Source organism: Ptychodera flava, chromosome 18, assembly GCF_041260155.1.
Source record: "Ptychodera flava strain L36383 chromosome 18, AS_Pfla_20210202, whole genome shotgun sequence".
Classification (NCBI taxonomy): Eukaryota; Metazoa; Hemichordata; class Enteropneusta; family Ptychoderidae; genus Ptychodera; species Ptychodera flava.
The window spans coordinates 30,635,207-30,872,544 of NC_091945.1; the positions used below are offsets into that span (position 1 = coordinate 30,635,207).

Here is a 237,338-nt window from a genome sequence, read left to right on the forward strand (position 1 = left end):
TTGCGTGCCTCCATTTCAAACACCTAGGGACTAATGGTTTATTGTGTCTCTTAATGTATTCCCCAGGTGAGATAATTAATAACACCGAGAACTTTTCGGGCTCCCGTTTAAATGTCTTTTTTTATTTTATTTACCTATTTTCCATAGATATCTAAACTCTCATTGTACTCCTGGTTCTGTCTCAGGTCGTCCTGCCAACCACCACACACAAGAACAAAAGTTTCTTAGCCCAAGTCCCGGGCCTCTGGATGAGCGCGCCCCGCGGAGAGCTAGAGGGATGTGGTTTCCTCAAACATTAACAATAACATGATTTAAGAAAACGCACCGAATGACTCTTTGTACCGACAACGACTTAGTCTTATTTTGGGGGAAATATATTAAAAGATAACGCTTATCATTGCCAACTCAGCGTGGTTATATAGCCTTTGCGCTCTGCAGTGGCATTAGTGGTCAAGTAAACATGGTTATAGATCATAACAGGGTAACTTAAGTCCGTAGGTCACAATAATAATTCAAAAAGTAATTGAACTGACAAAATACCGAGTGAAATACCGGGGGAGAAAAGACATCGTGTTTGAAAACTAGCTGTTGATAAACCGTCCCATGAGGAGTAACGTTGTAATTTAAGAGCCGTCTACCAGCTTTATAAAAAGCTTGATACAGAAAGTGTACATATAGCTTGTCATGATATACATATAGTTTGCGTGATAAGCCCAACAACCCCCACCCTAGCGCCCCCCCCCATCCCCACCCCGCGTCTTAGGCCTAATATGCTTTGAAGAACACTCGGGATCTGATAAGGGTTGAAGATTACCAAGTGCTGTTTACATTAGAAAGCGTCGAATTTTAAAACAAAGATGTCGATATGAGAGAGAGAGAGAGAGAGAGAGAGAGAGAGAGAGAGAGAGAGAGAGAGAGACTGGACTGGACTAGACTGGTAGTGGCAAGCCTTCTCAGAAACCCTTAAGCTGTGCCGCGCAAGGAAAAAATAAGAAATTTTGACCCCAGAGGCCTTTTCTTCATCACCCTTTTCTATATGGTTTGGTTGCTGATCGTGCCATGGCTGAGTAATCATTACCAAAAGCGAACGAGAGAAAGAAGGGCATTGGGCCCTTTTTAACATTCGAAGTCATGAATAGGCTTCGCAGGGGTCGCATACGTCGGCACATATCGGAAGTTTTTGTGCCAAAGTAGGTCACGCGCATTGCTCCTGTACTTCTGACCCGGCCAAACAATCGTCCAACACAACAAGCATCAATCAGCCGAGAAACTTTATCGGCACATTCCGTTACTACGGGTTACCATTCAAAGGTCACCTTTTAAATAAATCACCGGGACGACTGAATTGAATGGGGCCGAGTTGGTCGAGTTGTCGTTCTGCCGTATCTGCGAACACGAATGGAATGAGTTGGACCATGGATGTAAAAAATAGACATCCATGGTTGGACTGCCTCCGACTGGGATCGCTCAGGGGTATGATTGAGGCCGGCTTTACTGTGAACCACAATCCCTCAACGTTTATGGAAAGACTATGTGAACAGACCGTCTGTGTCTATTTCACAGCCAAATATACACATTTTGCCTACACCCGAATTTGTGGCAAAGCTACCAGCTTTATTCGGAAATTAAACACGTGGTAAAATTATCTAAATGTTATCGCAATACCAAAGGAAACGATGAGTTTAGTCATCATTGTCGTAATTAGAATTTTTCGCGGACGCTGGTAGCACGGTTTTATTTAGAGACATTTTGTCAATTTTCATGGCGGGTACCGTTGTTTGGCTGGCTATGCATGCACAGTTGGATGGCCGATGGTGATGCGATCGAGTGACCATGCTCCTGCGCATATCTGCGGCAAAACTGTTCTGGCGAGACAACCAGTCAGGGATGGCGTACTGCGCGAAGAATAATCTTCACAAGTGCTCTCGGCGGAAGCACATATTTCTGGAAAATATCCGAGTAAAACCTAATGTTTTGATGGAAAGCGTTCGAAGGCAAACGACTACCGTAACCGAGAATAAGCAGTATACTTGACATATCTTTCGAAGGGCCGTCCAGTCTAGCTTGTATCTCATCTTACCTTCAGTCTGTCAACTGGATCTGAAATGTCAATTCGGTAGCCTGTTGGGGGGCGTGGCAAGCAGACTTATTGAATTGCGATTAGAGAAGGGTTGCGTTCTATTTATAGATTGTAGCCATACGGTTCTATCGAGCCAATTTTTCGGTCACAAGATGTTGATTCCCACTAAGAGAGACATATTGACATTGTCAATAATCGAACGAGATCGGCCTACGGTGAAAATTTGGAGAAATACCTTGCTAAGTCTCAATTTGGGTTCTGTCAATACAGAGCCACGTTGTTTATACTGATCTTTGTGAATGAAATGTTTTCGCCAGAGTCAAACCGCTGTCTTGTCAATAATGTATTAATGATTAGTAGACGTCGATAACGATTGGTTAACTGGGTCTGTGTTGCTATTTTTATGGTAATTGCCCGTCAATAAACCCATTGTGACGTTAACATGATTATTGATAAATACGTGACGTCACATTGACGTCACACGTTGGCATGGTAACAGCCTGTTCGTGATTGGACAGATTTGTATTGCATATCGATCAATTACTAATTTATTCAATTGATTGACAGCTATTACAAAAGAACCAATGAAACAGGTACATTCATTGAAAATGGACCAATCAGATGTCAATTTTCAGTCAACTGAGATGGCCGATGGATAGCTGATTTCGCTGACTGAAACTGCTGCGTTCGCCCACGTTTGTATGGGGCTTTCTATGCGTTGAAATTTGGCCCAGTGGACAGCCTTCACAGTGCATATCTCTCGCTTTTATTTTGTCATATTAATTTTTGTTTCATTCCAAGTGGATCTGGAACGATAGGACAGTGGGTCATATTCGAGGTCTGGAGGTAAGGAGGTGTTTTCGATCAGGGGGCTGTTCAGGCGCTCTTCGGTACTGCACAGGCACCGGGCAGCAACTTGTATAGGCTGATGACTAGCTGTCGTCTGGCCAGCCACATACAAATGAAAGTGATTGCCCGCGACCCAATTATGTAAAATACTAAATTATCCCAAAAATGATGGCTCATTTTGAGACTAAGATATCAACTAGGGTATATAAGTGGATGTCATGTCAGTTCGTGAGATGTTTCGCTGCATCTAACATCGTTTTCTTCCGGAGTGCTTGCGACGTCGTTGTGGGACTCAGCTCATTACATATGCAGAATCCATAAGTTGCTCCAGTACTCATTCAAAGTTTTGCTTCTTCCCACGATCCCACAGAGGTCCTTTTGGGGAGAGCACCCCAAAACTGGATAACTATCACCATGGCCAACCAACTGGACAGCTTTTACGATCAAGAAGTGCCTTATTTCTACCCACAGGTATGCGAGCTTTTCAATTTATTTGTCACATACTCCATCAATATTTTTTTTGTGCTAATTCGTGTGTGTTGTAATCCGCACGAGCACGACCGTGCGCCATTTTAAATGCATCAGGCGGTCGAATTCTTATTCAGCAAATTTTGTCTGACCTCCAGACTGTCCCAGACCAAGATGTGCCTGATGACGATGGAGGGAGTTGTGACGACGAAATAAAAGAAGAGAAAAAACTTGTGGTCGATTTAGAACAAGATTCGGAAGGTACGTTTAAAAGAAACGAAAACTTTTTTCCTCAACTTCTCTCACTGAGTGATAGACAGTCTGAGGGTGATTGGGTTTGATTAATGAGACTCATTGCCTAAACGTTAACTAGTTAGTCACAACTTTTCCACACAAACAATTGCCAAAAACAACAGGCTACATATTATTTCTGTTTCTTTTTCCCACTTTTTAATGGTCAGAATTGTTCCAAGATCTGAGCCAATTTCAGGAAGAGTGGTTAGCTGAAGGTATGTAAATGAGTTAATTTTCCTGCCGTCTTCTGAGCTAAAGGAATTTATATATACTGTGTGCGGCGTCATTTTCCTCCCAAAATTACTCTTTCTTGGATGGATCGTTTATCTCGTCGTATACTAGAATAATTCCCATTGACAACTTATGGTTTAGCTTTACCTGTTTAAACCTGCAAAAAATAGGAAATTTTTCTCAACGTTGAAGTAGACAGTAAAGGAAGTCATTGTTGCCATTTTGGGGAAAAGGGTTTGTGGAGGTGGTGGTGCATGGTGGTGGTGTGGAGGGGGTTATGGTATATATGTAACTCAGGTCAAGTGATTAGGCCTTAATGAGAAAGTATCCCAATGTTCACTGACCTTTCAAACTGGAACTGATGTATGGTTTTATTTTCAGGTTTGGGATATGACAGTGACACAGAAGCCAAGGTGCCAGATTTCGAAGGGGAAAATTGTAAGTTATGTGATTATTTTTGATAATTTTATGATCGTCACAAACCTTTGTCATTGTTAAGTGTAGTGAGTAATGGTGTTGGTCCTGCCAAATTTGGAATTTGAGTGGGATTTTGCGATTTATCATGTGACATATGAATCAGTTGAAATGTCAAACGTGAAGATTTGGCAGGTGGTGTATTTGTCATGAGTTTTCAGAAAAAAGTGGCCATTACATAAGTTATGGTCAAATATTTTTTAGACCATGTTTACAGATAGCTAGTACAGATGGAAAATGAAGCCAGCAAATAACACAATGTAGTAGATTCTTTCAGTTATGATATGTGCTGGTAGAGACAGAACATCAATGACCTCTGTTTTGGTCTTCCACTCTTTCAGAATAAGTGATGTTGAAACAAATATTTAGCTGGTTTGATAACACGAAGGAGATATAAAAAAAAATTATCAGTGCCTTGATAAAAATGAATTTACAGTTTTCTAGTTGTTATGTTCTGATTGTGTCAGTTGTCAGCTGTGAGGCTGCAAGGTCCCAGGCTACACGGCCTACTTGTTGAATGCAAATCAGCCGTGTAGATTAAAATAAGCTTGTATTGTGGGCGGAGACTGACTGTGCACAGTGCAAGTCAGTTGGTGAATTTCTTAATGAGCATCATCATTTTGTTTCTGTGAGTGTGTTTTTAAATTGACGACCTTATTAAATCTTACTGTACACTCTGTGAAAATCGGTTGGTCAAGTTTATGTGTTTGTCATGTGACAAGTCAATGAAACTGATTTTCATATGCAAATGAAATGAAATTTGAATTTAAATAGCCGGTACATAATAGGTGGCGTATATGTTGAACATTTGCATGCCGAGCTGAAAGAGTTGATAGTTTTAGCGTTTGGCCTTCTAAAGTTGACTTAGCAGTTTAGAAGCCAGAAAGCTTTCAAAATGTTGGGCAATCTTTGTAAGATACTACAGCACAGTAAAGTCAGCTGAGATTGCATCACAGAGTTTATTGAAAAAAATGAGATCTTCAAGGGAACTAGCCTATCCCTAATTAAATATAACTGTATTTACCATGACTAAATCTGGAAAATTTTGATCATAAATTGACAGTTTTAAAGCTCTGGAATTCTCTGTTACCTAGTAACATAATTATGCTTGACGGCTTGTTTACACACACGGGAAATTATAGATTTCTCCAGGGGTCAAAGGTCAAAATGAGGATGTAAAACTTAAGTGGTGGCACAGAGTGGACTACCAAAGTACGCTGACGTTAATGATTAACAGGCTTTAAAAGTCTATAAATAAAAAAGTTTTAAAAACATCCTCTTCTGGTAAACATGGCAGAGATAAGGTCAGGTAGCATGACGGATACTATTTCTAAAGGGCAGTAAAACAAGTGTCTGGTTTCTGGTGTCTCGCTCAAGATTGTTTCAGCCTTCCAGTGGAAAAAAAAAATTGAAAAAGTGAATCCCAATCCCTGTAGAAATGTGTGTTGCATTTTATAGACCATGTTTGTCACTTCTAGGGTTTCCAAACAGCAACTTGCCACACAGAGCTTTAAGATATGACTTCAAATTTAGTAGAGGGCGCGACATTTGCACTGAGACCTTTTTAAGAAAGTTACACTAGAAAATTCTTCAAATTAAGAAAGGCTTCCTTCACACAAAAGTGGCAGATATGAATTTAGTGGTCCTAAGAAATTATTATCATCAATCGTTTTTCGATTTCTTCCCATGTAGTCTTTTCAAGGGATGATGACATTAGTGGCCAGACTATTCCCATAATTCACCACCCAAAGACAGCTGCCATTTAAATATTTTTCAAAGCTGTTACATTACCTCGTACTTTTGAGTCTTGGAAAATGAATGGCAAGAAGTGGATGTTACAAATGTTTCAGTATTTCTGTAGTGGTATCATTATGTCAGTTTACTAATTTCTTTTTTCATCTTTTGAAAAGTTTGTTACTGGGAAATATTGGGTCAAGTCCTCTATATAGTTTTGCTATACGGGTTGCCTTTCCTATGACAGAAACGTCCTGTTGTTTTTGTATTGTTTTGTCCAAATCATTTAGTTTTATCGTATAGGTCAACATGATTCTAGAATTATACAGCCTTGTCAGAATTTTTGCCCGAAGTAATTGTTATTGAAATTGTTGTTGAAATTTATCGCAGTGTTAAAGAACACCAACTGTTCAAAATGTGAAGAATACAAAAGTGTGCTGAAGTAGTTATTTATCAGTTTGGAAAAATGTTTGCAAAGTCAATTATAATGACTGTCCTGTATGTAATCGTGAACACTCCCTCTGTCTGTCATTTTGTGATTGTCTTTTCTTTAAAATGTTTGTAAAGAGCTGTTTGAATAAAAACGTGTGTTAAAAATATAAACATCACCGGGGTACTGGTATTACACTTACAGAAAATGTTTGAAAAAGATTAAGGTTAAGAAGGGTGTAATATATAGGAGTGCTTGAGTTCTTTGATTGGTATTGTTCATTGAATTTTGTGTGCAGAAAAAAATAAAGGTTTATGAAATACAAAATTTAAAAAGTTCCTACATAGTTGAGTGGTGCAGAAATTCAAGAAGTTGTAGAACATTAAGATATGTTAATGGCCACCAATTTTGATAAATAATTTTGAATTGGCAATTTTATAGAAAGTGACTATAATTCTGGAATATTCTTTTTTCTCTAATTAATAAAGTTCCCGTAGCAGTAAGTAATGACAAGAAATTTTTTAAAGTTGAAAAGTCAAGCTCAAATGAATACAGTACAGAGGTACTTATATAGTTATATTAAAACAGATCCTGCATATACAATGACAAATTATTCAAATTTTTCAACAATAATTGGTGTAATTCAATCCAAATTCTATTTTCTTGATGAGGGTACAATTAATGGTCATTAAGTTGAAATTAACAATCTTATCATCCAAAATTGCTGTAATTGTGATGGATGTAACAAATATGGATATTTGAAGTCCGGCAAGATTGACAGTAAATTCTGGGATGTAAATCTTCAACGTTGTTGAAAAGTGCTGGCCTATGCACTGCTAGAGAAAGGGAGACATGAATATTTAAAATGGGGGAGATCTACCGCTTCACGTTGTCGTGGTTGTGAGCCTCATTCTGGTGCTTATGAATGGCTTATGTTCAGCAGGCCCCCTAGGTGCAATGTAACCTTATTCTTATGCAAAGCGAATTGAGTGGACTTCGGTGTAGTACAGCCCCTAATTTGGTTTCATAAGGAGTATTACAAAGGGATAGTCAGAAACCAGAGTCAAGGTGCCTGATAGCGTACTTGTTAAAAGGAGTCGTCATCTCATATTGTTTGTCATAAATTGCCTGTTCTGATTACCCCACCGTAGCAGGAATGAGCGAGGAGCATCATAGAATCTGTATGTTATTAAGATTTTTTTTACTATTACCCATGTATTGATTTGCACATATGTTTTTCTACATCTGTCTTTATTCATTTCAACGTTGGGAAGAAGTCAAAGAGACTTCTATTGATCGATCTGTTTTTGCTATTATTTTTTTCTGCCTTTCATTTGTTGCTGCTCTCCCGTTGGTGTCTGTTAATGTGTATCCACACTGTGCAAACAGTGAGAGTGATGTTTTCATTGTGAGCGGCTCCAGTCACTTTTATCAAAACATACAGCACTGCTTTCTACCTATCTGTTGCTGCTTACTGCCTGTTGCGTATCCTTCATCAACTGCAGAACAGTTTTCATGAATGAATTTTAGGATCCAATGGGTCACATGACTGTTGTCAGTTCACCCGTTTGTTTCACCTTTTTATTTTTCCATGGCTTTCACAAATATTTTTCCAAAACGTTCAATTTTTTATCTTGTCTTCCAGAAATTCTATTTTGTTTGTAACTTTTTAAAATCTCATTTGATGGTATTGACATCAGCAGTTTTGTCGTATGGTTCTTATTTGTTAGTTTTAACTTAACGTGCTAATTAAAACAGAGATTATTTGTATAAAAATATTCAGGTTTTTGTATTCACTTCCTGAGCATGTTGAGGCAAATATCAAGTTCTTATGTATATTATTCCTTTTGTAGTCTAGTTTTCTTTCATCGATTTTAACTTCTATTGTAGTATTTATATAATCTATGCTCATCATTTTGTTTCATCTTTTGTGATTTCATTCTGTTTGTTCAACACTTTGGAAAGTGATTTTTGATTATAAACTTTGCATGTAGATGAAAAAATGGACTTCCTACAGTACTACTGTTTAGTGTAACTGAAAATATTCTGTTTGTTCTTTTGTAGTGCCATTTAATGTGAAAATAAAGACAGAGCCAAAGAGTCCGGGATGCCATAAACCATGTGCGCACATGAGAACACCAAAGTTTACTTTCGACCACAAATTCGAGTACGGTGAGAAAGCGTTTGTGAACAGTCCGTACGAGCACCAGCCACCTCCCCCACAACCGAACAGCTCACCGCCAGCTCAAGAATCGCCGGGGCCGACACATCAACCTCCTCCGCGTCCTACAAACTACAAGGAACAGAACAGTGGCTTCACATCACCTACAGAACCGGGATACCAAACAACAGAAAAAAGGTAAAATTTCTTCATTTGTAAATGGTTAAAATGTAGAGCAATTTTCCTTGATTGAAATAATTATTTCTATCGAAATTAGAGCTTAAAAGCTGTCTAAAGTTACAGAAAAAGTAATTTCCAGACAGGAAAACTAGCATGATATCATATTTTGTTCTGGTTTGTCACTCAGTGACTCATTAAACAAAAACACACAAGAATGGCATTAACCACACGTAAGTAGCAGCTCAATTTTAACGGTGTAATATTAGCGCAAAGAAAATGAAGCGAAAATCTGGTACCGACCAGACAACATGTGTCCAATTCAGCCCAAGAAAAAAATGAGAAACTCAAAAGCTCTCTCTCTCTCGAAAAAAAAACACCCAAATCAAATCATATGTAAAGTATTTGACAAAATCTTACCAATCTTTTAGCAGTTTGTATTTAAAGTGGCGTAATGTCTTCAATTTGGCAGGCAAATTGTCCTTTTTTCGTCAGATAAATTTTAAGTGTCACAATATAGCTTCCACTTTGGTGTGTACACTGACTCGACCTGTAAGTTGACAGAAAGGACCAAAGCTAACAAAGTAAAGTAAAGTGATTAGTGTTTGGAAATAACTTCATCGCCGAAGAGGTGGTGCACCTCTGCTGCAGGCCCTGTTCATGTAGTTAGTTTTGTCAATTGAGAGAAACATTCAGTAAAATCATAGCAACTGTGGTATGCAGTCGCAATGAGAGAAGCAAAGCAGCCATTATTTCAACACCTGTGTAAAGTATTCTAGTGACAGTGTTATCCGTATATTCTGTGTGGATTTGTTCATGTGAATCAGAATCTATTTTTGTCTTTCGTTGGAATGCAACAAGTGATTTAAAACTTGCGCCATGTACCAGTGCAGAGTTGAATAGCCAAATCCTGCCCACAGTTTACAAAAAATTGTCAACTCTCTTGTTACAAAGAGAAATTGACTCTCGAAAATGTCAACAGAAAAGACAACTCTTTTTAAATTATGATGGGTGACAATGAGAGTTCATGCGTTCATGTCTATTGCAATCTCTTGTGAGTTTCAAAACATAGCTGATATAGCAATTACCGGTAGCTCATAACATTCAGGATATTGTGGCTTTTGTTTTTTAAAAGTGAGTGGATGGACGGATTTAGAAAAAAAATTATTTATTTCTGTAAATTTGACTATATCAACTGCTTTATTTCATCAGGTTCCAACGACAGGCATCAGAACCATGCTTCCCAGCACCGCCAGAGCAAAGGACGTTTCATCGCCAGGCTTCTGAACCGGGATACGGGTCCATCAGACAAGATTTCCCCAATGGTATCTACGACAGGCCTCCACCTTTCCACATCAAGCAGGAACCACAAGACATGGGATTTGAATCTGCAGCAGGTATGTACTTCATTTACACTGTGTAATCTAAATATTCCCGTTGTATTTGGTGAAAAGAAACATAGTTTATATAATTCCTGTTATTTTTACAGGATTCGTAAAACATTCTGGTACATTTTACTCTTTCACTTGACAATATTTCTTAAGTCTGTGATGTTGAGGGAAATTTATTTTAAAAGCTCTATCCTAGCAAGAATTCTTGAAGATTTTATTGATTAAAATATTTTTAAATCATGGGTGTAAACATTAAATGGCGTTGATGAATTCAATATATTTGAAATGTTATAAGTGGATTTTTTTGCTCCGTGTTAGTTGTCAAGTAGATTGTCATAATGTTTACATATACGTATATTTTGCTAGGCATTTATTACAAGTCAGGTTTGTTTTAAAATGAGGAAAAGGCAACCGTGCAGTGTTAGTGTTTTGGAACTTCTGTTCAAGGTGTCTTCTAAAAAATTTCATTTTTTCTAAAAAAGTTAAGATAAATAAAAATTTTAGGTTAGAAAAGTTGGACAGTGTCTTAGAATTGGAGAGTGAGCTGTAGAGATGAGAGTGACCGATGGATAAAATCAAACATGAAAAATTTTGAAAATTGACCAAAATTAGAAAATCCTGTGTATTTTTGTCGTTGAGGGGTGTGTATGAGTCAGTGTTCTATGACTGTACTGTTTTCGCAGCCTTGTGGTTTCTCTATTAGGTAGCAATCTGGAGCAGCTTTTTTCTGTGGTGGGAGGTTGGGTCAAAGTAATCTGTAAAATCTCTCAGCATATGTTATTGGCATATTCTTAATGTTCAAAAATCAGCCCGAGTTGTTTGGTGAATTTTCTCTCTGCTGCCAAAAGACCATAAATCTGTCACATTTTCCTATTATACGTTGACGCTATCGTTTCATCTGATCAAGCTGAGTTGCTTTGCTGTAACACGTGTTGTCGGCAAAGAAATTCCAGTCATAAATTTCTCTGGTAATATTTGACGTCATCTGATCAAATTTTGCTGATAAAATTCACACACACACAAAAAATGGTTCCCATATGTAAAGTCTGCTGGATTGTTTTGAAATTTTCAGCTTTTCATCGTTGTGTTTGATCTGTTAGAACATGACTTGTCATTAAAATTCTAGTCAGAGAGCTAAACTACTTAAAGTACAAACATAAAAAAACTAAAATTTTTGTTGTTGACATTCTTTCCTATGTGTAGACAGTTTTGAAAAAACAATTTTACCCTTTAAAAAATTACTGTTTTCTTTCTTCACTGATTATAGCTTGTACTGATAAGAATCGTCAATTTGGAATAGACTTGTCATTGCAAATGAGAGAACAATGCATACGATACATTTGTTGAAGGGGATACGGCTATTCAAAATTGTTAAAAACATTTTCTGTGTTAAATACACACATAGTCTGTGATGAAAAAAAGAAGCTTGTTTTCGGACAAAGAGAGACTCAAGCCGGTGTATAGGAGTAAAAAAGGCCATTTTAGCTTTACGATGTTCCTTTTTTGGGGGGGTTATTCATAAAAGGGTAACTGTTGATCCGCTCGGAGCTAAGAAGCTCAACGCAACAATCAGCGCAAGTCGGTTATCTTTTCACTTGTATTGGTAAGCATTGACAGACACGCAGCAGAATGCCTCGCAGCATTGCGTGTTTTAAAAACCTTTGCTTTCAAAGCAAAATGGCCATTGAGTGAATGGTTGTGCGGAGAGAGACAGACCCATCTAAGCTAATACATAGCCTAATTGAAGTTTGGAAGATGGGTAATACAAAAAAAGAAGATTGAATGGCTGATGATAGGCACCTAATGCATTTTATTGTTACTAAATGTTTTGTTATTTTCAGCGAAATTTCTGTCATAATAACACAAATTGACACTTGTGATGTCGATTTGCGAGATTGACTCTAGGTTTTTTTTGAAAACAAGATGAAGGGGGGAAAAAACCGAGTACAGTTTGTCTCTCTTTCAGCAGTAAAATGTGATTTATTTTGAAAACCTGTTTATTGAACTGCATCAGTCATACATTGTACTACTGCATAATGGGAGCCTTTCAAAAACATGATTTTGACAATATGGTTTTGATGTTATTGTGTTTTGCCTAGTGAGACGTTTGAATGGTGGCTTCGTTAGCGTAATAATGGCCGATTAATAGGTATTAAGTCTGAGCTAACAATAGCTACCCAGATTAGTTGCAATTAAAGTAACATGAAATATGGTCCTATTACACTGCAGTGTAATCTTCCCCTCTCTGTCAGTCTCACAGCTAATTGAATGATATCATCGTTGCTTGCAAGTATGTACACACACACACTAGAAAAAAGAGACTCATAGATCCTTCATCGGGGATTGTCGGCTAGCTTTTCTTCGTGCTAGAAATTGATGGGGGCCTGATTGCTTACTTTGTGTGATTTAGTATGGCTCTTCAGCTGATGCTTGATTTGGAATCTCACCTATTAGCACTGTTCATTTCTACTATCATCAGACTACTTGAAAAAGTCATCCCTAAAGTTATCAAAAGTGTACAGCTCTGGAAGCGGACAGACATTCTAAAAAAAAATTGCAATATTTGTTTCCTGCCCTTGAGTACTTGTGTTATTTTACAATGAAATTTGGAAAATTGCAGATGTGGGTAAGGCAAGGGATCATGAAAAAGGTTCTTTTCTGTGCGGCTCCAATGGGGAGGAGGTCAAATTTAGGTGTGATGGATGGGGTAGTGCCCGGTGCAAAGCTCATAATGAGTAGGGGATTATTTATGGATAGCGAGTATTAATGCAAACTTCATCTATCAAAGATTTTAAAATGCCATATCACGGGTAGATCTGGTTTCCATGGCAGCCAAATGATGGGGCTGATAAGGGAGTCGATCTCCTCTGAGGGGGATAGAGGCTGACATCTTGTTCGCTGTGGATGAGCAGAAAAAATGAAATGACATTCATATGAGACAAAAAAGCCCACAAATGATTTTTAATTGGATTTGACAAGAGCTACGATGTACACTTGATTCTAGATATTAGAAATCAGTATGAAAGTGTGCATTCCTCCCTTGAAGTTTAATATTTGAAGTTTCATCAGGAATACCAAGTTAGATTATTTCTATTTTTGCCTCAAAAAATGTTTTTTCTCGGCCATCCATGTCCTGGTATTACAGATAGTGTACGTGTTGTAAGGTTTAAACTAGAAGGAGTGCCTAGATGACCTAACTGTGGATTTAGTTTTTTCAAGCGTAATCTAGATCATCGTCCACTTCACAATGCGTTTTTGTCTTGGAAGAGGAGGTCTTTTTGCCTCCGAGTTGAACAGTTGATTTGCCCTCCCAGTCAGAGGAAAGTTTCCAACTTCTTGAGAAATGAAATCTTCAGATTTCCAGCTGTGCCCTTTTGATTAGAAAAATTTCTGTCTCAATTTTTCTCCCCCACTGGAGAAGCAAACTTTTTTTTTTGATCTTCTTGTGTGAGTGCACAGCGCTATGTGACTTGACGTGAAGCGAGTGATCTCAAAAAGGAGAGGGAGAGACAAATGTCAACGATTCACGGCTGAATTCATTGCAGTGGATGTCTCCGAGTTTGTAGGAGAATAATTCAAGCTTAGCAACCATTGTTCTGGTCTCAGCGTGCTATGGTTGATTGACTACCATTTAAATGGCACCCTTAACTTTTCTGATGGAAAGTGCGGAGGCTGCCGGGGAGACTTTGCTGACTAGTATTTGAAGGAGACGTGAGCTTGTAGCCATGCACGGACCACCTATGGATTTTTCTAAGTGATGGGTCCAGAGTATTCCATCAAGGCAAATGAGAGGGAAAAGTCCCACAGGTGGAAACCTTTGAGTTTTAGTTTGTTCAGTTCTGTTTTGTTTGGATTAAAATGCAATTTCTGAACAAGATGTAAGCTATTTTATCAAGATGTGGTAGTTTGCGCCTTGAAACTGAAAGACTTAAACTTTTCCCCAAACTGGTCGTAGGATAACTTTAAACCATTCCCTTTCCAAATAAAGAATAAAAATACAAAATTTGGTACTAGAGAAACAAATTACCCAATGTTTACTGACTCTTGAAATTCAAAATGGTGGACATACTTGTGTAACCTCTGTTTGGAAAAATTGAATTTTTCGTTTTGACAAAAGTAAGCTGGTGAAAATTTTATTGACTAAACAAGCTTCAAAGTAAACCCTCCACCAGTGATAGACCAAATAAGTATTGTAAAAGTTCAGAGAGTCCAAATATCTGTCCTTGAGGCACTTTCTACCCAAACAAAAATTTAAAATGGGATGGAAAAATCTTTCCAACAACATAAATCATTTAGTTTAAACTTTCTAAAACAATAGAGGGCAAGATAAAATTTTGGCCAAGCTATTTCGTTAATGGAAGATGTTTTACTGACTTCACTGGAAATATTTGTAATATTTATAAAAATTACCAATGGCAATATAAAACATTATTTTGACCACTGTGAGTATAAAGGCAGTATGGTATTTACTGATGTTTAATATTTTCATTAGGCATATGTTCTATTTTTATCACAAGGAATACGGCTTGCGATGTTTGACGTCAATGGCTAGGTTTTTCAGATTAGTATCTGCTGTTTTACGTATCATGAATGGGAATGACCAGGTGTGGAAAATAAAAAAAAAATTGTTTTAGACAATTATTACACAAACTCCACCCAGCTTATGGTCAAACGACACGACTCCCAAAGACAGCGTGATGTCCCTTGAAAAGCATACGTCAGTAATGTTTTTCAAATGCTTTGAAAACTAGCAACAAGAAGTTCAATAATTGCAGACTATGTAATCGAGAATGTATGTCTTTTTTTGATGTCCACTATCAGCACAGATGGAGCCGAGAATTCCAATTTTTCCGCTTGGCAAGTCATGTGAAGCCCGGTTAAGTTTTCCATTTTGCACGGTGACTGAATTTCTTTTTAATTTTAAAGAAGTGGAAAAAATTGTGGGATTTTCTTTGATTCACAATAAATAATGGAAACCACAAGAGGCAGCAAAAACGTTCAGTGGGGAATATAAAATCCCTATTCAAATGGAATTTCACAGAATATGCAACAAGTCATGCAGATCAAATTCTGATGAAACATGGCAAATTTTCCCCCTTTTCAGATCAACGTAGTTATCCATTGTTAAAAAACTGCTGGGTTCAAGAATACTTTACATAGCTGTAAGCTAAAGAAAATATTCAAAATTTGTTATGCAACTTCTGAATAAAAGACAAGAATTATTTCATTTGTTATCTCATTACATCCTATTAAATTTTCAGCGTTTGACAGCAAGCTGCAGGAACCATTTCAGACATTCTTTGCCCTTTTTTGGAGACAAAGATGAAAATTTTCCACGGCAGAGAAATAAACTGCCTTCTGAAAAAAATTGTGAAAATTATATGTGTAACAATAATCAGATACAAGCACTGAGGTAATATGTCCAAAGCAGATTATTTGTATCTGTGAAGAAATTAAGTTGAGACCAACTTATTGGAAAAGTTGTTTTTTTTTTTTCCTTCAAGTAATATGTCAGGACATTACAGAACAGATGCTGTATTCTAAGGCAAAGGAAAGACAATAGAGTCTTCAAGGATGAGACTTAGTGTCTCATCATGTACCATTTTAAATTGCGATGTAATCGCTTCACCGTTGCAATGAAACCCTATCCTTCATGGTATTCGATGTTCCATGTAGGTATTAAAGAAGCAACATGAGCCTCTAAAAACACAGCGTAATGGCAGGCCATTTCTGAGCGACTTTGTCTTAAATGAAAAAAAAATTAGCTTGAGAGATTAATGTGGGAAGATAACAAGAGCTAATAAGATAATCTCTCTTTGATTAGCAATACTCAGAGTAGGTAGATTTTAGTAATGAACTTAAATTGACTTCAGAGTCTGATAAAAGCCAAGTATCCTTTATGTAACTTTATGAAGATGACTCGTCCTTTACATGAAAGGATTGTTTTAAATGGATGCACAGCGCCATTATTGCTCCAGTGAAAGAAGTATGAGAGAAATCTATTACACAGAACGTAAGCACGTGTGTGTCCATTTGTGATGATACATACATCAAATGTGTGGATGTGTTCTTTGGGGTTATGATTTTAGTGTACTTGTCATTTAAAAATACAATTCCTGATGCTCTCTTACGAAAGAATTAGAACAATTGTGTTATTGTTTTATCTGAGTTACAGCTTTGGATTGCCAAACAATTGGAAGCAAATTATCCCTAAAAAAACAGCACAGATATAAACCGTGTTCTGTCGTAGTGATTTTATCACCCCGCAAGATTAATTTTTGCATACAGTTGTTGATGACTTGCAAGCTAGTTACGGGAAGTGTAATACTTTGAATCAATTACTGTAGCTTTTATTGAAGTTTTCCTCATACTAAAACTTAATCCTGACCAGATCATTGGCAGCATTTAATATTGCTTGTTTCTGATATGGAAATTCATATTTACTGGTCAAAGTATCATTGCTGGGTATTTCAAAATAATATGAGAGTGACACTGTCTTGCACTGCAACGTACGTGTCATAACCTGATTGTTCAGCATAATATAATAAAAAAATAGAGAGGTACCACAATTTCTCTTTTCTGTGTCATCATAATTTCTGAATGCTGGGAGTCCCATCACTGCACATTGACACCAAATACCACCTTTAACCTCTGCACACATTGTTGCGTAAATTTCGTTCTTCTCCCAGACACCGATCAATCAGATCTTCGTTACATCCGTAGCCATGAAATCCAGACCGCCTGTCAGTTTCTCATGCTGATGTTGATATAATGATAGTTCAGTTAAACTACCCCTTGGCGCTAAGACCCAAACAACAACCAAAATGATACAAAATATCTGATACGTTGCGGACAATAAATCTATGACCCTTGCTGAATGTTTTAATGAGACATATCTACCCAAAGTAACCTGCATGTATTTGCAGTGACCAATCAAGGGCCTGTCACAGCTACCATAAATTTTAATATTGAGGGAAATTCTTACTTGCCATATTAAGATTTAGCATAGAAATACCATTCTTGTGTGTGTTGTTTTATAAATGTAATGTTTATATTATCTGAATCTGGTAATTATTCTGAAAAACATAAAACATGTAATGAAAAATCCAACGTTTTTATGACAAGTGTTACAAGTTAGCCTTATAGAGCGATGACTTACTTGGCAGAGCTTTTTGTCTTTTTCAGAAGTGCCCACATGTGTCAACTTTGCAAGACCAGCTGAAGCCTATGGCTTACATAACAGTGCCCCTGATGGTAAGACAATCACCATAATTTCACCTGATTTTTCTGATGAGCTTAGTTGTCACAGTAATTGCTAATTTACGGGTAATGAATTCAAACTTGAACCTTCATGTACCGGTGAGACCATTCAGAATGAGGAAAAAATTGAAATTCCCAACCTATCTCTCAATCTGCATTTCTTGTTGCTGGAGTTGTTTTGTCATGTTGGCGAGTTCAAGTTTGTGTTAATTTGTGCTTTGGTTCCTCCAGTGCTGTTGCCATGGAACTTCCTGATCGTTTGATCATTGCTTAGTTACGTGTGAAATTTGTGTCAAAAGTGATTTGGAAATGTCTATTTGTAGACGATGCGTCAATACATGACTGTTGTGAAGTGGTGAAGACGTGCTTGTTTCCATCAAAATGGTCAAAATTCTAAGAGAGACTCAAATATTGAAGTGAAATTAGTGATTTTTGAAGAGTAATCTGGTCTCCAGTGAGAGGGTGACACACGTTTTGTCTTTTCCAAGAGGTGACAAGTGGAGTGAAAGGAGGTTTCTTATGAACGCTTGGTGAAGCTAGATTGACGTCAGATTTGATTGGCTAAAATGCACCTCAAGGACTGTCAAATCTCTCCATACATGTGTTAAGCAGCAATTTTGTATATACACTTCATACCATGCAAACAGGAGGACATCATCCACCGGTGTTAAGACATTCTCACTGACCTGTCAAGACGATTGACACTTTTCAAGTGTGTTGGAAATCCTCAAAAGTGTGTTGTTTGTGTCAATGTTCTCGTTTGTTAAGTTTATCACACATAAAGAAAACTTGAAAAAATCAACAAGGTGTTCCCACGGGCATAGATTTGACGTGGTTTTCCTTTTGTACTGTTACCCCTTGTGAATATAATTACATCTCTTTCCATCTTTGCAATGAGCTGCTCAACATTCATTGGGATTTTTGATGACGGAAAAGACAAGAAACTGACAATACACGTACGCATCTTGAAACATCTTCAAAATTTTTACCTGTGTAGTTGTCAAACAACACAGTCAGGTAAACAGTGTGGATAAGCTAAAGCTTCAGAACAACCCACAGATACATGTATCATGTAGTTTTTGGCAAGATGGAAGAGTGCTGGATTTACCAATGAGGCGCCGCACATTTTCAGTGTTTAATCCTAGATGGTATACGGCACCATTTATTCATTACAAGAGCTGTTCCCTAACACAAGTCAAATATTACTGTAGGCGGGAGTAACTTCCCATGCATGGTGGCTCACGGTTTCAAAGTAAAGCAGAGCAAAATAGTCAAGAAATGACAATCTGTTTCCCGAAAAGTAGAACTAGTTGTAGTACCCTTGTAATTTGGGCAGTGAGTTCTAGATTATGGTGTTTTTAATGGAAGGAGTTGGCGCAAGGGAAAGTATCAAAAATTTTTACATTTTTTGAAATTATTTTTGTTTCATGTTTCAAATAGTAGCTATGTCTTCTCACTACAGCAGACTGAAATACATGATATTTTGTTTGTCACAACAGACCATACATGTGTGGTGTGCATTATTGTTGGCAGTTGAACTTCTAGGATTTAATTCAAGATTGTCAGCAATAACAACGCTTGGTATAGATTTACACTCTGTATTGATATCTATTTTTTTCAACTTAGTCTTGGGAGTAGATCAAGACTGGATTCAAACAGATAACGAAAAGAGTGACTGTAAATGACCCGTAACCCTGACAGTAGCAATTAGCTTGGTATGGGGGCCAGTTGTTTTTCCTAGACCGGTTGCTCCATGTACAGAGAGAGAGTTCTAATAATGCAGTCACTTGTACTATTAGTCCATCACAAATAGCAAAAAGTATCAGGTTTTCATCTCAAAAAGGAACAGCAAAAATCAGGATGGAACCTGTTTTATTCATATTTTCTTGAAATATAAGATATAGATCTGTGATGAGCCAAATTTTTCATCCAGCTTTGTTGAAAAGAGTGGTAGAAAATCCCAAGAGCTGTGGGAAGTTTTAATCCTGCTGGCAAAACTCTAAGAAGTCACACGTTTTTTTTCATGCACACGTATTGTTTGCAACACTTTGCTGTGTTAGGCAGTTCCCTCTGATAATGATAATGGATCAACTATACATAACCTAAGTGAAAGACAAATTTAGTGTTTGATTTCTTGAAAGCCCTGTGTACTGCTTGACGGCTCTGTCGGCTCTTTTTGCTCCTCGCTCTTCACTTCCAGTTTAATGACTGCATAAATGTTTGATTTGAGAGAGAGACAGGAGCAAGCAGAGTTCATTTAGTGGTAACCTAACAGACTGCACCCAGTGATGTTGTATCTATATCTTGCTATCATAACGTATATTTATAACAGGAGTCAAAGAGAAATATTGACACACTGTTAACTTTGTACTTTTATGATCCAAAATGGAAAAGTTTTTTTTCAGATTTGAAGTGCCGTTCCTCATTAAAAATTACCATGAAAAGTCATCGCTTGTCACATTTCAGGTTTGCTCGTAGACAAAAACAGAATCTAGATTTAAACTCCATCGTAACCAACAACGTTCTAACATATGTTTTCTGTTAAAACTTTTAAACGTTGAGTAAAAAGGAATTTCATTATCCAGAAATCATCTTATGCCATCCATCAAGTGATTTTGCACTTCAGTTGACCTCAAACAATCTATTCGTTGCAAATTTTCTCTCACTTGCAGTTTTCGAGTCATGATTCACTCCATGTATTGAGATAAATATCAAAACACTGCTGATTAAGTGAATAGTACACAACTGGGAATAGAAACATGCACGAGATAAAATCTAGCTTTTTCTTTCACCAGAATATTGTCGCTTGATTAAGTATTTAGCAGTTTTCTTAAGATTTATGGACATCGATGACGATAGCAGAAGTGCCTTTATAATGTCATTAAGGTAGCGCATTGTGTACGGGAAATGGTATATACAGTATATCAAATAATGAGACGAAAAATTATTTCTTGTTAAATAAAACATGAACTTAAATTGCAAATGTTCATATGGATATAAAAATTGTATTTTTAACTGTCATAGGATGGGAATATTTGAGTCATGGATGCTAATCTTTTCTCGTACAGATCAAGATGTGTCCACCCAATACTGTAGAGAGAGCCCTGTATGAAGATACGACTCCAATTTTCAAATAATTCTGACAACTGGAAATTAAATCAAACATTAGCTTTAAAACTTGCAACAGGTTATGCACTGCATGATACAATGATTTAGAAGAAAAACAGAATTTCTGAAATGTAAAGACAATGTGACAGAATTGTGAAATTGTACACACCTGAATGTCAAAGTCATTGTCCCCATTGTTGTAACCATACATTTGCCATTATCAAGGATATTGTAAATATATGTTTGGCTGATGTAGGGAGTTTTTGCAGATTGTTGATGTTTTCCAAATGGTCAAGGGTTATTTCAATCAATTTCTGCACTGCAGTCTATCATATCAATCAATCACAGGTTTGGTCTGATCTATCTACCCTTTAGTGAGTTGATAGATCAGCCCTGAGTTTATGTGTGAGAAAGGCAAACAGTCACTTAGGCCATTAGAGTTGCTTCCAGATTAAAAATAGAACACAGCGTCAACAAACAAACAAGAGCAGTGGTATAGCCAAGAAAAGACCCCAACTCTCACGTAGCAACTCATTCTACTCTCTGATGCAGTTGCCAGGCAACTGGTAGAGGCTGCAACCCCACTGGGATAAAGATGACAGCCCCAAGTGACAGTGGAGTCCCATTAAACCAAGGTGTTTTTGTGTTTATCTCGGAAAAGCCATGCTTCAGCTGACATTTATGGCAATTCCTCCCCAGGATAAACCCATCTTGTTGAACCTAACATCAGAGTCCGCTGTAACCATGACAATAAAACTGGCATCATTGTTATTTCCTCTTGCCGTCTCTTTATCGCAATTGGTTGCATCAGATGAAAACAGCAGTGCAAAACTCACTGGATGCATCCACAGGCGGAGTGACAAGTTAGGTTTTTCAGCAAAAGAGCCAAATACTAGCTATTTCAGTGATAAAAAAATGACAAAATTCCATGGCAACGAGAGTGCAGTCCTTCCTATGCAAAGAACTCATTTGATCAAACTGTGACGAGTAAAAATGATCATGTAAAACTTGACCATGCACAGAGTAAAAATGCACCACCCATGAATATTCACTGTTTCCATGTAAAGTGGTGCGAAATAGTTGAGAAGTGACAATGTGTTTCACAAAAGGTAAAACAAGTTGTAGTACCATTTTGAGTTCCAGATTATGCATCACCCTCAAATATTCAATTTGAGTTAGTGGAAAGTTTTCAACATTTTTCTCTTCATTTAGTTTGTCAACAGACATCGTATCTGAACCCGCCATGATTTTCAAATAATGCAGTTAAGCCTGGCTGAATAGTTGGCTGTATGAGTCAGAAAAAAACTGAACATTTTGGAAACTTTATGAATATTTGTCTCTGAGAACTGTCATTTCATATACTCCCATCTTACCATTAATGGCAGTAGAAAATATACCATATTTAGCAATTAAACATGGCCTTCGATCCCATCCCCTCCCCGGTTTTAGTAACAACAGTTTTATGTTTAGTGGAATGGTTTAATCTGTGTGTTGTCAAATGATAATGTGGAGGATCATGGTTGTATGAAATCTTTTCTATTCCGTAACACTTATGCCACCACTATGTACAGGGCAATCGGGTGGGAAGGGTTCAAGTACAGATACCGGTTCACAGATTGTTTTGAATGAGTTGCAACATTGGGGTAAATAAGGCTAACAGTGAGGGTAGTAAGTGCACATCACAAGATGTGTCTTCAGGGAGGACACACAGTATTGTCACCAAGGAAAAAAAATTGTAATTCATCATCACTGTAACCTGAAGCCTGTGTTTGTTTTCATTTGAGATATCGTTCTGTAGGCTAAGCACAAGCCATCACTGTGTTTAATATAAAAGATGAATTTCTGTCTCATGATATCTGCCAGAGGCATAATTGTATCATGCTTATGAAACATCTTTGACTCACCAACTCACCCTGTCTATATTGTGTTCGTTTTCCACTTAGGTCACCTGTATGAAGCCAACATGAGATCTTTCTATGACGATGCCAGTGTTCCAGACAAGTTTGCAGATGGTAAGAATAGCTCGCCTGTCTCCCAACATGCTTCACATTTAGCGTTAGCCTCCGTCCATTTGTCTTTTGCTCATTCTCCAACATCAGTAAACGCAGTTATGAATCCCTTCCCTATTGCTATCATCAAAATTTTCACACAAAAAAATATTTCTACGCAACCTACAAGCACTTTTCAAATGAAGATTAATACACTTCAAAATGTGAAACTCATGTCCTGACAATTCCATTCCTGCGCCGTATTTGTGGGGATGTGGAATAGTTCAAATCGGGAATGTTTCTACAGCTAGTGATGACAATTTTTTTCAGCATTTTGTCTTACGAAGTTGAAACAGCAGCCTCTCTGTTAGGCCCATGAGTACTTCAAGCCCATACACAAACATTTCTGATGTCTGAAATCTTTAAACCTCTTGATATAAATATATATAAAGTATTGACTGCGGTAGGCATAAAGCCAGGAAATTTCTGGTTATGAATTTCATTGCACTGTACTCAATCAGCTTGATTCAGTTTCCTTTGTTGCTACAAATTTTGCTTTTCTGGATCTGCAGATACAGACTTTGTCATTTCGCCGGTGACTTGCCAACGCATCACTGCTGATGCATGTCGTTGTTGGTGCATTTCTCGGCTAATGTTTAATTATTTCTTAATAACAGAGCAAAATCAGAGTATCAGATTTCTGGTGCCAGTCTCTCGCATTGAAGTATTAACCTAAGTAGTCTTGTAATAGACAGACATACTGTGTAATTTACAGATCACTTAGGTGGTTAAAACATTCTTCATCACACTTTCAGTCGGCTGCAGAGTCCTCAAATCAAATGACTAGATTCAAGTCTCATCTTCGAATCATCCCTTGTGTTTGACATTTCTCAAAAATAAATATTGTTCATGGAAAAAACTTCGGGGATGAAGACATGTCAAGCAGGGTGTAGGCAAATATTCTTAGGCAAGATGATTTAGACCATTCAACAAGATGGACCCTCACAAATCAGACCAGTGTGGTTGATGCAAATTTTGAGACAGTTTTCTGATCGACAAATGTAAAACATGGCAGTTTCTTCATTCTTCTCTAACATGGATGATGAAAATTATTGATATTGATATTATCATTAATGTTAGACTTGTGATCGAGGTTTATCTGTTTATTTCTGTTCTAAAAATCTCTTGAAACTGAAAGTAGCTTAATGCTTGTCATGTGAAAATTGAATATTTCAAAACTGGCTTTAATGAAAAAAGCTTAAACACTGAGAAATCCATGCTCAGTATTTGAAGACATCGTTTGTGTACTGAGCTACAATCTTTGTGGAGAGATTATGGCTTTGGTCAAGTATAACACTCAAGGCAAAGATGTGATTCTGAAATACAACGCTATAGAGCAGGGAATTATGCAGATCATGATTGCATAGAGGTTACAGGTCACAAATGTAATGAGCAATATTCACATCAAGTAATTCTGACTACTTCATCTTTTTTATCTTATATGAATAAAATCAGATCACCGGCCTGTCTGATTGGTTGTAATATTTGGACAAAAACCCAAGTGATTTATTGATAGAGGATGGTTATACAACGTGACCAAGTTTATCAATTTAATTTCTAAACACGTCAGTTGCACTCAAAGCATCCTGCCAAAATTATGGGATAAATATTTTTCTTATTGGATTAACCAGCATGAAGAAGCAAAGGTCTTTGATGTAAATTTTGTTCAGGAAATCAAAATTTTTCAAAAGAAAATCTTGCAAGACACGGGACGATAAGCAAACTGGCTGATTATCTGCCCATGCCAATTGAAAGCACATTTCCTCTGTAAAATTTATGAAAAACAACTGAATGCAGTATTTAAGAAAGATTAAGTGATATTTTTGGTGTAATATATCCCTGTGATTCTAGGCAGTTACTCTGAAACAGTATATCCAGTTTCCATGATATCAGGGCATTGTGAGTTAGCATTAGACTCACCTTGCAGGCAGTCATTAGCGGGTGCGGGGACTCAGAGAGAGAAAATATTCTCAAAGTGACTTGAACGGGGGTTCATTAAACAGTAAATCATAGTAAAAGGGGCCTGAGCAGCCTAGTTCATGGAGTTTAACGATAGCGATGAACCGTTATGCAAACTAACACCGTCACATTACACAAATGTAGTCATCTCAGGTTCCCCCACAGGACATAGTTAAAGTTGGGGGGGGGAAATTGTACAGCCAGAAACAAGACTTGATAAGTGACACAGTTTTTTTGAAATGATCAACAGGCAAAGAAATGAATAGAGTTTTTTGAAAACCCTGCTCATTAGTGTTGAGGTAGACACCTGTTCCCACCATCTTTGTCAGTCGACCAACATCACATTTTGACATCATTACTATTGTTCGCTGCAGGAGTTTCCATGGCAACACAATTTGCAGGACATGGCATTTTTTTGCCGCTGCAATTTGATCCCAGAGGTACATGTGTTGGCTACCCTCCGCATGTTGACAATAGCAATACAGTCTCGTATTCCTCCGTTGATATTTGATTTTAATGCCAGGAATTGGATACTCATGTCAGGCCAGATGGTTATCACAACTACCTCTTTGTAGACCAAAAAATAGGAATAAAACCATATTATTTTAGCTTTTTCTGAAAAAGAAAATGAATTTATGATGAGTATAGATAGTGCACACTGAAATCAAACCCCTATTTATTTCTTGCCTATTTTTTACAAGTGTGTATTAATAAGCAATCAGTCTTAATTGAATCAGTTGCTTTAGAGAATATCTTGACATAAATTGCTTATTCAATCAAAGCAAGCTATAAATTTTTCAATAAATGCAAAGTATTTTAACTTGGTTTAGAGCATATGACATGCTTAGACTAAATCACGTTCAATGTTGTTATATTTCACAGATTTTGCAACCAGTAGCAACAATTGAATGAGATTTAAAGAAAGACGTGTTAATTTCACTTTCATACAGCACTGAGATACTATGTTCATTTTCTTTGATATTGCTCTGCATACAACAAGATCTTCTATCACCTTCTTAAAAGGCAGAAGAACCCAGCCATTAAAATTTAAGAGTTTAGAGACTGCGTTTCATGTGGAGAAGGCTAACAGGGACTATTTACTAGGTTTTGTAGGCATTCTGCTGATGTCATTAAATCCGCCTGTTCTGCGGTGTTTTCCACACAATTGTATAATCGTTTGCCATTTGCATGGTACTTCGCTTACAACAGTTTAAAAATGGGATTTTTTTGTTACAGTCTCATTTATAACATTAGGCTCACATCAATCGTCAGCCGAAACACAATCAATGTCTCTTTTCAGTCAGGGTGATCTCTGTCGATAAATCTATATTACAGCAAGTTGCTGCCAACTTGAAATATTAACCGCATTTGTTTCCATGGCAACAAGGGACCAGCTGTAGTTAATTTATTTCGATTTTGACAGCGAGAGCAACCCGAAGCAGCATAAACATAATCACATCTGTGAAATAAAAGAAGAAAACAAGATACCCAGTCACTGTTTGCTCATGAAATTTTCAGGACATTTATTTGAACATATGAAAACAAAAGCAACCATATTTCACGGCAGTTGTTACTGGGTTACAAAAGGTTTTAAACAAAGGTACTGCTCTTTGTACTGCCATAGGGGCAAAATTAAATTTCTGTTTCTCATAATTTCTTGTGTCAGCTATCAACATAGTAACTGGAAAACTTGACAGGACTTGAGAATTCCAGGCCTATTCTAAACTTGAGTAGAATTCAACATTATCTTAGGGGGCATGTTTGTATAATTCACCATGAAAAGCACCCTTAGGCAAGTACTAATTTCCTTCAGAAGGAAGATAAAGCCTAGTATTCTTCAGGTAACACAGTATCTGAATCTGTTTGTAATTGTTCACCACCCAATATTGTGACTCTTCTAGTCAGAATCACAAATAACTGACTGGATTGGTTGGAATCTGTTTTAACATCATGATTTGCTTATAAATGTATTGTCTTCAAGAAAGTTGAAAGTGTTGGTCTGAAAACCAACAAACCAGGTACATCCAGCGATTAGAGCGGCACTCTTGGACTTGTTTATAATGAACAAAATTTTATAAATAAGAGATCATTGGAAGATGGCCATCATTTATTAAGCTGTAAATAACCAAATGAGATAAAATCATCTTACAACCAAAGAGTCATTGTTTACAAGATGTCTTTACAGGGAATCAATGTAAAGATTAAAATTTCACCATGAACAAAAGACAGATACATTATAAGTAAGCTGTGTACAAAATGTAACAAACAAAAATGAAGTCAAGGATTAGAAGTGTAGCCTTTCAATAATATTATCTGTGATAATTATTTTTACTATACATTCAGTAAATACTAAGATGACTTTGATTTTTTATCAAGAACAAAACAGACTGATACATTGTATGTAAACTGTGTATAAAATGTAACAAACAAAATGAAGTCAAGGATTAAAAGTGTAGCCTTTCAATAATATTATCTGTGATAATCATTTTTATTGCACATTCAGTAAATACTCAGGTGACTTTGATTTTTTATCAAGAACAAAACAGACTGATACATTGTATGTAAACTATATAAAATGTAACAAATGCAGACAAACAGACAGGGATTGAAAGTGCAGCTGTTAAATAATAAAGTGTAGCAGATTTTTGATTATTTATCTTTTCTTGAATATTCAAAAAAAAGAGGTAGCCATGTTGAACTGTCATCAAGTGATTACAGTGTGAGTGTGAGTTCTGAGGCAGTGTAAGGGTTTGTAAACCTTTCTATTCTTGTAGCCTCTGTGGACAAATAATTGAGATAAAGTTTTAATATAAATTACGTGTCGACTGAATGGCAAGTGAAATCTGCCTGGGATAGTGCAACAGACAGAATACGTGATGAAAAGCTGTCTAATGCGGATGCTAATTGTATCCAAGGTAGCAAGTCCTGCAGGTCGACTGATAGTCATCATCAGACTATCAAACAAGTCGTTGAATGTTGGAAATCAATGGTCACTTTTGCTTTGAAAAATCATTTTTCTTTTAAGCAAATTTATGTGAAATGTAAATACTTGTAATTGATCATTTCTGGTGAGGTAGGAGATACTGTATTAATATAAAAGTGAGTTGTAAAATGGAATGATGTTGGGTTCATCCGTCAATTTTCTGGTTAACTTGATTTTTCAGAGTTTGGAGAAAAATTGGCTACTCTGTAAACCTGATTGCCAAATTTGAACTTAAAAAATCTCAGGAAATTGTCAGTGTACCATTAGAAATGTCAGCAGTATTGCAAATTATTTTTATGAAAATCATCGACAAAATTAGTAGGTGAACGCCTAAACACCAAAAGATGGAGGATTGGAGTTGTATGTTTTGAAAGCTTATTTTCATCCAAAAATTTTTTTTGAGTTCAATGGAATCTGAGAGGAAACTGTAAGCCTGTCAAGCAAATGTTTAGAGCTGGAGATAGATGACCACAATCAGTAAACTGATTTTTCAAGGAGAGTGTACACTTCTCAAACAGTGTTTTTTTTTGGCAAAATCTTTAAAGAAAACAAAGTACAAGAAGTCATCCCTACATTTTGTAAAAAAATTTTTGTTGAAAATCTAAGATCTGGTGCCTTCACAAGAATTGTTACTATTTTGCATGAAATATCATTTGTGATTTGTTCTCTGTTATGTTAAATTCGTGCAAGACAAATCATATCTTCAACATACAGATCTTTTGGTATTTTCTCCATATTGTTGTTCGCCTCATTGTTTATTTTTTTTCTATAAAACCACGTCTTCAGCATTTAAGTCACTCAGTACAAAGACACTGAAAAGTTGATCTGTGTTGTCGCCATATCCATTTTCAAGACAGAATTTTTTCCGTGAGACTGACAAAACTGTGTGATCTCACTTCATGCTGAAACAATATACTCACTCAGTCCATCCTTGATCAAATCTGCCCACCCCTCCTCTGAAAGTAGCTTGGTCCATCGCTGGCTAATTTAATAACACTAAGAGCTGGCATATGGTTATTAATTTCATGCTAGATGCAAAATGGTGGTTGAGGTAACGAGTAAAACGAAACTAACCAGATTAGGGCCTGTCCTTTGTAGATGCAATCTCAATCATTCCGATTTTAATGAGGTTTAGAGCGTATCCAGTACGTTACTTTAATATGTTCTGGAGATGTAAAGTGTAGCTTTATGTCTCTTCCCATATTAGTGAAGAGTTGGTAGAGGTATCTGTGGAGACCGTGCTATAAACAGCAGTGAGATGACTCAGTGAATGGAGATGACAGTTTTCTCCATCAACTGATCCAAGAAAAACGTCCCCAATCTAACTGTGGTACCTGTTAATCTAAAGTCACTGAATTGTACACTTTGAAGAAGGGAAAGAAAACACATCCCTATCATTTTTTTCTTTCATTTCTTTTCTTCTAATTGCATAGGAGAGACATATTAGATTTTCTGTTGTCAAGCTACTGAAAATCAAGCAAATTCAATCTTGTGGTTTCTGAAAATTTTTTATGCAAGTGTGTGAGCAATGTTTGCATCGGAGCATGTATATTTACCTGAAGTGTTGGAAAGCAAAGATTTGACACTTTACACGATTCATTAAGTTTTTCAGCTGATGTGGTTAAGGGCTGGGTAAGATGGCTTTCTGATCTGATTATTCACTTTGAAGCCGCTAGAAAAGTGAAAGGTACATTGGTGTCAAATTGAAGTGTTTGTCAAGCTAGGATGCTCAAATAACGCATATCATCGCAGCAGTCACATTGTGAAAAGGGCAGAAGTTAACCACTTGCCAACTAAGAGCCATGGTTTGGGAGGGAGTGGGGGTAAAAATTTGTTGAGTCTTCCTTTTTTTTCCTCACCCAGAAAAATATATGCATTCCCTCAAAATCTTTTATGGAAGGAAACTTCCTGCCCTGTAGAGGTTGATGTTGTGAATGTCACTGCTATTAATGATTTTGGTGTAAATTTATGCATCAATTTTCATGATTTCTCAGATATTTGCAGGATCGAGGCCTCCTGGAGATGCATTAATAATAACATGTCAACATGATGTTTCTGTAATTCAAATTTTAGCCAGATTCAGTGAAAATCAGTATCTTTTGAGCAACTTTGCAGAGTTTAATGAAAATGCTAATCATAACGTCTCATTGCTGACCAAAGTTGATTTCACTGCTTGCTTACAATGAAGGAATCAAATATTTTTCTTTATTTTAAAAAAATGCAACATCATTTTTTGCATTTTACATGGTGGTGGATGTGTCTAAGGAGAATTGTGAAATATTTGTAGCAAATTGAAGAATTTCTTCATCTTGGAAAATGTAAAGAAAAGAATTGCAAAATCTACAAATAAAATGCCTTCACTGTAGTAGGGGTGTAATCATACATTGAAATTTGCTGATTTGATGAACAACAACGGACAGTTCAGATTTTTTGATTATGTTCCACATGAGATAGCGCTTTGTAGTCAACAGAAAGGCTTCTTTAAATTTTTGATCTATATTTATAGGCCAGTCATACTATAAACTCCGAACACTGCTTTGTGATAATCCATCTCAGAGGTAGCAACCAAAAAGCTAACAAGATCTGGGAAAATAGCCCCCAGGCTCACAGTGCCAATAATATCAAAGTGCTCCCTGTTGGATTGTAAAGAAGAAAAGATCCTTTTGCAGAATGAAAACCAGTGTGTTTAATTCATTTGGGCGTAAAATGCGCACACTATCATTTTTTTTGTATCATATAGATCTCAGTGATTGGCAGATCAGCTTTTAAAAAAACCTCGGTAGCAGAATTATTTCATGGTGTACTTTTGGCAGCCCACTTTTTCTTTATCCCCGTTGAAAATCAAAAGATAATACACCATCAACAGTGATTTTTCCTGTTCATCATGACAGCGGCTTGCAAGCAAGATGTTATTACATCATTCCCTTGAAAAGCAATGATTTTTTCCTCCCTTTCTGCATTTTCAAGTTTTTTTAGCACCACTGTCCAAATTTTAAGATAATAGGTTCTGTGATTCTTTGTATCTATAAAAATTAATATTTCTTCTCATTTAAAAAATTCAAGACTGGTGAAATTTCAGCATGTTCAATATATGTGAAGGTTTGTTTTTGTGATGTTGAAATACAGAATACATACATCGACTTTCTCCTTTTTCCAATAAAAGTTTTTTTAGTTCAGTAAAACAAAGATATTCACAAAAACTTTCGTACCGAAAGCTAATTAATGTTGTGGTTTTCATGGAGCACTCTTCAGTGATACAGCGATGTGCAATTTCTTGTTAGCTGCCATTTTGTTATATTTATACATAGCTATGGGAGGTAATTAGTTATCTAGACTTCATGTCCTTCATCTATGTGTGTGTGTGTGTGTGTGTATATATATATATATATATATATATATATATATATATATTCTGATATCCTCAAGGGCAAGTAAATGATCAGGTTTGAATGTTTTCAGTACATTAACATTTATTCCAATCTCTGTACTGTTTGAACAGACTAGAAATGTACAACTGTTGCTTTTACTAGTTGAGGCAAAACTATAAGCCGCATCGCGTTCTCGTTCATAATCAGATTAAAGAAGAGCAGAGGACTTAGTGTTGACGTTTGATTCTGTGAAGTTAATCATCTAAAATTTACCTTTGTGTGAAATTCAAAATGGCTGCCATTTTGTTAGTTACATCTCTTGGGGAAATTCAAATTTTTAGATGGAAATTTTAAATCTTCTCATAACAATATGAATTGAAAATTAAATCTCTCTTTAAAAGTTTCAAAATGAGTCTACAAAGGTTGGGAAAAATTCTAAGAGTTTAAGAGTTAGGAACCCCCTCAGGTGGATGGTGTTGTCTTACAATAATAGCAGATACTAAAAGGTAAAACATTAAAAAGATGCATGCAGTGTGAGAAGCTGTTGCCAATGGCTGTCTCTTCAAGATTTGTGAAAATTTGAAACCAAAGATGTGTGTAATAGCACAGCATCCCTTCACCTAGAGTCAAACAAGTTGTTTTTGTAGTTACATGATTCTGTTGGAGGCAAAACAGTTGCAATCCAAGAGGGGTTTGTATTATGCCACGGCGAACGTTGCTCAGAGATAGTTTAATGTTTACATATGAGTTGAATCGAAGAATGAATATTTTGAGTCGTAGAGTTAGATGAAAAAGAAATGGTAATGTGATTATATTAGTGAAGGTTTTGCTGCTTCAGGGAGAAGAGATTTCAGTCACTGTATTGGAGAGATAGCCACCATTGTGAAAGTAGGTAGGCTTCAATGCAGGTGTGCCTTTCAATCTAATATTGGCACTTTTTTATGGAACCCCCTGATAATAAACCGCAGTGGACGCTGACTACTCAGCTTCTGAAGAATAATGGAAAGTTAAATTACAGCCAATAAAATCAACACGTATCTCTCCCCGGAGCTATGGGATGTCAAAGCCGTGATAGTCTGATGTGAAATGTAAAAGTGATACTGTCATAGCGTAGAATGAGAACTGACGAGTGCATTACGTAGCATCGTTGCCTAATGGATTCTTTGTTAGAGAGTTGACTTAGTCTCTTTCGGGGAGTAGAAATAGGATTGAGTGTCATGAATATATACACAGTGATGGGAAGAAAAGAGCGAGTTTCCAAGGAACAAGCCAATTTTTTATTTTAGTCTTTGATACTGGAGAGAATTAAATACAATATATGGTGGAGCCTATTATGTCCCATAAAGAATAAGCTTGCTTTGGATGGCCACATCAGGTGTATTGAAGTCACGGTGAGTTCAGCGTGCGCTTGATTTGAGAAAAGTCACCACGGATTTACAAATGAGACTAGGATTTGTGTGTACAGGTACTGTTGTAAAGTAAAATGGGAGTCCAAGATGAATATCAGACTGAAAACATGGATAGACGTTATCCGTACATGCTAGCTGTGATGTTATTTAGTATTCAATAAAGATTTCTAAATTTTGATTTAATATTATGTTTGATTTAAAAGCTGTCAGTTTTTTCTTTGTGATACTACATATAGACAGTTACAACACCTTGCCAGTGAAAATTGTAATAGTTTTCTCATATTCCAGCATTTATCATCACCTCCCATTTTAAACTTTGATATTTTTAGAGGTGATTTTTATGTTTAATGATGTCATGGAATACTGCTGCCGTGTTGAGTTGGGATTCATTATCAGTTCAATTCTAAAAAACTGAAATTACCCTTATCACAATCAAGTACAATTAATTACCCGCATTGGGTCTTTGTTTTTTTAATCACTTATTAAGCAATCATTTTTAAATCATGTGTAGTGTTAGATTACTGAAAGAGTGAATAAGAAAAAAAAAAGGGAAAATAGCAGTCAGAATGTCAGGTTTTCAGCGACAGACTCAGGAACCTGCTCAGGTTTAAATATCCAATTTGTGTACTAAAGTTTACAACTGTTAGTAAATATAGGATAACATGTTTTGCTTCAACAACATATGACACCCTTCCCTCAAAGTAATAATTGAAAAAAAAATCATAGGAAAAATTAGCACACTTTATTCAGTGATGCGGTTGGCCCCTATGTAACGTGAAACTCAATTCCATAATCCCTGATCTAGCATTATTGATAACCAATATTGACAATTAACGATGGAATAATTCATAATTGAATATCAAATTTTAATGAGTTTTCACAGGGTTGTTGGGAGGGAGTGAGCAATTAATGCACTTCATTATTGCAAGGCAGTTAGCTGTCTAACTGACCCTGTTCAGAATTGAAGCATATGTTGCTCATTGTACGAATCTAATTGTCTAACCAATTAGGTTAGGGGGTTCACTCCAGATAAAAAGACACTATGAAAGAAATCTCAAACCTAGCAATGCCGCTGTGTTTGAAGTAACGTTCATTCAGCCCGGCATGTTGCTATTGTTTTAGAAAATGGCAGTGATACAGACAGAGGTGGACCGTGATGAAGTGAGATAAGCGTCGTGATCACTGATGGACAGACATCCTCTCAGATGTGGCCATTGAAAGAGGAAAAATGAAAGGATGCTGACTCCACCATTAGATAAAAGAGAGTTCTAATGTGCCTGTTGAATTGCCTGATTTTGACTTAACAGAATAGTCATTCAAAAGATGCATCTATTATTAAGGCAATTTTTAGATAATGTCTAAGACAATCTTCCCCTTAGGGCTATTATTTTGAACAATAAGGATTGGAGAGAGTGAATTTCAATGTTAGCTGCTTAAAAGGAAAAAAAAAATAGTTTTTTGTGTCGGTCATGAAGAGCGACATTGAGTGACGATTACAGTCAAGGACAAAGAAAATTTAGCTTTGTGTTGGCCAAAAGGGACTTTTAAAGATGTTATTGACCGTCAAATAATGGTGATGGTATAGAAATGTTGATCTGCGGTCTGTTTGTATATCGCTGATGTCTACTCACCGCATCAGGTGATAGTTACAGAATAAATATCGTGAAGTCTCTCACATTATCTGAGAACTGGCTGAGAAGGATGTGAAGTGTTTTTTTTTCTCTTCATGGGTCCGTAAATGCATGCTGCGTATCTTTGCGATAATGGCTGGGTCATATAATTGAAATGACCAAGTTTATGAAAATTTATTGTGATGGAGAATGAGCGACGATGGGGAGAATTTATCACAGTCTGATAAAGTCGGTTTAAGAGACAGGCTCAATGGCAGGTAAAAAGGGGATCAAGAGATGACAGTGAATTGGACTGGGTAGGGTTGATGGAAAAGCACATTCTGATTGAAAAATGTCCCAGTGCAGTCCCAGGTGGGTAGTGCAAACAAAGACATCTTAAGAAATAAAGGGAAAGAGACTCTGAGAATGAGCATAGGATAGCCGCGCGGAGGAGATGACGTCTAGTTGCTGACTTGACGTGAAGAGTAGCAGATGCTGGGATGAGGGAGACAGGGTGTTGCCGTGGCAACCATAATTACCTAAATGCAGCAGAGTAGAGAGATGAAATTTGATGCTTAATGGTATTAAAGAGCAGGGGCTGGCATTGGGAGGTGGATGGGCATGTTGAGAGATACAGATGGAAAATGGGTATAGAGAAAACAGTTGATTAGCAAAGATAGGTAAATGTCATTCGCTCCTACCATCAGTCACATCAATAAAACAGAGTACATACATAGTTGCAATAACTATCTGTCACCGGGGAAACGGCAGACTTGGAGTTTCACCTGGCAACAAAACAAGAGACTGTGGTCTGAGTTGCTCTGGGGAGTTGCTAATCTCAGAGCTCTAGTACATATGCTGCTGAATCTAGTGTTGGAGATGAGCTTCATAATGGTCTAGTATAGATAATCATGGCCTAATCTGGTACATCAGCAGAAGCACATAAAAACCAGATGTCACTTATGAAATCTGTGATCTTTATAAAGTTTGTGGCTTTGATAAGAATGGATGAGATATAAAGAGATGATGTATAGCCGTCTTAGGCTGCTGTCGCACTCCCATAAAAAATAATGAAAATGAAGGAGGTTGCAAACAATGGCCGCCTATTACCATGGTTGCGCCAGCAACAGGGGGGCGCATTTTTACTCCTGATTAAATTTGTGCATTTAATGCAATCTTGGCTAAACGCCTGATGTGGTAATTTTCTTTAATGGTTGTGTATTCACAGCAGATATAAAATCTGAAATTTACCGTGATGCCCCGATATATCAACGGCGAGGCTCCCTCCAGTTGTGGCAGTTCCTGGTTGCCTTGTTAGAAGACCCTGGTAACGCTACGTTCATTGCCTGGACTGGAAGAGGGCTTGAGTTCAAACTTATTGAACCAGAGGAGGTAAGATTCAACAACCTACCAAACTACTTTTCTTCTTTATCCATAAAGTAATCTTTAATTCTCTTCTTCAAATGTCTCCTAAATAATCTGATTTCTTCTAGAGTGTAATTTAAATTTAATCAGAATTTCATTGGAGTTGAAAGCAACCTTGCCTGTCACAAATGCTCTTCTAAATTAAGTGTAATTGACTTAAAAGACTAGTTTTAGTGCGCGTGTCTGACTTGCAGAATTTATGTTTCAGAAATTAAAGGTTAAGCTTTATCTTGAAATGAATGCCGAGTGTAGAAATGGCAATGTGAGGAAGGAGAAGTTGACGCCATGACGCAGATTTCTTGTACCTCACAAAACATCTCCATCCTGTGTTATGTTGGAAACATGCGCTTATTTTTCTGCAAATTCAAATGATAGATTAACATCAGATCAGCTTTTTCTCAATCTGAAACTTGCTGTGTCACATCTAATGTAAGAAGAATGGTTGTCAAAAGGGAGCTGAACTTTTAAAGACTTGATGCGCAATTTTTTGTTTAACATGGCAATTTATGACAGACAGGTCGTTGACTGACATCAATGCAAACTCACTGAGGAATTATGCAGAACCATGCTTTTTACATTTCATAAATATTTCTTTAAAATGAAATTAAGTTTCTGAAAATCCCTGGTTTAGCAATCACTACAATGGACGTGATACATGTGAATGCTTAGTTGACAACCACTTTGTTCATTGTCATGGTTTGTAGCAAGCAGTAAGAGAAATGATCTGATGAGTGGAAGACAGAATACCCAGTGAAAGATCACATGCTGTATTGCTGTTGTATCTATTCTACGTCAAATGAGAGGAGATACATAACTTAATGTTGGGAAGGTTACATTGCTTTTCATGATGTAATCACTTGATATATGTGATTTGTTAATTATTTTCACATCATTTTCACATTGTGTATTGGATGGAAGTGAACTATGCAATGGAATGTGTTGGAAGATTCCCATGGGTTGATTTTGTTTGGTTATATCACCAGGTTGCTAGGAGATGGGGTATCCAAAAGAACAGACCAGCGATGAACTATGACAAGCTATCGCGTTCTCTTCGCTACTATTATGAGAAGGGAATCATGCAGAAGGTGGCTGGGGAGAGGTACGTCTACAAGTTTGTGTGCGATCCCGAAGCCCTCTTCACAATGGCCTTCCCGGAAAACGGACGCGCTGTCTTGAAACCAGCTCATGACCTATCCCAAGTGCCCGATCAAAGACCCCCGCCAGGAATGCCGACAGGGATTCCACAGCAGAGGGCGATCAAAGAGGAAAACACAGTTCCATTGACTCATCTCGACGACGGCATTGATCGAGCACGATACGTGCAAGACATGGCACAGTGCTGTCCCCAGCAGTACGTTGAGGGGTGTGTATACTGAGAGTGAAAACAATACGATTTCCTACTTTTCAGTAACTCCACCTACTCTCACAGATGGAACGTTGTTATGGCTTTGAGTTTTGCCACTCAAAATGCCATCTTTCAAACTTGTACAGCTGTTTTATCCACACTGTTTCTCCGCTTGTATGTGGAGAAAGTGTCTCTTTGGCAAGACAGTGACCAGAATTTCAAAACAAAGGAAAAGCAACCGCTGATCATAAGTGTGTGACATCAGATTGTATTGAATATGTAACAAAGTTGGTTTGATGCTTTGAAATTCCCCAGAGGAACTTCATTGTCATCATTTTGTATACCTATTCTTGAAACTGTGTTGTTTCCAGTCATTTTTCTCCAGCTCTGTTCAACAATTTGAGCATTTCAAGAAAAGACTGGTACAATATTTTTGGTTATTTTGTGTAGCATAATCTTTGTATTCTTTTTGGTATATGTTTTGTCAAACTTAGTCTTTTTATGAAAGCTGTGTTTTGCTACAAATGTAAGCCAATCAGAGGCTGTGTCCACAGCCACATGATTTGCCTTCTGACCAATAGGAACACTTGTTTATAATCAGCCAGGTGATCAATTTTGTTTTTGAAAAGATTGGTCCTGCTGCTTTTTTAAAACTTAATAGTTTTCTCATTTGTTGAAGAAAACAACAAAACCATGTTAACATTTTCTTGTTCAGATTGTTTTTTGTTATACTGTAAATTGAACCAAAAAAACAAATGTATTTGGTAGGGACTTTATATAATAGTTTTTAAGATCTATGAAAAGCTGTGTGATTATTTGCCAAATGTGTCTTTTTGTTTTGTCCATTAAAGTGTAGAGTAATTATGTATAGACTGATTAATGATGATGAATGCAATTAAGACAAAATTCTAATTGCAGAGGAAAAACTTGACATACTCCAAAATGGCGTTGAAATTTCTACTAACTGGCTGTAGTTACAGGCAAGGGTTAAGGTACTGATGATTTGACTAATCAAAAATCTTGAAGATGTCCAAAATTTAAGTGATTTTTTCCGGTCTTTTTTTTTCATTAAGGTTCCGTTCATGTGAAATATCTACAGTTTATGTTATTGGCATGTTTAAAATTGTAGACTTTTTATCACCCTTTAGGTTTCTTTAGGGATATTCTTGGACTAAAGATACTCAAAAAAGTGAAAAAACTTTGTCACCCTCTCCATGTACTTGTACATAGGCACAACATAACTTTAGAATACATATACTGAAAGGCAAGGAAGTCCAACTGCAGTTGTTGAAGAGATTGTTTGTTGTTTTAGTGGAAAGCCTTCCTGACTCAATAAAATGAAGTCATATTTAAGGACAGGGTGGTGAATAAAGAGCTGACTATTTTGTCAGGCAGCTTTTTTCACTCTTGAGTGTACGCAGAGTTAATGTTACCATAGTTGTTTAATGGTGCCTTTTTTGATGTCATTAGATGAATCAAAAACAGATCCAAATTGAAACAATGAGTCTCTAGAATGAAAAGAGAATATTATATATGTAGATATACCAAGAAAATTTAAAAAAAAAAGAGTGAATATATCTAGCTTTGTAATATCAAGAAAACCTAGATAGGTTTTTCATCTGCCTTTGTCACTGCCGATCTATCACATAACCAAAATGTTTTACAAGATGCACATTAAAAGACTACTTCGTGTTGGCGTTGAAGGGAGTTTTCTCTTTGCTGGTCTGCTGATGTATATTTAGCCATGGCACTGAGTGACATGGAACGGTACTCCTCTGAACCCCTTATCCTTGTATGTTAGGTGGTAACTTAACATAGAAATCAGTACATTTTTACCACTATTACGTGTTTACTGGGTTACAAATGGCGCAGCATAGCGCAGGAGCTAGAAGGGGCAAAGGATCTCTGTTTTAGCAAATCTGAAAAAATGTAAACCTAGTTTTTAATGGCTGACAAAAGCGCTTGATAGCTGGAAATCAGAAAAAAATTATATGAAAATTTGATAGCCTTTTGTGAAATTTGAACAAGTCTCTTGTTTTGCTTTTTGTCATTTGGTTGCCCTCATTCTCTTCAGACTATTAATGAATGTCAATTCAGCCAATGAGATAACATGTTAATGGTCATATGACAGCAACCAGCCAATGAAATTCAGTGTCATTCCCTACTTAATGTTTGCAACATGTGTCTGATAGACTTAACGACACTTGAGATAGACATGTTAGTGAAGTAAAGATATGTGCACTAGTAAACACCTATTGCCTGGTCATGAGGGCTATAGCGCACGTCTATTACCCCGAGGGGCCGTGTGTTACCAGAAACACATCGCTATTCCCCGAGGCCGTAGGCCGAGGGGTATGGCGATGTGTTTCTGGTAACACACGGCCACGAGGGGTAATAGACGAGCGCTATAGCCCGAATAAAGACCAGGCTATAGGTGTTTTATAACACACCACATGCTCATGTTGTTTTGTTATATAGTTTTTAATGTGTTTTGATATTTTGCACAGCAACAATATAATCCATTGTGACAAGTTCACTGAGCGATGTACAGCGGTTTCAGTTGTACGTGGTACTACTTTCTTTCAAAAAAATATTCGAAGCATACCTAGCGACATCCTTAGTTGCACTTTAATCTTTTCCGTCGATGAGCTGTTCAAGTTCCTACGCTGTTGGAATGTTGGAAAATGTTGGAAAATCTGTTTTAGAGAATGTGTCGTCACCTATCCCGGACGCAGATCACGTTCCAGTCACCCGCCATTGTTGCAAAGCTGCAGACGACACTTCGCCCGTGACGGTCACGTGACCGGGCACTTTTCCAAATTTGGTCAGAACTATTTCCCTAGGGAAATAGCTTTTCAAAAAATACCCTCTGACGTCACTTTTTTCGATCCGGTGGGGACTAGACGTATCTATTTTCTCGTCACGTGACGTATTCTGGCGAATCGCGACACGGAATGAGCATGTGGCGTGTTATAATAATAACTTTCCAACATGTTGGTGTTTTGAAGGTAAACTTAACTAAGAAATCAGCCCAAAAAATTAGGGAATGCCTTGAAGAGTTCTGTCGTAGATGGAAAGAGAATAATATCTGTAGTTCTGGTGATGCTGTCTGATTATTCCCTTATCAATTCTCATTGGCTGAATGTGATTGTGTCATTCAAAGTACAAATGAAAGTTGTACAGTCTAGAATTTTGCATCTATAACAATCAATCCAAATGAAAGTCAAATCTTAGAATTTTGTCAAACATCATCTTTGTGCTTTTGCAGTTTTGTCTTGGATCTGTGATCTGTTAAAGTTCATGGTCATCAATAATTCCTGTTAAGAACTGTAATATGTTGGTATAAAATCGCCCAATCATATCACAGCAATTGATTCTGGAAGTTATCTTTGTTTACTACTCCTCTACCATGTCACGGAAAAACCTTTTCTGAGATCTTGTAACATTTTATGTGTAATTTGTTCAGATATCTGTTTAGATATGATAATTTGTACACCGCAGGTTTTCACTACATTTACACTAAGCTGGGTGATAATTGTAGAAACATTTGTTGCCAGGGGTGACTATCATTTTCATCCCAAACCAATGACTGCCTGTTTTGATTATTTTTTTAATCTGTTGAGTAAATCTATCACATTTTACCAGTGGTATCTTATAAATGCTACAAATACTATCTAGTTTTCTGCTTTTACCCATCATTCCTTTCTTTACCCATGAGTCACTGTTGCATTCTTTTGGTTCACTTTGAAGTTGTGGATTTTCTAGTGCACACTTGTACATGGCCTGCCATGTAAGATTGGTTGATGTACATTGTATTTGAAAACCCCGGAAACACTCGGAAAGATTGGCGTTGATGTTAAAGTCAAATTACTGCAACTACAGAGAATGAAATTATACTCAACATTTGAATTGTCCACTGTGTACGGAATGTCTTGTGAAAGTGAACTTTGCTCAAAGTGTGACCTGTAAACTTTGACCTTTGGTGTTCTTATTAGATCTGACAAATTTCTGATGACATCAAAGTACAGAAATGGTACGATCAAGAAGTGCCCAAAGTTTGCTAATGCACTGACATTACATCGTATCATAAAATATTTGTACAATGTATATTCATTCTGAAAGGAATTGTAAAGTAAAAGTCCCAATACATTGAGAAGAGTTACATTTTCAACTTGGTTGATATGTATTTGAAGATGGGATCAGAATCTGATTCACATTCGGATGTGGTAATCCAATGATGGATGAGTAAATTTGTTCAGAATCTTATTCCAACTCTAGTTTCTGAAAAGGAACTTGTACTTCAATAGTGGAATTCCTGACTCATTCTTCCTGTTTAACAAAACTTCTTTCCTTTTTAAGAGTGCTCTCCTACATGTTATTAGTGAATAAGACTAGTACCATCTGAAGAGAAATATGATGTTTCTGAAAGAAACCAAGGAAATTTGGATAGAACCTGTCCTTGCGTCTCCATGCTATCAAATGCGCAGGTTTTGAGTCGGTCTTTGCCTCTAACTTTTTTTACAGTCAGTCAGTGTACAAAATGTGTGTATTGTTGGTACATGGCACACTAAGTACTCTGGCTGAGAGTGCCTGATTTGTCTTGACAGGGACAATTTTGATAAAAAAAACCCAACTTATTCTGATTCTCAAAATTTTCTACTTAGTTGATGAATCTGTATAAATTATTCTACAAGGACAGAAAGTCCCACTTTTGGTGAAATAGCTGACAAAGTACAGGTTGTATCCATGGAAACATGACTGACAGTGTATTTTCTCTTCAAATCATGTGTATTGTCACAATAATATGCCTCATGTCAATTCTTCCAATCGTAGTCCTCGTTTTTCCTGTACAAATCCAAGTTTGTTGCCTAGACAACAGACAGCAGATTTATAAGATTTGTATTTTGATCATACCTTGCTATTTGAATAAAAACCTTTTGTAAATACAAAACTCAACATCTGTGTTTCTTTGTTATACTGTCATAATTGAGGCAGAAGGGTCTAAAAGACCTAGTTCAAGTCTGTGATTTTATATATTTCTAGGGTATTTGTGATAATTTTCATGAACACTTTTTAGTGTAGTGAATGGGATCTTGGAATTGGTCCTCCACATGAAGAATACAGATTTTAATGGTAAATATGTGAGTGATTGCATTTAACTCCACATACACTCAATTCAGACGAATTTGCCATGAATCCACCAAAAGTTTGTACTTACTGAAAGTCAAAAATTGTTTTATATGAAAAACTGATAATGCCAGATACCCGAGGCAGTTATCAACTTGTTTTTCATTCACTGACTTCAAGCAAGTTGAATTCATGTAGGTAAGTTTTGGTATGTCACTGAAAAAGTTTTGATTTGTGCTTTGTATTCAAGTATTTGCAAAAGTCATCAACAGGTGAGGCTGGTCAGTTCAACATCGGTGTTCCTTGAAAAGGACAGTTTGGTTAAGTAGAAATTTTAGCTTGTACGAAATGAAACCTGCTCCAGTTTGAACTTCCTATGGATGGTAATTATCTGATTGGACTGAACCAGACATGTTGCGTGGCTGACAGCGTGGTATTTGGCATATATGCAGACTCAAGAAGTACCCATCTTTCAAGAAGTCTTGTAATTTATGGAGCAAATTTTACCTCTTACAAAATCAACACTGCATAATTTTATCCTGTCACTGCATTTCTCATAGTTATAGAAACTGAGATTTGCAGGTAACTTCTGACATTTAACTAAATAAACAGGGTTATCTTAGAAGTTTAAAAGTTAAAGTATGCTGACATATTCCGTTTCGCCTTGATTGGTTACAGTGCCTCATCTTACCGTGTAGATTAAAATTGGCTTGAAAGTAACCTCATTCCTTATTGAGAGTCCGAATGTCTGTCCCCGAGGTACATTTTACAGTTCAAAATGCTTGCACCAGTTCCATTTCATTTAACATCTGCATGCTTTGAAAATTTTGAATTTCACTTTCATTTCAATGTGAAATATTAAAACTGCAAGCAATACAGTTGTTTGAGTGATACTTTAGGTGTTTAGAGCAGAAAGACGGAGTCCAGCTTATACAGAGAAACATTAATAGTCAAGCATTCTTAGAAATAAGATGAGAAAGTAAAAAAATTTATCGCAGCACTAGTAAAGGTCGTCATTCCACTCGAATTTTGGCAACACAAAAACGGCGCTTTGAGTCGTTGGTGGCGCCCTACCTAAGTGATCCTCTCTCTCTTGATGGGCTCTTGCGTCATCACAACTCGAAGCTAAGAAACATCAGCCAAATTCTCCTCCAGGGTCGATTTGTTTCGACTTTGTTCGTAGAAACTATCTAACAGCCGAAATGTAACCATATTTTAATATGAGTTAATATACAAATTTGGTCTTCCGCAGTTGATATTTCGGAAATTTTACTCAAATAATAGAACTAACAGACAGAATTCAGATACATTAAACCATTGACTTTTACTGATAATAGTTGTTCTAAGCCTATTTCACATTTTCTGGTGTTAATGAACTAGTAGGCAGGACTTTGACAATGACTGATTACCCCTGTTCATCATTCAGTTTATGGAATTACCTGTTTTAACCGATATGAATTCTTAAAAATCATAATAATTTGATTTAAATTACAATTGATTATCAACTTTTGTTGCAGCGATAGAAACGCGACTGAGAAATAGTACGATACAAGGCCTAGAGACAGTATCTAATAAATCAACTATAAATATCGCTGAGTAAGACTTATTTGACAGGTTGACCCAGCCTGTCCCATTAGATTTATAACTCCGGCTGCAGTGTGTTCCGACTTAAGTGTGGCTGTATTCCTCGGGACACACCAAAGAAATTGCAAAATAACATCTGGAAATGAAAACCCTAGCAAGCGATGTAGAGGTTAAGTCTTTTCAGTTAGTCGTCCATGAAATATTTCCGCTAGCGGTGATGCATGATCTGCGATGAAAGATGCGGGCCTGTATCGAGAACTACCAGAGAACGTGTTAGTGCGCCACCAACGTTATACTTACCAAACCGTTCGTTTGTACTCTAACAAGTTAAGTTGGTTTCGAAGCACATTCCGGCTACAGTTTAGATACATTTTGTCGGTCTGTTTAGTGTGGCTTTTAATCAAGAAAGGGAGAGGTAAAAACAAGCAATAAATTTTACCAGGTTCCACAGGTTTCCCTTTATCTCTTTATATGTCAATGTAATTGCATTTGGGGTTCCAAAACTTGACCTGTGTTCTCCAATTTCTATCCCCTCAGCAAATGATATATATATATATATATATATATATATATATATATATATATATATATATATATATATATATATATATATATATATATATATATATATATATATATATATATATATATATATATATATATATATATATATATATGTGTGTATGTGTGTGTGGGGGGGGGAGAGAGAGAGAGAGAGGAGAGAGAGAGAGAGAGAGAGAGAGAGAGAGAGAGAGAGAGAGAGAGAGAGAGAGAGAGAGAGAGAGAGAGAGAGAGACCCATACACATAAGCAGATGGAAAGAATATAAGGTATATGTGACAGATTACTTCTGTGCACTTTCAAGAATAATTGACAGCTAGACCAACTTGACTGATGTTCACAATTGTGTTCAGATTTGCATTGATATAGGTAACCGTGAATAAGCATTACCAAGGAGTTTGTTCATTTTTCATCAAGTCAAAAGTCTGACACATCATCTATAGATCAGCATTTTTGAATACAATGATGCTGGTCTTGAGAGTAATTAGCCATCTTCCAGTCTAACCATATAAAACCATAGTGTGCATATTTCTTGTACATAATATCTGGCATCATCAGATTTCCAAATTACTTTAAAAAGTACCTTTGAGAAATTGATTCATAAGTTTGTTACATCCTAACTGGATTACAATTGGTTCAATTGCATGCTGTAGTTTGTCCAGACCATGTGACCATTTTCAAAATCATGGATAGCAATATACCTGATGCCAAACTGACTTGCCAAAGCATGTTAATGCAAGAAATCTCAGTTGATTTCAAGTTAAGCTTGGTTCCAACATCTGGAGAATTCAAAACATTTCACATCTGCAGAGCCTTCTCTGTCTATGCACCATTTCAGATAACCTGTCTGGTTCAGTGTTTATTTGCAAAACAACGTTGAATATTTCACCTTTTTTATCTACATGGTCATTTCATACTCTTATATATGTATAGCCCTTGCTTGGTCTTTATGAATTCTTCAAAATTTTTATCTTGTAGCTCTGGTTTCATCACCTTTTTATTCTTAATATTATGTAGACTTTTCTTATTACCTGCCATAGTCCCTCCACTAAATTTGAATAACAAGAGTTGTTATGTGTTTGAGAAGTGGCTTAAGGTGGTATTGTACACAACACAGTGTATTTTGCTCAAAATCACATTTTTGCAAAGATTCAATTTTCATTAATTTGACTAAAGATCAAACTATTGGGACAGTTCACCTTCTAGCGTGACAGGCAATCATAAGTAGCATGAAAAAGAAGTGTAAATTTATGCAAATCACCTAATTTCCTGGTTTCTTTTTTCTCCAGTGTTCAACATTTTAAAAAAATGAAGTCCCCTGTGGCTAGGTCAAATTTGGTGACATGTTCTTTAAATACATAACAAACCAATTTTATTTGGCAATAAAATTCTTCATTTTTGAATAAGAGTCATTTCAATGTTGCTTAACATGAGTTTATTCACTTTTTTGAATGTCAGTCTTTCAACCCCTGACATTCAAGAATGTGAATAGATAATGCAAAACATTTTTTACATTATACTTGTTTCAAATGATATATTAAATTTCATAAATAGAAAAAAAGTATTCTGACTGAAATTTTTATCATTAATACAGCAATTGACGTTCTCTACCCAAAATATGTACCCTTCATCCTTTGAGTAAACTACTGCTACCATACTCATTTTTAGATTCTTTGCTTTTAGAAAATATATAGTATGATGGGGATTTCCATGTCATTTTTGATAGGATATATTGATTTGAAAGAATGTGTGTTGGGTGTGTGCCACGCTACATTAAGAAAGATGATCAAGCATGGAGTTCCCTGTGGATGTAAAGAAACACAACACTGAGTGATCTTACTTTTTATCATCCTATTTATTCAGTTTCCCAATTCCAGAGTTATTCTTAGAGGGCAGTATCTTGACTCCCTTCTGCCAAGTCATAATGCTACAGTGACAGTATACATCTCTAGTTTACCATTTCCCATGCCATTTATACTTTAAGATGACAGCTATACATATGATCCATGGTACATGCACATCAAATGACCATTCTGTACTTTGCATTTTAATTTTGATAGAAAAAATACCTGTACAAAGGAATGAATCCAAAATCAATGTCATGTACATTACACATCATGAAGAGATCAAGCAACTCTTTGTCGACGATAAAAAATTCATTTGAGGTCAAAGAAAACTTCTGAATGAAAACATACTTTGTAATTTAAGTTTTAATGCTTCAAAAAGTTTTTTGACACATCATTTTTTGAGGTATATTTGGAAATTATTTAAAACGTGGCTTTTTAATGACAGTGAAATACAAAACAATAAATTTCACACCTAAAACCAAACTTCCTCTTATTTATTACTTGTCAACATAATTATTTGCGTAAGTAATAAGATATTTGCATATATCTGCATATGCAAATTATGTAAAATAACACTTTGTTTGGTTGTTTGTAATAATAATACTTGTACAGAGTTACTTTGAAAACCTGAGAGAAAATGTGGAGTTAACCAACTAACTTTATAAAAATAAAGTAAGTTTTCCCATACAGTGCATATATTGACTGGAGACTTTGGAAATCTCTGAAAATTTTATGTAATGTTGTTCTCCAAGTGATTCAAATTTCATTTATGCAAATTATGGACTACAGTGTATGACTTGTGATCAGTTTGTTCTGTGTTGCATCTGACAGATATGCAATACAACCAGACTTCCTTGAAGCACCACAGTTGATTTCAGAACATAAGATTGTACTGAGACAAGACTTTCTTATCTAAGTATTTCAGTTGAATAAAAAAAGCTGTGAAAAACTTCTCCATGTTGAGTTTTATAATGTAACAGTGTCCTGCAATACTTCAAAGAAGGTTTGGAGTATTTTAAGTCTCAGGTTTACTTCGGTAGAATCGATAAGACTTTGACGAGAATTTATCATCTCAATCTTGGCATCATGAATGGTGAAGTAGCCATTCATGTAGTGCACTAGCATTCACAAGTAACGTCATTGTGGAAAAACTGTGTTAATAAATAATTCTTTTATACACACTGTCACACACATACATACAGACACACACACATACATACATACATACACACACACACATACATACATGCATACATACATACATACACACATACATACATATCTATGTGCATATGTATGTGTATAAGTTTCAACTTACAGTTGAAGTTACAAATATTAAAAAAAATATACATTACAGTGATGTTTTAGTAATTGTCTCACCGTAAATTATTAATTCCATATTTTACTTCTGAATGCATGCTGAGTTTTCACAATCAGCTGATCATTGTCAATGCGCTTTGAGCATGTAGCAAGAATCTACTTAATTACATGATTTGAGGAGTTGAAAATTTCAAAATCCTTGGAAGAGTACAGTATGTACGTTGTTGATTCAAAGGACAAAATTACTGAGAAAGCTCTTGATGTCTGTAGATCCTATCTCTTGAAAATAACACATCAGTCCGTATCTAGAAATGTTCCACATTATAACGGCTTTGATAAAGACACTCTCAGTACAGCACACAAAAATTATCTTCAGATTTTTTGAGTTTCATTTCTCACTTAAGATGGAAGCTGGAAGACTTGACCACTGAAGATAGCATTCTGATTGAAGATGAGGTCGGTAACCATGGCAGCAACATCATTTCTCAGAGAATCTGGGTTAGAATTTTCCTGAAAGAGACAAATTAAAATGAGAAAAGAAAAGATGATTGCCTAACATGGCAGCTGTTACAGCTCTGTGGTTATATCTGACCCAATACAATAATGAAAATAAACTGAATATATAATTTATAGAAAATTCTATATATAAACAATATAAAGTGACTGGTGATAACATTCTACATGATAGGAAGTATGAGGCAACTGGAAAAACTATTTTTAGAATTGGTTTGATCTCAATGATTTTGAACAATTTTGAAGTGAATACAAGCTTCTAAAATGGCAGAAACCTTACTGATATCAAAGCTATGTGATTGGATATTGTGATGATACAATTTTTCATCAAGATTAGAAAAATACCTAGTGAGAATACTATGATGAGTTATGTCATACCTTGAACCAATATGAATTAGACTGTGCTGTGGGGCCTGTCATCTGACTTACACAACAATCCATTGGATTGTCAGAGAGAGCATTGCATGAAATGTTGATCCTGCAACAAACACTGACCCCTTAATTTAAAAAAAACTTGACAGTTTCACACATGGTATGAGTCTCAATTTGAAATTGGAATCTGGAATCTGAATTGGAATTGCAATCTGAATCCTGAAAACCCATAAATTAATTTGGAAAGCTTTAAACAACAATGTCAATGACGACCTTCCAGCACTGATGTGACAAAATTTTTTTAAGGCAAAGATGGCGCAGCACAGTGAGATGATAACAGGAGACCATTACCAAGAAGCAGTTATCTCAAAGCCTTAATCTAAAGGTTTTGAAAGTTTATGTAAGTATGACCATGGAGGTAGCTACCTGATGCGATGGTTTTTTTGTTATCAGTTACAGTCAATATGTTCAAGGTATAACATTACGCCAGTTATTCAAATGGAAGAAAACTCTGGTTACTTAAAGGGCCATTATTTGTAACTTTTGACCATTTTTACCTCGCAAAATTCCATGTTGGAGGCTCATATTTGTTGCAAAATGTTGTTTTACGAAGAAACAAACATGATTAGTGATGTTATAGCCACATAAAACTGCTAATTTTTGTTCAAACGTGTTGCCCTTCCGAGCTTGTTTGTTGACGTCTGGCATGCTCAGCGCGCTGGGGAGAACGCAGATATGGTGACGCCGCGATCACGCCAGATGTACAAGTTCACGTTTATTGCGGGATCAAAACAACATTGCGTCGAGGATTGCCAGACATTTGGCTACGCAACGTGCAATGGACTACTACGTAAGTGCTGGGCATAAGTAATGAATATTTATTTTGAAATTGCTATAAATGGCTCGCACAGGTGCAGAAGAATGCCTACGTTGCAATCCGCATGTCAACAGAGTTTGTATTTCTGTCCGGACAAAAATTGAAATTTTCGTTGTAAAATCACATGTTATTTAGTTGTAGGGCACGTAATGTTTCCGAATAATATGCGATTCTCTGTTATTTGACAGGCTATTCAACATGAGCCAGTGATCATTTCAATCAAAACTAACGGAAAAATCGCAAGAAGATACAGCTAATGGAACTTTAACAGAGATATGATCAGATGCAGGAGTGCTGGACCAAATGGCTCAAAAACTTTAATAATCTAAAGAACAGTGCATAGATTGATGTTGTTAAAATGGATCCTTCCTGAGAAATATAAAGTTATAAATATTGGATAAAGATTGATCAATACAGCGGGGAATTAGTTAACATTGGTGAATGCATATTGTTGTGAGATATAGTTGTCATCAGCATGTCCAAGAGGTTTTCTAGTTCTATAATGGGTCGTTGAGGGCGCTGTACCATGCTTGGACAGTCTCATCTGCTGTTGCTTCTGGTACTTTCACCTACATTAAACAAGTTCATGGGGGCATGACGAAAATTTTTCATCTCCTTCTTTAACATAAATTTCATTTAAATAAGAATTCAAATACATCAAATTCATCTTGCAAGATCTTTAAGGACCATAAATTCAACATCATTTCCATAAAAAAATTTAGTTTACTTCATTTACTGGCTCTGTGCATTTTCATAGAATATTTCAATGTGACTGATATGCAAACAGCATGAATTATTGTATTATTGTATCGTATAAATCACTGATGTAAACAAGACTGTGAAGTTGTCGTAGTACTTTACACTCAATAAATCAACATATCCCGATAAACAAAAACATCTTTGTGTCTGAGAGAGGTAGAGAGGATGAGTTCAGGACATTGAGTGACATCTGAATGACAAAGTCCCTTTCATTCTGGTTTCCTGTATCTCAGTGTCAGCTAGTCATAAAAACACTACAGTTATAGGCACAGGGCAGAGTTTAACAACTTAATTTCTCAACAAGCCACCAAGTTCAATTGAGCGGCGTCCATTGAGTATACAATGGAGTTCAAAACCACAGCGGCCTAATTGCCGTTTTGCTGGTACATGGTAGAACATGGCCGGGTGGACACAATGAGTTGTCAACCACAGCAGACACGATGGCTGCCAGCAGCTGGTGTGTCCATGTAAAGATGGTAAAAACCACAAACACAGATAGAATTGAATACGGCCATTGACAAGTACAAGCTAATCTGTAGGTGGGTACAGGTGATTGCTACAGGAGTAAATGTGGACGTTTTCCTGTGTGTACATTTTGGGGGTTTTCCCCATCACCTCAACTTCTTAGCAGAGGGGGAGGAAGGAGAGAGCTAGATGGGGGATTAGAGAGTGAACCTGAAGATATAACTTTCATCAACAAAGATACATGAGGAGGTCAAAGGTCATAGTCTCAGTAAGTCAAACACGGTCCCTCCACAAACAGTGATGGAAAAAGGATCATGTTTAGAAACAAACGTAAAGTGTAACTGTAAGTTTTGCTTGCATGTTTTACAAAGTCTGTGACCAGAAGTGGGACTGCTTCAGTATTTGTGAAACTTCTTAAATAATATTACTGTTCCTGTTGAAAAGATGAATACATGTCAATGCAAACATAATTTTGTAACTTTGATGTTGATATGTACAGTAGGAACAGCATGATTGATTGTGATGCATGACAAAGAACTGTCTGAGAAAATACACTTATCCACAGTACCCCTATGTTGGAATGATCTTATCATCCCTGTTTAATGGAATGACCCATTCTGAAAAAAACAGGGAGGTGATGGAATACTCATGACAATGTTGAATACAAACCTCTGTTGCTATGACAACATTGATGCAGAGTCCTGATGATCTGACTCGCTGACTCAGCGACTGACAGAACTCCCTAGACTTCTCACTCACTTCTCTCTCAGCTGAGCTGTTGCCGTTGGATACCACCATGACCAGTGAGCCACCATATTGGCAGCGAGCTTGGAGAATGGATGCGATGTTTTCCACTGTGCTGACAACTTCTTCTGTGAAGGCATTCTACCACGTGTCAAGTGACATAAAAAATGATCAGTATTGGCATGGGAATCAGCGTACAGTTTATTTTTTTGTTTTTGGAAACATCTCATTAAATACCAACTCTTTGCCACGGTGACATTTATTTACACTGGTCACTTCTGCATTGGGAGTTTTTATGTGCACTGTTACGACATCTGCACATGTATAGTTTGACTTATTCACTGAATTGTATCAACTATCTATAACATCTAAACAAACACACCCTTGGAAACTTCTCCGAGAATTTTCCCACGAATTTTGACATTTCACAAGCTATGGTCTTCAATAAATTATTTCTCTTCATATACATGGTAACCTAAGCCAGTGAGTGTTTACTCTTCTCAGTTGTAAAAACATGGTCCTGGATATTTTTATATTGTGCATTGCTTTCTAGAGAGTTGGTAGGCTTTATAACTGTATGGTAAGTATTCAGGGGGTTTTTTGTCACACAAGAGTTTAGTTTTTGGAGTGAAAAGTGAAATTGGACAAAATTACTGATGAAATATTATTAATGGTATTAAACTATGGCAAATCAGCTTTTGGTTTTACAAATGCTAAAAATATTATCAAAAATTTACAAACACGTGTGTATCATTCATAACCAAGCCATCAGTCAATTTTGTATGGTGTTCCTACTTTGTTGGATGTGTCACTCACACTGAGATTAAAAATCCTGCAAATATTACGTGTGTTTTGGCACAAATATTATCTGTTCAAATGATTCCACAGACATGGTTGTCAGGTCTGTTACTGAGTGAATACAACTCCTAGGCTGGAACCTTGCCTGCTGGACTTGTTTGTTCGTTTGTGGTCCTTACATCAATTTGATCTTGACAGCTGGCACACACAGAGAACACACACACACTCCCACCACTTGTGGACTGTCAGGAAATTTCTAAACTGACACTTTGAACTTGTCATAGGCAGACTACACTCTCTAAGTGCCTGAGATTCCAACTCACCGTACACAACACGACCGAATTTGCTGATTCAGGAATATCACAGACCTTACTGCAAACAGCCACTACCTGTAAAATGAGAAATAAATGCACCAAAAATGAATATAAACTTTACAGAAAAATGTCTGCACAAAGTATCAAATTTGTTTTCACTTCAGACAATTTATTGGCCGGGGTGAAAGGTCAGTGTAAAAAACAAGATGCAATGATCTTTGAGGAAAATTGTTTTTATTTTAACATACCAGCTGTAACCTAATATCAACTATTTTTTTTTCACTTGAAACGCCTGCCTATTCTCACTTGAACGCATTCAGTTCATTGGAAATGCTACTTTTTAAAATGAACCACAGAATTTATTACGGAGCGGTCATTTGATGGGTGATACATAGCTTGTTGGGCACTCCACCTTAAAGCCAGACATCGTTTCTGTTTCTCTCCCTTGCAACAAAAAATATACGGCTGCCGATCTATTGCACCGTAGGCCAAACAAACAGCACATACCATGCATTTTGCAGACACAAATAAATATTTTGCGAATTCTTTCCCTGCAAATATTTTTAGACGGTCCTATTTACTTTCTGTTGACTGAACTAGTCGCTCTAGAGTTTACCTTTGATGGCAGAAAAATTTGGAGCAGCATATTCACTTGGCATGAAGTTTCCGGGCAGGGATGATTTCGTTGTTTGCGCTACGTAATTGCTTAGATAGAGAATACCTATAATGCCAGGGACACGCGAAAACTACTAAATTTTGATAATTGATGCTTTTCGGATTGCTGAAAAGTCTACTCCACTTTGGGCCAGACTCTCGTGTTTACACAGGCTGGACAGTTTAAGTACGATACCAGCCAAGTGTAGAAACTTGGCCATACATTGAGACTTCTGGCTTCTTTATTGGAAACTCTCTCTCTCTCCTTGCTCAGGTATTAAAAGAGCTTCAGAAAAGGAGTGCATATTCTCTGAGAGGTTTTGTGTTTGCAGAGTCGGGGATTTAAGGCAATGACGACAGATAAAACAGAATATCATGTCTTAATGTAAATACACAGGGGATTAACACAAGGGGTGAATAACCTGTGTCAAGCTTGCTCTGTATAACTATGCTAATTTGCCACATGGGGGTGCTATTTCAGATAGATTTCTACCAGTCTATTGTTTGGATTCATGTTTCTTGTTGAATTGTGTCCCAGTCTTTTCTCTCTCTCTCTTTATCTGTTTTTTTTCTCCGGAAAAAGAAGGATGTAGACCTTATAACACAAACCTGAAGGCCTTTCTTACAAAGTTTTTCTTCCAGTGCTTGATTTATGTCGGAGGAATTTGTTTGGAAAATTGCCACTCGAGTGTGGATTTCTGAAAGGAAGAGAAGATGAAACACACAAAATAAAGATGGCATTACTTTGACTGGTGAATAACAAATCAGCAAAACAATAAAATAAGACTTGACAGTGACATTTTCTCCTATACAAACATTTTTCTAGTCTGGCACAATCACTGTCCAGAAATGATCTCTCCTACAAGAGTTCTTTGCTGTGACAATCTGGTGTTTCTACGGTATTCACCGTGTTCTAGCTGTGTCTTGTACCGTCTGTCAGATTCTCCCTGCCACTGTCTCTGCTCATAGATGTCACAGATTGTCTTCACGCTCTACAGCTCCTGTGTTGACGGTCAATTGCTGTTTGATTCCAAGGAAATGTCCAGAAAAGCTGCACTTTTCCAAATGGAGTATGTCCTAAAACCCTCTGGTCTCTCAAAAATAAAGAACGCGCCAGGGAATAGAGAACTGCTGTTTTTGTATTATGATAGGGGTCTTTAACATGACACAATCTTTTGCTGTCATAATGATGTCACAAGATCTTTCTAATATCATTGGTAATTTACACATCACATGACATGTTTGATTCTGTTCAATGACAAGGTCTGTCTCTTAAACTTGCAACCGGTTTATACAGAATCTAGTTTATACACGATCTGGATGAATTTCAACACACTATGCAAAAATGATGTTAAATCAACTGAAAATGGTGAAATTTTGCAGGTTAATCATAAAGTTTTCACTTAACAGATCTGCAAAAGAAATATGATGAAAGTTTATACTGGCCATATAACTTCATGTTATCATTGGGATTGGATTTCACAGCTTTTACTGACCATCGAATGTTAAGGAAACAAAAAACCTTAAGTATAATTTAATGATTTTATAATTTAAATAAAGTCAGAAAACAAGAATAAAATATTGCACATCAATTTATGGGTACAGCTGGCTCTGTAAACCCTGTCTGCAAAAATTCAACAAACTGAAGGTCAGGGCATCATTTTATTTGTGTCTTCCGTTTTGCGGACGAATTCTTTGCAAAGGAAAAAGTGAAAAACCTTCAGCACAGAGTGAATGCCATGTGGTGAAAGGGTGATGGTACTGATTGACCAGTACAACTTATGGTGAAAACATCACTTTTCACAAAATAAGGGGGTTTGTTTTCTAAGATGGTGGGAGTCTTTCATGGATTTAATTTAGATAGCAGTTTGTGAATATGTAAGCAGAATTCAAAGTTTAACGTGGTGAATATGATGGCATTTTACACAGACTGTGCTTTATTGACCACATCCCTGGCAGTTTCATCTGTTACTCAAACTTGGATTTTAATACTTGAACTGAATGTAAACTTCCATTGTATTCTACTGTGAGCACAGATATTTTCAATACTAGATTGTAATAAATCAACAAATTGTGAATTGGTTCTTACATTTCACATTTGGCTGAATTCTCCATGCTACGGCACAGAGACCACTTTCTTTTCTCATGAACGTGACTGATATAACAATGGCTATACGTCATGCCAAGGACTGCTTCACATTAGAAACTCCCAAGATAAAAGATGGATGACGCCACGGACCATCATGCGTCACTCTGGAACATTTTTGCCTGATTCACGGCTGGAACTTTGGCCTATCGGACACTCATCACACACACATCTTGCCACCATGTGAGGTAGGCTGCAGACTGGGTCACTCCTTGTCACACTGAGCACTGATTCAATGCTAGGGATGGATAGACATCTAACTCATCAGACTACCAATGAACCAAACATCACACTTTGCAAGAACCAAATGAGAAATATCCACCCTGAATTCTAGACATTTCACACGCAAGTAAACATAAACAAAGAAATTTATCAATTATCCTGATCCGTAAAATACTGACGTCCTATAAACTCTACAACCTTTTATCAGATGTTGATGAGAGCGAACAAATGACAAAAACGGCTGGAAAAAAAGACATACTCTCTTTTGCAAGCAAGAAATAAAAAGACTAAACATACCTTTGGCAAGACCATCTGCCGCATACAAATCTCTTTTATATGTTACCTGTGGAAGAATTATCGGTCAAAAGTCACAGACTGTTTTCTATGTCTGAAGTACGGCTACCATCATTCTCTCGTTAAACCCAGCATGCCCTTTCACATGCTAGGTTTACCAATATCTAAAATTATTTTGCACCGAGGCAATGCCAACACATATGACCTGACAAAATTCTCATACGTCAGAAGGATGTCTTGCGTCAGCAGTGCGTCATATTGGCTTGGAGAGGGTATGCCAAAAAAAGCTTGTGTTCTAATGTTGTTACATCAATTGGCTGTAAAAGTAAGCACAGCTATTTTTAACAGTGAAACTCTTGACTCCTGCATTCATATCAGTCAGTTAAATAATTGGTTTACAAACTTACAAGTCAGTGATTTTTTTTACAAAATTGCACATAATATTCTTTGACCCTTTTTCAATTGCATTAAACTTGTGTAGGATGTCACAAACATTTTGAGGATCTAAAACAGGATGTCAAACCGCAATGAATTTCTGATCAAATGCACTGAGACAAAAGTCTGAGATATGGGAGGTCACTATCAAAGCAAAACAACAACCTTTCACCCCCCGACGCTTTGGATCGACCCAAAGGGTTTATAATGATTTGGGCTGAAACATGTGCAGAGAAACGGAGGTAGCACTGTCACTACTGCTTTGATATCGTGTCCGCTAAGCATCTCTGGTAAGGGGTGGGTATTGATATGGCCGACTGAGAAGGTGCCATCTAACAGAAGTATTAATCAAATTGGCTTGAAGGTACGTCAGAATATTGTCATTTTTGCAGACAACCATGACGTTAATGTCTAATCCAAATATCAATTCTACATTTACTCATATCTGCAGATAAGTAAAATGGGAATTTTTGCTGCAGACAGTGTTTCTCCTGATTTCAAACATTTCAATTTGACAGTACTAAATTAATAGATTGACGCTAAGCTAATGTATACAAAATGTGATTCCTCAGTTTTTTGTACAGGAGACATTTTTAATTTTCAAAGTGTCAAATTTGCATTATAGATTGCTCAAGCCTGATTTGTGCATGAATTAAAAACTTTCCAGTTGAGAACATGAAAATGATTCTCAATATAGAACCCTGGTACTCTATTTTACTATTTCAAAATCTATACATCATATATTTATGCATTTCATGTAAATATTTTGAGTAAATACTCACATTTACATACAATTTGACGACTTTTGGAAATTCATAAGATGTTGGTGACATGATGGAATTTTCTTCAGCACAGCATGAACTCATTCTTTGACATTTTGAAAGTTTTCAAACACCATTTTCAATTTTCCTCAATTGGTTTGCAGAATGTGCGCTTAGATTTGGGAAGATTGAAATCTCTGAACTTTTCATATTGAAATCAAACAATGAAAATTTTGATAGTTGACAAGGATTATGCCACACGATGCATAAACATTCCATGAATGAAAATCTTCGGTTACTTTCAATCAACCCAGCTCTACACTCTGGCGTGACAATACTCCAAGACGTTTACTCATAGAAAATAAAGGAATGAACAATTCTCTTGTTTGTTTGTACCTTCCAAATATCTCCATCGTCTTGAATGAGTTTTGCCCTGGTACCTGTATACTTCAGCGCCAACTCTAAACACTCCGTACCGTGGTCCAGATCTTGTTCTGTTGCCTGGATGCAAAACAACAATGCAACTGTTTATAACTCAGCTGACTGTCTTCAAATATATGATGAATCTACGGCATTTATGCTAACCATGATTTGTACCAAGTCATGAATACATTGCTCCTCACTGTCATATCGAATATTTTCAGAATATCATAAGATATATGTAATATGCACCATGTGTAAAATGTCCATGCATATTTCTAGGTGTCAACTTATGTTCAAAGTACAGATGAAGCCAACAGAAAAGAGAGATTTCATATTTAGAGTAATACTGTGTGTAACTCTCTACTGAAATTAAATTCTATTGTGCCCTAGATCCTCAAAATTTACATATGTAAATATCATCCTTTGAACAAATCTGAGTTTGGTCATCTCTAAAACCAAAAGAAAACCAAAAGAGAAACTTAAATGTTATTGGAAGAGTGGTTTTATAAACATTTGACCATGTATGGGGGGAAAATCCTAGACAATACAATTATGCAAATTTCATGACAATTTGACCCAAACTGAATGAGGTAATTTATAGAAATCTACAAACTAAATTTGACAGCTATCACACATGTGTCATTGTGGTTTAACCTGTTCACCCCCAATTCCCTGTAAACAAGTCCACAATCACCATTGATAACAATGGATTCAGGCCAAACCATGGTGGTGACAGGGTTGAAAGAGGAAATTTATGGGAAAGTGAGAAAAAAATCTCATGTGTATATTTCAGCTTATTTGAAAAAATCTCACTAAGAGCATCCCTGAGTGGTAGTTTATTCATCTTGTACAGACTTGGTTGAAAGCTTGTTTATCCAATGTTTGAGAAACTCCCTGACCAAGTTTCTACATGTTAGTGAGGACCAACTCAGTGCTTTCCTATATTGCACACTAAAAAGATGCATTTCCCATATTCACTAACTTTGTACAAAAATGTGAAGTTGTGACTGACATATCTTTTCAACAACCCGTTTCAGAATTACATTTTTGTCATCCTATCTTATTTCTCATTACTTTTTGCTAACCATACATGGAGTTACTGATTTGGTTCAGAGTGTTACTATAAGCTGCATTGTCAATCATCCGAACACTGCCCTCACCAAACCTTGTAGGATTTAACACAGTGCTAATTCAATTACATAAGAGAAATTCTTCTTATGCAACAAGGTATTCAGAAGTAGCAGGTGTAATCTTGTAGAAGCTAAAGCTCTAATTACCGACTTGTTTCAAACTTCACTCAGTCTTTTGGCGGAGAATTCACGATGATCTGCGGCAGGTTTTGAGACAGCCCTTTCAAATCAGTACATTCAAGGGCAACACTTGAAACACAACAGGAAAAAATGTCTTCCTCAGAATTGGTCTGACAGTACAATATTTGACTTGTCTTGATAATTTTGTTTGCAGTTTGCTTTCAGCATATGGCTTTTATTTAGCTTTGGGCACAGCCAGCAATTGCACTGTGAGCTCACACTACTGAACAGTTACTTGAACATCAAATTTCCTAGTGCAGTACTCACATACTTTCACAGTTTACATCAAAAGAATATGCCTCAGAGACAGACATTTGTATTCTCAATTCTATATGACACTTTTCTGCTCTACAGCTTGTGACCGTTCATTCTTAAACTTTCAGAGTGAAGGATGTTTTTGGCTTCCTACTTTTGTAAAAATCAAAATGTAATTTTCCCCCATGGGATTATCATATGGTGGCCATTTTGAATTTCAATTATATTAAAGGCACTGTTCGCAATCCCTGGGATCGCCTTTGTTCTAGTCTGTAAGAGGATTATGGAGGTGTGACAGCCTTTTGTTTTCCATTAAAGTTGAAATCTGGTGGGTAAATTTTCTGATGAGACAATCTGGTACCAACACAGGCCTTTAAGTGTCTGGTAATAGGTTTTAGTACCAAAATTTGCACAGTGACTCCCGATTTTTATCTTGATTTAAGAAAAATGTTGAAAGTTTCCTCCAGAAAGTTTAAAACTTTTATTTCAAAGCATGTACCACAGTTAGTACAACACTTGTAGGTACAGTAAAGTAAAATATGCGTAAATATGCCTACGAAACATAAGATTAGAAATATATTAAATCTTCAATCACTTGAATTTTTCTGAGTTGAGTTGGAGAGCTTTAAGTAGAATAAAGTTTTCACAACTTTGTGTTGTACAAACGTTGAAAATCTATTTTCATCACAGGTAATTTAAAACAAGGATGACATTTTGAATTTGCAGTTACACTTGCAATGATTTCAAACAGTTGTCAACTTGGCCTTCCAATACATCAATGTTTGCACGGTGAACCCTTTCGTCTTTGTACTTGACTTTAAAAGTAAGATGTTCCATTTCCTTGAGCTAAGTACGACCAACGTCTGTACAACTTGAAAAGTACATCTGTAGCAGATACCGCAATGCATAGTAACATTGCCTTTAAAGTAAAAAAGTCAAAGATACTGTAAGGAGTTGGGCAAGATTTAACCATCTGATAAATTCCTGATTGGACTTAGCCAAGAAGAGCAGTCCAATCCGATGTTACATGGTGTTCACACAGAGGGCTTTTATACTTAAGTTTCCATAAGCTGACCCCACCCATACTAAACTACGTTTAGGGTCCATATTAAGTCCACACCCTCCTCATATAGTGATTGGGGGTTGATCCTGGTACATCTGACGCTACCGGCCTGGCAAACACAATTGTGTACACTGGGCCTTTCCAGTTCAGTTTTCATTCATTAATTCGACACCTGGAGATTACAGTAATTCCAACACCATAGGGAAATGCCGCAGTATTGTTCAAAAAAATCTTTTGCCGGATCTGCTTTGCATCTCTTGCCGACAAAAATAACCTGATTCGGCAATTGCGAGTCCAACAATTTTAATGAAAAAATGCCAAAAACTTGTTTAATCTTTCCAAACTGAAAGCCCCCCATCTGTTCATTGTTGTCTATGGCCAAGCTGTCATGGCGCCTCTGTTATCGTAAATTTTAATCCTGTTTCTTTTCCCGCCAAAAACTTTATACAAATTTTTTGTAAATTTCTGAAATATTTTGAATATTTTCACTCAATTCAGCACAAAATTGCATTACCTTAACGGATTTGGTATAAAGAAAGGCTGGAAAATTTGTTCGAAAAAAGTAGAAATATATTTATACAGGTGTATTTCGTGAACAGAGCATAAGTTGACAATGACTACAAAACGGTTACTAGGAAATGGTTGCTTATCTGTAGGAAGCCATGAAAGCACTGTGTCATAGTTCCTTTTGTTTGCCATAGTTACCATTCAATTTGACCCCGCCCGCTTGAGGAGATCAGGGGGTCAATATGTTGACCCAACCCTTGATTTGGGGATCATCTAGCTAAATCTCTGCTACTCCACCATGGAGATGTGTATTTTGGTATGTAAACGGCTCACCGTGTTGATTTTTTCCATTGTGACATTGACAGGCAAACAGCTAATCTTTGCCACTGCTGAAATCAGTTGAGTGAGAAATACACTTTTAGCAAAACACTGTTCGCATCTCTTGCAATTTTCAATTTTTTAAGTGGGGAGGGTGTTTGAGAGCCCCGATAAGACATGTTTCTTCGCTATGTCTCCTATTGGGTATTCATATTGTAACCATGGTAACTTTAAATTAATAAATCACCATTATGCAAACACTGGATGATCGGTTGCCTAAAATAAAAAAAGGCGCTTTGCTATTTTTAACTGAAATGACTTTGGGTCGGTGAAATTGCCTGAGAACATCATCCCTCCAACAACTCTTCACATGGAGGGTTCAATTCAGTTCACAAAAAATAGCAGTATAATTAATGTCAAACACGATAAAAAGACAAACTCATTTCAGGAGCAAGCCTCAAAAGTTTCAAGCAGTTTTGCTGTAACTCAAAAACTGCATGAGTTGGCAGAAACAATGTTAATAGGGTATTGTCTGCAAACAAAATAGCTCTTCTGCAATCAGTATATAGAGTTACATCGGCATGCTTGTGTCCATTGATGAAACAACATAAAGAAAAAAATTAGAATAAATATTTTCACCCCTCAAATTTGATATTACAGAGTTTTCATATTTTATTACAGATTAAAAAATATATTGCAACTTTTAGCGCGACAAAAGTCATCCTTGGGAACAATTCCCTTGGTCAGTTGATCGGTGTATTGGTATCACCACAATACAAAGAAAAACAGTTGAATTATCGGAGCGAGACCTGGAGTTTTTCACCGCTATTGCAGATGGCATTGTCGGGGAAAGTGACACTTTTCAGTTTGGCTGGGAAATTAACATGACACTGGCGTTGCTAATCTGGAGTATGGCTTCTCCTCTATGGCCGCCCTAAGCTGCTGGTGGAATGTAGCCAGTCAAAGCCCTAAGAAGATTAAAAATAATGACCCCCCTTCTCTTTAGCCAACTCATGGCCGAAATTTGCTACCCCACCCTTATGGTGCAAATCCTCTTAAAAACTGCAATTTCTCTTCAGGAGAAACAAAGGTGTACAGCAGCCGCAAATGAAGCTAAACAACATTTCTTTCTAGTTACACCGAGATATGCGATTAATCTCAACTTGTACTAACAGAGCAAAGTAAGACACGCTACACGACAATGGAACTAAATCTTTCCTGAATGGGAAGAATACCGGAAGATGTATTGTCGCTGCCAAGTGTTATGAAACATTTCGCAAATTCTCTTAACTAATGCCTCTACACATTGGTTGCGAGGTTTCCTTTCTCAGTGGCATTGAAACGCCCTGTGATTTTGGAAGGATTTGCTCTGAATGGCTACATCCGTACAGATGACAGGGCTCCCCTCCTGGAAGGATACGCGTGCAGACTGCGGCTGGTACTAACACCCTAGATATCCGAACATTGTTGTCACGTTGGCGACACCCTCACTTCCGGTGACCGGTTGATAAAAGCGTACGGCAACCAAGTGAACTTTTTAAAACGTGACTCAGAGACTGAGGACAAACGCCAGGGTGATTCTCGGAACTAGCAAGCAAGAACTCCAAATCCAATTAGTAGACAGAGATAGTCAAAGGCATTCAAGTATTTTTACGTCAATTGTCTGACAGAAGACACCACAAGTTCCATCACGTGTACATACACTCATGAAAACATCCGAGTACCCACAGAAGAAACATTCCCTGATGGTGATCTTGAAAGAAGCACAGAATTTCTTTGGACTCTAGATTATTGGAAAGTGAGTACACACACGTTGGTGTTTTGAATCTCTATTTAACACACCGGTAATATAATTTCTAGCAATTGTCTATTTTTACAAATCATAATAGTTTCACATAACTTTTCCCTAGATATAAGTAGTGCTGCCGTCTTTCATAAAATTTTGTTGAGATTTTAAATGGTTGACGACACATTTTTCAGGTTAAGACAGAAGTCTATGCTCAGGAAAACGAGAAAAAATACATAAAATTGAATCTTGAGCTTTGCCCTTTGCTGGAATTTCATCTCTCTTGAAATAATTCATAAATGCCTGTAATGAATGAATAGTTTGTGTACTTGATGGACAAAATATGTCAAATATCACCTAACTACAGTTCCATATCGGCAAAGAGTGACAATTATTGGCATCTGTGGTAAGGTTTGAGGAGAAAGAAGCATCAAATAATACATACCTTACTGTAAGCTGTCGTCATCACAGTTAACCTGAATGCTTGAGGTGTATGGCTGGCAGTGTAGTTAGATCTCACAAGACAATGAGACAGAAACCCATCCTGAGTTGGTGAGATCACAGTGGATACAAGTGGCTGTATTGCTCCACACGCCTGTATTTTGGACAGACAGCACAAATCAAATGTAATCCGTCAGCTATTCATGCACTGCTCGGAAAAGTTCAACGGGAGTCGAATAATGCAAATTGTGCTGAGTCGACAAAATAGGTTTGTCACCAGATGCAGTATCAAGTTTGTGATACAGGCTGCTGCTGGCAAAATTTGGACAAAATCTGTCTGTTCAGCGACATTGTTATTTTGTTTTGTTCAATCCCTTAATTATAAATTTTCATGGTTTTTATCAAAATATTGCTGCCAATAAGTTGCCAGTCAACATTGCACTGTATGTAGATCAGCATGGTATTGAAAACAAGAAAAATGTTTAGTTTGTCATCTTTGCACACATCAGTTTAGATTAACTCAGTTCACCTTTTCTTCCTCATGTTCACTTAAAAAAAAATCAAAATATATAAAATGACAGTGCACTAAAAACTGCAGAAAGTGCCTGTGACATTACATGTATGCACTGTATAGTTCTGAACAGTGAAGTTTTGCTATCATCACATTCATATTTAATGATCCTGTTTTGTTGTTTTGATATCAGAAATGATCTTGTCAGCTCAAAAAAATATCAACTAGAATAAATTAAGTCATATCGATGACATAGTGCCCACTGGATCAACTGGTTTTGGATGTTGTTGGTCCCTTATTTGCTATTGACTTGGTTGTAATTTATTGTGGACAAGCAGATACTTGAAAATGCATCACATAGTAGGGACCAAGTGCTCTCAGTGCCAGAGTTCTTCCTGTACGTTCACTTATCATAGAACAGGCAAAGCATTGTTGGCATGATCAGAACTCTGCATGGAGAGTGAGTATTGACCTGAACGCTATATGGGTGCACCACAATATGCATATTAGTTGTACATCTGTGATCATATCACCATAGTAATTGAAATGCAAGTGTACATGCATATCATAGTGCGTCGTCCTATTAAATGCCAAGATTGGTTAAAATCAATCTCCTCATTCTTCTGCCAAACAGTCTCAGTCATGAAAAGATCAAAACAGAATGATCACCTATTGGCCATGCTGGATTGTATCATGAAACAAGTTGATGTACACATATATACATCATACTGTATTGTCTATATATAAAGTTTTAATGTCCTTGTATAAAATTTTCATGGACATGTTTCTTGACATGAAAAATGTAACAAAATGGCAGCCAAGTGGCCATATTGGATTGTATTATGACACAAACTGAGAGGCATGTGTAAGTCATAGTAATTTGTCCTTACACCAACTTTGAATGAGATCTGCATAATGCACTTCTGCGTAATGGCTCGGGATGTGAAACATTATAACAAAATGGCCGCCAGGTGGCCATATTGGATTGTATCATGGCACAAATTGAGTAGCATGTACGTAGGTCATATTTCAAATAGGTCTTGGTAATGGCTCTGTATAACAGACTTCAAGTGACTGCCGTACTAGATCATATCAAAAAACAAATTCATTTGCATATATACCTCTCATAGTAATTACTTGTACCAAGTTTGAAGGAAATTTGTGCAAGCATTTTCTGAGTAATGGCTATTGACGGATGGATGCATGCATGGATGGACAGAGTCCGTTCCATTTAGTCGACCTGTACTTGGTCCATGGGGACTAAAAACGTCCCTGCTGCAAGAGACCTAGGATGAGAAACAAACCTATAAGTTTTTGCCTTAACCTACGTCTGACACAGGTTAGTTCCTCGAGTGTTGTGAATTTTATCAGCTCTAGAGGATCTGTTTCAATTTATCTAAAACAAACAAACAAAAAACTCAAGGACCGATTACACAAAGGAGCATGACACTCTTTTCACATGATGGGTTTTTTTTCTGGATTTCTGTCTGGTGTCTTTTGAAAAAAGCAAAGAGGGTATTTGCAAAGATGTTGACATTTCGGCTTCCAAGGGAATTCAATAATTCACATCAGCTCTAAGTGAAGTAATACAAATAAGGGATGAGTCATTATCTTTTGGAAGGGGGTAGTGAGAATGAGGATAAACACATTTTATTGAGCTATCAAGATTTTACTGGATTTTTTTGGGGGGTGTAAGCCGACAGGACAATTTTCCTTCCTAGAATTCAGCTTTTTCACACTTGTTTCAACTGTCATGCAGAAAAGGTTTCGCAAAAGTTATATAGGCAGAGAAAATTCTTAGATATTCAATATGCAGATTTTTTACTATTTTTTTGACATTACCTCCTAAGCTTTGAAAGTACACCCCATCGAAGTCCATTTGACCTTTTAACCTCTGCTCTAGCTAACGGTTACTCTGGTAGAGTATAAACCATGTTTAGCCTGACCCAATTTTTGTCCGTGTTGAGTGGCTGGTCATAAAATCAGGGCACTGTGGCTGAAAGGGTAAAATGTCAAATGCTAACTTCTGATATTATTTGCCAAACTTTAAATGATGGCTCCTGATTTATTATCAAGATTCATATTACGAGGTGTTGCAAATATAATTATTCATGTTGGCAAAAAAATGAATCACAGCTACTTGAGTTACAGCAAATATTTACAATTCTGGGCAAGAAAGCACACAGAAATTACCCTTATATCAAGAGGACCCTTGACAAAATTTTTCATCCAAACACAGAAAAGAAGTCAAACTCTCGATTAGGCAAGAAAACCCATTCACACTTACCCCATGTTCATACGCAGCTTGGCTAACTTTTGACAGAACATTTTCGTTTGCAAACGGTCGGACAGCGTCATGTAAAATGACCACGTCTGGGAGAGCAGTGGCTGGGATGGACTCAAGGCATTTCTTAATAGTCCTGTGTCTGGATGCGGCACCTTCCACAAGCTGTACTTTGGTATATTGGTACTTGTCAATGATTTCTTTCATGAAAGCTAGTCTGTCCCTGCTGACTGCAAGCACAATTCCACTGATCCATTCAATGCTAAGGGGGTAAATAAAAAGGCATCAAAATATAAAATGCTCAAAAACTTTCATAGTGCAAACCTTCATAAAACAACTTTTCCTTTTTGTTTTTTTTCAACCTCGCCATGGCATTGTGAATGCATAGTTTAGCAGAAATGATAGCGTTGTAATAGTGATTGAAAACATTGAGACGTACTAGGAAAATAAGTTTGGATATCAATAATTCTGTGTTTGGCAGAAGGCAGAACTTGGACACTTGGAGATACTGCTGCACAAGATGAACATAATTTATGCAGTCACCTTCTTTGAACTCAAAGACCTTCACATCACAGGTCTACCTCTTGGCCCTGTCATTTTGGTTGAGTCTTTGTCTTCTTCTATATGTTATGCTGAGACTAACACACAGATAGAGCAGTTGCAGCTGATACTGTACATTGAACATGTTCCAATAACCAAATTTTGAGGTAAATCCGGGCCTGATCCGAATACCACTTGCACTTTAAAATCATGTCACAGTCAAACCGAACAGACCTGGTACACCGTATGGTGACCAATAATGTTAGTATGTTTAAGGTGTTCATTTTGTTTGTTTGTTGTTTTTTGGGGGCCTACAAACAGACATATAAACAGAAAAAACATCACACTGCCAGCAATGCAAATAAATGAGACGTCATTACGTTGGGGCAGAGAGTGCCCCCTAGAGGCAAGATCAGGAAAATGTGGAAAGTAATTACCTGTGGTGCAAATGTTGACAAAACAGAAACCTGAAAAGGGCTTGTACCTTTCCTTCAAGCGATGTCATTTGGCAATAATAACATTAACCAAATTTAGTTAAGTTTATCAGTGTGCTACAAAAGAGGCAATGAATAACTTCTTTTTAGTAAATACGAGATCAATACATGGACGTTTTCATGATAGCTTGCCACGCTAAAGCGAGATTGTAGATGATACTTCATGGGGGGTTCAGGAAATGTGATTTTGAGTACAATTTATATTTGACATGGGCATCACATCAGAAACGGCAAGTATTTGTACAAAAGAAACCTTTTAGTGCACAGTGCTGTGGTAGATGAGGGAGAACAGATATGTCTAATGTTAGACAGGTTTCCTCTTGATGTTGAGGAGGGGAAGGGGAGGTGGGGTTTCACGCACAAAAGATCCTGTTTTGCATCTTTGGTGAACACTTCCCCAGATTTCTATGTGATGCAAACTGCAGTGGTCTGAATATCTTAGCAACGCTGTCTGCTCACTGCTGCTCATTTCAATCGGTCTGGTTCAATTATGAATTCTATTTGTTAGTGAAAGCTAAATTCCACTGGCCGACAGTAAATAATTGAAATAATTTCATTCTGTTTGGAATAAAAATATGTATTGTGGATAAACAACACCTCATTTACTTAATAATGCAATTTTCCATTTTGCATAAATTACTTCCTTTTTACCTCTTGACGGGTCAAAGGGTCAATGAGGAAGTCAAGCAGACGTACACACAACAAGATGCGCTATATGTAAATTACTGCACTGCAGTTACTGGTGCTTGTATTGTCTCTTTCAGTGTCGGACATCTTCACATACCCTATACAGTACACCTGACCTCTGACCTTTGAATGCATAATTAATGACAACTGAGGATGTCATTGTGAAGGCCCAACAAATCCATGTACCGGGAAATTCTACCTGATTTACTCACTCGTGTTTTATGAAACTTTTTCGTTAACTAACACATCTTGGTAATCCATAATTACTTTGAATGATTTGAAGACTGAAAGAAAAAAGACGTCGATCCATTTTCACACTGGAAATAATTTTAAGAAAGTAGGATACTGTAAATATTTATGAAAGATAGCTCAAGAATTAACCAAGAAACTGTATAATGGAATCATGATTCAGGTTTGCCACAGTGGAGTAAAATGTCCAGGAAGAATCCAATCAGAGTGTCCTTCTTATAAAAAGGAAGATTTCAGTTTAAAAAATTCCACACTGTCTGTCAATAATCTGCCACAGACTTTGTAACATTGCCCAGATTAAGAAAACAAGATTATCATCTTGTAGTTTGTGGAGCGTGAAAGTGGTTTAAGGGATCAACTGCTTCACATTTTTGGACATTGTTTGGTTTTGTAATTTTTGTGTAATGTTAAAAGTTTTTTTGAATTCGCATGCCGACCGACTTGGTAGAGTAATCCTGTGTGAAATGTTGAATATCGGCAAACTGACAACAAGTAAACATCACTATGATAATTTTCGGTACATATCAAATATTATGCGACGGAAGCATTTTATTTTGGGCATACAATCACCGCAGAATAAAGTCAAAACAGTCCCATGATTAGGCATATTTCAGCAAAATTAAAATTTTCAAATTAAAATAAACATAAATTCATGGTGGCAATGTTCCTTTTGAAAAAAATTCTGAAAACAAAAAATACCATACCAGATTTTATGGACATTGTGTACTCATGCTGTTGTGAAACCCAGGATTTTGAGTCATGTTCGATATCCTTCACTCCCCGATAGAAAGTGTTTTGGTCCAACCACAAAAGTGGAAACAATCAGTTACATCAAATTCTAGGGGTGATGGGAATAAGAAACTAAAACTACTTGTATGATGCAATTTTTCAATTGCTTTTTATAATTCTACTCTGAAGAACAACAGATTTTTCCATTCTCTCTATTTTGAATAAAAAATTAGCAGCTCATTGTTAAGATGTAGTCACACCAGTGCGACAAAACATATGGACTTGGTGAATCTGTGACACAATACAATTTTGTGTTCAGACTAGCAAATTTGCAATAATTAATTGAAAAAGATTTTTTTATGAAAGTCAAATTGAAAATCTCAGTTACAATGCACATTGTATATGGACTTAATAATTAAAATATTGATAATCTAAAAGTTTATGTTATGATTGAATACCTTTTATGTGGCAGAAAATATGCAGTGTCAAAACTGTAAAAATTCAGTGTACACCTAACAAGACAGGGTCCATTTTCGTTGCAGTAATAATCAGAGTCTGTCTAAAGGATTCTTTCCAGATAAATAGATAGGAATATTCATGTATTCTCTATGTAAGTGTCAACGAGCCGTAGCTGTAACTTTTGAAGATTTTTTTCATTACTTTTGTTTTTAATGTCAACTTCAGTTTCTTATTCCACTCCCCAACGCATATTGAGATACACGGTGTTGAACTTGTAAATTCAGCATGTACATGTATATGCGTAAACTGCATTGTCTTTGTTGAAAAGTAAATTCTAGTCAAGACTGGAATTCCAATGTGAACAGTAAGAGTGCATATTACATGTACAGAAAGTGTGTTGACAAGTCACATAGAAGTTTCAACATGCTTTGCGAACGTTGACATTGAAAACAAAAATAGTAAAAATCGTCATAAGCTACAGCTAGTGGCCCTTTAAATTGTACATGGACCCAGAATTCTCCAGTTTTGTTAAATTCAGCACTGATAATAAATACAAAGATTTATCAAGACACAGAACAGAAGTTTCCACACAGACCACACACAGAAAATATCAAAATTCCTGCTCTCCAGTTCTTTCATTTAAAATTCCAACAATCTATGTGATGCGTAAACCTCTTCAACTCTCTTTGTCACCAAGCTTTAGAACAGTGCTGAATATTTCAATGGCAAGGTTGAGCCAATATACAGGAGATCGTGGGTGGATAGATTTGCCACATTTTGACATCGTTTCAATATGAATAGAATTCTTGGAATAAAACTGCTTCAACATAAACTCCACTCCTTACAGCCTTTACCTGGTCAAAGATTTACTTTACATATAATTTACATGAATTATCATGATTTTGATAATTTAGTGATCTATTAATGATATATCATCTGTTTATCAAATCTTAACAGTATTTATTAGAAATATATGTGAAACTTTTCGATCAAATGAAGAAATTGATGATTTATACTGACTGCAGATATTCAATACAACATACAACACTGCTCTCCTTGAATTTTTGCCATTGTATAAAACAAGCAAACTGTTACTGCATGTAATAAATATTTACTGTTTCAAAGAGTAAACAATTTCAGTATATATTGCAGTAAAACATCTGAGAAATGCATCAGATTAAAAAGTTTCAGCTATTTCTTTCTATTTTTTGTACAACAGCAAACGATAAAAGACTAACTCCTGATAATCTTCAACAGCTCACTTCTATACAAATGCAAATTAACGCAGTGGTAGTTCATTTTAAAAATTGGAAATACAATTATTTGTATTAGAAGGCGGTATGATGTCTTCCCTGAGGCTAGCGCTATTTACAGGGTGCCTGTACGTATTGTTCCATTGCTATTGACTCTACAGAGATTTTTCTGGCTGTGCTGTCATTACAGTCTGTGCAGTTCTCTGCATAGTTGGCCATTGTCCTTCAGGAATTCAATATACATTCCTGTAAAGTGCCGTTGGAATTGGATTTCACTAAGATATCTCAGTCGGAAAAATCAGCGTTTTCACCGAGTCTCTGCGTGAGAGACCGACCCATTATTACACTACTGCCCCCCTCACAATAGGGGCTGCAGATTTTCTGAGGAGGTCATTGCACCAGAACCCAGTCAGATAGGATTTGGTGTAGATCTCTTTATCAAAGACCCCATTCTTGCCTGTCATGGCTCACTGGAACATCCCATTGTGACTCTGTTAAGGCTTTGTTCTAATACTTTTGAGACAAAATTTTTCAGATTGCTTACATCTTGGTTCAAAGACATGCCGTGGTACCAGATCAGAACCAAAAAAGAGAAAAGAGAAAAGACAGAAAGAAAAGATGACAAAACACCATTGAGATGTGACGCACGTAGATATGTATTGACAACTTTTGCACTATTTTAAAGAAATATTATCAAAGAATAAATATCACAAATGTCAATTTCCCGTACACATGCACATTATCATCTGACATTGAATCAAACAGAAATCTATTTGTGTAAGATTGAGTAAAATATACTTTGCTCACTAGATTCCTACTCCTCATAAAGGTAATTAATAATTAAAAACCCTTCTGTGTGTCTTGGACAGACCTTTTAATTACAATATTGTACATGTGGGCTATCAGTGCACCAGTGACTCTACATTTCCTGGGTCTATGATTTTTATGCTGTAAATATTACAAAGTTAAATTATTTTAGATTAATTTGGCCTTCAGAATGATTTTGCTTCATTTATTTATCACAGCCTGTATAAGGCAAATGATTTGCTCTTACAATGATTGGTACTATGGTGTAAGAAATATTTCAAATGAGAACTGACCCTATGTGTAAAACATTCAACGGTGTCCATGTGCTCCCTGAAAATAGGCAGATGTCTAAGAGGATGAATGCCACAACACACTGAATAATTCAAACCCCAAGTTGAAAATTCATGCATCTTGCATAAATTAATTTTGGCACTGAAAACTGCATAAACGTTTGATTTGAAGTGGCAGCCACATGACACAATATTAAGTCAGAGCTTTCGCTTGGCAGCACAACACATGTACACATTAAGACTGGATTGTTGGTACAATAGAAATTTAATCACACATCTCCTTTCTAACTGCTTAGAAGTCAACTGCTAAGTGTGGCCAATGCCACTGAGCAGCATCACAAGAAAAGAAGACATAGTTTCCTGGGCATGTGACATTTCACTGTGGGAAGTCACATGCCAGTGAGAAAGTGACAATTCCTTCTAGACTTGTCCACTTGTTTGGCAGCTGGCCTGTACACATGCAGATGGCTAGTGTTGCATACTACTACCTCTAGACATGTCTGGCACCTATCACAATGCTGCATATTTTAATTCCATTTTGATTTACACCTTCTGTGGCCATGCAGACAGGCTGAAATCAACCTAGCCTATTAATCATGTTTTCTAAATACACTGCCCTGACACATCCATATATTACACATCGTGACTGAAACATCATAAAACTGTGAGAATCATAGAATTATGCATATTTATGAAAACAGGATTGAACTGACTTTGAAAAAAAGGAAAATCACAACAGAACATTTTCTTGCAAAGTGGACATGAAATTACATTAGCATATTAATACAAATTCCTGAGGTTGAAATATGCAATAACATGCATTCCTCCAGTGCAACTATTTTAGTAATTCAATTTGAATTCAAGTCTACTTTTATTGGCATAACAAGCTCTGAGCTACTGAGATTGCATAAGGATTTCTTAGAAACCAATCGAATCAGTATGCCAAATATACAACAATTTTCAACACATATTGATGCTCAAGGGCCTTGAACGTAGTATTTCCCAATGGTAAGCTTCTATTTTGGATAGAACACTAGTGTTTTCAAATATTTTAGACACATCAAATTATCAAAGTTGGTGATACTTGCAAATCAGTCTTTCTATCCCTTGTCAGTATTCTATTTATATTTTGGGATCTGAATTTGCCATGACTGGACATGAACGTGATTTGACTAACACACATTATCCTGATATCACAAGTAATTATGGAAAAGAAGGCTCTTTGGTTCGCAATTTTTAGACCTGATTTTAAATACATGTGCATATGCATTTCTGACAAAATACCAACCTTTACATTGATTCATTCAACCTTAATGATATACCTATATATAACTGACTTCAAAGAAAAAACAAAACTATCACACACATACATGTTTATGTACGCATGTTTGTAATACACACATTGTCATTGACAGTTAAATTTGTCAAAAGCTGTCCTTATTTCACTGACAAGTGGAATTTTTGGAAGGATAAGCTTATCTGAAATTCAGTTAGGTAAGTGTGTGTATGTGTGTGTGTGTGTGTGTGTGTGTGTGTGTGTGTGTGTGTATATATATATATATATATATATATATATATATATATATATATATATATATATTATCAATGACAGTTAAATTTCTCAAAGGTTGTCCTTATTTCACTGACAAGTGTCATTCCTTGAAAGAAAAGCTTATCTGAAATTCAGTTTGTGAAGTTAGCTTTTAAATGTCGCAACTGTCTTACAATCACACAAAAGTATATAAAAGGTACGTCAACTTCTTTAAATCTCAATAAGTGAAGACTCTGGAATGAGGACCTAAGAACACAACATTTTCATTAAATCAAAGTGGCTTCTTTCATCAAGTGGCGGGGAGAAAGCAGAAGAAACAACAGCCAAGCACAAAAGGCTGCGTTGATAACCACTGCTTGAAACAGGTGTACTTTATATCTAAATATGTTGTGAAAAGGAATTTCGTATGCATGAATGTGTTATGTAACAGTGAGCGTAAATGCCTGCGGTATGGTTATTAAGACAGCTCCAGTCTGAATAAATGACCTTGTAGTGAAGCGGACTTCACTGTGTTCCATTGAAACAAACGCATACCAATCCGCAATAGGAAACTTGATTGCGCCTCCCATGCAATGCACATGTGCCGGAGTCGGCCAGGCCGTTAAAAAGGTAGGTTTACCCCGAAAAAAAGCATCACAGGGACCAAGCGATGGCACAAGAGCAAGCGGGTAAAGCGGTGATACTGGTATAGGAGACGTTTGCTCCAGACACGCTTGAGTGGGTAGACATAAGCAATAAGAAAAATCCTGTCACCTGTCGAGTGTACGTAACATGTATGTTATCAAGGGCCGGCCATGGACCATGCAGTACTGTTTTGGTGTCTGTAAACCCATTCGTTCGCCTGTCCCAGCGGCTGGTAACACAGCGTAGGTCTTGAAATCCATTCCGATTTCACTATCAGAGAGTATTTTCAATTGATATCATTTAGTCCCGCAAATTTTCGTACGTAAGTCGCCATATTGGAAAATGGTGCACGACGGGAATTGAGCCCCCAATGGAGTGGCTTTTCAACAAACAAGGCCCTTTAGTTTTATAAAAATAGCTCGTTACCTTGAGCAGGTGGCCTACAGTGAGAGCGCCCTTCTATGACATCGAAAACTTTTTCGAGATGTCGTACTTGTGTGTTCAGGCATCCAGAACAATAGTGTTTCGGAGGTTGGATGAAGGATAAATATTTAAAATAGTCCAGTTATGCCTCCACAGGTGTGACTTTTAACACTGGACAATAACTACGGAATTTCTGAGCTAATTGGCAAGTTTGTTATTAGTCAGAAAGCAAGTTCTGGAAGCAAACACTTCAAGCGGAGTGATTTTGCCACTTAACTGTGAAAAATAAGATTGACCGGTCGCTGACAGAAGAGTGGCATTTTGAAGTATTTGCTGGCGAGATTTGAGTTAATCTGGGAAAACGGTGGAACTTAGACCAGTTGTAAACACTCGAGGATGGAGCCAACATTGGGCTACATAGAGTAAAGCAATCATCGGATTCCATCTGATTGTACGAACCTGTACACAACGATCTTGACTAAGTCTGTAACAACTTCATGGCGGCGCTCAGATTTAACGGATTTGCGGCAAAAATAATCAAAATAAAAGCAACTGGTACATTCAGAGACTGCCGAGCAATACGGCGCGGATTGCAAACTGATAGCTTACAGACCCGCGTAAACGGTCCGTATGCGAGTAAACCTCATTTACACATATACGACCACGGACAACTTGCCTCGGGCAATCTTGGGAGCACGGCGGCCTTATGCTAGTAATGAGTCCATGCCTGGGGTTTTATGAACGTTTCTGATTTCCGCGGATGAAATTACAAGAATATAATTACTACAGTTAGTACATAAATGCTACCTATAAATGTATATTCTGGAGAGGGCTAACAGTTTCGCTGTCACCAAGGTCACTTAGCGCATGCTCACCGCTGCCTTCTCGCAGCTTGTTCCGATGCTAGTAAATGAACACTGCGTTTGTATAAACTATAAATCGACTTAACTTTGAGTTTTTGTCTACAAAAAGGGCAATATGCACATCACTAATTTTACTACGAAGTTTATATTACCGCAGCGCTATCAACAATCAGCGGCTTGATCCCCCTACTCTCGGAAATCTTGGTTAATTAAAAAACGTAATTATTTCATTTGTCTGGAAAGAGATCAGAAACGATGCTTGAAGTCGGAAAACCAGATTTATGATAAAATAAACATGTTATTGTCATATTTGATCATAAACGCTGCATATTTTGTTGCCATGAGTCTGTGCTTATCTTATAGCATAAAACAAGCTAAGAGCCATTCTGTTGAAAGGTCGAAGCGACAGGAAATATATATTGTCCATCTTTGGTAATTTGAGAATACTGTTTCCTGTCAATTAGTGACAAAACACTTTTGTTCGTCTACCTGTAGAGTATCAAGGTGCTGAGACGCGACACGGCAAGGAGTAATAGACGTTTATAGAACTGGAAATCATTAGGTATAATCTAAGATATGTTTTTTTCCCCCAATCATGGGGGTTTTGAAAGTTATTACGATATTTGATTTTAGAAGGAGCGATAATAAAAAAAAAAGATTCTGATCTGTCAGAGTACCAGGTTTATATATAGATAGAAATACTTAAATTTACTCTTAAGAATTGAACTTTTTGGATTTGACTTGAAGAGAAAGTACAGCCTAAAGTGACACAATGTTTGATGTGCGATAATAAGCCATGAACACTGTAAGTAAGCTTACACTCTATATGAAAGAAACTCCACTATTTTTATCAAAAACGAGAACATAACGTAAAACCTGAAAAGGCTGCTTTAACATTTTCCAAAGATTTGACAATGGGAAGACGATGAGAATTGCATGATCTACTGTTTTTTATTTTGTTCCTTACATGTGAACCGTTGAACTACACAATATGAGGACTTGATATGAATTTAAACTGGATTTTGTAAAGATTGGAATTTTCTACCGCGTTAATGTGACGCAATATTTGAGTAGAGAAACATTTAAACATTTCTGGAAGAAAAAAGAGAACAACATACATTTTGACGCGTGCCTGATGTATTGCTTAGTCTCTGCAATATAGCTTTATATGCGGAATTTTCATCAACTCCGAGAGAAATACCATAATTTTATTTTCCGAACTTCTGAAAAAATCGCAGGGCCATGTAGTATAGCGGCAGTAAGAGGTCATAAGTAGTGTTCGCTGTCGATTTAAACTTTTGAAACTGTTCGGTAGGCCTGTGAAACCGATTCCATTGTGGGTAATTGTACATTTTATTGTAGGGAAATTTCACCGAACGTCACCTACAATACAGAAACGATCTGGACCACAATACCACTTGGCTGAACAAATGGAAAGTAATGAAAGAGCCTTGAAAAAAGTACCCATAATACCACGAGGAATGTGAGCATTTTTTTGTTGTGATTGTTTTGTTTGTTTGCCCGTTGTTTGTTTGTTTGGATCAGTAAATCCGAGCGAACAGTCGGCACCTAAAAAAGTTGTATTCAGAATCGGCTTGGGTTTGTTGGGCACACTTTGAACAAACAGAATCTGGAAGACCTTAGTAACTGTTACTAGTCACGCAATTCATTCAATGTTACTCCTAAAAAGCCTATCAGAAACATCAATCATCCAGTCAGTGAAAGCTAACACTGTAATACAATGGATTTCGCTAGAATAAAACCGTTTAGGTTTTTTTGCTGCTCTCTAAAAATATGGCGGCCACTTTCATGTGCAATATCAAGGGCCTAAAGTAACTGCCTATGAGTTCAACTCTCAAGGCATGCTGTGTATGCATGCATCTATCTATCTATCTATTTATCTACTTACCTATCTAATGTAGCGTCTTCAAGTCTGTCATAACGTACACGAAAGCTCCTGCAACCCTAACTGCACATTGTTATTGTTGACAACTGAATGTGCGTCCAGACATGAATTCGACCATTTTGTGAACAATAGGAAATCACGTTACACGAGTACAGTCTGTGTTGACAAGCCGAAATCTGGCTATTTCGAAATAATGTAGCGAATGGCCAAACTCTAGATGGTACAACTGGCAGAAATGTGAAGAAAAATGACAGCTTTCATCACAGGCAATACACGTGTATATATCACGTGTATATATATATATATATATATATATATATATATATATATATATATATATATATATATATATATATATATATATATATATATATATTATTCATAAGAATATATCTGGAAGCCTTTGCCGAGTTCACTAATAAAGATTCACAAATTGTCATTTATAAAGTTCCGAAGTAAAAGAAAGTCAGTGAATTTGGCCGTGGAGGGAGGTAAACATATTCGTTTTACAGGACGCTATGGAGCAAACTAACTCAAGAGAATACTGTCGTATTAATTGCAAAAGCGCCAATGCTGCTATCATTTCATTAAAAACGAAAAATTATGAAAAACAAGTATTGCTTTTCTAATTGTAGTAATTTTAAGAGTGTTGAAATTGCTTGTGAATTATGCATATTTCGCTGCATATAAAATACGTATTTGATAAATGTAGCCCGTCCATCTCGAATTCTTAGAGTGTACGTGAAGTATACTTTGAGGTAAAAAAATGTAGCCATACAGCGATCACGGTGCTTGAAATTAATCATGGGAGATAATCTCCGTCATTGGTATGTCAACAACAACAACAAAGGAAATAGCTCAGAATTATCCATTTTCAAGGTGGGCTGTCATCATTTAATATGTCGATTCAGAGGTCATATTCTGGATGCAAGTCAGAAAGCGCCATTAGGATCATAGTGATTATCAGTGTGTATGTGTAATATGATGACGCAACTGCAGATACTGCAGCTATAGAACGCCTAGCCGTATTGCTGAAGTTCAGGGGCAACGCCAACAGTACCCTGACGACCAACAATATTGCTTTTGTCTCACTAAACATAATTTTCTCACATTAGAAAACAAACAAACTCAACATCAACGGTTGGCGACCTTGCACCTTTAAAATGTAGACTTGACATTTAGAGTAGCGGGACCCTTCACATCAGCTTGACTACGACCAAGTTGGTTAGCAACTATCTCTAGTGTATCTCTAATTTTTATAGATCCTTGCGCACAGTGCTATGAGGCAGACGCTTGTAGCCGAGTAACAGTGTACATACGCTTAGCCCTGGTTCCACAGTTTGAATGTGACGGGACTGTGTAATTTAACACTGTGCCAGTATGCCAGGACCATGTACTCATCCTAGTAGCTACAGCTAAAACGTGCATTGGTAGATAAATGTTAGTATGTGTATGGGTTACTTTGCTTGCGTTCTTTAAGGTTAACAGTGGTAACTGATGTAAAAATCGACAACTGTCTGAGTTGCAGACGCTCAGACGTGCATACAGTCCACCATCAAAGTATATACAAACTTTCTCAACTCCTGTAAACTCTCAAACATTTCTCTGTGAAGTGCTGTCATCTGTAATTTTGCAATATGCGGACTGAGCGCCTACGCTAATAGAGTTTGTTATGGACATTTTCCCCCAATTTTTTTCAATCGAAAAGTCGGCCAACTTGATTATAAGAAATGGAATAAACCTGTAAATTGCGGTGTGCGCGAACTGATATTCCGTGAGTCGAGTGTGCATGCTGTGAACATTGGAATTGATGCGGGAATTTTAACTTTTCTTACGGTACACACGTTTAAATAACTTTCCCGATCTAACTTTTAACATCGTAATTATTTCTGTTTGGAGGAAAGCAGTGGGTCTAAACCTTTCCCTACCTTCTTTGGTAGTTTCAAATCGCAGCTTCGAGAGAAAATAAACGACAGTTTAGCTCGAGAAACCAAGAGAAAAGTTTATGTGACTCGTGTCTGAGGAGGTTTATCGTATCATTCACACAGGCCAGGTGGAAAGTGTCGATTGGCGATTGGATGGCAGGGGTCAGGGAGTGATGTAATTCAGGCGGACAGAGGAAGGGGTAGGGGCTGACAATACTGTCATAATGATGTGTAAAAAACAGGCCGCCTTGGGTGATTTCATTACGAGGTTCGTGACACCCTAGCACGCTTGATGTGTGTGCTCTCTATCGTGCATTTGTGATTTCGGCGACCTTGGAGCCGGCAGGGCAAATAAAAACAGGGGACTCTTGTAGAAAACGGGCGGCAGTTCAGACCATAAATGACGAAATTGTGTAATTTGTTGGTTCCAGTCGAGAGCAAAATTGTGCATTTGGCGACGCGTATTGGGATGCGGTGAGGCGAATAGAAAATCGTTGTCAAAGGTTGCTGTAAATTGACGACGTCTCACCATTCACACTGCAATGGGCAGTATTCTTCCAGTTTGACCAAGACATTATTGTGAGGGGCTTGAGGACCAGTGAAGTAATTTCCGGCGAAAGTTCGACGCGACGCTCAACCTGGCACTAGTCAACAGCGACGCTTTGTCACAATACGTTACATTGTAACTTTGTCACCGTTGACACGCCGTTTTGGGGCTCGACACGGCGTCGCGAGTGACGAAGGCCCGGCCAAACGACTGAACAGCTAGCTACCCGTCGCTACGTCGGCTGGCAGGTAAGCTGTGCTTATTTTGAGTGGTGTTATTTAGAGAGCGCTGTGAGTACTGCTCTTGTTGACAGCGCTTTTAAAATCCTCAAGGCTAACACCCTTTAGTTCAGAAACTGCATACGACTTTAGTATAGCAGTTTCCGTTCGCTTTGGTTTGTGTATCATTATCGCTACGGAGACTGGTAAACAACTGCATGCTAACCGTTTACTGGTCGACAATGATCGTCGGGCATTTTTTTAGCCAGAGAAAAAAATCCGACTGTAAAATCGTATGTTACGAGAACTTGATTCTCGGCCGGCGTTTTTGTATCTTACTCTGTGACAGTGCGGCGAAGAGGGGAGTGGACGAGCGAAAGTGCGATCGTTAGGCTCCGGCCTGGTGTGAGAACCTGGTCCTAAAGTTCGGTAGGGTGTCATTTGGCTGTAACTAAGCACAGGACGACTTACAACAGAATAGAAGGTGCAGTGGAGAGTGAAAAGAGAGGGAAAAATTAAGAGTTCACGCGTACAAACAGAATTCACAGAGAAGAAAGGATTTGGTCAACCTCATTTGCATTAATGGGGTATATCATGAATACGTAATGATTTTGTTATTTAACTGTGCCATTCGACCCACCCATAGGATAGAACCCCCAGAGGCAAACAGATTCTGCCTGTAATCGCCGATAACACGTCGATGGTTCACTGTTTCCCAATAACAAACGTCCCGTGTTCTGTTCCTTTCTTTGCCCCTTGTGTTTTATTCTTTTCCAATGGTGTGGGAAGCTGTCGAGTTGCGTGACGCTTTGCTGGGTATCGTTCCAACCGACCAGTACATGCACCGACCCGGCAGTTCAGCAACGCCATCGGGGCTGAATAAACCACAGTGCCCTACAGCCAAGGAGACATCGTGAATCGCACTATTATCTCACCGCGGTATTTCCTAGAACCAACGTGGTCTAGTGTCGCCCCGGGGCACGAATTAACTAAAGACAGAATGATTTCTTTTGTGTTGTCAACAGAAGCAATCACAATCATAATCTCATGTTGAAATCTAACCATGCGAACATGTACATTTGTATAACCATAACTATATAACTAAAATATATATATATATATATATATATATATATATATATATATATACCTAATGTTTTCAAGCATGAATGTAAGTATGCATGCATGCATAATGTGCATGTGTAATAAATGTATGCAAGTAGGTCTGAAGTTGAGTATACGGTGTTTGTACATATGTATGTATATATAAGCAGGGTCCCACTACAAACCGTGATATACGCCTATATATGCAAACGTGTGTATCATATATGCACGCACACATGTATTTGCAAGCATGTATGTATGTATGTATGTATGTATGTATGTATGTATGACATTGTGAGTATATTGATACTATAGGCAGGTAGGCAGGTCGGGGTAGGCATAAGTATGTATGTATTTATGCATGCATGTATCTATGATCCTACCACGCAAGCATATGCAGTAAATCTGTATCACTTTGCAAATATGCACATCTTCGCTGTTATGTAAGGATTGCATGTCTATGTCAAGATCATAGACCCTCCTTTAAGGTCACTGCATGCAGCTGTGGAGGTATACTAACTTCTATGCAGGAGCACTTTCAATATGATTCATGCGTAGCATGTCGTCAAGACAAGCGTAACACGCAAACCAGTGCAACTATAGTTACCCATTTCAAATTCGTCTCATCCCTATAGTGATGTCATCGTTTCTGCGATACAACACTGTTCCTATTTGAAACCACCATGGAGGTACCATCGCGATTACATTTCTTCTTCTACCATTTCTTGAAAGATATATGTTTGTCATCCTTTTTATGAACAACACAAACAGTGCTGATAACAGCCACAGACATCTTTATTTATTTTTAACAAATCCACAAAAGTGATTCTGTGATTAGCCATGATGAGCGATGAATAACATTTCTCAAAATTCAGCGAACTCTTATAGTTTCTTCCCAAATTCTCCATCGTCTGCACCGCTGTATTGATCTAAAGCGTCTTAATAACACATCCGCCTTACACCCCCTCCGCAGAGAGTCGTGTCGTCAACTGTTTTAAGTTTGGCTCACGACTCTGCCTACACGCTTTGTCATGTTATCTCTCGGTATAACTTAACCATCACAACGTGTCCGTTCACAGCGCACCCTGAGATTAAAAGAGAAAGTTAAAAACTTGTTTGGTGTAGAAACAACAGATGACGAAAACGATATACTGTAAATTTCTAAATGTTTACTTATTACAGGAGTTGCGATGCCTTATTTTGAAAGTTTGACATTTTAACACGTAAAATGAGCACCGACGCTTTGAGCACAACAGCAATTAATTCGAGAAGCCCTCTATTGGCTATAGGCTTTGCGCCAAAGATGTCAGGAATTTGATATTTGATTACTGTCACGTCTTTTCTTTATCCATGCCATGCAACTGGAAAAAGCTAAATAGGAGATCCTTGGAAGCGGTTGTTTCTCCTCTAGTGTTCAATTAAGTTAAGCCGCATCAGTCTTTCAGCGATTTCTTAATTAATTGTAGTACGCGCTCTCTCACTATCCCTTCAGCTTGGTCGAGTCAATACATGATCAGAAATAGCCTTTTGTGAACTGGACACGTACCATTGTCCGGCTGACCAGAAACTTTGTCCAAGTGTCACCTTTTTCTTTTTGAGCGTGTCTGTGAGCAATGTCAACATCGAATGATCATGTCTTCTTTCCACGGTGAGGAGAAAGCCCTGAATGAAACTGCCAATAGATATTGAGCGAGGAGTCGTCTGTTGCCGGGCAATGTTTATCTGGGAGGAGGAATGCGACAGCCAATGATTGACGAGCTTTCAAAGCCTGAGTGATTGACTGCGTTTAAATTAGCCAATGATTGACACCCTTTCTGCAGCTAATAATGAATGTTGATCATTTACAAGCTGTCAATCTTCGTCTCGCGGCTGCGCCATCGGAAGTCCTCAGTATCTCGGGCCTATCAGTAAACAGTAATTAGTAGTAATTAACGGTAACGTCGTGATGATTAGCATAATTAATAACGGAAACTTAATCCGGTGTAAATTGATTAACGGTGAACAGGAAGACAAGAAACGGATTCGGATGTGTGTGGCAAATGTTCAGTAAATGTCAGTGAGGAAAGTACTGCCGTGAGCCATTAGAACTAGTGCATCGGTATGTGGCAGGAGAGATAAGACGTGTGTATATGGTATCAGATAGTGGGGCAAGGCACGGCCCAGAGGGGAAGGGTAGTTTGAAATGTTAAATCTCGTTTTCTTGTGGTAGATTAGGCAACCACAAAAGAAGAGTACCACATATATGTCAAATAGAAGTTGTTACAAGTTAGGCCTTGGTCCTTGGAGAGCGCCTATCCAAATGTACACCGAATACAGCACTGGCTACTCCCCGCCTCCAGCCACGAATTTTTGGGATAATTACGGTGAATGCCTGCCAACGAGAGTTCAGATGTAACCCTTTGTGCCCACCTGTCAATCATTGCGTGGGGGGACTTTCGATGTAGCAAAGTTTAAAACAATAGCTATCAGGTCCGCAGAGCCGCGCTTGAGGGAAACTGATGGCTGCCTGTCAATTATTCCAAGTTTGTTTGTGAACGCGGTCATAATCGCTGTCCTTCTAAACGTTGAGTTGGAGTTTGTACATTGACTTCTTGACTAAATCCACCAAGGAGAGAAGCAACATTTGCCATTATCTGAACTGCTTTCCAAATACATGTCCAGTCCAACACACATTGAATATATACCCTACACGTCAGATTAGTTCCTTTTTTCTATGTAAGCTTCCTCAACATAGAAACCGCATCGGTCTCCAAGCAGGCGGTTGTCCGATTTGAACACATACGTGTTGTACGTGCCGCCGACATGCGCGGCATACATCCTTTAGCTCTCGTGGTATATCCTTCTGCAAGGAAAGTCACCGGTGTATAAAACTTGACTACTCGGTAGTTCGCCCCAAACAAAGCCGTTTGCGTTTTTTTTTTTAAATCATCGCTCGATTTTGCACGTGGGCTAGTTAAACGCCAAAAGTTGTCCGTCTGTGTTGTATGTGCTGTCGTCTGCAACAAAGTAAGTGCTGTTAGCAAGATCGCATTCTTGAGAAATTGCTCCTGCCACAACCTCAGCGTTTCTGAACCTGTCCCCTTGCTAGGAGCGTTTCTCTTTTGTGCTGCCCGACCTATACATCTTCCATGAGTTGAAAAGAACCAGAAAGAAAACAGAGGGACTTGTGACAATCGGTTCCAAATAACGTTGACACCCCCTTCACATGTAAGAATAAGTTGTTAATATGTCTGTTATAGGGATGAATACACAATCTACGGTACAACAGCGTAGATATGTGTAATATAACGACAGTAAAGCGGTATTGGAAGTGCTGTTATGGTAAGGAATGTATAGCCAATATATTGCTGTTGGCATTGTGTCGACGACTCTGAGTACAATTCAACCCTTTTCTGTAGAATGGACCTTAAACATAAACCAGCGATAATTCGACAAGTCGTCTGTTTGGTCCAAAGTTAAAAAACATTGTTAGCTTTTTGTTCACTTCCTTTCGACTTGTTGAGTAGCGGCATGCCTAGATGAGAGAAGTTGCAGTGCTCTGATGAACGCTGACATCAGAATGCGCCTGTTTAATGTTTAAGAATCTAATCTTAATTGAAGTATATTCCACAACTGAAATACAGAAGCGTGACTCAAGAACGATACTCGTTTTACTAAACTATAGGCATGGATGGTTTTCCAGCAGGACTCTCCTCGGAGCATTCATCGTCGAGTTGTTTAAAAAACCGGCAAATTCGAACGAAGAATAGCTTCATTTTTTTCCTGTTACCGAAGACCCTTCGGATGTTTTTGAAATCGTTTCTAAAGAAGCCAAAAAAAAAATATATATTTATATGAGTGGACTACTTTTTCACGTGAATTACGTCTCGTCATGTGGTGCAAGCAAGTGACATTCCTTTTCACCGGCCGGAAGGTGGGGAGGCAAAACCGCCTAGGTTTAAATATTGTAACCCTTGAGTATGTCTCCGAGTTCAAAACTTCACCGTGATGTGCCGGTTTTTTCGTGAACGCAGGGTATAGCCTTCACTAGATATTAGTCTTAATAAAAATTAATTTAAAGGAAGAAATGTATAAATAAATCTACGGAGAGCAAAACTAGTTCGCTTGGTGAAATTGATATCTCAATGTTAGATATGGAAAGTCTGGACGTGCCAAAGAAATTGTCCTTGACATTAGGTTAAAACCCAGTGGCTCTGCAATGAGAAATTTGAAGTTCCTTTTCACGAAACTGCAGCCTGAACAGTAAAGCTGTCAGGGAAACTAAGTGCGTTTCTTTGCTAAATCACATCTCACATCTTGTTCATGTATGTCTCTGCATGTGTGTCGGGGTGAACTTTGACCGACAAACAACACTGCATACGCGTCTTGTAAGTAAATGCATGGATGATCGAAGCATTGTCTTGAGTTCAGAATAAACAGCGTTTAAAATAATAACATTACAATAAATCATGCCTGCCAACTGTTGATAGAAAGCGGACTTCATTCAATGCACTGATTGTGAGTTTGGAGGCCAGCTAATCAGCGACAACGGCGACACCCAAATATGTTGATACAGTCTTATCAAAGATTACGCCTACAATTCCCTCCACTTTCCATTCTTAGAATAATTTCCTCAGCCGGCAAATTCCAGTCATCTACGTCCAGCATTGTGTGCGTGTGGCGTCTCTTCCGTTATCACTGAAATCGAGAGAAACCGACGCTTCGATCCATCATACCGGATGGTGCCCAAAGCTGTATGCTCAAAGTTGCAATCCATGTGATTAACGTACCCACGCTCTGATTGGCCGCCGTAACTTTTGATTGGCAGCTCCCTTTGAGCTTCGCCAGTGTGTACAGCGAGGATATGTAATAAACGCCAGCGATATGTTTGCTGTTCATTCCGATCTTCTTTCCTCGCCTGTCAATCAGCTGGTGTTGATAGAAAGATGAAAGACAGCGAGTACTTGAAACAGGCCAGTTGGAGTACTACACGCTTTCAGCACATGTCTCCGAACGACACGGGGCTTTCATGGTCACGGAATCACATTAATAGAGTGTGTTTTTCTATCATTCTGACCGATGCCATTTGTCGTAGACGAACATGACACGCCGTGAAAAAAGGAAAGAAACCCAATATACGGCTCCGTATGAGAACTAAACACCGTATCCCCAGCATAGTTCTTGTAAGGCCTCGCATTCCACCAATTTCCATTCGACACTTTCACATACCGACCCCAGAGTTCGTTACCCTGGCTCCGGGCCCTGGCTCGACACGCATACATCGTTCATGCGGGCGCTTAAAAATCTGCGTTTTAAGCAAGGCTTAGATTACCATATAATATGATGGTCAGTCGGTCAAACTTGTAGGAAACCGGGAACTTGCTTTAAGAGCTTCTCCAAATTATTCACATCTGTGATAGTTTCAAGTTTATTTCCAAGAAGATAAATCTATAACGAAAAAAGGGCACACTTTGAAAACCGACCATACAGGAGTTTCATGGGGGGAGGGGGGGGGGGGTCGAGGAAGTGCGTTCTTTTTGTCAATGATGTGTTGATAATTCTTCACTCGTGACTGAAACAAGGTTTGTTTTCTTGTCGTGTAACGATTGCAACCTGGCCGATATCATCAATGAACAATGGCGCCGAATGATATGTCAACGTGCCATATGCGGCTTCACGATCGGGGCATACTTTCGTATCTGGTTGGCAAAAGCGGAAAGCTTCCGAATGCAAAGGTATGCGGTGGGCGGCAAAGAATTGAACAGATAAAAAAATATCAAGTGGCCTAAAAATGTCAAGGTTTTTCCCTGTTAATTTACTGGCCTGTTGTAAATCTGTTTCGCCATACAACAAAGGGACGGACAATCTTACAACGTCTTGGTAGCGTTCCCTTGGCGACGAACGTGCAGACCGAGTGTCCTTAATACTCGGGAATTCTATTACATCAGTGCGACACTGCCTTAAGTGTTAAAATTGCCCTTGAAAATAACCAAGGCAGTGAACCCTCAAAGCCAATGAAATTTACAAGCTATAACTTGTCTATGTACCTGAAGTATTCCTCCATGTCAGTCAATCGAATTCTACATACATACATACATACATACATACACACACACATACATACATACATACATACATACATACATACATACATACATACATACATACATACATACATAAATACATACATACATACATACATATGAATATTAAGTATCCTCCAAGACGTTCGCAATACAGGAAACCCTCTCTCTAACGACCATACTTGGAGACAGAGAAAACGTTCGTTAAACTGAGGTGTTCGTTTAAATGAGGGAATTCGAATCCAGATTAGCCTTCTCGGTGGACACATTGTACGCACGTTATAACCAATAATTCGTATTACTGGTGGTCGTTAGAGCGATGCATTACTGTATATATATACAGAGAGAGAGAGAGAGAGAGAGAGAGAGAGAGAGAGAGAGAGAGAGAGAGAGAGAGAGAGAGGCTCGTTTATAGAATTATCAACTGTAATGTTTTCATTTAATTTACACACTTTTATAACTATTGTCTCACACCTTGCAAATTCAATATAAAAAAAATGTTAGCTGATAGGCACCAAGGGGTCCAGGTACCTAAAATATTAAAATACACGACATCGCGAGATTTGACGAGACATTTCGAGATTTCTACCAAGAGGTCGACGATCTTTCGGTCGGTTTGGATAAAATAGATACATCTGTTTTCTATTTACATTTGTCGACGTGCCCCTGAAGAAAATTAGAAAAACTCCTAAATATTTGGAACCAAAGGTGTTTGACGAGGCAAATAAGTAGCCATTGTGATGCCGTTACATGCGTCTAATCGCAAATTACGTCCACAAACCTGTAAGCCCCTTTGGCCAGGTCCCAATAACGTGAGATTCTAAGCACGTGTTTTGTTAGCAGGACACAGCTGCAGCAATATCACAAGTGGCGACTTTCAGAAAATAAAAAGGACAGAGAAGCCGTAAAAACTGTCAGTCATTTGAAACATTACCGTGAAAACAAACAACCAGCCGAAGACTGAGATGGTTGTGCGGTGTGACAGGCGAACCGGGTAAAATGCGCCTTGCACCATAACCTTAACACTAAGTTATGTGCCCGGCTGTGCCAAACAATATGTTTACAATGTTATCGCTTGCGATACTGCTTGGGGTCCATGTTGATAGATTCCAACTCGAACACCTGCGAATTAACTGAATACTTTTGTCAAATATAAAAAAAACGGGAATGCCACCCGGAGCAAACTCCTTTCACTTGACAGATATTCAAACCTCTGTCCCTGAAAGTGTTTCTTTTTGTTTAGCTTTCTGTCCCTTTGGAATACCTATTTTTGATGTCCGGACTTTCACAAAATCCCACAGACCTTTGCTTCTCGATCATGAACAAACAGGTACCCGATTTATCTCTCGAAACATATTTTTGATTAGTCCGTATCGACCGCGGTGTTTCTATAGGCCTACAGCGTTTAACAAAACTTACACAGGAGCCAGGGTCCGTTGAGGTGAGAAATATGCACAGAGGATAAACATGAGAGCCGGCAATGCGTTAATGCCAATTGACAAAATGGGTTTAAATAATACACACAAATATACATTGTATACACGGCAGTTTAGGAATGGAAAGAAAATCTCTGACATTACCCAGAATCACCTCCTACTATATTATGACGCAGTGTTGAAAGAAATTAGTGAGGTCAAAAGTATATGAATGCAGAGAGTTGCTCTCGATTGTCACGTAAAGATTACAGAAAGTTTGAAATATACCATTGTTTACATTATTACTAGTCAATTTTGGCATTGATCGATAACCCTGAATGTTTCGTCAGAAGTCAGGGTCATTGCTCGCATATAAAATCTCCTTTAGAATAAAAGTAACGCCCAACAACTGAAAGTATTTTAAACAATTAATATATTACGAGGCTGAGAAGTAACTAACCAAGCACTTGAATGGAAGCACACACACGTTGACAGTCAAGACCGAGCTAAGAACCCAGCGGTCAACAAATGTTTCGTTAGTAAAGACAATAGGCTGCGATAATTAGGTGCACAACATTTGGTTCTCGCTGTTGAAGCCCTTCAATGGATTCCAGTTCACTCGCGGCTACCAGCTTGTAACGTTCTGACCGTACCGTTTCCGTGGTTACCATTTTGATTGACGCGTGCGCACACCTGTGTGTGTATATTTATGGAACAGATTGCCGTCTCTGCCCATGAGAAGATTTCACACACGTCTCATTAAAAAGTGCTGCAACAATCCGTGTTCCCTCGGTTGGAGTTCTGTTTGCATTACCCCTTTGGTCGCTTTCAAAGTACTAGTCCCCTCTCGTTACAATTGCCAATCATTAGAAGCCAATTCTTTTCCAAATGAGGATATGAGTGATATTTTCACTTTGTATTTACACACAGAGTCCATTGTAATTGCCAAATCATGCTAAAACACGAACTCAGGTAACAGGCGTACAATATTTCAGTATAATCATTACCCATTAAAAATGTTTACGATACATAAAGATAACCATGATTTATGCTCTCCTTACTTTGCCCTTGCGGTCATCTCTACCTTGAAATGTCTTGTACAAAACTGACAGTAAACGGATCGCTCGCAGCTACGACCCGCAAGTCAAACGTCGGTTGCTTGCGGAGTGGAATTCATGAAACCATGTCAGTGTGCCAAGAAGCCCGCATATGTGGATGTATGTCAATGTGTATAACCTTGTGCTTGCTTAGTTCTATCTTTCGTCCGCTATTCGATGAAACGCTCAGAACTATTACATAATCATGAAAATAGAATATGTCAGAAGTTCAAAGTTGCACTTCAATCTTAACTTTTGGTGCCAACTGTCAAATATCTCGACATAATGGCAGATACAGGTCACACCTTTAATTCTATGGTGGGTATACACACATGATAACATCTTCTTGTCAATGGAAAAGATCGTTTGAGTGATGTAGTTCTATTATTTTCTGTGGCATGTTGCCTAATACAGGTTTTATTTGATCTTATGTAAGAGCTAACTGTATGTGTTAGATCACCCATCTGCCACTGATTTTTAGACAAGCGTAAACTCCGATCCATACGGGTATTCTACAGCATGCTCACAGTGATATGATGTACCCATGATACTGCATGCCATGGGTGCACGTTTCGCCTCAAACCTTGAGCATGTTCAGTGTTTGTAGGCAGGGGTTGACCACTCCTTTGCGCCAATCTGTATGTTGCTATGCCGACTCATTTCCGTCAGAGCAACCACATTGACTTTGCAATCATGTGAGCAGCCTTTCTGCAATGATTGACACGAAACAAATCGTCAATTCGACCTGCTTCCGAAGTTTCGATTATAAAATTAAGAGAGCTGTAAAATTTTGCAAGTACTTAGCTCACACAGACTTTAAACTATACTCTTTCATAAAAATAAATCTACTGTTTAGAAATTCAAAATGACGGCCACCTTTTGAGTCAGCCGCATTGGAAAAAGAATAATTTTCACAAAATAGAAGGCTGTTTAAACTTCGTTTGACTAAACAGATTTCAAAATAAACCCACAGAAGCTCGAAATCAGCGAAGAATTGTGAGATTTTTAGAGTCCAAATATCTGTCATTGAGGTGCATTTGATCTCAGCATGTAGACGAGTGGAAGCCACCGCACGCCAAATATATTCAATGTGCCACCTCCTGTTGAAAGCTTACTGAGATATGTCAAACCTTTTAACGTTCTCATATTTTATCGAAATAAGAAACCGTTTGAAATTGAATTAGTAATTGATCGCGTGTCGTCCTTCAAATTTGAGCAGAATTACACGACCAGAGATTCCAATTTACCGCGCAGACGTCTTCACGTGTTTTTCATCATTCGTGTCAGATTGTGCCTCGGAGATTGGCATAGTAGCTCACCCAGTAGCTGAAAAGGAAAATGACATCTTGCTCACTTTTGTAGTATTTTTTTGGGGTTAGTGTTCGGGTTTCAACGGTTTAGTATCTCTTACACCCTCAGAAACAATCCCCCCATTTTCAAAAATCGTGGCTGTCAAAAATACCTAAAAATACCGTTGTTGCGTGAAGGCTTCTCCGAAGCGTTTAGTAGATAAGACCTCAAAATGCGCGGTTCCGATTACCCTATAATATCCACACCTTCACTAAACAAATTTTGCTTTTAGTTCCACCAAAGAGTACTGAAATATGAAGTATCGATTTTCATGAGAAGTCGTGCGGAAAAAACCTTGAGAAGTTTTGATTTTTTTGCTTTCAAAGGCGTCGCCAAATAGCGACATTCATCCCTGGCCATCGACCCTCCACTGTCCGCTGTGGTACCCCTGTGACAAAGCGAAGCTTCCAAAGAGAAAATTTGACTTTGTTGGTGAATCCCACAAATAAACGTACTCCCTCTGTGAAGTGCAATTTTACTGAGGGGAGCGATGAGTTCCCGCTGACCGATAGAATTTCGATTGCATACATGCGGTTTGTATGTTTGCCTTGTAGAGGTAAACTCTTCTTGTACTACTTTAGGATTTTATTGTGTGCAGTTTTAAACGACATGTTACCGTAATTGACGAGCATTTGTTCATCCTTCAACAAACTTGATCTCAGCTCCCGTAAATTTTCTTGGTCCGTGTGAAGAATTCACGGTTGGCTTTTAGCAGATTTGTCATATGTATGAGGCATTTGGAAACACTGTATTCTAACACGACCCCCTAAAAAGCAATCCCGTTGTAAGAGATAATACCTAGAAATATTCGCCGCGAGGGCCCAAGAAAGGGCACTAAATTGGGCGGGATTTTTTGACAAGCCGACCCAAAAAAACGGTACTGTAAGAGTTAGCTCAAGGGTTGGATTACACAGGTCTCCTTCCCTGTCAACTTATTTCGAAATGAACTACATAAAGCAGATTACACTCCCAGAATAGCCCCCCTACTTTAGCAAGGAGCACACACGTGTGCCTTGGTACTGTATAGTGGCGATCTTCGCATGTACAGGTGCGCGCTAGTAGCTCACCAGGTGAGCTTTTAGCGAACACACAAAGAACTGAGCAAACAGACTCAAAATTGGCAAACAAGCGAAAGAATGCCCAATAAAATGACAAACTGAATAAATCAAGTTATGCGATTTTAGGAATTTCTGTAAAATATACACCTACACGTATACGGAGTTTATTTGTGTGTTCAATAGGAATAAAGCTGGCATATAAGTGCAGGGCTACAATTTTTGGAAGATGTTCATTGGAAACAGCGATGGTTATTTACACTGCTGAGTGACAGCAGACAGTAAAAAATGAAACATGCCGGGGTAATTCACGTTTGCACAAACTATGTGTATTACAACCAGCAAAAATATTTTCCCATGCTGTAGCGAATGCAGTCATAATATTGCTCTCCCCTCTCTTAAACCTTGCTTCAACTCTCGGCACTGGATGGTATGCGAATGCGTCAAGCGGTCGTGTTTCCAAGGATACGTAACGTTATTGCAATCCTACAGCCATCGTTTGGTTACACTTGCGTGTATTGGGGCCAACTTAACTTTTTAAAAAACAATTCGACCTTCCTCTTTTCGCAAGAAGACTCGGATACAGATTGTGAACAAGACCTTGTGTTTATCGTCTGCTCCTAAAATGGCATGAATTTTTGTGTCATATCACGGGCTCCATACAATAGCTAGTTGGCAGACTACACATATCACGTTGTTTTCACTTTTCCGACATATCGATCCAGTGGTATTGATCCAAGCTTGGTCGATATATCGATTTCTCTGTGCAACATGGTGTGAGCTGCACTTTATTTTGAAACAAGACCGATCTTAAAACAGCCCCTTTTACCTGAACGACGTCCGACGTAAACACCCTGGAGGATACATTCCTAACGAGTTCATTAACTTTAATTTTCCATTCAGTTTTCAAATGTTTCTTGGATGGATATCCGTCGAGAATTTGTTCCGATAATCGGGTTATATGTTCTCGTGAAACGCTGTATTTGAATTCACTGCAGTAACGTTTAAAGAGCCAGGAGCTCTAATTTCTCATGATAATTTTTTTCATTATTTTTATTATGCGTGTCAATTACAAGTTCTTGTTCTACTGCCAAAAGCATGTTGAAACACCGACAGTTTAGTTTTGTCAACATATCGTCTATTATGTGTAAAATGTGTCATTACCAAGTGTTGTTGCATATATATTTTAATTGGTTACACATTGTATCGTGTTCCCATGATCTTTAAAAGTTGACGAAGTAAAAAAGTTAAGCTTACTCAAGATTAAAGACAACTTGCCATCAAAGACGATTCCATACATTCTATCCGCAAGATACAATATATATATATATATATATATATATATATATATATATATATATATATATATATATATATATATAATAAAATTACATAAAATTACTTCAAGTGCAAGGTAATATTATCTGTTTCTCAAGTTTCATGCATCTCGCTATCGTCAGACTGACGATTGCTAGATGCATGAAACTTAAGTAATATATATTATTACCTCGTGTATATATATATATATATATATATATATATATATATATATATATATATATATATATATATATATATATATATATATATATATATATATATATATATATATATATATATATATATATATATATATATGAATTCTAATCCGGACCAGAATTCACACGTCAATAATAAATAATAAGGCAGTCTACACATGTACAAGCTGTGTTGACAAGCTGAATACTGTTTGTCTCAACATGCTTTGGGAGTAGAACAAGAAATCATAGTTGGCATTAAAAACAAAAATAGTGGGGAAAAATCATAAAAGTTAGTTCCTGGCTCTCTAACGGCCGTGTTTACAGAAACAAATAAGCAATCGTTAATACTTGCAAAATTAAGTGACGAGATTTTATTAGTAACGTAACGGTAAGCACATTTCATCCATTTTCAGAAATACCACAAAAATCAATATATTTCGAGGACAGAATTAACAAAACAGATAAAATATTTCGTGGCAAGTTGTCTTAATTCTGTGTAATAGTGGCAGATTAACTGTTTCATTTTCTTTAATTTTTAAGAATGGGATCTAGATAGAATGCAAAACGAGCTGAAATATATTGTAAGATTAGTGGAAATTTAACTGGACTTGGTAATGACGTGTTTGGCAGTGAAATGCTGTAAATGAATTTAAATTACTTTCCTTAGTCTTTTAGAAATTTGTTATCGGGCCTACATATCATTGTTATATGCTGTGTAGCAGTGATCCACCTCAGTACAACATATATGTTATGCAGCAAACATTGTCCACACAACCGAATTATTTTTAACGAGCGGCATCGACCAAACTACGATTTTGATGTTGCGAGGCCTTTCGATATATAAAAATTGTCACTCACCGCCCCTCCCCGTTCGTTGTTACTATTAGCATTTGTTTAAAATATCTGTGACAATAAAGAGGTTAAAGATTTTCGTGATTCTATCGTAGGCCTTAACCTTGATAGTTCTCCGAATTGAAACCTGCGTGACTTCATTTGTGACCCGAGGGTACGCCATTCATTGTAAGTGTTCGTGTCGGGTCGGACCATCTTACATGGATGTGCTCTCAGCAACTGTTTTGTTCGTTTCTTCTAATGCCCGGCGGTTGATCGTACTTGACATTGTTCGGCAAAGCCAATGCCAACCCACATCAACGTCATCGAGCAAACACCATGAAAAACCGCAAGCGCTGCCATTGTACAGGGCAAGGACTTAAAATGGTACCATTAAAAAGGGGACAACTATATTACAAAGATTTTTGTAGGAGCAAAGTGCCCCAACAGCACACGTCATCAAAGACTGCGGGTAACGTTATATGAATGTTCTTTATGAAGTGGATAGTGAACAATCACCAGAGCTCAACCCCTGATGATTAAAAGTATATCTTTAATCGTGGTGCCAACTTGTGAATAAAAACAAGGGAGTTAATCCACATAAACCAATTGTAGAACAGATATTCCCTATATGATAATCACGATTTCTTCTGTTTTTTCTCAGCCAGTTTGTCTGTGATTTTAGACTGTAACAACATCTACTCTATACGATCCGTGTGCCCTTAACTCTGAGACTTTGGCCTCTGTGGGTCAATTCAGAATTATATGAAATTTCGTTGAGTCAGTCCTATAGTAACATATGTAATTTGTAAATGTTGGGGATGTTTAAAGCGATCACTCTTTAGTCATTGGTACATCAAATTGGTTAAGAACGACACAACTTATGATCAGTGATATAGCCATTCATTGAACGCATGACACAATTCTTGTCAAAATTTATGTAAAAAACAAAGGCATGTCCATTTCTTTCGATGTCAACCGTTGGGTCAATCGGATCCAAACTAATACTGTATTGCTAAGCTGATCCTGTATTGTAGTGTAAAAGTCCTATTTGGCGCCGTTTTCTCGGTCTTTATATATATATTTTTTCGTTTTGCATGTTTTTGTTCATTTGAAATTCTCACATTTACAATTCACCTGTTCTGAGTGATGCCGGTACCTTTGATGGGATTGTAAACATTCGATACATCAACGTTCTGTTCCTCAGATCGGAGCAAACTCCGGTTAAGGTCCTTTCCTACTTTATCAAGGGCATAGCGGTCTGTCTTCTTAAGTCCTCGTCTCCCCTGGTTACCCAGAATTTTGTTGGCATGGCAACACACCGGGTACCAACCGGCGGCACGCAGTAATAATGTTGTGAACCCTTATCTTATCGTTAAGGTCGGCCCCAAATTGCCCGCTGAGCAAAGCACAGACAGTTTGGCTACGTCACTGCTGTCGTAGGGTGATTTAGAACAGGCGATACTTCTCTCAGAAGATGGCGTTAAACTTTTAACACCCCCTCCCCCAACCTCTAAAGATAATTCACCAGCATTCACATGTATTACAAGCGTACCACTTGCTTACATTATCCACGGACGTCCAACTTTGTCGATAAAAGACGAGAAACACATCAGTGTGACTGATCGAGAGTGTGCCTTTCTTGACGTTGTAACTCCTGACATGATAACTGTCTACTCCGTTATCTGTTGGCCTATTTATTCCTATCAAATTTGTAAATCTTTCTGACCGTCGATCCCCGCTCTCTACTCCGCCCCTTTTAATCGGTTTTGAAAATGGAGAAAGGTTTATGTGTGTACATATACAGACACACAGAAACACAAAGATTATATATATATATATATATATATATATATATATATATATATATATATATATATTCGATTGTGTTAAAATAGTTATGTACGCTGCGACCATAGTTTAATATGTTTTAGCTTTGATCTCTTCATTCGAATTTGAAGGAAAGTCGTTTTGTCAAGAGAATAGTGTTTACCCTTCAATCGATGTTTGTATTTTCTTTCCCTGATGCAAACTTGTCTGCACATCTTTGTATCCTTCTTATACGATACTCCCCGTCACACCTAGATCTCCCCTCACGGATACTTGCCTACATAGAAGGCACGTTACAGGGTAACCTATGTAATTTGTTTTTCATTTGGGTAAGGGATCTTTCGGAAGCTCCACGAGGCAATGATAAATGTGTAAAATATCTCACCAGATATGTATGAAGACAACGGTTGCATTTGGTTGATAACCTCGTGATCAGTTCGTGTAGATATGGCGAGGATTAAGAGATTATCATGGCAGTTTATGGCCAAGATAATTTTTATATCTCGCAGGCAAACCATCGCTCAAGCTGTTCACGCCACGGCAGAGTGCATTTCCCTGTGGTGTGATGGTCTATTCCCCTCCCCGCAGCAACGACAATGGTATCACCCTATATCGTTACTTCTTGACGATTGTGCGATGGTGTTCAGTAAATATGTTTGCATTGTTTTGGTTCGTTTTATTCGATTCAATTACATGCACCCTTCAATTGTAAGGTCGAGAAAGTCCCCTTTCCTGACAAGTCCGTTCCAGCGTCGTGACACTGCTTGGCCAGCTAACGCCGGGGTTATCCATGTTACCGCTGAGCCGTGTTTATTCTTTGATGGCAATCTTTCATTCACTAATAAATTACGTTATTATCTGTATCATCTTGATATCTCCAGTGCAGCTTTTGCGAGAACTTGGCGATATCGAGGTCCCCGGGGTTTTTTTGGCGGCAATTTATCTGTCAGTAGTTCGTAACCGACGAATGACCCGCCATCGGAGACAAACTTGAGCCGGCGATATCAGCAGACCGGAGAAGCAACGATAAAAAACAAACATCCGACTGGAGATGCCTTTTTGTTAATTACAAGAAAACCCCTAGCTTTAATTTTTATATTCAATTTGTATACCATTTGTTTTGCAAAGTCGTATAGTAAGCCGCAGTTTGCAGATATAGACCACGGCAAATATCGTTTCGTATCCGAGATACTTCAACCCATGTTCCCACAGTTGACCGGATACGCTAAAAACACCTGTTGCCCTGCTTGCTGGTAGGTTCTAAAGGCTTATTGTCCAGTGGCAGAGCTTTGCCTCATATAAGCCCTAGCCCCTGAAGAAAAGCCATATGTTTACTTTTTGAATTTGGAGAAACAAAGGTATATTTCGGTGTGGCTAAATATTGTCCCTAATTTAAACTGTGACCTAGTTTGCAGTCCAATCACATTCAGCCATGGGTCCACGCTGTGTTATGATTGAGCCTTAGTGCATCGAGTATAGTGTGCGTTTTCTTTCTTGATTCAGAGTTAACGTATCACTTGGCGTCACAGGTCGGGCAGTTGACGAGTAGCGGACACCAAGGTGGGTGAAAAGTATTATTTGGGTTCATCCAGGAGTCACCGTGGATTTTCTCACGGTACTGTATCACTGAACTACCATGCATTTTCAGAGATGTTCAGTGTCAGAGGACAGGTTGTAAATAATGCAACACAATCACAAACCATTTTTACTGTGGTTTTGAACCGGCTTCGTTGACACGGGATGTGCACAGTACAGACAGGTGAGCGTCATGTGTGTGCTATGTTCATGTGTTGGCCTAGAGGTAGCAGGCAGGGGCGAAGCACGGTATTTTTGAAACCCGGTTCCGTTCAGCGCCAATGGCGCGCACGACAAACGTCGAGCAGTAGACGAGGACACAGTAGAACGTACCCGAAAGATGTCGCCAGGCACGTTCCAGGGGTTTGCAGTATTAAGTAATAGCAGCACCTGAGGGTCAAAGGTCACGCGACATGTTTCCTAATGACATATGTATCACAAGTTTTGGTAATTATTTATATCGAGATAGTGACAAGCAACACTCTAATGAGTGTGGTCACTCTGTTTCTTTTATCGCATGAAAAGGGATCGTTTGTTTTCCAAACCTTATCGATAACTATTGAATATTTTAAATTAATGGCCCGCCTTACGATTGAACTTACCCGATAACGTCATACGTTGAGGTAAACCGACGTGTGCCGAACAAAGGAAGCCTTTGTTCTTCTAATCGTAGAGCAAATCTCCGGAAAAGTTGTCGTAATTATCCGTGCACATTGTCTGTTCATTTGATGGTTGGCATCGCGCGATTTGGTATCTGCTGGTTCCGTCACCAGGCAGGCAGGCAGGCATAGTTGCGGACATACAGCTCAAAACACGTACTGCAATGTAGCAAAACATAATATCTTAAATGACCAGGGCAAATGATAACAGCGATTTATTACACCAGGAAAAGTGTGTCAACAAGGTCTTTCTTTAAAACCAAAATATGTTGACATCCATGAGCAGGAAGTGATGACATCATCGCGATCTCGTTATCTTCGTGGACAGGAAACGCTTCCTATTTATGCGCGCAGTGTTTTCGATATACGGGGGTCAAAGGTCGAAGTCAATAATTTTGTTTTGAACTTTCTAATAGCCGGCTACATCTGCACCCATCGTTTGGAAGATTGTGTCTAGCGTACTTATTTTGTCTTGGTAACACATAGTTGTTGAAGAACTCTCGGAGGTGCAATTCTGAATGATACAAGCTCATTAAAAACAACTTTAAGACATGCAACGTTTCGAATAAAAATTTTTGTTGCACGCAATATAATTAAGGCCACACTGCCAGATTCGTTCCAGAGCAAGTATGACGTCATCACAGCCTAGTTTCCCTGGGTTAGTGTTCTTGCAAAAATACCTTCATATTTCAAAACACTGCGGGGTAACCGAAAAGCCATATCAAGGACAATGTTATCAAGTAATAACATGTTTTCTGGAAATATTCAAAATGTTATGGAATAATAGAGTAATGCATTTGAAAATATTGTCGAAGTCGTGACTTCAGTAAATGTGCAAAGCGGATGAAACAGCATGGCGACGATATCTTCGTCCGAATTATGGATACACTTCCGTATCGATTGTGAAAACTTTGCAAATCAGCCTGATAGTTAGAGCTCTCCTTACGAGCATGAACACTTTAAAACACTCCCAAACGTCGGATGATAGTTTATTCAGAAAGCTATAATTCACTTTAATTAATTTGACATATTCCATCATAAATGACATGTCCTAAAAACTATACGTCCCAATTAATGAATTCATTAGTCGCATTGGCCATTTTCATGTCTTGCAACCACATTCATTGTCTATTTCCAGTTTGTCTTCTCGTTTTCAAACAGTAACAAGCATTTTTCATCTTACACCGTCACGTTGCAGCATACCCTCAACCTTTTTCCACGAATCCATTTCTCAAATGAAAGAGTTCGCCGATAATCATCGCTGATTGGACGTTCAAATATTGATTGGAGCAAGATGAGAAAGTGCTCAGCCAACTAATTAGAGCTTGTTATGCCAACAGGTGTTTTCTCGGGAAGAAAAATATCATAGCAAATCAAAGAGGAGAATAATAAATATATAGGCAATGCAAATATTTGGGCAAATATGGTGGATATATATATATATATATATATATATATATATATATATATATATATATATATATATATATATAATATATATATACACCATATAATACCAATGCCTGTATATATGCATGCGTGTATGTGCATATATGTATACACACACACACACACACACACATATATATATATATATATGTATGAATGTGTATATATTATATACACATACATACATACATACATACATACATACATACATACATACATACATACATACACACATACACACATACATACATACATATCGCTGAAATACACATACATACATACATAGATATCGCTGAAATATGCTGTAGCAAAATTTGCAGGTGTTTTTCTGTCGTTTTCGTCGAATAAGCTTGTTGTGGAATGGTTTCCTTTAAAACAAAACATCCTAGACCTTGCTCTAAGCCATGATAAGCAGAATGCCCATGGCGTTGACATAAATTTGGACTCAGTTTAGCTGTAAAACCATCAATAACTCCGAGAAGAGACACTGCAAAACCTTCACTCAACGTTTAAGGCGAAACCTCTTTGCAAATTGCAGCCAGTGCCATGGTTTTTGACAGTTTGATGTTGTTGTATAACAGCGTAACCAATTCAGTGAACCAATTACGTTCGCGAAGCCGCAACCTCATCTATACGAACGATTAAAGTAAAGTCGCAAATCCCGCCGTACTTTGGTAACCATGACGGATTGATTAGCACAGAATCCCATCCGATTCACCTGTCCGTCAAACCAATTTCGCCGCACGTGTATTTCTCCAACCATAATGTCACAGGACTATCGCACTGTACTATAGAGGCCAGTCATTAAAATTGCCTGTTCGTCGTTGACGCATGCGCAAACATCAGCACAGGGTTATCCAGGTGTAGGCACAGATCGAGTAAATAGTGCAGTGGTGCTTGGGTAAGCAGACGACATCGTTTGTTAAAATTTTATTTTATTCCTTCTTTTAACTGAAATATTCTGTTATCAAGATCGCAGCGACGCGATTTTTGATGTACCAACTTTTGTCCTGAAGAGAGTTTCGTCAGACGATGTGAGACAGCTAACCTTGTAAGTTAGAAGAACCATGACACACGGGCGCCGGGCGTGAAATTGTCATCGTGGTCATTGACCTTGGTACCCTGTACGCTATTCGCGAACAAGGCCCCTTCCCGCCCAAGCTTGAACTGCAAAATTCATCGCCCTTAACATTATTTTCAGTTCAGTATCTTTTCGATTTTAATTACAAGAAAGAATATTGCCGTTGCAATATATTTTCATCGAGATGGCGTAGATCGAAGATTCAAATTTGTGTTTATACCAAAAATTGCCCTTCGCGTTTCTGCGGTTAGTGCACTTGGCATGGAACGGTTCTGTACGGAAGTTTCATATGTAAATACAAGATTTGGAAGTTTGCCAATCTCCGTGCTGTGAGTGGAGTACCTTGCCGCATTAGTTCACAGTCATTCAAGCTGTTGGATCGATGAACTGTCGATAAAATACATGATAAACTGCTCGAAGGTTTAGGGGTTTTCCGATAATAGTCACTTATCTTAGTAAATGTCTCACAGAGATACAAGAACATAGAACTCAGAACCATTTAAAAGGTAACACGAGTCGCGCACAGTGCCATGATCAAGTTAAATAATGGACTTTGTCGGCAACAAGGATGTTTTTATCGCGCCAAAGAAACGCACCATCGTCAAAATTTGACCTATATTTGACTTTCTAGCAGAGTTCAGACCAGTCGCCAAAGTCGACACAACAGCGTCTTTTATCGTCGGAATCATTGATTTTCACCTGTTTGGGAGCCGACAAGGAGACAACTGTAATTTGCTTTTCTTTATCAAGATGTTTGAATGAGCTTTAATATATCAGCATTGTCGCGACGTCTGCCCGCACGGAGAACAAAATCTTCATTAGCGAATATGACAAAGCTTATCCGTTCGTGAGATTGGTAGGGTTTTCAATCTAGATTGTAGATTGTCGGTTCTTAAACCCTTCTGGTGCCCACATGGCTGAGTTTCTCCATAATGGCGATTTGCCTATCTGCCTTTGGAAGTGGCCCTTTTATTTATTTTGGTTACTTTTCTTGTAGTGCCATACTCTGCCAATGGGGCCCTAGATGACTCGGTCAGTTAGTTCGGGAGTATAAAGGATCGGCTCTGATTGGTTGTTCTCTTGCAATTTTTGGTTGTTAGGGAGTTTGTCCAAACTCATATTTAATGAGAGACACATTACTTCTAAATATCAGGTCAACGAATGGCGTAACCTGCCATGAACGGAAAGAGCAACTTCCGGAAAATTTGGGGTGAGCAGTCTGTTTCTGTATATAATGGTGGATTTTGTTTTCGAATTTGGTATTTATTCCGGTGTGATGAAACTTTAGACTGACCTTACGGTGCTAAAACAAATGTATTGGCAGAGCACTGAACACAACACTGTACTGTGTGACCACGGCTAATCGTATGATCGGCCGTGGTCGATTTGTTTTATCATACGGAGCTGGGAGGTATTGGTCGCGTGACCCGAATCAGCGGTCATGCAACGGTAAAAACCAGCGTCTCACATGAACCCGGACTGCCCATCAAACCACAGTGTTGACAACCGTATACGCTCACAGCTGGGAGACGTGCGGTCTACGCAGACGAGACTCCGTTTCAAGCAATTTACTTATGAAGCGAGGAAATGAATGATGTCATGCGATGTTATCAGCAAATATTAGCATAATATTGTCTCACTGTTTGACGTGATGCGCTTAATAAGACATACCCACGGATGTCAACAGTTTCCATGCGTCAAGAAGAAATATGATCTCTTTGTTTCCATGGAAACTGGTCTAAAGATAGACTATCTGAGAAACTAGTTATTAGACAAGTAAAGGTGTAACGGAAACGAAGTTGGCGTGTTTTCAGCGGTTTCAAATTTAATCATTACCTTTGTGCAATTTACGGAGGCACCGTAGACCGGGTCAGCGATTATGCATAGAGGGAGTGTGTTCCTTTGTGAGTTTGGTTCAGCATTGAAGTAGAGACGGAAATATCCATGTTTTAATACAACTAAACGAACATTCCTCCCCTATTGCGTTTACCTTTCTATAAATTAGGAAAAAATTCAGCAACTTTGCCAGTCATCGGCGATGCTTGCTCCTTGGTCTTTCTCAGCGGTAGGAATCTTAGAGTGTTTGAGTTTTAAGCCTATTCCTGTGGTTGATGGCAAGGCCAGGTCTACATGTGTTCCCCATTGTCTCGGACTATTAATAAAACGCCATACACCTCGAGTGAAATACCTGCCAAGTGTCAAAAGTTTGTAACTAGTTAGAAAAGAAGAACTCAAACTGGAGAAAGTCAATTGATAGTCGAAACCCGCGTACAAACAAGCGCCAGCAAACAACGCCGCTGTATTGTTCTTCTCCTCACACGCTAAATGCTTAAAACATCGACTGCAGAGAACAAAACTGGGGTTCATGTTCGTGGTGGGGCTCTATTGTGGGGGCATTGCAGGCATACCAGCGGTTGTTGTTAAGCCTACCAGCTCTAAACTGGTTGCAGGTGCTACGCAGAAAAAAAACACGTGTGAGAAAGCGCCCCACTAGAACACTCTTACCCCAACGCTTAAAACCTTTCACTGACTTCAGCTAGACACCCGCTAGTGGTTCCAGCAGATGTGTTTCCGTTACAAGAATTCGCTTCTTAAAGTGTGTTAAACCATGAAGTCGCTCTTTCTTTGCTCCACTGTGTGTTTACACCCAATACTACCAGCAGTGTGTTAGTTTTGAGCGATGGTCGCGAAAGTACAAAAGACAGGCCATAACGCATAGTGTCGAGCGCGACCGAGAACTTTCATTGACCCTTCACCTGTGTGTCACTTCCATTCCACAGCGTCGCTTCACAAGACATTGGGGAAGTTACCATAGCAACCGGGCCTTCAAGATCCGAGGTGAAAGTGTTGAAATTGGGCGCAGACGAGTAGTGTTAGTATAGTGAGACAGGCTGGCTGTCCCGTACATGAGAAGCAGACAGACTGGTAGCCAACCTGGCTCTAACGTAGGAGACACGACAGTGTAATCGGTGCCCCATCCAGGCTAACCCTAAACCCAGGCATCACGGCTTGGATACCTCAAAAGTGAACGGTGAGTGTTGGCACATTTTCTGTCCATGTCCAAAACGGCTTTGTTTAGACCAAAAAGAGGTTTTAAGCTGCCAAGTTCAAAGTTGGCTGCCTTTGGATACACGCCAAGGTATTGTAAGTGGTCAGGGATTTGGCGGAGAGTAGCACACGGGATCTGTGTTTTAGAGTGACTGCGCTGCCTTCCCACACGGCGGTCACTCAAAACAGGTACAGGTAATTATTCACTGACTTCGACATCCCACATTTGTTTGCAATTATCGCTAGCCAGGCACCTCATGTGTAGTCACCCCCTCAACAGCAGGTAAAGTGGAACCAGCCTTGTACGCTTAAACTAGGCGTCGGAGAGCTTTCACGCGAAATTGCAGGTATAAAGAGGCGAGACTCGGCACCTTGAGTTAGAAATTCGGAGCGTCTCGTGATAGTAGTACCCTATCTCGAAGCTGGTCAGGGTGAACACACTATGTAGCTCTGTCACACCGTACGTGTATACTTGTATGTACATGGTACAACTTGTTACCAGCTCTTTGGTTTATCAGTGCCGTGGCGATAAATAGACGGGCAATGCAGGCTTTCTTCCGCACCTGACTGAACAGAAGGCAGAAACAAAAGTGAGTACTGACCGTTGTTTTTGTAAAGAGGGGACTTCAAGACTTGTGAGAGTCGAGCGCCTCGGCCCGTACTGACGTCCACAACAAGTTAATTCACCGACCCCCAAGTCAGTGAACGAATTCTGCTGAACCCCGACCGACTTAGACGAACACAATGATGCATTATGTTCTGTCAGGGAGCGGCCTAGTCCTTAAATTTTTCATGAGGTGGCTTTTTACATTCGGCAAAAAAGGCATTTTGTTAGATTCTTAGAGGCAGAGAAAGGAGCTGTACGGGGAACAATCACCATAATGCGAGTCGTCCATGCGGTGGCCGTACACTGGCATGTTTGAGAAGCGCGGCGAACAATGAGTCGGCGGAAAAGCGTAAATAACAACAAAGCCAAACAAAACTCGGAACACGACCGCAGTTTGAGCGGCGGAATTTATCAGCGTTTCACACTCCGCGGGCCTGTCTCTCTTTCCCGTTCACCTTGATATAGAGCAGCGTGCCTACCGTCATACGTCATTTGTTTGTTTAGATAATGTGTGTAGTATTATGTGCACGATCCAGTGGGCACCGAGAAGCTGACAACACTCGACGTTTGGCCCGGTCCACGGACACAGTAACATCCGACCTATGTCTACGACCCTCGCAAATTCATGAATTTTATTTTGATATCCGCAGCACCCGACCAGCCGAGGAATACCCGGTGGCGGAGTGGGTGAAACCAATTTACCTGCAGGACGAACAGCCGTTGGAAGACCCCACCGCTACTCGCATTATTTTGTTTGTATCGAGTTAGATATTAAACAACAGGTAAGCCATCTTCTAACATCTTGTACACGCTGTCGTAACGAACCCATAGGTCTTATCCGAACACGTACAAATTTGAACCTAGATAACATTTAAGATTTCGATACACCTCTGTTATACCCATCGGTGGCACAATATACTAGCGCAATTGTTTGATAACGTGTGTGATTTAAAGTTCCCGTGATACTGTGACAGCAACAAAATGTATTTAGCCCACTTAAGATTACAGCGGGCAAGCATGCTAACAGTAGTTTTCAGTCAGCGCTGACACTATGTCAAGTACATGCAATATATTTTCATCACAGATATATCATCTGCTCTGTAAATCTTCCGTCTATGCAAATTTCCTTTGATACTAACCGGAGGCAACATGCATTGTGGAAAAAAAAAAGAAAGAAAAGAAAAGCGGTGCGAAACTCTCACGCTTAGACTTCTCAATTGTTTCCTCGACATTTCTGAACAAAGTGGTGCATTTTGGGTGCGTTTTTCTTGAGCCAGCCCGTTACCGAGGGAACTGGCGTAAATTATTGCGGCGTGCCTAGGGTGACCTTGTGTTTCACGTGTCCGCTGTTCAACATCAACGGACCGTAATCGACATCATGACCGTGAAGTGAGTGGCGTGCACGGTACGTCTGCTTCCTTAAGACGTTCTAATAAGGACCCCCCGACTTGAGATATGGCAAAGTCAAACCCCGGGCGCTCACTTCCAGCGGCGAAATTGAAACCCGAAGCTCTCCTCCAAAATAACTTACATCTGTGGGCCGATATTGTTGTGTCCACGCTCCCTCCGTACATGCCCCGGCATATGCAATCGGAATATGCTTTTTTGAAACACTGCTATTGTACGTTCAACAGTTAAGTATCCCTGGCTGCGAAAAGTGGTAAAGTCCGCAGATTTAAAGAGGACGACCCTGTGACCTCAAAAATATAAAAATAATTGTCGCTTTTGTGCGCCAGTCAAGACAGTAAACCATACATCACTTTGTGTTCGTGATTCCGCTGTCTCTTTTCCCGCCATTCTCGATGACATTGCTTGACCCGTCGATCGTGATTTTCTTCAAAATTCGATTTCAGTCGGACGAAAGGACTTGGGTATCTCTATCTCGGCAGCAGAAGGTAAACAGCATTGACAATGCAAATAAGCCCAGGTTCGAAAAAAATATTGTCATCTGTTTTGAAAAGGAACGAACGACGACCATCAAGTCATTACTTGGAAGCGGTTGGCGTCTGGTTTGTTCTACCAAGGTGCTCTGAGAGACAACTGCCGGTAATCTTAGTCAGGGTAAACGACTAACGGAGCCGACGAGTCTTTCCCAAATAAGATTGTCGAGCACCTTTGTCTGTCCTTCCCGCTTAAGATTTAATCAGAGAGGATTAGCCACGCTGGGCATTGTTCAGCCCTGTAATTGCTATTATGCCATTAACACCTTTTTACTTGTTTCGTTTTAAGTGGTAGCAATGGAACAAGATCGTGGTAATCATTTTCTTTGTTTACAAATTTGATCCACGAGGCATACACCGCATTATGCCAACCCCCGTTCCGAACGACTGACAAGAGATCATGTCTCGGTATACTTTCGCTCGAGACGTACGAAATATGATTTGTCTGTTCGGTGCTTCATTCCTATGATATATGTGCCCCTTTCCCAAGAAATTACCAGTGGTGTGAAATTAACCATAAAACAAACACTGTAAGCCCTCCATAAGTGGGGATTAAAAAATAATTGAAAGCTACAGTCGATAATGAGATCAGCCTAGAAAGGAAAATATTTGCAGGGAGGGCGGCCCCTTGTCTGACACCGTCTCACTAGTGGCCTTGAAGACCACGTCCCTTTATAAGTTCGTGTTCAGGCCCCTATAGTTTTGACATCATGGAGAACTGTAATATGTACAAACAGCACGCGACCGGGACACCGATAGCCTACAGATACGCTACTATGGTATTTAATTTCTGATGAAACGTGAATGGTTGCTCAACATGTTATTTCCTCCTGGCGAATAACAAAATATTCAACATCCAAATTCTTTCGGAATTCCAATGGCCCACCGCGCCCGTCCCCTCGTTTCACCTTTTGGACAGGCGAGAAAGTTGTTTTCATTCAATCGTAATGCGGAGGAAACTACATTCATATGCAAGGGCATTGACATCAAAAAAATGTTTTCTATTTACGTCTGTGAAATATTTCCCAAACCTCCCTGATATAAATGATAATTTATCATATTTTCCTGAATGAAGGTCTCGCCAGGTGACCGTAACCTCGGAACGCCAAAAGAATTTTCCCGAGTCAATCCGCATGACGTCACTTCCGCTGTGAGGAATTTGAAATATCGCGGTTTGAATTGTGTTGGTAAAAAAACACTCTATTCCACGTTTAAGGCGGTCGAATCAAGTAGGGGAAATTAATGCTCTTCCGTTCTCCGGAGAATGAGTGAATATTAACATACACATTACGCCGGTGCGTTTTCAGTGATTGCTGGCGCTCTCCATCATTGCCAGTTCAGGGTTTATATTCAGGACTGCAATTACACAGGCTGTTGATGAAATCTAATTTTTCTAAGTAGGGTCTATTTACGCCGAACAGAGTAGCATTCGCCTCTGTGGTTTACAATCACAGCTATGGCAGTGGAGTGGAGGAGACGATTTGATTGACGCATTTTAGAGGGATAATGGTGGTATTAAGATAGGGTTTTATGAGTCACGGCAAATAGGTGCTGCCAAATCAAGGAAATTAGTATTTTCGTGCCGATAGCTCGCTCAAATCAAAACAAGATACTTTTGAAAACGGTATTATGGCTAGTTCTGAGTCATTTCAATGAGTGAAAGCAATAATATTGCGTGTCAATCTTTAATCAAACTTCATCGGCCGTAATTGCGACTAAATTTGTTGATGTGTTCTTATATACTGCGTTCTTCCACGATTGAGTCACTCTAGAGCTGGCGTCGGAACTCGCAACGGTTCTGAATCTTACTCTCGTTCGTAAGTGTTATCTCGGGATTCGGCGAACACTGTTGAGGTGTGTGCATGTTGTGCAGAGGGCAGTTGTCTGCTGGTTGCTAAACGTCAGAGCGCCATTTTCCGGTGAAGGCTTGCTAGTTTATCGTTTCGTGGGCGCAAAGTGAATGAATCCAAGAGGTATGTCTTTTAGAAGTTGTGTGAATAATTTTCCCTCCAAATCTCTGCTCGGCAATTCTCCTTTGAGCACGTTGTGAGACTGCACACACTATCGGTGTAGCTTGAAACGAGAAAGCTATTTCTCATCACGGACCGGTTCACCCAGTTCAAGTTTCTTTCATCGGGTTATCCCTTTTTGTCTTTTTGAGAGAAAAAAAGATGGGAGTCGACTAGTCATCATATATTTTCCTTTTCAGGGCTGTGTTACTATAGAAACTGAGACGACAGCGTCCATTCTAAAACCACATGCCCGGTAACCGTGGGTTGGGAAACTAGTGATCCGTTGAGAGACCGATACAAAAAAAATCGCACCATTGTAGTGTTTTATGTACGAGAGTATCATGGTGTATTCGAAGTCGTGTGATAGATAGTTCTTTTGAAGGCCTTGTGGTTCCGAACTTAGTTCCCTAAATAGAAGGCACACAGTCAGGGATCATGTGTCCCCAGTTTCAATAATAGCATCGCCATTGTAACGTTGTATTTGTGTCCGACAGATGTACCCACCGCGGGCGATGCGTAGCGGTACTGTGAAAAGCGGCTCTGTCGTAATATTTAACGTGGGAAGGAGACAGTTTAGGCGCAGATGAACGGAAGAGGGCCGTCCCAGATCTCCATAACGGACATTCATTCTCTTTTCAAGGCCCTGCACGTGCGCCGCTGTGCATTCCAGATAGCGTATAATGATTTTTCCGTGAGGTAAATCTGTCTGCTCATTGAGGATTTACCATTCAACACTGCACACCCTGTCCAACCCTAGGCGTGATAATTTTACGCAATTTCGTTGAGTTTTCGATTTCTAAGGATTGTTTTATCAAAGGTAAGCTCACGTTTCCTATTTAAGCCGGCTGTGGTAAATTGAGAGCGGGTACAGGGGAGGACGCAGAGTCACCCCAAGGGTCTAAACTCAGGCCTACCCAGAGTATGGGCCATCTTTACTTTGCCGCGCCGTCGATGCGGTTGTCCTCACCGTAAGTCAGGGCCACGCGCCGTGCATGTGAATCGGAGAACGACTCACTTTCCGAGTCACGTGGCAGTTCATTGCTACTGCGAATTGCCAATTCTCAGCTTTCGATGAGTGTTGGAAAATGTTCTCTCCGCTGCTCTCTCTCTTGCGCTTTCTCTCTCGTTCTCTCTCGCCCTCTCTCTCTCATGCACGTACTCCTGCAGGAGATGACCGTACCGTGACAATTGAAAATATAAATCTTCCGCGGTGTGGTGTGAACGCTCCGGTTTAGCCATTCTCAATGAATTTCAAAACATATTATTTGTTTTGTCAAAAACAGTATTTACTTCCTCGACCTCAAGCAAGGCTATCTTTTACTAGGAGTTGTATTCCATAACAAGCCTAAGGCGGGAAAAAAGTTTCCATATATCCGTGAGTCTCGGCCACACTTCTTGTTGCCGTCTGACTACGCTTATAATATATGCGTGTATTCCGGTGCGCAAGCTTTAGAAAACTTTAAGACGGTACAATTAGACAAGAGAGAGTCATCTATTGGTCAAAGGCCACGCGAGTTCACCACGTGTGAGGTCCACTGGCCAATGAAGTGACTTGTTAGAAGGTTGTTAGTCGTATCATTCCCTGAATTTTTTTGTCTGATTGGCGATTGTACTTTTTGAATTTTTTTGTAAATGTCTAAAATACTATCATTTACTAGCAGTCATCGCTAGAAAAATCTCTGGACGTGAAATTATTCTGTCTTTGTTATACGAGGATAACCAAGACGTTACCTGGGTCTCAGTAAATTCGGTGCACATCAACATCTGATATAGGATAAAATCGATCAAATGTAAAGTCGCGTTGTCAAAAGTGCTGCCCGTCCTACGTATCAGGTCTTGTGTTGGGGGAATCGGGAAGACGAATAGGTCTCTAACTGATGACCGTAATAACGTTGGATTGGTCAGTGTGGGGAATGTTCAGCGAGACACTGACCAATGAGCGTAGATCCCTTAAGTCGTCAGTCCAAATATTTGATACCATTGCATGGTGGCCAGGTGTTGGTTATTTAGTTCGTTTATCCTAATCTGACCTATGGCGAATAGCATGGCATCTTGCTGCTGTTTAGATATGCAAACCACGTCGAAAAAGAACACGAACAATTGGGTTGGTTCAAATTAGGTCAACGTGGCTTGAATTTATTGGATAACGAGCCGATATCGTTACCGTATTAGTACCGCGTTTATAACTCTCACATGAGGGGCGAAAAAACAAGCTGTGTACATAGAGCTGTAACACTGTCACGTATCCCGAAACATTTCTCCATTATTACTGATTTGCAGTTTGCCGTGATTTGAATGCCACGTGCAGAAAATAGGACAAGTTTAATATGGAGACATTAGGTTCAGACATTATCGTTGCCAGTGTCGTACTTACCGAAAACTTATCCGAATACTTTGCAGAGTTTGTAATTCTGCGCACGAAGCACTTTAAATATGAAACTTTGCACGCAGTAATGGGAAAATCGTGGGAAAATTTTACCTTCCCGATTTGCTTGTCCAATGAGCGCAATCTGAACTCCTCGAATTTAATCTTAAGAAGGTTATTTCCATGGAAACAAATTGCTAACTTTCGCGGGTCATGGATAAATGGGGTTCGTTCACCACAAACAAAACAAATCCAACGTCAAAATCTTGGGCATCGGACAATTGAACAATGATTTTCCTCCAATGGTGCATTTTAACAATTTAACAGTGATTCCAATGTGCAGAGAAAACGAACAAAAGGGTGAACTCAGCAAATAACGTTTAAACAGAATTTATTACAAAATAAAACTAATTGCTAAGTCAGGGATAGAGTACAAGCTTTAAAAGTGTACAGACTACTTATCTCAGCTGGGACGGCAAAGCTCCAGTCTCAGAGTTGTAACAGTCAGTCGGATGAATGAACAGTCCTTGCAGGCTTGAAGCTGCACAAAGTCCACAGTATAAATCCAGCGTTGGCAGTGAAGGTCTTGAAAAGTCTTGAGAATGACTACTGCTGGAGTTTAGTAACACACAAGAGACACGATCCCAAAAGTCTGACTGGAAGCTGTGCACGTCCCTTTTATAAAGGCATGTAAGAACAATCTAGAACTTTTATTGACATGCTAATTACTGTTCTAAAATTATCTCCCTTACACAACTAATCAACTTTCCAGAACATTCCAAACATGACTAATTGAATTCAAGGTTGTGAGGTCATCAAGGGCAGTGACCTTGGGAATGTTCTAGACTAATTGAACTCAGGTCATGATGAGTGTGGGGGAAATGACCTACATAACACACCCCCTCTTCAAAAAAAGAAAATTTTTCAAAGAAAAATCTTTCTTTTACAAATGTAATCTTGAAAAGGATTTAAGTACTCAAATTTTGTTTTACTCTAAAGTAAAGTTTCTTGAAAGTGAACAACAATAAAATTTCTTGAAAGTGAACAACAATAAACTCTAAATACGAGAGAGACAGTCTGCAATTAAATTGTCTCTGCCTTTGATATGTCTAATGTCAAGATTAAACTCCTGTAACATTAAACTCCATCTTAGCAATCTCTGATTTTTGCCTTTGAATTTCTGCAGAAAAACAAGAGGGTTGTGATCAATATAAACCACTATTGGCTGATTTGAAGAAGTAACATAAACTTCAAAATGCTGTAAAGCTAATATCAAAGATAAACACTCTTTTTCAATTGTAGAGTAGTTTCTCTGGGATTTGTTAAATTTGCGTGAAAAATAGCAAACAGGATGATCTATACCATGACTATCCTCTTGCAATAAAACAGCACCAGCAGCCGTATCACTAGCATCTACAGCTAATTTGAATGGCAAAATGAAATCTGGTGCAGACAACACTGGGGCACTTTGCAGTATGGCTTTAAGTGTATCAAATGCCTGTTGGCATTGCTCTGACCAAACAAACTTTACTTTCTTTTTAAGTAAGTTAGTCAAAGGCTCAGTAATTGTGGAGAAATTTGGACAGAATTTTCTGTAGTAACCAGCCATACCGAGAAAGCGCATCAGTTGTCGTTTGCAGTTTGGTATGGGAAAACTTGAAATGGTACTGATTTTGGCATCAACAGGTTTTACCTCACCCTGTCCTACAGTATGTCCGAGGTAAGTCACCCTCGCCCAACCAAACTCAGATTTGGCAAGGTTGACAGTCAACATTGCTTTGCTCAGTCTCTCAAAGAACTTCCGCATGAGCTTGATGTGTTCCTCCCAGGTTCACTATACAGGACGACGTCGCAACATAAGCTGCACACCCGTCTAGCCCGAATATGACGTCGTTGATCATCCGTTGGAACGTTGCCGGAGAGTTCTTCATTCTGAATGGCATCACCTTGTACTGGAACAATCCGTCTGGTGTAACAAAGGCGGATATTTCACGAGCACGATCCGTCAGAGGGACTTGCCAAAATCCCTTCAGTAGGTCAAATTTCGTCACATACTTGGCTTTTCCCACTCGGTCGATGCAGTCATCAATCCTCGGGATTGGGAAAGTGTCTGTCTTTGTTAAAGTGTTGACCTTCCTAAAGTCCGTGCACATACGATAACTGTGATCTGATTTGGGAACAAGTATGCACGGCGAACTCCAGTTACTTTTACTGGGTTCAATAAAGTCATTGTCCAGCAGGTATTTGACTTCTTCCTGGAGATATTTTGCTTTTGTTGGATTCAGTCTGTATGGATGTTGTTTTACAGGCTTACTGTCCCCAACATCAACGTCGTGATAGATGACGTTTGTCCTCGTTGGAACATCTTGAAATAGGTGTTTATATTCGTGGAGCAGTTCTTTCACCTGTTGTTGTTGTTCTGGCTGGAGGTGTGCCAACTTTGTAGACTCCAGCTTCTCCAGGATTTCTGAGTTCTGAAGCTTGACCGAGCCCAGCTTTGAGTTTAGAGTATTTTCACTCAAGTCAGTTTCAGTATCACTATCTTCATAATGGCTTGAACTGACTGCACTGACAGGCTGAGTTATAGTAGGATTATCCCTATCCAAATATGGCTTAAGCATATTTATGTGACATAGCTGTTTTTGTTTTCGCCTGTCAGGTGTTATTATGATGTAATTTAAATCACTCAATTTCTTATCAATTAGATATGGCCCAAAGTAACGAGCATGGAGTGGTTTTCCAGGAATTGGAAGTAGAACAAGAACCTTTTGACCGGGTTCAAACTTCCGTTTTGAGGTGCTTTTATCATATTTGGTTTTCATTGACTGCTGAGATGACTCAAGATTTTCTCTGGCTAATTCACATGCTTTAGAGAGTTTTGTACGAAAATCTGACACATATTGCAAAATATTCAGACAATCATCATCGTCTGATAGGAATTTCTCTTTAACGAGCTTAAGTGGGCCACGGACTGTATGTCCAAATACAAGCTCAAATGGGCTAAAACCAAGAGACTCCTGAATTGACTCTCTAACAGCAAAGAGCAAAAAATGAATTCCTTCATCCCACTGTTTCTCTGTGTCAAAACAGTAGGTCCTAATCATGTTTTTCAAAGTTTGATGAAATCGCTCAAGAGCACCCTGACTTTCTGGATGATAGGCGGATGACCTATACTGTTTAATGCCTAGCTGATCCATTACTTGTTGAAAAATTCCAGACATAAAGTTGGAGCCTTGATTGGACTGGACACATTTAGGGAGGCCAAATAAAGTGAAAAATTTGACTAAAGCTTTCACTATAGTCTTTGTCTTTATATTTCTCAGTGGTATGGCTTCTGGGAACCGAGTTGATGTACACATTATTGTCAGCATGTACTCATTTCCTGATCTTGTTTTTGGTAGGGGCCCAACACAGTCTATTAGTATCCTACTAAATGGTTCTTGAAATGCAGGAATTGGCTGTAAAGGGGCCTTTGGAATGGTCTGATTTGGCTTTCCTACCATTTGACATGTGTGACAAGTTTTACAGAATGTGCTACATCCTGCCTGAGATTAGGCCAATAAAAGTGACTGAGAATTTTATGATAAGTTTTCCTGACTCCTAAGTGACCAGCCCAGGGGGTTTCATGGGCCAGGCGCAATATATCAGCATGGTAGGGCTTTGGAACCACAATTTGATGTTTTATAGCCCAATCGTCATCAACCAAAACATCTGGAGGTCTCCATTTACGCATGAGAATACCAGATTTTGTATAATAGGAAACAGAGCTATCTGAAGTTTTACCTTCATCATCAACCCTGTCAAACAAAGACAAAATATCTGGGTCTTTGTGTTGTTCTGCAATGAGATTTGATCTAGAAAATGTCTGACTTTGGTCCGCAGAAGTTTTACTGGAAGTTTCAAATCCACGAGGGATAACGGAATGATCCGTGTCAAACACCTGACTGAGAAAGGTGTCATTTAAGTCAACATCTGTGACATTATTTTTGAGAGTATTTTGATTCTCGGAAGTTTTCTTTGACATGGCTCGAGTAATGGCACATGATGGGAAAAGACCGGGAATGTCTTCCTCTATTGGCTCTGGATTTGATCTAAACTAGGATTATCAGTCACAAGTGGATTAGTAATGACCTTGTCCCCAGCAAGGTCGTTTCCAAGAAGAAGGTGAATCCCTTCAAAAGGCAAAAAAAGGCCTAATACCTAAAGTCACAGGTCCAGAAACAAAGTCCGAAGACAAATAGACATTATGGAGAGGAACAGGAATGTAGTCATTACAATCTACCCCCTTAATAAGAACTTTAGAACCTGAAAATGACTTTTCAGAAAACGGCAGGGTATCTGCCAACAAAAGAGACTGGGAAGCCCCGGTATCTCTTAAAATTTGACAGGGGTAGCGGAAGAGAAATCACTAGAAAGTGATATAAAACCATCATGAATAAATGGTTCGAAAATACCCATAATGCTATCTTGAGAAGAATTGACCTTGACCTCATTAATTGGGGATGAGAGGGGTTTAAACCTCAGAAAATGTGTTGCACACATTATTAGACTGTAATTGAGTTGATGAAGAAATAAAGCCGGTTGGCTTAGATCCACTTTGACCACTTTGACCTTCACGTTTTCTTTTCAATTTGAAACACTCTGACATTAAATGGCCGTCTTTCTTACAATAATTACAAGAAAGTGTACCAAACTGTTTGTCAGAAGGAGATTGAGACTTGGGATCTGATGATGTGGAAGTGTTACTTGAATTTTGTGAACTGTTGTCATTGATTTCCTACTCTCCTTTGAAAAATTCTTGGATGAAAAGGAGGAGTTAAATTTACCTGCATTGTTTCTGTATGAAAAGGACTGGGATGGTTTGCTGAGAAATGAAGATTTGTGGGTCAATGAATAATCATCGGCCAAACGTGCAGCGACCTCCAATGTATCTGCCTTTTGTTCATTGATAAATGTCTTGATGTCACTCCGGATGCACCTTTTAAATTCCTCAATCAAAACGAGCTGTCGTAATTTGTCATAATTCTGACTGACCTTTTCAGAAGAACACCAACGATCAAACAGTTGTTCTTTTGTTCGAGCAAATTCAACATAAGTTTGATCCTTCACCTCTCACAATCCCTAAATTTCTGACGGTAAGCTTCAGGCACCAACTCATAGCCCTTGAGAATTAATTCCTTCACAGAATCATAATCTGAAGCCTGCTCTACTGACAACTGAATGTAAATTTCTCTGGCTTTACCCACCAAAGCACTCTGCAAAAGCATAGACCAGGACTCCTTAGGCCAATTCAGACTCTGAGCAATTTTCTCAAAATGGAGGAAATATTTATCAACATCCTTTTCTTGGAAAGGGGGAACTAACCTGAAATGCTTAGTGATGTCAAACTTGTCTGAAGGGAAGAATTTTCCTGACTGTCCAAGCTCTAAACGTCTCATTTCTAACTGTAGTCGATGTTCTTCCAATTCTCTCTCCTTTTCTCTCTGTCTTTCTTCCATTTGTAATTCTTTCTCTCTCATTTGTAATTCTAGTTTCTTGATCTCCAAATTTGTCTGCATTTCTAATTCTAATTTTCTGAGTTCAGAGGTAGACTCGGGCTCATGATCTTTCAGGGTGGATTCCTCAAATTGGCCTAAATCAACTAGATGTTTGGCAATACGGTACTGTATTTCCCTCTTGCGCATAGATCTTTTGACTTCTACTTTAAGGAAATTGGCCAGTGTTATGAGGTTGTCTTTTCTGAGGGAATTAAATGTGTCCTGATCAAGGTCATCCATAAATTCGTCTGGTTTAAATTCCGCCATGATTAAATTTCGCTGAGTTCACAGTATAGTAGTTTTGAAAAGGCTGTCAAAATGTTGTCAAACGGCTCAAAATATTCGTCTCCCGGACGAGCCCCCAATTTGTTACGTGCAGAGAAAACGAACAAAAGGGTGAACTCAGCAAATAACGTTTAAACAGAATTTATTACAAAAATAAAACTAATTGCTAAGTCAGGGATAGAGTACAAGCTTTAAAAGTGTACAGACTACTTATCTCAGCTGGGACGGCAAAGCTCCAGTCTCAGAGTTGTAACAGTCAGTCGGATGAATGAACAGTCCTTGCAGGCTTGAAGCTGCACAAAGTCCACAGTATAAATCCAGCGTTGGCAGTGAAGGTCTTGAAAAGTCTTGAGAATGACTACTGCTGGAGTTTAGTAACACACAAGAGACACGATCCCAAAAGTCTGACTGGAAGCTGTGCACGTCCCTTTTATAAAGGCATGTAAGAACAATCTAGAACTTTTATTGACATGCTAATTACTGTTCTAAAATTATCTCCCTTACACAACTAATCAACTTTCCAGAACATTCCAAACATGACTAATTGAATTCAAGGTTGTGAGGTCATCAAGGGCAGTGACCTTGGGAATGTTCTAGACTAATTGAACTCAGGTCATGATGAGTGTGGGGGAAATGACCTACATAACAACAGTGATTCCAATGTTCATTTGAAATTTCAAACACGCATTACTGTTCTGTAATTTACATATCCACGGTTCTAAAACTACTAACAGTTACCCACTAGAAGCTTGCAACTAGCTGTGAAGTGCCCTATAATACTCAGTCCAATTACAAAAATACATGTCATTATACCTCACAGAAGTTTTGTCGACAAACTTTTTAAATTGTATAAATAATTAATTACATCATGTCTCATGGAGGAGTGATGACTAACACATATCGATCACATCCGTGTGGTTGTTCATTCACTTGAGGGTGTAAGACACGTTCCTGATATCCCGTCTCCAGTTCCGCTGGCTCACGCCAAAGGCGATTTCTTTGCCATTCTGAGTCACTTCACTTTAAGACGCAGCTGCCAAGTTAAAATCCACCGTGGATACGTACGGTACAGGCACAGCGAATTTCAAAGAGTTGCAAATCACGTCATTCCAGTGTCAGTGTATCGCGGCGCAGTGCAAAACCCCATGCCATCTGTCACTGTTATGATATCTGTTATATAAAAAGTAGTTGTCGTTTTCGTCGTTTGATGTCGACGTTGTCGTACCTTCGTGACCTGACCTGACCTGACCTAAATGTAAGTGGAGTGGCCCATTAAAAATGAAGCTTTATAATTCTTCTAACATTCACATGGGTGTTAAATAGCTAATAACTCATAAAATACTATCTTAAAGCGTCAATGTTAGGCGCGTGTAGACTCCTATACGCTGTATGAGATATTTGCTAAAGGGTACTGATTACTAGTAGCTCTGAAGGGTCGGCATTCGGTGAGCTTTGCGCTCGTACTTTACGCACGGTCAAAAGTGCACTGACCAGCATGAACACTGCACCTGGTATACATACATTCATCCGCCAGGGTCGTGGTGAAAACCACTGTCCCTTTGCGGCCGCGCAAAAAGCGCCTCTCTTCTCATTGCTATTACCTAAGGGACGGACCATTCATCTTGGGAGGTGGGGGCGATCACAATCACATTGTGAATTTTTTTTTACAACTGTAAATTTTTTTAATTTTTTTCCACTTGAGTCATGTGTTAATTTTTTTTTCTAAGTAAACTGTCAGATTTAACATTTTTTTGCTTTCTAATATATTTTTTTTTATTTTGCAAGATAGTGAAGATGTTTCCCCTAATTTTTTGCTTTTTGACCACTCCCCCTCTCAAAATGTAATGGTCCATCCCTAAGTTGGCCCGTTCAACTATTACCGGATACTGTTACAGAACACTTTTGATTGATGGCCTGTTAGCTGTACTCGCCGATCTACCCACTGCAATCAAATTAATTTTACTCTTAAAGGTTAACGGTCACCCGTTCCAATTTTGCCACAGTTACCATGGAAAGAGAAAATCTAACCAATCACAAATTTTAAGCGGGTGGCCGCTCTTTAAAAACAGCGCCCTCACATGGGCATTTTGAATACCAAGGAACGCCCCTTTGACTATATATGGGCATATTTAGATTACAGATGACTGTACACCTTTAAGCTTTATATCGCTTGTGATGGCGCAATCCAGCGGAAGGAGACACTCAGTGGTAGCAGTAATAACGATGGACCGGGTCATTCAGTCTTTCAAATCTCGCGTCTTTCCCGCGCAAATGTCAGCTGACACCCTTCAGCGTAAACGTGTAATAAATTTGCTTAGCATTGGTAACATATCAAATATGTCAATTAATCAGCCGTCAATTGGGGTGATGGCAAACTGTTAGGTTTCAACGACCCACTACAATAATGATAATAGCGCATGTCATCAATTTTCTGATACCCGGTAATCCCACTGATCATAATTTACTCTTGAATGTGATGGTGACCGAGAGCCAGTCAGTGACAAGTGCAGTATTACAACTCCCTAGCAACAGAAGCTCGGTCTTTTTCTCTGCTCCATTCGAAGCAGTTAGTGAGATCAAGTGTGTGATCACTCCGAACAGGGTCACAGAGTTCCCTTGGTGGATTCCACGAAGTGTTCGTAAGTCCGGACTGCTGACATGATCAATGTGGGGATCTCAACACGCTTGCTACGTTACGTTCGATCTCCCTACTGACAGGCTTGTTCGGTGCATAAATATATCGGTGCGAAGAAAGCCGCACTTGTCTCAAGCCTACTTCAGTCCGAATTAACAACAAGTCTTTGTTCAGCTTGTCTGGTCACCTTGGAGCGATGTTAGCTGATCTTCAACGCTGATAAATCTCTCTTCATGTTGGTCAAATGCAAAGTTAACTTCTAGGTTGGCCACGTTGTAAATTCTTAGACCCGTCTCTCGAATATCGAAGTTCCAGTATGCGCCTCCTCGACATAGGCAACTAGGAATCCCAGCGTGGCTTTAACTATCTCATCATCGTCAAATTATCTTGTTACTTGGAAACAGGTCACTGCCCTCATTAGCTAAACTTGATGTCCTACCGTTTCGTCATTTTAGACAATGTAAATATGATTTAGACGTATGTCCAGTGTTTCACGGTAACACGCATCGTGTCGTGTTCACTTCACCTGGCCCGTTTAATTTGCTTTATAAGCCGTCCGCATGTCGGATACATGGATGTTATACGCAATGACGGTGGTTTAACACTTAAAAATCAAACAAAAGACCTACACCAGGAATCCCTGTATGATTTAATTTATGGAGCTCGTTAAAGCAATTCGCAGGCTTAAACTATAAATAGATTGTTAATGTACCAGTCAAAAAAGAGTAACTTAAATGGGCACATTCCCTGTGTCACAATACTATGAGAGTATACTAGTAGTTTAATCAATAACTATCTAGTGTAGCTATACAGTCAACGAAAAGTTTATTAAAGCGTTTATGATTACGCATGCAGTTTGGTAGGAAAGAAAAAGATATTTCTCAGGGTTGCCTGGAATGTCGGTTTACTCATCCTTCTCCCTTGCTGGAGGCAAATTCGGTTAGTAATCGGATATTTTAGGTCATGAATTTCGGAATCTGATTCGCTGAATCCAAAATATCCGCGGATGAGATACCGGCCAATCAGACGAGGAGTTTCCAAATTAGCATAAGGTGGATATTTAACTAACGTGCGAAGGGTATAACCACATGGTCGAGGGTTAGACGGCACAAGGTCTTCCGAAGTATAGGATTCGGATAAAACGAGAACGTCGGACAAGGCGAAGCAGTTTTTTACACAGGTATCTGTCATTCTATTTGTGGTTATGCGAAAGGAAATGCAGAGACCGAGGTATCTTATTAGGCGATGAGATTGATTTCGATGAAATTACCTCCTTTCCCTGGATGGGTTGATACATTATAGTTTCTGTTCGTCACTTTCCAATTTGAACAAAGGCACGGCTTTTTCTTAAGCCAAGGTCCGGACATTTGCTATCATAGAAGTTAGTGCAAGTTGGTGCACGCTGTTGTGATGTGTGCTGGTATCTGATTTAAGCTGGTTGTAGGGCAGTGGTTGTGTTACAGAAACACTTAAATGTCTAAACACTGCTGTTCAATCATTTAAACTTATATGAGTCTTGATATAGCGTGCAAAATCGTTTCGCTTACTCTCCCCTCCAAAGTTTACAGATGCCCAACAAATTCTGTATCGAGTGCCGATAGTAAGGTGATTTTTGACAGAATATGCTGACTTTGCCAAGTTTCCGTATTCAGGTTTTTACTCAAGACTTTATAATATTGCTAAATGTAGTTTTACTCATGGAGAAGTTCTTTGCATACTTGGAAGGTGAAAGATAAATAGTAAGATTTAATAATTTTGTCAATAACTTCCCATAATTACTTTTATTTATTAAATATAATAAGCCGATACCCAGTTAGGGATGACTGCATATCAGGTAACTGAATATGTTGAATGCATCAGTATCTGGTATGAAGAGAAACTGAACAATATCCCTATTGCAACGAACCCGCATGACTGACACGTAAAAGATGGTCAACCCGTATCCTCCCCACCACATTGAAATCGAAACTGGAGTATTGTAATGAGTACACGAGAGTTCCACGTCGAACGAAAATTTCACCGCGCCAATGTCATGTCAACAACTCGCTGTGTAAATGTAATCTTTGGTACAATGTATCAGATTTGGTCGCTAGGCGACTGTGCGCATGCGTACTAGTTGCCGGTGGCCAATGATAAGACAGTAGGCTCTTTCATATCCAACAGGTGGTTCTGGTCATCCAGGCCTGTGATCCCTGGCCAACGGGCTCGCTTCTGGGGACCTCTTCTGTTTGAAATCAAACTTATCCCAAATTGGCGTACGTCCAAGGGACCAATCACAAATGTCAAGAAAAGCTTTGTTTCTGAAAGGAAAAAAAAATGAGTCGAGTGTGAGCTACTTGAAGCTTTACCGGCTGTAACACGTGACACATTGATTAGTAGATTAAGAGTGTTGCAGTTAATTTGGTCCGGATTTTGCGTATTTATGATCCTCTTAAAATATACCGTATATTCTAAACACGTCGTGTTTTTGATGTAGTGGGTAGATATATATATTAATGATACAAACCATTTCAGAAGGAGAGAAACATATTAATGCTCATATTTTACTTTTGACCATTTTACATGTCTAATTCATAATTCATGCATGGAGGAGAGGGAACCAAAAGGGGAGCTTAACCACTACTTGTCATTATACGCACGCTAGTTTTACCCTTTATTACCTACTCAGATTGCTATCAAGAAAGAAACGCGATTCATTTTCGGGTCAATGGCGGCAAGATCGCCGATCCCGTAAAAAAGAATTGACTGGATGAGTTTTGTTGCCGGAAAGGAAGCAGCTGGATGCTCCAAACGATAGGTCAATCTTCAAACCTTCACAACTGATTGAGAATCGTCCAACCCTTTCTCTCGGTGAATCGACGCACCTGTGTGAACATAAACAAGTATTGTCTCTCAGCAATAATGCCGTTGTGCTCCCGTGTCTGTCATTTATGTGGAAATGTAACTGACATGACACTTTGGCCGGAGGCTTCGTTCCCAAGTTATGACTGAGTGATGACCCATAACTGTCCCTGGCGGGCAGGTCAAAGGTTGGCCAAATGAAGTAGTTACCTGGGTCGCCGCATGTACATGTATGCCTCACATTGGTGCGCACGAGGGTCTTTTTGTTTACCTTTCTACAGGTGTGATTGCGACTCTAAATTGAATCTTTGTTCCGTAAAAGAGTGATTGTAGGCCCACCTTAAGGGTCTTGGCATTGGAGAGATCACGAGAAATATATTTGGTATTTGGGGGGAAATGTGCGTTGTATATGCGACTTGGTTATAGTGTTAACTGCGAGTGACCTTGAGAGATTAGAAACGACCAGAGAGCGGTAACCCTGTACGGTTTTGGAAGTCCTCTGATGGATGGAGAGTCCACGCCTCATTAAAATCGTAACAGTACAAATTAAGTCCGCTACACCTATTGGGTGTTTGCATCACTGTGACGTCACTGTGCTCGAAAACCGATTCTGCAGTTCAGGTTCGCGATGTTGCTTTTCAAATGGAGCTAGCGGTGGCATGTGACCCCCTTTCTTCTTCGTTAACATACATGCCCCACTATCAGTATGCAAAACACATCGCTATAAGGGCTGCCTGAACACCACGGAGCAACTTCTCTAGGTCACTGCATGGTAGAACAACAAAGCCGACCACAATCAGTGTTTGTAGCAAGTTTTGGTCTTGACGTGACGTCCTTGGTAAACCCTGTATACTATCGTTCACAGTACGGTCTGCCCGTTGAAATATTGAAATTTTTGTTGGTGGGACTCGGCCAACTCGACAAGGTAAACTTGTCTTTTCCATTCGTGTCTCCTTAAAACGACGTTAATTGGTACATTTGAATGTTTAGTGACGGAAAACGTTCAAAGTTGTCGGTCGAAACTGTAGCGAGTTGGTGACGGCGATCTGAACGCCGTCTTTTTCGTACCTGGCGAGTTGTTTGACGGTAAATTTTACGAGCTCGACTCGAACAGCCCGCTGTGCGTTTGAGTGAATACAGTCCAGTGGGGTGGTGGTTTTCTGAAAGCACTACACTACAGAGCGCTCATGTCATCCCTTAATAGCCGAGCTTCTATTCCGTTCAGGTTCATTCATGTTAGAACATGTCTTCTCCATAGTTTCTAGGGCCCTTTTACCACACGTAGCGTCGAAACCCTGCCTTCACTTTTCTGCGACGAGAAGTCTCGCTGTTAGAGCGTTCGGTGGGCTCCTCGCTTCTGAAAATGTTCAAGTATCGACGGTGTTCATGTGGCTGGCACGACCGCGGTGTGTGATGTTTGGATGGCCGGTCCGTTACACTGTAGCGAACTCTTGCGCATGAAAAGTTTTTCAGTTACGTACGTCGGGTTGGCCGCATTGATGTCGTCAGGTTGGTAACATTACTGTAGCTTGTCACAAGTATGGTGTAGTCGTCATTCGCTGTCCTCTGCCCCCTCCACGACTTCGACGGGGCGATTCGTCCGTCAACTTCACGTGGACCATGACCTTGACAGCGATGTGCTGTAGCACAAGTTCAATTTTTTTTCGTAAGTGAATGTTGCGGCGTAAAATTTGACCAAAGGTGGCCTTTCGGTAGATGACTATACCCAGTTGTGTCTTTTTTTGACAGCTCTATATTTAGAACTTTAGTTCCATTGATTGTCACATTGAATGGCTCGCTTTTTTCATAATAATTACTCTACATAAGGTTTTCCTCTGCCGGCGAACGGTACCAACCTACAATGTATGCACCTATGTTCCGTCGACAGCCTGTATTAATTTCATAGAGCGTCGTGTAGGACGCGCTGGACCGGGTTTTAGGGGAACCGCCGTGTTTGTAAATAAAATGCAGGTATACGGCGCGGCGTTGAATACCTTGAGATAACGAAGTACCAACGCCACCAAATTTCCACAATCGCTTTGGTAAGGGTTAGTTACGCGAAAATCTGGCACAATAAGTAATGGCTTGAACTTATTGATGGGCGGGAATTGATATAATACAGGGTAAGGCTTAACGCGAATAAAAACAAACTAGCTTTTGTATTGCGAGAATCTATTGTTTTGTTCCATATTACGCTTTAAAATGAAGTTTGTATAGATGCAGCCGACCAGCAAGAAATTTATGAGACATGGAAAGTAGCTATGTGGAAAGTACGTACACTGGAGTCAGCGAAGTGCTTCGGTTCTAACCGCGTGGTAGAGATTAAAAAAAAAATTGCGAGCATAAGAAAAAAAATCAAATTTCGGTTCGTAATTTTGCACGTGAGAGTAATTAGCGTAATTAGATAACTGTTGGCAACGGGCCAAACTTTGCAAGCAGCATCCGTTTTTTGAAAGGGTTGGTAAACCGCAACTATTTTTGGGGCGTGCTTTCTAAACAACGGAATCAACCAACATTGCTGAAATAAATTCGGCTTACCTTATGCCAAGGCCCCAAGTTGCCCTCCCCCTGTCAGCCTTCGAAAAAAGAAGTAGTTTGACTGATATTTGCATCTGATCAGAGGAAGATCGGCTTCCATATCGTTGTATTTCGGGTCATGCTATCGTGTCAACTGTCAGGAAGAGTGATGGGTAGTTTTCCAGCCTTCTCTACCAATAGGGCTATTGTTTGCGAACTGTCTATCAACGAAGTTTATTACTTAGCAATACGATAACGCGATTACTTACATCTGATTGGTTTGCTAGTGGACAGGTAAATACGTCATAGTGAACGCTAGCCAAATAGAATGATTGGCAGGCAGTGTGTCCGCCTACTTGAATTCAACCCGTGTTTTTATTGTCACTCACAGTGCTAGTCATTTCCCGCGCTTTCTTATACGTTGCTCTACTTGCACAGTAGCAAAAACACGCCGTTATAATTCCTCCTTTGGTTGCTTTACAGGAGCAATGCCTCCATCCGTTGGTACGCTGATCCTTACGCTGTTCATAAGTACGGAACTTCTTTGTAATTGTGCAGTTGTGGACACATACGACGCAGGAAACGTGTACCCACCGCCGTGGGAGCCGAGACAGCAGGACCAGTCCACGGCGAACAACTCGACACATAGGGCCTCTGGTGACACCGATCAGATCGTCAGATATAACCCAGGTAAAATTGATCATTGTTTTCTTGCTAATTTGATGTTTATTGTTTTAGTTTTGATAAATATCTGAAGTGGCCAGGGGAAGAATGTAATTTACGAGTGTTAATCAGAAAGGTAGAATGCTGTTCACACCCTATAACCAGTATGTAAACAAAGGGTACGCAATTCAACATGCATGCATGCAATGGCTTTTCTTTTCTTTAGAAATCTATGCAACACTGGTGCTGTTCTCAGACCGGCTTTTTAACGGCTAAGTTTGGACCAGTGAGCCGTCGAACTGGCCGGTCCTGATTTCAGCAAGCGGCGTCCGCCGACTGTCGGAGTTGTTGTTGATCCTTCTACGAGTGTAGTAATATCCGACCAGTCAATGAGAACTCCGTACGCCCACGTCTTACTATCAGAATACAGATAAAAATTCACCCAGCCTAGATTTGTTCTGTTACATGAAAAATTTATTCATGAACGCAAAACCATTGCATGGTGTCTTTTCAAACACACAGCGACTATACAGATTGAAGCTTTCAAACAAAGATACTGTTGGGTAAGGTTTCTATTCAGCAAACTGGTACAGCTCTATACCTGCACACAAACCCACTCAAACTTGCCGTATTGTCTTCCACAGATGATTTGCAAATCGGCTGCACGGAGCTGAGATCGAAACGTTACATTTCAGACGGTTTCTGCACATCGAGTAAACCTATAACCGAAGTTGTGTGCACGGGAGAATGTTTACCTCTGCGGGTACTTCCTTGGTACGCCGAATATATAAAAGTTTGGGCGAGGATAAAAACTCAGGAGTGGAGGTGTGTTAACGACGTGGAACGGCACAAGAGAGTGCATTTACGTTGTGAAGACGGTGATACCCGGACATACAGAATAAAAACAGTCACGTCGTGCAAATGCAAAAAGTATAGCAGAGCGCATAACGGAAGTAAGCTGGACGTGGGACGAAAACGTCGCAGACGACGGCCAAAGTCGACAAAGAAAAAGAATACGAGCGACGACTGAGTCCAGCGCCTCTCAAAATATTGTGTGAAATCAACGTACAAAAATTGCCCAGACTAGGACGTGTCAGCCATGAGGACATATAAATTTTGTGGACTCTAAAAATATGGATACATCGAAACCACTATAGAGGAATGGCAAGAGATATCAAAAATGCGTCGTCTGCTGGACAAAATGCTACAGTATCATGGAGATATATGTGTGGGGAAGTGTTCTTCTCGAACCATGACTGCATGTGTTACTGGATACAGACTATCTTTAAAATATTACATGACTTTTCTCCAACGTCATGCAGTAAGACTGATATTTTGAAGATACAATTTCATTTAAATATAGTAAAACTATGATAAATTTATTGAACTGCAACTTTTGAATACCGATGCTGTGGTGATGTATAATGACTTCAAAAGTATTAGTAATATTGTTTTACTAGATTCCAAGACAAGCAGGTATAACATGAGGTTTATTCTGGCTCAAGACTGTCACCGGACGATGTTATTAAGTTATGCCAGATTATGGCCATGTCACTCTGTGTGTGTGCCAGTATAAAATTTTATTATAAAAGTGAATTTTTATACAATTTTGTATTCTCTGTTTCTATAGCGACCTGCACAGCCTATAACCCATATGAAATGGTCCTGCTCCAAATGGGCAGTTTACTTTTTTGTGCATTTTTTTCCCAAAACAGCTTACATAACCTTAAACGCAGAGCATTTTAAGTCCATCAAAGATAAGCAATGGCTTACAATGCCAGGAGACAGAATAGTGTAAAATTTGTTTCTCATTATTATTTAACGTCAATGTTTTTTTCTCCAGGGCCACAAAACCCAGGGACAATTATGCTATTCATAAAATACCCCCTTAGTGGCCATGGTCAATGGTTTATATGATCATTCATGAATCCCAAAATATACCTGACATTTTGCATTGACATATGAAAGTTACAACAGAAAACACCTGTGCTCCAGACACAGTCTTAAGGGTTTTTTCTGCATTTTGTCTCCTCGTTCAAGTTTATCAAAGGTTAAAGTTCAAACAAGTTCCCGTGGGAGAATTGAAGTGAAAAAAATTAACCAATCAGAGTGGAGAGTCCGGTGTACTTTCAACAGAGATTTCCATTTTAAGGAAGAATAAACTGTCTCACTGTACAAGAAGACAGTGGCTAAAACTATGTTGGGAAAAGACCAGCTTCTTGGCCTGCAAGATTTTGGAACCTCTTAAAGTTTAGGAGTCAAAAGTTCCAAATAGAAGTAAAAATATACTCTAATCTTACTAGGTAACAAGTAAAAAAAATTGTAATCTAACTACTTCAGTGCGAGACATTACTACGTATAGGTGCAAGTGTAGCCGATAATATACTCGTTATACAGTCACGTTGAGACAGTGTAAAGTTATCTCAAAATTTAATATATGTTACACACTTCCATGTAACAACCAATCCCCAACTTAATGGTTGGCCAGATGTTTGATCACTCACACAAAGATGTTTTGTTTTTTCTGTATATATGTTGTATATACATGTCAAAAGTTTTAGCTAGCAAAGGCACACAATTGTGGGTCTTTCATGGCAGTATTTATCATTTACAAATAACTTCCTGCTTTTTGTAGTGTTTCAAATCCCTCTGTTTTTGTTAAATTTTGTGATCGACTATAGAATCAATTTAACTCTCTGCGACTGCGTAGTAGTAAAGTATGACGTCATTTCAGTTGAAACGTGCCGAGTTTAGCTAGTCTCTTAATGTTTATATCGAGCTTTTTATTTTATTATTTCGCAGTTTTCTTCAGATTTTTATTTCGCGCCCGATTTTCTTCAGATTTTTATTTCGCGCCACAGATTGCCGCAAACTTGAATAATAATGGCTCGACCAAGTCTCTTAGGACTTTGTAATTTAGATGCTCGACCGGCGGAGTAGATGCGCGCTTTGAAATTAACGGAAACGATCACAAACTTCCAAGAATGGAAAGTCTCGGTCAATATCTGGACTTAATATTCTTGAATGTGTACTTCTCGCAATGTTATCAAACTGACACGTTTTATCTCTTCTGGGCTTTTTATTGGAGGATTTTAAAATCGTGATTGACAGCTGGCGCCTCGTTGTCCAAGAGTTCACATAACCATAGTCAGCAGCTCTTCCCGCCCTTTACCAACCATAAAAGTGACTTCAGTATATTTTTTATTTTGTAATGTAAAGGTTCTAGTCGTTGAGTTAGTAATTTATTGCTGAATAGAGAATCGAAGTGGTCAGGCTTCGGACAATCGAAAAAAATGGTAACATCCTCCATGTCTTAATGTTCTTTCAACACAGCATTATTTTCTTTGCCACTTTTAGCACTGGAAAATAAAAGAATCGACAATTCAACCAAGTCTTTGTCTTCTTTGCCAGCTGATTGTTTGTATACCCATCACAGATATGTCTTGGGAGACACCTAGCATTCGCCTTCCGTTTTCACCTCCCTGCCCCCGAAATGCAGTTGCATGCAATTTGCCTGACCCCTTGATTCAGGGGTTAACAATGTAACGGCTCAAGTTGCAGTCGTTCTAATAGTGTTTGCTCGACTATCAGGACTAGGTTTCAGCTACCACTACCCATCTGTATTGCTGCAACCGTCTATTAGGCAATTCCTTTACGCCCGAATTGAGCCTAAATTTCGGCCACTCATTGTTTTGCAACTGACAGCTCTGTCATTCAGTGTGCAAAATCCCGTTCCAGCCCCCGAGCGCTGCCATTTGGTTTGAATTTAGGTCAAACACCGACAAAATGACACTATAATACCTTCAGCGAACGGCCCATAATGGTCACGAGTTTATGTGCGTTTTAATGGCACTGCATAAGAAAACCAGGTAGGTGACTCCACTTCCCACTTTAAACTACTGGTCTTTCTCACACCTGGATAAGTGTAACCTGAGCCAACGTGGCGAACTCTCCTACCAGCACAAAACACCGGTGATAACGGTTGAATAACGCCGTCATTTTGGGAGGTAATGTCGGCAAGGGCGGCCAGGGTTTAATTATTCAAATCTCCTGGTTACCGGGCCAGGTGTGCCGTCCGGACACAGCGAGGCAGATAGACGACAGACTAATTGGCTGGGATTACCGGGCCTGTCTCTGTAACCACGCTAATTGATAAGCTCCAAACACCAGTAATTAGCATAATTAAACAGATAACTATAGATTACTTTATCTAATTTGATTAACATGTAATTTAGGCCAGAATTGTCATCTTACTATAACTGAATGGTAAATACTTCATTGTAAGGCTACGGATTCTTTCAAGGTGATAGTATGCATAAGAAAAGCCATGTCTTCATTGCGTATTAGCATGAGGGGAAAAATGCCAAAACTCACGGACCCTCAGCAAACAAAACACAATGGCGTATTTTATTTCAAAAACCTTCGGTCCACAATCGCGCCGTATTTAATCGCACAGATTACGGGTAGTATTTTTTTACTCGGGAATTTATATATATCTCAGAACAAACTGCACTTCACTGCCATGACTGTAATTTTAAAAAATATAAGCAAATTAGGAACGTTTCCGTAAAACTATGTCATAGACCATGTGAATGAGGTCACCCTTAAAATGTTTGGGTCTGTAGAAATGTTTATTAGCATAAATTGGCGTTTATTGTAATAATCACTGTTAAATATTTGCAATTGAAATGTGTAGTTGTAATTTGGCGCACATAGCTTACGAGAGGTATGATCAATCCGCTTGTCACCGCTGCTCGCAATTACTCACCACTAAGTATAACGGACAACAACAACAAACCCGTGTATACTTACCCATTGCACTAATATAAACACACCTGGTTTGGCGTAAGCTGTGAATTCCTGGTCTCTCGTTGCTGTTTCCGATTTCATAGAGCACTCAAAACGACCTATTATTTGGGATTGTAATCATTTCATAGCGGTCTGGTCGTTGTGCGGTTTGTTTTTTTGAACCCATGTATTGTTCGGGTATGTAGGCATGCGTGTCTGTTGGTGAACACCACACGAGGTTGGGCAAATCGGCCATATTGTGAAAATCACAGTGAACATCTCCAGCCAAAGCAATGAGCAGAAAAGGGTAGTCGTCCGTGTCAAATTTTAGCAACATGATCTCTCGATTTAAAGGCAACGTAGTCAATCCGAAGACATCACAGGTGGACGTTTCGACGCATTCCTGAGTTGCGTTCTGTGGCCCATCAGATCGCAAAACGTGATTTCCGATACACACGCTTTTCGAATCCAATATGGTGGCCCGCTACCACACCGACGACGTGCACCAGATAACGGGTTACGTTCGCGTCAGGTTCGTTCAGCAAACTCCGAAGATTTTTTTTTCTATTTCACCGCCTGAATATGAAGCAGACCGTTATTATTTCAGCATGTTCCCTGACGTGCCCTAACTTGCACAATATATTAGTTTTGGGGTCACATGATTGTGCGGGGGTAGTCATTGAAAGCCGTGAACCCTCCTCCTTGGTTCCTTCTGACATTAAAATAAAATCAAGTAAAAAAATAAGAGAAAATATACCAAAAGAATATGTAGCCCGCTGATGACCTCACTCGGGAATGACAATTCGTAGGCCATGTGGAAACTTACTCTGGAATTTTCTTGTCCTCTTTGTGGCGGAAACTTTGGTACCGGAGACGAAGTTGTTTTTGAAAATGAGATAGGTTTAGATGTTTTATAGATAAAGAGATGACTTGGGTAGAGGCGAGCGTTGGTTTCGTGCATCTTATCGCCTGGCGTGTTTGGAATACTACAGTCGACGAGCTTAACCCCACGGCCGCGAACAAAAATAACCCACCGTTCGCAAACTTTCTGAACTCTTGTCAACGAACAAAGATGATAGTGTTTTATCAATTTATCTAAATATGAAAGCTTTTTTAGTAATCGTCGAAACCCATTCTTAACATTGCTTGTGAGTTACGTCATTTTCTGGCCTCTCTGTTTTTTTATGTAAATAGGGTGACATTGTGTGTATGCGTGTTCTCAGCGATACCGTATCCTTTACACGCGAGGTTCAAAGTACTACAAAACGCCAGGGCATCGTGGCCCGATGACGCAAAATGTTGTTTGTAGTACAACTCTTTTTAGGTAAAGGCAGAAGTGTTTTCCAAAAGACTGAATGCGGTTCAGTTGACGGCCGCAAAGAAAACAACGGACCCTGTGTTCAACAAGGGGACACTCTTCAGACCCGCTTCTGGGTGACGGTGTCGCATATGACGTAGTTCAGCGGACCAAATCTATGACGTACCATCATAAACGGCAGTAAACAGACGGTTGAGATAAATTGTGGATGAAAACATAATAAATAAATGAAAAAATAAACAACATCGTAAGTTGAACAACCAGGAGCTGACCCCCAATCTAAGAAATGTGTGTTGAAATAGTTAAAACGGAATCTCTGTGCTGGTGGCATCCAGTTGCCAAAGTTTTATTACGTTCAGTTTCATGCGAACGCACCTAGCAAGGTTAGCCAGTATACGGACACAATTCGGCGTTCGTTCGATTCTTTCCAAGCGAATTTAAATTTTCGAGAGTGCATTTAGGGTAATCGTGCTGCATACACAATGTGGTATCGGCATATTTTGAGGCCAGATGGTCAAAGTCAGGACCACCCTCTTGGGTTTCCGTGTAATTGGTAATTAAATGTAAAGCAACGGTAAAGCAGCAGTCTGGGACTACCGGTTTTACTCATTTGCGCCACATTACGTCACTGGATCCCCCAGCTAGCTTAATTTCTCGCTTGATCGACTCCTGTACTTTCTTAGGTAAGCAATTTTCCTAATGGAAGGAAATATTGCACAATAATCAAGGAAATTGGATCCCTTTGACTGCTTCCTTTCGATAAGTCACTTTTTTTTAATCAGGGAATTCATAATTTTTCGGAACAACTCCAAGCGATATACATATAGGTTTTAAGTAAATAGATCGGGTTGCTTACAAGGGTTACCTTGTAAATGGTCGATCAAATGCCGGAGAGAAAAAGATAAAGCATGATAAATATCTCTGAGCAAATTTGTCGAAGTTGCCGCCAACTTTTCTTGGCATCGCATTCACAATTGAACGATTTAAAATGCGCGTTGAAAGAATGTTACGTTGAATTTATCTGTGAATCGAATGGGCGGCTAACCATAGGCAGAAAGGAAATCGTTCCTACGCATACAATCGTTCATTTCTTTTGGCGCAAGCGGAATGGTTTCACTGTTCTTTGACCTATTTAGAACTTACACAGAGGGATAATACATGCAGTCTCTGCTGTTTGAAAAGTGTCTTCGATCGCACGACTCCGAGTTAGCCCGTGGCGGTTTCTGCCAGAACAATACCGAGGAAAAACTGGCGAAGTCATGCCATGCTGAGCTCGATAGCTGTCACCATTACGTCATTGATGCATATCTAATCAGTACATCTTATTTTTATTCACAACGTTCCTACTCGTTGCAGTCACTTGAGACGACAAACTCACTTCTCAGTACACCTTTGTTTCGACGGTTTCTTCGCCCCCTCCCCCTTCCCTCACCTCCCTACTAAAGCCTTGTGTGAGCTCAGCAGCGCGCGCGCGCATTAAAACACGATTTTAACGTAAGCAGATGGTTCGACACCAACCTTCTATCTAGGGGACAACTTTGATCACCCAATTGCTATGGCAACCAACGGAGACCAAGTACCCCCGGGGCTTCTTTTTAACAACGTGGCCCAAACAATGCCGGAGAAACAAGTAACAAAACCGTCCACTAGACTACCACGCGTACTTTGATGTGAATACCGATTTTTCTAGCGCCTAGTCATTTCTTTTAATGTCAGCGAACTTGAACGTTTTAACATTTCACCATTGATGTTTGAGTAGTTGTCACGGTTTACAGAAACGTTTTGATTTCATCTCAGACAGCACGGGTTTTTGTGAGAAGCAACCGATGCGTCTTATTCTAATGGCATGTTGCCTCTGTGAGGGGAACGGGGCGAGACAGATTCGCCGTCTTACAATCAAATATCTCACGAGGCGAAACACAGCTGTAGACACTGTCACAGAACAGATGAACAAAAAATGAAGATCAAAGGATGGCTATTATTTTCACTAAACGCACGGCTCAAAGCATTTTTTGAAACCATGACTCTTACGTATTTTCTTCCGATAGGAGACCGAAAGATTGATTGCCGAGAACAAGCAAATGATCGGCAACCGCTTCTCTTAAATGAAGATACATATTTTACTATCCGATCCATTAAATGTTCAAGAGACGTATTCCAACAAATTGATTTCAGAGCTGACCGACTTTTGTGAAACAAGACAAGGTGTTTTCTGTTTGACAGAAACCCCGGGTCTTAACTTGTCATTGAAATGGGATTGGCTCGGTACTAGTACTAGAGCTTCGCGATAAAAAGTAATTCATTTGTCAGTATTAGCCGAGCTTTTTCGAGTTAACAAGCATGCCAACTTCGGTATTGCATCCAACCTTTTCAAAACTTGCATCTGTTCTCTAACGAAGTTGACCCCAAATGACTCTCAAGTTTTCACACCTACAAGAATTCAACATCCACTCAACGTCGTTCAACGTGAATTTCAGTGCGAAGTGAGTAAAACACTCTCGACCCTAGATATGGCTTCTTCATACGCATGCGTGTTTCAGCCCGAATAGGAATTTAATGCTTGAAACGCTTATATGTATTGTGAAATTTCATGGAAATTGTTTTCAGTGCCGCTGGAAGATAAAAGGCGAAGGATGTGCCCGTCCATTCGCTGGTCCAGGGCAGCTGCCGTGCCGTGCAACTTAAAGAGCCGTTAAAAAAGGCAGCGGTCTTTTAGTGTTTAACTGTATCGGCTGTTGCAGGCGCTTGCGTTGGACCATAATAGCATCCACCCACTCGTATTGGCTGACTTCGCGTGGGTCTATCTGACCTTATGTATCGGTCAACACTCCTTCATTTTGACGATTACCTTAAGGGGTCCATTTCAAAGCGTTGCACATGAAATCGCGGCAGTCTCTTAAATCTCTCATCGATCTCACGGGCCTCATTCGATCGTCATCCGCGATTTACGGCGTGTTGTATTTTTTTCAAAAATTCAAGTAGGCGATAAATTTATTAGAGTTTCGACGATCTCAACATCGATAAAAGTTATCTTCAAAGCAAATGGTTCCCTTTTTCCCATTTCAAGATTGAATTCTTATTTTCAAAATGAACCTAACCCTTGAGTACCTGATTTCATAAACCTGTGATTCAAATCTGACCCATAGGACCCCACTATTGAAAGCAGTATTAATAGATGATGTGGACCGAAAGTTGATAACTATTGTGGAAATATTGTTACGCAGCAGATGGTGAATTTTCACTTAGGCTGTTCTTACTGAGAGAGAGAGAGAGAGAGAGAGAGAGAGAGAGAGAGAGAGAGAGAGAGAGAGAGAGAGAGAGAGAGAGAGAGAGAGAGAGAGAGAGAGAGAGAGAGAGAGAGAGAGAGAGAGAGAGAGAGAGAGAGACAGACAGACAGACAGACAGACAGACAGACGGAGAGGGAGAGAAAGAGGAAGGAGGAAAAGAGGGGGATAGAGACAGGTGCAGACAGACAAGGAAGTGCGACAGAGATAGGCAGGCAGAATGCATCGTACAAAGGAAGGCGTTATTGAAGTGATGATGATGATGATGATGATGATGATGATGATGATGATGATGATGCTCATCATCATCATCATCATCATGGGAATCCTGATAATCGTGATTACTGAGATGGTGCTGGGGTTGGTGATTTAGGAACATTGACGTTGGCATAATTACCGTTACGCCAAATTACTATCATTTCGATCGAAGTGAAAATCAACAGTTTTGGAAGTGAAGAAAAGAGGGAATTTGTCTTCAGGACATAACCACAACCAGGACCAAACACAGACTTTACTTTAATATTGAGAAGATGTCGCAATGATGTAAAACATTCAAAGTGAAGCCATGCACAAACGTCCTGTGTCGTTACATTGAGAATGAATGGGTTTCCGCACATCATTCAAACACACACATTTAGATCACGAGAGATCACTTTTGATTTACCTGATAGTGATCAAAGAGTTCTTTTAAGATGATTCATATACTATGCCCCGCAGCAAGCCGCTGAGACAAGGCTTGGTATTCTCCTTGAAACATTTACATGCCCCTGTCGACAAACTCCTTCCTGGCCCCCGGGGAAAAAACTATTGCTGCAATACAATGGAGGTTATGTTCACATGTCAACATGATCATGCATAAGAGGTCTCAAGATGTAACAGTCGGAGCACGTCAGCCGGCAGAACGATGATTGATTCATCGCTTCAGCGCGCTGTAACCGTTCACTAACGAGTCACGCACTTATACCGTGAGACGTTACGTATTGTTAACTCTGACCAGAAGTTATGTTTAACTTGCTATACTTTCTGACGGGTCTCAAAAGAGTTTTTGTCGTGTAATGTCGACTTTTTGAGGTTGTCTTTGGTTGATTTAGTCCCACACCTGAGTGTACAGTATAGCCTGGGAGTAAATGACATTTGGAAGGGTTTTTATCAAAGAGATTCTCCATCAAAAAGCAAAGATCGTTTCTTTGTGTTTTGCATTACGATATAGCTCACTTGCCCTTTGAAGGGAGCAGTATTTGAATCCCTCTAAATGAAAAAAAGCCAAGACTAGTTTATGTCAACGTACTGAACAAAGCACGTGTTATTGGTTATGGTTATCCTGTTCTGGATTTAAATGTCAGAGCGACGAAAATAAATTGCAGGCAATACAAGCTAGATAATCTTTAAGAACGCGAACCACACCAACTCAATACTGCTTTCTGGTCGTGGTCACGCACTTTTACTGCATCGTGTTATTACAACGTCCTTGAAACATCAACAACGAGTAATCTTCGGCAATTACCAAAACAATCCTTTTTCTGTAGCTACGTTTTCCATTCAGTTGATGAACTCCCTTCGTGAGAAAAATATAACAGTCTGGAGTATCGAACAAGTAAGTGTAAAGCAAGCAAAAAAATATGGGTGAGCGCAAGCATGTGTTCTGTTCAAAGTCATTCGCTTGCCACTCTCAGTAATCTTTTATTATCTTGCGTGATTTAATGTTGAAACATTAACACAGATATCTACCGTCAGCTATACACTGGTATCAAGCATGGTCACCGACAACAACAACAGCAGCAACAACAACAACAACAACAACAACAACAACATACAGATAGGTAGGCAGATGGACGGACATAGATAGATAGATAGATAGATAGATAGACAGACAGACAGACAGACAGACAGACAGACAGATAGATAGATAGATAGATAGATAGACAGACAGACAGACAGACAGACAGACAGACAGACAGATAGATAGATAGATAGATAGATAGATAGATAGATAGATAGATAGATAGATAGATAGATAGACAGACAGACAGACAGACAGACAGACAGACACCGGAGCAGTCCATTTGGATGACATTGAGCTTTCTTCATTCTCCTCCATTGCTGAAATTTTAAGCAGATTTTGTTGCCAAACCAACGATGCTATTCAATTTTCACTTTCAATTTGTGCCACCATATATCAAAAACGTATTAAGGAATTGTTCTGCCCAGAACAAGGAGTGCAATATACGACTATTAGAGAACCGTCAAGAGTGTGCAGTCAAAATATCATTCATCGTAAAAATAGCTTTTACGACGCAGTTTGCATCCGACCGTAATGTTTACGGGGAGCCAGAAGCTCGACGGCCAATGCAACTTTCTGCAATGTTATGGCCATTGGAGCATGTTAAAGCTTGAGACAGTGTTCTCGTTGTTCAAGAACTGATTCAGCATGTGTGTTTTCCATCCGGCATTATATGTATGTCCTAATGGAACAATTTTGTCCGTACAGGTCATGTTAGAAGGCTGAGACGCGGTCTTTCGTTTAAAGTGGTTCAATATATCCATCAACTTCGAACTGCTTTCGTTTAAGATTTACGGTAAATAGGATGGACTCTCGTGCGAGAGAAAAAATAGGATGGATGCTCCGTCTGTCGTCTGTCTGTCTGTATGTCTATCTGTCTGTCTGTCTCTGTCTGTCTGTCCGTCTCTGTCTGTCTCTGTGTCTGTCTGTCTGTCTCTCTCTGTCTCTGTCTCTCTCTGTCTCTCTCTTTCTCTCTCTCTCTCTCTGTAACATTTCACGTTCCTAAGAGACAGGCCTACAATTTAAATGTAAGACTTGAACATGTGTGTTGCTAAGTAACACGCCCTATCATATGTTTCCTTGGAACATAACTTGCGTCACTCATCTTCGTTTTTTTTTCTTTTAAGAGGTCATCTTAGATCGTTAAACAACGTTGTGTATAGTTTTGGACAGCTGGGCTAATTGGTACACATAGATACATTGAAAATGTGTGCTAGCGTCCTTAGAAAAGGTTGTCAGTGTCTTGTTAATTGGTGTCCTATCTGCAGGTGTCACGCAGGTGTGAATGCAGTTTGACGTACGACATTGACATGTGTCAACGTCGCTCCTTGTCGGTCCCCTGTAAATGTTTGCCATGGGAGTTTGGAACGCTTGCTCAAGACTTATGTCGGTCAGAACAACTTCGTAAGTATGGCAAATTAATTAATTACTGCATGACAGGTGCCCCAGTCCCAGCGTTGTCAGGATCTACCCTTTCACGCCAAGGAGGAGTTGCACAATTGACAAGCCCGATGAGCGTGACTAACTCCCTGTGGGTACTCGTAACTTGCCATCTCCAAGGATTCTATGCGCGCCAAAGGTTTTGGATTTTTTGCGAACTGCAGGAGCCGGTCTTGGTTGAATTGACGTACTTTCAACCCTCGACAATGTTGCTTTTATATTAATTGTAAGTAAAAAAAATGAAATTGCCTCCTTGATTGTTTTACTTTACCCCTCCACAGTCTTTAATTACATGATAAAACCAATATTTTAACATATTACTGTGAGTACCTGTTGTACGTTGAAAACAATAAATTATGTTACTATTCTCAAAATTACGATGTACTAAAATCAGAATACATTCACACGCGATTATATCTTTTTTATATCGTTACTACCGTAAATTAAACTGCCTCAAGTCAAAAAATCCTTGTCTTTTATTCAGTATTGTTACTAAATTCAGGGGAGTCGATGTCGAGATCTCAGACGTGCCAACGGTTATTCAGACTGTTACAACCCCCTCTGAATCAATGGTTCAGTCCGTTTCTTATGACTGAAGAGGTCTTGCTAAAATCGCTTCAACCAGAAACCCCTTTCAGAAGGAAACCCTACTTTTTAACAATTTAATCTACCCTAAAGAAAAATGAGGTCAGAGGTCATCCAGGTGCAACTAACCACTTAAGTCGGTAAATATAGGCTGGGAGCGCCGAACTTTACACGCGAGCCTCATAAAAAAATCCGTTAAAGGCGATTTGTCACACTGAAAAATTGAAACAAAGTGGGTTTTGCAGAAGCAGGCAGCGCCCCTATGATATATAATGCTCAAATGCCGATTGTTTTGTTATTCTCATCCTGCGGCGATGAAACTGCTTTTTTAATAGCTCGATTTTTTTTCTTTCTTTGTCGTAGAACGTATATTCTGTACACTGGCGACTCCAACATGATTTTGAAAGCATCGACGCTATGCTTTGCTACCCATGTTCTCGTTTACATGTATTTGATTTCATCGAAATATATCTAATCATATTTAATAATTTTTACAGCTTATAACAGTTCCCTAATAATGCAGTCTGTTTCCTAACTCCCCCTCCCGAAAATAACTCCTGGGGGCACACCGTGACCTGCTGACGATGAATTATATTCCGAGTCCTTGTATAGCGAGGTGAACGGATCGCGAATAGGCAATGATTAAACGGCGGATAGACGCATTGCCAGCGGCTAAATTCTGAAAACAGGAAACATGAAAGAAAATTAAAGTTACGTGGGGTAGGAAAAGATGCACAAAAAGTGAAATTATTTGTTTGATTAAGTATTAATGTTATTAAGAGTTTCATGTACACTTCTCTTGATTACAGGTAACCGAGTCAAGCTGACTTTTTTTTTTTCCGTCGCGACTACAGAAACTTCTCACCGTGATCAAAATGTTCGCATTGTTTCTATGGTAACATCGTAACCTAGGGGACATTTCGGAGAAAGTGATTTACTGCGCGGAACGCTATGCCTGCCGGGAATGGCTATACTCCATCTACTTTTAATTTACTCGGTATACAAGTCAATATATTTTCCTGACCGTTTCTCTTCATTGATTTTTTTTCTAGCCTGGGGTATCAGCGATGGAATACAGAGAAGTAAGCTGCGATTGTGTCCATTCCGTCCCAAGGTTCACCAAGTAGTCTTGCTACAGTGGATAAGAAAGGGATCCTTTCAGCTTTTTTATACGGGTTCACCAAATACTCCATCAGTCATGGCCCACGCGAACACATCAACTCACTCGGTCTCGCTTGCCCGCTCTTGCATTCTTCGTATGCGGCACCGTGCCTTTTCTAGCCGTCGGCGTTTTCGGCGTTGATCTATTATCTCCCATCACCGCTGTGTGCAAAGCGGAGCTCACTCCTCAATCGATGATTCCGCAAGGCCGTAAATAAGAGATACCTGTGACTGGTCTGTTTGCCGTTCCGCCTGATAACTTCTCGGCCCAGTTTTTTTGTCGGTATTAGAACACGCTCAAGGAAATTTATGTCGCATATTAAGTGAGCCGAGTCTTTCCCATTGTGCCCATTTCCCATTGTATGTTAACAAAATGCACGGATGGGCGCGCGAAATTTGGGAATATAATTTCAAACAGTTGAAGAACGTGGCCGACACTGAGAATATAAAACAATTACAGCAGCAGTGAGTCCGCAGTTGCCGGGGCTAACAGACGGTGCCCCACTAAAACGCTTCAGATCACTCATTGAGCGAGCTAAGGTCGAACAATTATCATATTAATAAAGAGACTAGCAACAAACAGAATCCGTGCTTTTGACAAGTGTGGTAATTTGACGAACAATATTCCTGATATCATTCACTGCACCAACCTTTTCCGAGGAAATATTTTACCTTATATCTCATATCTCGATTTAGGCACTGAAATGCGGATCTTGCCTAGATAATGACTTAATCCACGTATCATATTTTCCTTTTGAATTATTAAGCAGTATGTTTCGAGGGCATGGGATAAGCGTGGATTAAATAATCTTAGAAACCCACTGCCTAAGGGTTGCACGCTGAGAAAGCGATCACCTCTTGCAAAAAAAAAAAACTGAACAAAGCATAATCGACATCACGTCCCCTTGGACTGAATGCACTTTCTACAATTGTAAAGTCCGCAATCATTTCCCAGGACGTCAACACGAGTCCGTGTTTTTTTGCCGAGTCGTGCCGCAAACCCTCTGAGTATTATGAGAAAGGTTTCAATCACACATCATTCATAAACTTCAAGTTGGAATAAAGTAAATTTCAGAAATCTAATTTATGCATTGAGCAATAATTATTGACGTCACAATCGGCCCCAGTCTCACATGTTGTACAGCTCATGATCAAGTTAATATTCGAAAAACAGTTTTGATTGAATATTTGGCCCCGTACGTCACAAACAGAGCGTCTAATTTTAGATATAATTCGTTAAAACAGGCAAATTAATGAAAAAATATTCACGTATAAACTAAATTATAGCAATTTCTATGACTCGTCAATCTTTTTGTCAAGTTTAATTCAGTTTTAAGCAGCTATTTTTGATACAGGGTCATTTCTTACGTAGTTAATTAGTATGCAAATGATATGTAAATAGAAGCCGGGACAAATCCAAAGCCGCTTTATCTAAGCCCAACTTTGTTCTCACTTCATTGCAGCAGTTGTACGACTTTTAAAGTTTACATCGTTTTTCGGTGGTGCGTCACTGAAAGCATATTAAATATGGAAATGTACCATTCAATATGCAAATGTATCATTCAATATGCAGACAATGCTGACATTACCCCATTTCCATTTGATTTAAAAGCTGACCAATTTTAGGAGGGAATTCTGTGAGTATAAAATGTGAAAAAGACAATCGCGTAAATTCCTTTAGTATCAAAACCACGCGTATAAGACCTACTAAGGGATAACTGATTTGTAAAAATAGAATATATCAAATGTTTTAACGAGCCTGTCCTTGATATCTGGCGGAACTTCTTAGAATTTACTGAATATGCAAATTTGTGATTTGTTTCAGCGAGCGTCAGTTTTATGTTGTTCAATAAATATCTATGGTAGTCGTCACAATCAAGTATTATCGAAACCCTGGGAGCCATGTTTGGAAAACTGACTCCGTTCTGAAATTAGTAATTTATGCGAAATGAGTAAACATCTGTGCAAAGCTCACGTATTAAAATATATTCAGTTTTTTAGTCATTTCATGACGAGATACTGCGCGAAATCTGACTCGAAGTGCACGTAACTGGTTCGCCAGATATGTGATAACTCAGTCAAAGGGATGTTATACAGAGAGAAATAGCATGAAAGCACCCAATGAACTCTGAAACAAAAAAAAATTGTTTTGAAATAGTACGTCGAGGGCAGAACGGCCGCATAACGACGTCGATAAATTTCTTGCTGAAGCTCATACGTGCATTAAATCTTTTGCACACTTTTTTCCGTTACCTTGCGCGACCTTATTCCCCAGAAATGTCGTATACAATATAAAGGATCTCTATATCACCGTTATCAAAAGATTGAGTCGTTTCTCTTTCGAAGAAGATTGTTTCCATGGCAACCATTTATCTTAAATCTTACCTATTATTAAGATGCATTATCAGATTTGGACGAGGCAGATAAAGGAGTTTGCAAATTCTAGTTACGGCAAACATCTTTGACTGCTAGTATCAGTAACGTGGATTTTGTGGGTAGCAATAAAACAGACAACTGAAATCCGTAATAAAAATCAGTTCTCAGAATTGATGTTGTCTTTGGAAATTCGTGGACCCGAATCGAGAACATATCTTCACAGCGCTATAACAAGTTGACGGTTAAGTATGCAAGCTTCATGTATTGCGCTATGACTGCCTTTTTAAAACATTTTTTTTGCAAAACCATTGGTGTATTCTTCGCAATGCGAATTATACAGATATTGGTCTCATCATAAAATGATAGGATGGGTCGATGGTAGAGGGAATTTGGACTGCAGCTAAAGTGTCAAAAGATGGGTTTAGACGCAATAGAGCTGAATGGTTTGGTAGATGGATGGACGGATGTGACGGGGGAGGCAGTTTAGGATTGAACGCTGGATTTTTGTCGAAAGAAACCTTGATTGATAAACAGCTCCTCGGTAATACAACGTGGCAGGATTATGGTATACGGAAATGTACGTACTGTTTGCGTCAAAGCCTGCAATTAGCAGCGTGATTGCGACAATTGTGCCTCCTCCGACTTTCTTTATTGAAGGCTGGTTTCAACGACCCTTACTTTGCTAAAAGTGTGAATTGAACGGATTGCTAGGTTAATAGAAGCATTGATGAGCTAAAATGCGTCGGCTAGAATACATTGATGGAATATTAATGAAATCAATAATGCTAAACAATTAGGAATGAGCGTCGTGGAAGGGGATAAATTTGAGGGGGCGTTGTCGGCGGATTAGTTACGAAGCTGATTAGGTCGAGAGGGAGAATAAACTCATCTATGTAATATGACGTCACATAGATTGTTTACTTAGGTTTATTCCGATTGCTCAGGTTGCATCAAAGCACATGTTTGAATTGACTTTTATCATTCATAATCAACTTGTTCTAATATACACATTGGTCGCTTTTGCGTCAACTACACGTGTAATGCCTATCCCGTCACAGTCTAATTGTTGCATCTGACGTAAAGCCAACTCCACAAATATGAAATATTAGCACAAGTCATTTACACTGCGGTTTGTTTTCCGAATTTAAAGCAATCCATTAGGTTGGCTGCAAACTTTTAATGTCATGTTTTTCCCAGGATAGAATAGGCAAATGACGTAGGCGGCTATTTCCATGCCCGCGGCTTGTGTTTTTAAAAGAATCACTCAGAATGATAAGCTGTAAGTGACTGGTCAATACACGCCACAGATCGAATACCTGTGATGGTTTATCTTTGAACTACCACGTATAAAAAGAGGAAAAATCAAAGATCGCGCGTGATGACGTCTTTGGAACAGAAATTCTGAATTCGGCTTCCGTCGTGATATTTAATTTTTTACGAGAAAATTAGAAAACAAATTACTCTACATCGACTTTGAGGAAACACCCACGCATTAATGGGGTTTTCACGACTTTATGGTCGTATTTGGCCAGGAAACCCATTATCGGGCTTGTCTTAATGTGCCACACGAAAAAAATTTACCGCTGCTACAGGTGTGACCCTTGACCTCCAGAGCGTTCAAATGACGTTATCGTACTTGCAGTGAGAGTAGGGAATCGATACAACTAAAAAGTTACTTTTTGTTGACAGTGCGTGATGGCAATCGCAAACAATACAGATCAATGGGGTTGTGAGTCCGTTGAAAGACTTATAAGTGAACGAGATGTGATGAGAAGAAATCGTTAAGGTTTATCACAGCGGGGTTGTAGAACTATTTTCGGCCTTTGTTGGTACTTCGATTTCTCACGCGCGGGTTGGCAGATATCGATGTTCCACCAGGCGTCTATTGTTAACCGCATAAAGATGATGACAAAAGGCTAAAATTGGGAAACAAGGGTTCTCGGGACAGCTCTCTCCGAAGTCATGGAACTGAAGGTCTCTATCTGACAGTGTCCGTGTGAACCGAGGAGGCCGCTGCTTTGTGGTGAGATCGACCCAACGAAAGATCGATGCCTTTACCTGTTGTCAGGTCACGCACATCTCTTCAGCTTAGAGTGCCATGATACGGCCACTCAAGGTCTAGAGCGTGTGTGGGAGGAGCCTTCTTTTGTTGTGTTCTGACGCGTCCTACTTACAAATTAATGAGCACAAAATGGAAGAAACAAAAAAAAAAATAACCAACAGCAACAAAAATAAGCGATCGGTGCATCTATCTAGTCTTGTGATACGTTTGTTTGTAAATCATACAGAGCGAAATTCTGACAGAAGTCAAGATGTACGTCCTGATAGGGGAAAAACAAGATAAAGCCAAGCTATAATTTGTAAATATGTAGCATAATTGACCTACTTAACTCCAAAGGGTGATGATGTACGCCGCGACGGTATCTGCTCTGTGATAACAAATCCATAACTCTTAACGATAAGTGAATATTTGCTTAGTGAATACCTGTGTAGCCCGCGTATTCCTTTCCGAGTTTGAAAGTACAAACGTACGAAAAGCGCCGTATAGTAAAATTAGCTAAAGACTGTAGGACCGAGGTTGTTACATTGCACACTAACGCGGAGTATGCAACAACGCAGTACAGCACAAGACGGCACAGCACAACACAGCACATTGCAGTGCAGTGCAGTACAGCACAGTACAGTGCAGGACGGGATGGGACGGTACAATACAGTGCAGCATAGTACAATATTCTATACTGTACTATACGGTTAATGGACCCCATTGCAACATTTGCAAAACATGACACGAATGGAGAACTGTGCAGAAAGCTATTCCAAAGCAATTTGTTGTGCAAAAGGAGCATTATTGTATTTCATCAGACAAACTCGAAAGAATCTGAGAGATGGCACAATAAAAAAGTGTGCTGTTTCTCGCACAGAGCGCATTCAACAGGACTGTATGATAAACAGTATTTAAGATAAAATAGCGCGTTGCTCTGTTCAACTGGGTCCACAAGTGATGAATATTATTATGGTGTAGTTTAGCGGAGCTATTTATGATCAGGTATGAAAGGATAATAGAATAGAATGTGAGATATCAAAGTTTTTTAAATTCTACACTGTTTGCGACAATCGTATGGTATTTTGCTTCCAAAATTTTTGCGAAAGTCTTTGCGATAAGCACTATAGCTAAGCGTAAATCTGAGTCATGCAAGATAAAGAGATAGTTGCTGTTTCCATAGACCCTCCAGAGAGTTTCTCGAGGGTCTATGCTGTATTTTTTGATGACGTTTAAAATATTTCTGTTTTGTGTATCTATGGCCTATACCATTTATTGGCTTTCTCTACAAATCATGTTTAAACTCCCCTTGTTTAGCTTTTCAACACAGCACATCTGAGTGTAAAGTGTTGTTGCGGAAAAGTAAATTTTAGTCCGGACCAAAATCCAATTGTCGACAATGACGATGTTCTCTACACTCAAGGGGCTGTGTCGGCAATTTGAATGCTGGCCATTATAAAATAGCAGAGGGAGTAGACAAAAAACTGTTTATACACAGAACAAAATACTCAAATATTCGTCAAAAGTTACAGCTCCTGTCCCTTAAAATTTCAAAGACTTATGGAAACAAGGCCAACTAAAAATCTACGATAGATTTACTCTTGATGCGTACTTTTAGTTGGATATAAAAATCTGATGTATTCAGTTTTGTTTCAAGATCATGACTGAACTTTACCTTGAAATCGTATGTACATGTCGCCATCATTTCGATTCGAACCATACAACAGTTTTATCGTTACCAGAGATGTCGTCTGTTTCGTTTTAGGAAGCAGAGTCACATCACAAGACAACACGATCATGAGTAAAGTGCAAACGTCTTGGGATTTTATTGTGTCACTATATAGCTTAGCCGAGAGAAAAGCAATGGGCATACATGATCACAATGTAACATACGTTTGCATGCAGTGTGTACAACTTGTGTTCCTTGCATCGAACACCGTAAGTTTCCAATAACACATTCTTATTTCCTCTCTCTCTCTCTCTCTCTCTCTCTCTCTCTCTCAACTTTTCTACTTATAAAACACACTCATTCAATCGACTTTGAAGCAAGAAGACGTTTACAAACCGTAGTATACTAGTATCCACAATTTATAATTAGACGACGTTTCCCTCAGGATGTATGACTTATAGCTCTTTAAAGTTTATTTGGTTCTATTTGGATTACTTGACATCACAGAGTAGACATAATACAGTTTTTAAGCAATGCTTTTAAGGAGCCATTAGTGTGGTCAATATTGTGATGTCGGTAAGAACGATTTTGCTTGACCAGAGTCCAGACAGACAGACAGAGAGACAGACTAATAAACAGACACACACACACACACACGCACATGCCTGTAAATATACTACTTAACTACTTACGCACGTACGCATCCTTCCTATCTACTTACCCACCTACACACCTACACACCTACACACATACATACATACATACATACATACATACATACATACATACATACATACATACATACATACATACATACATACACAAACACGTACGTATATTTGTATTTTAAATGGCTTGGCAGTGAGTATTTTACACACGGTACAAACTGCTCACAATCTGCATTCTTAATGGATTAGATAACATGTTTCTCTCATGTCTACAAATAGCTCGCTAGAGAGTACAAGCCGTCCCTTTGAACGGCTTAACTTTTGACATGTGTAATTTGTCAGAGCAAAACTCATGAGACTTGATGAAAGACTATGACTTCAGTGAAATCTTGGTATCCGGGACTCTTTTAAAACATGAAAAAGAAGTAGTCTTTTAGCAGCTAAAAAACCGAGACAAAAGTGGAGCGAACAAAAGTGGCATCTTGTTGTATCAATTGCGGCAGCGTGTTTACAAGAAAACAATGTCGCTGTACAAAGGAGAGAGTGAACAAACAGGGTTGTGAAAGTCCAGGAAACTCCAGATTAAGGTGATTACGTCATTTCATGTATTTCCAACGATGAAAAGTGCTCTGCTAGGTCTTTTTCAGTGTGGCCAAGTTCAGTGAACGCTGGTCTGGTCTGGTTTGCGCATTGTGTTTACCTCCCCCACTAATAATAACTGAGCTCTCCCTTGCTCAGCTGGCCATTTCAAACACTGACGACAGGTAATTAAGTCAAAAACGTTTCCCTTGGTGCAAACATGCAACTCGTCAACGGTGTAATGTTGCAATTAAAATGCCTGGGTACACAAAAGTTCTTATTGTGTGTTTTATAATGTCACAGGAATTAAACGGCCTTGGCGTGGCCCTTCTCTACTTTTCTTTAGTCAGCAGAAGAGTGGTTCTAAGCAGTCCTGTAAGCCCATGACGTCAAAGGAGTCCAGCCAAACAGTAACTACCTCCTCCACAAAAATATGTTCACAGAGTATCTTGATTTATGTGATCTGCATAATGGAAGATAATTAATGACCACGTGACCCATGTCAGGTTGGCTATTTTCGATCTCGCTAAAATCACCCAGTGGGGGGTAATTAGTCTGCAACAAAACCTCCATATGTTTCCAAACATACTGAATCGGGTTACCATGGATACTTCCATTCCTTGTCCCAGTCACAGTGTATACTTCATCACAGACCAGTCTCTGCGTATGCCCTGTCGCATGTCGCCCTTCAACTAGACATCGCATTAAAGGTTCTGTGCATGGCAAATTTAAAACTATTAACCATAGGATAGGCAGTCTGCCCATCCTATAAGCTTACCCAGTCACCATGTCCAGTCACCCTGCTTCTCTGATGCTATTTAAGTCATTATGCCAAGTCGCTCTTCCTATCCTATACCGACCAAGGCAAAGTATCCAGTCACCCATTCCACCCCATCTTAACCCAGTCACCATGCCAAACCATACTGCCTATCCCAGATTAACCCAGTCACTATGAGCAGTTACCCTGCTCATCCCGTCCTAACCAGGTCATCCTGTCCCATCATCTTGCCCATCACCACAGGCAGTGTACCCTGCCTACTAAATGCTAACTTGATCAAAATTACAGGTCGCCCTGGTAATTCTATGCTTCTATGTATAGTACCCTAGTTGACCCTATTAAATCTGATCATCGTGCGTAGTAACTCAGTCCATCCCGTGTCAACCCAGTCACCACTCCAGCTGAGATGTCCAACCCGTGCTAACCACACCAAGTCACGCTGCATATCAAGTGCAAACCCATTCACGTTGGACCATAATGCGAATCCCTCAACTTTGATCGTGCTGTCCATCAAAAATTGTCGAACTTTCTTCCTAGCACCCTAACCGACTGAAGGTGCCATTCTCTCACAGTGGTAATGATCTCTACTCACCTACCAGGTCGCTCTGCCGACATTACACTGCTCAAATATGAATCGAAGAGGAAAAGCTAACCCTATTCACGTTTGTTATTATAAAAGAATGATTCGGCTTAAATGAATTACGACGAGAGATCACTGATTGCTGAACATGACCCTTGCTGCACACGCACTTCCAATTAGGAATTTCATCAGTGTTTGAAATGCTACCAAAAAGTATTTTTTTAGTATCATTGCGACAACAAGGTTCTCGATGGCCAGTAGATGAGCTTATGCTATGGAAGAAAATAACTTTTAACAGTCAGCTTAAAATGAAAGGAAGTAAAGATTACGAAGTTGTCCAAGTCACGACTTCTACTCGGGGCGTGTTTATCGATGCGTATCGTTCATGCCGTCGTTTGTCTTAAGCACCATTCGCTTGTCTTTCTTTTACTTAGCAGGAAATATCTTAAGTGCGAGTGAGCATTTGTTCTCCAAGATCATGACATGCGGGCTTTTTCCCCTCGCAGAAATGACATTTATTTTCTTTTCAAGTCGATAGATTGACGTTGAAATATACGACGTACGTCTTTAATCCTGACAGACAAAAAGAACTTGAAAATGTGCCAAAGGGGGAATCCTGCTTCAAACAATCGCAATAACTGACTCAAATCGATCGACGATAAGTAGCGACAATTGCTGGAGTGACTCATGCCATTCAAGTCCTCCTTTACGGAAGAGAAAACCTATAATTTTGACAATTTTGGAAAGATTTTGCTGGTCATAATCAAACGATGAATGAGTCATTGAAAACCGACAATAAAATCAAATTAAAAGAAGGCGACAAATGTTATGTTTATATACTCATCGTGACTGTTAGAGATTTTTTCGAGTCAGCGGAATAAAATCGTTGAAAGAAACAGTCCGGGCCTTCTTTGATATTTGCGTACTGCATACTGTCGAAATTGCCGTGTTTTCATAGACGATTTCATTCGCAACTGTACCCTGAGACAACTGTCCCCGTGTTTGCTCTTCACGGAGATTAATCCAGATGAAAAAGATGATGTCTGGGGTTGCCGGAAATTGTCCCCGATCGGAAGTCTGAAAATAGCTTTAGCTGAGTCATTGAACTGAGTAACTAGGATGGTTATTGTTGCGGGTGGAGAGAGACAGTGTCCAGTTGTTGGTGATACAACACATGTAGAGAAGATTACCCTCTTTCCGTCCGTGCTCAAATTATCTATTCGATCCGAAAGTGCTTCTCATTTTGAACCTCAGAGCTGAAAGGAGATGTGATTGAACTTTGAAGGGTATTGGGAAGATTTTTTATTTAGGATTTAACTATGTCGATATACTGGCAGGCTGATCTGGTTTCCATGGCAAATGTACATGCAAATAGACAAATATAGACACCGGTGCGCAAAGTTTTGAGCGGTACCTGTGCTTGGCAGTGCGACGAGATGGTAACAAGTACCGGACGTTCCCTGCTGAGCATGATGACAAACACCTTCTTTTTGGAGCGCTTATATCGGCTGGTCTCCATGGAAACTTCATCGAGGAATGGTTTCTGGGAACCAAGATAGAGGATTTGATAGACAGACGTGCACGACGTGATTCAAAGACGGCTTTGCACTCAAAAAGCGACTTTACGGATAGAATAAAAACCCTTTCTCTTGGAGTCAACCAATCTAGCCAAGTCGAATGCTTTACGCATTGCACAGGTTGCATTGCCAAGGAAACGTCTTTAATTGCAGAAAGAACATGCAGGGTGTTTGAACATTATCTATTTTCCACAGAGAACACGAACAATACATACTGTCGTGTAACTAAGACTTTCAATGGTTGCTCAAAAGCGACTTTAAAAAACGCTTTCCAATATTCTCAAATACCGTGAATACTGTTTTTCATCTTTATTTCCTCGACTACAAAAAATCGAACAGTGATATGGGAGAACATTTATTTTTGATTTACAAACATTAAAAATCTGCTCAGCTCAGCTCTCGACAGGGTTACTCAGGGTTGCCTGGGAAACACGACAGCTTAGCAACAATGCCTGAGTAAAAGCGTTATCCAGGGCATTTTCAAAGAAAGGGCAACATGATTTTTATCACTTTACTATGAGCGTATGTCAAACGATTCCACGGCTGCTAATAGCGCTTATCAACGGCAACCAGTTGGCAGTTTGCCAAATCTGACAATTTGTTCGCTTGCTGCTTTACTTGATTCAAAGCAAAGTGGTCTTGCCTTGTTACTTTGCTAAAGCTGCAACAATACTAGTTACACAAGACCTTCTCTGTCGTTCTCTTCCCTTGCTTTGCAGTGGTATTTTAAATACAGGCTTTAATACAATGTATTTACGCTCGCCAACTTCAACAACTTATCTGAGTTTCTCTGCGGTAAAAAACGTCAAAATCTCTGTATCATCGTCGAGAAATTGTATGAGACGGAAAGGGCACATTTCAGTGACAATGTAGGGTCGCGTGTATTGAATCAGTTTGTAGAAAATGCACGACAGAACTGACAAAGGGTTGGAAGTTGACGAGCGTGTTCTTGGGACTGATTCGGATACAACGGCATTCTGGCCATAAGGGTGAGCTGGGTCGTTATCGAAACAGAAGGCAAAACAGCAAGGGCGAATCAGTGGCTTTGGATTACTGCCAAAAAGTGTCGCTTTTTTTACAGTTTTGACTTTAGTAAGTTAAAACGCGGACAGCATGTGCAAATCCCGTGCAATACTTGCCATTTGTAATTCTTTTTTTTTTTCAAGAGAGGGCACGGAGCCGAACTGACATCGAATGGATAGGGCGATTATGGCTTTGCATTGTGGTCTTGGCACGAAGCCAAATGACCAAGCTAAGACAGGAGTTCAAAACCTTACTCCTTTCTAGGCCACAATTTAATATTTGTTAAAAGAGCGCGCAGAGAGGGTCGATAAGCTTGATAAATGTTTATTTATTTCAACCCAGCACCAATCATTTAATGACGTAATCACCACGGCACAGGTGGAATTATTGTGCGATTTGATTGTCTCGTTCAACTTAATGGTCTCTACGGAGGACTCGTTTGAACGACCCGGCTTTGTTTTACTGGCACCACCGGTGCATTGTTCCCGTTTGTTTCGTATACTAGTCTCGGCCGTCGACAATCGTAAAAAGGACTAAAATATCCACGGCAGACGAAAGCTCTCCCAAAGCGCTCTTCACTATCTTTGCAATAGGAACTGCCTATTTCAATGTGTATTCTTCTCCCACCGTTTCTCTTAAAAAAGTTGAATACGTTTAAAAGTTGGCTTTTTCTTCCTTGACAGTTCCAGTAGCGCTCTTTGAAAAGCTCGCCTTGTTGTATTTTAACTCCGATCTGAATACGCATTGTGCGACGGAAGCTGCCTTCAATAGCGGGACCAATTTGTCAACAGAGGGAAAGATAGACACAGTTTCCAACCTAGAATCTTTACATTTCACCAACTTTATAGAGGAAACTAAATTTAGGGCAAAGCAGCAATGACCCATCACCGCTCCTTCCGTCATCATTCTCTCGGGTTCACGTTACCCCCTTCTCAAAGGTTTAATTGTTTGAACGCCTTTATTTTACAACATTGTCTGGCATTCATCCAATTTTGCGTTCGGGCGACCGATTTATTTTTAGTTTGCTGCGAATGTGGAGTTCCGTCTCTTACGTTCAATGGAGAAAAATGATCTAACGCACCATCCCTACACTTGACCTCAGTTGACCCCAATATCCGGCTCCATCAGAAGGACAATGAGGGCGCTAGTGGATTATTTTTGAGGGAAAATGTCAAAAACAGAAAATCGGGGAAATCAACTCCCCGTGTTTGATGCGCATGTAAAAGTTTTACAGCAAGGGTATTTTGGACCTTGTCCCAAGAGGATATGCCGATGACAGGCAACTCTTATGGAAACTGTCAAGGAGTCACCCAAGCTACTTGCTTTTGTAACCAGAAAGTGTCACTTTATCGAGTGATACTCGGAGCAGCCTGCTCTCATGAAATCTTTGAGCTGTCAGTTTTAGAGAGGAAAAAAAACGACACTGAAAGACAAAAGGGTGTTTAAACGGTGCTATAAGTAGATCAAAACTTTCGCATGTGACTGACAATTCTTGAGTTCAACCAACGGTGATATAAAGGGTACAGCTGACGTCAGGTATTAAGACAGAGCGTGAGCCGTGGCCTGTGAAGTGGCTACCAACGCAGGCCAAAGGACTGCGCTGACGGTTTGCGTAAGAGCAGAAGCGGGCGTACGCACTGCGTGATGAAGGGGTCAGTCAAGCATGGTTATCTTTCCGTTTGGTCTGTTTTGATTTTAACCTGTCCCAACTTGTTTGTGGATTAACCGGACCACAATCTTATAATCCCCAGGTTCATATGGGGGACAATGGGAGAGCATGTTTGAAACAGATAGGCTTGAATCGACGTTGGTATTGATACAAGAAATGTGTTCCTACAATTATTTCCCTCCATTTAAACAGCGGGAAAGGGGGTATTTTGAAAGGACGGATGATGTAACCACGACAATAGGAGTGTCATGGCTTTCATTTCCTGGCGAGTCTTGGACACTGTATCGATCGATAATGTTACCTCAAGAAAGAAAAATAGCGCTAAACCTGTGACTTACAAAGTTCCATACATCACTTCCATTTTTCTCTCACATGAACAACTTCTTCTTTTTGAAATGTAAATAAATCGATTTTCGTTTAACTTCGAACAACTGTCTCAATGACAGAAGAACGAATTAAGGATGTCGCCTCTCGACCTCTGCAATCGGAATATCGTTTGAGACCGACATTCTTTGCGGCGGCTTTATTTTGACAGCTGGTCTCAGCCTGTGGTGCATATCTAAATCGGGTTTGATTTACCAGAACACGCATGCGCACTGATTTGAGTCTCAGCGACTTGTGAGATTAGAGTTGTCACACTTGTTAGATCCATAGCTTATGAAGCCGTAAATTTATAGCGCTATCTGAAGAGGTCGATATCTGTTACTTTTCTCGTTCACACAATGGTGACTGAACTGTCAGCTACGGAACCCTATGAAACATCTCATCTTATTTCTGCTTGAATTATCCTTACGAGAGGAAAAATCTAAATTGTGTTCGATTCAAGGGAAATATGTATGGGTATCACTTTGACCGAATAGATTGAAAATCTAAAAAATGAAATGTTAGTATGGATTTTATTTCTTACACTTTTACATTTTAGGCAACTGAAAAAACATGAAAAACTTTGATAGAAATACAGTGACAGGCGGTATTTAATATGCGGTTATCAAGACCCGATTAAAAACAAAATCCACTTCTTTGAAAACGAATCACTGAGGGCGCACTTCTGTATCGCAAACAGTTGGTGTCACTTACGTTTTCATGATTGGCTGACCAAGAGCGATTACTGATTGATAACAGCGACCGTTATCTTGTTTCCTAACCGGACAATTTCCCGCCAATCTATTTGTAAAGAACGCTTAATGCTCTTAGTTTGTAGTGGCCTAATTTGTAGTGCAGTGACCTGGTTCTTAATCGTTTAAGGTCAAATGAAAACTCCAATTTGTCATCCGAGATAGTGACACAGGGCACGACGCTTCACTAATTGTTTCCCGCCAAAAGAATCTTCTGTAAATTTTGGCTGTCGTCTGGACAGTTGCTTGTGTCGCCAGAATTGAACCCGTCTGAACACTGTAATTAACATCGAGACAAATTATGCGGGTGAACAAAAACTCATTGCATTCGTTATTCCTCTTACATCAATAATCATGTCAGCATTTTTTGTCAACTCCTGAAAACCTTTTGTTGTCAATCCTTTGATATTTCTTAAGGCTAAACCATGTAAGACGTCCATTATATTGAGACATCACGCAAACCTCACTGTTGTAAGGTTCAGCGGAGCAATAAACACATGCCACATTTTATTGCATTTTGTCCTTGCCTTTTGTAGGTCAGCAAAAACCCACCCCATGGACATGCATATACATTGTGCACGTGCATGTATGCATGCACGTATGTGTATGTGTGAGTATTTTATTAATATTGTCCAGGCCTAACATGTTTTCTCCCATGCATGACATGTATATGTGAATGTATGCTAAAATACCGAACTCTTGCGTATTTGTGGCTAAAATCTTACGGTGAATGACTAAAAACAGATCAACGATGATAGGCAGACTGGCAATGCTATAGTTATTAAAATCGAATTTTATCACTGCTGCACGTTCAAATTGCAAACATCGAATTCAAAATTACGCCGTGTTTGCACCATACTGCAAGAGTTTTGGGTTGCATGGCAAGCCTTTTGGACAAGTAGACCAGTAAGTATTTGATAATATTCAAGATAAGTTTTGACCAGTTGATTTGCGCCAAACTTAGGTCATAAACGACGGACTTCATTTTCATTAAAATGAACTCATCGTTCCCGACTTTCTTCCTTTTATATTATCTACAGAGATGATATTTGAGAAATGCAGTTGTTTCTTAAGGGAGTCCTGATTATAATTTTGCAAGACCTTTGCGCTATCCAGAATTCTTTGTACATTACAGTAAAAAAAGCTAAGAAAAGCTAACGGAAAGACAATAGGGATGTACTTCAAGATTGAGATCAATTAAATTTGCGAACAGAAATATTTTGTATCACACTCTGTATACCTAAAACCTTTATTACAACTTGACAAACGATATTTTTGTCGGTTCGCAAATATTTATCTTCGAAAGTTTCTGACGCCCCCAACTCCAATGGCTACCTGCTTTTCAATTCTGTCACCGTCTTACTGCTCGTCTTGCAAGAAAGTGTATCCATCCTTTCATATTCCATGCCTGCGTGTCTGTATGTCTGTGTCTGTCTGTCTGTCTTTCTGTCTGTCTGTCTGTCTGTCTGTCTGTCAGGTTCTATGTCTACAAACCATCCGACTACCCACCGGTCCGATAGTTCATCCATCAAATCACCAAAGCACACACATACTCATCCATCCATCCCCTTATCCATCCATCAGATGAGGAGGACAGAAAGGTGTCAAGATTCCGCCATTTTCTTTAATTTTTATGAAGCAGTCTTCAAAACAATTCTCAAAAGTCAATATCTACGCTGGACGCGAAACATTCAATGCATTCCCACATACACGTCAAGAAAAAAAATCATTCAAAATTGGCGCAAACATCCAATGTCAGGTTTTATTGTTTTGATTTCAATGACTATACGTCGTATTGGTACACGCATAGCTTGGTAAGTCATTAGTATACAAATGAACACCACACGCAAAGCTAGACAATAGTCAGCCCACATGCTCTGTCCATTTACAGGTGGAGAGAGTCTGTCTATCAGAAATGTTTAGTATCTCTACGATGTTTTCTCACCTTGGGTTTTAGACCAATAGTGTTGTGACATATCTCATGCGGGCTGGGGTTCTTTTCAGTCTGTCTACTGTATTAGGGCCGTTCAGAGTTTACGTCACTGTTCTCTCATTAATATGCAAAAATAAATATTTGTCCGCATTTTTAGATTACGCTTTTGAAAATTACGCATGCAAGAACGACGAAAATACATCTCAGGGGGCGACTGCTAGTGTAACAGTGAATACTAAAAAACATATTCACGACTCACAGTACAAGCTGCAAAAACAGCCACGCATGCAACATTGATAAAATTTGTCCGCATTTCAAGCTGCGTGTCCGATGTCGCGCGCGTACAGCTATATTTAGTAACACACCTGTAACCGTGAACAGCGCTATTCGATCACTTCGGGAGCGATACAATGAGCTTGACACGATAGATTATACCACGAGCGGGAGTCTTCAGGCCGCTGGCCTGAGCCTGAGTCTGGTACTGTTGACTAGACAATAAAGGCCTTACTTGAAGCCGTTCCAAGCATCTAGATATTTTAACAATCTGAGCATGGGTTAAAAAAATAAATCAAAGTAACTAGCCGTAGCAAGAAGAACCATTAAGTAATTTCTCCACCTTTTCTTGCTTGTAAGAGATATGACATGTCCATCAATCCATGAACCCACCAATCCATCCTTGTGGCACGTCCATGATCCAACAAACCACCCGCTCGTTTATCCATCCAAACATTAGTCTCTCTGTCCCTTGGTCTGTCTATAGGTCCAACAATTCGTCTGTAATGTATACCTTCTTACAGACTTCCGAATTGTGTAGTTTTCTCGAAATGGTGAACGAAACCCCTTTTTGCCCACCCTCCCCACCCTTCGATTTCAACTTTTTCCCACTAACCATGACAGTCTACTACAGTACAATCTACAGCGGGAAGTGAGACTCGGTAATTGATCTAGCTAAATATTCTACCTTTTAAATTACTCCAAGTAGAGACGACAAGACTTCTTAGGACAACCCTTTCTCCATTCATTTCGTGTCAACTCCATTCATTTCGTGTCAACTCCATTCATTTCGTGTCAAGTTTAAACCTAATTCTTTTCTCTTTTCACTTTTTTAGTCTATAACATTTTATTTGCAACGTTAATGAAAGTTGTAAATTGTCTAAAACTTAAGTTCCGTGGTTGTCAGTAATCGTCCACAAATTACAGCAATATGTTCCAAACAACTTATAATACCCCCAATTACTCACGACTCACAAAAACACAAACGCTAAATGCGAAGTTAGAGTCAGTACTTTAAAGGTATACAGTCACCTGTAATCTAAGTATGTCCATATATGGTCAAAGGGGCGTTCCTTGGTATTCAAATGCTCATGTGAGGGCGCTGTTTTTAAAAAGCGGCCACTCGCTTTAAATGTGTGATTGGTTAGATTTTTTCTCTTTCCATGATAACTGTGGCAAAATTGGAACAGGTGACAGTATACCTTTAATACGTTTGACTGAATCATAATTTCCGAGGTTAGGGCTTTACCCTCCAGGTTAATAGTTCAGAATCGCAAACGATGCCGACAAAAATTAATTGACGAGAAAACAATAAAGAGGTTGGAGGTTTGAACTGGCTGGTTTGTTTTGACTCAAAAAAAGTTCGATTCCCATTCGATAGAAACGATTTCAGCGGTCATAAGTGAAGTCTCAATTCTTGTCCAGAATCGTTACAGGGTAAACAAATTTTATGGATTTGTTGCGAAACTTTTAGGATGAAGGGGGTTCTTTTGGTCTTGCACTAAACTTGATATTTTCCCCACTACACAGTAGAATTTTTTTATTGAACATATTTTTAGCAAATAGGTTTCGAATTGTTTTCTTGATCTCCGAGTCGCTTAAATGTTGCAGATTTTAAAGTTTTTGATCCATTCCTATGAAGACTCATATTCCAGAGTCAGCTTGTTTTTTTTCCCCTTTGGTTAGTGATCTATTCCTCATCCATGATACAGACAATTATGATTTTGATACAACCAATCTCCAGACAAGAAGCATGGGTAATTAAATGGGGTGATTTTATTAAAAGGTTAAGGTTGGTAGCATTGGCAATACTCCATAATACACTCGGCACCGCCTCGTACATTATGTTGTGCAAAGTTTGCTGTCGTCCATTATGAGCCGGCCGACAGGGAGTACATTATTGCTTAAATAAAAATTGTGAATATATATAAATATATAAATATATATATATATATATATATATATATATATATATATATATATATATATAGTATAGAGAGAGAGAGAGAGAGAGAGAGAGAGAGAGAGAGAGAGAGAGAGAGAGAGAGAAATGAATAATGAATTTTAGGATATGAAGTCAAAATGAAGTATTTCAGTTTGCCCCTGCAATTAAACATAACAACAAGAGCATATAGTAGGTTTATATACTATGACGGAGTACAGGTAATAGATGTTTATCAAGAAATACAATGATGAATGACGTCATCACATCTTTTGTCGAAAACCAGTACTTAGAGCACGTGAAACCAAAATAACTCACAAGATCCGGAAGAAACGTGTTTACGATTCAACAGCCTATGACCAGTTAACTGGTCCGGTGACATATATGTCTTTGTTATAGCTAATTTGTTTCGGCGCTAATTTACCTTTCAATGACCAAAAACACATAAACAATTTGTTGGATAAAAAATTAGTGGCTCGATACTCTTAAGCCAAGAAAGATTATTTTTTCCTTGTCCTTGACTAAGTACTGGTTTTTGACAAAAAGTGATGCGGTGATGCCATTTTCTTTTCTTTAATTATTCCCGTTTTCTTTTCGATGACCACTCCCTACAAAATTACCGCAACAATGATTGAAAAATGGGTTTTCTTCTTTCTTAAGCAGTTTCTTCTTATAAGGCTTGAGAAAATAATCATTGTTTCTCGGATATTTTGGCAGAGTTACAGGGGCGGCGATTATTTCTGCGAACCAGCACAGTCTCCTGATAGTTACGTTGTTACTGATTCCATAGAGTCTAGATTTCACAAACTGTTTAAAATGATAGAGGCATTATATATACATGCAATCTTTACGGAAAAAATTCTGAGCATTTCCACTTGCTCCAAGAAGGAAAAAAATGTGTAATAATATGCACCAAAAACTGCCCTACAGTTAAACAATTGCAATACTGTCTTTTTAATGTCCTAAAGCAGGGTCTAACAGTTTCGCTTAAAAATTCCAAATTGACTAAAGTAGAAGCGGCGATTCCGAGGAACAATTTAATTGTTCTTCCTGTCCTTAAGGTGGGTAAGTGCACACATCAACCCTTTTTCATATTTCTGTTACCGTACTGTGAATCGTGCACATTATACATCCGCCATATTTTTTGTATATTTTGGTGCAGATTTTGAAGACTACACCGTAAAACAAACTTGACGAGCAGGTCTCGACATGACATGGCTGATAACCAGAAATAAATCAGTTTTCCACCATAAGTCTATAAAGTTGCGCTCATTGTACCAATCTTGACGACAAGAGATTCAATTTTATTGACAAGTTCCGTTATTGCAGAAAATTTACATTGTTTCACAAAATGTAAAACTAATACACTTGACCTGTTTTAAATATTTAAATTATATTGCTCGTATTGCTCTGTTTGTTAACGATATGGGTGAAGCTCTTGAACATGATTTTGCAGGGATCCATATAGCTACCATTAAACTTTTCTTTTTGCTTTTTGCTGATGACTTAAATCTTTTTAGCTGAACACCAATTGGACTTCAAAGGTTATTGAACAACTTATTGCACTATGCGAGTAAATGGAAGCTGAAAGTTAATGCTTCAAAATCCAAAATTGTGTTTAGTGAAAAATGGTTCATAGATGGTAACAAAATTGAGGTGGTCCCCACATATAATTACCTTGGTGTGTCACTGTCGAGCTCTGGTTTGTGGACCAAAGCTCAAAGACAATTAGCAATTCACGCAACAAAAGCTCTATTTCATGCTAAAAATGCACTTTGTAAATTCAGTTCAATTGACATCAGCTTGCCAATCATGACGTATGGGAGTGAAGTGTGGGGATTACATGCTGGGGAACAACTGGAAGTAGTTCAAAATAAGTTTTGTCGCTTTATCCTGAAATTGTTCATAATGTACCGAATTTGGCTGTTAAGGGTGAATTGGGGCGTTTCTCAGTTCGCACCTTTAGACTGGTCAGAGTTGTAAATTTCTAGCTTAAATTGTTGTCTCTTCCTCAACACCGTCTCCCTTACACTGTCACAAGTTCCAATTTTGTGAAGCGGAAAAGAATAAAAAACTGTTTGGCACTTGGGGGTGAAACTGCTGCTTTTCTCACTAGGGATGGGAGAAGCTTGGGTAAATCAAGGGGTTGGTAACATAAATATTTTTATCAATTTGATTAACAAAGTTGTAAAGATGTTTACATCCAAGAATGGCAAGCCAATTTGAGTGTTTTTTCTAAGCTGGATACCTATTGTGAATTCAAGAGAACATTCATTAGAGAGAAATATTTTTCAGTCTTAGATAAGGAGAAATTTCGTCATGCTCTGTGTCGTTTTCGTGTTTCTCCTCATTCTCTACGAGTTTAGGCAGATATTTACACAATCCTCCCGCTGATAGAATCTGTCTTTATTGTGATACAAACCAGGTTGAAGATGAATTTCACTTTTGCTTGATATGATCATATGTCCATTTTATACAGATTTGAGAGCTAAGTATCTATCAAGATATTCTATACTCCACCTTCCACGGTTAAATTTGTAAAATTATTGCAATCTGAAAATATGTCTATTATACGTAATCCATCAAAATTTATATTTTACGCCTAAAAGAAACATTCTAGTGCAATTCAAAATGTAACAAGTTCTGTGTAACTGAAATGCATTTTGTAGAAAACATCAGTCTATTTACAGCGTCTTCAGAGATGTAACTATATTTTGTGATATTTATACTCACGGGCCGGTGGCCTATAGTATGTGAAATAAATATTTATTATATTGCTCGTTGCGATGAATGCATGTTGTGTCACAAGTTCCAATTTTGTGAAGCGGAAAAGAATAAAAAGTGTTGGGCACTTGGGTGAAACCCCTTTCCCTACCTCCAGAGGTGTTTATGAACGCACTGTTGTTCAAAAAGTACACAGCTGCCAAGGGGTGTACATTGAGATCTTTGGAGAGGAAGTTCCGAATGACCATACCAAGCAAGTTTCTTTTGCTGTCAAGGTGTGACCCCGGGAGGAGGGAGCACCCACCTGTGAATTGGGTACAGGTGTACCCCAGACAGTTCAAACAGCAAAATCTACAGAAGGCGAAAAAAGGATCAAAACCGCGGTCCACGTGTGAATACCCTTATTGTAGCAGTGTACCTCTCCGCGGGGTTTGAAATGCACACCTGGTTGTAGAAATCAGCCATGTGGAATGGCGCTTCACAATTGAATATGAAATAGTGCAATGTCAGCGGACAATTTAACATCCTGAAAATTGGCGCCAAACAAATACGATCAATGGAACAACACCAGACCGGTCGCCATAAACTTCAGGTCTCGTCGTGTACATGGAAAAGCAGAGCGACAGATCTTTTCGGATTTTTAGGCATTAGGGAGCGTTCAGTCATTGGCCGGGGGTGGGCCGGCAAAATTCAGGGGGTCACCTTAAATTTGAAAACTGCAAAGGGGAGGGGTTCATTTATTTTTCAAACAGCACAGGGATGGGGGGTTCACTTGATTTTCACAAGTATCCATCCCGTCAAAAAGCAGTTTCAGTGTACAAAACATTCTGGAAAGTAAAAAAAAAAAGATTCTCTGCATGATCTCACTCTCTGACTAAAGTCATTTAACTGTAATCTGAATAAAGTATATGTATTCTTTGTCACATGGACATCTTGCCTTCGATATCAACTCCATACAGGCTTGTCTTCTTGTAAATTGAGCTCGCTGAGGGCAAATGTACACTTCCCATCAGCCTTTGGCTGAGGTAAGGCATCATTAGGTCCAAGCTATATGTTAAACTGAAACCTGGCTTACATTGAAAGGTTCCCCTGGTGCTGTTGCATAGCACCACTGTTGATATCTGACCAGTTTTCAGGAAAGAGATGTATAAAACTTATCTGGATAAATAAACACAAAGGCTGGAATAGAATTCAAAAGTTTCAATGACTTTGTTATTTATGTCAATCAGTAATAAGGAAGAAACACATAAATATACCTTTTGTATTACAACTCTTAAAATAAATAAAAAAATTTATATGTGTCCCTTAGAAGTGAGGCCCGGCCGAAATGCGGTTAAATGTTGATGCCTTGGAGTCTAGATTTTACAAACTATCCAAAACAATAGAGGCATTATATATACAGACAGTGTTTACAAAGAAAATTCTGGTCATTTCCACATACTCCAAATAGGAAAAAAATATGTAAAAATATGAACAAAAATGGCCTAATGAGTTAAACAATTACGATACTGTCTTTTTCATGTCCTCAAGGTCACACGCTGGAGTCTAACATTTGTGCTTACAAAATTCCAAATTGGCTAAAGTAGAAGCGGCGATTCCGAGGAAACATTTAATTATTCTTCCTGTCCTTAAGGTGGGTAAGTGCACACATCAACCCTTATTGATATTTCTGTTACCGTACTGTGAATCATGTACATTTTATCGCTGCCATATTTTTTGTACATTTTGGTGATGATTTTGAAGACTACACTATAAAACAGACTTGACGAGCAGATCCGAAATGACATGGCTGATAACCAGAAACAAATCAGTTTTCCCCGACAAGTTTAAGAAGTTAATCGCATTATACAAATCTTGGCGACAGGAGATTCAGTTTTATCAACCAGTTCCGTTATTACAGAAAATTTATCTTGTTTCACAAAATGTAAAATTAATACACTTGGCCTTTTTCAAAAATTTACTTTATATTGCTCGTTGCGATGAATGCATCACAACTTAGCTCTCTGATTGCAATTAATTTAATCAAGAAGAAGCCTTGCAGAGAAAGCATTTTCTAGAACCTTCTTTCCAATCATTATGATTTCAGGTGTCCGAATGACTATGTTGTTTTTCAAACCCTCTTTCCCTACCTGCACAGGTGTTTATGAACGCACTGTTGTTCAAAAAGTACACAGCTGCCAAGGGGGTGTACATTGAGATCTTTGGAGAGGAAGTTCCCAATGACCATACCAAGCAAGTTTCTTTTGCTGTCAAGGTGTGACCCCGGGAGGAGGGAACACTCACCTGTGAATTGGGTACAGGTGTACCCTAGACAGTTCAAACAGCAAAATCTACAGAAGGCGAAAAAGGGTCAAAACCGTGGTCCACGTGTGAATACCCTTATTGTGGCAGCGTCCCTCCCCCGCGGGGTTTGACATACACACCTGGTGGTAGAAATCAGTGATGTGAAATAGCGCTTCACAATATGAAATAGTGCGCTTTCAGCAGACGATATAACATCCTGAAAATTGGCACCCGACGAATACGATTTGGTAATTAATTCCATAGAACAACACAAAGCCGGTCGCCTTAATCTCCAGGTCTCGCCGTGCACAATGAAAAGCAAAGAGACAGATCTTTTCGAATTTTTAGGCAGTAGAAATTGTTCAGTAATTTAGGTCGGGGAGGGCCGGCAAAATTCAGGAGGGAGGGGGGTCACCTTGAATTTGAAAACTGCAAAGGAGGTTCATGTATTTCCCAAACAGTACAGACAAAGGGGTCACTTGATTTTCACAAGTATCCATCCCGTCAAAAAGCAGTTTCAGCTTAGGACATATTCTGGGAAATAAAATTTATTCTCTGCATGATCTCATTCTTTGAAGTCATTTCACCGTAATCTGAATAAAGTATATGTATTCTTTGTCACATGAATATCTTACCTTGGCAACTATTAACAGGTTTGTCTTCTTATGAATTGAGCTCGCTGAGATCAAATGAACAATTCCTATCAGCTTTGGCTGAGGTAAGGCAATGATTAGGTGCAAACTATATGTTAGGGTATAGAATGCACCTCGGGGACAGATATTTGGACTCTCCAAGTTTATAGTTCCGATATACCACTTGTGGGGGTTCATTTTAAAGCTGTTGGTGTAAGAAAACTCTCTGTTTGCTTAGTTTTTCGAAATTCGAAAATTTTATTTTCCTGCATAGAGTTAACAAGGGATAGTGGCCATTTTGAATTTTAAATATCGGTAAATTTTGAATTATTTGTTTCTTTAGTACCAAAATTTGCATGGTGACCACCATTTTTATTCTTCATTTTGAAAGAGAATGGTTAAAAGATTCCACAGAGAAAAGTTTAAGCAAAAGTTTAAGTCCTTCACTTTCGAGGCGCATACTTACATTGAAAGGTTCGCCTGGTGCTTTTTCATAGCACTACTTTTAAAATCTGACCAGCTTTCGGGTAAGAGATGTATAAAACCCGTCTGGATAAATATCAGTCAGAGTGGCCAGAGTATGCCACTATTGAGCATGTCCTTGATGAAGCACTTAAGCTCACTTTGCTCCTCCCTACCCCAGGTGCGGTGGGTACCGGGTATCTAGGCCTGTAAATTGGCTATTTGACCTCTTCATAACCTTATATCCTGACATTTTGGTGATATGAGGGAATTCCAAATGCAATATTTTTCTCTTAAAAATATGCATCTATGTGAAATGTACAATCTCCCTTGGAAGCGAGGCCCGGCGGAAATGTGGTTGAATGCTGATGGCTTTGGGATTTTACAAATTGCCCCAAAACAATAGAGGCACAGGCAGTTTTACAGAGAAAATCATTTTGAGCATTTCCACTTGCTCTAAAAAGGAAAAAAAAAAGATGAAGTATGAATAACAAAAATGCCCTAATTAAAACAATTACAAGACTGTCTCTTTAATGTCCCCAGGGTGGGGTCTAACATTTGCACTTTATACGAAAATCAAAATTGGCCAAAATAGAAGCGGCGATTCTGAGGAACAATTTTTTAAATAAATATTCTTCCTGGTCTCAAGCTCTGTATTAAGGTGCACACATCAAGTTTTTTTGGTATTTCTGTTACCATACGGTGAATGGTGTAAATTATACCTCCGCCATTTGTTTGTATATTTTGGTGAGGTTTTGAAGACTACACTATAAAATAGCTTGACGAGCAGGTCTCGAAATGACGTGGCTGATAACCAGAAATAAATCATTCCCCCATAAGTTTAAAAAGTTAGGCTAATTGTACAAATCTCGACGACAAGAGGTTCAGTTTTATCGACCAGCTCCGTTATTGCAGAAAATTTATCTTGTTCCACAAAATGTAAAATTAATACACTTGATCTTTTTCAAAAATTTACATAATATTGCTCGTTACGATGAATGCATCACAACTTAGCTCTCTGATTGCAATCAATTTAATCTAGAAGAAGCCTTGCAGAGAAAGTATTTTGAAGAACCTTCTTTCCAATCATTATGCTTTTCAGGTGTCCGAACGACCATATGTTGTTTTTCAAACCCTCTTTCCCTACCTTCAGAGGTGTTTATGAAAGCACTGTTATTCCGAAAGCACACAGCTGTCAAAGGGGTGTACATTGAGATCTTTGGAGAGGAAGTTCCGAATGACCATACCAAGCAAGTTTCTTTTGCTGTCAAGGTGTGACCCCGGGAGGAGGGAACACCCACCTGTGAATTACGTACAGGTGTACCCCAGACAGTTCAAACAGCAAAATCTACAGAAGGCGAAAAAAGGGTCAAAACCGCGGTCCACATGTGAATACCCTTATTGTGGCAGTGTCCCTCCCCCGCGGGGTTTGACATACACACCTAGCACCTGCATGGTTGTAGAAATCAGTGATGTGAAATGGCGCTTCACAATATGAAATAGTGCGCTTTCGGCGCAGACGATATAACATCCTGAAAATTGGCGCCAAACGAATACGATTGGGTAATAGTTAATTCCATAGAACAACACAAGACAGGTCGCTGTAAACTTTTGGCTGGTCTCCGCCTCAGTGACAAGCACAAAGAGGCAGGTAATGGGAAACCGCCATGTGTCGAATTACGAAATCTGATTGGTTGAATCATGGGGCGCTGTCATTGGCTCTTCAATTTTACTTGGAAGTAAAGCTAAATTTATCACAGTTTCATGATGCGAACGTGGCTAGAATTTAACCAAGGATTTAATAACCATAGTTTTTACTTACAAATATTGGCAGCTACCAGACTAGACTAAAAAGCACGCGACAAAAAAGGATACAATATGTGCGGACATGCGCAATTAACAACTTCCGGGAGACCAAAAACTAGCACATTTCAAAATGGCGGTTTGCCTGTATCTGCTTGATCAGTTTGCCTGTATCTGCTTGATCAGCGAATGTAAACTTCAGGTCTCGTCGCGTACATGAAAAAGCAGAGAGACAGAATTCGAGCATTTCGGATTTTTAGGCATTAGGGAACGTTCAGTTATTAAGGCCGGGGGTGGACCTGCAAAATCCGGGGGGTGTCACCTTAAATTCTGCTTAAATTTGAAACTGCAAAAGGGGGATGTCATGTATTTTCAAACAGCACCGGGGGGGGGGGTTCACTTGGTTTTCACAAGTATCCATCCCGTCATAAAGCAATTTCAGCTTACAAAATATTCTGGGAAATAAAAGTGATTCTTTGCATGATCTCATTTCATTTCACTGTTATCTGAATAAAATTATACTTATTATCTGTCACATGAACATCTTACCTTGGCAACTCCATACAGGCTTGTCTTCTTGTAAATTGAGCTCGCTGAGGGCAATGCACAATTCCTATCAGCCTTTGGCCGGGGTAAGGCAATGATTAGATGCAAGCCTTATGTTAAACTGAAACCTGTCTCACACTGAGGTTCCCCTGGTGCTGTTTCATAGCACTACTTTTGAAGTCTGACCAGCTTTCGGGTAAGAGATGTATAAACTCATCTGGATAAATAAACACAAAGGCTGGAATAGAATTGAAACGTTTCAATGACTTTATTTTTTATGTTAATTAGCAATAAGCGAGAAATAAATAAATATACCTTTTTGTATCATAACTCTTAAAGTAAACATAAAATATGATTGTGTATATATAGTAAAGTATCCTCCAGGCAGCATTAAACTAGGAAGCATGTCCTTGATCAAGCACTTCTAGCTCACTTTCCTTCTCCTTTTCCCAGGTGCTGTGGGTACCTAGGCCTGTGAATTGGCTATTTGACCCCTTCATGACCTTGTATCCTGGCATCTTTGGTGATATGAGGGAATTCCAAATGCAACATTCTCCTCTGAAAATATGCATCTATGTAAAAATGCTGAATTTCCCTCGAAAGTGAGGCCCGGTGAAAATATGGTTCAATGTTACAGAGTTTTCAATCAACCTGGTAGACGCATATCAGCAGAAATACCAGGATGCCTGGTCCAAGAAGGGATCGTGGAAATGGCCATGTAGGTGTTGGTTCAATGCCTGTTAAGAAGTACACGATAAATTACATTTAAATGGAAAAGCTATTTTTAAATTACGTACAGATGATTTGCATAGAATGAAATAGAAAGTAGAATAAATTTCACACACATTTTAAATATAAAAATTCTTTAGAACTATATGGATGATTATGTTATATTTTATTTATGCCTCGGTAGTGGTCAGTGTTTTCAAAATTAGACCAATACTTACTCAAGCAATATATAGGGGGTGGTCATAAAATTTTTGTCATTTTAAAAGGGGGAGTCATCAACTTTTAGGGCAATAGGTTGGGGATTCACTTATTTTTACTATTGCACAAGAAGGATTTGTCTGGCACCCCCGACCATAGTAACTGAATGCTCCCTTACTGAGTTCAGCATAGTATTCGGGGGGACCCTTCAGAGGTTGGTAGAATAAATACAAAGTTTTGATAAATTGTAAGATTGTCTGAAAGCGAGTGACAGGTACACGTGTAGGTGAATGTGATGTGTTCATGTGATAGACTTTACTTTTGAGAGCCCTCCGTCTCAGCGAGGGGCAGAGGGCAGATATCAGAGATGTCTGAGCGCCTATCTCAGAGAGTCACTGAACTGTAGTTACTCCGAGCTCGGAGCAGGCATTCTATGCAGCCTTTGATAAAAACCTCAAATTTACAGGTCTCGAGGCCAAAAACTCTACCATCATCGTATTGATTTTGGCTTTTTGTAAAAATTTCTGACTTAGTAAATAGTTCTTCTGTTCAGCAAGATGTTAGGCCCTTGGTGAGCAACTCTCTAATACATCTTTTTTCGTGCAATATTGATATGACCTTTAGCCTACAGTTATATTTCACAATACCGGTAATTTTGGGTTTATGTCACAGGCTTTAAAAATGCTTGCTCTAAGCTCGGATTGACTATATCTCGGAGGCTCTCAAACATCTCTGAGATCTACCCTCTGATCTCCCCCCCCCCTGAAACAGGGCCCTCAAAAGTCAACTTTGTCGTGTTCATATATCTTGTCTGCAAGATGGATGACACGGGGTAGCGGAGTTTTGTACTCTGTGTTGTAGCATCCTAGGCCAGTGCTTCGCTATGATCTCGAAGACTGTATAACCTTGTCTGTGGTATAACATGTAGTAACATTGACATTAGGCCTATATCACGGTCCCTCTGACAAGTTTTTACTTTGTGGAGAGGGTAGCGTAACCAGTTTTACGGTACGTTAACGCAACTCGGCATGTCACTAGTTCCTGGCGCACTTTTTGTTGGCGTCGTTTTTCTCGCAAAACGCACCATGTTGGCGGACTTGTAGACAGTCAGAAACAATGTATGGAACATGTGTAATTTTATGTGTTTCTCGTGTTTGCGCCAGGCGACAGCCACGCGGGCGCCGAGTGACTGCAAACGCGACACAAAGGCTGCAAAAGAGTAACATAGTTGCAACATTGTGACCCTCGAAAATGTTGGATGTTTGTTTAGCGCCTACTTTTCTAAGAAGTAAAAATTTTTAAGTACATGTCCGCTCATCATCTGGCTCGGCGTTGACTTAGTGATGATAGCGCCAAGAATACGCGCCACAGGAACGTCATCGCCAGACTCATCGTCTAATGCGTAAATAAATCAAGACAATTTAATTTTACTACAGTCCCTCTAGTGGATAGAGGGACTGTGATTTTACCAACGGCACCGACGGCCGACTCCAGCCAGGCGTCCACTTTTGTGTGACATTATCATGATAACTTACATTGTAACAAGTCAAATACCACGTGGACGTACACTTTGGTCGAGAAAAGGTCCAGCGATGCAAACAAAATGTTACCAATGCACGCTAACATGTATAGCCATAGGAGAAAATCCGGAAAGATTTTCACGATTGTCACGCCCACTTGTTGGAGGACGTGCACGTATTGTGGTACAACTTTCGACTGCACGAAAATAAACTGAGACACGCCCAGCGTTCGTTAAGATCGATAGAGGTGAGGGGCATTGACCGGACGGCCAAACGAGGACGAACAGTTGCGGTACGACCCTATTACGTGCGTTTTTCCATGCATGTGAGTGAAGTCAAGCAGAGTGGAGACAGTCAAACAGGGGAAGCCGACAAGCTGGTTTTGAGATATTGTTACCGGGTGTGTTTTTGCATGTAATATTGGCTACTTTGTATGGTAGGCCTACTTTGGACAAAATTAACGGGATACGGGCAGTGAAAGCTATTCGCAACTTCTTCGATTTGAAAAAATCCACTCCCCCAGACCTTTTACCGAATTTCACTCTCCAACAGAAAAACTTATCGCCCCCGTTCCACAGCGAACGGCCGGCGAAATTGCCTTTTCTTTCTTGCCACATAATTTGCCTTGCCTTCCTTTCCTCAAACTCGAGTCCAACTCCATATGCACCAGCGCAAGAGAATAGAATTTTCTCGCCTGCGAGAAGAAAACTTTGCGAACAGATATTTGCTTTGGGTTAAGGGACCGTTCAGTTTTTACGGCCGGGGGGCCGGCAAAATCTAGGGGGGGTCATTGTTATTTTGGAATCCGCAAAGGGGGGGGGGGGTCATCGCTTTTTCACTGGTAGGAAAGGGGGGGGTCACCACATTTTCAAAAACATAATACCTACTATAAAGTTCACTTTATGCCATGGCCATGATCGACCCTCTTTACCGGCGGGCCCACTACAATAATTGACTTTATGTAATGGCCCATGACCCTCTTAACGGGCAGACGCCTTTGGTGCCCTTCTCCAATTAGGTTTAATTCATGCAATGGCCATGATCGACCCTCTTTACCGGCGGGCCGCTGATACAATAAATAGGTTTGCTTCATGCAATGGCCATGATCGACGTGTGGCCCATGACCCTCTTTACCGACAGGCCCGGACTTTGCCAACCCACTACAATAAGCAGCGGGCTGCCTTCGGCAGCAACTCATATTACAGTAGTATCTGGTTAAGTGCCTATATCATCTTTCAAAGACCATTTACATGCTCATGACCCTGAATGGTAGCACTGAGACAAAAAGGGGAATTCGCATAACAGTGTGATGGACATAAGTTGTCTATGGAAATAAAGTTTAAAATTGCCTTACAGTTGTCCTAATTAACAGACGTTTGCATGAATGTGGCTGAGAAGTTTGTGCACTGGCATCTCTGCTACACGGATAAAGTGCACCGCGTACCGGAGTTCAAATCCAAACCGTGCGGGTAAATTTGACATATGGGTTTTGGTTATTTTTCAGCTGGGGGGGGGGGGGGGTCATCAAATTTTTTCGTCTGACAAGGGGGGGGTCATCTTTTTTTCACAAAAAATGCAGGGGGTCTATATTTTTTTGAAAACCGGCGACAAGATTTTGCCGCCCCCCCAGGCCGTAAAAACTGAACAGTCCCTAAGGTTCGCTGGCGTGTCTTTTGTTCAAGTCTGCAAATCGCGACTGTTGCTAGCTCACGTATCTAAAAGTAGGTCCGTCAGGATCCTGTTTATAATTTGCAAAGTTCAGTTCTAGTTCTCGGCGCCAAATGTTGATGCGATGACGTCACGCTGGAACCGGCTCCGTGCACGTGCACTCAGCGTGCAGGGGAACTACAGGGATCGATCGTCAACTCAACGACCGCAAAATATAATTTTGTGCCGACAGAAATTTTGACATCGTTTGAGGCGAGGTGAAATTTGGGCGTACAGGGAAGGGTATTCAGACAGTAGACAACGAAATGAGTATTTTTAAGTATATTGACAACAATGCCATGGATTTAAGGATAATGTCGGCATCAGGCTAAGCTTATTTTTTCCAGCATCGCAACAGCCTCTGCAATTGTTACCTAAAATGAAAGATTTGTACTCTGTCCAATAAAGCCTAAAATCAAAGTCCATTAAATCTTGAAGTAAAATTATTATGCCTATTGAATGCCTTGGTCGTAATTAAAAAAAAACTGTTGAAAGAGTGTGACCCTGTATGGGCTCTATTTTGTAAAGACATCAATATTAATCGAATTCAGTTGCTGATGCGTGATTTGTAGATCAGGGGAGCATCCAGGGCAGCGTGGACGATGGACTCCAGACTATGAAACTATGTAAATGGCGTCGGAGAGGAGTTCCAGGTTACAGTTACCAAGGTATACCAACATACACTGATTTGGAGATAATTTTTTTTTCGACAGTCTATCCTAACTTTTTTGTTGTTGTTTGTTTGGTTTTTTTTTTGCATGCGCCTTCATTCTGGTTTGGTGATAATCTGGTGTACGAAGTTCATGAAAACGTTGTCCCTAGATTAAGTTCAACCGAATTGGATGACACAATATATCACCGCCGTTTGCAAATGCCAACCTACATACAGGGTTAATACAAAAGCAAACAAAACCCCAGCCAGGATTTATATCCATGCACTGACTCGACCTCGTGTCATAGAGTCACCAATATCATACACAGTTTCGGCTGTGTGGTAATTTAAAGAAAAATTACTTGCAATTTTTTTACTTGCTTCTTCACGTGTTCGTCAGTCAAGTCTGTTAATTGTTAAATGATTGGGCAATGTTTTTCGTCATACTTTTTATGAACATACTGACCAAGGTGATTGGAGCATTCTACTATGCTCAATGAGGAATATATTGAGGTAGTTCCCCTGAAGTGAGCGGCCAAGTCGATTGGTTTGCCCTTACCTTTAAGGTAGAACACCCCTCGGGGACAGATATTTGGATTCTCAAACTTTTCCAATTCTTTTCTGATCTACCACTTGTGGGGGCTCATTTTGAAGCCCATGGAGTAAGAATAACTTTCACCATCTTAGTTTTTTTTTTGAAAATCAAAAGAATTATTTTCTCTATAGTGTTAACACGGGGATAGCGGCCATTTTGAATTTCAAATATCGGTATAAAATCCTTAGTAATTTGTTTCTCTAATACCAAAATTTACACGGTGACCCCTGATTTTTATTTTTTTATTTTGAAAGAGAATAGCTGAAAGATTCCTTGAGGAAGGTTTGGGCAAAAGTTTAAGTCTTTCACTTTCGAGACGTATACTATCTTATAATTAAAAAGAAGAATCTCCATTTACTATTTTTTGCTACATTTAGTTAAGCTAGTTTCGTTTTGGACTATTTTGGCACCTGGTTCTGGAGTCATTTTGTATTTTTTTTCTACAAGGACGAGCTCATGGACAATATTTCAATAAAACGTTTTAATTAAAAGAACGTAAATGTAATGTAACAAGTTCACAATTTAAAGAAGAAAAGAGTAAGAATTATGGTTAGTTAGACATTTATGGTTTATGATAAGGGCTTTCTAAATGGCTCTACCAGCTACGGCATCAGACATATACTTTTGCACAACTTAGTTCTGGGACTGGAACGTGCTAGAGTATGGATATAGAAGGAACTTCTGATGATAAAGGAAATCCATCAATGTGTCTTGCATTAGTCCTGACCTCGTCAGCTTGGTTCAAACTTCACCCGTCACCAGTTGATGCATTGACCGGCGGGCATTACTCATTAACTTAGCAGGCCACGGGGGGTCGGTTGAACGTAACCAGCATCACACGCGGGGAGGCAAATGTTATTTCAACAGTGACGATAAGACAAGCTGCAGATGCAAAACCTCTGAAAGAAAAAGTCAAGAATTATACAAAGTAAACAAATCATTTTCGAGGGTGTTTAGATTTTGAGTGAACAATGGGACAGAGCGCAAGTGTCATCTATTTCAATACACACATGTACTTAAAGCTGTCTGTGCTCACTGTGGGCCAAACGTGAATTATCTATCACCGCAAATTTACTTGACGTTTTGTATAAAAATATGACATTCATTGAAACGATAAACCCACTTTTCAATTTCATACTGAGCTTTGAAAGGCGTTCTGTTCATTTTTAAGACTTGTCTCACCCCCTGCATGGTAGAATTTAGGAATATGATCTTCTTGAATCGTGCTGGTACGAACAGCCCCTTTGCTGATTTACTCCAGCCTGGTCCTTTTGAAGTGTGTATTCTGACAGCCCACAAGGAACGCTCCGGGGAATACCTCATATTTTTCGTGGTGATCTTGTTTAACTGTGTTTCAAGCAGGACATCTTATCACCCTGTAATGGGCAATTAATTTTGACAAGACAGGAAAATATGTGCGAATGCTTTCTAATCATAGACACAGTCTGTCCCCCCTCTACTGTCTATGTTCAAATAAGCTCTCTGGTGACATGGCTTGACAAGCTGTAACTTTGGACTTGCATACGTGTACTTCTCAGTTTGCACGTTTCAGTCTGTGATCTTTCCTTGCCTTGCCCACTTGGGTTTCTCACCTTTCAGTATTTGACACAGGTTTTTAATATGGTATCCATTCTCTCAGAAAGCATGAGCTCCATATTACCGTCTGCTAATGTTAAAGGAATTCGATCACTTGCATTTTAGTAGCTAATGAGTGATTTTCGCTGGAAATCACGCAGAAAAGTGCGCCGCAAAAATTGTACAGAGATTATGATGTTCCACGTTATGGATGGCATCCTGGTTTTGCCATATAAGGAATATGCAAATTTGCGACCACCGAGTCGAGGTATTATTATTACTTGTTTCCAAGATATCATGGCCATGACATATTTCTGGCATACAGAATGTTCGATGAAAGACAAATTGGGGAAAAGGGGCAACTGAAATTAGCGTGCTTTGGTAATGGATATTGATAACCACTTGAAAAGCGACAAAAACGGTAACTTTTTCCCTTTTACAATAACCGATATAGACTCTTTTGAATGCCGAAGGGAGGTTTTTATAAAGCATACTTTCGTAGGTCTGAATGACCAATATGTGCCGTGACAAGTGGCAAACTTTTGGACTACCATGGTAAGAATTTTGTTTGACACACTAAAGGAAAAGAGCCGAGGCGCAGGTCTCGGAATGATATACATCTAATATTTTGGTGTAATATCATATGATACGGCGTTTTATGATATAATCTTCGTTAAGATGTGTATGGAGTATTTCCTACAGCTCGAAAAACCGGGGGGGGGGGGGCTCTTCCATATGGAGGGGCGGTTGACCTTGGAGTCGACTTTGATTGTACGTGCATACTTAGCATAGAAATGTGAGTGAAGGGTTTGTTACCCTCTTTATCGCGGTTTTGATTAATTACTTTTTTCTAAAACTTGATGCAGAGAACGCCTTCCTTTTAGAAGGGCGCCCTCAGATAAGATGTGACCCCCTCCCTACCACCACCACCTTCAACGTCATATGAGGGCAAATGAATACAAATACCCCTACAGCAGTTTCTCTCACGGCAGTGAACTGCTAGAGAACTTTTATGACGATTTCATCCGGGTAGCATTCTTGAGTGGGTACCTTTATAACCTGTGTTAAACAACATACAAAAGTAGTGCCGCCAAGATGGCAATCTTGGCAGTGAGTTTTATACGTTTGAACTGCAAAAATAAAAGGGGCAGAAAAAAACGTTCCTATTATTTAGGACACGGCCATAATTTACACGGTGATCACTCACGTGCACTTGACATATCTATACATACTTATCAGTACATTAACAATAGTTGTATGCATTAAAGTCACAAGTAGCCGTCTTAAATTTGTCGTCTGCGTCAAGTGGTTGCAAATCAATAAACCCAAGACAATTACATTTAGTTGCTTGCCATGCCAGACAATTCGAAACGGTCAGCTCTGGTCACAAGAGGTTCTTTGTGTACTTTTTTTCTATGCCAAAAAAAAAGATATTTGTTTGCCAGGGGTTCACAATTTTTTGCGTGGATGTATAGATGGATAATCCAGAGCTATAGCAGTGCACAGGTATTGCATCATTCTTTAGGCAAGCACGATGACAAAGATTTATGTTTTAAACCCTCAGCGCCCACACAAAATGCACTTCCCCGCTTGACTGAACGAAATGAGAGCTTAGGTAGTATTATACCCTACCGCCTATAGGTTATCTACCGTGGCATTTACTTCATAGATTTCGACAATTCACTTTTGTAGGGGGAAAGACGTAATGAAACTAGTATTAACCAAACTTATGACCTGAAACTCTGCAAATGCTGAAATTGGCAGCTAGCCAAACACTTACACCCGAATACGCACCAGGCATATATTAATTTCAACAACTCTTTGACAATTTAAGCTCCTTCGGTTTTGACTAATATGAAATTATTGTTGCCCTGCCAATCGTTAGTCACATGTAATAAAAAAGGGGCAAACGAACTGTGATATAATCTTGCAGGCTTAAGTAGTGTAATCATAAAAGTGTGACTGAAGTTATATAGCCTAAGAGAACATGCAAATTAGTTGCATTTCGAACGGACAATCCGTTGTTCTTCTTGAGAAAAATAATATGGTAAAGCGTCAAATGGTCATTTATTTTAATGAACCCAGTGTGCCCGGAGAACTGAATTTTGTTCAGCATCTTGCTCTTCACCAACATTCATGTTTTTTTTGATACAGAATTGAATATGAAGACTGGTCACGAAATATATTAGGTATCATTGAGCCATGACTTCATACTCTTGTAAATTGATACTTTTAAGAAATCGTGACCCACTTTCCAACAAACATTATAGATAAAACCTTGTTTTGATCTGGCAAAACTGCACGGCACATGATAACGATAAGGGCCATTCACTCATTTCTACTCGAACACAACTTGAGAATCGAGAGAAAAAACCACTTATCACGACTCAAAAACAAGGGAACACAGTATTTTTCTTGTATGGCCCCAAACCAGGACAGTGGTGGGGCTAATGGGTCATCGCGTGCCGTTCTGAGACGAACAATAGCAGTGCATTCATCGCTCAAGAAGGTGTCATGATAAATTGGAGGAAATGTCATGTCATCGGTAGAAATCAATGAAAAAGTTATCGCTAACATAATCAGTAACCTTTCCCACACTATCAGCAGATATGCAAATGAAGAAATCATGTCAGACAAGTCAGAAGTCTCGAGTGTCTGTCGTTAATACTGCTGATAAGATAATCGTTATCGCCTAATAGTGTATCTTGTTCTACTTTTAGCGTGTTAAACAATTATCCATGTCCTTTTCTTATCGATTTGCCAAATCACTGCCGATCGACGATGTTAACTGTTAATGGGCGGTCGTCTGGAGCGACGCGATGCGGCCCAGTCCGTATTTGCTGGTCAGAATTAAGAATTAGGTCAGTACTTGGTCTATAATGAGGTCACCGAACCGTTTCAAGATGAATGATGTCATCTGCAGAAAACATCACTGCCTTCTAGGTTTCAACCAGAAGTCACTTCAATGATTTCCTTTCTATTGAATATATTATGCTACATCACGAATTCTCATCATCTACATGACAAGCTTTGTAAATTTCTCAAGAAATGATTGGGCAGTTATCAAGTTTCTCTCACGGTTATGAGAATTCTCATATCTTCTCGATGACAGTTAAAATGACTTTTTCAGCAGTTACAAATAATCACATCTAAAGTTTAATCGAAATATTGGAAAACTCAATCGAATCGAGGACAACGTAGGGGGTGGTCCGAGTCTCAGCCAATCAAGTTAATGTTTGCTGTCGACAAATTTACCAGCCCAACGTTCTATCCGTGAGTACATTAATGTCACACGGAACGTTTCTCGTGATAAAATCTCGTGACAAGAAAGGCACATGTGATTGTCATCAAATATATATGTGTACCCTGGTGTCAATGGTGAACAGACTGCAATTAGGATTTAATGATCCCCTTTACATTACCAAAGTGGCCGATCAGAAACTCTATGAACTGGAGAGAGAGAGAGAGAGAGAGAGAGAGAGAGAGAGAGAGAGAGAGAGAGAGAGAGAGAGAGAGAGAGAGAGAGAGAGAGAGAGAGAGAGTGAGGATGGGGAAACGATAACGGTTTACTTCGGGACATTGTAGGGAGCCTGACATTAATATACGTGACAAAAGAATTCTCATCTTCATGTCCATGCATTGCAACAACTCCTGGAAGCATACGTCAAAAAATTTAAAGTGGCGCCCTAAGGTCACATGGGGATTATTTCTAGAGTAAATTCCTTACCATTTAAAACCCTATTGAAATGTTATGGTAGTGATGCTTTGTATCTTGTGTTTGTCATTCATTGTACAAACAGTTGTACACATGGCAGAATGGTTTGTTATCGCTGGGAACCACAAAAATGAAGAACATAGTTTAGCCATGTGAATTTGATTGATATGATGAACGCTGTGGTCAAGTCTAACCCGCCTCCTCTTGACTAACATGGACATGGTTCGTAAATCCTCAAGTAAAATTTATCATTCTAGACGCTGATGTGCAATTTAAAAAAAAAACTTGAAAACTCTTTAAACTCTTTAGCCGGTAAGATGGGATCATGATGTACGGGCCAATTAATTACAAACGACGACTGTTTAAATAAACCCCTAGATATTGTGAACATGGAAGCCAATTAATGATCGTAAATGTCAAGGGTTAATAGAAACCTTTTTAAAAAGACTGTATTGTATTGTCTAAACTGGACAACTTTGCAAAGCATACAGGTCCAAAAGTCTTCCCCTGGCTAGTTTTAATATGTTACTTCTTATCAATTAAGTTGTATTATTTTTAAAGTGAGATAAAAACCCATTAGGCGGAGGAAGGGGTCACATTTTGTCGATATTTAAATCGATAAATACTCACCATCCTCATGTCGCTATGATATTTAAATTTGTTAGTTAAAACTCAGGTAATTGTTTCTTACTTGATTCGCTAGATGGCGCTGTAGCAGCTCTGACCACCTGTTGCATACAGCCTGTTGCAACGCACCTGACCACGCTGACCGCCACTATTTTGCTTTTGATAACGATTGTATTTCTCTCAAGTTTCTCTCAAGTTTTCAGATTACACCTTCGATACCTGCTTGATTAATTGTGTAATTCTCAAAACGAACGACATGTTGTTCCCCTCCCCACATTAATAGTTACTTTGAAAAGTAATTGTGGCATATTCATGCAAAGGCTATTGAAATGCACGAACGGATGGATGGACGAATTCTAAGTGTCTTGTACAGTCAACGGTAAAGACTTTCTAATGTATCTGAGCTATGACGTTTTTCTGCGAGTTATTTCACATTCGCGTATTTTACAACACTCGTACCCACTGAAATATCAAGTGCCAAGGGGGTAAATTATACAAACGACAAAAAATACAAAAGCAAACTCTGGTGGCGCTATTCAATTCGCCACCGCCTACTTGGCGGAGACGACCCTTCGAGTTCGATCACAATTTGATAAAATCTTCCACACGGCACGGGATTTTTTTTTGGGGGGGGGGGAGGGTATTAAAGCAAACGCGATACACATCAATACACTGATGGCTTCGAATACCACTTGACGAGATGCCAAACGTAGACACAAAAAAGTGAGTGATTCAAAAGTTTGACCTTCTGATGACTTTGAAGTTGGAATAGGTTGATCTATGACAACTGTATTTAGAGCTGAAATTTCATTATACACTTTTATGAATGCTCTGGGAAAATAAAAAATACTGATGCATTGGACAAAAGAACTAACTCGTATTACAGCAAAGCTGTAGCCAAGACTTTGAATACAGAATTTTCAACTGACTTGCTTAAATCCATACACAAAAGGAGTTGATATTCATATATATTCCCATGTATACTTAGCTATCAATGTGTGGATCCCACTTCACCTTAACCGATATCAACATATAGCGTTGATCACAAATAACATAATTTTTCTCTCTCATTAACATGCATAAATATTTGTCTGCATTTTCCGCATAAACGACGAAAATAAAACCTGCTAGTTTTACAATGGCTACTAAAAGTCACACTAATTTGTATGAATTTATAACTCAAAGTACAAGCTGCAACAACAGCTGCACATGCAACAACAAAATTTGTACAAATTTTAGGCAGCATTGTCCAATATCAAGTGCGTGCAGCTATATTTAGTAACAAACCTGAAATCACTATTTTTTTAGTGTAAGGCTGGAGTTGATTTTCCACACTGAAACTGCCACATAGGCTTGCAATGACAAATCCTTGGTTGTTGATGGAATTAGAAACGACTTACATCTATTAGTATGACGAAATAGCATTGGCCCTCCTACTGTGAGACACAATGCATAGTCTTGGGTTTGTGAGTCTACTCCATTGGCAATGAGTGACATGTATAAACAGAACATTTGCATATTAAAACAATAATCATATATTATTTTGCATGAATGAATACATAATGTCATCAGCTGGACCTGTGAACAGTGGGGGTGTCTTACAGACTCTGCTAGTATTGATGTATTTTAAAATTGAATCAGTTTACAGATCACATAGCTTGTAAACTGTGAGTCTGTGTGGTACTATCTTCACCAAAAATTATCATTTTTGAAGTATATAGATTCAAGATTTATTAAGGAGATATGCAAATGTGGCCAGCTGACAGTAATAGTGTATCAAAATTAGCATACTGCTCATGTAGGGACTTTGTTCAAAAGTCTATCTGGAGCTAAGTTGCCCAAAGCATCATGTGTTTGACTCTGATCTGATGATTTTGATACACCCGTGGCCACTTTAGTTGATTAAGCCTACTTGATACAGTCAGAAATTCTACACTCATTGCCAGGTGAGATAGACTTGTTATTTGTATGATTGAATTAGAACAGTAAAATTCAGCCAACCAATTGGATAACAGCTTCCAAACCACTGCAAGTCAGCCCCCACAACTTCTCAGGTATTGTTTGTGCCAATGTCATCAGTCTTTTCTGTATAGTAGTATATTAGTACTTTCAATCCACCACTTTAATAAAAGACTTCATACCACACAGTGACTTTAGATTTTCCGTCTTTTAATTCTTTCTGAATATTATACAAATTAATACAATTTCAAAGAAACAATGCTAAAAAAAACATGATAGTTTATAGATTGACTTCAATATCAAAAATACTTTTACAGTGAGGAGAAATTTGTTTCATAACATCAATATTATCATATTGGACCAAAAGATCTTCACAGTATCTTGTAACATAATCAATTCAAAATTGGTTTTTTTTGTAAAACATTTCTTTGCCTGCTTTCAAACATGACTCTGGTCTAAGTACTCTGCAATCATGAAGACACCAATCAGCCAATGACACAACGCCCTCTAATATGGCAAGGGCCACATCTTTCGTTTAATTTTCATTACAATTTCACATGGGGTTAAAATATGTAAATTACTAGATCAGATCATCTCCAAACTTTAAGGTGTATTTTACCAGTAAGATTATCTTTTAGAAAAATTGTAGATCTTCAGCTACGCACAAAATCTCATATTTCACTTTGAAAATGTCTTTTGCGAGCTGATTGGTCCATGATATCACAGAAACAGCAAGTTTGACAAGTACAGCCTCATTCTTCATTTACAAAGTGTCTGATAAAAGATTATTACATAAAATTGATACAACAAACCCTAATTACAATCTACATAATTGTAATAATTTGCTTATGAAGTCTGCAGAAATGTATACGTACATTTTTTTTTCAATTCCATACATGAAAAGCTCAACATCCCTTCAACTTTTCCAAGAAGTGGGATGTCTTAACCCTGTGTAACTACAGAACAATGAATATGTAAATACAACCAAATCTGAATAATTATATGAACCCAAATTGTACAAAACACACAATTCAATAAAGAATCTGGGTCAAAGATCAAATAGGGACCTTCTGATTGGCTAATTCAAACAAAATGTGATACTTACTAAGCTCTGATTGGTTTACTGTCAGTTATAGTAGATGAGAAAGAGCAGTAAATTCAAATGTAAAAAGCGATTATAATTCAATGGAGTTCACATGTCCAATACAGAATTATCAAGAAAAGAGCATTTTTAATGATATTGGTTTTGCTCAATGATATCATCTAACATATTTACCCTGATTTCACAATAAATTGATCTGACCATATCATGGAACATAATATGATTTGAACATACACATACTAATATTGAAGTTTTCTTAGTCATTTTTGTACATGATTTGTAAAATATATAACACAACTACACATTGATATTCAGCCTAACATTGATCATCTTCCAAATGTACTCCCTGCCCTCCCCATTTCCTTTTCTTTGGTACGGTCCAAGATGTCTCAATTAGGGATGTTGGGTGCTCGAAAGATAGAAATGGGGATGAAAGGGTCACATCTCATATAGTGCGGTAGTGGAGGAGTTACCACCAGGTATAGCCTCCGTCAGACCCGCCGCTAAACCAATCCCCTTTGCGCTGCCCTATCTGTACATTTTGGCCTTGCATCTGCGCCATCTGGGCTGCGTTTGGTGCAGTGCCAGGTGGCGGTGGCTGAAATAACAATATTTAACACATGGATCAGAACCGGTTCTAACTAGTTCAAACTGGCTGAAACTGGTTCTGACTGGATCTACCTGATTCACATATCTTTGCACAGGTCGGACTGGTTCTGACCAGATCAGACCAGTTTTGGCCTGTCCAGCAGATTATTAGATGTGTAATCATCTGAAAGGAATCAGTCAAAAGGATATGAGCAGAGTGCCCCACTGAGATTTCTACATTCTTCAAGTAAAGTAAGGAATAATCATAAATTTTATTTAGCTTGCATCAATTCATGTAAATATTTACATCTCTTGAACTGAAAAAGAATTGGTGTCAGTCTGTGGTTGCTCGCATGAACTCAGTGGGCACAATGCTGTTGCAATACCTAGTACCTTGAGATTTTCCATATGCACTCCCAATTTTTTTCTACATAAATGGTACAATCCTAAGACACTCTCATACATAAACTTTTCCATTTAAAAAGAGGGGTGTCAAGTGGAACTTAACAGAAATTTCTACATGAAAAGTACACTTCTACAAGAGTACAAGGTGATAGTGCAATGAAAGATGTCACTTACAGAAATAAAGACATGAAATAGAAGTTCTTGCGTCATGAGATTTCACACCTTCATCACCAACCTATTGTTGATTTTCTATTGTCTGCAATAGTTTGGTTGCACCCATGTGAGGGTAAAGGGGGGTGGAAGGGTTAAATATATGAAGGAATACGACTTAAAGATGAAATGTTTACTATTAACTCTAGACCAATACATTTACTTCAAGGAAGTAAATTTACAAACCACAGAAATGTTCAGCCATGTTAAAATATAAATTTTTGACATTTTTTTTTCAAAAACAATACTCTTTCATCTCATTAATGAATGAACAGAGTTATGGGAATCTAAGAACTAAACTTTACAATTCTTTTATTCATAAAGGTACAGATGCTGCTGTATATAATTGTATCGGCTGGTCAGACAGCTGACAGGATGAAGTCTTCGCAAGGATTTCATGATTTCTGGTCCAAATAAGTTACTCTGAGTCACGTTTCTTTTTTCAAATCATTGTCTTTTCGCTTTTGGCAATTTCTGAAACTACCACCAGACATAACCACCATCTGAACCACCAGAAAACCAATCGCCTTTTCTGCGTCCTACGACCACGTTCTGGCCCTGCATTGCGGCCATCTGTGCTGCGTTAGGAGCCACACCTGGGGGAGGGGGCTATAGAAAACAACGAAGATGGGGACAGCCAAGTTAATAATGGCATCAGACATCACAAGTGAATACCCTGATTAAATGTATTTTGATTACGTGTTAAACATGTAGATATTGTTTTAACAAACATCCAATGAGCAAGCAGAGACTGAAGTTTCCAATTTCTATTCTGGATTTACCGGTATTTGTTTTCTTCTGGTTGTGGCTATTTTGATGACCCTAAACACAGAAACTAAAGCATCATGGTGCTCGACAATGACGGCATGCATGTGAATGCAATAAGGGTTGAGTGACTATGAAAGAAGCAATGTGATTGGGCTTTACCAATGTTACCTCTTAAACGGGTGACAATTAGCCAATGTTTATCACTGAAATATTCTACATTGAGTGCCACAAATGGACACAGAACTCCAGTCTGAATCAATAAACTCAACTGGATGAGAAATGACACAGACACATCGAAACAGAAGCCAAGTGCAGTTATTGTAGTAAGCATTGTATTAGTGGTAGTGTTTATTAGCCATAGTGGTAATTTGAAGAACAAGTAAGAAATACAGCAAAGAAATAAGACAGTGCAACTTAAAGGGAAAGGAGCTCCAATTTTTGATGATTTTTTCACTATTTTTGTTGTGTCAATAGAAGTCTTGGTCTATTCCCCAAATCATGTTAAAGGGACAAAATTCACAAAAAATGGCCAACTTTGTCCCTTGAAATCATTCTACTACTGCAAGCACAGAGTTACATGTAAGACGTGTAAAATGCACTGTTATAGTTTACATTTGAATTCTAGTCCAGACCAGAATGATCACTTTGTTTCTAGCTCCATGGTCAACAATAACAATGCAGTCTACACATGCACAGGCTGAGTTGACAAGCTAAGTGCATCTAATAACTTAGGGAGTAGAACAGGATACTGTAGCTGATAGTAAAAACAAAAATACAGAAAAAATCACCCGAAGTTTAATACAGCCACTAGCCCTTTTAACCCTTTTCCTGCCAAGTCCATATTTCACCATCAGGTCAAGATGGTTAAAATTAATGAAACACAACATATTCCATATGGTGTATTTTAACATAATACTGTACATTTGAAGGCTGTTGAAAACATAAATACTGTAAACTTGATTTTTTGGACTAAAGGTGCTATAAAAGACCAAGCCAAGGGGGTGAAAATACGTCATGTTTTGGCTCAATACTGCTTTTTACTGACTTGGCTGATGGGGAAGTGATACTGTCTGGCAGGAAAAGGGTTAATGTTTTGAGAGAGTAAATACATACATACACACACACACACACACACACACACACACACACACACACACATGACCATACAATTAGCTGCCACCACAAGACACACATGCAACATTGTGACACTTGGAAATCTACCAAATATCTGTTAAAGCTGACTGCACACCACACCTATAAATTACCAAGAAAACTGCCCCCTCCATTTTGTTGTCTGAGGTCTAATCACACAACTTTGAACGATAGGGTTGATCCAGACAATTGGAGGTCAAAAGTTTTGAACTTGGTAACATCATGTTAGTATTAGTAAAGACACAGTGCAATTCAATAAACAAACATGCAAACAAATAAACGAGTACAAAATTTCTTAAAATGTCCATAATGGCACCAAAGCAATTATTCTGTAACTTCTTACTTTCATGGCAATTGTTACAAATTTTAATAAATAAATTTAGATTACAAGCAATTGTACCTCCTGGTAGTATTCACTCACAGACATGATGTTACTTTTTCTGATGCTACTGTGTATTTGTCTGTGACCATTAACCCTTCATCGACAGTAATTTCTGTTTTACATGACAGAACTCTTCAGATATCACAGTGTGATACTTTTGAAGTTCTTCACAGACATAACATGAAAGACAGTAGGAGCTCAGGTGACATTATTGCTATAATAGGTCTGTCATCACATAAATACGTTTTTGTGTTTTGGCTTTTATTTGTTTCAGTAAATTAAGGACAGTGTTGACTGGTTTCAATCACGGTACATTCAATTACCGCTGTAAATATCACGAGGTAAAATCACCTCATACTGGAATCCAACAATACAACAACATACTAATAAGTACATACCGGAATATTTGCAGTGGCTCCGGCTCCAAATCTTGCTCCAGCATCAAATCCACCTGGCACCATGACGGTTTGAGGTTGTGCTTGTGGATGAGCGTGACCTTGATATGGATAGGGCTGAGCTTGAGGGTATGGTGACGGCTGACGAAAAGATGTTGAAATGTTGAAATATTAAACAACTGTGCTCAAAATTTCAGAGACTTTGCTGACTGTATATGTTATCTCTTTTTTCAGATGGTTTAAAAGTCAAAAACTTGCATGCACAATTTTGATGACTATATGCGTCCTTCTCTATTTAATTTGACTGCAATATAACTAACACTTTATCTGATATGCTTTACGTGTGGCAGGTGCCATTTACACTAGCAGTTCACTTATTTGTCAATTTCTAAAAATGTCAAAGTGACATCAACTCTCTTCTTTTATTTTTGCACTTGAACAAGTCCCAATTATGGGAATCTTAGGCATGGACAGACGTGCACCACACTTACACTGAGCTGAAAGGGATTCTACAAATCAAAACAAACTCTGTAAGAAGGTACCGAAACATTGATTTCAGTCAAGTAGATCTTTCATCAAATCTTTCCAAATGCCATGACTGTTAAGCACCAATAAGAAGTTGCAACTTAATTGGGCAAGCTTTGTTTGAGGCAGCCATCTTTGAATCTGTGGAATCTTAATGTGATGTGCACAGAATTGATGTACATGACATTTCAAATTCTTTGGGAATTATCATATTCTGCAACTTTTGATTCTGTCTCAATTTCAGTGCACAACTAGTTTTCTATCAGTCCAGATCCAGCATCACATGGCCATTTTAAAGTCTATTTGTCAGAACACCATCAAAGCAGTGTACATGTGAAAAGGGAGTATGTTTGGTCCATACCTGTTGTTGCTGCTGGTATGGTGGTGGTGGGCCCTGAGGGTAAGCATACTGTGGAGGGGGTGCTGCATATTGCGGATATTGTCCACCGTGAGTTGGGTATGGCTGCTGTGTAGGGTAGGCATAGCCTGCAGGCATCTGTGCCTGTTGTGGAGGCAGACCTGCAATGGGAGAAATTCATATTAATCATTATAGATACAAGTCATATCATACTTAATATATGATTAACAAAAAGGAAGATCACACAAAGGGAAATTATATCCTGGATAAATTCCCTCCCTGATAAATTCTTATTGCCATACACACTGATTTATTAGCATAAAGACTACTGTTATGTTAATGAGGCCATATCATACAAATTGACTTGCATAAACTAATATTGATATGCAAATAAGTTCATATTATGAAAAAAAAAAACATGTAAAACAAGGAAATAAAAGTTTCACAGGAGCATCATATATTATTGTTATTGATTATTTCCTAATTATTTGAAAGTGAGCCCTTGTACTTGTGATTTTGGGAACAGTCAGGCAGATAACACTGCAAAATGGTTTAGTCTGATAATACTTCTGAGCACAGACATGCGATCATGGTAATAGTCACAAATTAATTGGATGAACCACAGTTCTGTGAACATGCAACTGAATTTGTATTACTTCCTGGTTACACAATTAGGTCCTTTTTTGTTTTTGCCTACTGCATCTCTGGATGACACATGCTATATAACACTTCTGTCAGGCATAGTCTGCACCTCCCACCAGGCACTGTAGATTACATAACAGTTGAACTTGTGTAACTTTTGGACCTTGGAAAGCGATCGTTTTGCATTGTTGAAACACCAAGTTTGGAAGATGCTTGGAAGGCAAGAATCATATCAGATTATAGTAATATTTGGCAAAGTCCAAACAACAAAATTGAGCTCAAGAATTGTGCGTATCTTTTCACCAGTTCATGGCAATTCACTATCAAATTATAATTTATACGCAATGGATTTCTCTGTTTGCTTTGAGGTTGTATTAAAGTATTGTCAGTCCGGGTTATGTCCATATGGAGGATAGTGGGGAAGAGCCAATGGCGTACCGTATATGTAATGAAATTAAGGCAAGAACCAATCACGTACTGTATATGTAACAAGGGTCAAAGGTTACCTTGGTTCACTTTGAAATGTTATGTTCAGATCGCGATATGACCTGACAGATCCACCGATCGAGTGAGACTGTTGGCTACCCGGAAGTATCTTAGCTCCAGTCGATTGGCGACGTTCTACCGTGTTAAAAAATTGTAAGATTTCTTCAGGAATAGTTTTCTGAGTTTCTTTACCCTTGACCATATTCGACAAAGAGTTATTGGACGTTTTTCGTTCTCTTTTCCAGCTTTTGGTTAACTTCTCGGCGATTGATCCGGCGCGCGTTTGTCTGAGCGCAGGGTCAATCGTACCGGGAAACGCATGGTGATCGAAAAATTCGTGCTCCATCGTGCTCCGATGACCGACTAAAACAGTTGACCCATCTTTGCAAAGCTTGAAACATTCTCCATACTGAAGATGGCAAGGTTAAATTGAAATTTGACCAAAAATAGGCGATATTTGGCGACAAAAAACTTACTGTAGATTTACAAGGGTCAAATACTGATTTCTAGGAGCCGTACCCGGCCAGGAAATTCATCCAAATAAGTAATTTTCAATGTACTAACCACTTGTGTCGGTCACCATCTCGGCCGCACTGAACATTGTGCATTACGTCTACATCTAAAAACTACCCTGTGCTAAAAATAAAGGGCGAAATCAAGCCAAAAAGTTCCAAATTCGTTGCAATGTACGAGCCAAGGTTTGCATGGTTAATATTCATGACGTTGCGGCGGCAGGTTCGCTGATTGGTCAATCGTAATATCCTCTCTATGGACATAACCCGGACTGATTGTATCTCCTTGATAGGATATACTGTCATCAAATTTATCCTACCAAGTTCATATGTCACTGTCAGGCCAAGTCGGTTAAAATGAGTGTGGCATCGTATGTTGCATTTTATCAAAAACTTGAACATGTGAACTTGAGAAAATGCACATCAAAATACCTTTTTTTGCATAACATTTCATTCAGTATACGTTAGTATGAGAAATCCACCAGTTAATATTACCTATTTGAACTGTTAAATAAACTGAAAACTAACTGACACTTCAAACTCTGTTTCCCTTTAAACTAGTATTATAGGGATCATCTAAGGGGAGAACCATTTGATTTGGGGGGGGGGTATGGAGGAAATGGGTATGGGAGCAAATTTTTTTTTCCTGTCACAGTGACAGCAATTTTTTTTTTCTACTGTCAGAGCTGCATCATTTTTTTTTTCCAAATGGAGTAGCAATGCAAATTTTTTTTTCTTTGTCATCAAGTTTGTGATGCGTTGTATATAAGGGAGCCGTCATTATTTACGGCCTGAAACTCAGAAATTTCAAGTGACAACCCCCCCCCCCCCCCCCCCCCCCCCCCCCCGGTCAACCATGATGAATTTGAGTAACTCCCCTCTCTAACTCTGAAATTTTGACTGATCCCCCACTTAGAAAAGTTAAATACAAATACATGTATTTGTAAAATTTACAAAATACAGCAACAGTAAAGACCTTTGAAATCCGGATGTACTCTGCTAGACTATCATCAGTTATCTCATGATGGTTCAAAAAAGGTGAACCCATCAAAATGAAATTGCAAGTCACAATAAAATAAAGATATAAAAGCTCACGCAGTATGTAACCATACTGTATATTGTTTAATTTGGATGGGTATTATGACAGAGTTTTCACTAGGATATCTGACCGGGCAGAATTTGAAAGTACAGGGGGAGAACACGTGAGAGGCTTAGGGGGAAAGTGTCACAGGGGCTTTCCCCTATCTTGCATGGAAAGTTTAAGATATTGATGTGTGCAATGGTGCAGTCTGGTGCGATCTGAGAGGTGTTTTTAAATTTTTTTACTAAGTGAAACTGTTAGAACACCCCAAGGGGGAGAGCACGAGAGGGGGTTTCCCCCTCTCGTATTGGAAATTTTGGGAATTGATGTGTTTAATGGTGCAATCTGAGAGGAATTTCAGGTTATTTTGCATTTGGTAAAACTGTTTGAAAATGACATTGAACACTGCAATATTTTTTTACATTTTATGCATGATCAGTGTTTGTGTCACAATATTTAACAACCAAACAATGACAATACAATTTGTGAAAAACAGTTCTGTTTGCCAGAGACTGAAGATAAATAAATATACAGGAACGGAAAATCTGTGACCTTCTTGTGTCATTTCTCCAGCTGCCAGCTTCTAATGAAAAGCATGAATATGGTATGTTTAACTGTCAAAATGGTCATTGAACTGAGGTAAATGAAAACATGTTTCTGTGATAATAAAGGATGAATTCACAACAGTTCAGTTTTGTCCTAGATCATGTGAAAATTTTGAGAAATTGATGTGCGCCACGGTGCAGTGTAGTGCAATCCGATAGGTATTTTAAATTTGTCTTTTACCAGTAACACTGTTAGAAGACCCAAGGGGGGAGAGCACCAGAGGGGGGTGCCCCCCTCTCGCATTGAAAATTTTGAGAAATGGATGTGTGCAATGGTGCAATCTCAGATGTGTTTCAATTTATTTCGCCAAAAAAAATTGAGTAACCCCGTCCCCCCTTCTTCCTCTCCACATTTTGAGTAACGCCCCCTGAAGTTTTCAATTTTTTTAGTGACCCCTCTCCTTGTATTTCATTACATTTGTTGTTCGTCAATTTTTCATAGTCAACTTGTACATCTTCCTAATATATTTATATTGAGAGAATAATATATTGATTTTAACACTAGTTTATTGACTCCTGTCTTGTGTTTTAACATTTTCACAATTTACAGAAGTCAAAAAGTCCCCTTAGATAGTGCCTATGCCATTGAGATATTGCAACAGAAATCCTGAAATATGATTTCTTGGGTCAGGAAAGGGAAGGAAAACATTGAGTGCACTGAGGTGTAAGTAGACCTATGTAGTGCATGCTTATATCATAAGTGCTGGGAAAAAACATAAGAATTGCTTGTGGTAAAAACATTTGCGCCGCCTATGGCGGCGCGCTGGCAAAGAATACATGAGAATAGGGTTTCCAAATTTTGCTAATTTCTGGTGCATTGTGACAATTTTTTTTTTCACTTCTGTCTGTTATGACAATTTTTTTTTCTCAGGCCATGGCAGGATCAATTTTTTTTTTCTTCTATCTCACCTGGCGACAATTTTTTTTTCTCAAAATCCTCCATAACCCCCCCCCCCCCCCCCGAAATCAAATGGTGTTCCCCTAACCAAATGAAGATAAGATTGTACAAGGATTCCTGGTAAAAATGTTACAGTTGAGGATTTATCCTGGTGGTAAAGGTACTTTTCATTATCAGTAATTTCCTATACTGTTGATTTGGATATCACTGGACATTCATTGTTTGCACATAGTAATTACCATAATACCATCTTTTGATTGACAAGATCTTGTCAATAGATTGACTAGTTTCACTGAATGAGTTATCTGAAGTTGGAAATGCATCTGATGAACATGCCTGGCCATGGGTTTCCACACTGTCAGTGTTGTGTGGATTTCCTCCACATAAAAATGTTTGCTGCTAGTGTTCTAAGCCTTCATGAAATATTACATTACCTTTTACCTGATTTCAATAATGATAATACAACCAATTTATGCATTTACTTCGTCAAGACATATAGGACAACCCATGTGCCACAGAGAAAATTGCACCAAACAGTTTTGGGTAAACATTTTTGTACTTTATAAAGCACTCTGAAAGGTCATTCCATATCATCATAATACAAACGTTGGAACAAAACATTCACAAAAGTTGCTGCATTTTTCACATTCTGTATGACTTATTTAAGATGCTAGGAATAGCAGAGACACATCAGTAACATTCTGACACTGCCATGAGTTGAAAAGCAAGTAATAAGTCAACAAGGAGGAGAACGGGAATGATCTAAGAAAGAAGGAATTTTCTTGGGTAAACAGACAAGTCTAAAGTTGCCTGTAACAGGAAGCAGGGAAATTAATTTTCTGTTTAATACATTATTTTCCTTCTACTGGTCAGTATTGAAGCAGCTCTTACAGTGACACCGCAATAAATTACATTGTTTACTATTGGTAGATACAAGCTACATGTACCCAACAATTTTCTGAGAAACTTCCTGCCTGCTATTCAGTGGACAAAAACATTTTCTTGTTTCTAGAGTCTTCTTGCTGAATTTACTTTGTCAAGACAGGAAAATGTAAGCATGGTTGTAACTGGTATTTCCACTGCATATCAGACAAAAAAATTGGTGTGTTACTCATCCTAGGTCTCTTACAAAAGTGATATGGATTTTTTTATGTTTGATTTTTTTTGGAAATCACAAGATTAAACAATGTAAGCGTAAAACAGGAATGTTAACATGCAACAACAATTCTGACATACAGCATGATGGGTAGACTGGCCCCCGTCACTAAATTTTGCTCAACAGCAGTTACTGATTGGCCAAGCACAACGTTCACCCCGCGATCTATACATACAGTCTGCTGAAGGTTATTGCTCAGTTTATTGTGTTTTGATATTTACATGCCAACAGACTTGGAGCAAGTCTACATGATGGGTAAAAGTCTTCATGTATCTGATCCTACAATCAGATACAAACAATTATGAGTTGCGTAGTAATTTTTTACACTGAATTATCTTTTTCAAAGTGATGCATGTAAAAAGGACACTACTGGTCTAGACTGACACACTAGAAAGAGAAAGAAGACCTTTCCTTTTTCATCTAACACAAACAAATGCTGTTTGAAGACAGCATGACACACAAAAATATGCAATAAGTCAGAAGGAAATCATGAATATTCAGTGATGTCAAAGAAGACTTGTAGCTATGATTTTATCCCTTGTATCCTACTTTGTCAACTATCATCTGCAATGTATTGGTCTGCTTACCCTAGGGGCAAGCTGAAAAACAATTTTGTCTTCTGCTTTGATACATAAGTATGTATTGAAAGTATGAATGCATGTTGGGACAGAAATGTCACTTGTTCGGATGGCTATTGAATGTGTAGTTTCCTGAAGGGTATATATCTGCATGGATGCATACCAGGTAACTTTGGAGTGGCATGAAAGAACTTAACTGTGGTACAAAAGAATTTTTGGTACCATCTTGAGTCACTGCCTATTTTTTCACTTCCATTTTGTTAACTGTACACACAGGTGCTAGGTATATGTAGGCTCCTTGTAAGGTTTTTCTGATGTATAGCTTTAGTGGTCACTCATGCTTAGCCATTCACACAAACGTGGACATTTGTCAATCCATCTATCAAAATAAATCATCGGTAGAACATCTGTCCAATATTTAAAGTTTTCTGCTTAATGTAAATACATTTATTGCTACCACATGTGGTTTAACTAAAAATCAAAGGTATTGAACAAACCAAAGGTCATGTATAGCAATGATTTTGGGGGGCTTGTAGGTGTTTCTGCTGGTAATAGTGCTTCACAAATGTTTGCATCTGACAACATAATTTCTCTTGAGGAAGTTATCCTACAGAATTTTATCAACTGTGTGAACTGAGAAATTTCAACAAATGCTTTGATTTCTGTTATGTAAATATCATTGGAATTGCCACAGTAAGATTTTCCGTTTCTGTTCTACAAAATTTAACTTTCTTTTGCAAGTGATTATTTTCTCATTCTCTCTATTTCTTTTTATGTTTTTGATCATCTCAGTGTTATTTTTCTTTTTGTCTGCACATTGTCTGAAATAAATTTCAATATATTGATTGACGTTGTGCTTCCAACCCCACAATCGCAGCATTCACGAGTCTGTTGTCGAATGCATCTTTTTTATAGTACATACATTAATATTGTGAAAATATCAAATTTAATTTGACAACTATGCGTCAATATTCTGCACAGGGAAGCAAACGCCAATATGTATGGATTCCTTTCGAAGTACCCGTTCTCAGATTATGCAACACAACAGCCTGAAAACGGCTTTACGCATGTACCCATTCTTTCTCCCACTCTTATGATCTCGCTCAAGCTTTCACTTGTAAAAACAACCGATACAATATATCTTATTGATATACAGTTCACTGAAAAGAATCTTGTGTTTCATAAAGGAAGCCATGTTACCAAGAGGACGTCAACGGAGACCCTACCTTTGAGCTCAGTATCAGAAAGCTATGTATGTATGTCACCGTCGGCAGAGTCAAACAGAAACCTGGTGGAACGCAGACACGGGTCCAAAAAAATCCACTCAGAACAGCAATGTTGTTGTTTTACAGAACCGGGGAGCGATTCCATAATCTTACCTTGTTTCGATTTATCCTTCTCTGATGACATTTCTTGTTATTCTCGCTGCAGTAGCTGAAAGTTCAACAAAATATGTGCGCGAAACCTTGTCCCTTGATTTATACACTTGCCGAGCTTTGTCGCAGGAATACCTATAACAAATACAACCATCTCACGTGACGCCTTGTCATGACACCATGAGCTATACCAAATATTTCAGAGGGTTGATACCAAAGGTGAGACAAGAAAAAGTTAGTAAACAGAGAGAAAACGTGTCTATTAAAGAAAACATGAGATATGACACATCTAGTTTAATATATTTACATAGTAATGAATGCATTTTTAAGTATTATATGTCAAACATTTATGCTATTCCTGTTTCATTCGTTCCTTGAATAAAATGATTTCGTCCATTTATATAGCGCCGCTTACGATAGCTATGAGAAAACTGTGTCAACAAGATTCGTCATGATGAGGTGGTGGGCTGGTCAGGTGAGTGTTTGTAAACTCTGACGAAACAGTTTGCGGATGTAAAACGATTTGGCCAACGAAAATCCATTCCTATTCTCATGAGATTGTCAAATTTACACTACAAGAAAAGATGAAATGGCTATCTCTCGCTGGCTTCATATGATGTGATAGGCTGTAGTGTAGACACAAACGGTACTGTACAGTGTACGAGTTCCTGGCAGTGAAAGCTATTCCTGACATGATAAGCAGGATCCATCGCTTACGTAATGCAGTAGCATGACAAATGTGCAATATTCAATTTTATGATTGGATCGATGCAATGCGTCGATAAACAACTTTAATAATACTATCGGCATTGCGTCGTCACTTGAATTGACTGCAATCGTTGAGGTAAAAAATTATTTATGTTGAATGGCCAAACTGAAAAAAACTCCATGGTCCTCCTATAACTGAACTTTATACAGGGCTCGATAAATTCAATGTTTTTGTGGTAGTCACAGTGAACAACCATTTCTGAAAAATTGTATTCAAAAGAAAACATCCAGTAGTCTGCTTTTAGGAACTATTAGGAACTATTTTAGGGCTATTAAATTTTAAATTATATCATTTACTATGTCGGCAAACAAATAATAAATGTCGTAATATCATCTGTCCTGCTCTCCATCCAGTCAGCTCGGCAACACACTGACACTAGTGACAGTGCATGAAAGCACTTTTGACCTGAAATGTATAAAACTGCTGACAGTGTAAAACAAATGAGAGACAACAGATATACAATCCCCTTGTCTGCTCTCTACATTATCATCCTCGATAGCCAAAGAAGATTTAGCATGAATAAATTACAGTTGATGATTAATCGATCATTATTGATCAAATTTTACCAGGTTGAGACATGTTCACTGACTATTGTTTTGAAAAGTCTAAAAGTGTGCATGGAGCCAACACCCAGGGGCCGACACACACGCCATACACAGCATGACACGTGAATTATAAGTGGTAGTTCTAGGGGACACTTGTTTGGAAATTAGTAGTTCCAAGGTTTCAAGTTCCGATATTGTAAATTTTATATACCAAGTTCAAGTTTTCTCCAATTTCTACAGTACCCAGTATTTTGTCCCTTGCTATATTATCCTTTGGCGATATAACATACATCTAATACCTGGTCATGAGGGCTATAGGGTCATGCATTACTAGAAACACATCGTTATTCCCCGAGGGTGTGGGCTGAAGGATATAGCGATGTGTTTCTGGTAATGGGCACTGCCACGAGGGATATGAACAGGTGCCATAGCCCAAATAAAGACCAGGTTATAGGTGTTTTATAACACGCCGCATGTTCATGTTGTTTTATGTTATAGTTCTTAATGAGGTTTGATATTATGCAACAATCCATTGTGACAAGTTTACTTGGCGATTTTTCACAGTACTGAGTAACAGTAATTTACTAATTTTTTCACAAAAATATTCCAAGCACACCTAGCAACGTCCTTGGTTGCACTTGAATCTTTGTAGTTGATGAGTTGTTCAAGGTCCTACACTGTTGGAATGGAAAATCTTACTGATTTAGAGAGAGGCTTGGCCGAGTCGCTCATGATCCAGGGGGCTCATGATGTTCAAGTCACCTGCCATTGTTTCAAAGCTGCAGACAATACTACACATATGGTCACATTCACCAGGTACTTTTGGCCAAAAACTAAATCCCTAGGGAAATAGTCTTGTAAAAATACCCTCTGGCATCACTTTTGTTGATTCAATGGGGACTAGACATGTCTATTTTTTCACCAATTCTGGTGAATCACAACACGGAATGAGCATGTGGCATGTTATATGTTTATTATTAAACAACTACATCTGTAAACCAGTAGAGTTTCAGCAAAAGTTAAATTTCAGTATCAGTGGACATAGGGAACGATAACATTGTTATAGAATCCAGTAACTTTGAGCTATGTTGTTATATGCTATTTGACCTTTGACCTCAACATTTTCATGTAAACATAGGGACAACAAGGTATGATTCACAATTTAAAAAAATGTACATCGAATGGTCACAAAGTCAGGAAGTCAATGATGGCAAGTAAACAGCTTTGAATTTAATGATTCTACTGAACTACAGTTTCTTCATGTTACAATCCATTTTGTGTATTTAATTTTTGTTCTCTTACACTTAGTGGATGCACTGAACACGTTCCTAGTGTGCATGTCATTACATGTCACATTATAGTACCAGGCATTCTAAACACTATAATTGTCCAATTTTTCTCATAAAATTTGACTAAAAAAGGCATATTTTAATAAGGTTCACAAAATACCAGGGATTTATGTCCCTGTACATTGTGTGCTTTTGGTATTGTCCTACACGTCTCGAACAAAACCTCTGCCATATGATGTACTCAGACATAAATCCTTGTATTCTGTGAATAACCATGCATTATTGAATTTTCATTTTGACTTGATTTCATTCATCAATGATATCAATTACTTCACCTGACATATACAAGCATAGCATTATCGAACCAAATACTCTCACAGTTTCAACTCCACTAGTAAATTTGAGAGCAGACCACACAAATGTAAACAAATACATCCCATAAATCACCAGAAGATACATTAACTGTATTTATAGTTGGAATATTTTTCAATAGAAATATCTCCATTTTATCATCTACATTCCATGCTGAAAACCATAAAAAAGACAACTGAGGTTGTAAAGTTTTCTATTATGTCCCCATCAAAACTTTGAATTTCATTTCAGAATTGAATGGTCCGTATACAGACATCTTTACTGTTCTGAGTTGCTCAGAATAGAACCATTCCTGAAACAGGCTTTGTCGGGAATCACCATAACAACCATGGAGAGATCAGTGAAGGAGGTTGTAACAGCTCATCAGCAACGTGAGGGAGGTGGTTTCTTAGTGAGGAGACCCATAGGAGGGAAAATCAAAATGGTTGATCCATTTATATTGCTAGATCATGTAGGTAAGTTAGGTTTCTGTTTCATTTACTCAACATAATACAAAAACAGTGTCCTCCACAGCATTGAAAACAGAGGGGTTGGTAATTTACATAACAATGCATAATTTGCATGTTCTTTTGTTGTGAAAATGTATTCTTTTGTTAGGTATTAACATATGAATAGATTTCTCAAAACACAGAGGGGTGGCTCACCCTTCAAAATCCCTTCATAAAAACCCTGGAACATGAACATGAACTGTTTCGTCATTAAAAGATGGATAAGAAAATATTCAATAAAGTAAGCCACCTCTACTAATAGGAATATTGACAGTAACAACAGACTTTGCATATTGCACTGATCTTCAGGGCTGTAAAAGAAGTGTTACCATATCACAGAAAATTTATAATATATTCAAAATGAGTGACATACAATGCAATCATGATACAGGATACTGGTATTGCATAATTCAAGTTTTCCTTTTCCAGTTAGTTTATTTGTGAGTATAACAAGAAAATGTTTATGCATCTGAAGTGTGTAATGCAACAGTTAATGTCTACCACACTCCCCAACCTTAGACCAGGGTAGGATGATCAAGAAGAACCAATAACAATCACATTCCTTCATTATCCCCATTCTGACACCATATGGGCCTGTGAAATTATTGTAAAACAGAGAAGGGACACTAAATGAGGTAGTTACCCCACCTCCTCAGGCTTATTTTCATGTCAAATCACAGCAAAGCCCTAATATTTATCTTGTATTATCACCTTACTTCTAGGGCCAGTTGATCACAAACCAGGTGAAGCTATTGGTGCCCCTGACCATCCCCACCGTGGATTTGAAACTGTGTCTTACATCATAGAGGGCAGCCTCCATCATAAAGATTCTGTTGGAAATGAGGGTAAGGCTAATACATTTACCAGTGTACAGAGAAATTGTAATTTCAGTCAAAAATCCTTGTGCAAAAACCATGTACCAGGGTACCATCCTTTCATTGTTCTCATGAAAATTTTTCAAACTGTTTCAAAAATTCAAATTGCATCTAAATTGTTCACACAAATGCATATTGGAAGGAATGTGACATGATATGATGTCTGTTTTGTCGGTGTTTTGTAATTCTCTGGTAAATGTACCAGTATACACTTTCTGGTGGATGTTTATACGGTAGATAGGGAAATTTTATGCTTGCTATCTTGTAAGTATGGACATTTTCAGGAGCACTGTCATAAGCAGAACAGGGATGTTGAAAATTTTTGTTACATGTGGCAAAAATAAAAGTATAGAAAGTTGCGAGTTGTGAATGAGTATATTAAGTTTGCATATTTAAAATGTCCACAATTTTTCATTAAAGTGATATTTTCACAGCTGGTAAATGTTAGCTTAAAAAAAAATATGTCAGCCTGTTGTTTTTGCCGACTGCTGGCTAATCTCCACATCCCTTGTCCATCCCCGCAGATGCATATCTTTCATAAAAACTGCTAGATATCCAAAAGCAAAGTCATATACATACACTGTACGGTATTTTAACATGACGTAGTATCATAAATACATGGGAATAGTATTTGTTATACACCAAAGACATAAGCCTTAAACTGCAGTGAGAAGAATTACACTGATCAAGAATTTCTAATCTCGGTATATCTCAGGTCATTTGAAATCTGGTTGGGTTCAATGGATGACGGCTGGCAGTGGTGTTGTTCACAGTGAGATGCCTGGTGAAGACATGATCAAAAATGGCGGTCGTATGGAAGCAACACAACTCTGGGTCAACTTGCGATCAACGGTAAAATAATACTTGTGAAGTTGATGTTATTTGAATGGAAGGTCAAGTTTATATTTTTGGAGGGCTGGTTTTGAATTGTTGTCAAGTTAATTCACAAATGATGTAATCAGTTAGTGGAAATTCCAAACGTACGGGTAGTACCGGTACATGGAAATCTATTGTGTGCAACTGTCCAAGAAAACAAAAAAAAATCTTATATATATATATATATATATATATATATATATATATATATATATATATATATATATATATATATATATATATATATATATATAATATATATATATATATATATATATATATATATATATATATATATATATATATATATATATATTATATATATATATATATATATATTCGATGTGACAAAACAGGGCTAAAATTTGTTTGGTGAAAATTTCAGATCTTAAACTTTCTAAATGAAGGTACAGATAAGAGCATAGGGTTTTAATCAATATAATTTGAATGATGATGCTGATGATAGTAAGAGAAACTTCATGTTCCCCAAAATATGCTGAATTCTGAAAATCAAAATATTACTATACTAACTCAGGAAGTACACATATATGTAAATTTCAGGATAAGTTTGTTTCACCTCGTTACCAAGACACGCCAGCTGAGAAGATCCCCGTGGTAAAAACACCAGATGGTAAAGCTAAAGTTAAAGTTATTGCCGGTACATCACTAGGTACGATGTTGTTATCAATCACACACAAGTTCAAAAACTCAGAAACTGCAAATGAAATGTTCATTTGTTGCTCAACCACGGTAATAAGCAATTTAATGTGAATCATCGCATAACACTGAAAGGAATAATGCAAAATCTGTCTTCTTGTTGGTGACGGTTCTTTGGAAAAAGCAAAAGTGATCTTATAATTAATACCAGAGAGAAATATATTTTCCATACTCACTGCCAGGTTCAATTGTACCTGGTAAGCTTGAAAAATGTGGCATTAAATAGAGGGACGGGTCCTGACAAATGCTTTGAGATATAGCAACATCTTGCATAAGGCAGGATTATCATGTTTTGCCATTCTAGTGACATAGAACTTCATGTATCTTTATAAATATCTGTAGCAGTGCAAAATAATTCCAGCATAGTTTCTAGTACTCTCTGTGGATCACAGTCACGTCTGTGGATTACCTAATCCATCTTGAATAGGAGCGGCTTACTTCTCAAGGAAGTTTTTTGCATATGTGCATATTTACAGGCTGGCTGTCAAAACTATATGTAAGTTCATTTCTGTAACTCATGATAGTGAAACCTTTTTTCAAATACGGTGGGTACAAGCCTATCATTGATTGGTGGCCAGGAAAAAGTTCATAGAACGTATTTTCAGCTGCATCTACAGATAGTGAAAATTTTTATTAGAAAACGCTTTCCAAAATTGGAGAATAGAAACAAGAGTTAGTCCATTGTCTGGCAAAAATGAACTCAATGGTAACTGAAATTTAGATGTTACAACACACCAAAGCAAAGTTATGGCTGTAAGATGTATTTATATTCTAATCAATACAGGTACCCAAGCAGTGATAGAGACACGTTCTCCAATGATGTATCTAGACATCCATCTTGAGCCGGGCGCCAGCTTCACCCAGGAAGTTCATGAATCATTCAATGGATTTGCATATGTCAGAGGGGGTTCAGGGTACCTTGGTCATGACCTCAAACCTGCCAAGATGGGCCAAGTTGGAGTCTTGACAGAAGGGTCAAAGTTCACAATGAAGGCTGCAGATGATCAAAGTAGGTACATGGAGACGGTTGACCTTTGACCAAGACACATTGTTTCGCGAAGTGAAAATGATATTGCAGTCTGTATATTTCAACAGGGCTTTACTGAACATGAGAGTAACTCTAATGACATGAATAGCAAAAGGTTCAACATACCCCTTTTAAGTATTTTGTCACCATAATGTACTGTTTCAAGAAATCCTTCAAATTTTGGTGTTGGCAATACATTGTATCAAGATAGGCCAGTAGCAAGTGTAGTGTGGGAACACCCTATAATCAATGATATTAAGGTTCCAGGACCAGTTTATGTTTTTCTGAACAATGAATTCTTGGCAAACAACTGAGCTATCACTCCATTAAAGTATATAATTTCTTAAAACCTAGATATTGGTGGATGCTGTGGTTAGTATTTTGTAATCATTGTTTATACATTAAGATCACACAACAGTAAATTTTAAACCACCTCTAGTGGAAATTGCATCATTCCTTCCCGTGTACAAATGCTGCAGTGTTTCCTGTTGAATGAAATGTGCAAGATCACAAGACGTTGTATCAATCTTGCAAAGTGTATCTGCGACTTCTATTTGAGGCTCCATTAAACAGATAGTTTTCTATGATATGATAATTTTCTGACTGCAGGTGATTGATTCCTAATACCTTTCAGAGTCCGTAACAAAAAAAGGGACAAATAAAAGAAATCTATGTCACATTTGTCGAGTTCATTATGTTGTCAATTGTTGGTACAAGTTTTGACAGGAAACACCACATTTCTGTACAGGGAAGATGAATACCAATGAGGTTGTGCAATGATTGTCACACAATCCCTATGTAAACAATGATTATGATAGCAAAATACAAATCACAGCATTTGCCAATATCTTGGCTTTAAAAAATATATACCCAGTATACTTTGAATTGGATTACAAGCTCAGTTTTTTCTGGCAGAGAATCCCTTGTTTGGAAGAGTCCTAGAACCTTCATGCATGTATTCTAAGGTTTAGTGTAAAATGTCACCACTAATACTGTACAGTAAATGGGGCAACATGGATAAAGGTAAAAATACAGATAAATGTACACGTATATCTCATTCATATAACTTATCCTGTATAGGTTGTGATATTCTGCTGATAGCCGGACAGCCACTCAATGAACCTGTTGTACACCACGGTCCATTTGTGATGAACACAAAGGAACAGATACAACAGGTAGGACAAGATCTAACATTTTGAAAATGATAATACATAAAAAACGTGCCATCATATCTCATTTTGAGATAAGCTTTTTAGTATAACCTAAGCAACAACTGATCAGTGCATGGTATCAGCTAAAAACAGAGTTGGCAATTTGTCAGGGAAGGTTTATCTTCTATTTTAGATTGACCCATCAAATGATCATATAGCTACTTGCAAAGACCTTGATTGTAATGCACGCAGTATCACTTTGAATGGACGCATATTTATGATACAGTGACTGCAACCACTCAATAGCAGCCGCTTTAATAAACTCATCCATTGGACATTGGAAGAGTAATATCTGCATTGTAGCTTCCCAAATCACCTTCCGAACTCCAGTTACTGTCTCCTGAGATGCTACACATTGCAAGCTATCATCTGATGTAAAATGCAATCTCTCTGTCATTGTTGGCATCGTCAGGTTTGACATTTAACCAATCATCAAATTATCAAAGGTTTCCATCTTTTTTCATTAAATTTATGTGCATACTAAAAAATGTCATATTTTGTGATTCTTTGTTTAGTCTATTTACAAGTCTGAGGTAGATAATGAAATCATGCCCATGGCAAACAAATCCCATGGCGTTCAGGGGAGGGACTTTTTGGTTTAGCTTTATTTTGATTATCATAAATTAATGCATCGCATATGTGCCACAGTTATAACCATTGAACGTGTGTATATGTGTAATTCTCCATCATCGTTCATATGATGTGTTAATCAAAAAGCTGTCATCATTTTAACTTCCAGCAATCTCTTTCAGCAATTTATTGTGTCTTGGGAAAGTGCAAATCATCATTTCATTGTCGGATTTCACTCTTCTGAACGTTTGTGGAGGGAGCTGAGGGGGTGTGAGATTAATTGCAATGATTTTGAGGATGTCACAGTCCATAGAAAAGATGTACACATCCTCTGGCCCATATAAAAACTATCTTTGAAAAGTTTGCGACTCTAACCTTGACTTTGTCATTGTCCAGGCTATCAAGGACTACCACTCTGGAATGCTGGGAAAGATAGCTGGAAGTGAGATGAGATACCAACAAACAGAAGCAGCCAAACAGAAACAGAAGGAAACAGGAACGTGGTCTCAATGAAAGAATTATTCTACCAAACAGGGTGGATGTCTGTCAGTCCTCAGACTGAAAATGAAATCATCAAACCAAGTATTGTCAAGTTGAAAGGCACATGCTGCAGGCATAATTAATGTCTAGTAGAGTTTGCCTTTACTCTAATGCCATTTACCACACTTGCAATAACACAGTCTTACTTTGAGGTGTTTTTTGCTTCAGAACAACTATGTCATTCACGTTTGATAAGAGTGTCGAATGTTTTCAACAATTATGTCATCATTTTATTTACATAGTGCAATGCAGGTTAAGTGGTGCATTGAAACAGACACTTTGAAAGGTTTCATACATGTCCGTGGGTATTATACTGGGGTATAGCATTATTCCATCTATACCACTGGTATAAGTTGAAGATCAGTACGCTAATATACATATATTGCATTAGATTAACATATATTGCATTAGATTAACATTTTTTAACGCTGACTAGTAAATAGTACATGGATTAAACATATAAGTGTATTCTCAAGAATTACACAGTCTTGATGCCTGGACATTTAAACATCAATTGAAAGAAAAATGAAATTTGCATCTTGACATGTTGACCTGGTGACATTGTAAAATTCAAGTTTTTCAGAAAACCTAGACATAAACACTGTATGTTTTATTTAAGGTGACAGAAAGTATTCAAATAGAATTAGCAGCTATTTAAGTGTTTATATCACACAATTTCAATTGTTGTTTTACCATATTGCTATGTCAAAATGGTTGGACATTTCGAAGTTTTAAATCCTTTGAGCCACAGCTAGATGCTTATTTTCATAATTTTACCCTAAACTTAATAAAGCTCATGTAAATACTCTTATTGTAAAATGTGTATATTAGTATTTGTAACAACAGAATGGAGCTGTATGTGCTAGTTTGATCAAGGTAAACAAATTTATGGATGCCCCTCTCAAATATTGCTGCCTCCATGCAAACAGTCAAAACATTGTGAACATGGTGATCTATACATCGGAACTTCAAAGAAGCAATACGTTGTCATCCGTTGGTATGTATGGCCATGGCAATGAATGTCCTCCACTTGTGTATTCTGTTTTCTTTGTAATGTGATATGTTTTTGAAAATGGCAGGAAATTTAAAATGAAGTGAAAACTGTCAAATGTACTCTCCAGTTCTACCGCAAGTGAACGTTGCTGTAATGCTGTGAAAGGTTCTTTCATTGAATGTGTAAAATTCAAAGACTGTGTAAGAAATATTCCAAAATAGTTTGATGTTGACAAATTACAAAGATAGATGCATCTCTTTGGCCTTTAACTCATTCATTACTGAAGTTTGGTAGTTTGGTATAACCTTGTTTTCTTTTAAAAGTTGGGTGAAAGGATGAAGCAATAACTGTAAGAGAACACTTTTTCACATGAATGAAATGTTTTTTAATACATTCCCAGTGTATTGCAGGAGAAACTGTTGTGAATTTTTTATAATGGAAACTTTTTCAAAAAGTTTGCTTTCCACAGTGGAGAGAATAGATGATATCTGATAATTGCCTGTAAAATTCAACAAAATGTTATTCAGGGAAAGAAAAAGTGATCGATTTCACACCTTTTTGTGTGGATTTTACCATGTAATAATTTTCTCAAGTCTTTTTGTTTTGTATCCATGGCAATGAACTTTATTCATATTCACTGAAGAATTTCTCCCTAAGTGTACAAGTTTTCACAAAAATATTATTTTAGAAAGAAAATAAAGCTTACACAATTTTAGTACTTTAGGCAGACTCATCTTTCAACCTTGGCCTTGACCATGGCTTTCCCTATTAAAATTTGCAATGTGCAGCACCTCAGAAGGTTATAGCTTACAAAAATGTTCAAACAGCCAATCCCCTACATTTGTCAGCACTTTTTAAGTTGCTGTAAATAATTAAAAATCTACCAATCAGATATGACTTTCTCAGCAGCTGCACATTGGCCCTCATTTAATGCTGTCTTACAACAGTATTCTGGCAACTGTAGTCTCTTTCTGCCTTTCTCTAGAAGCACCAGCAGATATGTGATAAGAATAGATCATTGAAACATGTGGCTGCCAGTTTCAAAGTGACATTGATTTTGACAATAATATTTATCATGTCCCAGATAAACACATTGGCTAAATGGGAATCCCAAGCCATGACAACCATTTTTGGAAAAATCGAAGCATTTTACAAGAGTGGATGCAAGTTGCATAAATGCTTTTTGAAGTTCAAAGAGTTTTCACTCCAGCCACAGATCTGTTTCTGAAATAAAAAGTTTTGTATATGAAATATCCTGAATAGAAGAAGTGACTTGGTCAATATAAGTTCCCACTTCAGGTTACCAGTGTTTCATCCAGAGAGGGGGATGGGAGGATTCCCCCTCTGGTGACATGTTGGCACCCCCTAGTAATTTGTCAAGGGGGGACCAGCCCCCCATGAAATGTTGCCAGTCACACCTTAGAGATACAAGTAGAACACATGAACTGGTGAGATCCCCCCTAAATTTTCTGGTAAAGGGGGGAAATCCCCCCTGTTGATGCCATCCTGGATGAAACACTGGGTTACACAGCCATTACTTCCACAGAATTTCCCGAGTCTCTGTGTTACATGTAATTATTTATTGTCCATAGGAAACACTATATGACTGGATAGAAGTTATCTGGTGTGTTTGGAATTTGTGTATAGACGGATATCCAACCAAGTCTTTTCAAAGCATTATTCAGTGTGTTCATATCCGCTGCCTGTCCGTCTCTGGCTCTCCATGCAACTAACATGTTGTACACTTGATGTTGCAGGTTGTCGGGGGCGATCATCTTGATATGCATCATCTGTTCTTCACTCATTCCAAGTTCACGACCTAACTCTGGATACCTGTTGCCAATCAGTGTTGCTAAGGTAATAATCTTGCGATCACATAACAGCCCTGGAAACAGAAAAGAAGGGATTTTTGTATGACATAAACACATAAATGAACGTGGGTCGTAGTTCAAATACAATCTGGATGTAAAATTGGTCTTTTCTCAAAGAGTGATCAGTTGGACTCTTGTATTATGAGACACCTTACAAACTTACGAGCATTCAGATTTCAATATGCAGTCAGTGACTGCGGGTGTCACTCAAGCTCGCCTCAAGCATGCCCTCTTTAGCCAACTTGATGTGCCAAAATTGACTCAAAAATATGCTGTTTAATTCGAAGAAATGACACTAATTGCATTTCTTAATTGGTACCAGGGATGATTCATGAAAATATCAAGAAATTATGATGAATTCAGAAGATTTAAAAATTATTGGGTACACTGCCCTTCCATAATGTTTAATTTGAGATGGAGGATTTACTAATGAAAATGAAACTTTGACATTGGAAAATAAATTTCTGCCACAATTTTGTTGCCAGACTTGGAGATTTCAATTCACAAAGGTCAAGAGTAAAGGTTTATAAATCCATGCATACATACATGTTAATTTTATCAGGTATACATGTATTATGATCGCGATATAAGAATGCATTTCATCAAACATTTTTCTACCTCTCGGTAAACTTGTACACTAGAGAAATTGCGGTTGCAAATCCTTGAAAAAAGAATTTAATACCCGATGACCAACACACAATGTAATCAAACACATCCTGACCTCAGTCTGTTAGAGGAACTGTGTGTGCAGACATATACGATAAATAATTAAGTGCTGTCGTTTTGTCATACACACAACCAGTTAATTAAATTACAATAGTGTTCCTACCGAAATTAGTCTAATTTACATACATGTTTTGATAGTCAATGTGGCCTTTGGTAAAAAATAATTTTACCATTACGCCACAAGCATCACCATCATCATCAACTGGAATGTGAAAGAAATATTTTTGTACGAAAAGCTTTTAATGGAGTAGTGAATGCAGGTCAACTTGCAAGGAATTTTTTATGTTGAGTTCATGCAGGCATGCTGCATGTTCGGTTGGTTGTCGAGCTACACAAACCCATAAATAATAACTTTATGTCGAGCAATTTAAGTACTGCAGGTACAGTGTCATAATGATTTTAGTTATGGGGAAATAGAATATAACGGCACGGAATGTGCGCGGAAGCAACTCATTTTTTCCAACTGTACCTTGTTCGTCATATATTGACGCACCGCCAGCTAATCTTCCTCCACAACTCGACATTGCAGCCTTTTCGAAAGTTTCGAAGAACGTACACGAAACTTCGTCTCAGATAAAGCCTGGACAAACAGTCCTTTTGGCAACTCTGAATAGACCTGTGTTTGCCGACAAATTAACGTCTAAGAACGCCACAGTGTACGATTAGAAACTGAATTGTTAGGAGTTAAGTCCTCAGTTACTGTTGACGCTAGGGTTGCCAACTGGGGCTATTCATATGTAAATATTGACCTCATTAGCAACTAGCTGACAACTTGCTAGCAATATCAACAGCGCCATCTTGCGGTGAAATGCTGAACAGAGCGGAGAGGTCATGCGAGGACGCAGAGAGAGAGAGAGAGAGAGAGAGAGAGGTTTAAATTTCTTGAACGCTTTTTACGATGGCTGAGTCAAACTTATTTCATACCGGCTGAGGAATACGAATTGGCTTACAGCAAAGAATTACGAAATTTATGATGACTTTTTACTTCTCAGTCAAGTTTGATTTGTATTGATTGGTTCCAGTGAGGACAGCCCCATTACATTAGATTCATTACGCATCAACTGTCTTTCATATGCTGATGATCTGCTGTTGATTTCAGAAACTCAAGTACGTTTGCAAAGTTGTCTTGATAAATTACACTCTTATTGTTTGAAATGGAAGCTTTCGTACAAAGAAGTCAAAAGTCATGGTTTTTAACAAAAGTAACAACTTACTGAAAGGTACTGTAATTACCTATAATGGACTTGCCCTTGATGTTGTGAAAGAGTATTGTTATCTTTGTTTTGTTATAACTCCCAATGGCAAATTTAAAGCAAATTTTCACAATCTTAAGATGAAAGCTACTAAGGCTCTTTTAGTCTTCGTAAAGGTATTTCCTATAATGGGAATTTTTCTGTGAAAGTTGCTTTAGATCTTTTTGATCATTTGATTGTTTCCATTCTGACCTATGGATGTTAAATTTGGGGGAATGAAGTTAATGATAAGAGTAATTTCTTAAATGATGTTAGCTTTTCTTTTTACAGATATTTACTGGGAGTTTCGAAACAATGCTCCTCAGGCAGGTATTATAGGTGAACTTGGTAGATATCCTATCAAAATTGCCATAGTCAAACACATGTTAAAATATTGGCACAAGTTAGTTTTCAGTGATGACATTCTGTTACGTTCAGCATATCTTTCTGCAAGATGTCATTCAAAGTGGTTTGAGTTCATTCAAAACATACTAGATACTTTTAGCGAGAGTAATATTTGGTCAGCTGTTTGTAACATTAATGCCACTATTAAAACTGTCCAGAATAACTTGCACAAGCATTATCAAGTTTCTTGGTACAGTGATTTACACAACAATAATAAGACTCATGGGAAGGGAAATAAGCTCAGAATGTACAGAGAATTTAAACTAAGTTTGGTTTAGAAAATTACTTATTGGATATCAAGAACTTAAGCTGCAGAAAATTGGTCACAAAATTTCGTATTTCTGATCACTGTTTACAAATAGAGTTGGGCGGAAGGTCAAAACCAAGAATTTCGCCTGAATCCAGATTTTGTAAGTTTTGTAAGTCTTCCGTCGAGGATGAATTTCACTATTTAATGAAGTGTAAAAAATATAATAGTGATAGAGAAGTTCTCTTTTCTGCAATGAAGTTGTGTTATCCTATATTTGATAGCTTAAATGAAAGAGATAAGTTTTGTACATTTTATCTTCAGATGATACGGTCTCTCATGAAATATATTACAAACACACTGTTTCCCCCAGCAGCTGCAGGTAAAGGCATCAACAACAATGTTCTTTGCAATATTTAGTTTTGTTCTTGCTTTCCGAGGTGTGTTGTTATGCAATAAAGTGATTAAAGTGATTGATGATTTGTATGGTCAGATTACATTAGGAATATTTCCTATCAGTTCCTTTGACCCACTGAAGTCTGCTTTAAGCTCAAGAGTATTCAGGTTGGCAACAGAAATTGATGATAAATTGAAGACAATAGTTATTAAATGAGTCACGACAATGAAGGGTAAATCTTTGCAAGATTGTAAACTTAACTCTAAATATTGTGTTTCAGACTTTTTCATAAGGTCATTACAGTGAATCATCATTGGTTTAGCTAATGCAAGTTCTGATTCCGCAAACAAATTTCGGTCTCTTCTAGTCACACTGGAAGGAATTACAAGAACTCTGAGGAAACAGTTTTATTATGCAATGATATTCTTCAATGCAAGTACTTTCCAGATAAAGATATCCTTCCACTGAAGTACTTTCACAGTGAAAAAATGAGAAAACAGTGAACTGAAATCAGTCAGAAATGGGGAATTAACCGAATGAAAAAGACTGTGACTTTTGATCCTAACATATTTGATGGTAGTTATAGGATCCAATTGCAGCGCAGTTTACACGCGACAAAAATATCACTGAGAAACCATGCCTTTGTAAATTGCCTTCAAGATATTGTTATAAAAAACAAGAAACTAAGATCTGAAGTTGTCAAATAGTCGTGTCAAAATCTTGTTCAAATATTTTTATTGTGAGGATAACCACATCTAGCTCAACAACTTATCTTGATGTTTACTTCTCAAAAGGCTCTGGGGAAAAGGAGAAATCTGTGACTTTTTTGAGTAACGTTTTCAATATCATTATGTATCATCTTCTCTTTTTTGCAAAAATCAAGTATCTACTGTACAAGCACAATCATTCTGTAACCCTTGAACTTTCAACTTTGACACATGACATACTGACAATAACTGACACAATATTCAGTTATTTCTCTTTTTTATTGAATAATTTTACAACTTAAGATGAGTGTTATTCTCTAGACTGTCATTCTCACTGACCAATATACACTAAAAGTTATCATTCTTGATATATTGCCCCGTATTAGGCTAGATATTCACAATCCTGCTACCCATTAAATATACCCCATGGACTATTCCATTGCTGGCACAGCATTCAGGGGTGAGCAGGGCTACACCTCTAGCCCACCTAGAAGATAATTTGCATTGGTCTATACTCATACCTAAAGGCTTGGCAGAGAATACTCTTTGAATGTACTTGGCAAACTTGAGAAAAATTCATAAATTTCTGAAAAGTCGAAAAAAGCTCTATTCTGGCAATAACTGAACGTATATATGCATTTTAAAGGTCTTCACCGTGCAACTGAAGGTAGTCCTGAATATGTAACATGATACAGTGTGTCTACAAGCATAACTGTCATTTTATCCAACTTCGAAAAAAATCTTAGCGACAAATGATGGAATCTTGTGAGCAAATGTTTCAGAAATACTGGCCATCCTTCTATTAATACATGAGATGTTATCCAATCACATTTGAATGTGCCTGGTAAGGTCAATAATTATAATATTACACATGCAAGAACGCCAATATCCCAATATAGGACTAAGGTTACGTTTTCTGTAGTGAAGGCAATATTTCATTGTTGCTTGCACTGAAAAATAGAGAAAAGTAGCACAAACATCAGCTTAGCATTCAGAAAACAGAGAGAAAAGAAGGAAAAACAGCTTGAGGATAATTTGTACATCTTGGACCGTCAATCTGACATGTAAAGATTGTAAATTTTTGAATTATTGAGATGTCTGTATGCTATCATTTCTTCCAGTTATTCCATTGTCATTTATAACCTATTTACTGTCATTAATGAGAACCAAGTCTCTTTATTTCTTGTCATAAACCACTACAATTTTGATAATTGCAAACCACTGCCTCTGTTATACATATATTTCTTCTTCCCTGAAAACCAGTGTTTTCACTGCCTTTGTAATGTGTTTCATCGATTCGGCTGTTGAAATGTGCAGGTTCAAAAAATGGTTTGAAAAAATGTTAGACAGTAAGGTTCAAGGCGACGAGAAAGGAAAAGCAAAGAGAACCTGAAATACTGCCTCTCAAAGGTTTCACAGGTTTCAAATTTCCACCATTCTAAGACAGTGAAATTGTGAGAATGGTATAGGTTACATCAGAACTCACACCTTCTCCCTTTAAATACTCGTAACAAGTTTTATTTGAACTCAAGTGAATTTACTACAAGATGATATTTACAGTGGCAGGGGTCTCATGTTGCTGAGATTTTTTGCACAGACTATCAAGGATTTTCTTCAAAATTTGTTTCAAAATGTTGACCAACCGACATGATGGGCTACTCTTGGGATTTTCATGCTACAATGGCATGACAGTTTCTGAATATTCTGTCAAATTTTCCTGGCTGTAATACTGTCAGAGTCACACTGAGATTCGGTTTCAAATTTAAAATGAGAAGTTCCCCCTGGAATTGTTTGCTTGGTAAATTTATTGTTGCTGGAATATCTTCACATCTTCTGAAAACATTCCTTTGCATTGCTCCATACTGCAACACCCTGCAAGACAAATTGGAAAGACACGATGTCAGGGTGGTGGTAGATTTTCCATAGTTGGGAACTGGTCTCAAATGATGTGTCTGACTGTAGGGATTGTATCAAAAAGATACTAGAGTGACATAATAGAGGGCCAATGTTTCCCTGTCTCCACGTATACATAATCCAAAATGGTTGAGCTATAATATTTGCAGTAACAAAGATCAGGATACAGCCCGGGCAAAGAGCAACCACTTCATCATTATGCCACTGCAGACCAATATTATTAAACATGTTTTAAATTTTAAATAACGGAAAACTATTAGAAGCATTACGTGTCAAGCCATACTAAAGGAGGATGGGTTGACGTTTGTGTTTAAAATGGTCACATTACGTGGTAACCTTGGCAACTTACCTGAAAATGGCAGAATAGACTAAATAATTGTGTTTGTTCTCTTCAAATCAACAGGATTGGATATACCCGAAGTCTGATTAAAAGAGTTCCAAACAAGGAAAACATTCTATTCACATTGCCCTTTTTAATAAAACAGCCACATATTGCAAACCACTCAGTGACATTCCCAAGGACTGTTTGAGCAAACCATTCTCTAACTCACCTTTTTGGCCATCTTAATCTGTAAAATGGCATAGTTGATAAAAATCTCCCTAAGATCTCGCACCTTCTGCTTCCTGAATCTCTCAATATCTTTCAAGGCGTGGTCTACAAATACTCTGAAAGATAATAGATGGTAATTGATTAGCACAATGGCATGATAAGGTTACAAACTTACAGAAAAACTAGCACTTGAATTTTACTAATGCACTATCAATACCATCAGTAAATTACAGCTTGTCACCTTGAACTTTGCCATCTTCTATCTATGTTGTCAACAAAGTCATTTCACAAAGTCTTCTTTCATAACTTAAGCCCACTACCATAAATATTTGGTTTTACCCTTTCACCACTAAAGTTCGAAATAATACTACCGGTAGTATTCTATAAAGTGAGCCACTCTTTAGGACAAAGGGACTGACAGAGTCAACAGTTTTGAATTTAATTTCATACTGAAACTTTTGTACTGGAAGTCTGATGTAAAAGAGATAGAAATACACATATTTGGAATAAATTGAACTGTGTACACTGTAGCTTAATTCATACCAAAGCCTTAAAGTTGACTTGTTTTTGAACAATACATGATTGTGGTAGAAAAGTGTCACTATAGTTATTGCTTATGAACAACATGGGCATTACAGTGTGTGTGTTGCAATTTGAAGTGATGCTGTCAAAAGCTTTTCAGGAAAAATTAGAATACGCACCATAGATTTCAAATCTAAACTTAAATCAACAACACAGTAGCAACTGTCATACTGACGTATCATTCTCACATGTCTATGTTGTTCTATGAAATCTATTACCTACTCTAAAAATTTCCAAGCATCTGCTGGTGACGTATACAGAGAACTTATGCTGTGATGATTGAGGCATGCCGTTGAACATCACTGATGGATAATTTGCCTCATATAAAGTTCTTATTAGATCGTATCTTAACTTACGTCACTTCTTCTTGTGATTTCTTCACTTCCTCTTCAGCTTCTGTAATACTTTCTTCCAACTGTTTTAGTTTTGCCTCTTTGCTCTCTGGTGTCTCAGTTTTGAACAGTTTAGTCACACCTTTGAAGGAGAAGCCACTAGCCTGGCCTGTCTGTAGTTCCTCTTTCTGTTTGACCTTGTGCGACAGATTCTCTTCTTGTCTTTCCAATTCATACTGAAGTACTTCTTGCTTTCGACATACTGACCTGCAAGAAAAAATCAGATATTTTTGGCAATCCCTGAACAAATACAGAACATGCAGGTTATTTTTTGTTATGAATAGCTTTAATATAGAAAAGAAAACATAAAATGTCATTTTTGACGATCAAGGGTAAAATATGTGTGATCACACCAAACTTACATCCTGCAGGGAGCCGTTGACACATCATACATGTACTGATACTGTTTCATAAAGAGCGCCCCCACACAAACAAAATTGGAAAGGTAAGAGGGCCGAATATCACATTTTGACAACAGTACCCAGAACTATCTGATCGCAAATCTTTTTGTAGGATGTAATGGTTAAACATTGCTTAATCCTTCATTACAATAAAATTTCTTTTGAAGATTTCTTGGACAGAATGACCATCCATTATCACAATAGCCACACAGGAACACCATTGTTCTGTACTGGTCAGGTCTCTCAATTCAGGGTCACTCAGCATTTGTGGAGTGACCATGCTCAGTTGACACCAATATCGCAGAGAATCATTTAGTATAAGTCAACACATCAAATTTTACAAATATGTTGGTTACAATCTATGTTCTAAGGATGTACTAGTGATGAAAATGAATTCATAGATAGATATAAATAGGTAAATAAATAAATAGGCAAATAAATAATAGCGAAATAATAATCATGGAGAGAATGAACTTATAAATTGACATCACAGAATTCATTTGAAGGACCCTATCCACTTCACACAACTCACCTCAATGCATCAGCGTAGAATAAATACTCTTTTAGTTGGTCAGCATATTGCTCCTCTTCTTCAAGTAAACCGTCTATACTGGATGCATAGCTGAGGTCAAAGGTTAAAACAAAATCCAATCAGAAGGGTTGCAGGTCAGCCATATTGTTTGTCACAATATGCTGTGCAGATGTGAAAATATCTGCATGGTTGAGTCATATCTCTTCACACACTCTCATTAGAATGTGAAAACTACGGACAATGTCAGAGAGATTTTTCAAATACATTTGGTGTTTACAATTTGGTGTGAAATATTCTGATCGTGGACTAAAATTACAATCAATTGATTGCCTCAAGCAGACATTACATAAACGCATAGAAATTCTCAAATGTACCATTGGTTTGCGAGGTTCTATATTGGCAAAATTCCAGAGACATAATTTTTGTGTCATTCCATTTCAAAGTCTCCTCTATCATGGAACAGGATGATAGATTTTTAAAATGCCTCTGCATTCACAACAACAGGACATTCTATACTTTTCATTCATGTTTTCTGATTTCAGAATGGATCACCAAATGACTGCGTGACTTACACATCCATGTAATGTCCCGCACTCTGTAATCCATCTCCCATCTTCTTTTCAATTCCACTCCACTCACTGAATACTCTTCCATAGTTGCCATGGATTTTGTGTATTCCATACAATCTATCTGCTAATTTCTATGCATGAAAACAAGAAAAATAGTCAAGACTTAAAGAAATGGTAAGGTGCATGTTAAGAACGGCTAAGCCAGAGCAAAAACCGAATAAAACGTTTTTTCTTTGATGCCCTGATAAAAACCCAGTCTCTGGTCTGCCAAAGTGAACAAAATCTGATAATAATTTCATATTGCCTTCCCCCTTCTGAAATAGCAAAGAAATGTTTTCTGTTTCTTCAAGCTACGACTTCACCTGATCTGTAATACAAAGAATAGCTACGCAGTTTCCTTGTGCTCTATCATCAATGTACCAGTGTCTGTCTAACTGTCTGTCCCAATTTGTCTGTCCCTGTTTGTCTGTCCCATTTGTCTATCCCCTTTGCTGTCATTGAATGTACTATCTCTGTAAAATTGCATGGAACCCACCCCTATTTCCTCTACCTCTCCACTTTTCTAACTTTTCTAACCCAACTACCGATTTTCTGATAAATTCTCACAAATCCTTCAGAACTGACACATAACAAAGAAGTTTGCAAACGACATTGACTTACATTCCGTATTTTAAGAAGATTCGATATATTTGTCTGTAAATCTGTACCATAATTCCTCACTTCTTCAAATTGCCTGGTAGTAAAGGGAAAAAAATCAAAAATTACTTTTTAAAAAAAAACTACAAATTTGTGAGTTTGTCATCTACAGGAATACAAATTGTCTATGTTGACAAGTATTGCAGGAGAATAATCAGTATAGATGATTGGCAGGAAAAATTGCTACAAAGTCAAGTATAAAGGAAGGTGTTTCCCTCTAAGCTTTGCATGATGGGTACTCTACCTGGACATGAAAGCTGGGAGATGTGTGTGAGTTTTAAAGAAAAGAAAATTCACGAAAAAATAATTATTTGAGAACATTTTTGTTTTTCTAATTCTTATCTCTACTCGCTGACTAACAAAAGGAAATAACCGAACAAGCTGTGTCAATTGATAAGTTTAATAATTTAATGACTCTTACTTTCAATCCGTTGCTCATTTTTGACACAAATAGGCTATCTGTTTGTTTTTGTAGAAACTATGCTCAGGATGTAGAATGAACACAGCACAGAAATGCAGCAAAAACCCAGAGATAACACTTGTTTCTTTATTGTGAATACAGATATAGCACGTTTTAGCAAGCAATGAATAAATGGGTGTTCCCCTTTCTTCGATACTACCAGTATACAATGTTTGATAATGTGATCACATGATGTTGCATGTCTGTTTGTGAGAATTCCCATTGAAAATGTTTTGAGGTACTGCCCAGAGAGGAAGCCGTGTGGTTTTGCCCCTTTCCTGTGTATTCTCATTTTTTTTCTCATTGATCGCAGCATCGGTTTCTTCTTCTCTCTCTCACACACAGACACAATAACTGCAAGGACAATCACAATGCAAGCTGCCGACATAAATCAATTTCCCATACAAAGGCGCGATCACGTTTCTGACCCCGGACACTGCGAATGTCCCCTTCAAATATTTCAAGAGAGCTCACTACCTAAGCAAGGGGGGTGTGATGTATCAGCGAAGACAAGACCTATTGTGCAGCAATGACACTTGTCCATGTAAATCATACGAGGTCATTGTATTGTTTTAAATCAGTGGTGCAACAGTGCGATGGTTTCCCTTCAAATTCTCATTACATAATGAAAGCCTTTTGGCAAACTTTCAGAGCTATTCCCAGTCTTCTTTCTATTCAATAATGTTGAAACAGCCATTTATCTGTCGATAAAATGCTGTACTGTCAAAAAAAAACATTTTGTCTGTCTAAGGATAAAAGATTGCATCTGCTCGATTCAACACCTTCAACCCCTATGCACAGCAGACAAATAGAATGTTCCCATTCATATGAATGGTTATGGTGAACAAACAATTTTGAACAAGGGAAGGTAGATTTAATATCCTTGTGCACAATCCATTAGTAATTTAGGGATTAGATGAGCAAGATGTGTCACCTTTAAGAAACTGCTGATTTTGCTCAAATTTCTTTGATTATCCTGATTATCAAAATGAGTCAACATTTTTCAAAAGCTATCATGAGGAATGAAGGAAACAAATTTTTTTAAAGACAAAATACTTAGAAACAGCAGCTATACACTCTGTGCACACTTCTACATTAGCGTGAGACACATATTAAAAATCTGTAGAAATTTAATACATATAGGTATTACATTTTCAATGTGATGTGAGCATTTGGTCCATGGACAGAAACTAATGATGATTCTCTTTTTTAATTGATTAATTGATGATGCTATCTTAATATCATTAATCATGAGCAATACTTCTGTTTTTTAATATCAATGACAATTTTTTGTGATGCTGATGTACACAGTATTCACAATATTGTTATTGTTTACAAGTGAATTCTGGTCCAGATTAGAATTCAAATGTAAACAATACAGTGTATTCTATGCATAAAAAACGCCATGTTGGCATCAATATGATATGTATTTTAACATGCTTTTAGGGGTGTAGAACAAGAACTTGCAACTGATATACAGAACAAAACCGTGAAAAAATAATTGAAAATTCAACTGCTACAAAACCCTTTAAAGTAACACAAAGTTTGTAGTTGTAACAATTCCTGAAGCTTTTTGCAAGTGTCTGCACACTTAGCATAGATTCTGATACACTAGTTTACAAATCACAGCGAACTCAACACATCCCTCCAAGTCCAACTGATTCTAAATTCATTCATTCCTGCTTCTTTGACAAGTATGTGCACGCCAAAAAAACCCACACACAATGGATAACAGCCAAAGTCTTTTCCGATTGCAATTAATTACTTACCTGTCGGGCTTCTTCAATCTGAACGACGCATTCAAATTTTTTAACCTGGAGTCACTCTGCAGGGGGGCAAAGGAAAAACAGGAAACCATTAATTGGTGATCTGATGTCAGAGATGAATGGACATGAAGCTCATCAAGACAATTGAGTTTCCTGACTATTATCTCCACACAATTCAACCGCAAGTACCTCTTCACAATAGTTCTGCTTTTCAGAGTTCATTCTTTTTCAAATAAACTTTGGCATGAACACAAATTTTCACCAATTTGCAAAATTTTCTATTCACTTAGAAGCTGATTTGGCAAAAAAAGAGACCAGATTAGACGGTCTCACCGGCCGTGTCAAGTTTTTAGGCATATCAAATCAATCATATTACTGACAGCATTGGTGAACAGACTTCAAGCAAAGCCTTGTGAAAATTTGAATTAATTGCGTGGGTTGGTCAGAGAATAGCCTGCTACAAAACCCTGGCCAAATGACCCTATTGACAAACAATCTGAATGGTAGATTGAGCCAGGGTGGTTCATCAAATTGTCAGAGATCTCTCCCAGGGACGAATACAAAGTATTTGGATACACACTTGTTGAGTTATATCACTGCTATTTCTGTTCCATGGCATTCACAATATTTGTTTCTCTCTGTAACAAGTTACTGGGTAAATACAAATGCCAGTTCTGTTTTAAAGTAAAGCTTTTCACTTTTTACGTGGAAGTCCCATTTTGGACCAAACCAACTCCCAAAATAATGTAACATGACAAATTTATTTGAATAACTCTCTAAAAACCATAAATCCACTGTTTGTCGTAATGATAAACTTTACTGCACAATGCCATGTAGAAGCTTTTTCACACAGGAATGCTGGATGGGAAATTATTTCAGCTTGTTTAAGAGGTGAATATGTTACACAAGCTATGAATCATACTGTCAGAACATTTGACTTCACTTCCAAAATCATAAATTCCAAAATTCCTCAACCTCAAATCCTGTGTCCTTCCTTCCGGTCTATTTCTGACCTTGTGACCTTTACACAATGTCTTGACTTCACACGCTGTCTGTGTGTCTCCCTCTTTTTCTCACCATTCAGAAAATCACACAATTGATGTGATAAATGATGTGAAAGGAAGAATAAAAGAAAGCCAAGAGTCACCGGTGAAGTGACTGATACTCATGTGTACTGTACTAGCAGAATCGCTTGAGAGTAAAAAAATATTAATAATAGTTTAATTTTTGTGTGATTTGCATCCATGTGATGTGTAATGTTTAAATTTTAAATTTTTATAATTAACAAGAAATTCTACATTTTATTGAAAGATTAGGAAAATTTATTGCTGTGTTTTACCAAACATTGTCTCATACAATTTCTGTGGGAATTACTTTGTGAACGGCAGCTGAAAAATTACTAAAATATGCAAACTGCAATTTGTCATATTCTGCTGTCTGGCTCCATATCTACAAGCACATCAATGTTGTGGCAAGTGAAATACAAAATTTATCATTTTTCTTTCTTACTTTTGGATGACAATTGGACTCAGATAGTTTGCCATCCCTAATGAGTTTCCACAACTTTTTCTGGTATGTGGTTTGAGAACCAAAGTTATCTTTCTGATAACTCCTAATGGAATATTTTCTCTAAGTTTTAAGATATGCTAACAATTTCATTAGAAGATATTGGACTTAACTTGTCAAACCAAAACTAATGTCAGTCAAACCCGTGATTTTATTTTACATGTTCACTTTTCGATCATTTTCTGCCATCAGTCATAATAGATATACAAATGTACACTGTAGTTGTGCAATATTTGATCAATGTTGTCAGCTGTGTGGACGATGTTGCAATATTTTACATCACTGATTTGGCTAATCCAGGATTGGACGTCCTTGCCAAACTCAATATTTAGTTGTAGACTGGCATTTGGCAAATGGACAGTGGAAACATTCTGATACGACTGCATCCATATAACTACCACAGGAAATGCTATTAACACAGAGGGAACTTCATTCAAATTAACGTTGACAGGTTTTACTGTCACTGACAAATATGAAAGTTATTCCATTGGAACATAGTGGCTTTGTCATCTGGAACTGGGTACACTGATTGAGTGTATGAATTACAATGCTCAGCTTGATGTCATAATTTTGATACATATAAGGTGTTACTGAAATATGTCATTGGTGTGTATACGAACTTCAACATGGTAATTTTAAACAACAGGCATTCCACATCTTATACATTGTCATATATCTTGCCTGATTTTTGTGAGCAGGATGTATTTTCATATGCTATGTACACTTTACTGTGCCAACACTTTGTTGAAAAGAGCACTACATTCCAAAGTAACTAAAGCATCACATACATTCAAACAACCATTTCTACACAATCATACCTCTGCATGGATGGCATGTTACAATCCTGGGCTTCATATTGGAAAACTGTCGTCTTACTCACTTTATATAACCATATGCAATTATCTACAGCCACTCTTGTTTCAAATTGTTTCTTTGATGAAAGTTTCCACAACACTACTTCTCAATTCACCCTGACATCAAGTAAGGTATCTATTTTATCTGTTTTGGCCAGATTTCATTTCTGTCATTCCATCAAATTTTACAGTCAATTATGGCTAAACCCACAGTCCCCCTATCACTGTGCTAAACCCTCAATGGTACACTATGCTGTATCTGTACCACTAACAACACTCCTAATACCATTCCGTAAATATATTTTTTCTGTTCAGATTCTAGACTACCTGTTACACATGAGCAATTGTACCAATCTTGCCAATTACAGGGAAGGTCAAAGTTCATGATACTGTTGACAATATTTTCAAATGTGAATTTTTTGATTATGAAACGTTTGTGAATTTGATTTTTCCTTCATTAACCTCTGGCAATTTTTCCCTTTCAAGTCGGAGCAATACTATTTGGAAACTAACAAGACTCTGTTCTTTCATGTGAAAAATATGAAAAGAAGACATTTTCCCACAGTAATGTTCTCATGCACATTGCCAAACTTGCATAATAAAAATACACTCAACTGGTTAACTTTGCAAATTACGTCAAGCCATGCATATGATGTGTTGGACGGAAATACAGGCAATTTCTATGACAACTTTGTAGCATTCTATTTATGAGACAAAACATCACAAACAAGAGACACACATTCCACTGCAGTTCTTTACAAGGATTTAACATAAACTGATGTGATGAACGTGGCATGAGAGCTGGATGCGCAACATAAAGAAATCTGACTCAATCAACAAATCAGCAAGAAAAATATAAAATTATGAACAAAAGAATTAAAGATTTTATGATAGGACAACATTATTACAAAAATCCTATTTTTTCCTACATAATTTATAAATAAAACTTAAAGAAATTTTCAAGTCACAACAACTGAATCAAAAGTATGCAGGATTGTAAACAAATTATATTGCATTTCAAGTCATAAATATTTTGTAAGGAACAGGATAGCTGATATGCTGGCAGGATTTCATGGCATTACAAAAACTGAACAAAAACCACACAAATATATATCATATGCCGGTGATGAAATGGATGCTGAAATGTGACAAAGACAGATACATGTTACCATGGAAACGTACATCTCTACTGTGGTCCTGGCTCTGTTGCGTGCAGTCGCAAAAAAAATTGAGAAGAGAAAGAAAGAAGAGGAATGATATAGAAGATTTGTGGTTAGCATGCCTTGCTGTGAAAATGGTGGTTGGGTGGACAGGGGTTTACACTAAAAATTTTTACATTATAGATGCAAACATGCTCAATGATGCAAGGAAGCTGGGTTCATACTATTATAGTCTAATCAAATTTGTTTAAAATCTAAATATTATTTTTTCTACATTTTGTCCTGACAACTAAGAATTGAAATTTATTTTAGTTCTCATTGTTACGATTCTCCTAATAATCTTACAGACATGGGAACTAATTCTGCCAAAATATTTACATTTGTCCCCTACCATATTTCACACTCAGCTGATGCTCTACTGTTTGCATTCTCATCTGAAGTGGGATGGTTTTTTTTCAAATCTGTCCAGTTTTCCATGAAATATTGTACTTCATATTAAAACCGAAATCAAAATCTACACAAATGAAACCTACAATCCTGATCTGCTGTTCCCAATGTAGAAATCCATGACAAAAATGTAAAAAACAGAATTGACATGTATATGTATAGAAGTGATCAAAATGCTACAATTCCTTGTGTGTGTGTGTTTCCAGTCTTTTAACTTGTTCACCCTTGTTCCTTGTAAACAGGTCCAAAATAACCATGGATAAGAATGAGTTTGGGTCAAACCATGGTGCTGAAAGGTTTGATCATCTAATCTCCAAAAGCTTGGACCCAATAGATGGAAATGGGTATGCAAGGGGTTAGAGTACTTTTTACCACCGGCAATTTCAACAACTCTAAACCTATTTAAATCTGCTTGCCCAGTATAAATAAATTCAATCTATATATTGAAGCAGACAAGGAAAAGTAAAACTAGAAATAAGAGTTTGGGTAAATAACTCGAGGGCTGCAACACTGTACAAGTCTATGTATACTGTAGTACACTATGGCTCCTGTGATGTTTGAAGATAATATTGAAATAAAGGTACTTTAGGAACTTACACAGGAAAAAAACACATACTCCCAAAGAGATTTGAATCTGAAATTCATGTATAAACGTTTGACAAAATAGAGCTCTGCGGCAGTGATTTTAAAAATTAAAAGCAGCATTATGTCTCCTCACAAATGAACCAGGCTGGGAATCCAAAAAGCTGTACAGGAAATTGAGACCGCTGATGCAGTCCAATAGAGATATTAAAATGAGTAAATATTTGTGTCTACGGAGCAGACCAGTACAAAGTATTTTCACATTCATTCAAAATGCTAAGCCTGTCACCATATGTTCAACACTCTAATATTAATCACCTACTCTTTGCCTTACACAAATATCTCCCACATTTGCTAGTTGAACATTCACTAGACACTGAGGTACATGTGTGTTGTTGCTTAACGAACTCTTAACAGATTTCTGTTACAGGAACTTTAAAAGTGCAACCATCTAAGGGACCATCTCAGATTGTCGATAAGTTCAAAATGCGAAATTCTTCTTTACGGGGGAGGGGGTGTGACCTCCATTCAATTAGTGAACTTCACTTTCGCACTTTATTTGGTACCAACAATTATTGCTTTAACTATTTCCGCCTCGTTCGTGTCATGTTGATGGTTGTTAGTACGCAAGTTTGATCAATTAGATGATGATATAATATGGTCAGGGAAAACATATTCTTCAGCAGCTATAGCAATAGGTACTCTCAGGCAGACATCAACATTTGGCATTTTTGAACTTTTGTTTTGGGGGTCGGGGAGGGGGCTTTGATGTAAATGAAGGAATTTCGTTTCCTGAACTTATGCGACAATCTGAGACAGCCCCCTACGTTACTTGATTAATTTTGAAGCAAATACAACAAAATTTGCTTTATGAAAGTTTACAAGTGAATGCAAGTCTCAATTTATTAAGCTTTCTACATATCAATATAATATCGATGATTTTCAACTTAAATGTCACTTTAAAATTTAAATTTGTAAAAATTTAAATCTTCACAAACAGTCCCGGTTGCAACGTGCAATATCTTGTTGTTGATTAAAAGGAATGAATTCAACTGAAAACACACAGAATTTGAAGACTATAGTTATGGCAATGCCATGAAGCATTCAAGATTTTACCTGCGATATTTCCAGACATTACATTTTGATCTTCTAAGGTGGCTATTCATGATGTCTTTGTGCCAAATTTTTGTTTCAATGTGGTAGGACCATTATCCCTTTCTGTACTGACCATGTAAACGTCTGTACATTTACCACAATTACTTTTAATGTGTGACGTCATCACATGTTTGTCATCTCTTTGCAATTTGAACCACCTCTGTAAACATTTCTGCCCAGAAATATTTTTCTTAGCTGTGAGGTAGATTTTCTTCCTTCATTTATCTAAATTATTCTTTCATTTGACAATTTTTTTTTGCCTGTCGTCAAATAGGTCATAACATTTAAAACATACATGTCAGGTTAGGTCGAGGAGTGAATTATCAATACTTTTAAAATACTATGACTTCACATTTCAAAACACATACAGAACAAAACTCTTTTAGATTTGTTATTTTTTTGCAAACCTGTGCAATTTACCTGATTATATATCTCTACAAAGAGAAGCTAGACTATTTCAGGAGTAACTTGTGCCAGGAAAGGGTTTTTCACTCGGTGACCTTGGTTTCCGGTTAGTAAAGTGACTGGTATGTGAGCTGTAAACTTAATGTACTACATAGAAGCATACACAGTTATGTAAAAACGTGACACCAGATATTTACTCAGATTTCATGGACAGCTGACTGGCCAGACAACGTGCAGTACAAGCCAACTCTACTTCTATGTGATTATGAGGCATATCAACAATTTTACATCTTTATAGCGATAATAACCGTAACTTTTGGTGATATTTTCAGCATTTTCCTTCAAGACAACAAGTACACTTTCATTTCAGTCCATTTGAATGTTGAAAGACTTCACTAATCTGGTTGACACTATGCATTGGGTGTTATATGCAATATCGTTTTGACAAATGAATTCCACTCCCGACTAAAATTCAATTTTCAACGATAATATCGGTCACTACACAGACACAGGCTGTGTTGACAAGTTGAAGGTCAGGGATTTTGAAGTGATTTTAGGAGTAAAACAAGAAACTGATTTCACCAACAGAAAAAACATAACAGAATATACATTAAAAGTTACAGCTGAAAAAGCTCTTAGCAGTTTGATAAATACACTCTTGGCTTTCTTTCAAAAGTCTATTGAAGTAGTTGAATCACAGCCACACACTTGTCAGTTCCTATAGAATAAGAATAGAATAACCCAAACGAGGAGAAACAATGGGACCTTTTCACTGTGTAAACTATCACGGGTAGGATTACTTCTCACCTTTGCTTGGAATCCTGTTTCGTAAACACTCTCCTTCCAATTGTCTTCTTGTTGCAAGAAGGCGTGGAAAATTTTGTCTTGGGAAAGCTGTGGGTGAGAGGCTATTCGTAACATGAAATTCTCCAGACCCACTCGTCTCCTTTCTATGAAATCCGGATCAAAATTATCCGTCGTTTTGAATTCCTGCCATTGAATTATTCCCTGGACAACAAATAAAAAAAGTTATCATGTTATAATTTATTTCAGATGCTGTGGACACATTTCAGGGAATTTAAAATCGTACACCAGGAAGAAATGTTTGCCAGTGATGTAATCTGTATGATATTGTGGAAATACAAACGTGATGTAATCTGTATGATATTGTGGAAATACAAACTTGCTGTAATTTGAGTTTTTCAATCCTGAAACAAATTGTGGGTATGTCAAGTGTGTCCCTGTCAAGACAGCTCATTAGTATGGACCAAGTATGTTTTTCAATGGGGCAGCTGGGCTTCTCCAATAGTAACAGAGGGGTGGAAGGGTTAAAGGTGAAAGACATAACACATATATTGTACACATACATGAACAGCTAAAATGAGATGGAAATACCCCTCCAACTTTTATAGCTTACTTTCATGAAATGATGTAGACACACCGGACAATATTGTACCAGACAATGTTGTAGACACTACACAATAATACAATTGTAGGACATAACATTGAAGAAACACAACATAACATCATAAATACATCACATCACAACAAAACAACACAGCATCATTTTTGCATGACACAACATTGCAAGGATATTACTCCACATTGCAAATGCTGTATACAATGTTGTAGCATTACACAATATTTGTCAGAACAGTACACAACATGTTGCAAGTACATCACATAACATTATAGTACCACAACACATTGTTACTACTATGAAGTAAAAACTTTCCCACTGGTGCCAATCTGAGCTTGTTTCTTATTTAGCCCTGTTCTCAGACTATAAGTCAAAGAAAGACGCAATTTTTGGGCTCTAGGTTCTCTGGTATTTACAGTGGTATACTTAATGTATGACAAAAACTCAAAATTTTGACTAAAAATGTGATTTTTAAATTCTCTTTTCAGTCTTGCAAGACATGAAAGTTTACACCAGTTCATCAGTCCTCAGTGCCACATTTGGGGGGTGTATCACACTAAATAGCAAGTCACCAAAGGAAATCCAATGAACAAAGTGGACAATACAACACACTTTTTTCTCAAATTTATCATCACATGACTGATGATTTTGAAAATTTCTATCGTCAGCTCTTCCTAGTCTGTGAATATTCCACTCACAATTTTTTTTTTCACTGCTTACCCTTTTCTCTGGCAGTGGTGGTACAACAATGGCTGGGTGTGTCACCACTAAATAATTCCTAAGCAGTTCAAATTCACTGTATCTCCTCCATAATGACGTTGGGGCATCCACTATACCTTTACTGCTTGTTTCTTTGATTCTGTTGGGAAGAATGGTACCGAGAGAATGACTTAATAACATGATGTTAGTACAAGTAAATGGACAACTTATATGAGCAACAGTCACAGAGCTATCAACAGACAGTAATGGCCAACTTTGCAATTCCAGCAATTTAATCAAAATTTCTCACATAGGTGTCTTTTCAAAAACAAATCAACATCAATGAAAACTACATGTAAACTGCTCTCTCTCTCTCTGTCTTAATACCCCTCTCTGTTACTGTCTTTATGTCGGTTTCTCATGTCCCTTTCTTCCTGCCGACAAGAACAACTTTTACGTTTTGTTCACAAATTTCCTCCGTATTACAACTATCTTAATGTTTCATAAAAGCCTTGATGAAGTTAAGTAATACGCAAAGCACAAACACACTCATGCACATCACACATAAGACAAACTGCAAACTATAACACTAATTTCAGTTGCTTGTTTTGCTCTCAGAGTGATAATGTGCAATAGTGATCATGCCTAGTATATTGCAGCCATTATTCATATCAATGTCTTCAGTTTGACGCACTATAGCATTCATTGTTTCTTTCAAAACTGTGCATTCGTGAATTTTGAGAAATGAATACTACGGAATGAATATCTATAATATAGATTGTCGATGTGTGTTTCCAGTAATTTCTTTGCCTTTCTTACTGCGTAATTTGCACGCACAAAAGAAATGTTGTCAATTTAGTGACAACTGGAGTGAGTTGGAGTGTTTGGCATTCCAATATCCTGACTTCAGTCTCTGTTTCAGATCAACTCTCTGATCCATGTTCTGACAACAGAAATGGGAACTTCGCAGTTGTCATCATTTTTTTGTAAAAATTATCACTAATAGCTGTAAGATGTAAGGGCTGTATTAAAAAGAGGCAAGGGGAGAGAGAGAGAGAGAGAGAGAGAGAGAGAGAGAGAGAGAGATGGATATAGAGAGAAGCAGTGACGGCAGGAAAGAATTCCATCAACCCTAAGACTGGATGAATAATGATTAAAATATTGCATGTGATAAATTGAGCTGCATCACGTTGTGTCAACACTATTGACTCAAATATTTCAGTTATTAACATTAGCCATCAATTATCTGCTAATGTCATGCCAGGTTGAAGTCATCACCATGAGAATCAATTACAATGGGGCTTTCATGGTCCATTGCTTATTAATCAAATCCATAATTAAAGGCACAAAGGATTATGGGTTGCAGTGATATATTGTGCCTGGATGATTAAGCTGCTTGAACATCTGAAAATGTCAAAATACCACACCATCAAAAACTGTGAAAATCGAACACAATTTGAATGAATTCAGCTTAAAATGAATTTTCCCTGTTTTTTTAAAGGGACATTATTTGTATCTTTGATTTTTTTTTTCATTTTTTCGATGACTGAAATCCCGGTCAAATCAATAGGAGACCTAAATTGTGACTATGGACGGCTTCAAGGATATGTAAAACCTTCTTGCTCTTTACGGCAAGGTTCAATGTTGGTAAGGGCGTCCGCGCGATTTGAACCAACCGCCATGATTGAACCCCAGCACATGACCAATATTACTACGCATACGTCAACCATCAAAGTACAGCTATGAGCGGCCGTCACCTACACACTAACTTCAGCACAATGCATATCGAGGAGCTCACGGCGCATAAACAAATGCACGTCTCACAAACTACTGTCAAATAGTGAAATAAACAGGGCATTTGCTTGTAAGTTTGATTTTAGTATCGATGATAGGGACTGTGAAACAGAAATAAAACCATAAACGCAATTGGGTCAATGGTAAAACTAAAACGATGTCAGATTGCTGTGGTGATAGTGAAACAGGTACAGAGTAATGCATTTTCTGTGCATTTGATCGTTAGCAAATCTTCGGCAACTTTTAAGATTTTTAGGGCATTTTCTTGCCATTACGTTGGTTTGTTTTACAAACACGACATGATCATTTGTTGAACTTGGAAACATCGCATTCGGACAGAACAGTGCACGGTGTAGCATCTGTGACATCGTGACACCGCGCCGAGCGGGTACTGTACTGTCGATTGATACTGCTCGCGATTGGAGTCACCTCTCGACACACAAGATCTGTTCGAATGTTGTTATTCTCAATGCATCGTGTAATTATTTGTATCAGTTGAATCGCATTTCGAACCAATGACAATGACAGCTGCCTAGACCCTATACGTCGCTTACGGCCTCCATCCCACTCCCAAAAGTGGGTTTTGCGTAGCTGAACACATCGTGTACATAGCCCTGCGTACAGGTCTGTGTTCCTGGCGTAATACGGCCTCCACGCCTTATAACGCCGGGAACACAAAGACCGGTACGCAGGGCTAATCATGTACCCAGGCGAGGCGGGTGTGCTTGAAAACGAAACTCAGTACGAGTTTGGGATTAAAAATGGGTTGTTTTTTGTGGAGAAACTGCACGCCACAACCGAGGTGCTGCCAGCGATTTGGCACAGCCGTGCTACGCAGAGCTAGCTTTCACCCAACAATGTACATGATGTACGTGCCAGTCGCCAAACAGCTTCAATCACAGACAGTAGAGGCCCCTCTGTTGTATATGCTTCAATTTCGCGATCACCTCGACAATAAAGTGACTGTCTTCTGAAGTTTATCCATTCATTTTCCTCTGTTTTGACATTTCTGTGCCCACAGGCTTTGGGCAAGTCTACATATGAGGTACAAACGAGACGAAAAAAATCAGCAATTATAGGCCTTGTCGTGGCTTCTTGCAGTTTTTAGGCATTTGAAATGCCCATCACAAAAATGTGCTCTGTAGCAGCAAAGAATGGTGTATCTAAGAGCAGGATTGGCCGTCAAGATCTCCATGAAAAACTGACCGTCAAAATGTAACTGAGCAAACGGCATCGGTAATAGGGAATCCCGAAACTGCTACACTGCGCTCTTGACTTTCACTTCGTGTGGTTTATTTTTACACGCGGATGCTTACAGCGGCCTAGATAGCAGTTAGCAGTGTGGTCTGATCGCAGGTCAACGGTAGCCCACCATTAACTCCTGATCCAAGGTTTTTCTATACAGTGTACGCAAACGGGATGGAAGTTGTCTATGGTCGACCGTTCTTTAGACGTCTTTCAATAAGTCGAACAACATTATCAACTTCTCGTTTGCAACAATATAAGGTCAAAAGATACAAATAATGTCCCTGTTTTTTTAAGTCCTCAACAAATGAATTATTGTAACTGCAAAGGTCATTGATCAATTGTAAAGAGGAAAGGCAGGTAAAAAGGGTCAAAAGGTCAATACTAATAAAACTCTAAAACAGCCCTGATGTTGACTTTGAGTCACCAATATAATGCTGTTTATAAGCATAGCAGACAACACCATGGAGATCAAAAAAAATTCAGATTTTGCAAAATGTTACCAACCTTTTACTAGCATTGCAGATATTGACAATTTAGAATCAGATAATTATTAAGACATTAAGTATTTTTGAGAAAATGAAAAAATCAGTCAATGCTAATATTTACACACATACAATATCCTTTTACTTACCTGGTTTCTACTAAATATACAGTATACGTGTCTTTGATTCCAACAGAGGACAGAATACTCCTCTTTTCAGGTTCTGAAACGCATATTTCCACTGAATTCAATAAGGATGCCTAAAACGAAATGAAAAACTTACTTTTGAAAAGACAAATATCATAAAAGAGTTACAGATATTGTGATATATATATTACCGGTATGATTTGATGAATTCTTTTGTAGTTGTACATGAGTTTCTATACATTCCTAATTTCATAGTGTGGTCCATCTTGCTACAATGTTACAAAACTTTCGGCCTTGATTGTTCATTTTTTCCATTTTACCTGATTTTGAAAATTTGTCTATAGGAAACTCTGATGGTGATCCATTGTCGATTATCATTTTAATTATTGCTACTGTAACTATTATTGTTATTATTGTTGTTGTTGTTATTGTTGTTGTTGTTTTTCAAGTATAATGCTATGATGATTATTATAGTAAACTACAACAGAGGTTTGACATTTGACATCCCATTACTGAGTACACAGGTCCACCACAGTATTGAAACAATGAGAATACGCCAAAGTCTACAGGTCAAAGGTTAATGTCTTCAAGAAACAGAGGAGAAGACCATGTGTGCTTCACGATATTTTATCAAGCATTTGATTGCTTTTCTGACCATTGAACAAAACTATAAACACTTAAGGTAGAACGTGCCTCGGGGACAGTAATTTGGACTCTCAAACTTTTACAATTCTTTTCTGATCTACCACTTGTGGGGGTTGATTTTAAAGCTCTTGGTGAGAGTAAATTTTTCATAGGCATAGTTTTTCGAAATTCGAAAATTTTCTTTTTCTCTGTAGGGTTTACACAGGGATGGCAGCCATTTTGAATTTTAAATAATGGTAAATCTTGAGTTTTTTGTTTCCGTAGTACCAAAATTTGCAAGGTGACCCCTGATTTTTATTCTTGATTTGAAAAGAAATGGTTGAAAGATTCCTGAAGGAAAGTTTGAGCAAAAGTTTGTCTTTCATTTAACACAACTATTCGCACAATATGGAACCTATCCTACTAATATCAGTATAACCTTTGTGATTCACTTCCAGTGAGTATCATACTGGGGTATCGTACAGCCATATGACTGTATCTTGACTTTGAATCTAGTAGCACCGAAATCAATAAACACAGCCGAGGAAATTGTTGGCACATGTAATCTACCATCTTGATTCCATTTTATGAGCAAGTTATCTCATCTGATATGAAAAGGATGAAATACAACAACAGCCGGATCAAGCAATACACTTAGCAACTCCATTAATTGCTGGCTGTATCATTGATGTCATGTTGAAAGCATTTGAAACCAGCTGCTATTTAAATGAATCATGTGTCCAGTGCAATCAATATCATTCACATGTTCTGAGCTATCACCATCTAGGCAGAAATTAATCTTCCCTATCGACATCTGCGTCTAAATGGTCATGTACGCTAAAACCCGTCCAATTGTTAAACAACTTAGCAAAGCAACTCCAGGTCACTTTTAACATTCTTAGGGATTGGAGCAAAATATCTGCTGATCTGCTATCGTTTTTTATTACTCTAATTTTCTAGGTGTTTTTAGAGTTGAAAGAAAGAGAAATTTATTTCAGAATAACATTTTACACTTTCACGATCTGATCATTGAAGGATGTCTGTTTCACATTATAGACAGATGCACACACATACCAAAATGATGAAACAGAGCTTTACAATACCCACAGAACATAAACAAAAGGTTTTTTTGTTAAATGTTGAAAAAAATTAATTTTTCTCAATCATTAATTTCGAAATGATTGTACAAATGATGGATAAATTATAGGATGTGCCAAGGAATATCTTGTACAATAAAGGAATAAGGAAACTTTTGCAGAAGCCAAATTTTATTTTTTGATGCCGTCTAAATATGACTCCACATGGAATTTGTACAGAGCTGTAGGCAAATACATGTTACTGGGTTGTGCCAGTCATTCAATAGAATTACCCTCAGTGCAACTTAATAACATCAAGGGAAAGCAGACATAGTAACGGTAGTCATCAAAATATTTGCTGTAAATTTCAAGCCTCTTAGCAAATATTCTGTACATATGATTGAAAATGTGGAGTCTGAGATGACATAATCACTGCCCTACATATCAATTCTAGATGGGCGTTAGTGTGGAATGTCTGTATAAAACTGAAATCAATTAAGGATACAGTTCAGAGATGTTTAGCTCCAGTGAGCCAGTCACTATGGTAACATAATCACAAGAGCTCACTGAGAAAGAATAACTGTTCTCTAGGATTGCAGAGCAGTTTTACTGTAGAGTGGAGATCTGGTTCACCAGACATCTGAAAAATATCCCTCATTTAACTAACAACATTCTCCTGAAGTAACGAGAGAAAGGTGACATCTTCTGGAATTATTTGGTTCTTTTTATTTGATGTAACCATGGTCCCTACCTAGAGGGACTATGATGTAACATATAATATAGATCTCCTTAACCCTTTCACCACTATGGTTTGAACCAATCCCATTGTTTTCTATGGTAAAGTTGGACCTCTAGACAGGGAAATGGGGGTGAAAGAGTTATGATATACTGTTGCCTCTAAAAGGACATCTGATCCCTCACTTGATTCCAAATTCTACACTTCACAATTCACATCAATGTGTCAGTGTCAAGATGATGACATCATCAGTGAATGTCATTCAATTATTAACCAACTTTGCATTTAATGTTTGAAATTGAAGCAGGACACAGATCAGTGTAGTTTCCAGTGGTTGTATTAGTATGGCAGGTGTGACCCCGAGATGACCCTACCAAAACGACAGACCGCCACCATAGTGGCTGCATATACACTGCTAGCCTATAACTAATCAAGGATCCATGGTGTGAGTGGCTGTTGAATTTGTCCCACTCCACATTGCACTACACTGCTGTGTCCTGGCATAGCAAAACTTTTGTCCAGCCAAGACTTACATTTCAGACTGCCCTTATGACTGAGCCTGACACCTAATCATGTCTGATATCCAACCACAATGTATGACATCATTAGAGGTCAAAGTTCAACTGTATATCCATATTGACAAGTTACAAAAAGTCCCCTTGCTGGCCAGTCTGATTGATGACTTATGAGATGGAAGAATACAGGTATGGTATCACCAGAGAGAAAGATATAATATAGAAATAACGGGCGACGCGCTGGGGAGTCTGTTATTTCCACTATATTATCAGCGAACCCAAGAAAACCGTCAAAATTTCCGAAAATTTCAGGAGCGAACGACAACTGGGCCCCAGAAACTGAGCAATACGAGACGTACTGTCATGCGAGCTGTAAAAAATTGGCAAATCCAGAGATGTTTTCACAAAAAAGTATCTCAACTTGACCTACAAGTGCTCCATTTTATTTTGTGATTGATTATGATTTACGTTTGAGCTGTAAAGTTACGATACTTTGAGTTGTTAATCTTATTATTCATATTCACGGGCATGTAAACAAACCATTACTGTGTATTTGTGGTCAGTCACGTTGTTCAGCTCGCCCGATCAAAATGCGACGGGCAGGGCATGGTAATATATTGCCAAATAATGAGTCACGTACCACACTTACAAACCTCTCTGACTAGATTTATCAAACTCATGACTGCGATGCTTATGCCTAATTTGTTGAAAAATTCCCAAATTCTAACACACTTCCATGTTAAAAATTATAGAATAAATTTTGCAGACAATTTTTTATTGAGAGTGTATCAATTGTGTGCAGAGTTAAAAAGCAAAAGTAAATAGATAAACATTTAGCAACTGTTTGTCAAGATTAGTGCATAGAATTGCACATTTTGATATCAACATTACAAAATTTACGAATTTACATTCTGACATCAATGGTAGAAAATTTACGAATTTATATTCTGATAATAACAGCTGACCCAATTCTTGAGATCCATTTTCCCTTCTCTCTGGGTAACAATATTCCTGCTGGAAGAATCCAATTTCAATGCCACTATACTAGATGCATTATTTTTACCAATGGCACAGGTTTATCAAGGAATGCACTTGTAATTTGATAGCATGGAATATCAATCTGTAAATTTGTGGAAAAGAAGAATGATCATCACAACTGATTGATTATAATGTAAGGGACTATGAAAGGCAATGGCACAATGGTTTCCAGTGATGATTTCTACTCATCATGCTACTCTATGAAGATTTGTGAAAAAGTAAACATATAGTGTTAATATCATAATTGTGTGATGTGTAGAAAACAGCCCCTTCCGAGAGGGACTGTGAATAAAAACACTTAGAACTCCGATATAAACATTGAAGGTGCAGTGGCTGTAACATTTGATGATATTTTCAGTATCTTTGTTTTGTATGTCAATTGCAAGTTTTTGTTCTACTCCCCAAATCATATTAAAATGTCCACTCTCTAGCTTGTCAACACAGTATATATGTATATATAATATATTATATATATATATATATATATATATATATATATATATATATATATATATATATAATATATATATATATATATATATATATATATATATATATATATATATATATATATATAATATATATATATATATGTATATATACATGTACAGTGCATTGCTGTTGTTTACATTTGAATTCTTCTGGTCCAGGCCATAATTCACTCGTCGACAATAACAATGCAGTCTATAGGTGTACAGGCTGAGTTGACAAGCTGACTACTGTGTATTGCAACATGCTTTGGGAGTAGAACAAGAAACTGTAGTTGATACGGTAACATAAAATTGGTGAAAAGTCATCAAAAGTAACATCTGCAGTAACAGTAACCAGTGTTTTCTCTGCATGTTCACTGAAGGGGGCAATTTCTGCCCCATTGATCAAAATTTAGGGGGTAGACTTGACATTTTAGGGGCAGAAACAACAGCAAATTCACATGTCACTCCATTATGCGCTTGGGTCACCATCATATGGGGCATATTTGCTTGCTTTGTTTTGTGCGCGATTTTCGCGCTATCAGTACTTTTACATAGCGAAAGTGTTTTGAAATGCGAGATTTGCGCAATTGCGCAGTCGAGAGAAAACCCTGAGTAACAGTTTGTTTAAAATATGGAGAACCAGCATTTGAGCCGTTTTATTGACATATATGCTAAAAAGGCCAATTTCCTCTACCGTGAGAAGCAGCAAGACAATTCCTTGATTTTCCATGACACCTTTGGTTAGTAATTATAGTCCCATCAGTAAGTTGAGAATACTCTCAGACCATTATTGATCTACAAGTGTGCATCATCTAAATGATTCACTATGTATATTTGAAGGCATGAAGTGAAACCCATAAACCTCTCAGGATACAAAATCTTGATGATCTTGTTAAGATAAGAAGTCAGAGTTATGTACTGTATGGTTCAGTAATTTTTGAACTGCAAAGTTATGGTGAGTACTTTTTGAAATAAAAGCTTTAATTACGGTATAAGTGATATGTGCAAAGATGGGTTGTTAATGAGCTACAGTTTATCTGGTTTGATGTTTCTGATGTGAAGCAGGTGAAATGGGCAAAATAGGGTGCTAGAGATCTAAATATACCTTATATCACAACATCTAGTGACTTTTCTTGAAATGAACAATAACTGAAATTTTAGTCCTGTGATTTTTTTGAATAGAAGAAATATGTAGCGTGATGCGTACGACTAATGACTAAAAAAAGATGGGAAAAATTTGGAGTATATATGTACCTGTTTAGCAAGTGAGAGCTTTAACGAACTCTTTCTCTGTAATGATGAGGCAGCCATGGCAGTGAGAAGAAACAGACAAAGACAAAGAGGAGAAAAAAAAGAATAATCAATTTCTTCAAAATCCATGTGCAATTGTACGTTATTTATAACAGTGATTTTAAAATCCAGAAAAATTTCTCACAGCTTAATTTCAGATATATTTTAAACATGATGTTGTGAGTTATATGAATGTAAACAAAAGTGAACATGATGTAAAACAGGATTGCTTTTACGCTGGTGGTTTTACCCTTTTAGCATTTGGATACAAATGAAAGCTGCTATTTACGCTGAAGCAAGTTATTTTGCCAGAATGTTTAACATATTACTTCTAAAACGGCTGAGAATCATGCAAAGAGGAATTATAAACTAGATGACAACATGTACAATCATGCTATAAACTGTATGACTTTATGTAAGGCACACAGTGAACGCCCACTGAAACATAGCGATGGTTCGGAGTCGACCAATTAAATCTGATCTGACAGCAACCTAGCACGAAAGCAAAACAAATAATGCGAAAGAGGGTAAACGATAAGAGGAGTTCTACACCAGCATTAATAACATGGCTGACTTTAAATTGGAAATGTCGCTCGGTAATGACGATTTTCAGACCTGTTGTATTATTTTTTCAATAGAATTCACACACCACGTATTACTGTACACGCCTCCCCATAGGCATAGGACTAATATTGCAGTACGGATTCACAAAGCTTAACTAGCTGTCTGGTCGATTACGAAAGAAATCGACCCATTGTTAATCGTGGTTTCGGAACCCACGGCTCCGACTACGTTGTCAGACTCACCCGACCGAAATACTGTGACAGATCTCTTCTCTGGCCGCCGTTTCTCTCAGGCAAGAGATCTGGAACAAAGGTATCGTCGTGATCAGCCGCCATGTTGGCCAGTCATCAAAATTTACCTGTGGGGGCGCTAGCTTTACGAGCAAGGTCGCAACAGAGGGTGCCAACCTAATTGTCGTGAAACATTGTTGACAGAATGTGCACGACGACATCGTTTTACGGCTCTCTTTTTTTGACATGACCACGGTCCGTGTCATGACCTTGGAAGTTCGTCGACCTGTTGTTATGTGATTATCATCAGCTGGAAGCTGTTAGACAAGCAAGCAAGGAAGAATAAGAAAATAAACTGGTCTCAAGGAGTTACATTAATGTAATGAGAACTAAAACTGCATGTAATTGATATACGGAAGCTAACATTACAGAGCCTAAAATATGAAAACCTTTTGAGCTTCATGTCTCATTACATTGCGATATTTTATATCAGTTTGTTAGTACAATTGTTAGTTTATTTTTCTCTGATGTTTTTTTCTTTTTGTGTTTATTAGCGTTGGACATGTGTCTTTGTCATTGATGGTAAGATAATGATCAAACCGGAGACGATACGGGTTTTCTTTGGTTTTGGTGAAAATTTGATGGGTAGCAGGTCCGTATATTTAAAACCGCACAACATGCATGCAATGTAAACATGGTTTATATCACTAACACATAAATGTCAGTCAATTTCCTAAGCTGTCACGTAAAAACAAAACTGTTCCGAACACCAAAACCAATGCAATGCATTTTTTTTCTTTGAGACGTGGTTGGTAGAGCCAATCTCTCTCTCTCTCTCTCTCTCTCTCTCTCTCTCTCTCTCTCTCTCTCTCTCTCTCTCTCTCTCTCTCTCTCTCTCTCTCTCTCCCCCCACAGTGCCAACTAATGACTTTCTCCTTCCATTGAGCAACGCGCTGCATTTACTGGAAAAACTATATAGTACAACGATTGTAAATTTTGGATTCAATCTAGACGTGCTTTTCCAATAATCTTGGCACAAAGAGATCCCTTGTCCTCAGTGTTCTGACGAAATCAGTCAATGTGTATTCGACCAATGCAAGGCGTCGAAAACCAATGACCAAGCGTTGCTCAGTGCGCACTTTTTGACAATTCGGTGACCGTCACGGTCGATGGTACGCCGACGGCCGTGCCAGTCAAGAATTCTACAGCATCGAGGGTATGCAATCGCGTATTATAAGTAACATTCCACACAAACGAATGTTCAGTTATAAAAGGAAAACTTTTTATAACCAGCAAAACAGAATTTCAAAAACTAAATGTTCAAGGTGCTGTTCGAGGTGCTGTGTTATTGAGTTCTTTATTTAATCTATTAAACCTTGACCCTCTCCGTAAAAAGCTAGACCTTGCATCTAGACCTTGATTTCGAAATTTTCCCTGCAGGCATTTTTTAACCGCAGTTTATTTACTCTTTGTAAAGCCTTGGCCATTAATATATAATCTCTGGAATGAAGCTTGTTTATTAAAATTGGCAATCAATCCAGAAAGAAGTGCTGTTCACCGAATAATTTTGAGTCTAACAGAAGGTATAATCGAAATAAGATTGTGGCTTTCAGTGCGGGTGTTTACCCCTGGCAACATCCATCAGTTCACGTGCAAGTCCTCCCCAAGGCCAGAGTGCAGACTCAGTTGACCAAAAACCATTACCGCTTTCTCAAGACCCTCAATCTCTGTCATCAACTTCAATTTGAAGGGGCTGGCCGAACCCAAAGATCGACAAGCGCGACTAACAGCGCAGTCCCTTTCGCATCTGTACTACACCCTCTGAGCAAATTCCTCAGATTGGACAGTGGGTCGAAAGAAACCCCAGGAGTCTTGTTCGACAAATCGACGGGTAATGCGGAACCCTTCGGGCAATGTCTGTGCCTCTGACCAAAACAGTTATTTTGATGGACCGCAGTGCTAACCTACTTGTCTCAAGAATATATTGCTGATGCAATCGTACTGTTGGTCTGGGTTGGGTTATTTACTTCAACTGTTATATTACAGTAAATTGTTAGATATTACATTTGATTTACAATTCTCTCTCAGCAAAGAAGTTTATACGGCCAAAAATTAAGGGCAACCCTATCATATCTCTATGACAAAATAGTGACGCGTTTTTAACTTCATTTTCGTTTGTATTTTGGTTTGTATTTTTGAGCTAAAAAGATCTAACTACCAAGCTGAAAAAAGCGCGGGAACTTAACACAGTGGTAAATTTAACACATAGCAAAGTACGACAATAAGTTCGCTGTTCAGAACTGCACCGCCGGTTTGTACTAGGTGATCCAGCAGATGCCCCAACTTCGGTCTCAAAGGTCATCCAGTTATTTTACGCCCTGAATCTTTATTATATTTCTATAGAGTTGTACTCAAATGTCCCCCAGGCCTGGAAAACCTCTGCTGGTGTATTGACTTCAATATAGTTCTGATGACTTCGGGAATGCCCTCACGTTCAGATTCTGCACGGCACTGATACGGGATTTCACAAATTTGTTCACTGTCCTGTATCACTGAATTATCGAAGATATGAATTTGTTGTACATACGCTGTCCATATAATTTATGGCTAATTTTCAGTAATGTTGGGTCTTTCGCTGAAACTGTATGTATTACTCCGTGTACGAAAGTTTGCATTCGTAAATTCCATACATGCAAACGCTTTCACACAAGAACACCGTGCGACTGTCGCTAGTTGCACGACCAACACTACCGCCACTCTCCATGTAATCATATCAGCTGAATATAGTCTTTTACAGTCGTGAATTGTTAACTTTTCTAAATCACACCAACAACCAAGAAAAAATGCTCTGCATTTGGAATATTTTAGCCAAACTAATAATACACAGTTATGTAGTGATTGCAAGCAGACACAATTCGCATTCTCTATTTACATTAGGAGAACCAAAGTAGAACCAAACAGAATAGCATTCCATTCAGTCTGGTGAACACAATCACTTGTGTTTTAAATATCAGTGGGAACATACCAGTCATGGTGGTAAAAAATATTGAA

At 38.4% G+C, this 237,338-nt stretch overlaps 7 protein-coding genes and 2 long non-coding RNA genes across 23 annotated transcripts; 4 read left to right on the forward strand and 5 right to left on the reverse strand.

Moving 5' to 3' along the window:
- The first annotated feature begins 2,659 nt into the window (after positions 1 to 2,659).
- On the forward strand, positions 2,660 to 38,511 carry LOC139117355 (ETS translocation variant 1-like). Of its 4 annotated transcripts, none has more exons than XM_070680388.1 (11): positions 2,660 to 2,926; positions 3,300 to 3,400; positions 3,556 to 3,658; positions 3,859 to 3,906; positions 4,304 to 4,360; positions 8,625 to 8,919; positions 10,111 to 10,295; positions 17,475 to 17,543; positions 22,601 to 22,669; positions 35,263 to 35,426; positions 36,443 to 38,511. In XM_070680388.1, exons 2-11 carry the CDS (start codon positions 3,344 to 3,346, stop codon positions 36,833 to 36,835), a joined length of 1,440 nt encoding a protein of 479 aa, XP_070536489.1. In that variant the 5' UTR covers positions 2,660 to 2,926; positions 3,300 to 3,343; the 3' UTR covers positions 36,836 to 38,511. The 4 variants fall into 4 exon arrangements, with proteins under 4 accessions (XP_070536489.1, XP_070536491.1, XP_070536492.1 ...); XM_070680390.1 differs by having other exon boundaries at positions 2,696 to 2,926; positions 35,266 to 35,426; positions 36,443 to 38,208; XM_070680391.1 differs by lacking the exons at positions 2,660 to 2,926; positions 3,300 to 3,400; positions 3,556 to 3,658; positions 3,859 to 3,906; positions 4,304 to 4,360 and adding an exon at positions 7,587 to 7,741 and having other exon boundaries at positions 36,443 to 38,208.
- A 7,394-nt stretch (positions 38,512 to 45,905) lies between these two features.
- Positions 45,906 to 97,826, reverse strand: LOC139117357 (D-ribitol-5-phosphate cytidylyltransferase-like). Of its 3 annotated transcripts, XR_011548513.1 has the most exons (10): positions 73,308 to 73,547; positions 65,498 to 65,756; positions 62,704 to 62,853; positions 56,993 to 57,097; positions 55,404 to 55,449; positions 53,348 to 53,436; positions 52,094 to 52,159; positions 50,898 to 51,113; positions 48,134 to 48,233; positions 45,906 to 47,752 (listed from the first exon to the last, which is right to left on the reverse strand). XR_011548513.1 is itself a non-coding variant. In XM_070680396.1 (9 exons), the coding sequence occupies exons 2-9, from the start codon at positions 65,699 to 65,701 to the stop codon at positions 47,642 to 47,644; spliced, it is 987 nt and encodes a 328-aa protein (XP_070536497.1). In that variant the 5' UTR covers positions 65,702 to 65,756; positions 97,502 to 97,826; the 3' UTR covers positions 45,907 to 47,641. The 3 variants fall into 3 exon arrangements, 2 of the variants coding, with proteins under 2 accessions (XP_070536497.1, XP_070536496.1); XM_070680396.1 differs by lacking the exons at positions 48,134 to 48,233; positions 73,308 to 73,547 and adding an exon at positions 97,502 to 97,826 and having other exon boundaries at positions 45,907 to 47,752; XM_070680395.1 differs by lacking the exon at positions 48,134 to 48,233 and having other exon boundaries at positions 45,907 to 47,752; positions 73,308 to 73,564.
- LOC139117362 (uncharacterized) lies at positions 78,589 to 104,526 on the forward strand. Its single transcript, XR_011548514.1, has 3 exons — positions 78,589 to 79,090; positions 102,869 to 103,119; positions 104,394 to 104,526. It is a non-coding gene; the product is annotated as an uncharacterized lncRNA (long non-coding RNA).
- A 9,928-nt stretch (positions 104,527 to 114,454) lies between these two features.
- On the reverse strand, positions 114,455 to 130,388 carry LOC139117358 (uncharacterized). 8 transcript variants are annotated; one of them, XM_070680398.1, is made up of 3 exons: positions 130,153 to 130,388; positions 129,351 to 129,902; positions 114,455 to 120,817 (listed from the first exon to the last, which is right to left on the reverse strand). In XM_070680398.1, exon 3 carries the CDS (start codon positions 115,862 to 115,864, stop codon positions 115,166 to 115,168), a length of 699 nt encoding a protein of 232 aa, XP_070536499.1. In that variant the 5' UTR covers positions 115,865 to 120,817; positions 129,351 to 129,902; positions 130,153 to 130,388; the 3' UTR covers positions 114,455 to 115,165. The 8 variants fall into 8 exon arrangements, with proteins under 8 accessions (XP_070536499.1, XP_070536502.1, XP_070536503.1 ...); XM_070680401.1 differs by lacking the exon at positions 129,351 to 129,902; XM_070680402.1 differs by lacking the exon at positions 129,351 to 129,902 and having other exon boundaries at positions 130,084 to 130,388.
- On the forward strand, positions 122,150 to 124,542 carry LOC139117363 (uncharacterized). The gene is made up of 3 exons (XR_011548515.1): positions 122,150 to 122,283; positions 122,617 to 122,867; positions 124,359 to 124,542. It is a non-coding gene; the product is annotated as an uncharacterized lncRNA (long non-coding RNA).
- A 48,645-nt stretch (positions 130,389 to 179,033) lies between the features above and the next one.
- LOC139117356 (DAZ-associated protein 2-like) lies at positions 179,034 to 192,240 on the reverse strand. Of its 2 annotated transcripts, none has more exons than XM_070680394.1 (4): positions 192,067 to 192,240; positions 184,733 to 184,890; positions 183,850 to 183,987; positions 179,034 to 181,758 (listed from the first exon to the last, which is right to left on the reverse strand). In XM_070680394.1, exons 1-4 carry the CDS (start codon positions 192,095 to 192,097, stop codon positions 181,630 to 181,632), a joined length of 456 nt encoding a protein of 151 aa, XP_070536495.1. In that variant the 5' UTR covers positions 192,098 to 192,240; the 3' UTR covers positions 179,034 to 181,629. The 2 variants fall into 2 exon arrangements, with proteins under 2 accessions (XP_070536495.1, XP_070536494.1); XM_070680393.1 differs by having other exon boundaries at positions 179,034 to 180,544; positions 192,067 to 192,224.
- A 232-nt stretch (positions 192,241 to 192,472) lies between these two features.
- On the forward strand, positions 192,473 to 203,051 carry LOC139117364 (pirin-like). The gene is made up of 8 exons (XM_070680406.1): positions 192,473 to 192,538; positions 195,270 to 195,493; positions 196,249 to 196,371; positions 197,117 to 197,253; positions 197,839 to 197,947; positions 198,779 to 199,003; positions 200,102 to 200,196; positions 201,199 to 203,051. Exons 2-8 carry the CDS (start codon positions 195,367 to 195,369, stop codon positions 201,313 to 201,315), a joined length of 933 nt encoding a protein of 310 aa, XP_070536507.1. The 5' UTR covers positions 192,473 to 192,538; positions 195,270 to 195,366; the 3' UTR covers positions 201,316 to 203,051.
- Positions 201,745 to 205,676, reverse strand: LOC139117365 (death domain-containing protein CRADD-like). Its single transcript, XM_070680407.1, has 2 exons — positions 205,403 to 205,676; positions 201,745 to 204,221 (listed from the first exon to the last, which is right to left on the reverse strand). The coding sequence occupies exons 1-2, from the start codon at positions 205,455 to 205,457 to the stop codon at positions 203,935 to 203,937; spliced, it is 342 nt and encodes a 113-aa protein (XP_070536508.1). The 5' UTR covers positions 205,458 to 205,676; the 3' UTR covers positions 201,745 to 203,934.
- A 2,505-nt stretch (positions 205,677 to 208,181) lies between these two features.
- On the reverse strand, positions 208,182 to 234,443 carry LOC139117366 (sorting nexin-4-like). Of its 2 annotated transcripts, XM_070680408.1 has the most exons (12): positions 234,300 to 234,431; positions 233,458 to 233,493; positions 227,745 to 227,854; positions 224,093 to 224,231; positions 222,760 to 222,960; positions 215,787 to 215,842; positions 213,522 to 213,594; positions 212,865 to 212,992; positions 212,293 to 212,382; positions 211,324 to 211,566; positions 210,387 to 210,501; positions 208,182 to 209,793 (listed from the first exon to the last, which is right to left on the reverse strand). In XM_070680408.1, exons 1-12 carry the CDS (start codon positions 234,390 to 234,392, stop codon positions 209,746 to 209,748), a joined length of 1,332 nt encoding a protein of 443 aa, XP_070536509.1. In that variant the 5' UTR covers positions 234,393 to 234,431; the 3' UTR covers positions 208,182 to 209,745. The 2 variants fall into 2 exon arrangements, with proteins under 2 accessions (XP_070536509.1, XP_070536510.1); XM_070680409.1 differs by lacking the exon at positions 233,458 to 233,493 and having other exon boundaries at positions 234,300 to 234,443.
- Between the last annotated feature and the right edge of the window lie 2,895 nt (positions 234,444 to 237,338).

Coding starts and splice junctions, on each gene's coding strand:
- LOC139117355 (XM_070680388.1), top strand. CDS start 3,344: ATGGCCAACCAACTGGACAGCTTTTACGATCAAGAAGTGCCTTATTTC. Junction 4,361..8,624: donor AGATTTCGAAGGGGAAAATT/GTAAGTTATGTG, acceptor GTTCTTTTGTAG/TGCCATTTAATGTGAAAATA. Junction 35,427..36,442: donor AACTTATTGAACCAGAGGAG/GTAAGATTCAAC, acceptor TTATATCACCAG/GTTGCTAGGAGATGGGGTAT.
- LOC139117357 (XM_070680395.1), bottom strand. CDS start 73,438: ATGGATTTCAAGACCTACGCTGTGTTACCAGCCGCTGGGACAGGCGAA. Junction 57,098..62,703: donor TGACGACAGCTTACAGTAAG/GTATGTATTATT, acceptor TTTTGCATCCAG/GCAACAGAACAAGATCTGGA. Junction 51,114..52,093: donor ATTCGGTCGTGTTGTGTACG/GTGAGTTGGAAT, acceptor GACACGTGGTAG/AATGCCTTCACAGAAGAAGT.
- LOC139117358 (XM_070680401.1), bottom strand. CDS start 115,864: ATGGCGGAATTTAAACCAGACGAATTTATGGATGACCTTGATCAGGAC.
- LOC139117356 (XM_070680394.1), bottom strand. CDS start 192,097: ATGTCATCAGAGAAGGATAAATCGAAACAAG. Junction 183,988..184,732: donor CATACCAGCAGCAACAACAG/GTATGGACCAAA, acceptor TCTTTTCGTCAG/CCGTCACCATACCCTCAAGC. Junction 181,759..183,849: donor GAGCCACTGCAAATATTCCG/GTATGTACTTAT, acceptor TGTTTTCTATAG/CCCCCTCCCCCAGGTGTGGC.
- LOC139117364 (XM_070680406.1), top strand. CDS start 195,367: ATGGAGAGATCAGTGAAGGAGGTTGTAACAGCTCATCAGCAACGTGAG. Junction 196,372..197,116: donor AGATTCTGTTGGAAATGAGG/GTAAGGCTAATA, acceptor GGTATATCTCAG/GTCATTTGAAATCTGGTTGG. Junction 197,948..198,778: donor TATTGCCGGTACATCACTAG/GTACGATGTTGT, acceptor TAATCAATACAG/GTACCCAAGCAGTGATAGAG.
- LOC139117365 (XM_070680407.1), bottom strand. CDS start 205,457: ATGTCGAGTTGTGGAGGAAGATTAGCTGGCGGTGCGTCAATATATGAC. Junction 204,222..205,402: donor GTCAATATATGACGAACAAG/GTACAGTTGGAA, acceptor TTCTGTTTCCAG/GGCTGTTATGTGATCGCAAG.
- LOC139117366 (XM_070680408.1), bottom strand. CDS start 234,392: ATGGCGGCTGATCACGACGATACCTTTGTTCCAGATCTCTTGCCTGAG. Junction 227,855..233,457: donor AGCTCTCACTTGCTAAACAG/GTACATATATAC, acceptor ATTTCGTTTTAG/GCATCCTTATTGAATTCAGT. Junction 209,794..210,386: donor AGATTAAGATGGCCAAAAAG/GTGAGTTAGAGA, acceptor TTTGTCTTGCAG/GGTGTTGCAGTATGGAGCAA.